Source organism: Pleurodeles waltl, chromosome 1_1 (genome assembly GCF_031143425.1).
Source record: "Pleurodeles waltl isolate 20211129_DDA chromosome 1_1, aPleWal1.hap1.20221129, whole genome shotgun sequence".
Lineage (NCBI taxonomy): Eukaryota > Metazoa > Chordata > Amphibia > Caudata > Salamandridae > Pleurodeles > Pleurodeles waltl.
Window position 1 is genome coordinate 879,168,403 of NC_090436.1, and position 288,358 is coordinate 879,456,760.

The window sequence follows — 288,358 nt, forward strand, 5'->3', positions numbered from 1 at the left end:
AAATGCTCACTGATTATTGATTTGAGAGATCCGACTATTCTAGGATGAGGAGAGCCCAACTCAGCTAAAAGGTTCACCGACCTCCGACGTGTCCAGGTATAAGTAATTTATAAGGACTGGACGTGTTATCATTCCCAAACTGATAAGAACCCTCTGGCTCCAGGGAGCTGAGGATCTTCGCTAGGGATGTTTTCAGCTCAGCTCGCATGATCTTCCAGGGAGCTGAATATTCCTCTCTGCCGAATATGCAGTTATATCAGATCTAAATACATTTTTCTGAATCATTTGAAAACATCAGACTTTGTGATGAATTATATCAAATGCAAGAATTAGCATCTGACTTCTGTTGCATCTTTACCAAACTCTATCACACATTATAAATGATATTAAGGCATACATATGAATAATTCATGCACTATCAAGCTGTAATAAAGCAAAAATGATATGCTTGAAATTAATCAATTTTGGGGAACAGGATTTATAGCCAGGCACTTGAAATCTCATATCACTGGTAACAAAACAGTGTTGTGTCCAAATGGCTGTTAAGTAAAACACCACACCCTTAAAGTATGCACTTGTAAATTAGATAATTCAGAACAGTCCAATGCAATCGCTACTTTTTTAAAAACTAAAATTTGTATCTGCAAAGGTAAGTTCATAGCCGAAAATACTTCAACTCATTGCAACTAAACTGTATACAAAAAATATGATCACAAAAACCTTCCCCCTCTTATCCAACGTTGACATGCCAACTATGTTTTGGATTTGATGACTAGGGTTCAAAATGATTAAAGAATGTATCCATTGGACAATATTGTCTTGTTAGTGTGAAGGAAATAATTTTTTCTCAGATCTTTTTAATTCCTCAAACATTGTGGGGGTCATTATGTTTTCGGCCGATGGAAAAGCCCGTCCGCTGAAATCCCGACGGGGACGTTGCTGCCGTTGTGGCTGTTTCCTCACAGGGCCCATTACGACTTTCCCGCTGGGTCAATGGGTGGAAACCTCAGTTTCTGTTCACTGGCCCAGCAGCAAACAGCCTACAGCATTGTCTCTGGTTCGTAAACAAGCCGACAGCAATGCTGTAGAGCGCAGGGTGCACCAGCGCCCTCGCAATGTTCACTGTCTGCAAGGGTGCTGGCCAGGGGGCCCCTGCTGCCATTCTCTGCTAGCCTTTTCATGGCAGTGCTCCTGCCATGAAATCGCTGGTCGAGAATGAAGTCGTAATTGCTTGCAGTGCTGCCCTGGAAGATTAGGACTGCCAGCACTGCCACGCCATCGTGAAGACGAAATCTGGCGGTGCTGGTGGTCTGACCGTGGCGCTACCGCAGCGGTCGTAATATGGCACTCGGACCACCACACTGGTGATGGTCCAACTACCACCACAAACCAGACTGCCAGGTTCGTAATGAGGTTCTATATGTGCAAGCAATGCTTAATGCAGCCCATGTTTATAAATGAAAATGAGCACTCAGATACAAATATGTGAAATGCACTGGGGGGAGCATAAGCGGAAATCGCAAAGATCATGTCACCCTAAGCCAGCTCCCCACTCCAGCAATGGTACCTCCATTTCCCAGGCACCACCCCTTCCACTATTTGCTATCTAATTCCATCCATTTAGGGTCTTACCTTCAGTGCCCTTTTTGTACCTCTTACATCCTTGCTCCCATCCTCTCAAATTCAAAACTTATGAAAGCAGGCAATCTGCAACTAGTAGCACCAACAAATAAAATGTGCTAGGATATGTAAATGCCTACATTACCAACTGTAGGTTGTTAGAAATGGGGTTTCTGGTTGGTTAGGGTGCGTACCTACTGGTAAAGTGCCTAGAGTCCAAAACCCAAAAAAAGAGGGTCAGAAAAATATGAGGGGAAAGGCAAAAAGATTGGGGATAAGCCTGCAGAAAGGGCTGCTTCCAACACAAGCCACCCCAGTCTAAAGCCAGGGTAGACCAATCAATACCTTCATGGGCTTCACTGTATAGGGCAATAGAATGTGGATAATAACCCACTGCTGCAGGGGCGCTTGCAGTTCTACGCCACTCTGAGCCCAGTTGGATGCCTCTATCTATCTCAGGGACAACTGAACTGACCATGGGGAATCCTTCCCCTCATCTGTGAATCTCATCTGTGGAGCACCTAACTTTGATCTGTTAACTGACGTATCCATGTAGGCAGACAGTTCCATGGCCAAAACAATGATGTAGCCCAATCTAACCCTGGGGACTGACTTCTGTCCCTAACCCAAGGAAAACTCTGTCCATAAGGAGAACACCCACTCAAGGCCACTAACAGCTGTCAGTCTCAAAAGCCAGGCCCCAGGCCGCTCACTGCTAAGTGGAGGCCCTAACTTGGGCCATTGGGTAAGCTTCTCTTCCAGCCTTGGGGCTCTCAAGGAGTTCCCTATGGGCTCCTGATGTTTCCTTTACCTTTGAGGGGTCTCAGAGTAGGGGTTTCCTCCCACTGCCTCTAATTCTATAGTCCCACAAGCTTCTTCCAGGAGTGGTACCCCAGAAGACAAAATGGTAGGTATGCTTGTGGCTTGAACTTTCCTAAGGTGGCCACTGCCTGCAAGTGCACGACACAGCGACTACCGTAATCCCCCAAGCCCAGACAGCGTCAGTGGTGTCCTTCAGTTGTGGAGCCGCCGATCAGCTTCACAAGGCAAGGGGCTTCCTGAGAGTGGTGTGACTCTCTGTACCTGGAGAGGGTAGCGATTGGGGGACTCTTGAGGCATTACAGTCCATGCTGATCTGGCACCGAAAAAGAACGAAGGCAGATGAAGTAATCGATCACACGCTAGTAGTACACTCCAGCAAGGAAAGCATACAAAGCCCTCATGAAGTGCCATTTGTGGGGACTGGGAGGGCCAGACTCAAGGTCCTATGGCCGATTCTGGGGCAGCCCAGTCCCAGGAGAACACTTAAAGGCTCTGAGGGGCAGGTAAGCCAGCACAAAAACATGAAAAATGGCGGTTCCTCCTGGCAGCCCAACATTGCCTGGTAAACTCAAAGTCAAGAAACAGCTGGCAGCAGGACAACTAGCCAAAAGACAATCTAGTGAGTCCTTTTTGCCACACAACAATTAGCAGGTAGCAGGGCAGCAGCAGAAGAGCAGTTTAGATGAGTAATTGGTGCAGTGCAACAGTCCTTCCGACAGAGGTTCAGTCCCAGTTCCAAAGTGCATTAAAAACATGGGGTCAGAGCCCCTGTACTTATAATAAAAAATGTCGTTGATCAAGGGGTGACTTCAAATGAACCCTTTCAGGTGTAAAATAAACCCCTTTGAACCCATTTGACTCCAGACTACCTGTGGGGGGGGTCAGGTTATCAGTCCTTTGTATGGAGCAGACCACTACTCTTTGAAGTGTATGCAAGAGGCCCTCCACCCTTCCAGCCCAAGAAGACTCATCAGTATGCAGATGGAATGCAGATGCAGTTGAGTGTCCTATGTTTATGGCTGTCTGAAAGGAATGCACAAGGGGAGATGTCAACCAGCAGAGACCAGTCATAGATTAGAGGCAGGCTGCAAAACAATAGAGTTATAGGAACAGAGAGATGCCCACTTTTTAAAAGTGGCATGTCCAGAATAGTAATGTAAAATCCCATTATGCCAGTAAGCACAATTTCTCACTAATAATCCAAACATACCAAATATGCCAATGCTACTCCTTCAGATCAAAACTTACCACTTAAAAACATATAAGGGAACTCTCAATGCTAACCTATGAGAAGAGCAGTCCTCACAATAGTGAAAAAGGAAATAGGCTGTTTGCCACTACTAGGATGTGCCAAACATAAAAGTACATGGCCTACCTTTTACAGGCACAGAACTCTGCCCACAAGGCTACCTAGAGCCTACCTAAGGTGTGGCTTAGATGTAGTAAAAGGGGAGTCTGGGCCTTGGAAAGTAGTCTGATATTCCAAGCCAATGTGACAGCAAACTGTGCACGCAGGCCCTGCAAAGGCAGGCCTGACACAGGTTTAAAAGGCTACTTCTGTGAGTGGATCAGACCCACTAGTGGCATTTAATTTACAGACCCTGGGTATATGGTATACCACTTTACATAGGACTTACCAGTAAATTACAGGTGTAAGCCAATCATTCCAGGTTTTAGGGGAGAGAGCACATGCACTTTAGTATTCATTAGCAGTGGTTAAGTGCCCAAAGTCCTAAAGCCAACAAAAAGAGGGTCGGAAAAATAAGAGGGGAAAGGCAAAAAGTTTGGTGATAGCCCTGCAGAGAGGGCCATTTCCAACATAGGTCCTGTTGCACTGCTCAATATATTAAGAAAGCCTCTGGCATCCGAGACACCTGTTAAAATGCAAGGCTTGCCAGAAGCTAGAACTTTCAGTTTATAATGCTGGACTAGCATTGCTCAGCGCACCAACTTGTTGGAATAGGTAAATGAGCCACTCCACGTACCATTGTTTTTTCACAGCTTCCACTGGTATATTTTTTCCACAGTTTTAAATAGCCCTTTACTTTACACGAGCACCAGTTACATTATACAGGGACAGATTCATTTTCTTGTTTTTAGATATTGGGATATTAAGTAACTTGTCCAGAATCAAAAGATGTTAAACTGATACTGAGGTTTGAATGCAGTTCGCCCATTCCAAGGTCAGCACCCCTGGCCATTAGGCCACATACTCTCCCTGAGAAAATACATGAGAAACAGCATTTGCAATGCAATGGGACTCGTATTTATTTGACTTAGAGCTATTAGCGTTGTAAAGTCCTAACCGGACTTTTCTTGCCACATAATTGAAAATGAAAAGTAATACAGTTTTACACAAGCAAGCTGACTTAAAGATCCATGCCATGAGCATGAGTGTGAAGGAGCACACAAAAGGAAGCAGTCGATGTCATGCAAAGTGCTCGAATACTGCCCAGCGAGATCACACTACGTAACAAATAAAAAGTAAAAGAAGTCCAGAACTCATGCAGAAAATATGGAACCTCATATGTTTTCAGTTGTTTACCGGTGCTGTTGAGGAGGGCTAAACACCAGAAAAGGCATGACGTATGCATTCCTTTCAGAAATGAAATCAAGCGATTTTTAAAAAGCAAGCCCACAAACCAATTAAACTGATGGGCATGCCATGAGCGTGGTTAAAAGCCCACAGAGAGATTACAACAGGGGCTGGAGCGCTTGCATGCTCGACCCTAAAAAATGCTAAAATCAAACTCAATAGTGACAGGACATTTTTCCCTCTATTTTGCATTTTGTTAAAATTATTTTTTGATCTGAAAATCTTTAAAGTTTACAAGCAAGCTATGTGGTTTCATATTATTCTTTGGGAAATTGAAGCAAACTCTCTGCACTCTGCAAGACCTTTAAAAGAGGCATAAGGTGCACTCTGATGCGTTTTTTAAATACAGAAATCACTTTTGTGAAAGACGAAAACAGTTGACATTCTCTAGAGAGGAGTATAACACCAAAAAGTTTTAGTAGGTTTGGGGTAAGGTGAGATTTTAGTTAGGAATGTGGCAGGAGCTTGTTGGGTTTGGAGGGCATATGATTTTGATGGGTTATAAGAGGGGTATTGACACTATGAATATGGTAGGCTATTTGTAAAGGATATGTTAGTTTGAGGATGGGGGTAATATTTTGCTGGACTGCATTCTGGTTAGTGAGTTTATCAAATCTGTGATGGGAATTGTGTACTGTAGCCCACTGGAAAATGCTCAGAAACTGAACTTGAGAATCGAGGACCACATTCATTTATAAGTAGGTCTGCAAAACAGAATAGTTACAAATCAATGGGGCACTCCATTTTACACTTCTGAAAGCCATCTTTCTGGCTTTTGCTAAATTAATGAGAGTAGAACCCACTATGTCGGGAACCTGCCAATGCATAAACGTTTTCATTTGTCAAACTGACCACTTGTTTGTTATTGAGAAACTAATATATTATGTAGCAGGTTGTAGAAGAGCAGTGATGAATAGAGTCAGGGTTTAAGAAAAAGTGGGTTCGGACGAGCCATCAGCCTTGTTAACTCTGTGTTGTGATTGAGAAGGTATAAGGAATTGGAGGATGTTTAATAACCATACAAGTGGTGGCAAAGGATTGTGCATTTTGAGGTTGGACTCCAAGTCCTCCTGGTTTAACTCCCTCCTGACCACCAGAAAGCTACAGAACTTGTGAGACAATGAGAGACATCAAGGCAAAAAACAATTCACTTGCAACTCAAATCCCAAACTGACATCAGCACTCTTTTACTTCGACCCGTGGTCAAACATTTGTGAAAAATTCACAGTAGCATTTACTAAATGCTGCAGACTCTTATGAAGTTTTAAGGACACGCGTTAAGAGAAACCAGTCAGATTTTGCAGGGGAGATGGTCCACTCTCTTCAAGCTACAATCAACTGCTAACATCTTCACTCGCCTTTCAGTCTAGAATGAGGAGCTAGCAGTTACCCTCAACTAGGAGTGTGCATGCAGTTTGTTTGAACTACTTTTCTGCAAAAATTCTTAGAAGGTGGAACATCTACAGTAGACTTGCAGAGTTTACTGGAGGACAAGCATGAAGCAGACCAGAAAAACAGATAGGAAATGCCAGTAGATGTTTTGGGAACTATGGGGGTCATTCTGACTCCCGCCGGGCGCGGTCACCGCGCGCCCGGCGGGAGCCGCCAAAATACCGTACTGCGGTCGGAAGACCGCGGCGGGTATTTTGAGTTTTCCCCTGGGCTGGCGGGCGGCCTCCAAAAGGCCGCCCACCAGCCCAGGGGAAAACGACCTTCCCACCATGAAGCCGGCTCGTAATCGAGCCGGCGGAGTGGGAAGGTGCGACGGGTGCTACTGCACCCGTCGCGTATTTCACTGTCTGCTATGCAGACAGTGAAATACAAGCGGGGCCCTCTTACGGGAGCCCCTGCAGTGCCCATGCCATTGGCATGGGCACTGCAGGGGCCCCCAGGGGCCCCGCGACACCCCCTACCGCCATCCTGTTCCTGGCGGGCGAACCGCCAGGAACAGGATGGCGGTAGGGGGTGTCAGAATCCCCAAGGCGGCGCAGCATGCTGCGCCGCCTTGGAGGATTCTGACGGGCAGCGGAAAACCGGCGGGAGACCGCCGGTTTTCCTGCACTGACCGCGGCCAAAGCGCCGCGGTCAGAATGCCCTGCGGGGCACCGCCGGTCTGTCGGCGGTGCTCCCGCCAACCCTGGCCCCGGCGGTCTAAGACCGCCGGGGTCAGAATCACCCCCTATGTGTCTGATTTAAGAGAAGTCGCACTGCATCCAATGCAAAGCCACTTTTCTTGCCCTCATTAGCAGCCCCCTAATGCCAACATGTGTGCGCCATATTTAACATACAGTGCACCAGGCTGGTAGTTAGGAAACTAGCGTCAGAATTTTTTACGCTAGAGTGGCGCTTTGCAGGACTAGTGCCAAAAAATTTGATGCTAATCCTGCAAAGCACATTGATTGAAAACAATGGTGTGCCTCCTTTTAACTCCTGCTCTGTGCAGGCGTTAAAATTGCTGCTAAATATTGCGCAAAGAAATCATTTAGATTGCATTGCAACATTTTTCCGTCTCCCCTAACGGGGGGAACGCCTCCCTCGCATACATTATGCATGGCACTGGCATAACGCGACGCATGTGGTTACAAAATGGTGCAATGCATGCATTGCACCACTTTGTGAATAAGGTGTTGCATTTTTGCCATAAAGCCGGACTCATGTCTATGGCTTTTGCAGCTATTAGTTTACTGCCAGACATCACACTGAAATTTCAGATTTTAACATCCATTGCATTCCATTAGCTCTCTGAAACTGCAGGATCACCATCCGGGAGATAGGAAAAAATAATAGTTCGATATAATAATAGAACAATATTTATACTAAAGTATGTCCTAGTAGTAGTCACCTTCCCACTTCTGTAAATACGGGTGTCACTAAAAAATCCATATTTGACAGATAAAAGATAAAACTTGACATATATTGCGAGCCTGCGTGAATGGACAGTTTTTCAGAGGGGAGAAAAAAACATTTTTTTTATCAACTCGCTTTTTGTGCAAATGATCAATAACCATTAGAAATCATGACACTGTTACAAAAATATTCTTCGCCTTTCTCCCAGAAATGCTTTTAATTTGAAGCTTACGACTGATGCTAAAACCATGTGCTAACCAAGATTGTTTTGTACTATATGATGCTGGCCTGCATGCAATATTTCTTCAAGATATATTTAGCTTTGTTTCAATTTTGTTTGTACCAACCTAAATCCTGTTTATGATTTACTGAAAACTCTTGGGACCATTGTCACTGTGATTTAAGAGTAAAAGGCACTTGAAGATCTCCCTGTCCACTTGTGGTTGATGTTTACAGGGATCGTAAAAAAGGGGACACTGTGACCTGCTCGGTAAAACAAATATTTTTCTTTTTTTCAATGTTCTCTCTCTAGCCAGAGGTTTTGATCTTATCCTCTGAATGGAAAATGTCTCCATTTAATTTATTGTATAATAAGCTTTCTATTTTTTAATGCAATTATTTTGTTGTTTTGCGGACATACAAGACACAGAGAGTATTAGCTAGGACCTTAAAGCAGGATAAGAAAGAAGTTTCAGATAATGATAGATATAACAGAAATAAACATTTTGCTTTGATGCACGTTGTTCTTTCATTGTTATCATCGGAGACTGAAGAAACACAAGAGTAAAAACACCCTCAAAAATACTGACTAATATATATATATATATATATATATATATATATATATATACATATATATATATATGTATATATATATATATATATCCTCCAACTCTCCTCCAAATCACAGGAGATAGTATCCATGAGTAAGGCTGCTGCCGAAACGCGTTGGATTTGTGTGCTGAAATAAATTGATTTGCACCTTGGAGGTGTCCTGGGTCTCCTGTGATTTGGAGGAGAGTTGGAGGATTTATTAGGGCCTCTCGGAGCCCACCCGGGACCGCTGTGTGGTAATCCTGCAGTCCGAGTGTTTTATGTGAATTATATATATATATATATATATATATATATATATATATACCCAAATATTCTGCGAATGGAGCTAGAAAAGCAAATAATCTTGGTTCTTTACCAAGACCATATATTCCCTCTGCTGACTGACCAAAAACCAATTTGGATACTAGGACTCCAGTGAAGTAATTTGTTCACATCATACATTTCATAATCTTTATTACATAATGTGGATTATGTGATTTATGATGTAAATGAATTAACATTACTATACTGGAAACCTATTATCCGAATTGTCATGATACTGTACTATGATGGGTGCAGTAAGTTTTGCTGAGTGTATTTGATAATTTTGTAAAGATTGAGTTCTGTGTGGACCAGTTTTTATTGTTTGAGCATGCATTCCCAGGTTTGCATGGACATTTGGATTGCTTTTGTTTATTTGGAATACTGCTGCTCACTGATTACACCCTACTCTACAATTATTTATTGAATTGCGGCAATTGACAGTAAGGAAAAAAGGGAAAAAATAAACACATTATGCTAACAGAGCAGAGTAACTGGCACTCTCACAATCGTCTTCCAGTAGGAATATTAAAGTAAGAAAATAGGGACACTTTAGGGCCCATTCACAAACTGCATTTTGTAGTACGTTTAGTAGTACTACATTTTGTAGGACATTTAGTAATACTGAAATAGTGCTACTATAGTGGTACTAAATGTACTGCAAAATGCTATTCACAATCCTACAAGTGTAAATCTACACCTCTACCTTTCCTATCTTTTCTATGGGGAGATCCTCATACATTTACTACTTAGGGAGGTTATTCACAAAGGTAACTTACACTTGTGAGTAATTTATACATGTAACTTAATCTTGCACATTTGAGTAACTTTACTCTTTTGTACTATTCACAAAACCTGAATGTGAAGTTGCTAAAAAATGTAGACTTACACATCTCTACCTCCTGAAAAAGAGGGTGGAGTCAAATTTACAAGTGTAAGTGACTGCTACCAAAAAAGAAACAGTAGTGAGTGCAGACCCACACATGGTCAACCACTGGTACTGCAAAACCTTCCTATGGAAAATAATAGAGGTAGAAGCTTAAAATAAAAACCTATCGGAACAGTGTTAAAATAAAACAAAATATGTTAACTATTTAGAAATATAAATAAATATATTTTAACATTTAAAAAAAATTAAACATTTTATATATTTGTTTTTTAATTGTAAAATATATGAGTAACCCTTTTTGAATGTAAAAAATAATGTAATATTTTTTAATAATTACTAATTGTGTTACAAACTTTAACAACATTTTGAATTTCCCTTGCTCCTGATAGTAGTAATTTGTAAAGATATTTTCCAGGTCTTGTTTTGTAATGTTTGGTCTATGGGGAGTTATCTGGTGATATTATGACATTGAATTGTACCACACCTGCCTGTGACAATAACTAAGACACAGAGTACAGAAATAGCATGCAGAAATGATTTTTCCAAGAACAGGTTTTAACATCACCCTTTCCGTCACCTCACATTTGGTCAGCGGTGCTAGTGATAAGGCAGATTGTAAGTTTCAATTAATTTGTTCAGTTACCATCCTTCACTTTTTCAGTTCATGCCCCAGCCCTCTATGCTTGCCTGCTTATATGTTCTGTCTTTCTACATCTTTGTTGTGTATGACTGTATGTTTATTGCTTATGTTTTGGATTCTGTGTGCTGGCCTGTCCACATGGCTTTCTGACACTCCTTATCTTGTTCTGGCGCCTTTCTATCAGTGTACTATGGATTCTAACTCTTTCCCATGCCCTGATTCCTCATTGTGTGCTTTCTAGCCTTGATTTGTTCTTGCTCCACTCTCCTGCTCCCTCCTGCCCTCTCCTGGTCCTTACTTTCTTCTTGTAATTTCTTGTGTTTTTACATGTTTGTATTGTTTTACATAATTTATTTATTTTAAGTTTACGAAGTAATTTCTTTGTCCAGTATTTTTTTCAGTGCATCCATTATTATTTTTGCATTTTGTAGCCAATGTATTTTTTGTATTATGAAATTATGCAATTATTGCTCTTCTCCTTAGAAAGTCTTTATAGTATGTAACATTAACATTTTAATAAAACAAATGTATTTTGGGACAATTCACCATCCCTTTATTGTAGATCTTTCCCTTTGACAGCGGTGAGTCTGTATGCTGTTTGAGCAGTAGCTGGTGTCCCGATTTGTTAAGCTTGTAGCAATATCTCCCTTTAAAGGAGGGGACTTGGTGGTGGGACAGTAAAGCGAATAGACCTGTCTTTGTTAGCAGCAGTCAGGCTGAAGGAGGGAAGTGAGGCCTTTTTAAGGAGGGAATGTGGTTGGCATCTGTTCCAGTTGTAAGTTTTACTGAAAAAGAAGATCCTTTTCATAGCAGTCAGCCATCATTTCTGTGTTTAAGAATAATTGAATGAGTTCTTTGCAGGCCTATGGTGTGTCTGCCCTTGTGGTGCCTCTCTGCCTTTCCCTGTGCAGGAATGTCCCTTCTATCTCAGTCCAGTGTGTCACATGCTGGCTCCTTTTATCTATTGTGTGTGTAGCAGTGGATTCCCAGTTCATGACTAAATTCTGTTTCACCAGTATTGACTTGTGGTCAATTAAAATACTTCCTATCTTACTTATTCTGGAGCATGGCATTACATCCAACAGGCATACCACTGGTCGAAAAAGGCCCTCTTTGTCAATTATTTATTTGCTTCCAATATCGGGCTATTGCAGTTCACTTCCAGGTTATGTCATAGAATTTTGCTTCCTTCTGATTGCATCTCTAACAGGTTTAGTTGGAGCATGCATATATGTGTTTGCTATTTTCTTGTGGATCAGCTGCATTTTGTGGAAATATTTAAACTGGATTAATTTCAGGTGTGCATTTCTGGATGCTTTGAGTGGGTATCTCCTCACTACGGCAGTGTTTCAATTAATAATTTCTCTCTCTATATCTGTCACCCATCTATCTCTGATTTGTATCATTTGCTGCTTCATACTGTTTAGAAGTGCCCTGTATAGGCTTGTTTCTCGCTTCTTCTTCCCTGTCCCAAATATCAGCATATTGGCCATCTCTTGGTTTGTGGAGGATGCTTTATATCCTTCATTCCAGATGTGTTCTATCTCAGACACCTTTTTTGAATACATCAAGAACTGATCATTTATTGAGGTTCATTCTTCCACTAGCTCTGGAAAAGGTCTGAGGATGCTCATCTCATAAAGGTTTATACCCCCTGTCTTAGTCCATTTGTATCATTTTTCAACTCCGCGGTTGCAATCCTGGGAGTCTGCCATATTGACAGTTCAGTAAAGTATTCAGTTAGTGGCAGTGCTTGTTGCCAGTATCATCTCCAGCTGCATTTGGACAGTCTAATTAATCTTGGGAGTTTGTCCTCTAAAACCCTTTCTAGAGTAGCATAGCAACTTCCCTGTTGGCATCAGAGTGCAGCAGTAGATACTGAGGTTCATATTTACAAGTCGTGTGTGCTTCCTGTGCATTACTTTTTACCCATATCTACAAGGCCAAGCAAATCCATTTTGTGTCATTTTTCATGTCCTTGTACTATGGTGTAAGGTAAAACAGCTCAAATCAATACGTTGCCTTACACTGTGTCAGGGAGGCGTACCTTAGGAGTTGTGGTGGGTGTTCTCATGCAACACCCATTGTTTTTTTTATGCATTCCCAAATTTACAAGAATCTGTAAACCTGAGAATTTGCCAAAACTTTATGCCTCCCCTGGGCAAGCACAACAAGGAGAAATATCTTTATTTATCCTCGTTGTTTCCTCTTTCCATGTGTGCTGCATTCTGTAGCACACATAGAAAGAGGAACATGCCTCTCTGGATAGTTTCTCCGCAGGAAGGTGCCCCCTTTCCTGCACAAATACAATCTTGCTGATAACGTAGACATCTTTGCACCATGGGCAAGTGTGCCGCCATTGACATTAAGCAGCAATTTTTGCACCACAGCCCGGCGGGAACTATACCAGAAATGCACTGTATCTTGTAAATATGGTGCATTTCTGCCCTTTCCCTGTGGTCCAGGGCAGCACAAAAAGGTCACTTGCTGCACTGCGCTGTGCTGCATCACAGAGCTTGTAAATATGCCCCTTAGTATCCAAAACTGCAATTTCTGCCAATTCATCTTGCCATTTATCAGTTATGATGCCACATAGTTCACAATTCAACACCTCCAGTCCTCCCTCGTCACTGGGAAGCTGTAGTGATCAGAGTGCCACTGTACAATGTTCCCCATTCCAGATTAGATCTATGATGAGAGAATCCAGTAATATAAAGAATGATTTGGCTATTGGCAATGTATGTCAGAGAAACAGTGCAAAGGCCACAACAGTACCTTCATTTTGGTGAGGGGAATTCTCCCCTTGATCAAGAGTGGTAAGGTTTCCAAAACTATATAGACCCTTTTGTCCCACTGATGGCTATCCCCAAATATACTCTCCGTCACTTCATTATGTGTAATAAACATGTACCCCAAGGTAATGAAAGAAATAATTTACCTACTCATTCTAATGGGTTTGATGCCTTGTATCTCAGCTTGTGATGGGTATGCACATGGTTTAGGCCAGTTAACGTGTAGTCCTGAAATGTCCCAAAAAGGTTCAGAATTGCAACAGTCGTCATCCGCTCATGTTCTAAATCTCACAAATAAATCAGTAAAACATCTGACTATATAGTTCATTACCTAATCCCTCATTCTACCTGAGCGTTGTAGCTACCAGAGGTGCCATTGCCAGAACAAAGACCATCGGTGACAAGAAACAACCTTGTCTCATGTCTCTCATACCTAGTATGGTTCTGAAATGAATTCAATTTTTCTGACAGATTCTCTAGACCAAAATGGCTCAGTAGATCAAACATGTATTACTAACAAACCTTTGGATACCCATTACTATTATTGCTGATTTTGAGTATGCCATGGCTGCCAACTCCAGAACATAAAGAAGTCTTCTGACATTCAAGGACGTGTTAAGGCCTGGGGCAAACCTGTTTTGATCACAGTGTACGATCAGGGGCAGTATATTTATTAGCCAATTGTCCATCACCTTGATGACAAAGAGTGGAAGAATGCTGTGTGAGGGTGGCCTTTTCTGGATTTAAGTATGGACATTATTAGTGAGATGATGGCAGCAGTTTTCCTTTCTCCAGCATAGCTGTACAATGTTCTTGTTGTTGGGGAGCTAACATGTCTTAGTAGGTCACATAGAACTCTGCTGGTAGTCCGTAAGCTTTAGGAGTTTGCCCTCCACAGAACATAGATATTGGTTTCCTAATCTCTTATGTAGTCATGGAAAGTTGTTAGACTTCTGCTTCATCAAATATCAGTTTGATGATCATTGTTTTCAGTGCCTTTGCTCCTGTGTCCATAATGATTTGGGCACAGCTGATAGATTGTACACTGCAGGAATGATCATTTGCAGTCTTGTCCCAAATGCTTGCTACTGGGTTTCTATCTGCTTCATTTTTGATCGGACAAGCCAGAGGTTTCCCCACCATATCCTCTTTAATGTTTCTCCTGATAATGTATATTTTATAATTTAGACAATGCAGTTCTTTAAGCAGGACCCTACAGTGTTACTTCGTATCCAAGGTTTGTTTGCTGAGTGCTTGGTCCCTTATCACGTACGTACAAGATCTCAGAGTTGGTCTTCCAAATGGTCATCTCCCATAGAAGGTCTTCCCTGATCCCAGAAGAGTTTTAATTGCAATGACCCTGGCTCAGAACCTGTACTGTTTCCTACTCAGTTATGCAGAAATAATAAGGTGATGGATGAAATGCTTGAATTAATATCAGTCACTGGCAATCACTTAAGGCTGCATTCTAATCCATTGCTTTCACCCACCATGATGACACCTGATCTCAATTTATTATGGACAGGAACATGTCAGGATGGTAAAGGTTATGACCCTCACACCCTGTCAAATGGCAGATGGTAACCACATCTCTAAATAAGCCCTTATGTCTGTTGTGTTTACTAATATGAAATAGGTCTGTGATCGTTTTCAACAATGTCTCAGATTCATAGCTTGATGTGAGTATGAATTTCAGATCTTTCCTTTTAAAAAACAGTTTTGGTTTAGGCAAGGGATTATACCTTTGAATTGCCATAGAGTAAACTCTAAATTTCCTTAAGGGTTTGTAGTATCTGAATAGAAAGAGAGATAATAGTTGTAACAACCATGATGTTATCTATCAAAGAATGCATACCGTGGATTAGTCACCACTGCTTCAAAGTTATTTGACTAACCATTAGGGTCAAGCTCATACAATTGTTACTGAAAGTAATAGCAATTGCATGTATATATGCTGATTTGTCCAACTGGCAAATTCTCCACTAGAGAACTCTGATGAATTTCATCAAAGAACTTGCAATCTGTAGATTTGGAAACACATATGGCGTCAAAGGTACCATAGTGTGACTACCCAGGTTCAAACATTTGACCACCTCTTTACAAAATGTCCAGGTGAACCTGACGTGTTAGTTCTGTGAGTTTAGTCACTTGAGAAATGTCTTGAGTGCATAACCTATGCTTGTCTATAAACAAAGCACAACATCAGTGTAATACCTTAATATCTCAATGTTTCCTCAAAAATGTTTTAAAAAATACAGAGTTCCTCAAATTATGGTTCATAGGTAAATATTCACCAGAGCTCTACTATAGTGGCACACATCAAACTTGTAACCTGTTTCCCCAAAATAGTGCTTTGTGAGGCCAGTACCAATATTTTGTAAGGCAAACATGAAAGCAATATCATTAAGCTATTCACTTTGCCCTAAGGGTGGTCAACCCTCCTGATGATCGAAAATTGACGCAGACTAGTCTCAATTGCCTCTATAAAAATTGTGTTTAGGACGTGTTACAAGGAATCAAAATATATGTCTTTGACAATCGTGAGTGCTTGAGTGTTGTTCTGAACATACAGTTTCTATACTGATTACTAACAACTAGTCTGAACATTTAGATAAGACCAGTAAGAACACAATCATCCTGGATACATTCGGGCAACCAGTCTGCAGAATATGAAATGGCACATCTCATGGGATGATTTCTAGTAGACATTTTCTCACTTTCTTATCAATTAATTACAGTGCCATGATGTTCCCAATCACCAATGTGATTAATTTCTTTCATTGGTCCATGGGATTGTGATATTTTTTCTGACAACTGATCAGCAGCTATTAAGTCACAGTATGCACGTCTTCATGGTTAGTGGTGCTGCAGTGCAGAATAATGATGAGCTCAGATATGGCCCTAAGTAATTCCTAATGGCTGAGGTGAATTCCAGCATTTTATCCATCACTTTTTTTTTACTTCAGTGTGATGCCTTCAATAGGATGGGTATGTCCAGATGTGGGTTCTGTACACTCTGTGCCACTGGATACAAGCTATACCTGACTGATGAGCCCTAATAAGGTGAAACCAGTCTTGTGCTGCTGGTGTTCCAGTTACAATCCAATAAAAATGTATCAAGCACACAGCTGCTTCCGTAGAGGCATTCCGGGGCTTGCAGCCTAAAAGTGGAACAGACAACTAATCAAACCAAAACCAGGAAGTCTATACATCAAAAAGAAAAAACTTCAGAAGTTTATGAAAAGCTGGTTTGGTAGGAGTGAAGCAAAGAGTTGCAGACAATGAGTTCCAGAGTTTGGTGGTCAAAAAGGAAAAGGAGTGACCTCCTCTTCTAGCCTTATGGAACCTGGGAACACTTAAAAGTTTTAACCCATCGGAGCGCAATGATCTCCCCTGTTGGTAGGGAGGCAGCGTTCTTCTTAAATATAAAGGGGTTTTTTGCTCGCAAGCTCTGAAGGCAAATATTAGTGCTTTAAATTTGACATGGCTAGCAATGGGCAGCCAGTGTAGACTATGTAAGGAGACCAAGACAGATGAGCGAGCCGTGATCTTCAGAATCAACAGAGCTGCAGCTTTCTGAATAGTCTGCAGGCGGTATAGCAAATACAAAGATAGACCTAAATAAAGGCTATTGGCATAATCTAGGTTTGAGGTTACCAAGGTATGAATGACAGTCTTATGATCATTCTCAGGAGTCAGAGGGATCATCTTTATGACAGATTTCAGAGTGAGGAAATAGTTGGCTGATACAGCTGTAGCCTGAGGTTCAAAAGACAGGTTGGAGTCAAAGTTGACACCTAGGTTTCTTACCACAGACAATGGCATGGAGGTGGGGTGGGGTGCCCAGCTATGAAGGCCGGTTCAAGGAAGACCTGATATGGCCCAATTGGAGCAGGGTGAAGGCTGATTTGCATATGACTGACTCTAAACTGAGGTGGCATTGTGTGCAAAATAACGATGGACTGGGATGTGGCCCAATTAATTTCCAGTGGAATGTGATTATTTCAAGCGTTCCATCCATCAGTTTTTGCATACTTCAATGCAAAGCTTTTCATTTCAGCAGTTGATAAGGCAGGCTGCCTGTTAGGTAATTCGTACAATGAAGATTATGTTCACTTTCCCAAAGTTTGCATTTATTAATGCTTATGCCATTATCTCTTTATTGGTACTGTATGTTTCTGGACTAACGTAGTGTATAAGAAAGACCAACAGCTTCAAAATTGTGTGCTTGCCTTTACGTATGCTAAAACCATTAATACTATAAGGATAATTCATGTCTCTCAGCTAGAGTAGTGCAAAATAAAGACCAGCAGCTATACAACTGTATGTGTGTGTTTGTTTGCGTGTGTGTATTTGTGTGTGTTCTTGCTGGGTCTCTCTGCTCCACTTGATTAATATGCTATGAATGCCAGCCAATAGAGGTCAACCAGATAAGACCACACCATATCACCCATCCCATTTTCTTTAGTTCTACAAGTATAGCATACAGAAAATTAGCCTTGGAGAAAGCTGTGAGAGTATTGAAGGGGTACTTGAGAATACACATTCAGCGGGTGTTAGGAAGGGAATTACAAGAAGGAGTTATCGAAAGACAATGATTTTCTATAAGAAGAACTCTTTGTAACTGGTAATGGATAATGGCTACAAGATTATCTTCCCCTAGTAATCTTCTTTGGGTCTGAGGTATGCTGTGATTAGAAAGTCCAGGATAGGCACCCATTTGTGATGTAAGTTTACTTTGGGGACCTCTTAGACTGCCTGTTCCTGCTTTTTATTAAGCTTCATACGTAAATGCAGTTGGAGTTGCATAGAACTATACAAAAAGAACTACTGAACATAGGCCCAGATTACATCATTGAGGTGAACAGCAAAAAGGGAGTATTAGATGTCTGGACAGATCATGTTAAATGACATTTTACTCAGGACTGAGTAGCAGGCTATATGAAAATCCACCAAAGTACATTGATGTAACCTGTATAGAGTATGGCATGCTTGATACATATAATGGTGCAGAGTTCTCCTCAGAATCTGCACACTCACTGTAGCTGCTTAACACTGTTAACAGTTGAGAGGACGCAGGTGGTTTCATACCATCAAATTCTACAGTTTGAAGAGAGCAAGAAATGCATAATTTCTACATGGATTCCATCGTTACTGACTCTGGCATTAAGTGCATGGCAATGTTTATGAATAATATGTATTTGTAAACCATCTTCTAACATTCTTGAGATTGCCCATCTTGGGTTATTCTAGAAGTAATGTGGTATTTTTACATTTAGATCCCAATAACAAATTATGAACACAATTCTGTGCAAATTATAGTTTCAATAATTAGCAATTGCAGGATTCTATGAGTAACAGGTGCACAGTTTACTTTTGCAGTTTATTGGCATGATAGTGTTTTACATAGGATACAATTTAATATATTACATTATTTTTCCATTTTAGAACAGTTGCATACATAAATGCTGTTGCTATATCATCTAAGAAAGACCAATATTCAGTTTAATGATACAGTTAATACAAGTTTAATTCCCTAGTGAAGTTCTTTTACATAATCAGACGAAGTTCCACCTTAAATATCCATTTATTACCTCAGGACAGTGGGTGACACCTAAAATGTCCCCTGGCTCTCTCTGTAGTTAAAGTGAAATCCCCCATATAATGAAGCTGAATTGCTTGGACACGGTGTTTAATGTGGCTTCTACCGGGTGCTTCTGCCTTGTTCATATCCACCTCCATGGCTGCATTTTTATGTCAAACCCATTTCTTCACTCTCCCTGATGCCAGGAGGGCAAGAGTAAAGATGCAGATTTAAACATGAGACAAAGGGGGGGAGAACTTCCAGACAGATTCTTAGAATCCTGGGAGCAGATTCATGAAGAAGTCACACAACACAGCAACAACTTGCTGCACTGTGCTGTGTGACAGGGAAGGTGCAGGACTGTGCCATATCCACTAAGGTATGATGTATTCCTTATCTCTCCCTGCACTGGTGCACTGAGTGCCTCCTAGCACCAATAGAGGCACCCTTGCACCATGTTGCAAGGGTTCCTGCACTATAGACAGGATTTTTTGTGCAGGAAGGGATACCTTCCTGCACAAAACAATCTTTTGAGGCATTTCCTCCTTCTACATGTGCTGCAGAATGCAGCACATATAGAAAGAAGAAATAACAAGAAATTAAGATATTTCTCCTTGTTACACCTTCGTTGGGAAAGCAACCAATTTTTGATGCATTTCTTGGTTTACAAGTCTTTGTAAATCTGGGAGTGTGCCCAAATCATGTGTGGATGCATGCAAACGCCCATGCTCCATCCATGGAACCCTTCCCAATGCAGAGTACTTTAAGGCAGCTATTTGTAATACTTTGTGGTACTCTTTGTTTACAAAGCCATGCAAGGTCGCTTTGTGTTGCTTAGTAAATCTCACTTAAGCACCTGCATTGCCTTGCATTGCCCTGTGTGATGCAAGGGCAATGCAAGGGCTTAGTAAGTCTGTCCCTGATAGGTAGCTGAACATTCCCAGGGGATGGACCTATTAACACTGTCAAAAGGTCCAAGTTCCAGGGGCCACTTTTTTAACACTCCTGTGTCGCACACTGCAGAGCCATATCTACAAGTCCACGTTAAGCCACCCTGCATGGCTTTTTATGGCCTTGTGGATATGAAGTGAGGAAAAGTAGCACAAGTTGCTGCACTGCCTCACACTGCAATAGAGAGGCATGCCTTGGGGGTTACGGTGGGTGTTCCCAAGTAATATCCATGGCATTTGACACAGGGTTTGGTGGCTTAGTGTCTGGTGGCTTAGTGGACTAATGCATCCACTGTAGGGGCCTGTGTTTGACCTCATGGTCACAAGTTCAAATCCCAGCAAGTCCCCTCAGCCTTTCATCCAAGTTCAGAGGTTGGTAAAATGAGTACCATTGAGGTGGGTAACAATAAACATCTGTTATTCAGTGCGTAGAGACCTATGGGTGAAAGTGTGCTTTACAAAGACACATGTTATGTTATTCCCAGATTTACAAGATTTTCTTAACCTGGAAATGCATTAAAAGCCTGCGTCTCCCCAGGGGAGGCACAAGGGAGGCACAACAAGGAGAAATAATTTTATTTCTCCTCGTTTTTTCCTCTTTCTGCAGCACACAGAAAAAGAGGAAATACCCTCCATTCTGTAGCAAACAAAGAAAGAGGAAAAACCTCCATTTGTTGTCCCTTCCTACACAAAAACAATCATCCCTACAACGCAGACACCCTTGCACCATGGTGCAAGCGTGTCTGCATTAATGCATGGCAGCCCAGTGTGCGCCTGCACAAGGTGAAAGGATAGGAATGCACCGTATCTCATAGATTCAGCGCATTCCTGTCCTTGTCTTTTGACACATGGAAGCTTTGCAAGAATCCTTGCTGAGCTGCCCTGCGCCAAAACCTTGTAAACGGGGCACCTTGATTTTAGGCAGCAGTAAGTTGGGGAAAAACCTAAGTAAAGAGGCCATAATTCTACTCAAGGGGCTTCTGGCTTGGAGGAGTGAATACAAGATTTCTGAAACCATGAAAGAATGTGTGCTTAAGGGAGAAGCAAGCAATGTGCGAAAGTATTGTGATAGGTGATTACATGACAAGTCTGACGGTTATTATATCTGTTTTCACATTGGACTCTATGCACCATGGCAAGAATGAAATAAAAACCTTAGAAACTCGGAAGATTACTAGTCAATAGCATTTTGAAACAAGTGCAATAGAAACAGAAATATGAGTACCTGCAATAATATTAAAATAAAAAAAATACATTATTTATGAGGTCGGTGAAAGGCAAATTGCAGCATGAAAATGTTCAGTTTGTTAATATAATGTATTTTTCAACATCAGTGATGTTTATCCTGCCTGGGAAAACGTGAGAAATGGTGTGCAAATCTGTTTTCAAAGTAACGCTATTCCACAGTTTGCATAATTTCCAAAATACATGAGGATATACCAACGGAAAGGAAAAATGTAATATATTAATAAAGCTGATGGCACATTTATTGATATCATTTGACATTCACAAATGATATTTAAACGCTCAAGAAATGAATATATTGTCAAAAAAACTGAAATGTCTACATTTTAGAAATTTCAAAAAATCTAAATTCTTTACATGCATAGTATGTAAATAAATGAGGTTGGCTTGGTTTCGTGTTTCTATGGATAATAGTTCAGACACAGCAAGGGCTATGTTGCAGGAGTAATACTGGGAATATTATTAAAAATCTATATTTCTTTATATCTATATAATTGATACATTTTCTTTACCTTACCTTAAATGAAACTTAACAAACTTCTAAATACAGCCCGCAACCAATGCACTGCCCCCTTCCCTTTGGGCTATCTGATCCTGTAGACACAAGAAACTGTAGCATGCCTCCAGGATGCAGACCACAACACTGAAGAAGAAGAGGAAACTTACTGAGGAGGGGGCAGACTTTGTAGTTGCCTCTGTTGTTGATGATATATGAAAACCTATATCCTGTTTGTATTATGTTCACATATTTCTCAGAAATACAATGGTAATGTTCACATAAACTACCAAGAAATGTATCAATATTTTATAAACTAATATGCATGCTGTTTTATAGTAAATTTAATTGAATCTGCAACGCAATCGCAGCTAGTGCCCCCATCCCTCTGTCATGGAAAGGGGCTGAGATAGTCCCTATCATTAAAAAAGGTTGCCCTAACATTCTAGCCAATTATCGTCCGATCAGTCTGCTGGATAATTTTCAAAAAATCTATGCCAAACATCTTTTGTGCCACATTGATGAATGGATCATGGAATCCAATGCCCTATCTAATCTACAAGCAGGGTTTAGACCTTCAGTGAGCACTATTGACCAAGTCTTAAGATTCCTGGCAATTAAGTGGAAGAATGTGGACTTAGGGGGGGGAAATCTGTATGTGGTCTTTATAGACCTAAGAGCTGCATTTGATCTGATCCCCAGGAACATGCTATGGTCAACACTCTCCAACATGGGGGTTCCTGCCGGTCTCTTGAGTCTTGAGTCTTATCACCCGGCTTCACGATAACATCTACGCCCGAATCAGATGTGGCAAGGAGGGTGAGCTGACAGATCCTGTGGCCATCAACAGAGGAGTCCGGCAGGGGTGCGTTCTGGCCCCTACCCTTTTTTTGCTTTATATCAATAACTGCATCCGTTATTTGGAGAATTGCACAAACGACTCGCCCAAATTGGCAGGGGAAAAAATCCCATGTTTATTGTACGCGGACGATACAATCTTGCTAGCCAAATCTCCTGTGGGGATTCAAAATTTGGTTAACCAATTTTGTGCTTACTGTAGGGATTTTGGGCTTGACGTCAATGCAAAAAAACCAAAATTTATGATATATAGCTCTTTAAGGAAACAACCTCGTGTTAAAATTGAAATGAATTCAATACCACTGGAGAAAGTGGAAGAGTTTGACTACTTGGGATTTAGATTATCAACCACTGGAAAATGGGAGGCAGCCATTGGTAAAGGGGCACTTATTTTAAGTCAAAGAGGTGGGGCCCTAGTTCGTAGGTCCAGAAAGGTCCTGAGTTCCCCTTTGATTATAATTGCTGAGATCTATAATGTCCAAATCCGTGCGGCGGCCTTATATGGAGCTGAACTCTGGGGACTACACAGAAGACTGGATATTTTACAAACAAAAGAAAACAACTTCCTTAGACAGGTTTCCCAGTTAGGGGTAGGTACCCCAATGATTCCTCTCAGGCTCGACTTAGGGTTAAACAGTATCACAACCATAGCGGCCTTGAGATCGCTCTCTTATTGGATTCGCCTTTGGACAATTCCCGAACTAGAACAATATAGGGTGGCGGTGAGGGAACTTATAGCTACTCCACAGGGCCCGATTAGAATTCAATGGCTGCAGGAGATGAAATCTGCTTGGGCTAATATAGGTCTTTCCCACTACTGGGAACACCCGGAACTGATTCCCAATAACGCAAGACATCTCATCAAAAGAAGATATTGGGAAAAAGTCAATGAAGGTATACTGCGCCAAAATGGGCTGGGTAGGCTAACATCAGAATTTCTCCAAATTAAACACGAACCTTGGCCCGAAATTTTCATGAACCTCCCTATGCCATCTTATGCTCGTGCCCTTTATCTACAGCTTAGATATGGTTCCCTGCCTATTAATATCTATACGGCCCACTGGTCATCCAGCGTCCCTTCGATTGATAGATGCATATCTTGTCCTCTTCATAAAGAAACAATCGAGCATATTCTGTTTTTCTGTCCCTCATACAAGAACCCTAGAGGAAAGTGGATTATCCCCCTCTGTAAAAATCTATTGTTGTCGGATAGAGTCAATGCCACCAGAATATGCAAATATGAAACATCCACACTGGTTGCCTCCTCAGTTTCCAAATTTCTATCGGAGGCTTGGCGTATCCGTCGCAGGCTCATTTCTGTAGAGAGGCCCCAAGAGCTTTAGGCTGAGCCTTTGTCCGTTCACAGAGGAAGATCCCAATCAGACTTTTATTTCTTCATTCCTTCTTTTATCTCTTAATATATGATATGTATCCTGTCATTTTCCTGATTTTATCAATTTATATGTGACATCTTTTTCTTATTTAGCAAGAATTCTGGACCTTTTTAGGAGTAAATTGAGACCGCATAAGCAAATTTTAATTTTAGTTGTAAGGATTTTATTGAAATATTTTATACGTTAGCTGATTATCAGACTTTTATAGTATTTTGAATGATTGTTAATATGAATTATGATGAGTTATTGTGATTCCAATGGATTTATACAACCATGTAAAACTGTGTTTTTCTTTCAAATTTAATGGTCCAAATCTTTTGGACCTAATGTATTTAAATAAATAAAAAAAAAAAGAAATTATAGTAGTTTATAGCTTCCTGTAACATTTAATATGCTTGCTAAGTTTTATGGTTGAGTTGGAATTGAAGCCAGAAGATGCAGGGTTGCACACTCTTACTTTTCCCAGAAGAGCAACTTTCCTTTCAAATCTGGCAAACATAAGAGGGATTAAAGGAGAATAATGAGTGTAATATTGAATGTGTGAATGCTATGATCTTCTCAAGGACATTCTAAGGTTCCTCATGGAGAAGATCATGTCATCTTCTTATTTGATAATCTTTTGCAGAGAGTAACAAGGTTACTCTCATGTGATAAACTTCCACAAATAATATACATACTATGCCCCCAACCGACATTTTTCTAGTGAGAGCTAAATGACAAATGGTTTTGATCCTGTTCCTGAGTTGCTTTCTATTTTGCATTAAATGTTGTTTTGACTTTAGACCTCTTGCTATGTTGTGTTTTAGTTTGAACAGTTATTACAGGGAAAGCCAGAGTCTGACCCCATACACCATCGGTGAAACAGATAAGATGACCATGTGACATGAGTTAACAGACTGCTAATGCTTCGAGGGTGAAGGTATGCAACATAGGGGACCTCAAGGAGGCAGGTGAAGTAGCAGTTCTCCAGGGTACAGTTTGCAACCATTTTTCCTGAGGCAGTTATGACTCCCATGGCTGTCTCACACATTTAATAAGCCTTTCCACAATGCACCTTGACCTGCTTTGTGCCGTGCCTTTTGTGGGAAATCCCAACATAAAGCAAATAAAGAAACTAGACCCCTCTATTTTTATGTTTTACTCAGAACAGGAGCTTTAAGAAGCACTTCTGGGGGTACCTTTAGCTCCAACCACATGCTGATCATCCTCTCTACTAGATTTAGCTGAGCAGAAGTTGTATGCTTCTGCTGAGCAAGAGTCCATGTATTTCAAAGATTACTTTTGATACTGTATTTCTGAGTTTGTTATGGTGTAAGCCTATGATCAAGACTGCAGGACTAATTGCTTCATTGAAAAATTACATATCATATGCCATAGATCTGATCTGTTTATTTTGAAAAGTTATGATAAAGGCAGCTGGCCTAAATTATCTCTATAAAATAAGTACATTTAAGTCAGTAGGCCTTTACCAATGGGTTATTGTTACACTGTATTAGGGGCTCTTGGTATGGATTTTCTAGCACAGAATCCAGATCAAGTACAACAAGAAGGAACTTCACATTGTGAACTCCATGACAAATATCATAGAAAGAGGTTTTACATTGAACTGCTTGCCAAACACCATCTGAAAATGGCTTTACATTGTGAACCATTTTACTAAATGACTAAAACAATACCAAGAGGTTTTACTCTTCAAACTCTCTGTCAAATACAAAAAAAAGGGTTTTGCATTGGGGACACCACAACAAATACTATAGGAAGGGGCTTTATGTTTTGAACTATGTGACAAAATACAACAGAAATAGTTTTTCTCATTGTAAATTCTATACAAATTGCAATTAGAAGGAGATTTGTACAGAGATCCCCGGGCGAATGAATGAATGAACATTTATAAAGCCCACAGCTGCTATCTGGAGGTCAGCTGTAGTGAAATTTGATTAAAATCCCCTAAACAGATCAGTTTACAGTGCAGATTTGAAAGCCTATTCAAAGTCAAGTTTTCTCAAAACTATCAGCAAAGAGTTCAAGAACTTTGCCAACAGAAAAGAGAAATATCATCCATCCAAACGTTTCTTCCAAGTCTTTGGGATGCAGTCCAAGCCTTGATTGGAAGAGATTAGCATGACCATATATTTAATCCTTTGATTGATCAAAAGCCAGTGGAACTGCTTAAGATGGGACCTAGAAGATTGCCTTTCTTGACAGATCAAAATCAGATAGGCACTTGCACTTTGAACCAACTGTATCTTGTTCAGGAGCCCTGCTAGGAGTTCCAAGTAAAGCATGGTGGCGTAGTTCGTCCAAGCCTTGACCAGAGCATGCATCACTGTTTTTTAAGTATGTCCAAGGAAGGAAATTCAGGGTCATATTTACAAGTGGCTTGCACTGCCGGTGTCTCACTTTTTTGATGCACCAACGTTGCAGGTCCATATCTGCAAGGCCACACAAAGCCACTTTGTGTGGCTTTTCGTGGCCTTGTAGATATGGAGTAGGGCAATGCAGCGCAAGTCGCTGAATTTCCTTACTCTGTGTCAAAGAGGCATTCTATGAGCGTTGAAGTGGGTGTTCCCACGCAACACCATTGGATTTTGGCACATTCCCAGATTAACAAGGATTTGTAAACCTGGGAATGTGTCAAAACCCTAGGCCTCCCCAGGGAAGGTGTAAGGGAGGTGCAGCAAGGATAATACCATTAGTTCACCTCATTTGTTTCCTTTTGAATGTTTGCTGCATTCTGCAGCACACAGAGAAAAAGGAAAATACCTTGCATGATTGTTTTTGAGCAGGAAGGTGTACCTTTCTGCAAATAAACTATCATCCCGTCAATGCAGATACCCTTGCACTATTGTGTAAGGGTGCCTTCATTGCCACATGCAGCCCACTGTGCACCAGCGCAGGGGAAAAGGGCAGGAATGCACCATATCCTGGAGATACTGCACTTTCCTACCATTTTCTTTTGATGCAGGGCAGAGCAGCAAGAAGGCTTTTGGTGCTGCTCGGCATCAAAAGATTGTAAATATGCCCCTCAATGTCTTTTTCAGTGATTTGAGCAATGCAAATATTGTGGCTGTATTTGCCTGTAGTTAAGGATCATCATCTAATTTTATGCAAAGGTTTTTCACTTCAGATTTGGATATCAGAGGTTCCCCAATGCCACAATGTACTGACATCAAGGGAGATGGAGTCAACAAAAACAAGAGTTTCAGATTTAGCTGATTTCAATTTCAGGAAGCTGAGTTTTATCCAGTTTACTACAGTGATCAGATAGTCACGTGCATTCTCCATGATCGAGGTGTCAATTTGCTGAAAAGACAACAACAGCTGTGTATCAGCTGTGTAAGATACAAGGTTAAAGTCCATTGTTGCAACCTTTCGCAGTGTAGCCATGTAAATGTTGAAAATTGTAGGACTCAGCACGGAGTCCTGATGAACCCCGTATCTCAGTCAAACTGGAGAGGAAAGGTGAAAGATAAGTAGGTTGCTCTCTCAGCGATAAAAAGGTCTTTAACCAGCAATTTGTTGTGCTAGTTATCTTGGCCTCCTCTAGCCATTTCGATAGGATCTTGTGTGAAACTTTATCAACAGCAGCCAAGAAGTCCAAAAGAATGACCATTGCTTTTTTTCTGGCGGCCAAGTTTGATTTGACAAACTCGTTGGCCTCTAGAAGCGCAACCTCTCTGCTGAAGCTTTGTGGAAAACCAGATTTAGTGTAGTGAGAGCCTCTTCTCTATGTTTTCTCTGTTTATTAACCAACTGTTCCAGCATGTTCTCCAGTGCTGGGAGAAGTGAAATAGTTCTGCAGTTACTCAGACACCACAGGTCTTCATTGGGCATAACGGTAGCTCAAGTGCTTTTTCCATGATGCTGCCACTATGCTTGAATTAATGGATTGATTAAATAGGTGATTTTTATGTTTGTTCAGACAAGATACTGCTAAAAGGCATTCTGGGCAGGCAAAGATCCACAGGGAAACCTGAACCGGTAGACAGAATGGCTGCTTCTGAATCTGCAATGGAGATCCTTTCAAAAACTGCTTATTTCTGTCATCCTGCTTTCTGCGAATCTCAATGTGCTGGTGGAGGACAGAAGTATTATTATTCTTGACCAAACTAGAATAAATGTTAGCAACGCTTATCCTGAAAGTAGCTAGAAAGATTGTCACATTACGTTTCCAAGGCTGTTGAGTTTTGTATAGCCCCGTTAGGGGAATGAAACCACCAGACTATTTGAAATATCGTTTTATTCGAGTTTCCCGATTTGTCAATTTGTTTAGCAAAGGTGTCTGCTTTCTTAACCTTTTTCCAAAAAGCACTTACAGCTGCTTTGTTAACAAGATCAAATCATTTGAGAGAATTAGATAGATTAACTCCCAAAATGTTGTGTCATCGTAAATTACTTGAATAAGCCTGCAGGCCCAACTTTTCTGACCATGTAATGCTTAAGGTGTCCCAGTTGATCTATACAGGGGATTTGCTGTTTTTTCAAACTAGATTGAGTTGGTGCATACATTGTCACCTGGTACCACCCAGATAAATGGAAACAAACTAGATGTACTAGGTTTGTTGCCCCTGTATGTTTTTTGGAGGTACTTGATTTGACCCAAGCAGTTTGGGGAGGAGGGTTTCAATTTCCACTCCCACTGGAAGTATAGTAAATAGTTTTAATTCAGTTCATAGTATTTAGTTGCATGTTCATTACAGTACGTTTCCTTTAAAGAAGTATTGGCTGGACATTAACTGGAACTGCTTTTGCTCGTTAACCAGTAAAACAGGTACGTGGTGCCCATTTTCAGGGACCAAGGCACAAAGGTTCAGAGCACTAAAGGAGAAAGACCCCCACTGACACATGTAGGGCCCAGAGACTACTATCTGCTCTGGACCATCCCAAACTGAATTTTTCAATTACAAAAGAAAAGGGTTTGGCAGTGTGAACTCTTTTATGAATACAATAGAAAGGAATTTTGAGTTGGATCTTCCTTGCCAAACACCATAAGAAGGAGTTTAATTTATGAGCTCTGTAACAAATACAATGGTGGCAGATTACATTGCAAAATATATGATAAACACAAATGGAATGACCTTTACAATGTGAACTCTCTCACTAATGCAATAGGAAAGGGTTTAATATATATGTCTTTTTTGGTGTGGTACTGGAAAATGCTTAGCTCCACACAGATATTTATGGTTCATGCCTATGTAAACCTTGAGTCTTCTTAAAGTATTTGATGGGTCTCTTAGCCAGGGACCACATGGTAACTTCTAGTTATTTTCCCATTAAAGCAAGAAGGTTTGCTCTATTGATCAATAAATGTGGTGACAAATGGAGTTGCCCTCTCAGTTTATAATCTGAAAGACTTGACAAAGCCTGTAGGTTTTACCTCTTTGACTGTGACAAGTGTCATGTTTTCCAATAGGCCTGTAGAGGTGCATTGCAGGTTTGAAGCACTGAAGCATGATGGTGCGCCAAATTGCTACATGGGACCCAACAGATAATAGGAGGAAATTACATTTACAGAGTCAGTTGTCCCCTGTCATATTTCCTTACTGCTTGTAATTTGATCCCCATTTAATCTTTGAGGTCCCTAAAATAGGGGTTCCAATTTGTAGTTAAACCTGGAATATTGTAAATAGTTGTCATTTTGGTTATAGAATTTGGTTGTGTTTAAAAAAAAAAAAACATTGGTTGGATATTAATTTATTGTGTGTTATTTTTGTGTGCTGATCTGTTCTGAGTTTCTACTTATCCTGGAGACAGTTTTGGACAGCTCTACCTTGGGAGTCAGGCTTTACTTTGTGAACTGCTTGACAAAGCAATACCCTGAGAGTCAGACTGTACAGTTTGAAGGGGGTTTAGATAGTGACTTCTCTGAGAAATTCAAGAGGAAAGGTTTTTTTTTTATGGAGAACTCTGTGATAAGTACAATAGGAGGTTCTATCCTTGACGAACACCCGAGAATGTGGCTGTACATTGTTTAACACTAAGAGACCTTTTTCTTAGGGCCTGATTTGTATGTTGGCAGGGTGTATACTCCGTCAAAATGGCGAAGGATTAGATATACATCGCCAACATAATTTACTGCCTCCCAATTCAAGCCATGACTACTCCATCATAGCCATAATCAAACCTCTCTGACGGCCCAGTGGAGTACGGGTTATCGGAGAAATGGCTATATGTCCACACACCAATCAGGATGGTTGGACATGTAGCCATTTTTCAATTGTTCTTTAATGGCAGACAAACCCTGGTGGTGAGAGACAGAAAAAACAAACAATGCGCCCCCAGCTATGAGAGATGAGTACTATGTCGAAGGAAGCATTACTTTTTTATTTTGAAAAAGAAAATCCTATTTCAAGATTTTGTTTTTGAAAAAAAAATAAAAAATGTTTGGTGCACGGTTGCTGCTGACACAGCCTTGCACTAAATTGCGAGATGCATTGAAAGGAACTGCAGTGATGGTGGTTTCTGGCAATGCATTATAAATAAGTGCCTGTTTGGTGGTCATTTATAAATTGGAAAGGCAGTTCATCTGTCATGGGGACCCAGTAATTTACTCCACCCTAATGGCAGAAAGTCGGGAAGTCTGTCAACAAATGAATGTGACCCTTAAATCTCTGGTAGTGGTGTGAGGGATGTGCCAATTTCATTGTATACATTTGTAATTTTATGCTTAGCATTTAGTTGAGGGTCAATGAAAGTATTGTTTTTATTTTAAAAGTAAAAACACTGTATTGTGATCAATAAGGAATTTTTGTACACACCATGGGGTTCTTTAACTTTAATTAAACCATTTTAGTTGCTTGCATATATGCTTTTGGTTTTACCTTATTTACTACTTTATGCTATTTAATTTCTGACTATACAATGTGCATCAAACCTCCTATTCCACTTAAACATCCATAAACTCCTGCTTCATTCCCAATACGTTTTTGAATGTGAATATTGAGAAACTTGAAGTATTTGTTCTATAGAATGCTCCTTAGATCTGTACTTAGCATTGGTAGATATAGATTCTTGGCCAACTCCCAGCCCCTACTACTACGAATAAAAATGATGATGTTACTATGAATGCTGATCTTACCTTCTGCCTTTATGCCAACAACTTTGCTGGTACTTGTTACTCCATTTTGAGTAGATTAGGGAAAATACTTCCATGCCTCTGTGTTGAAGGGAGAAGGCTAGTGAGCCACACAACTATATTACTGGTTTGAATTACAGGAATGTAGGCTTCCTGCTCCTACCTAAATATGTTAACTGTTGTCTTCAAGTTGTGCAAAATTTAGCTGCCATCTCTGCTACCTAATTTACCTCAGCACACTTCTATTACATCTCAGTTGGACTACTTCCATAGGTTTTCAGTGAAGAAACAAACCTTGTTTACAGCATTTTAAATGGTGTTTGAGACACTTAGTGGCACTTGCTTTTAGCATCTCAGATCTTGACTTCAGCCCTACATGCCCTCCTAAATGCTTTGCTCCTCTTCTCATAATTATTTGTGGTTGTACATATGTTTCATTGAACCAAGGCAGGTGGCCTCTTTTTCCAGTATACCAGAGGTAAATTACTCTGCACATGAGAGTGCAGGGTGCAGCACATTAAAGCACTATTTATTGGTATTGTTAATTGTTAGTCTTGGCATCCTTGACGTGGTCTCCCGTTTTTGCCTCTGCTTCCCTGGTTGTTTTTTGTGTGCTGGACTCTTTTTTTGCTGGTTGGTTTGCTCTGGCCACTTTACCACTGCTGACCAGTGCTAAACTGTGAATGTTCCCTGTATAAAGTTATATGTGTACATTGGCTTATCCATGATTGGCATATTTTATATACTAGTACGTACCTAGTAAAGTCCCAGGGCCTGTAAACCAAATTCTACTAATTGGCCTGCAGCACTAGTTGTGCGACCCACATGAGTAGTCCTGTAACCGTGTTTCAGACCTGCCACTGCAGAATCTGTGTGTGCAGTTTAAACTGTCAGTTCTTCTTGGAAAGTGTACCCACTTGCCAGGTCTAAACCTTCCCTTTTTATACATGTAAGGCACCCCTAAGGTAGGCCCTAGGTAGCCCCATGTGCAGGGTGCAGTGTATGTTAAAGGTGGGACATGTACTGATGTGCTTTCCATGTCCTAACAGTGGAATACTGTCAAATTCGGTTTTCACTGTTGTAAGGCCTATCTCTCCCATAGGTTAACATGGGGACTGCCTTTAAATATCTCTAAAGCGTAGATTTCTTTGGGAGCCGATAGAACCATGGAGTTTAGGGTCTCTGAACTCACGATTTAAAAATACATCTTTAAGTGAAGTTGGTTTTTAGATTGTGTGTTTGAGAATGCCACTTTTAGAAAGTAGGCATTTTCTTGCTTAAACCATTCTGTCACTCTGCCTGTTTGTGGATTCCCCGTCTGGGCAAGTTTGACAGTTGGGGTGTTTGCACTTCTCCTCTAGACAGTGACACAAAAGGAGCTGGGGTGTACCCTGCATATCCTGATGGGCCATCTGGTCTGAGAGGAGGGGAGGAGTGATCACTTACACCTGGAAGGCTGTGCCTGCCCTCACACAATGCAGTCTCCAACCCCCTGGTGTGTGTCTGGGGCCTGGCCTGGGCAAGGCAGGATATTGAAAACAACAGTGGCTTCTATTTCAAGTAGGCCTACTTCAAAGGCAGAAAGGGGTATAAGAAGAGGACCCAAACCCCCTGAAAATCAGATTACTTCTTGAACCAAGAGGAACCTCTGCCCGGGAGAAGAGCTAGAGAAGCTGTAGGAGGAGTACTGCCCATTTGCCTGTGACTGTGCTTTGCTGGGTTGGCCTGCCGTAGCTTCTTCTGTCTGAGAGAGGACAAAGACTGGCTTTTGTGTGACTTCCCACTCGTGAAGAATCTCCAAGGGCTTGAACTGAGCTTGCCTCCTGTTATTGAAGTCTCAGGGACAACAAAGACTTCTCTCTGCCAGCACCTGGGCTTTCTGCTGAGATTCCTGCCTGCCAAGTGGTGCCCTAACCTGTCTCTGGGCCCTTGAAAGGTGCAGCTGGTGGAAAAGGACAGAAATCCATGCAAAGTCCGCCGTGGGCGGAAACATTCGACGCACCACTCGCCCCTCGGCTGATAAACAATGCGCTGCCGTCCTTGCTGTTAAAATTGATGCTCCGCCTGCATCATGGCTGGGAGATCGACGCAACGCGGCTGGAGAAACGACGTGCAACACCCGCAGCAGCTGCTGTTAATGACGCAAGCCCCCATGCAGCACAGTTTCTTGACACCGTGCGAACGGATTTCAACGCAACATCGCTGGGCACGGAAAATCAGCACAAAGGCTGCCCGGACCGGAGATGCCCTTCCAGGATCGCCGTGTCACTGTCTTGAGGGAGAGAAGAAACAACTCACGTGACTCGACCGAAGGAGGAACGACGCATGGTCTCACTTGCGAGTGAGAAATCAATGCCTCACTGGCCTTTTTCGACACACACTCACCAGTGCAGCTTTATTTTGAGGGCATCCAGGTACTGTTGTGCAATACCAGTGTTCTCACTCTTTTCTAAGGATTTAAAAATTCATATCTTGACTTGTGTATGTTTTTTTGTTGTTTTGGTCGGTCTTGATTTGTTCAGGTAAATATTACCTATTTTCCTAAACCTGTGTTGTGTCAGTTTGTAGCATTTTCACTGGGTTACTGTTTGTGTTGGTACAAATACTTTACACATTGCTCCTGAAGTTAAGCCTGCCTGCTCGTTCCAAGCTACCAAGGGGGTGAGCGGGGGTTAACTGAGTGTGATTTTCTTTTACCTTGACTAGAGTGAGGGTCCTTCCTTGGACAGGGGGTAACCTGACTGCCAACCAAATACCCCATTTCCAACATCAATGCTCATTGTTTTATTTTCATATTCCACACTATTCTCACACTCTCCCCCAACATATAGGAATACTTCTCCTACTTCTCACTCACACACTGCTTCAACAAACCAAACTTTTCTTTCAAGCTATTAGTGATCAGGGTAAACTATGTGCACTTTTTAGCGGCCCCCATTTCAAATGCATTACAACATTTTTTGGAGCAAGAGTAGTATCTATAATGGTAGAGTGACAAGCAGGGCACACATCTAAATCGATTCCCACCACACACATGCATGCCATACCTGTCTATGATACTTCCACAATGTGGTGCTTTGTATGAATTGCATTTTATCCATCAACATTGATACAACAGCATCTTTCATATGCACACTGAATAGAACAGTTAGAGTTCTGAGCTATTGTTCTGACTCAAACCCATCAAACTCATGCATGGCAAATGAAATCACACTTGACTACATTTACGATATCACAAAAACATCATTGATGGCATCACATGACATTATCACTGTCTTCAGAAGTTCAGCAGGGGCTCAGACAAAAGTGCAGCTTTGACACCTCATTGATGCACAAGAGTATAACTTATGCAACAATGTTTTATGCCATTCCTGCTGGAGATCGATTATTGGAAGACATTGTACAGGAGAAGCAGCGATCGATTGATAACTTGTTTTCAAACTGTGTGTCACAGTAATCTGGTGTGGTGAGCAAACTCATGATGTTCATGTGCAGAAATTCAACAACAGAAGATTTGAAAACAATTATTGTTGTTCTTTAGTAGGCCAGTTTTTGTTTCTATTTCTTTGTCATAAAACTAGGACTCTTTTTATTTTCCCCAAAAAATAAAATCACACAATAATGCTATTAAAAACAAAAAATGGCCAGACCCTCTGCCCAACCCTTCACCAACCCCATTGAGCACAGCCTTTGAGGTACACAGTGGCTGTTGGCTGCTTGGCATCAGGTTCTGCACCCAATCTTTGCAGGGTGGTCAACAACCTCTGCTTACAGCCAAAGGGGGACAATCCCCTTAGACACAGGGTCTTCAGCCAGGTACACCAGGGATAACCAAGTGCCTTGCCACCATCCAGCCTTCGCCCTACCCATCTTTGGTGACTAACCCCCTGCTCTACTCAGCAATTGGGTGGCAGCCCTGCATTTCTTAGTTTGGGGTTAACATTTGTTGCCATTTTGGGCTTCAACTTTACCACCTCAATAATCTACTCCTTGAATGCATTCAGATGAGCTTGCATCACAGGGCCTGACACCCCTGGAAGCACTGGACACACTGAGGTAGGAAAGGAAACACGTTGTATGGAGATGCTTGGGTACACCACAACAGCAAGTGGTGAGGGGTGTGATGGAAGATGAAACAATATGCCTGTCTTTAAGTAGGTCAAGAGGCTTCAATATTCATGGTGCCTGCAACTCTCCACTCATCTCCTTGAAATAACGAGTGATTGGTAGCTGACTTCAGTCACCTGACTCATGGCCTTTTTGAAAGCAGTGATTGTGACATGCTCTGGGAAGTGAGTGCCTTGTGAGGACTCATGGGTGCTAAGCTGAATTATTCATTCAACTGCTGTTCTACCTGGTGGTCACTGGCAGGAGGTACAGTAAGGGCCTCTGGATAGGTGTCTGTGTCCCCATATGACAGTGAGGCTTGCTACTGTGAAGCACAGATGCATTTTGTTCTGGCCCTGGAAGAGCCCTGTTGACTGGCTTCTCTCGCCATGTGGTGTCTGGATGTAACACCTCCTCATTGGGCTCATCAGCCTGTGTCCAGAATCTTATGGACTAAGAGAAATCGATGCTCTAGGCAAGTACACTCTCATGTTGATGGTGCCTTTACTCATTGTGATGGAACTCAATTGACATGCCCACATACTAGCAGATTTCATTGTTGTCCTTCGCCATATGTTCTGCTTTTTTCTTGACTCATCAGCATTGCACTTCCTTCTAAAATGAATAGTGAGAAGACAAAGAAATTATGAATGCACATGTCCAAGAAGCCTTCTTGTTCCTCTATGCTTTTCTATTTGTTGTGATTGTAAGAGATTTCAAGCCCAAGTGCAGAGATCTCCACACTGAGGGCCTGACTCACAAACTTGTATTACACTTACAGTTTTGTAGTAAACTTACACAATTGCAGTAAGTCCAGCACTACATAGGGTCAACCACTGAACTCATACCACCCAATACCCTCTCTTAAAAATAGTTGTGGTAGAAACTTAATTAAAAAAGCCACAGGACATAATGGCATATTAAATTAAATTATTTTCAATTTGTACATATTTTTTAACAGTAATTTATATTTTTCTATTTTAATTATTTTAAATAATTTAATTTCATTTAACCCTGGGGTTCCTTACTATGTAATTCATAAATAAATGAGTAAGAAAGTGACATATTAGTGTCTGCTTTTAGATTTTGCTTGTTTGGTTTTGACATCAGATTAGGGCAACAGTCTTGCCTCAGGATGGCATGTTTATTAATTTATATTTTGTGTATAGCGCAGCAGTACCAACTGGTATTAGAAAGTTTCAAAAAGAACCAAACAGACTTATTTCAATATGAGCCAATTTCTGTGTTAGGGTAAAACTAAATGTTATTTGCACTGAAGAAAAGGGTAATTTTTGATTAAGGTTAAATGTGAGAATAAAGGTGAAAATCTAAGAAGTCTAAGTAGTCACTACAGCCAGTGATAGTATTTAGCAAACCTGTATTTTATACTTTCCTTTGAGCTTGAGATATTCTGAGCAGCTTTATCCCAGGTCTCACTTGAAAAGATGGACCTTCAGATGTTTCAGAAGGCCCTGATATACTAATATGTACTTAAATGGGATGGGAAGTCATTCCAAATATTTCCTGATGCAAATGAGATCTCCCTATAGCAAAGCATATGGAACTTTTCCCTGTACTTTATCACTTGAAGAGATAAATAGATCAATTTCATACCTGGTTGTGGAGATCTCCCTATGGGAAAGTATAGGGAACATTTAAACATGTTATTAAACAACACAAAAGTTAGTAAAATCATTTTTTATATAAAATAATATTGGAACTTAATTCCAAATATCTATTTTAAATGTAGACTAAAAGAACAATTGCTACAGCACTATTAATCAAACTTTGATTTATGTCTTTAAGTAATTTCAATATATTAAATTAAATCAAAATACTTTTGCTGAAGTTGAAATTGAAAAATAAGTTCCCATCTAATCTAACAAATGCATTAATAATTCTTAAGCATGTTAGATTAAATTAATTAAAATAAACTACATTTTACTGAATTGAATTTAAAGTTACCTTAATGTTTAAATTAAAAAAAGATTGCTAAGGTATTGTATAATTAAACAATACATGTGTATTTTTTGTAGGTATTTTTCTAAACAGTGAATTATATTTATTTACATTTTAAACTTTTTGCATAATTTAATTCAATTTAGCAATTTTTACTATAGGGTTTTGTTTTAACTCCCTATCTCCATTATTTTCTTTGGGAGGATGTTTCAGTTCTAGTGGCTGTCCATGTGTGGTGCTGGCCTTACTTCAGCTCTGAGCTGGAGTAATTTACTACTATTTTGGGTCCCTTGTTGGCTGTTGTAACTTTAGAAGTGCAACCGGTGAACAGTAATGCACTTACTCTTTTGTGGGTGGGTGTGAGTTCCTCTCTAACCCTATCTTTCACCCTCCATAAAAACCTCACATTTAGTAGTAAGTATAACCCACGTCCTTCACACACATACTGCTAAGTAGTAAGCTTAAATGTGTAAGGATCTCCATACAGAAAATATAGGAGAGGGGGCGGTGGAGATTTACACTCGTAGGTTTGTGAATAGCATTTTGTATTACTGTAGAAGTACTATTGTAGTACTACTAAATGTATTACAGAATGCAGTTTGTGAATAGGCCTATATATGTATGTATAAAGTAGATGAAGAACCCAAGAAGATGGCCACTTTAAAAGCATTCATAAAGCATTCAAAGGATGAATACCAAGTTTTCTGTACCTACTTGTAAGAAACTGAGGGTCTGATTTAGAGTTTGGCAGGAGTATATATGTGCCATCAAAAACTGGCTGTTTATCTATCTGCCACCATGAGGGGCAATCCTTCTGATTTAGAGTATGGTGGGTTGATGGATGAAAGTCCATTAACAATATGCCAAATCTACCACATTTTCCTTCCTCTGTCGATGGAGTTATACTCCAAATACGATGGATGGCACGACAGAAACCCAAAACTCTATGATCTGTTGATGGAATTATACTCCACATATGATGGACCCAATAATCTGTCAGCCATATTTAGAATACATTTTCTGTTGAAGGAAATATGGCAGATCATCGTCAACACCAGTGTTGGAGGAAATAGAGCATTAATAGCCAAACTCTGACCACAATAACAACAAATCTTTGCAAGCAACATGTCCCTACTACTAGAAGGCCTTTATGTGGCAGTGCTTAATGAACAACAACACAATTCACCAGAAAAAGGAAGGTACATAAAAAATGTAATTATTTTTTTTAAACATTAAATATTAATGTAATTAAATTTATCATAATGAACTCCACCTCAAGGACATAAGAACATGGTTCCCAAAGGTCTGACGGCAGTTGGGCTTGTGGTCAGCCACAGTGGCGCTGAATCCAGTGCCAGCGTGCTGATCACAAGTCCAGTTTCCACCAGCTGTGGTTGGTGGAAACCCGGTGCTGGGGGCCCCAAGAGGGCCCCTGCACTGCCCACTACATGTCGTGGGCAGTGCAGGGCCCCCCTGCCCAGCACCCTCAGAATGCACACTGTCTGGTGCGGCAGACAGTGAGCATCCCGAGGGTGCTGGGGCACCCGCCGTGCGACAACATTGGCCTCGGCTTCAAAAGGAGCTGAGGCCAATGACGCCGCATGGTTACCAATGGGCTGACAGACAGAAACCTCTTATTTCTGAGGTTTCCGCCAGTCAGTCCAGTGGTAACCTTGTAATAAGGCAAGGGGGGAGACCACTGGCTCTGCTGCAGTCTCCTCTCCATGGGTCTGGCAACTGAGTTTTGGACCACCAGACTCGTAATGAGGCCCTTTGGGCCTCATTATGAGTTAGGCGGTTGGACGAGCCGACCACCAAACACTTCGGGCAGGACACGACCGTCAAACCGATGGTGTCCCCCCAAGCGTATTACAATGTTCTCACCAGTCTGACCGGTGGGAACATTTTATCACACTTTCCCTCTGGGCTGACTGGTGGGAACAGTGCTACGATATTGAGAGTCAAGGCCAATACCACAGCACACCAGCACCCTCGGGATGTGCACCGTTTGGGCATGTCCATGGGCAGTGCAGGTGCCTCCCTGTGGCCCCTGGCTTTCCGCCAGCCATTCCATGACAGGGTGACCACCATGGAAAGGCTGGCAAAAAGCTGAGCTGTAGTCAGCTAGGCAGCACTGAGTTCAGCACTGCTGTGGCTGAGTATAACTCAGTCTGCTGTTAGCTCATCGGAAATGATGATCCTGGTGGTGATGCAGTCCCATTATGTGTCCGCCCACCAGGGTTGTAATGTGCCAGTTAAACTGCATGGATGTGCGGTGGATCGACCATCACCGCTAATGTGGTGGGGTATTTAAAAGGAAGGACATGTACTGGGGTCTCTGAACTAACAATTTAAAAATACATCTTTTGGCAAAGTTAGATTTTGAATTGCAAGTTTGAAAATGCCACTTCATAAAAGTGGCATTTTCTTGCTTAAGCCTTCCGTGCCTCGTTTGCCTACTGAATACAAGTCTGGGTAAAGATAATAGTTGGGCTGTTTGTGCATTTACCCTGGACAACCACTCAAAGGGAGCTGAGGTGTGCCCTTCATAGCCTAATGGCCCATCACCAGGCTGATGGATCCTCTTGAGCTAGAGTGATGGCAGGAGCTAATACTTGCACCTGAATAGGGCTCTGCCTGTCTTCACACAAAGCAGTCTCTAAACCCCTGGAGTGTATTTGGAGCCAGGGCAGGGAAAGTCAGGGTCTTGTGCACTACAAAGTCTTCTCTTTGAAGTTTGCCTACTTCAAAGACAGAAATGGTTATAAGAACTGGACCTCTGACACCACATAGTTAGAATCCTTCTAAACTGAGGAATTTCTCAAAGTAAGAAGAGCTGGATGCTGTTGGAGGGACTTGCCACTCTGCCTGTTGCTCCGTTGTGCTGGCCTGCTGCTTGCTGCTTTTGTCCTGGGAGTGAAAGAACTGTACTTGGCTTTCTACATCCTGCTTCCAAAGGTTGACTAAAGGCTTGGACTGTGCTTGCCTCCGGTCAAGAAGTCACAGGGACATTAATGACTGCATCTGCTATTGCCTTGGCTCACTTGCTGAGAGTCCTGACTTGCTAATACAATGACTTCTGGAATGGCTCTGGAACTGGCGCTGCTATCTGTCCACTTGCCGCTACCTACACCGGAGCCATGGTCTCCACTGAGTGTAACAATCGTGACCAACAATGCAGGGCAGACGCCGCAGCAGTGCTGCAAAGTCCTGCCACAGCAGGTGTCCAGAGTGTCATGTCACCAACATCCATGGCACCCAACTCTGATTCCCCCATGGTGTGATCACAACACCGCAAAGTCAATGCCTCATGACTTGACCTGCTGGATTCATTGACCCTCCTTGTCGTAAGGAACCAATGCCTCACTGCCAACGCTGCATCACTCCCTCTGAAACCATAAGGAACCAATGCCTCACCTCCCCTGCCTAGCAGTAAGGAACTGGCACCTCACCTCTTAGGTGGCAGTAAGAACCGATGCTGCACAGGCTCCAGCGACGCCTCACCTCTCCGACTCGTCTTTGTTTCCTCATTGTTTTAAAAGATACTGTAACCGGGGTGTACACGACTATGTGGCTGGCCGTGCTCCCTTGGGGGTGACTCTGGACTGTTGGAAGTGACTCCGTCAAGCCATTGGGATGGACCCAGTTGAAGCAATTGTGTTTCCAGCACTATACTACATTTAATCTTTGAAAATCTGTATCTTTACTTGTGTATTGGAATTTGATCATTCTGGTCTTATTTTACTCCAATAAATACTGGCTATTTTGCTAAACTGTTGTGGAGTCCTTTTGTAGTGTTTTCAATGTGTTACTGTGTGTGTGTGTTTATGTGTGTGTGTGTACACATACTTTACACATTTCCTCTGAGATAAGTCTAACCGTTTGAGCCAAGCTACCAAGGGGGTGAGCACGGATTATCTTAACTGTGTGACTCCATCACCTTGACTAGAGTGAGGGTCCATACTTGGAGAGGGTGTAAACCACTACCAACTAGAGATCCCATTTCTAACAAGGTCCCTATGATGACTCCATAGGTCTTGGAAATCTAAAACGATCCAAGCTTTTCAGGGTTTCTGGATGAGCTCCCCCTGGGTCACATCTAAAGCTCCCTGTGCCTCAAGGACAGCACTGAGGAGCCCAGGCTTACTCTCGCTAAGGCTATCATCAACATCCAGGGCAGGTCCATTATGAACTGGGCAACTGTTCTCTTCATAAAAAAAAGGCATCTTGCAGATTGTTGTGCCCCTTTGGACACACAGTAGATCACCCAGCTGACCAGTGAAACACAGTTCTTCATCCTGAGTACAAAAGTAAGCAGGTCTCATCCTTCAGGGCTCCCCTCACATCACGATGGCAGGTCTAGTCCTATTGCAACCTTTTATAGGTTCAGAGAGTGTTGTTTGGAGAGTTCTAACAATCCCACTGTGCTCCTCACTCCTAAAATCCAAGGTGGGCGAAAGAACCCTTCCTCTCTTGTGCAGATTTTTTCTGGTCATCCAGAGATGAGGCCGGGAAAATTAGCAGTCCCCTCCCCTGTGTCTACTCCAAACCAGTACTGAGGGTAACCGCCTTCCCAATGGTTTGTAGCCAGCCTGTGTGTATCTTGGGGACAAAGGTTTTCCCTTCTTCAAGTCTCCCTTTACATTAAACTATGAGTCCCCAAATTCACCTGTCCTTCTTGGGCTGATAGGGATCAAATGTTCCACAACCAGTTCATCCGGTCACTAGGCCTAAGCCATTGTTCTGCTTTGGAAACACTTTTAACACCTCAATAATGTTGATGACTTGCTGGGCAGCTGCTGGCAGGGCAATCCAAATGAGCCTCCAAGAGCTTAAGGCAGGGAAAAAGTAACTTTCTAAAAGTTTCTTTAATGAAAATCTAACTTCATCAAAGAATTGCAATTCAGCAAATACATGAAAATGTGCCACTATGATAGGGGTTTCCTGCCAAACCTTACACAATAAAGTTTATAATCTGTATTTATACATTTTCCCGGATTCAGCTACAGCCCTGCCCATGAAATAACTTTTTGAGGCCTAGTCACTGGAGGAAAGGGCTAACTTTTGTTTCACACATGTTCCACTCTTAAATATCAGGCTCTCTCCATTTTTGAAGAAAAGGTGTACTTAGGTGTCACTTACTATTTAAAAGCAGGGTTTATTGTCTTTTAAAAAGGGTTATTTTGACTAATTTAACAGCAGGTTTTCAGGCTGCTGCAGTCAGTTTACACATGTTAGGCTTGAAGCCAGGTTTTCGGGCCAACCCTGCAGTTAGCACCACAAATGCTGCAGTCCACAGGTCACATTTAGTTTTTCGGCCCTGGGTATATTTTGTGCACAGTGTACTAGAGACTTAAAGGCCAGTTCAATATGTCAATCAGAGACAAGCTAATGTTTTAAGGTAGAGCATAGGAACTGTACTCCTGTTTAGCAGGGGTACAATGCACAGTGTAAAAAAACAGCAAACAGAAAACCAAGGCAGGTTTGTTTAACTCATGGCACATTTTTACACGTTTGTAAAACACAATTAATCTTCAAGTAAACAATTGACACATTTTCTCAAAGTAGACATGTTTATAAACAAAAATGAATACAGGGCAACAAAAATATTCATCTTTTGGTTATTTTCAAATATAAACACACAAACAAAATTGGGGCGGATTCCAAATAAAGGGGGTCATTCCAACCCTGGCGGTCGGTGTTAAAGCGGCGGCTAACCCGCCAACAGGCTGGCGGTTAAAAAAATGGAATTCTTACCCTGGCGGAAACCGCCAACAGAGACCACCACTTTAACACTCCGACCGCCACGGCGGGACAAACAAACAGTGCGGCGGTCACCGCCAACAGACCGGTGGGAGTCAATGTACCGCCCACCCTATCACAACCCACCAATCCGCCACCTTTTCCGGGGCGGTAGCCCCGCCGATAAAAACACGGCGGAAACAGACATTTCAAACCGAAAACGCTCACCTCCATACACCCCAGGAGGAATCTGGACAGCATGGAACCCGAATTACACATCCTACCAGCTATTGTATTCCTGCTCCTCTACCAGGAGCACGAACGCCGGCGCAGAAGACAACGGTGAGTACTGCACCTACGACACAGGGGAGGGGGTAGGAGAAAATATTACAGGGACACACATACGCGACACACCCACCCACTACAACACACACATCAATGCATAGCAATACATCACTGTTACAACCCCCGAACCTCCCCGGAAGAATGCAAAGACAAAAGGAATAGATCATAAACAGTCGAATATATTGTATTATTGCCTTATAAAAATATCACACATTTAAAACTAATATATACATAAATATTAAAAGTCCGATAATTCTAGCTGTCATTGTCCGTGGACCACTGGGCCCAAATCACATGGGCAAGGCCCACACAAGATACCTGACGCCAACGGAGAGAACACTGCAGGGGCATCAGATAGAAAAACTACAGGCACCTCAGGGGGAAGGGAAGGGGGGCACCTCAGCCACATGAGTACACGACGCCAGATCCACGAGGGGCCTCCATGGCCACTGTCTCATCCTGGGGAGTGCAAAGCCACAGTCTCTCAAGTCCATACAGTGGGTGGTTTGCCCACTGTACCATCCTGGGGAGTGCAAAGCCACAGTCTCTCAAGTCCATACAGTGGGTGGCTTGCCCACTGCCATATCCTGGGGAGTGCAAAGCCACAGTCTCTTAAGTCTCTACAGTGGGTGGCTTGCCCACTGCCATATCCTGGGGAGTGCAAAGCCACAGTCTCTCAAGTCTCTACAGTGGGTGGGTTGCCCACTGTTCAATACTGGGGAGTGCAAAGCCACAGTCTCTCCACTGGTATTGGAGGGGGACTAGTGCCCAGAGTGCTTCGTGCAGCCCTGCCCGACACAGATGTGGGCCTGCCCCTTCCGCCAATGGGCCAGCGGTGCTTGAGATGAAGGGCCCAGTTCAGCGGTTCTTGAGACGGCGGTGCCCAGCGGAGCGGTGCTTGAGATGAAGGGCCCTGTTCAGCGGTTCTTGAAACGGCGGTGCCCAGTTCAGCGGTGCTTGAGACGGCGGTGCCCAGTTCAGCGGTGCTTGAGACGGCGGTGCCCAGTTCAGCGGTGCTTGAGACGGCGGTGCCCAGCGGAGCGGTGCTTGAGATGAAGGGCCGAGTTCAGCAGTGCTTGAGATGAAGGGCCCAGTTCAGCGGTGCTTGAGACGGCGGTACCCTGTTCAGCGGTTCTTGAGATGGCGGTGCCCAGCGGAGCGGTGCTTGAGATGAAGGGCCCAGCGGAGCAGTGCTTGAGATGAAGGGCCCAGTTCAGCGGTGCTTGAGACGGCGGTGCCCTGTTCAGCGGTGCTTGAGACGGCGGTGCCCAGCGGAGCGGTGCTGGAGATGAAGGGCCCAGCGGAGCGGTGCTTGAGAGGAAGGGCCCTGTTCAGCGGTGCTTGAGACGGCGGTGCCCTGTTCAGCGGTGCTTGAGGCGGCGGTGCCCAGCGGAGCGGTGCTTGAGATGAAGGGCCCAGCGGAGCGGTGCTTGAGATGAAGGGCCCTGTTCAGCGGTGCTTGAGACGGCGGTGCCCTGTTCAGCGGTGCTTGAGACGGTGGTGCCCAGTTCAGCGGTGCTTGAGACGGCGGTGCCCTGTTCAGCGGTGCTTGAGACGGCGGTGCCCAGCGGAGCGGTGCTTGAGATGAAGGGCCCAGCGGAGAGGTACTTGAGATGAAGGGCCCTGTTCAGCGGTTCTTGAGACGGCGGTGCCCAGTTCAGCAGTGCTTGAGACGGCGGTGTCCAGTTCAGCGGTGCTTGAGACGGCGGTGCCCAGTTCAGCGGTGCTTGAGACGGCGGTGCCCAGCGGAGCGGTGCTTGAGATGAAGGGCCCAGCGGAGCGGTGCTTCAGATGAAGGGCCCAGTTCAGCGGTGCTTGAGATGAATGGCCCAGCGGAGCGGTGCTTGAGCTGAAGGGCCCAGCGTAGCGGTGCTTGAGATGAAGGGCCCAGCGGAGTGGTGCTTGAGATGAAGGGCCCAGCGGAGCGGTGCTTGAGATGAAGGGCCGAGTTCAGCGGTGCTTGAGATGAAGGGCCCAGTTCAGCGGTGCTTGAGACGGCGGTGCCCTGTTCAGCGGTGCTTGAGATGAAGGGCCCAGCGGAGCGGTACTTGAGATGAAGGGCCCAGCAGAGCGGTGCTTGAGATGAAGGGCAGAGTTGAGCGGTGCTTGAGATGAAGGGCCCAGTTCAGCGGTGCTTGAGACGGCGGTGCCCTGTTCAGCGGTGCTTGAGACGGCGGTGCCCAGTTCAGCGGTGCTTGAGACGGCGGTGCCCAGTTCAGCGGTGCTTGAGACGGCGGTGGCCAGCGGAGCGGTGCTTGAGATGAAGGGCCCTGTTCAGCGGTTCTTGAGACGGCGTTGCCCAGTTCAGTGGAGCTTGAGAAGACGGGCCGAGTTCAGCGGTGCTTGAGATGGCGGTGCCCAGCGGAGCGGTGCTTGAGATGAAGGGCCCAGCGGAGCGGTGCTTGAGATGAAGGGCCCTGTTCAGCGGTGCTTGAGACGGCGGTGCCCGGCGGTGCCCAGCGGAGCGGTGCTTGAGATGAAGGGCCCAGCGGAGCGGTGCTTGAGATGAAGGGCCCTGTTCAGATGTGCTTGAGACGGCGGTGCCCTGTTCAGCGGTGCTTGAGACGGCGGTGCCCAGCGGAGCGGTGCTTGAGATGAAGGGCCCAGCGGAGAGGTACTTGAGATGAAGGGCCCTGTTCAGCGGTTCTTGAGACGGCGGTGCCCAGTTCAGCGGTGCTTGAGACGGCGGTGCCCAGTTCAGCGGTGCTTGAGACGGCGGTGCCCAGTTCAGCGGTGCTTGAGACGGCGGTGCCCAGTGGAGCGGTGCTTGAGATGAAGGGCCCAGCGGAGCGGTGCTTGAGATGAAGGGCCCAGTTCAGCGGTGCTTGAGATGAATGGCCCAGCGGAGCGGTGCTTGAGATGAAGGGCCCAGCGGAGCGGTGCTTGAGATGAAGGGCCCAGCGGAGTGGTGCTTGAGATGAAGGTCCCAGCGGAGCGGTGCTTGAGATGAAGGGCCGAGTTCAGCGGTGCTTGAGATGAAGGGCCCAGTTCAGCGGTGCTTGAGACGGCGGTGCCCTGTTCAGCGGTGCTTGAGACGGCGGTGCCCAGCGGAGCGGTGCTTGAGATGAAGGGCCCAGCGGAGCGGTGCTTGAGATGAAGGGCCCAGTTCAGCGGTGCTTGAGATGAAGGGCCCAGCGGAGCGGTGCTTGAGATGAAGGGCCCAGCGGAGCGGTGCTTGAGATGAAGGGCCGAGTTCAGCGGTGCTTGAGATGAAGGGCCCAGTTCAGCGGTGCTTGAGACGGCGGTGCCCTGTTCAGCGGTGCTTGAGACGGCGGTGCCCAGTTCAGCGGTGCTTGAGACGGCGGTGCCCAGTTCAGCGGTGCTTGAGACGGCGGTGCCCAGCGGAGCGGTGCTTGAGATGAAGGGCCCTGTTCAGCGGTTCTTGAGACGGCGGTGCCCAGTTCAGTGGAGCTTGAGACGAAGGGCCGAGTTCAGCGGTGCTTGAGATGAAGGGCCCTGTTCAGCGGTTCTTGAGACGGCGGTGCCCAGTTCAGTGGAGCTTGAGACGAAGGGCCGAGTTCAGCGGTGCTTGAGATGAAGGGCCCAGTTCAGCGGTGCTTGAGACGGCGGTGCCCAGTTCAGCGGTGCTTGAGACGGCGGTGCCCTGTTCAGCGGTGCTTGAGACGGCGGTGCCCAGCGGAGCGGTGCTTGAGATGAAGGGCCCAGCGGAGCGGTGCTTGAGATGAAGGGCCCTGTTCAGCGGTGCTTGAGACGGCGGTGCCCTGTTCAGCGGTGCTTGAGACGGTGGTGCCCAGTTCAGCGGTGCTTGAGACGGCGGTGCCCAGTTCAGCGGTGCTTGAGACGGCGGTGCCCAGCGGAGCGGTGCTTGAGATGAAGGGCCCAGCGGAGCGGTGCTTGAGATGAAGGGCCCTGTTCAGCGGTGCTTGAGACGGCGGTGCCCTGTTGAGCGGTGCTTGAGACGGCGGTGCCCAGCGGAGCGGTGCTTGAGATGAAGGGCCCTGTTCAGCGGTGCTTGAGACGGCGGTGCCCAGCGGAGCGGTGCTTGAGATGAAGGGCCCAGCGGAGCGGTGCTTGAGATGAAGGGCCCTGTTCAGATGTGCTTGAGACGGCGGTGCCCTGTTCAGCGGTGCTTGAGACGGCGGTGCCCAGTTCAGCGGTGCTTGAGACGGCGGTGCCCAGTTCAGCGGTGCTTGAGATGGCGGTGCCCAGCGGAGCGGTGCTTGAGATGAAGGGCCCAGCGGAGCGGTGCTTGAGATGAAGGGCCCTGTTCAGCGGTTCTTGAGACGGCGGTGCCCAGTTCAGCGGTGCTTGAGATGGCGGTTCCCAGTTCAGCGGTGCTTGAGACGGCGTTGCCCAGTTCAGCGGTGCTTGAGATGGCGGTGCCCGGTGGTGCCCAGCGGAGCAGTGCTGGAGATGAAGGGCCCAGCGGAGCGGTGCTTGAGATGAAGGGCACAGTTCAGCGGTGCTTGAGATGAATGGCCCAGCGGAGCGGTGCTTGAGCGGTGCTTGAGATGAAGGGCCCTGTTCAGCGGTTCTTGAGACGGCGGTGCCCAGTTCAGCGGTGCTTGGGACGGCGGTGCCCTGTTCAGCGGTGCTTGAGACGGCGGTGCCCAGTTCAGCAGTGCTTGATTGAAAGGGCCCAGTTCAGCGGTGCTTGTTTGAAAGGGCCCAGTTCAGCGGTTCCGGCCCAGGCATGGGTGTCACTCGCCACCTGGCATGTGGCTGGCAGGGCCTTCCTGCCCATCTGTCCGTTGGCTTGCGGGGCCCTCCTGGGCTGCCGTACCGGGCCTCTGGGTGTCCTCCTGCACACCTGGGAAGGGGCTGGTGGGGCACTCCTGGGCAGCTGGCCTGCTGCCGGACTTGTCGGGCGTGCTGCCCTTCCCACCCTTCCCTGGTCATCTGTGGCCCTTTGACACCTTTGGCGGTGTGCCAGGTGGCACCCCACTTCCAGACGGAGCCAGGGTAGGGATTTTGATCCCTGGTGTCCGTGGCCTCTCGCGCCGGGCACTGCTAACTTTTGGGTGCTTTTCCGGGGGTGGGCTGGCTCCTCGCTGGAGTTGTTGCCCTTGAGGGTGGGGTACTCAACAGTCCTTGGACAACAGTCCTGATAGGTCCTGGTTTGGTGGTGGCTGAGGTGCTGATTGCAGTCTTATGAGATGGACGGGGTGGGGGAGTTGTTGGAAAGAGGTTAAGGTTGGCAAGGAAAAGCAATTTGGAAAGAGAGTGACGGGTAGGTGCAGTGGGTATGGGAGTGGAGGAAGAGGATGTGGTTGTAGGAGTGTGAAGTCTGGTGTCTTTGGGTTCAGGTGCTTGGGCTGGAGGCTGTCGTGAGGTGGATGGCTGTTGGGTGGGTGGCTGCTTGCGTTTGTGTGGTTTGGGAGAGGGGTTGACAGACACACTGGGAGAGGACACAGGGGACGTGTAAATGGTAGTGGGGGTGGTGACTGCACGTGTGCGGAGTGTTCTGGTGGGTGTGCTGGTGATGGACGTAGTGGCTGAAGATGCATGCAAGTGTGAGTGGAGACGTCACAGGGAGGGAGGAGGGAGACGAGGAGGAGGGGGACACAGTGGAGGCAGTGGCTGTTGGTATGTCTGCATGTGGATGTTGCTTGTGTGAATGCTTGTGTGATGTGTGGTGCTTATGTCTGGATGAGCTTCCCTTGGGTGTTGAGGTGTGTGTAGGCTGGTCTGATGGTGTGTCTGGGATAGGCAGAGGTACTGGGGATTGGGTCTGGGTGGAGGAAGTTGGAGGGGGGAGGCTAGAGACAGGGACAATTGCTGACGTCAGTGCTGAGGCCAGAGCGTTGAACGATCGCTGATGGGCAGCCTGACCTGAATGAATGCCCTCCAGGTATGCATTACTCCGGTGCACCTCCCTTTTTATACCCTGGATGGCATTCAAAAGGGTAGACTGCCCAACAATGATGGTCCTCAGGAGGTCAATTACCTCCTCACTTAGGGCAGCATGGGTGACGGGGGCAGGGCCTGAGGTGCCTGGGGCGAAGGAGATGCCCACCTTCCTGGGTGAGCGGGCACGGGGCGAAGGCTGAGGGGCTGCTGGGAAGGCGGTGCTGGTGCGCTGGGTGGCGGCTGTACCTGTTGTTGCGGGGGGCACGGATGTTGCCGCCACCACAAGGGAGCTCCCTTCAGAGGACGAGTCACTGCCACTGACCTCAGCACGAGTCCCCGCTGTGTGGCTCCCCTCGCCCTCCGTCTCACTGGTGAAATCCGAGTCAGTTGCATGGCCCGCCATGGCCATGTGAGATGCAGCTCCCTCGTGCTCCGATGCCACTTCTCCTCCGCCTGATGATGCTGATGCACACATGAACAGGAAGACCACAAAAAAGGGGGGGGGAGAAATAAAGACATGTTGAGTGCATGGATTACCGCTACCGTTGGCGGACAAGACAGACACAGAAGCCCCCTGCACTACGCCGCGCACTTGGGGTCCACTACGCAATCCGTGGGACATGGCCTACAAGCCTATCGACGACAACTGCACACATAGATGACACAGGGCCATGGATACCTGAACTTGGCACCCTACAGAGGTGGGGGGCGGGGGTACAGGGCCATGCCTTACAGAGGGGCATAGCCTACAGAATTCACCCTGGCCTAGGGAGACCGACATCCCTCCTCCCCCACCCAGACACCTCCACTGCGCGCAAAGTCACCAGAATGAGAGTGTACTCACCCCCTTGTGTCTGCTGTGATGTCCTCACGCGCCCATCCAAATCGGGGTAGGCCACCGCCAGGATCCGGGACATCAGGGGGGTCAATTGACGACTGGCACCCCTCCTACGTTGGGAGGCCATCCCCAGCAGAGCCTCCGCCGTCTTTCTGCTCCCGCGGCGGATGTCCTCCCACCTCTTCCGGCAGTGGGTGCCCCGTCTGTTGTGGACCCCCAGGGTCCGGACGTCCTTGGCGATGGCACGCCAAATTGCGATTTTCTGGTGGGCGCTGACCTATGTGACATGTACAGGGAGAGAACAATTGTCATCATCTTCTGCATGCTCAATGTGAGTGGCCCCCTATCCCCACCCTTGCCATGTGGCACATGCTCTCATCTGTCGTCTGATGCATGACTCAATCGCTCCCCCCGACCATCTTTCATCCACCCGACTCAACCCAGGCATTGCCCACAAAGCATGCTCCCAGTGTACTTACCTGTTGGTCTGGAGGACCGTAGAGTAGCGCATACTGGGGGAGGACCCCATCCACGTGTTTCTCCAATTCTTCAGAAGTGAAGGCAGGGTCCCTTTCCCCAGTCGCAGCAGCCATTGTCTCTTCCAGACCGAGGTCACAGCAGCACTTGCAGTGTAGGACCTCTCCTGTGGAAGATCAGGTATCGAGTGATTAAGCTGATATAAAATGGCGGTCACGCCCGCGGCGGTGCGTACCGCGGCGGTGCGTACTGCGACCGCCGGTGCACATCGTCATTGGCTCCTGTAACCCATAGGTTTCAATGTTAACCAATGCGGCTTTGCGCCGCGGTCTTTGACCGCCTACCGCCACGGTGTGCCACGCCAGCGCATTGACCTCACTTCCCATTGTCACACTTCACTGTCGACAATGGAGGAACGATATGTCATTCTGACATACAGGCTTCACCGAGCCACTATACATGAACTGTGTGCCCAGCTGGAGGCAGACCTGATGTCACCCATCCGCCAACCCACAGGGATCCCCCCTCTAGTGCAGGTGCTGTCAGTGCTCCATTTCTTAGCAAGTGGGTCATTTCAAACAACAGTGGCCATATCATCAGGGATGTCTCAACCTATGTTTTCCAAGGTGTTGTCCAGAGTGTTGTCTGCCCTGCTCAAACACATGCGGAGCTACATCATTTTCCCTAAGGTGGGGGATTTGCCTACAGTGAAGGGTGACTTCTATGCCCTTGGACATATCCCCAACATCATAGGTGCCATTGATGGGACCCATGTGGCTTTGGTACCCCCCAGAGAAAGTGAACAGGTGTACAGGAACAGGAAAAGTTATCATTCGATGAATGTAGAGATGGTGTGTTTGGCAGACCAGTACATCTCCCATGTTAATGCCAAGTTCCCTGGCTCTGTGCATGATGCCTACATCCTGCGGAATAGCAGCATCCCGTATGTGATGGGTCAACTCCAGAGGTGCCGTGTGTGGCTATTAGGGGACTCTGGTTACCCCAACCTTTCCTGGCTATTGACCCCAGTGAGGAATCCCAGGACCAGGCCAGAGGAACGCTACAATGAGGCCCATGGGCGGACTAGGAGGGTGATCGAACGCACCTTTGGCCTCCTGAAGGCCAGGTTCAGGTGCCTCCATATGACAGGTGGATCCCTAATGTACTCACCAAAGAAGGTGTGCCAGATCATCGTGGCCTGCTGTAGGCTTCACAACCTGGCTTTGCGCCGCCAGGTGCCTTTTCTGCAGGAGGATGGTCCAGATGGTGGTGTTGTAGCAGCTGTGGAGCCTGTGGAGAGTGAAGAAGAGGAAGCCGAAGAGGATGACATAGACAACAGGAACACAGTAATAGAGCAATACTTTCAGTGACACACAGGTAAGAGTAGACACCGGCATATTACATTTACTTAAAGACTCCTAACTCTCTACTGTCTGACTTTTTCCCCCAGTGTATGATAACTGTGTTGTGACTTTCCCTTCCATTTTCAGAGCTGTGGGCCCCACTGCGTGACATCTGCTTAGTTTCCCCATGGACTACAGCTGTGTGACAGCGGTTTTTTGGCATTAAAATGTGAATAACAATTTTGGCACTGTCATGTCTAATACATTTGTTAAAATCACAGACAGACTCCAGATTGTTTATGTGCAATAAGTGTGTTTATTCAAGTGCTCTAATTTGGATGGGTGGTTGCAAATCGGTGAGGGGTGATGGTGGAAGATTGTCCATGGCAGAGTCCAGACTATCAGGTTCACAGGTGCATTGTCCAAATGCCTGTGGGAAGTGGAGCAGGGGCAGTTTAAGGTTGGACAGGGTGACAATGTGGGACAGTGGGATGACAATCAGGGTGTTATCCTTTGCTGGCGGGGGTCTTGACATGTTACTCTGTCTTCTTCCTGGATCTCAGGGCCCGCTTGCAGGGTGGTTCTCCTTCTGCAGGGGATGGGGTTCTGGTGGCCTGTTGGTCTTCTGTCGGGGCCTCCTGTCCACTAGCGCCGGCAGAGGTGGTAGCCAGTTCTTGGTCCATGCTAGTGTCAGGGGCCCTTTGAGGTGCCAGAGTGGTCCGCAATGTGGAGATTAACTCATTCAGGGCCACTACGATGGTACCCATGGTGGTACTGATGTTTCTCAGTTCCTCCCTGAACCCCATATACTGTTGTTCCTGCAGAAGCTGGATTTCCTGAAACCTGGCCAGGACCGTCGCCATCGTCTCCTGGGAGTGGTGGTATGCTCCCATGATGGAGGAGAGGGCCTCGTGGAGAGTGGGTTCCCTTGGCCTGTCCCCCCCCTGTCGCACAGCTGCCCTCCCAGTTCCCCTGTTTCCTTGGGCCTCCGTCCCCTGGACCGTGTGCCCACTACCACTGCCCCCAGGTCCCTGTTGTTGTTGGGGTGGTGGGTTAGCCTGGGTTCCCTGTAGTGGTGGACACACCGCTGATTGACGTGTCCTGGGGACAGAGGTATGGGCCCGCTGGGTGGGTGCTGTGCTGGTGTTCCCAGAGGGGGGTAGGTCTGCTGTGGCCTGTGTCTGTCTGAGGGGAACCGACTGTCCAGAGGTCCCCAATGGACCGGCTGGTCATCTAGATCCAGGGAGACAGAGCTGCTGTCATCACTGTGGGCCTCTTCTGGTGGTGGAGGGGACATTTGTGGACCCTCCTGCGCGGTGACCTGGCGTTCAGGTCCTGCAGGGGAATAAAAGTATGGTTATTGCTTCTGTGTGTGCCAATGGCGTGCAATGGGTGGGTGCCCGTGTACCCCAGTGCTGGCATTCCTTTGTGGGGGCTGTTGTGACAGTGTTTTTGGGGGGGGGGTGATGGGTATTTGCATTGGGCATGCCTTGGTGATGGGTGTCCATGCTTTGGGGCCGCATGCAGGGCTAAGTGTTGGGATGGGTGGGTTGTGATGGTGAGACATTTGCAAGGGGTAGTTGTGATGGGGGTAAGGGTGAGGGTGGGGGTATAAGTTGGCATGCAGGTGGGGTGGGGGGGATGAAGTAGTGAAGATGAGACTTACCAGAGTCCATTCCTCCAAATACTCCAGCGAGGCCCTCAGGATGCAGGATGTTCAAGACTTGCTCCTCCCATGTTGTAAATTCGGGGGAGGAGGTGGGGGTCCGCCGCCAGTCCGCTGTACCGCGATGTTGTGCCTTGATACCATGGAACGCACCTTCCCCCGTAGGTCGTTCCACCTCTTCCTGATGTCATCCCGATTTCTTGGGTGCTGTCCCACAGCATTGACCCTGTCCACTATTCTGCTCCATAGCTCCATCTTCCTGGCAATGGTGGTGTGCTGCACCTGTGTCCCGAACAGCTGGGGCTCTACTCGTAGGATTTCCTCCACCATGACCCTGAGTTCAGCATCTGAGAACCTGGGGTGTCTTTGAAGTGCCATGGGGTGGTGTGGATGATGTGTGGGGTGGAGTGTGTAGTGATAGGTGGGGTGCTATTTAGTGGTGTGTTGTGTGAGGTGCGTGGAAGTTCTGTGGGTATTGTGTGCCTGTGGATGCTTGGTAGTTGACTGTGGTGTCTCTCTCTGGTCTTCGTTCGAAATTTTTGGCCGTAGGGGTTTGTGGGTGATGTGGGTGTGTGTTTTATATTGTATTGGGTGTGTGGGAGTGGTGTGTGTATGTGTATCAGGTGTGTGTATTTCGAATTGTCCAATGTGGTAGTGTTTTGTAGGTGTATGTGTATTTCGACCGCGGCGGTGTGTACCGCCAATAGAATACCGCGGTTGAAAGACCGCCGCGTGGATTCGTGGGTCGTAATGGCATGGGCGTATTTCTGTTGGCGTGACGGTGGAGGTTTGGTCATTGCCAGTTTATCGCTGACCTTTGGTGTGGCGGACTTTTGTGGATGGCGGTATTTTGGCGGTTTGCCTAGTGTGGGTCAGAATGACCATGGCGGTTTACCGCGACCACGGCGGTGTTATGGCAGTTTTCTGTCTGGCAGTAAGCGCCTTTTACCGCCGAGGTTGGAATGACCACCAAAGTGTCTTATCACAGTCCAACAAGAAGCAAAGTAACAAATGATTCAAGGAATAGCCCTTGCTATCCCAACACAAGCAGCTATCTCCTCCTCAAGGGGCTCACTGTCTTTCTGGAAGTGATATAATTCCAGGCCCCTGCTTCTTTCAATCGGGTGGGTTTTTTAGGATCTTTTTAGGTTAGGCAGGGCCATGTTGTTCTCAAGAGGAAGTGCAACAGGAATGGTCAGGTTGAGGGCCTGGGAGCATTTGGCGGAATGAAATAGTTTGGGGTATAGGAGTGCGTAGTATGTCATAGCTTGTAGAATGTTTGAGATGTCATAGCATGTAGAATTTAGAATTGTGAAGGGATGGTGGAATCCAGCAGAGAGAGGACGACGGAGAGTGAGGAGAAGGAGAAGCTGGCAGTTGATGGAGCTGGATGGGGTTTTTGTAAATAAATAAAAGCTATTTCGTGAATCCAAACGACTCACCGTAATTTATGGACCATATTTTACAGAGTGTTTGAGGGTATGGGATGTTTTAGGATTTTAGGTGTGGCTGGAGCAGTTGGGATGGTGGAGGAAGATGGACAGATGTTGTGAGTAGGAGAAATTAGGGTGAGATGTGGAATAACATCAGGGTTCGGAATGGTTTCACAGAGTGGAATAGGATCAGAGTTTTTGGATGTGGGCACGGGATGATGGTTTGGAGAATGGAGGTAGGAGGCATAGGGCAAAGCTTGGCAGGAGCACTGGTGTAGGAGGTGACACTATTAGGTAACAAACCTCTTTTCAAAGGAGACAAGGTGGAGCACCTGCCATCCTGGATACCTATGACTTGCATCAGCTGCTGACTGACACTCCGGTCAGCATATACCAATGCTCTCTGTCCTACAGAACTTTAAAGTCCTGCTCTGAGACCAGTGCTGGCTAGATGGGGCAGGTGGAGAGGTGCCTGGGGCAAAGAAGACCCCAGCTACTTTTTGGACTGGGTATCCAGAAGTACAGAAGCGATGGTAATGATGGTGGTATTGGAAGTGGCATCCTGGGATGGTTTATTTACCCCCATATGGGTCTGGCCTCACCCTCAGAGCCACTGATGTCAGTCATGGCAGCTCAACTTCCCGGCTCCCAATGGCTCAACTAAGTTCCCTCTAATTCTTATCTCCCTCACTATCTCCAGAAGAATCTGAAAGCACACAAATACACACATCAATTATAGTGTACAGAAGTCAATACAATACTTGCACACATCAAAGAGGACCAGCCATACTGCCTGATTTAGATGTTGACTGTAACTGTAACGGTCCCGCCATCGACTTTTTGACTGAAAACCTGTATGCTGCTATGACGGTCTGCCCGCAGTATTTAGATGTTGGCAGTTCCATAGCTGAAAGCTTGCATTCGAATCACCCTCTGTGCCAAAAAACAATGCCTGCGTCAATGATGGGAGAGGGAAAAGTGGATACTAGCAGGATCCCAGTCACTTTTACCGCAAGGCAGATTTGGATGTGCCTTACTACCAAGAAACAAATGGCAGTCCACCCTCCACTTATGAGTTTGTGGATTAGGGGTGGAAAGGGTACAAAGTCACTTTTTTTCCGTATTCCACTTCTGTTTTCCACTAGAGATGGCTGGACAATACCTGTCCTCGCAGCTGCAACTGACCCACAGAGAAAACATGGCCCCCCCCATCACTGGACTAGAAGGTAGGCATGCCGCATTGCCAGGGTACATTAGGTGGGCACTGCACAAGAGGCCGGGACTACTACAGGCATATTTATGTCACAGTCATGTTTTTAAATCACTGTGACATGCATATGTCCAGGAGATAATTGTGTCACATATTACTGGGGACACACTGGCACATCGCACACATACTCAACTGTCATTGCGGTGTCAGTATTTATTTCCTAATGACTGCTGGCACCACAGTGATGGTACATTCAGACTTGTCAATGGTGTTCATGTGTGGACTGTGCAAGGGGACATGTACTGGTAGGTTTGTGCCATCTGTTGTGTATATGCGTCAGTATGTATGTGTGGATTTGCTGGTTGAGGTGGAGGGAGCTGGAGTAGGCAGTGTGGTTGTGTCTGTATATGTGTCACTTGCATGTGGGATCGATGTTGTTGTGCATGTTGTGTTGCCGTGTGACTCATTCAGGTAAGTGTTGTTGTTGTATGGTTAGACATTGTTGTGATGTGTGTAGTTGTGCTTGTGTATAATTTTGTTTGTGTAGCTGAGTGTGCTGAATGCATAGTTGTGTTGGTTGTTGTGGTTGTGTCATGTGTGGATGCAGTATCAATGGTGTGTTTGTGTTGTGGCATGGATGTTTGTCAATGTGTGTTTTCAGCCTGCACAGGTTGTGTTGTGTTGGACTGCCAATGGGCAATGGCAGTGGGTTATTGTGTGAATGTGTTGTGTATTGTGTAATGCAAGGGTACACATACGGCTAAGGGACAGAGTGTATGTGTGTGTGTGTCAGTTATATCTATTCCATATCCCCTGTCATTGTAAAACGTTCAGTGGGTCCCACGGCTGTCTTCTATTGTCAGAAATCCATTGCCAATCACCTGCTTGCAGAGCAGTAAAATCTAAAGACGGCAGACATACCACCATTGACGTGATGGTCTTTTTGAGTACGCAGCAGATGCGGCTTGGCGGTGACAGTGCACAGTCTAAAATAGGCCCATAATCTCTTTTATCACACTTTTTTCAATACACAGCACACAAAACAACATTGTAAAAAGTCTGATTGTGATTCCACAATACTAGTTGTTCATTTACACATGTCAAGAATATTTTGACTCCCTTAAAAAAAGTGGGTTATGTTATAAAACTCTAAATCAGGCCCTATGTACGCATTTTCTGAAATAAAAAAGCTATTTTGTGTCAAGGATAGGACTCTTTTAAAAGGAGTTTCAACACTTGGTCTGTTCCTCGATGTCTTTGACCACGTAGAGGCTGAAGCTATGGCCAAGGGAAAGTTTTCATGTCACATATCATGCAGTCAATCATACATCTTGCAAAACATTATGGTAAATATAAATATGAATGGTTGGTCAAATTTTTCTGTGCAGCAGAGGATTGTGAGTCTCAGAAACCATGACAAAAGGCCAGGTTTGGTATTCTTTCAGCTACCCTAATCCTTCTGTACTAGATATGACATCAGCAAAGTTCCATCTAATGTATTGTCACTGTGCAGTACTTATATTTATTTTGAAGCCTTGGTTACTGTGTCACAAATATGACATATTGATCTTATGAGTGCCTGATTCGTAATTTTATATGTTATAAATAAAGATTATCTGTCAGTAGTGGACGGATACAACTAATCAGCAAAATATGGTGAGGCAGAACTGTTACTGTGTGCAGAGCAAGGCAACAACTGGAAGGTGAGCAATGAAATACAAAGCATCAAACCTAGACAAGAAAGCCATTGAACCATCAGCAAGAGGCAGTCCCAAAGCCCACAGTAATTATGTTGGTGAAAATAAGTCTGCTAACTGACAGCTCATGCTGTCGGTTGGTCAAGACTTAAAATGGGGTAATAGTGTGAATTTTGAGGCACATAATTCATATAATCAACTAAAATATTTAATGTTCTGAAGGGCATTTGTAAAATAATCCAATACTTTCTTGGCATCAAGCAAGACGTTTTCTCCCCCTCAACAATATCCAGTGTTGTAGATTTATCCTTATCCTAAAACCCTAAAGAGCATTAAGCACAAATTGTGTTTTCTACAGCTCATTTACCTGAACACAGGGGAATAACCCAAAGACATTGCAGGCAGCATATTTCATCCTATCTACATTAATTCACTATCAATACTGCCCGTTACATCTCAGTCTTTTTCACAAGTTAAGACTGAGAGTAGAATTGGAAGGGGCAAGGTGCCAACATGTGTCAGATTATTGTGCTACACAGCCTTCCCTCTGCCAAGCCCTTTGTTCTCCCATGTGAGTTCAATAATTATTTGTTACACAAATCTGTTACTCTACCATTCAAATTCATTACTGACTCTTGATCTCCCTTATATCACATGTTCATTGAGATACTTTAGATCTTTTTTTGTTTCTTCTTCTACCTTCTATATTTTCTATATTTCTTTACTGATACTCTTAGGGCCAGATGTAGCAACCGGTTTGCATGTTGCAAACTGCAAAAAACGCAGTTTGCGACATGCAAAACAGCCAATGCGATGCAGATTCACATTTTGCGAGTCGGTACCGACTTGCAAAATGTGAATCCGACTCGCAAATAGGAAGGGGTGTTCCCTTCCTATTTTCGACCGCATCGCCATGCTGAGTTGCTTTGTGACTGCGAAAGCGGTCACAAACCAACTCGCAGTTACCACCCACTTGAAGTGGGTGGTAACGCATTCGCAAACGCATTCTTTGTGAATATCGCTGAAAATAATTTTTCAGAGCAGGCAGTGGTCCAATGGACCTCTGCCTACTCTGAAAAAATGAAACCACATGGTTTCTTTATTTTTTTGAATTGCAACTCGTTTTCCTTTAAGGAAAACGGGCTGCAATTCAAAAAAAAAAAACTGCTTTATTAAAAAAAGCAGTCACAGACATGGAGGTCTGCTGTCTCCAGCAGGCCACCATCACTGTGAGTGCAGGGACTCGCTATGGGGTCGCAATTTGCGACCCACCTCATTAATATTCATGAGGTGGGTCTTTGCGACCCCAAAGCGAGTCGCAGAAGGTGTCAGACACCTTTCTGCATACTATTTTGCGAGTTGCAATTTACGAGTCGGTATGACTCGCAATTTGCAAGTCGCAAAATGTTTTTTGCTACATCTGGCCCGTAGTTCTACTTGTGCTAGTGACATTACTTACACATATTGGCCCCACAATGTTTCTTTTCTAGGACTCTTTTTTATGAACTCCTTTCTGTAAACCACTTCTCTAGTTTATCGGTAGATAAGGAATTTGCCTCTTTGTCTAATATGCCTATTTACATTCTTGATAACCATTGAACTATAAATGTTTTCCAACAGCATGTAAACCTGTGCAGAACCTCCACAACCTGACCTTATTAAGGAGCTTTCCCAGAGAAAGTATCCGTAATTTGAGTGGTTGTAGCAAACATTTAAAACTCTCTTTTTTACCCTAGGTTCTCACATCCAATAAACCCTATATGCTACTTCTTTCAAGGTTGCCCAGGAAGTATTCTATCAAGCAATTATTTCTTGTCAATCTAGTAACCCTCACTTGTTGTTTTCCTCCAGTAGTCATTTACTTTCTTTCCATCACTGATCCTTCATTAATCTCATCATTGTTCACCAATGGTTTTGCCTCATGTATGAAAGAAAGCATGGAGGGGATCCACAAACCATCTTTTGTCTCTGATATTTTATTTCATTATAGCAACCTGCCACCTACCTGTATTTTCATATTTTCTTCTGTTACTGAGTCTGATTTTGTTACTTCTTTGGTATACTAACCATGCTTTTTCAAACCTTTTTTTGCTAACTGGTTTTGTTCATTGATCCATGTCTATTCGCATACCAAACAGTCTTTTTTGATTTGTGCATATTTTTTGGATTTTCTAATTTTAGACCTATTTCTCTTCTTTCCTAGCAAACATTTTATAAAGAATTGTTGACATTCAACAATGTTCTTTCAGCATTCTCACAACTAATTGTTGTGTTCATTCTTGATTTTGCACAGATCACCCCAGCAGCTCTTCTCATTGTTTCCGAATGTATTCTCAATACTTATCAAAATAAATAATCTTATTTCTTGATCGTATTGTGGTGTTGACATACTGAATGTACATTCCCCTCATTCCATTTCTCTTGGTTCATCGTTGATTTGTTCCTAATTGACTGATCATGCTTTATTTGTGTATTGGAAAGGATTCTAGTCTTTCCTTAATGGTTCTCATATTTGTGTTCGTATAGCTACTTGCTTTTTGGACCTTACAATAATCTTTGCTTGTTTGAATGTTGGTTTGGTTTCAAAGTTTACTTGTATTTTGCTATTCCTCATAATTTTATTTCAGCACTTCTGACAGCCACTATTATTTAGATGGATTTCCCATTTCTCAAAGTAAAACTTTAGAAAGCATACATTTTTATGAAAATCAAGATACTGTAATGCCTCTTTCGTCATGTATTTTTCACCAATCCGATGTTCTGAATAAATCTTTTTTGTGCATAAGTCAAACTTTATCTGCTACTCTTCTTTAAAATATACTGAGTCATCTGCAGTTTCTGTCCATTTTATCTCTGTGATATTATGGCATTTTGAACTAGTACCCTCTCTGTTCTTAAACTCCTATTGCAAATGCTAGGATTAACAAATTATATTTATGTTGGTCTTCCACATTGTGATTTTTCTCAATTTCAAAGTATTCACAATTTTCTGCAATTATTTGGCCTTCATGCTTCTACAGTGATTTCTCGATATCTTCAAAAACTTTAATGGCCTCCACTTTCACTTAATTTTCTTTGCTCTGTCTAAAATACATATTCACAATGTAGTACATCCTTATCACTGCTTTTAGGGTAATCCCCATATTCTGTGTAGATCTTCTGTGTATATAGTAATAAAGTAGCCAATTTTTTTAAAAGTAAAATCCTGAATATCCATGCTAATTTTACTCCCTGCAGGGCTCAGGTGATTTCCCCACCTACTGACACTACGATTAATGTTCCCTTTGTCCCACCCACTGTCTCCCATGACAACCCTCAACTACTCTCAAGTTTTAAAATCCCCTCTTACGATGTAATCTATAAGTTGATCCACGAAATCAAATCAGGCTCCCCGCTTGATCCCTGTCCCCCGGCCATTTTCCAATTGGTTCCTGATTTGGTGGCATCCGCATTAGTTCCTATTTTTCAGGATATTCTTTCTACCAGCGCTTACCCAAATGCATGGAAAGAGACTATCATTATCCCCCTTAAAAAAAAAGAAACTGTAAAGAGTGATGGCTTAACCAATTTGCGTCCTATAGCTTTGCTTCCTTTCCTGGCCAAAATTCTTGAAAAATATATTAACAAAGAACTGGTCAATTTCCTGCTAGAATTGTGCGTTTTAGATGCCTCTCAACATGGATTCCGAAAATCCCACAGTACAGAATCTGCTCTTATCTCTTCATCGGATTCCATTCATAGAATGGTTGATGAGGGTCAGGGTGCCTTTCTGATATTGTTGGATGTATCCGCAGCATTTGATGCCATCGCCCTCCCATATTCTGTTAGAACGATTACATCAGGCAGGTATTAGGGTTCAAGCCCTTAAGCTTTTAGAGTCTTTTCTAACCAATAGGTGGACAACGGTAATCAGTGGAGATAATAAATCCCCGGCTTACCTTTGGCCCTGTGGGGTTCCGCAGGGCTCAGCTCTTAGTCCGACTTTATTCAATGTCTACGTCGCCCCACTGGCTGAACTTTTACGCTCTTTTGGTTTCATCCCTACCTCCTTTGCAGATGATACACAACTTATTATTCCAATCAATAAAAATGCGGAGGAAGTTATGGCCCATTTTAATAACAGTATATTAGCAGTAAATAGTTGGATGAAGGCCAACTGGCTGAAATTGAATTGCGAAAAAACCGAGATTCTCTGCTTTGGTATTAGCAGGGAATGGTGGTCTCCGAGTTGGTGGCCCAAAGAGTGTGGCACTCCCCCCATCCCGGGTTCCACCTCAAGGAATTTAGGCTTACTTTTTGATGACCATCTATCTTTTTAATCTCAGGTCAACCATACGGTTAAAACCTGTATGTGGATTCTGAAGAAACTAAAGAAAGTCTTTCCATATATTCAGAAACAATGGAAAATGACAGCCACTTTGGCCCTTGTCCTGTCCAGATTGGATTACTGTAATGCTCTTTTGCTCAATCTGGACAAAGGATCCCTTTACAAACTGCAGCTGATGCAGAACACGGCTGCTAGAATGTTATTGAACCTTCCGCGATCGGCCTCTGCCAAAAATAGCCTCAAACATTTACATTAGCTCCCAGTAGCCCAACGGATCATGTTTAAAATGCTTTGCATCACCCATAAAGCAGCCCATGGGATCGGCTCCAAGTATTTGACATCCAAATTACAGTGGTATAAACCTGAAAGATTGCTTCAATCAGCTGGTACCTATCAAATGCAAGTCCCCTGCAACAACAAGGTGAAGTGGGGTGATACAACCTTTTCAGTCGTGGCCGCAAAGAACTGGAATCTTCTCCCTCTGGATTTAAGGAAGGAGCACAATTATCTTATTTTCAGAAAACGGGTCAAGACTTGGCTTTTTCCACGATAAGTCTTGACCCTGATCTCTCTTTCCTCCTCAGAGCTCACACCCTCTCACCTTTGTTAGCGCTTTGATGCCTTCGGGCCGGAATGCGCTCTAGAAATACGTTATACATACATACATACATACATCTCTTGGTTCTTCCACTTCTAGTCTTTTAGCCAGAACTACCTCGCAGTGTGCACACTCTCGCCTTGGCTCATTTACTCACTGAACCCCACAACTCTGGAATGAGATCCATTTATCCTTTGATTTTGTTCATTTAACATTCTCATTTGTTCAATAAATGTCTTTACGTCTAACGTAATGATACTGCTCAAGAGCTTCGATTTTTGCTTTATGAAATTGTCTGGTTGTAACATATCATTTCCTTCCTTATAGCTGTGTTCTGACACATAGAAGTTCTTAAGCGAAAGCATTGTGATACATTTAAATACAAACACATACTTTTTAGAGGTGATGGGCAGAGCATGTGAGAATCTAAATGGCAAATGAATGTGAGCTGTTTGAATGTTTAATGAAAGGTATTTGCGCAGACTTACCATGTTCAAGCAAAAAATACCTTCATGCTTCAGGATCAAGAGGCACATTCAAATACGGTAGCATATTCTTTCCACTAAATCTTTTACAATGACAGACTAGAGTGGCTTCAACCTCAGGACAACACATTCAAAGTCTATGGATAACAGGTACAGTTTTCCCTGGATAGAAAGTTCTAATGCGTTTTGCTCAACATCCTTGCCTTAACTAATCTAGGGGTGATGTAGTATATTTCCTTTACCAATCAATGTTGTCCGGGCCAATCTTGGTAAATTGTAGAGGTTAATGTGCCAACCTCCCCTTACGATGTTACCTAAGACAGTATACTACTGCGAACAAATTGCTATGAATATCTAGTTTAATTAGGTAAATTTGCAATGTACTAAAGCTGCGCAGCCCCAAAGACTATCCGTGGCATGTGCATCCTCAGTGTTAATAGCTTCATAGGTAAACATAAATCATGCTCTGGCACCATCCATGATAATTTACCTTTCCTCTGTAGGTCATCAATCGGAATATAATAATCTCTGTATTTACCATTAAACCAGCAAGGTATAGCTGTTGCCTTCATTTTATAGGATGTTTTGCTTAAAATAAATAAGTATTTCCAGGTATACCATGAGCTGATGTACCTTGATTTCTCAAAATAAATAATCAATGTTTTTTTAAAGATTTTAAATAAACTATGATACAATATCTTTCTTTTGAGATTGTTTTTGAAGTACTTAGTCGGTCACATAATTAATGGCAGAGTTTCAACCATTACTATGTTTTGGAACCTTGGCAGCACATCATCAAGGTTGCTTACAAACGGGCAGAGCCTTTTTTTTTGCCTTGGTCTAGCATATGATTTTCATAACATAATTAATTGAAGTTTTTTCACTGTGCAATGAAAATAGAGCTCATTAATTAGACGTAACAGGCCTCAAGGAGGCCCCATAGATAACAGTACATTCCGGAATACATATCGATTGTCAAAAGCAGTACAACAATGAACAGCAAAGAGAAGTTGTATGTTTTTTCCGGAGTTTGTTATTGAAGTAATCTGTTGCGTCCAAGCTCAACTGGTAATTGCCAAAAGGAGAATGAGTGCTGGGGAACATTTGGACCGGGTGTTGCTTGCAGCACTTCTCCTGATCACACTGACAATCTCAAGTAGGTCCATGGCACACTTCTTTGGGTGGCTAAAAAAAGGCAACAGGGGCTTGAAAGGAAAATGAATATGCACAACAAACGTGCACTATATGTGGACAACATATTTTAATGACTTTAAAACGGTGATGTTTAAATAATCGTGACTAATTCTTATGCTATGGTCGCATAATTTTTAGGAGACGTCAAAGAGGCTAAAAAGAAAAAATATGCATGACACACTGCACTTCAAACAAAATGGAAATTAGACACAGCACAGACACAGTTGGTCTGTTCAAAATGTTTCTTATCTAGACAAAACGTTGTAAGCACATCCAAACTATAATGTTTATGTTTAATCTTGAGTAATTTAGATTTTACCGGTGCGTGAATTTTTACCCTCACCTATTGTTTCTAATAATTCCTTCTTTGAAAAGATTTTCATTATTTACGCAAAGAAATAACACGCAGCACTTTGTGTAGAAGGGGCGTGCAATGGGTGTTGCTGTGGGGTTGCTAAAGCAACACTTATTGCATTTTGACCCTGCCTCAGATTTACGAGTTTTCATAAACCTGAGGCAGCACCAAAATCTAATGCCACCCTAGGGGTGGTGTTAGAGTGGCACACCGAGGAGAAGTGCTTTGGTTTCTCCTTGTTTTTTGCTCTTTCTATGTGTGCTGCATTTTGCACCACACATAAAAAGAGCAAATCGCCATTTAAGATTGTTTTGGTGCAGGAAAATGTTCCTTCCTGCACAAAAACTATTTCTCCTCAACGCAGCCATCCTTGCACCACTAAGCAAATTTAGCGCCGGGGCAGGGGAAAACACAGGGGTGTACCATATTCTATTAAATACGGCACATTCCTGAGTTGTGAAAATGATGATGCATGGCACTGCCAAATTTGGCGCAGCGCTGTAATTTTTCATTAAATCTGGCCCTAAGTATGCATATACGGGGAGAGTTATCAACAATAACCGGTGCACAGCTTATTCTTTCACAGACAGCCCCATGCCATCCAGCTTTCCAGATCTGTAGACCTTTGCTGCTATCTAGTTCCTATGCTGCAGCACACCCAAGAACTACTGTAACAAGTGTAAGGCAACAGAACGGTGTTTATGGGCAATGTGCAGTGAACACTTTTTTGCCTTCATTTGCTGTATCTGTTTCTCATAGTCCCACAGAGGCTGGTGATGCATACTCGTTCCTTGAACTCGTTGGTGTAAAGATGAGGGGACATATCTACTTTGCTTAGGCAGGTCAGAGGAGGGTCTGATGTTGTTGTAAAGGGATGCATGTGAAAACACTGCACCACCCGGGGTTTTCCCACTTTTCTTCTCTTTCCTTCAATGCCAACTCACTCACAAATGTAAAGGTTTTCAAGGGGGTGAGCTTTGCTCTCTTTTACTCCCTTCCTCTCAGTTCCAACATGTGCAGAACCACTATGATGAACAGAGGCACATGATTGGCCCCCAGTGTCACACAAACTACTGGACTAAAACTTATAGGTAGGGCCCAGAAAGAGGTTCCTAGTGTGGACACCTTGAGACTAAGTGCTACCTAAGTGCTACCTGCCCGCCTTTGAGCCTATGTGCTATCTGACTAACCCTATGTGATGCCTTCCTACGCTTGTGCCTATGTTGCCACTAGCCTGGCTCATTCTATGAGGCACTTTCTGGCCCTTTTTCTACTTTCTTCTTTGCATAAATATGCAGTATTTGTACAATCATGGGTTAATGTGCATTTTAATAGTTTATTCTACTTCCGTTTGCAAAAATCTTGAGAGAAGAAAGCAATAAATACTCTGTACCCTGGAAAGCAATGCAATAGTCTTGAGTTCAGCTGTGTCTTCCAATTGATTATGTACCTAAAAATATTGAACACCTATCTTTTTGCTCATGCCAAAGGGCACAATTATTACATATATTATGGTGATAATATCCTCTGTCATTTTTAAGCAAATGATGAAGCCTGCGTGAACCTTTGTTCCAAAGTAGTGAAAAGATCATCTGGCATAGGTGTAATCATCTGGCTATAAGTAGATTGGGCCCCTCAAACCCCACGTTACACATTGAAGCCACGGTGAGGAGCTACTGTAAACAGAAGTCTATGCAGAGTTTCAGCTGGAGATGGGTCATACCATTATTTGCAAGCAATTATTTGAAACATAAAAAATATATCTAAAAGTAACTCCAGTACAGTTTGAAAACAGTTGCCACTGTGATCACACAGCAACTACTGAGCAGCCAGGTCTAAGTCTAGTAGACTCGGCGGAAAAGAAGTATAAATAGTGGTGTTCTGAGGGCGATTTAGTATACCTAGGAAGATAGTAACTGTATGAATCAACTGCTTCCTTGCATCACAGCCCCATTCGCATCCACAGAGGGAATGCCAATATGGCTAAGGTGAGTACTGCCAAGTAAAAATATGTTCAGATTCCCTAGAAGCCAACTAGGCACACATTTAATTGAGCAAACAAAGTGGACCTATGCATTAGAAATGTAAGACTATATCCCAGCACAGGGATATCCAATATAAATCCTGTGAATGTGGCTCTATGTCAGATTTTAAAAATAATCCATGACTATGCACGCAATTCTATTTAGAATGCTGCTAGCCTGAAAATTTGACACAAGTTTTGCTATTGTGGGCCTATTTTGAACACTAAGAGACGTGTTTAAGAGCCCTGAGCACCACCCGAGCATCTCTTTATGTGATGCTCCGGTGATGCTATGCCCTGCACCTTGTATACAAGGTGATGTTAAGCCACTTTTTGTGGCTTAACGCCACCTTGTAAATAACGTGCCTTCACACCACTTTGCGTGGAAGGGACGTGCAATGGGTGTTTGCTGTGGGTGTGCAACAGCAACACCTATAGTATTTTGACGTTGCCCCATATTTACGAGTTTTTGTAAACCTGGTGCAGCGCTAAAATGTAACACCACACCAGGGGTGGTATTAGCATGGTGGAATGAGGAGAAATACTTTTATTTGTCCTCGTTTGTTGCTCTTTCTATGCGTGCTGCATTCCACAGCACGCATAGAAAGAGCAACCACCATTTAGGATTGTTTTTGTGTAGGAAGGTGTCCCTTCCTGCACAAAAGTAATCTTCCCCTCAACGCAGCCATCCTTGCACCATGGCACAAGGGTGCCTGCTTTGGCGCTTGGCTGTAAATTTAGCGCCGGCGCAGGGTACAACAAAAGGTGGGATGTATTCAAGTAAATACAGCACATCCCTGTTATGTGAAAATGACGGAGCGCAGCACTCCCAATTTTGGCGCAGTGCCACGCTCCGTCATTTTCGGTTAAATATGGGCCTAATTTGCTAGGTAATTTCTCACAGTATTCGAGGATCTGCCACTTATCTCTAAAAAAAAAATCAGAAGTCATTAAAAAATTAATCTGAAAAGGTGGTTGTCTGAGCATTTGCCATTTGTGCAGGATCAAGTGTGTCTAACACGAGTTTAATGATCTTAAAGGACCATAACCTTTCATTGGTAATCATGCTTTGTCCATGGCATTATATAGCATGAAGACCCTCATTTTGATTGGCCCTTTAAACCAGTTTTGCGCACAAAAGAGTGTTGGTGCCTGAATTATGATCCAGAAATATTGAAAATATCCAGCAATTTTTCCACTTACAAATTTTGTAAACAAGAGAGGGTAAAAATTGTGAAATGTAAAAACACCAATATTTTGAATTTTCCACCTTAGAATGGGGGGATCGTACCATAGTACTGTGTATGAAAAAAAGCAGTATTGGTAACTCCTCTTGAATTAATAGTGCATCAGTTGAATGTTGCACTTGAGTGGTGACTCTTCTTTTCTTACTTGTAGTGAAAGGGTTTAGACAGAACAGGTCTGACATTGTAGGTACTTGTTGCATTCCTCTCAATAATGTGTTTGGTTTCAACTTAGAGGGTCAAGTAAGCCAGCTGTATATTGCAACTAATAATTAGTTAAATTACCTCAAAATCAGAGACCACTAAGCTCACATTCTAATCCCACGTAGAAGGAAGGAACAACTCTCTAACGGGGGGATCCTGAATCACCTAGAATAAAGTGATCAATAGTGATACTAATTGATCAAAAGGTTTATAAATACAGTAGCTTGGAAGGTATATGTACAGAATGGAAATGGAATTGTTTTAGTCATAGAAATGCTATTTAAAAGTGATGGGGGCACAAATGGATTTGTCTAATTTATCTGGTGATTTGTGAAAAGATGACAAGCTGCCATGAAGAATTAGACTCTTTCGGAACTCTACCTGCTTTCCTCGGATTTAATCAAAAGGAGGGAGTAAATTCAAGAGCAGAACCCCCGAACTAGTGAAGCAACAGTTGGTGTCCAAGAGAACAAGTAATTCACCCTAAATTGTTGTAAACCCTGAACAATTACTGATCTAACGTAAATGTAAAGTTAAAGTTAACTTGTAATGTAATTGTGAAACATTGTTGGATATTGATAGAGCGGTCCGTAGTAATAATTTACCTGTGTTCGGACGCTCTTTAGGCCGATGAATCTTTTGACTAAGTGGGAACTCTCCGTACTCTTATATCGATCAATCCATCAAATCAATAATCAATAACGAACATAAGCAATACCCTGCTCAACATAACACTTAACTATTAATCCAGAATACATTTCGGCGAACCCTGACCTTTCAGTCAGGAATAACCACACCAGATTATTGCAAAATTAGTGAATTTATTTCCCTATATTAACAAAGCTAGCACAATATAAATGTGTCTCAACACCAAATGATAAACGTAAATGAACATTAATAGCTGTCCATAACGGCGAAACAAGTGTAATCTATGTAGCATTTGAATCACAAGGCATTCGATAATGGCAATGCAAATCACTAATACGATAATCTGTAATGAGCTAATTGCATACATTTAGTCAGCATAACAAGATCTCAAATTGCATCGTGCGACATATGGAATCCTCGTCTAACCTCAAATTAGCATCGGCATGTGGGACTTCATGCAAAAACAATTTAGCAACATAAATTTAGAAAACTCCTCACTAGGGCTCTTATCAAAATCAGCAGTTGGTTACCTAAAAGAAACACAATGCAATTTTACAATTTCCTTTCATATTTACCAATTACGATCAGCAATCAAGGAAGTCTTCGTCTCACAGGTACCGTTTCTCGATCAGCCTGGGTACCGTTTCGATCAGCATGGGACGGGGCAAAGGGGCAAGGGTGGACGGGGCAATTGCCTCACGGCGGCAAGGTAAAACTACTACTTCATGCAAGGGATCAAATCAAAGTTAAAGTCTCTAGGGCAAGAATCATTAAAGTCTCTTTCTCTCGATTAGAGAAAGCATCAAAGTCTCTTTCAAAATGGCGTCGCAGCAAAGTGGGCCATAATAGCTACGAAGTCTGCAAAATGGCGGGATGTCCAATAATGGCCTAATTTCTTCTCGTGCACCTGGTTTTTATAGACAACAGTTCGAATCCAGTAGGGTCTTCCATTGGAGGGTTCATAGGTTAGCTTCAAATTGTCCAATCAAAAACAACAGTTCTCAAGCTTTTACTTAAGCATACATTATCCTTGGAGATGGGTACGCGAGTTGCAACATAGTATACCAATTAGCTCACTTTCAGAGCCTCCATTGTCCGCACCTGCAAATCGACCTTGGAGTAAAGAGAAAATATGCCAGCTGGCACGAAACTTTAAGATAAGCATGTGAACGATCTCAGTGGAAAAGTACAGCTTCAAGCAAAAATACACGTTTAATAGCACATTGGAAAAATACGAGCATCTAAACCGTGAGACCAGGCCACTAGGCCGAAGCCTGCACTAAAGTAATGCTAAGCTAAAGCATTTCAAACAAGCAAATCGTAGCACACGTTTATGATTATGTCGGATTAGTGCAATTCTAATACACCACGTTATATAAAGCACGCTTATAAATGTTGGCAAACTACTCTGAGGGCACATTTTGTCCCCGTACAATCTTTATTAGTTCGGTTAAAGTCACACATGATTATTTCACACTACGTTTATGCGTTAATAAATATAAAACCTTCATTTTTCTGCTTCATCAATCCCTCCTCTGATGACTACTAGTCATCACACCAATCTTGCCCACAAATTTTATTCCATTAAAATTCTGTCAGTTCCCTTTTCCTTTTAATTCCCCTAGTTTGCGCTTTGTATTCTTCTGCCATTCTTTTCATAATTTTCTCTTCTTTTCTTCTCTTTATTCTTTCCATAATCATTATTATTCCCCTTTTTATTCCCCAAATTCCAAATATGCAAATTATCACTATTAAAATTCCCTCTATTATTTTTAACAATATCCCATTCCAGATTCCCCCAATCCAATGTCCCACTGAAGCAAGTCCTCTTCCAACCTTCTCCCACACTCCTGGTTCTTTCAGTTCCTTCAAATCAGAACTCTCTTTTGTTAGATTAGCAAGCATAGTTTTAATTTTCACACTATTGTCAGGAATATATGTACAACAGTGTCGTGCACCAAGCATTTTGCAAACGCCACCATCCTTTGCTAAAAGAATGTCTAAAGCAAGCCTATTTTGAAGAGTTATAGCTCTTTCCGCTGCAAGTTCGGCATCTATCAGGATTATAGCACCTGAAAACTTCGTCAACATGTTATCCACTATAGTAGACAACTTTCTTATTTTGATGGAATTCAGCACAACTCCCAACGAAGGAATCATGGCTCCAAATATATCTCCTACCACAGCAGCTGCGGTCTCTCTTTTCTGGATACGATGGGATCCAGATGTCTTTTGAATCATCGATAGGTCATCCAGTTGATAAACCTTTGGGAACACTATACCCAAATAACATCTCCCCCACCATCCCTTTGGAAGACGATAATAGGCATTATACCCACAAATGTAATATACACCTGGAATGACAGGGTCAAGTCCGTCCATCATGAATGTCCATTTGGCCTTAAAGATAAACGTATGTTTACACTCACTCGCTCCTACAAAAATGTTGTCATAATAAGATTCACCTCGATATATACAAAATTTCCCTACATGCCAAGCATCTAAAGCAATTTTCCCTTGTGTCTTTATTGCAGCAAAATCATAATTATCTACTGAAGTCCTCTTATGTAACTCCTTTTCTAATTTCGCCTTCATTTGTGCCCTTCTATCATCTGTGCGATCTAAAAAGCTTATTTCTACTGCAGAGAGCGAGCAGGTAAGATTTTCCCTATGAGCGTGAGCCGTTTCAAAAGGTAGCATTGGCTCGAAAAATTCCCTCATTATCTTAGCATCCCAATCTTTAGCAATCTGGCTTAGCTGCGCTATTATAGGAACATAAGCAAAGGTAACATCATAATTTGAGTAAAAATACTGTATGTTAGTTTGACCATAGAACCTAGACATTACTATACTACATGTAATCCCGTATGTAAGAGGCATGTGGTGATATGTCACCCCTTCCTTCACTGATGTCGGTATCTGTGTACACACATAACAATCTTTCGCATCCATAGTCTCAACATATTCCGTTAGCAAGCGATAGAAAACATTATACGAAAGCTCTTTCTTATCGTGCAAGAGTCTCTCATCCAATGCTAGTCTTTTCAATGCGGTTAGTTCAGTGACAGTAACAGGAGCAAAAGTAGAAGCAGCAATTTTCTCATTCTCACCCTTTCCATGCATTCCAAGCACAATTGCCATTATTATTAGTACACATGCAATTATCAAGCCTATACACACATATTTACAATATTTCTTTCTATTGTTTTGCGTCATGATCTGTATAGAATCAGAGAGCTAGAAGCACCTATAAATGAAACTATTTAGAAATTCAGTTACGAAGCTGAACGAGCGCAATGTTCACACAGTTTTCTTCAGGAGGCCAGTCACTTATCGGTTAGCAGCATTTGTCTCAATTCGGCAATAACTCAGTCTTTATCGGTTTAGCAAATGTCTCATCCGGTTTAGCAATGTCTCAGCTGGTTGTTTGTTTCACGTTATTTTGTAGCAAGCAATGACATTTATCACCCTTTCAATCAACACTGTCCATAAAACTTTTCTTTTCTATTGGTATCTCTTCTTCTTCTTCGTTCTCGATGCTTAGAGATACAAACTCGTCAGTCCAATCGTCATTGACTGCATATGCCCATTCAGGACCGGAATACCTTCTGTTCGGTATCCTTTTCCTTTTCAATTTTGCTTCTCTTTTTGATTCTGCTTCGCTGGTACTTTCCTCTTTTGTCAAGTCTTTTTCTTCACTCGAGGTTGGTCCACGACAGACACTTCCTTTCTTTTCTCTTTCACTTTTGGCCTTTCTCCGTCGTTCAAACCTTCTCCAGTCCTTTGTTTTACTGGTGATATACTTAGTCTCCTCTTTGCACCATGTCCATTTGACGGACCTGCGACCTTTTTTGTAGAGGTTTGAACTTTTTCGTTCTGTTCTGTCTTGTCCCCTCCTTCTGGGGAATCGATCACGTTCTCTTTTTCTTTTTCTGTATCGTCTGTTTCTGGGAAAGCCCTCCTCTGATCAGGCTCTCCTGCTTTTTCACCTTTTTCGAGCCCTTCGTCACCGTTACTTTCGTCAGGCTCTTTATCACTTTCAGCTGCTTCAGGTTCTTTGTCACCTTCAGCTGCTTTAGGCTCTTTGCTACCCTCAGCGGCTTCAGGTTCTTTGTCACCTTCAGCTTCTTCGTCGCTGTCTGAACTTTCTCCTTGGTCTTCCCCAAGTGAGTCGGACTCTTCGTTCTCCAATAATATCTCTCTCTCTCCTGCTTCTGCCTGTCCGCTTTCAGTTCGGTTTTGTTCTGTCTCAGCACTCAGCACTGCTTTATCAGGCACTGGCAGTTTCAGCGCTTCAACTTCCTCATCTGTGGGACACAACACCTTCTTTGTGTGACTGGTGTGTATCCAGTTGGGAACCCCCGCACACTTCACAGCGGTAGTTGTCGTCAGGATCACTTGGAAAGGGCCTTTCCAACGGGGTTCCAGACACGACTTTCTCACGTGCTTCTTTACCATGACCCAGTCACCTGCTTTCAGTGCGTGTCCTGGACCTTGGATCGGTGGCAAGGTGGTCGCTTCCACCTGGTGAGAGAAAGAGCGAACCACGTCAGCCAGACCCTTGCAGTAGTCTAACACCATATCATCTGTAATATTCAAAAGCGCGTTTGCGGGAACTGCAGGAAGTCTCATAGCCCTGCCCATGAGAATTTCGTGCGGAGACAGTCCAGTCTTTCTATCAGGAGTGTTTCTCATTGACATTAGCACTAAGGGCAATGCGTCAGGCCATTTCAAATTTGTCGATGCACATATTTTCGCCAATCTTGATTTCAGTGTACCATTCATCTGCTCCACCAATCCTGATGCTTCAGGGCGATAGCTACAATGCAGTTTTTGCTCAATGTTCAGCGCTTCGCAAAGTAACTTTATCACCTCGTTATTGAAGTGACTTCCCCTATCTGATTCTAAAGAGATCGGGAATCCGAAACGTGGTATCAACTCTCTCAACAGTAGCTTTGCAACTGTAAGGCTGTCATTTCTACGTGTGGGGTATGCCTCAATCCAATGACTAAAAATGCACACAATCACCAACACGTACTTCAGACCTCCCTGCACAGGCATCTCAATGAAGTCCATCTGCATACGGCTAAAAGGCCCGCTTGCCCTACCAATGTGGCTCGCGTTCACAACTGTTCCCTTTCCTGGGTTCATCTGCTGGCAAGTGACACATCGATGGCAAACTGCTTCTGCAGCTTGACGAAATCTGGGGTTAAACCAATCAGTTTTGAACAATCTTATCATGGCATCTCTCCCTAGGTGAGCTTGCCCATGATAGAACCGCGCAAGCTGTGATAAGAGACTGTTTGGCAAAACAAATTTTCCCTCATGTGAAACCCATAACTCGTCTGGTCTCTTTATACATTGTGATTTAATCCAGGAATCTCTCTCATCCTCCCTGACGTTATTCTGCAATGCTTTTAGTTCATCTATTGTATCTACAACCTTTAAGGCAAATGCTTCAGCTGGTTCGAGTTCTGGCTCACTTATCGAATTCCATTCATCCCTGAGTAATATACAGTTCAAGGCACAAAATCTTGCGACTTGATCCGCATATGCATTTCCCTGAGAAACATAGTCCTGTCCTTTTGTATGAGCACTGCACTTTACCACTGCAACTTCAGCTGGCACTTGAATGGCGTGTAACAATTCCCTTATCCTTTCCCCGTTCTTCACTGGGGATCCTGAAGAAGTCAGGAAACCTCTCTGTGACCATAGTTGTCCAAAGTCATGCACAATCCCAAACCCATATTGACTATCAGTGTAAATGGTGACTTTCATCAATGCAGACAGTTGACATGCTCTGGTAAGGGCTACAAGTTCTGCTACTTGTGCAGAATAGACTCCTTGAAGCCATCCCGCTTCCAAGACACCTATTACAGTACATACAGCGTATCCTGCTTTCAAAATCCCCATCCCGTCTCCTAGACATGAACCATCAACAAAAAGAATTTGGTCATTTTCATCAAGCTTAGTATCCTTAATGTCAGGTCGAGGTTTTGTGCAAAATTCAGTCACCTGAAGGCAGTCATGCTCGACGTCTTCAGCGTTCTCAATTTCAGCATTTTCTCCAGGAAGCAAGGTTGCTGGATTCAACGTAGTGCACCTTTTCAGCTGCACATTCGGTGAGCCCAGAATTATCGTTTCATACCTTGTGAGTCTTGCTCCAGTCATGTGCTGCGTTCGGGAGTGGGTCAAAAGTATTTCAACTGAGTGAGGGACCATGACTGTTACTGGGTGTCCCATCACTATTCCTTCACTCTGAGTGAGGCTGATACCAACTGCTGCTACGGCGCGCAAACACCCTGGGAGTGCTGCTGCGACCGGATCCAAAGTAGCTGAAAAATACGCTACTGGTCTGTTTACGCCACCATGGGCTTGAGTCAAGACAGACAAAGAACATGCATCACGTTCGTGGCAAAACAATGTGAAAGGCTTTGTGTAATCAGGCATTCCTAAAGCTGGAGCCCTGCACATGCACTCTTTCAGTTCAACAAAAGCATCCATCTCATCTCCTTTCAACTCAATTTGATCCAAAGCATCCTTCTGGGTCAGTTTCAGTAAAGGCTTTGCTAGAGTCGAGAAGTTGGGAATCCACTGGCGACAGTAGCCCACCATTCCCAAAAACTTCCTCACCTCTCTCCTTGTCTTGGGTGGACTCATTTGAAGTACGCTTGTTATTCTTTCCTTCATTATTTTCCGTGACCCTTTCTCTATCTGGTGACCCAAGTATTTCACTTTCTTCTGACAGAACTGTAATTTGGAAGGAGACACTTTATGTCCATTTCTTCCCAAATGATTCAACAGAGCAATGGTATCGGCTGTGCAGCCACTTTCTGTCTTTGATGCAACCAGTAAGTCATCAATGTACTGTACTAGGGTTGACTCGAATGGCAATTCTAACTCTTCCAAGTCTTTCTTTAGAATCTGATTGAAGATTGACGGTGACTCAGAAAACCCTTGAGGAATTCGACACCAACTGTACACTCTGTCTAGGAATTTGAAACAAAAGAGGAATTGGCTGTCTTCATGAAGAGGCACAGAAAAGAATGCTTGTGACAAATCGATGACTGAGAACCATTCGGCATCGCAAGGGACCTGAAACATTATCACAGCTGGATTCGGTACTACTGGGCAACATTTGACTATGATGTCATTTATTTTCCTCAAGTCCTGCACAAGTCGGACCTTTCCACTCGGCTTTATTAGTCCCATTATTGGTGAATTACATGGACTGCTTAACACTTCTTTCAGTACTCCCTGCTTTACAAATTCATCAATAAGTTGGGCAACTTTCATGAGGGTGTCTTGTGCCATGTGGTATTGTGGGGTCTGGGGAAAGATTGCATTGGGCTTTACAGTCACTTTCACTGGTTCCACTCCTTTCATCAATCCCACCTCTTTCCCTGTCATGTCCCACACTTCCTTTCCGACTGTCTCCCGTAATTCGGCTGGAATATCTTCTTCAGTTATCATCGGGAAAAGACAAATCAGAGGATACTCTTCATCGACAGTTTCCATCTCATCCCCCTCTACACTGTCCTCTTCTTCCCCATCACTGCTCGTCTGGATTGTTATTCCTTTGTTCGAACACATGATCGAACAACCCAATTTGCACAATAGGTCTCTTCCTAATAGTGCTATCGGGCTTGAGTCACATACCACAAACTGATGTACCCCTTGATAGTTACCGATGCTGACTGGTACCGGGTCTGTTATTGGGTTTGTCAGGTGCCTGTTTGCTACTCCCACCACCTGAACTGTCCTCCCTGAGAGTGGCAAATTCGGTACTTCACTGCTCTTAACAGTTGAACGTGTGGCTCCCGTGTCAACCAAGAACGAGACACGATGACCCATTACTCTTCCCTCTACGTACGGACCCTTTTGATCAACTTCCAAGGATGCTGCAAGCACACAATCTCCTTCTTCTTCTGAGCTTTCACTCTCCCATACATTGTTTATTCCACTCTCACTGTGTAATGGGAACTGTTGTACGGTGCCATTTGCACTCATTACCTGACCCGAGACCTGTGGAGGAACCATCACTTGCTGCTGACTCATTGGTGCCAAAGGTATTTGCATTTGCTGATTAGGTACCATGGGTAACTGCTGTTGCATCGGCTGCATTTGCGTCATCTGCATACGGGGCATCTGCATCTGCTGCGGCTGCATAGGTTGCAATCCCTGCAATTGATTTATGGTCTGAAAATGTGGGTTTGGACCTCTCATTTTCGGTCCCCTCATTGTCTGAAATGCATTGACATCATTGTTTTGCTGACCAACACCTACACCTGCACCTGCACCTTCCTGCACCACCATCGGGCACTCGCGTTTCCAATGACCCACAATTCCGCACACGTGACACGGCATCACCTTCTTCATTGCCTGCACACCCGTCACAACAGTGTTCAAATCCAGACCATTATTCGCAAAACCTCCTCTGCCTCTAGGCTGTGACTGAAACGCCGTGTTTCCCTGCAACTGCGGCTGCGGTTGCGGTACCTGCTGTTGGAACCCTTGCATCCCTTGCAAACCTTGCAGACCTGTCTGAGCTGCTTTAAGTTGCATCATCATCACCTTCTCTTTCAGCCTTTTCTGTTTCACTTCAATTTCGTCGCTACAGTATTTCGCATAAGTCAAGACCTCGTCCATCGGTTTAGACTGCCAACAAATCAAATGCGACTTTATCATTTGACTTATTTCTGGTCTCAGCCCTTCCACAAATCTGAACACAAAATGAAGCATGTCCTTCGCCTCTATTGTTTCTGTGCCACTGTAGTTCTTAAACGCCTTTAACAACCTCTCATAGTAACTATGAATCGACTCTTTAGCCTCTTGGGCCGTTCTATCAATCTTCTGCCAATCCACATTTTTCGCGGCAACCTTCGTCTTCAAATGCTCAATCACCTTGTAGTACAAGCTCATCACCATGGGTGATGGTGCACCCGTCTCCCTGTCTCTCTCTTGTTCACTTGTCGGCCAACCTACAGCTCTCTTGCAATCCTCCCACAAATCCGCTGGAACTACAATCTCAAAGAGAGTATTCAGGTCTTCCCAGAGACATTTTGCAAGCTTCACAAACCTATCAGTCTGTTGATACCATTCAATCGGCTTCTCTCTCAGTTTGGGAAATTCGTCCGTAAAAGACTGAATATCGCTTCTGTGCCATGGTACATGTATTAATTTTCCCCCTGCTGTCTCCCTCATTGGTAACATGGTTACTGTCTCGCTGCTTTGTGGTCTTTTCTCATTATGCTCTGTAGCACTGTCCCTCCTCTTTTCCTTTCTCTTTACCCACCTGCTTTCCCACTTGTCTAAGCACCTCCATACTTGTGCACTCTGCAACAATTCTCTAAGGTGCGCCTTCATGCCTGCTGACCTCATGTGTTCAAAATCTGTGGCCCCAAAATCCAACCTGTAGCTCCTGCTCAAGTGTTTCATCTTGTCTATGTCGATCCCGTTTCTGTCTGCTACTTCCTGCAAACTTTTATGTACCTTGTTCACTTCTTTCGTAATCTTTGGACATAGGTATCTCAGCTCTTCTTCCGTGTAGGACTCTAACCTATTCACACCCATAGTCCCTTCCACCAATTCTTGTGCTTCCATGTTCAGCCTCATCCTATTCAGGTAATCTTCTCCTTTCCCACTGTCTGAACTTTGTGTGGAATTCAAACTGTTGAACCACTGTGTCAGTTGTTGCGCATTTAACCCCATCAGTGTAGCGTTCACATCGACTGCCATTGATGGTTGCGGCAACTTTTCAGTGTTCGATGTTAGAGGTATTATCAGTGGGGGGCTCGACCTCACCAGTGTCGACTGAGCACATATGGGACTAAACTCCATCAGGGTCCCAGATCCATTTGGCTGAGCCGCTATAGGAGTTATCCCTGGAGTGTTTTCTATGCACCTCCTCTCTGTCCCATTCTGCAGCATTGATCCCTGACCACTCATACCTAAATTAGGCTGACTATACAAAGGTACCGGTGGACCTACAGTAATGGGTAGTGATATCGCATCCGGTTCTGTCCATTTCCCATGTTCTGAGGCACGTTCATTCCCACACCATGGGTCATCATTGCCGGCATGCCCATCTGACTCCCCGTCATTTGAGCATGTGCATTTCCCCACTGCATCTGCTTTTGAGGCATCAGAAACTGAGTTGATTCAGCTTGTGCCGATGTCTGGTTGTGACCATTCGGTACTCCCCTTATGGTTGGATCTAGAATCATTCCTGCACCGTTGTCACTGCTGTAGTACCCTGGGATCTGCGGCTGATAATTTTCTGCTGGTTTCAACATGGGCACATCTGGATATATTCTCCTAACCTGCGGTATCTGTGGGGTGAACAGTAAACTCGGGTCTTTAGATCCCGATGATGCTCCTGAACTCTGACTTTCACTGTTCTGTACCGATGCTGGAGGGGCAGAACTGGTACTTGGACCTTGTCCATTCTCCGCATAAGGTGGTGGACGGTCGTTCAGCAATTGCATTATCAACTCCTCATCCTCTAACTCCTCTTCTCTTCTCAACTTTTCCTCATCCTCTTTATCCTTGGAGCACTTTCTGCCTGTCCTACAGGTAGCTTTCTTACCTGTCTCCTCTTCTTCCTTAGTAATTGCGGGAAACAATTTTATCCCCTGCAATACATCTGACCTCCACACCTTCTGTGCATTATCCCACCTAGCATCCGCTAGTGTCTTTTCTACCTTTCTCATCCTGGTCTCAAACTTCTTTTGCTGCTGCTGTCTGGCCATTAGTTCCCAAATCGCTAGAGCCTCAAACTGTGCTGGCCTTGGAGGCACCTTCATGTCGTACATCGTGAATCTCAAATTCTCTAGAATCCTTATATTGAATGTCCCATGTATCGGGAACGCTACGCTCCCATGTTTCTCTGTCAGTTTGTGCCATTGCTTTAGCCAAAGACACAGAGCTACCCCTTTTTCCTCCATTACAATGTAAGCTGGTGTGCCCTTGGGCGGCGTCTCCTCTCCTACACTCGCTTTAATGTAAGACTCCCCCTTCATCGCACTCCTAAATGCTTTAAAGAATTTCATTTTCTCGTCCTTTTATTTTGCAAAGTTTGTAATCAATAGGTGACTTTAATTCCCGGAATACTCTTCGCTTGCATTTCCCCTTCCAATCGAGTCCCACGGACTGCGTCCAATCCGTGCGCGACCCTTCTCTGCAACCAACCTATCCCAGCGCGGCTCCTAGTGACGTCACACTCACACACACTGCGGCTGACAAAGCCTCGCGGCTAGTCCTCCTTCACTCAGCTCCTCTCGTAACAACTTCTTGCATGTATCGCGAGCTACCAAAAAATAAAACAGATCTGTCGGTTTACTACAGGAAGGGTAACACAGTCGCTTCAGGACCTTAGGGACCTTTCACTAGCCTCGGCCGCTATTCCGTCTTTCTCGGTCCCCACGTTCGCAAGCAAATCTGACCCGCAGACCTACTCTCAACTTGTCAATGATCTGTTCTAGTGCACTTAGAATCTTGTCAAAGCCCGAAGTCGAAGTTCCTTTCACTCCCTAATACACGTACCGACTTGTTGACCACGCCCGATCAACCTACTAAACCGCCCAGACCACAACATGGATCAACATACTCCGGAGTCTCTTGACCTCGCAGGGCCCGTCTCAACAACAACAACCACGTGGACCTTTTTATGCACAAAGCGCCACACGCACATGAAGTTCGACGACTTCCCTACTCTCACACTCGGAGCCGCACCTCCGCTATTTCTATGAAGTTCGACGACTTCACTACTTCTACACTCGGAGTCGCACCTCCGCTATCCTCAAAAAAAGAAAAATCCTCGCAACCTTTTCACACACCCTGCGGCAATAAGCTGTGCAAGCGCAAAACCCTAACTTCACTCATACCATCACTAGTACCGCCAACGTTGTTTCCACACCTCCGTTCTCTCCATTCGCAAGCTCCGAGATCCCGGGAAAGTCGCGGTGGACCTAGCCCATCATCATTCTGTCAATCAGTTTTATCCAAGAAAAAAATCTAATTCAACTTCTCGAATGGGGGTCTCAAAAATGCGTAACCGTTAATTCAACACCATGTACTTTAAGAGTACAGGGTCCCAAAAGACGAAACCGTCCTCTGCTACCATCTACTGATAGAGCGGTCCGTAGTAATAATTTACCTGTGTTCGGACGCTCTTTAGGCCGATGAATCTTTTGACTAAGTGGGAACTCTCCGTACTCTTATATCGATCAATCCATCAAATCAATAATCAATAACGAACATAAGCAATACCCTGCTCAACATAACACTTAACTATTAATCCAGAATACATTTCGGCGAACCCTGACCTTTCAGTCAGGAATAACCACACCAGATTATTGCAAAGTTAGTGAATTTATTTCCCTATATTAACAAAGCTAGCACAATATAAATGTGTCTCAACACCAAATGATAAACGTAAATGAACATTAATAGCTGTCCATAACGGCGAAACAAGTGTAATCTATGTAGCATTTGAATCACAAGGCATTCGTTAATGGCAATGCAAATCACTAATACGATAATCTGTAATGAGCTAATTGCATACATTTAGTCAGCATAACAAGATCTCAAATTGCATTGTGCGACATATGGAATCCTCGTCTAACCTCAAATTAGCATCGGCATGTGGGACTTCATGCAAAAACAATTTAGCAACATAAATTTAGAAAACTCCTAACTAGGGCTCTTATCAAAATCAGCAGTTGGTTACCTAAAAGAAACACAATGCAATTTTACAATTTCCTTTCATATTTACCAATTACGATCAGCAATCAAGGAAGTCTTCGTCTCACAGGTACCGTTTCTCGATCAGCCTGGGTACCGTTTCGATCAGCATGGGACGGGGCAAAGGGGCAAGGGTGGACGGGGCAATTGCCTCACGGCGGCAAGGTAAAACTACTAGTTCCTGCAAGGGATCAAATCAAAGTTAAAGTCTCTAGGGCAAGAATCATTAAAGTCTCTTTCTCTTGATTAGAGAAAGCATCAAAGTCTCTTTCAAAATGGCGTTGCAGCAAAGTGGGCCATAATAGCTACGAAGTCTGCAAAATGGCGGGATGTCCAATAATGGCCTAATTTCTTCTTGTGCACCTGGTTTTTATAGACAACAGTTCGAATCCAGTAGGGTCTTCCATTGGAGGGTTCATAGGTTAGCTTCAAATTGTCCAATCAAAAACAACAGTTCTCAAGCTTTTACTTAAGCATACATTATCCTTGGAGATGGGTACGCAAGTTGCAACATAGTATACCAATTAGCTCACTTTCAGAGCCTCCATTGTCCGCACCTGCAAATCGACCTTGGAGTAAAGAGAAAATATGCCATGCTGGCACGAAACTTTAAGATAAGCATGTGAACGATCTCAGTGGAAAAGTACAGCTTCAAGCAAAAATACACGTTTAATAGCACATTGGAAAAATACGAGCATCTAAACCGTGAGACCAGGCCACTAGGCCGAAGCCTGCACTAAAGTAATGCTAAGCTAAAGCATTTCAAACAAGCAAATCGTAGCACACGTTTATGATTATGTCGGATTAGTGCAATTCTAATACACCACGTTATATAAAGCACGCTTATAAATGTTGGCAAACTACTCTGAGGGCACATTTTGTCCCCGTACAATCTTTATTAGTTCGGTTAAAGTCACACATGATTATTTCACACTACGTTTATGCGTTAATAAATGTAAAACCTTCATTTTTCTGCTTCATCAATATCAACATCATTTGTATGCAAAACCATAGTTTTGTTCAATCAATTAGCTAAATACACCTGTTTCGAAGTCTGACACAAAATCACTGCTTCAGGAACTGCATAATTTTAGCAAAGAGACTCATCAAGGCTGGACTACTATACATGGGACAAGAAGTTGCAAAACACAGGGGCAACAACCTTTCAACAAAAATGCTCCTTCCAACTGCAGACCTCACAAACAATAGCCCCATAGGCAATCTGCCTGAAACGCCTTTAGTATGAGAGTCCATGGCATTTGTGGCTCAAGGAAAGGAAGGTTGAAGGAGTACCTGTCGTCTCCGAGCAGCATACAGCTCTCAAAGATGTTTCATACCTCTCCACTTCTCCTTTATTTAGGAATACTCATGCATGATTAAGATCTTTTAATGAATGTACTATTCGTGTCAACATGTGTTCTTGCTTTGGTCTTCTTCTGGAGCACAGAGCAGTGCTTAATTTGTGCTTGTTGTTTCCGGTACTGAGCACCGGCACTTATTTTTGAGGGCCAGGGTTTAATCTTCTGCCAAGCATTTGCTGAGACCAAAAAGACACATATGGGAAAGACGGAGGAAGGGAAAAACGAAAAAGCGTCACAAAGGGAGAAAGTAGAAAGCTGCAAGAGTGAGCTGAAGGGGCAGGGAGTGGCTTTAAATGGATTGAAGAGGCCCGAGATGGCTTCAGGATTACGCCACCTCAGTATTCTGTGTTCGCACATTTAATTGCAGCAGCCGCATGTTTAAGAGGAGGACTTTAGGCACCCCCACCTTTTTATTTACAAATTAGGCACTGGCACAGATGACGTGTCTCGCAATATTTTTGTGCATTGAGCCGTTTGAGACACTTTCATTAGTTTCTGGGCTCAGTGAAATTTTACCCTGAAGTGGGAATGGGTTTTGCTGTCTTCCTTTCCATTGAAATAAACGGAGGGTCGCCTTTTTGAAGTGAAGTGTATTAAGAAATAATACTGGCCGATGTTTTAACGTCTAAACTGCTGCCACAAGTGTTGAAGGTTGTTTCGGATTTGTTTGACATTTGTCGATGGATATTGACTTCAAGTAGGATTTCCTTCAGTTTCAGTTGGATTTTTTTACATGAAGAATTAAATTGCTATTGTTTTACTATATTTGTTGCAGTTTGCCTACATTTTATTATTGGTAATCTGTGTGCTTTTCTTCCTGAATTAAACACAATGCTGTCAGTAATATTACAGTACTACAGCTAATGTTTTATTACTTTTCGTGCAGACTCTCACCTTTGTGCTTTCCGAGAGATATACGTAGCAGACTAAATAAAATATTTATGTTTCAAGTCAATTTAAAGTTTAATCCATGTAATATGAAGACGCTACATATAAATTTAGCGACGCACTGTTGCGTATAATCGTAATTCATGCATGCTAGTGTTTTCTGTATTACTGATGCTGTAAAACAGTTTACTGATTTACTTTCATTGTCACTGTGACTTTTTCTTATTTCATTGCCAGTGAGGAGAGTTGTGCCTTCATTGCCAGTGTGCATTTATGCTTCATTTCCTTTGGGCAGATGTACTACCGCGGCCATTGTTTTCCTCTATTTAACTGCATGTAACTGTGAAATTCCATTGACAGTGTGCAGTTTACAGTCATTAACAGTGTGCAGATCCTTGACAGTTCACTTTCAGTGCCAGTGCGGAGTTCTAGTTTCATTGTGCAGTGCTGATGACATTGTCAGGGTCCAGCTTGCTTGCCAGTGTGCAGTTTTCATTTCAATAGCAGATTGCAGTTCACTTGCCAATGTGTAATTTTACTTTCACTTGCCACTGAGTAGTTTTACTTTTACTGCACACGTGAGCCGCTTGACTTTGTACACTTTTAATTTCAGTGCCAATGTTCAGTTTGTTGCAAGTATGCATTACAATTCCTTTCACTGTTGGAGGACTGCTGTTTTACTTTGATGTCCCAAAGTGTTTAGTTTAGTCAAGGTTTTGTGTCGGCCAAGAGCATCAAAAAGGTTCTGTTGGTTGTGGCTGTATGTGCTGTGGCAGTGCTTAAGTTTACTGTTCCCACCATGTGTGAAATGTGCTTGTGTGATGAAGAGAGCATTGTGTGCGTGGCTGGTGATACCTGCAGTCTTAGGGGATCATTTGCAATCCCCTTGCGCTTCCTTGTATCACATTAGCATCACTTTTTTATGCTAATGTTGTGTTAGGTGAGCATTTTGGATGAGTCATATTTATAAAGTGGCGCAATGCTTGCATTGGACCACTTTTAACCCTTTGAGACACATTATGCCTGGCATAAGCATAATGTGTTCAAGAGGACATTCCGGCTCTGGGAGGCCCGGAAAAATGGAGCAGTGAAATTTACAAGATTTCACTGCACTATGTTTTGTGTCATTTTCAATGCCTGCTCAGAGCAGGCGTTAAAATGGTGCACTCATTATGTTCAATGGGCCTTCCTGTGCTTTGCAATACTAGCATCAATATTTTTGATGCTAGTGCAGCAAAGCACCACAATAGCATCATACATTTTGACACTATTGTGCTAACGACCACCATGGTTGTGCCATATTGTAAATACAGCACAACCATGGTGCTGTTAGGTGCCAACAGGGGGCGCATAAAAAGTGGTGCATGATCTATGATGTGCCACTTTCTTGTAACTATGCCCCTTAGTGCTGGTCTGTGCGTTGTTTGTTTCGAGGAGGTTGTTAGTGTGGTAATCTTTCCATTGGCTTCAGTTGCTTGGTGTTGAGTGTTTCCCTTTGTCTTTCCTCTTAAAAAAGAGACTTGTTGCATCTTGTTCCCATGCACGTGTGGCTGATGTAAGTTTAAGGTTTGGTGCTCCTTGAAGTATATTCAAAGGTGCTTCTTTTGATGCGCTAATGGTTTCCTGTTCCTGGGGCATGCAGGTTCTGTCTGAATGCTCCCACATTTACCGCATCATTATAAGGGTTCTATTTTAACATATTCAGTGTATAATTTACAGTAGAAGCGATGTTCTTCTTGTCAACGCCTGTGAAACTAGTTTGTGATGCGATAATTCTGCAGAGATCAAATTAAAGATTTCTAGTGATTCGAATTTAACATTGTGCCCATGTCTTAATGTATTCCGCAGCTTAAATATCATTGAAAGTCGACTTTACAAGGTCATTAGAATCGAATTCTCAGTAGGACAAAGGCCAAAATTCCAGGGCGCAAACATTGCCCACGAAAATGAATGGAAGCAATGATAATGGAATAAGCATTGACCTTTTGACACACAGAGATAAAGCATGTAGTATGCTTTCTGGATCAGGGTTAATGATTATACTTGCTTATTGACTGTGCAGCTCTTTCCTCCTTTGTGTTACATGGTCGTTGCCATGGAAGATTTCCGAGCGTGTAGTATGTTCACATGGCTGCTCATAAACGCAGCTCTCTACAACAGTGTCACCATAAATAAATTCATTGCATCTATAGATCTGTCCTTGCAAGCTCATCTAATGAGATACCTAAACAGAAAAGATAAAACCGTCCTTCAGCGCAATGTCGTGGGTCACGTTACCTTCACTTTAACAATTTGATTATTGTTTTTCAGCTCATTATTTTTATTTATCAATTTTGTGTATTTTTGTGGATTCACATAAATAATGATTTTTTTCATAAGACTTTTAAAAAAAAATATTTGTTTGAACTTTGAATATGGTTGGCTGATTTAGTTCATTTTGTTGGCCTTAAATGTCTACTATTGCTTTAGAACGATATGTCGGTATCTTTTAGTGCTGCTGAACGGACTACAGTGGCTTCTGCATAATTTGATTGTAATCACGAGTGGATCAAACATTAGCAAAGACAGTAGACCAGCCTTGGCAATCTGATGCGATGATGACTTTTATGTTTATTTTTTATTGTAAACATATTCCACAATAAAAAAGGAACAAAATGAAAACATCTGCCTGCTTGTGCCAGAGGTACGTTTGATAGAAATAGGTTAAATTTCAAAGAAAATTAACTATTGTATATAATATATACCGTGTGCATGTGGTCTTATTCAATACTTTTGCTGAGTACACAAGCTAGCTATGCACCTAAAGCTGGTTCTCTGCCAAAACGAACAAGCATTTGCAATGCAATTGGTCTCGCGTTTGCTCTAGTTACACCTATTAGCATTGTAAATTCCTAACTGGACTTTTCTTCCCACAGAAAATGAAAAGTAAAACAGTTGACATAAGCAAGTCAACTCAAAGGACCACGGCCACCATGAGCATGAGCGCGAAGGAGAGACACAAAAGGAAAAAGAAGTTCACTCACAATCAAACATATCAGCAAACGTGCAATTATCCATGTAACATGGTCGATGGCCAAGGCGGTAACAAAATTGCCCCAAAGCGGGACAAACGTAAACCATTTACCACTGTCATCAAAGGATTTTTGAAAGGCAAGCCCAAGAAGGGGTTAAGGTGATGGGCGTGAAGTGGGCGTGATTAAAAGCCCACATAGATACCAACACATCAGAAAAGCAGCGCTTGCGCAATGCTGTGCTCGACCTAAAAGGACTGTACACACAGAAGGAATCTTCATAGGGGTGTGAGTTTCAGTAAAATTGACGTGTTAAATCTGGACTAATAGTTTCCCAATACATGGTTTTCGCACAAAGGGTGCAATGCCCTGTAGTCATGAAGCAGTTTTTAAACAGATGGTCAGTGAAAATAGCCAGAAATACCACAGAAAGTAGAGCACCGAGTTCTCTCAAAGTAAATATGACTTTTCTACAATGGGTCACCATGACGTACCCTCAAGAATCACCATAACACATTTAAAAACACACTTAAGCATCAACCTGCCCAACAGCTATAATGAACTGGTGCTGAATAAAAGCTTTGTCCATCTTTGTGTCAGGCAGAGCTCATGTGTGAACCTCCCAAACAACAAAAGTGACCAGTAACAACTAAATTCAGATGGTAAAAGGTGGTAAAGAAAGACCATTCGTTTTCCGCAGATAAAATAATAGTGCCATTAGGACCACCCCTTAACACAACTTCAGCTTGTAGAAACAGGAAAAAGAACCATCACTGCTCCAGTAAAGTGTGGTCTTCCCGGCTTAGCACTAACAGCCAAAGCACGAGCCCAACCAGCAGCAGATTCTCCATATAAAAGATACAGCAAATGTGATAAAACTAAATTCAAAATAGGCTATTTTATGAGACCTTGACTTGAACTTTAATACTTTATATTATAGAACTGTATTAACAACTCTTTCAAAAATAGTTTTGAAAATGAAGTTTATCCCACTGCCAATCGCTTAACCACACTGCCATACGTGAATCAGGAGGTGCCAGTTTACCGCATGCACTACACATATGGCCGATACTGTTGATGTGTATGGAGCAACATTATTTCCATAAACCACACACAAGTTTGTCAGACAGCGCTCATGTCTTAATTAAGTCCTTCACGGCGGGCTCTGATTTAACACACTGTCAAAATGAGGCGCCGTGCAGTAAACTGATCGGTATTAGTTCAGACAATATGGGCAAGTGCAGACGCTGGGATTGGCACCCAGGTATCCTTTGTCCAAAACCGCTCCTGGAGCAATATCCACTTCTCTTGCCCTTATACTATCAAACAACAATGCAGTGTGTTCAGCTGATTCTCGGTCTAAAGTAGTGATGCACGTTCAATAAATATAAGTACCATCTGGTAATTCAATCGGAAGCAATATGCGTATAAAATCTGCAGATGCCATTCTTGAAAAAGCAGAAGGGTAACTGTAAAGGAAGGCAGGAGACTAGTTGAATGTTAATATCAGTGCTTTCCTCTGACTTAACAAACAGCAACTAGACTCTAATGACGGCCATTACATGATTAACAAAACAAAGGGGACTTTGGCTTCCCACAGGAATGGCTCTCCGATCACAAGGAAACTGCGAGACACATGAATTGTAGCTCAGCTGCAGACACACACAGCAAAGGAGAACTTTTTAGGTTTTGTGCACTCAGGTGCCCTGCACCTAGAATTTTACTTCTTTTAAATTTGCACTGGAAAGACCAAAACAGTGTCTGACAAAGTAATTAAACCGTTCCCATAGCTCTTATCATATGGGAATCATTGTCAGAGAACTCTGAAATCATTTGGAAGAACAGTGAATGAAGAATGAACGAATGAGAATAATATATAAAGCGCTGCAGCTGCTCCAACCGTAGAGTCCAGGCGGTAGTTGTGGAAATAAAAACAGAATGACTAGTAATTCCTTCCTAACACAAGCATTTGCAATGCAACGGGTCTCGCGTTTGCTCATGTTAGAGCTGATCGCGTTGTAAACTCCTAACCCGACTTTTCATCTATCGGCAAAAGTGCTTTTATGTACTTAAAAAAGTGAAATTAACTGTGTAAGCACTCGACTTCTGCCAAGCGAAATCGCGCTAGGAAAATAGAGAAAAAGTAGTCCACAATCCGACAGAAAACAGCGAGCCTCGCATGTTTTCTGTACTTGGTCGCTGCGCTCGAGGAGGGCTAACCACCGGAAAAGGCATGACGTGTGCATACCTTCCACTTATGAAAGCAAGCAGATTTTACTAGGCAAGCCCACAAACCAATCAAACACACTGACGTGAGGTCGACAGGGCTCCGAGTACTTTTCTAATAACTTAAGCGTCTTGCTGCAATACGCATGCGCGAGCGCATGCAACGCAGGCTCGACCCTAAAAAGGAATAGCAGGTGTCCTTTAATTCCTACAATGTCGTCATGCAAATACAATATGTATTTATTTATACTCAACAAAAGTGTATTTAACAAATCATTTTTCATATGAACATGTGAGCTGTTGAGCTGATGAACTCTGGGAGTGATCTGCACTATGGGAGTGGTAAAGAAACCTTAAACGACTGCGAGCAGCATTGCCAGCACCCCCAAATTGAAGTATCAAGCTGTAGTTCTGAGTTTAATAAAATGGTTGTTTAGAGAATTAAATTGTGATTTTCCACTGTGCTGGCCAAATACTTGTAGCTAAAAGTCTTTCTCATGAGAACTGTTTGCTGGGAGATTATGTACTTGCTAATGCAACATTGTTAACGTAATGTGTGTGAGACTGGCTTTCTCAAGAGAAGTCAATGGAGTCTCTGACTGGAGTATAAGCTGCAACAATATTGTTACCTGAGGGGCTGGATGATGAGAACAGTATGAAAGGAGCCAATCATCGACATGTGACTGTACTAGTAGAAATGTAGATTTGAGGTTTTCGTTTTATTTAACAAAGTGTGAGCATGCGATCCCTTGATGAATAGAGACTTGGAAAGTAGTTTTAGAAAATCTAACTTAGCCAGACTGCACAGAGGGGATGAACAGCAATCCCTAGAATTAAACATTTTGCAATCTCCGCCATCCTTAGTTAAAAGAATGTCTAACGCAAGGCGGTTCTGAACAGTCATAGCTCTTCCAGTAGCTAATCCAGTATCTACCAGGATCATGCTTCCTGATTTTTTTTTTAGCATGTTATCTACAATAGTAGACAACTTTTGAATCTTAATCGAATTCAGAACAAAACCTACTGAGGGTATTATTGCTCCAAATATATCTCCCACTACATTAGAAGGAGATTCTCTCCTCTCTCTAATGTGATAATATTCAGTCACTTTCGGAAATGTCTTTAAGTAGTCAAGTTGAAATATCTTTGGGAAAGCTATGCCCAAATAACATGACCCATACCATCTGCTTGGAAGACAGTAATAAGCATTAGGATCACAGATGTAATATATCTCAGGAATCGCTGGATCTTGTCCATTCAACATAAATGTCCATTCACTCTGAAACAAACACATGTCTACATTCGCTCGTTCCCACAAATAAAGTGTCAGTGCGAGATTTAGGCCTACATACACAAAATTTCCCTACGTGTTGCACATCTAAAGATTATTTCCCTTGTGTTTTTATTGCACTATAAGCATAATCATTTGTGTAAGTCCTTTTCTCTAAACCCTTCTCTAATTTCTCCTTCAATGCCTTTCTCCTGTCATCTGTGTGATCTAAGAAGCTCTTTTCTAAAGGTGTGAGCAAGCATGTCAGGTTATTTCTGTGCGCACAAGCTGTGCCAAAAGTTAATGTAGGTTTGAAGAAACCTCCAACCAATACTATGTCATTATCCTTAGCTACTCTACTCACATACCTAATTATGGGGACAAACGAAAACATCACGTCATGGTTGGAGTAAAAGTATTGAACGTACTCCTGGTTATAGAATCTTGTTAGGAACAGACTAAAACTCATCCCATTCGTAAGGGACAAACTGTGATAAGTAACTCCTTCTTCTACTGATGAAGGAATCTGCGTACACACAAAACAATTTTTTGCATCCATCATCTCAACATAGTTATTCAGCAAGCGATAGAAGATATTAGAAGAAAGTTCCCCTTGTACATTACCTACTTGTAGATTTTTCTCGTCTAACCTAAACTTCTCTATTGCAGTTAATGCAGTAGTTGTCTCTAAATCTGAAGTATGGTTGGCTTTACTCTTGTCAATAATAGTCAAACCCTCAATCAATATCACACATACAATTGCCAAACCAATACCCATGTTTTTACAGCACCTATTCTTTCTACCCTGCTCACTAATATTACTCATGATCTGTAAAGAATCAGAAAGCAGAAGAGAAAAATTTAGAAACTACGCAGCAAAAATCTTCTTTCAGCAGTTATTTACAGCTTTCAGTCTCACTTTCAGGATCCTTTGTCAAAAAACAGTTAAGCAGGTTGTCAAATCAGGTTTTCAAAAGTCAATCAGAATATCAAAGTGTTTTCCGGTTACTTTCAACAGTGTCTTTTCTCTCTGCACTTTTTTCTCAATTTGTTTCAACAGTTCAGTTCATTAGCTTCCTTCAATCAAATCAAAAAGATAAAAATGATTTCTGCCATTCACTTGTAGTTGCACACTCCCATTCAGGACCTGAGTACCTTCGACTTGCTATTCTCTTTCTTTTCAACTTTCAGTCGCCATTGAATTCTCTCTCCTTGTTGTATCTACTTCTTCTTCTATTGTTGTTTCAACAACTACTTCCTTTCTCTTTGCCTGTGACTCCGGCCACTTATCTCCTTTAAGTGGACCCTTGTCAATGCTCTTATCAGTGTTTAAATTGTTACTTTGTCTTGCTCATCAGGATTTTTTCTTGACGGACCTGCAACTGGTTCAGGAGGAGTCAGATCACATAGGCTTTGATCCACTTCAACTCCTTCCCCCCTTTGCTCTGTTCGTCTCTCAAAATCGTCTACTTCTGGGAGAGCCCTCCTCTGACTAGACTCTCCTGCTGCCTCAATTGAGATTGGCTCACTGTCACCCTCCTGGAGGTCTTCTCCTTTGTCTCTCACAGGAGTGACTGAACCGTCCTCAACTCAGTTCTGGCCTCAGTCCCTCTTTCTTCTCCTTCCGGTTCTGAGGCTTGTCTTGTTGTAGTTGCTGGTGCTCTCAATAACTCATCTTCAGTGTTCAAAGGACATGCCACCTTTTTCGTGTGGCTGGCATGGATCCAGTTTGGACTTCAGCGCACTTCACAGCTGTGGTAGTGACCAGAACTACCTGTAACGGTCCTTTCCAGCGAGGCTCCAAACATGTCTTCCGCACGTGTTTCTGGACCACAACCTAGTCACCGGCTCTTAGGTTGTGCCCTGGGTCATGGATCGGTGACAGGGTGGTGGCTTCCAACTGCTGAGAGGAAGAGCGTACCACATCAGCCAGACCTTTGCAGTAGTCCAACAACATATCATCTGTAATACTCACAAGTGCATTTGCAGGCATCGCTGACAACCTCATTGCTTGGCCCATGAGGATTTCCTGCTGCCTCAATTGAGATTGGCTCACTGTCACCCTCCTGGAGGTCTTCTCCTTCATATCTCACAGGAGTGACTGAACCGTCCTCAACTTGCTCAGTTCCGTCCTCAGTTCCTCTTTCTTCTCCTTCCGGTTCTCAGGCTTGTCTTGTTGTAGTTGCTGGTGCTCTCAACAACTCATCTTCAGTGTCAAAAGGAAATGCCACCATTTTTGTGATTCTGGCATGGATTGAGTTCAGAACTCCAGTGCACTTCACAGCTGTGGTAGTAACCAGAACTACCTGGAACGGTCCTTTCCAGCGAGGCTCCAAACATGTCTTCTACACGTGTTTCTGGACCACAACCTAGTCACCGGCTCTTAGGTTGTGCCCTGAGTCATGGATCGATGGCAGTGTGGTGGCTTCCACCTGCTGAGAAAAAGAGCAAACCACATCAGCAAGACCTTTGAGGTAGTCCGACACCATATCATCAGTAATGCTCACAAGCGCATTTGCAGGCACCGCTGGCAACCTCATTGCTCAGCCCATGAGGATTTTGTGCGGTGACAATCCTGTCTTCCTGTCGGGTGTGTTTCTCATTGTCATCAGAACTAAAGGCACCGCGTCCTGCCATTTCAGATTCATGGATGCACACATCTTTGCAACTCTTGACTTCAAGGTACCATTCATCTGTTCCACTAGTCCTGATGCTTCAGGGCAGCAACTACAATGCAGCTTCTGCTCAATGTTCAATGCTGCACACAGTAGTTTAATTACTTCATTGTTGAAGTGACTTCCCCTATCTGGTTCTAAGGAGATCGGAAACCCAAAATGAGGTGTCAGTTCCCTAAGCAGTAGTTTCTCTGTCGTGAGGCTGTCATTTCTTCGTGTAGGGTACGCTTCAATCCAGTGACTAAAGATGCAGACAATCACCAATACATATTTCAAACCTCCACTCACTGGCATCTCAATAAAATCCATTTGCATTCTGCTGAATGGACCTCCTGTTCTTCTAATGTGGCTCAAATTAACTTCTGTCCCCTTTCCTGGATTCATTTGCTGGCAAATGACTCAACAATGGCAAACTGCTTCAGCAACTTGTCTAAACCTTGGATTGGACCAATTATGCTTAAATAGGTGAATCATAGCATCCCTCCCAACATGTGCTTGACCATGATAATACCTAGCCATTTGAGACAACAGACTGTTTGGCAAAACCAACTGACCCTCTTCTGAAACCCACATTTCATCTTGTCGATGTACACATTTCATTTTGGTCCATGAATATTTTTCCTCCCTGTCAATATTATTCTGCAATGATTTCAATTCTTCCAATGTATCTATTACTTTCAATGCAAAATTTTGACATGCTTCGTCTTCTTCAGGTAACAGTTCCCACTTATCTTTGAACAATATACAGTTCAATTCGCAAAACCTTGCAACATGATCTGCATATCCATTTCCCATTAACACAAAATCTTGCGATTTCAGATGTGCACTGCATTTCACCATGGCAATCTTTTTAGGCATTTGGATAGCATGCAATAATTCTTTAATTCTCTCACCATTTCTCCCTGCTGAACCAGAAAAGGTCATGAAAACTCTCTGTGACCACAACTGACCAAAATCATGGACTATTCCAAATCCTCATTGACTATCTGTATATATGGTAACTTTTAGCTGAGCAGAAGCATGACATGCTCTAGTAAGGGCTACCAGTTCCGCTACCTGTGCAAAATATACTCCTCGAAGCCAAGACGCTTCCAGGATACCCAAAATTGTGCATACAGCAGATCCTGCTCTTCATGTCCCTGTATTGCCTCTTAGATAAGAACCATCGACAAATATAATTTGATCACTTTCTTCCAATCGTGTGTCTCTAATATCAGGTCTTGTTTTCATGCAAAGATCAGTTACTTCAAGACAATCGTGCTCAATGTCTTCCAACTTTTATGTTTTTTAAACATTTTCATTTGGAGACATGGTTCCCGGGTTCAGCACTGTACATCTTTTCAACATTTAGTGACCCCAAGATACTTGTCTCGTAATGGGTCATTATGATCTACTTCTTAGGAAGCTGCAAGCATACATTCTTCCTCATCCAAACTCTCACTCACCCAATCATCGTTTATTCCATTCTCACAGTGTAACAGGAATTGGTGTACTGTGTTTTTACTTTGGTTGGACCTGTGACCTGTTGAGGAAGCATCACCTGCTGCTGTTCCATTGGGGCTTGAAGTATTTGGATTTGTTATCTAGGTACCATGGGAAACTGCTGTTGAAATGGCTGCAACTGTGTCATTTGTACAAGCGGCACTTGCACCTGCTGCATGGGTTGAAAATGTTGCACTTGATTCACATTATTCTGAAAATTCGGATTAGGACCTCTCATTCTCGGTCCTCTCATGTTTTGGAACAAGTTGATGTCACATGTTTGCTGAATGACACCTTCCTGCACCAGCATCAGACACTCCTGTTTCCAATGTCCGACTACTCCGCAAGCGTGACAAGGCAACAATTTCTTCATTCCCTGCACATCATTCTGAACCACTACAGTACCCATGTTTGGACCATGATTTACATTATTTCCGCAACCTCTACCTCTCATCTGATTTTGAAATACCATGTTTCCATGCTGCTTCTGTGGCAGCTGTTGTGGAAAATTTCCCTGCATCTCTGTTTGTGAGGCTTTAATCTGCATCACCACTGCCTTTTCCTTCAACATTCTCTGCTTTAATCCGATGTCGTCACTACATTACTTTGCATACTGCCATACCTCATCAATCGGCTAATCAGCAAATCAAATGACTCTTAATCATCTGGCTAATTTCAGGTCTCAATTCTTCCACAAATCTGAACACAAAATGAATCATATCTTTCGGCTCAATTATCTCTGTACCACTGCAGTGCTTAAACGCCTGCAACAATCTCTCATAATATGCATGTCTTGACTCGTTTGCTTCCTGAGCTGTCCTGTCTATTCTCTGCCAGTCAATGGTTTTGGGTGAAATTCTTGTCTTCTGGAATTCAATCACCTTATAATAATATTTCATTACCTCAGGGGGTGGAGCACCTATAACCTGATCTCTCTCTGGTTCTTTTGTCAGCGTATCTACACTCCTCTTGAACTCGATCTACAGATCAGCCGGAACTACTATCTCTAATAGAGCGTTCAAGTCTTCCCAAAGGCACCTTGCAAGTTTCACAAACCTGCCTGTCTGCTGGTACCATTCCACTGGGTTTTCTCTCAACTTGGGATAATCATGTGGAAATGACAGAATGTCACCTCTGCTCTAAGGGACCTGAACAATATGCAATCCTGGAATCTCTCTCATTGGTAAAATTTTCACTGGATCCTTTCCCTGCTGCACATTTGCAGTTAGCTCCGCAGAACCCCTTTTTCTCTTATCTCTTTTCTTTACCCATCTGCCTTCCCATTTGCCTTATGCTCCCCAGGGCTGGTCTCTTTGAAGTAACTCCAGAAGGTGTGCCTCCATTCCGGCAGATCTCATGTGTTCAAAATCTTTAGTCTCAGAATCTAACCTGTAATTCCTTTTCAAATGTTTTCTTTTCTCTATTTCAATGCCATACTTATCTGCCAGGTCTGCTAGCTTTTGATGCACATTGCTTACTTGCCTCAAAATCTTCAGGCACAGATATCTCAACTCTGCTTCTGTGTAGGACTCTAACCTGTTCATACCCATAGTTCTTCAATGAGCTCACTTGCTTCCATTCCTAGTCTAATGTAGTTCAAGTACTCCTCTCCCTTAGGAGCACTCTGCAGTGTATTCAGCTTGCCTAACCACTCAGTTAATTGATGGGCTGTCAAACCTTGCACCGAAATGTTGTTAGCCTGTGCCTTGGGTGCCTGTTGTACAACTGTATTTGGGGTCTGCTGTGTCAGTAATTTTGAGCTCTGACTAATGTTCAGCCCTTTCACAGTATCCGGAGGAACTCCAATTGGACTAAGGTCAAGAAAATATCTTGATCCATCAAAGGTCTGTCCCACAGGAGAAACTACTCAAATATTCTCATTATGTCCTCCCCTCATTAAATTCTGACTCACGATTCCCTGTCCATCTGCACCGGGTTTCTCTTGTGCAAACAAAGGTACAATCGGACCAATGGTGACTGATACAGATACAGCATCTGGACTTGGTGGTCTGACATTCAGTTTTTGTGGGAGAGTAATTCCCGCGTTCTGGATCATTAATACAGACATATCTGACTTTGGAGTGTATTTGGCATTGTCCGTGACTGCGCTTGAGTCTGTAAAAGTGTAGTTGGTTCTGTCTGAACCAACATCGGTCTCTGGAAAGCCTGTCCCATAGGCACTATTAGGTTTGTGGAAGTTTCCACAATGGGCACATCAGGGTAACTTCTCTGGACATTTGGCTGTGGCACCTGATTTTGTGACTACTGGAGTAATAGATGCATTAAGAGTGGTCTGTATTGGGCTCTGTGTCGGGCTAGGATTAACCCGTGCCAGACTTGTTGTCACATTAACCTGTGTCAGAGCTGAAGAATCAGCACTGGTACTCGGACCACTCTCATGTGCTGCCTATGGTGGTGGACGAATTCTCAATAACTGCAAAATAAATTCATCATCGTCGGACTCTTCCTCCAATGTCAAAGATTTTCTAACCTCCCCACTCTCTGAAGGGCTTCTGTTAGTCTTACTGGTAGCTGTCCTTCCTTCTCTCTCGCTGTCCTATGTAATCGCTGGGAACAATTTAATTCCCTGTAAAGTCCTGGTTCTCCAAAATCTCTGAACATCGTCCCACCTAGCCTACAATAGTGTCTTCTCTGTCTTTCTTATTCTCCTCTCAAATTTCTGTTGCTGTTGCTGTCTGGCTACTTACTCCCAGATCGCTAATGCCTCAAACTGTGCTGGTCTCGGAGGGGGTTTCAGATCATACACCACCCTCCTCAGATTCTCTAAACTCCTCATATTAAATGTTCCATTGGCAGGGAATGCTAGGCCCCCATCCTTCTCTGTCACTTTGCACCATTTCTTTAGCCAAAGACATGGCACAGCGCCCTTTTCTTCAATTACAATGTAGGCTGGTGTACCTTCTGGCGGTGCAATATCCCCTATACACATTGTAATGTACGTATATTCCCTTAAAGCACTCTTTAAAGCTTTGAAAAATGTCATTTTTGCGACATTTATGTTATTCAAAATCAAATCAGGAAGTGGTTTATAATCCCAGAATTCTCTTCACCCACCTTCTCAAGCAATTGCACTTCATGGACAGCTGCCAATCCGTGTGCAATCTTTCTCAATAATCAACCTACCCCAGCGCGGCTCCAATGACGTCACACTCCCATGTACTGCGGCTGACAAAGTCTTGTGGCTTGTTCTCCCGAACTCAGATTCACACTAAACTAATGCAAAATATTGTGAGCACTAATCAAAATCAAAAACCCAATTTGTCCATTTACTACAGGGAAGGTAACAAAATTGCATAAACTTTACAGATTTTTCACTGACTGCGTTTTGCTCTAACAGCTATTCCTTCTTTCTCAGTTTCCCTGATTCGCAAGCAAAATTCGACCTGCAAATTTTACTCTCAACTAATCAGAGTCTCAATTGTCTTCTTCTGGGAAAGTCAGTCTCACACACATTACATTAACAATGTTGCATTAGGATGTACATCATCTCCTAGCAAGCAGTTCTCATGAGAAAGACTTTTAGCTACAAGCATTTGGTCAGCACAGTGGAAAATCACAATTTAATTAAACGGCCATTTTATTAAACGCCTAAGAAATACAGCTTGACATGAGGCCGTGCAACCAGGCCAAGACCTCTGCTAAGTTATGGCCTACAATTAATAAAGCCAATACATAATGCATAACCCTTAATATGACATATTACTACATTAATCAAACATAAGCTCAATATGTCGTATTCATAAGCCATTAACAAGTACACTTTGTGAACAGTGGTGGCCACTCACTTGGGTACATCTTCAAATGCTTGAATTATTTTCCTCTAAGTTATTACACTTTCTATGCAAATTCAACACTTGGAATACATTAATATTTTATTAGTAAAATCAGCAGTAACACAGCTAAATGTACATTTACTTACATATATTGAAAACGTGATTCTATTAAATGCGGAAGATAAGATATGATAACATCTTCTTGAAATTGAATGGGATCATAGTAACTGAAACTGTAAAATGTTCTTGCTGAAGGCTGCTTCTTGTTAGACTGAGCATCCTTGGAGTGGTGTTCCCTTAAACCTTTTTTTTGCCTTCCTTTCTCTTGTTTTGCTGAATTAGAATGTTGCATTAGGACTCTATGCACTTTACCACTGCTAACCAGTGCTAAAGTGCTTTTGTCTTCTCCTTCAAACATGATAAAATTGCCTTATACCTAATTGACACATTTAATTTGCTGATACGTCCTTAGAAAATCGTGCTACATGTACCTAGGGCCTGTAAATTAAATGCTACTAGTTGGCCTGTAACACTCATTGTACCACCCACTAAGGTAGCCTTTTAAAGCACATCTCAGGCCTGCCACTGCGGCCTATGGTGTAGTTCTAAATTGCCCCTTTCCATTGGCAAAGTAAACCTTTTACCAGAAGTAAACCTTTGTTTTTAATACGTATAAGTCACCAGTAAGGTTGTCTCTAAAAGCTTGCACTGCAAAGTGCATTGTATTGAAAAAAGTGGGGTTAGTGTGCCTACGTTTTATATGTCCTGGCAGTGAAAACTCCTAAAAGTTGCCTTTTACTGCTGTAAGTCCTATCTGTTCTACTGACTAACACTGGGTTACCTTATTACATTTAATAAATGCTAACTTTGGATTGGGAGCTTATAGAAATGTACTGCTTACCCTTAAAGGAACTACAATTTAAAATTCTCACAGATTTTGAGCCACAATTCTGAAAATGCCACTTTTAGAAAGTTGCCATTTCCTTTTCCCAACCATTTGTGGCTTCTTCCAGTTTCTTGGGTCAAGTGACTGTGAATGGCCCTGCTGCTGAGGTTTGAGCATTGCTTCCACACAGTAACACACAAAGACTTACGTGTGGACAAGGTAGGCCATAAAGCCAGGATGACTGGGAGGGGCGAGGCCCAGCCCCACTCACATTTCAAAGGGCTTTGCCTCTTATACACACAAATTAATTTGGCACCAGGCCTGCTCTGTTCTTTGTAACCCCAGACAGTAGTTTGGAGGTTTGAATGAGGAAGTTGAAGAACTTTCCAGATTCAGATGTGGGGTTTGACAGAACATCCCCACATGTAAAGGCTGGCATCAGTTATAAATATTGGACCTCCAGAGCTACTCTTCAAAACATGCCTGGACTTGTGGAAGTTACCAAAGAAGGAGTGTCCTGCTACCAGAAGACTGCCCTGCTGCTTTAAGGACTGCCTTGCTGTCTGAAAAGGAAGACTCGACTTCCTTGATTTCATTTCAGGCTAACTAAAGTGACTCAAAGGGTTAGTCAGCTGATCTCCTGTGTTGAGAGGCATCCCTGCAACTTCCCAGCTGATCTGCTGCACTGGGCCTCTCTGGTCTTACAAATAGAAATGCCTGAGCCCTACTGCAGGCCTCTGCTGGAGTGAGCCCCTGATCCCCCAAGAGCTGCTTCCCCAGGTCCTGGGAGGCGTCAGACTGTACTCCTCCATATCTTTCTCTAGGCTCCATAAAATCCAACCCAGGTTGATGCAGGTTGATGCAGGAACTCACATTGTAGCCCCTAATCAGCATCCTCATTAGACAGATGGAGTGTGATGCAACTAAATACAGGACCTTGCATTGCAGCCTCATAGTTCATTGGTACCTACGCAGCATGACACAACTTGATGCAACTTGACACGACTTTGTAGCACCTGCTGATCAAACTGACATGAAACCTCAAATCAAGGACATAAGTTACAAGTCTCAGTGGGTCTAATTTGGGCCAAATTTCTGGTCCATGCTCTACTGCGGTCAGCCCAACTTGTGACTTTGTCCGAGTCCTACACAACCAGTTACCGACAGTCACACTTTGTACTTTTGACACCATTTTTAATAAAACCATCAATCTCTCTGTATCTACTGAATGATTTTGGTTGTTCTGGTATCATTTTATTTATCAAAAAGTAATCCATGTATGATTTTGCTGGTATTGTGCTTTCACTTTATTACTGATGCACATTTTTAAGCCTGACTGCTTTTGTGCCAAGCTACCAGAGGGTTAAGCACAGTTTAATTTAGTGACTGTTGTGCCTCCCTCTGAGAAGGGTAGTTGTTGCCTGAGTGGGGCTTCAACCCCCCTCAATCAATAACTCAATTTCGTACACTTCTTTTCTTTAAGTAAGTTCATTAGTTCTTGAGTCAGACCTAGTTGTCCATAGTGCAAGAGTTACGGAGCAATGTGGCCATATTCAACACTGGGATGGTGATCTTCCCCTTCATATTAGACAGCAGATTCAGCGGAACGTTTATCAATATTTCACGTAGCACATCAAAGTCACCCTGCTGCGATGTGCTGCATGCAAGGAAAATGGCAGGGATGTGCTTTATGTAACATAATATGGCACATTTCTGTACTTTCCTTGTGCTGATGCCATTTTGACTGGCTAGCGCCATTTCAAGCACCCTTGAGCTGTGGTGCAAGGATGCCTGCGTGCGTTACAGACAGGATTGTTTTTGTGCAGGAAAGGGTATCGTCTTGCACAAAAACAATCCTATGAGGCATTTTCCTCTTTCTATGTGTGCCGCAGAGGGAGGACAAAATGAGAAAAAAATAAGCTATTTCTCCTCGTTATGCCTCACCTGGGGAGGTGCAGCATTGTGACACATTTCCAGGTCTACCAGTAATGGTAAATCAGGCAATGCACAAAAATCCATGGGTGGATGCGTGGGTACACCCATTCTCCACCCATGGAATGTTTCCCTGGAATGTCTCCCTGATTTGCGCTGCGTTACTTTCGAATTTTCAAGCCACGCAGGTCAATGCAAGGTGGCCTTGCATTGCTTGATAAATCTAACTTAGTAGTTTTGGCAACCTTGATACTTGATAAATATGCCCCTCAGTCTGTATAGCAATTTTTTGTACCACACCAACCGCCAGGGTGTAAACACCACTGACCACGGCGGTAGCCATTATCAGCCAGACGGAAGACAAGGTACCGCCCACCATATTATGACACAGCACACCGCCACGATTTCTGGGTTGGTACCAATGCCTTCAAAAGCCTGGCGGAAACACAACACAGAAGACCAAAGACTCACCATTAGAGACACAGAGAAGATTGCCGCCGCCACAGAACCAGAACTGCAAGTCTTCATAATGCTTTTCTACGCCATGCTCGACCTGGAACACCAACGCCGATGAAGACGACGACGGTGAGTACAGCTGCCTAGCCCACAAGGGAGGGAGGGAGGAAAAGGAGAGTGACACACACACACACAATACACCATTCACACACACACCATACACGCAACCAGCTGCAGACGAAAAACAATGTCACAGGACACACGTCATAATAATGCAAGGACAACAGTAAGGCAGAATTGAAAATGTATTCACATGACAACAACCACCATTAGTACCGAAGTGACAAATATTATACATGAACCATTGTCCAGAAAGGGTAAAAATGCCCAGTCCAAAGTACAAAAGGCCCACATGTCCACAGGGCAGCATCTAAGCCCCAACTTGATCCTGAGATGCACCACACCAAACTGTGCAGGGGCAACATGTTGGAAGTGGGCAGGCACCTCAGGGGGAAGGGTGTAGGGGGGCACCTCAGCTGAAGTGGGGAACTCACCCACTGGTTCTGGAGGAGGCTCCATGCACATTTGCCAATGCTTGGGAGTGCAAGGTCATAGTCTCTAAAGTGGGGAACTCGCCCACTGCTTCTGGAAGGGGATCTTTGTACAACAGTCCCTGGGCGTGGCCTACATGCCTTCTGCTGGAGGTGATGGTTGCATTGTCACTGCTGGGGGCGGTGTTTCCTGGGCAGCCTCTGCTGGAGGTAAGGGCTGCAGTGTCTCAGCTGGAGGGAAGGGCTTCTTGCCTTTCATTGGTGGTTGAGTGGCAACCATTACAGTCCTTGGTGGTTGAGTGGGAACCTTTACTGTCATTGGTAATTGAGTGGGAACCTCTTCTATCATTGGTGGGTGAGTGGGAACCGCTGCTGTCATTGGTGGTTGAGTAGGAACCTTACCCTTCCTGGCTGATGGAGTGGGATTCTTCCCTTTCCTGGCTGGTGGAGTGGGATCCTTCACTTTCCTGGCTGGTGGAGTGGGATCCTTCACTTTCTGGCCTCCACGACTAAGAGGTGCCTCCACTGTCCCCATGGACTGTTTGGCTGAGGTGCTGGGCTGGGCCGTAGGGACCCTGCTCTTACTAGCAGGACAAGGGTTGAGGGGGAGGGAAGAGGTCAAATTGGGCAAGGAAAAACTTCTTATGGACGGTGGGGTGGGATGAAGGAGGAGGGATGGGAGTGAAAGTTGAGCGAGTGGTTGTTGGAGGAGTATGTCTGCTGGACTTGGGTGCAGGTGCATGGGCAGTGTGCTGATGTGAGGTGGATGGCTGTTGGTTGTCTGAGTGCGTGTGTTTGTGTCCCTTAGAAGGGGAGACAGACAGGGTGGGAGAGGACACAGGGGACGCATGGATGGATGTTGTAGAGGTGTCTGCTAGTGAGGTGTGTGTGCTGCTTGGTGTGGTGATGGTGGTGCTGGCTGTTGAAGCAGTGCATGCAGGTGTGAGTGTGGATGTGACTGTGAGGGAGGAGGAGGGGGGACAGTGGAGGCAGTGGATGTTGTTGTGTGTGCTACTGTCTATTGTTTGTGTGAGTGCTTGTGGCTTGAAGTGTGCTGCCTGTGTTTGACTGTGCTACTCTTGTGTGATGCTTTGTGTGCATGCTTGTCTGTATGTGTGCCTGGGATGGGTTAGGGTTTAGGAGGCTGGGACTGGGAAGCGGTAGTTGGAGGGGGTAGAAACAGGGACAATGGCTGCCATCAGAGATGAGGCCAGAGCCTGGAACGATCTCTGTTGGGCCGCCAATCCACCATGAATGCCCTCCCTGAATGCACTGCATTGCTGCATCTGGGATGCCAGCCCCTGGATGAAATTCACTATGGCTGACTGCCCTACAGAGATGGTTCTCAGGAGGGCAATAGCCTCATCACTCAGGGCTGTCGGGCTCACTGGGGCAAGCTTGAGGTGCCTGGGGCAAAGAAGATGCCCACCATTCTGGGCACCACTACCAAGAAGCTCCCATTGGAGGAGGAATAAGAGTAAGTGTTGTCACCTCTTGTTTCTGCTGTGGTGCTCCCCTCAACCTCCTTCCCACTGGTTCCCTCGGCGTCAGTGGACTCTGCCTCCCGGGTCCTGTGGGATGCAGCTACCTCAGTCGCCGTGACCCTGCTCCGCCGCTAGATGATGCTAATGCACACATGGACAGGATGACAGAAGAAAAAAGAGGGGAGAGAGAGAAAAGGAACAGTGGGTCAATTACAGCACCAACACCACAGTTGGCATGCACATTACCATCACACACAGGGTTCAGGATTGAGCACTATGCACCACACTGGCAATAAATTGGCTAGGTGCCACAGCAAGATGAGAGCCAAACACCACCAACTGCAGCCCTCCTAGGACCCACTAAGCCCTGTCTGACATGGAAAACAACCTAGCTAGCTTTCCTGAATTTGCTATACATCCATTACCCTTTTGCTGGATCATGCTGCAATGTCTGACATGGCATTAAGGGGCATCCACTGACTCACAACCACCACCCAGATCCCATGCCACCTACCAATGATTATAGTTGCGCCCACTGTACTCACCCCTTTGTGGCTGCTGTGATGCCCTCAAGCGCCCATCCAGCTCTGGGTAGGCCATCACCATCAGGGGGGTCAGGTTCCGATGGGCATCCCTTCCTCGTTGGGAGGCCATCCCCAGCTGGGCCTCCATGGTCTTCCGTGCCCAGCATCTCAGGTCCTCCCACCTTTTTACGACAGTGGGTGCTCCGCCTGCTGAACACCCTCCTTGGTCCGCACGTCCTTGGCGATGGCACGCCACAATCACTTCTTCCGATGGGTGCTGACATGCAGCGGTAATACAGACGGAAGGACACGATTACACATACAATCCAGCCTGTTACACATATGACCCACAATTCCCATTTCCATTTCCATTGGCACACACATCACCTGGTGCCCACCATGTGCACTGCCAAAGACATACCACCCCCCCAAATTACACAATGCTTGCGCAACCTTGGCACATGCATCGTACCCAAGGTGTACTCACCTGTTGGTCCGGAGGCCGATACAGCAGTCCATACTAGGTTAGGACCTCTTCCACTAAACACTTCAACTCCTCCGAAATTAAGGCAGTGGCCCTTTCCCCGGTCACACGGGCCATGGTAGGTTCCAGGCACAGGTCACAGCAGCACACGCAGTGCAGGTGTTGTCCTGTGGAAAGTCAGGAACCAAGTGAGGATTTAGATAGAAAATCGTGGTCACGTCCATGGTGGTGTACACTGTCACCGCTGATCCCCATTGGCCACTGCACTCCATAATACCCCATATTAGCCAATGAGGAATTGCACAGTGGCGCGAGACTGCCTTCCGCCACGATGCCCAACATCGGCCGAGTTACCTCACTTCCACCTGTACCTACATAAAGGACAGGCGGTCGCCATTTAATGGTGGTGGACAACATTCAGATAATCCATAACTGCGTCATTGCTGATGATTGCTCGTACATTACTATTCCCACTGTCCCATCACATTAATGCTCTATGTACACTGAGGTGGTGGTTCCATTGTTCAAATTGTGACAGCCTACTCCCTCTTGTGTCCCTTAGATACCTACCGCTGTGGATGAATAGGAGGAATAGACAAGCCCCCGTGTACAGACCCCTTGTGGACTTGGCTACACTGGAGGAGGAGGAGAGGCACATAATACTCTCCTATAGACTGGACAGGGCCACAATCACAGAGCTGTGTACCCAATTGGAGCCTGATCTGACATCAACTATCAGTCATCCTGCTGGGATCCCCCCTCTTGTGCAAGTCCTATCAGTGCTCCATTTCCTGGCAACTGGTTCTTTCCAAGTGACAGTGGGCTTGGCAACAGGAATGTCACAGCCAATGTTCTCAATTGTGCTGGCAGGGGTTCTGTCTGCCTTGGTCAAACACATTTGCAGCTACATCGCTTCCCCCAGGTGGAAGATTTGGCCACTGTGAAGGCAGGATTCTATGCAATGGGACATATACCAAATATTGTTCAGGCAATTGAAGGAACATATATTGCATTTGTCCCCCCCTCCAGAATGAAGAGGTGTTCAGGAATCTGAAGAGTTTCCACTTACTGAATGAGCAAATGGTGTGCCTCGTGGACTAGTACATCTCCCACGTCACTGTCAAGTATCCTGGATCTGTGCATGATGCCTTTGTTCTGAGGAGTAGCAGCATCCCACTGCAGATGGCACAACTACGGAGGCACAGAGTGTGGCTATTAAGTGAGCCTGAGTGCCCACCAGATGTATCTCAGTGTATGCCTTCAGGTGTTAACCCCATACCATTGTGTAAGGCTAATGCTTGTCCCTCAATACTTGCAGGTGACTCAGGCTACCCAAACCTATCATGGCTCCTGACTGCTGTGAGGAATGCCAGGACAGGGGCTGAGAATCGTTAAAATGATGCACATGGGTGAACCAGGATAGTTATCAAAGGACCTTCTGCCTCCTGAAGGCCAGGTTCAAAGGCCTGCATCTGAAAGGTGGGTCCCTGTGAAGGTCTGCCAGATAGTAGTGGCACGTTGCACAACCTGGCCCTCAGATGACATGTGCCTTATCTGCCAAAGGGGGAGACTGGAAATGCCCCTGTGGCAGCAGTGGACCCTGAGGACAATGAGAATGAGGAGGCAGAGGATGAGCATGTGGACAACAGAACATCAGTTATACCACAATACTTCCAATGACACACAGGTGACACAGTGTAACTGACCATTCCTCTGTCTATTGTTTTAACTGGGTGGCTGTAGCAGGATAGCATTCACTTCCTTTGCATCTCTACTTACTGTCACCTATGTCTTCTCGTTTTGCAGATGTTGATGATATTACAACAGTGTACTGATGTGATGACTACTGACAGCTACAAGTCATTAATTGTGCTATCACAGTTTTCAGATCATTTGCACATGATGTGACTGTTCCCATTAATGCATATTTTCATCAAATTAAACACTATCAGTCAAGTTATGTTCAAAGGTGTTTAATTGTAGTGCAAATAATTGACGGGAAAGTACAATAGAATGGGGTGATGGTAGAGGGGTGTCCAGGGTATGGTTCCATTCTGTTTGTAGCACAGGTCCAGTGTCCAACTGCCATAGGAAGGGCAGTTCAAAGTGGAAAAGGTGACAGGATGGGGCACAAGGGGGACATTCAGGAGGGTCTTATTTACTGGCGGTGGTCTTGGTCTTGCCAAGTGTCTATTGCTTCTGTCTGGGTCACAGGGAACATTTGTGGGGTGGTTCACCTTCTGTAGGGTGAGGGGTGCTGGTGGCCTGTGGGTCCTGTGGCAGGGCCTCCTGCTCACTAGCTGCAGCAGAAGTAGGGGGTTGGTCAGCAGGCTGGCTAGTGGTGGTGGCCCGCTGGGGTGCTGTCTATTCCCTCATGATGTTGGCCATGTCTACCAGCACCCCTGCTATGGAGATTTTGGTAGTGTTGAGGGCCTGCAAATCCTCCCTGATCTCCTGATGGTGTTCCTCCTGCAGCCGCTTGTTCTTCTGCATGTTGGTAAGGATCTGGCCCATCCTATCCTGGGATTGTTGGTAAGACGCCAGGACATTAGTGAGTGCCTCCTGGAGAGTCGGTTCCCTGGGGCTGTCCTCTCTCTGGCACACAGCAGTCTTTCCAGTACCCCCTATACCCCTGTGCCTCTGTCCCCTGAACGGTGTCCCCACTGCCACTGACCCCAGGACCCTGATTACCTTTTGGGTGAGGCGTGGACAGGGGTCCCTGTACCGGTGAACACACTTCTGATTGACATGTCCTGGGGACAGAGGTGTGAGGACGTTGTTTGGGTGCTGTAGTGTTGGATACTGATGGGGGAGGCTCTGTTGTGGACTGTGAGTGGGCTGGGGTGTCCGACTGACCAGTGGTCACTGTTGGGCTAAGCGCGCCAGTGTGTAACACCAATGGTTTACCTCCGTTGAATGTCCTTTGTGATTTGTGGGTCATAATGTGGTGGGTGTTGTTTTGTTGGCATAACGGTATGGGTGTTGGTACCGTCATTTTATCACTGACCTATCAGCTGGCGAATTTGTGTATGTGGCAGTATCTCACACCCCATAAGGAGTGAGCCCTCACTCTTTTGCACCCTGACTTGCTGTATGACCTGCCTTTTCGAGAGAGTGGCAATGTAAGCGAATGCAAGGTCTCAATAACAGCTTCCCCACACTATTTTTCATATATTCACTCATGCCACTTTATCTGTTAGATAGGAAAACATTATACAATGTCTACCGAACATTACACTTACTAACAATAAAATAAATTAAAAATCACTTAAACTGTACCTACCCAAACCTACTTAACACTCGTGGCTCGTGGGTGTTACAAGGGACGGTGTGGCACGTGCGGGGAGGAATATTAATCTTGTAAAAATCAAAAAGAAAACTTACCTGCTCTTCCATCTCCTCAGCAGGCAGCACAGGCTCCCAGACTGCCCTGCGGCCTATCCTGACGCTGCTAAGAGCAGCGTCAGGATTGGCTGGAGCGCTCAGCCAGGGCACTCCCAAGCAGACTGGAAGCCTGTGCCTGCTCTCTCCAGCCCAGTAACATAGTGCGTGCTGGAGAGAGCACTGCCAGTCAAGTACACATGCACACTGAAGGGAGTGCACAGTGCACTCCTCCTCATCCCTGTTAACGCTGATTTTATTAATGAATATTCATCTATTTTGAGTGTTGGATTTGTGTAGGAAATGTATTAACTTAGAGAAAAATAATAATCGCATTTGAAGGTGTGCCTACCAGAGTGTCCACCAATTTTCACAAAGTGTACTTATTAATGGTTCATTAATATGAACAGTTGAGCTTATGTCTAATTAATGTAGTAAAATGTAATATTAAGGGTTATGCATTATGTATTAGCTTTATTAATTGTAGGCCTTTACTTAGCGAGGTCTGGACCTAGTTGCACAGCCTCATGTCAAGCTGCATTTCCTAGGTATTTTTATAAATTGGATGCTTAGAGAAATAAATTGTGCTTTTCCACTGTACTGTCCATGTGCTCGTATCTGAAGTTGGTTCTCATAAGACGCTGTATTTGCTAGTGAAACAATGTATATTGTAGAGTGTGTAAGACTGAGCTTCCCAGGAGAAGACAATGGATGCACTGACTGGAGTATAAGCTGCAACAATATTTATACCTGACGAGTCGAATGACGACAGCGGGAGAAGAGGAGCCAATCATGGATATGTGAACCATGTACTAGTAGAATTGTAGATTTGAGTTTTTAGTTTTATTGGACTAAGAGTAAACATGCGATCCCCTGACCAATTAGGATGTGGGAAGTAGTTTTAGGAAATCTAACTTAGCCAGACTGCACTGAGAGGAGAGAAGCCATTCTCCCCATTCTTGAGAGTTTAGGCCATTATTTTTGACCGTCCCGTGAAGAGACGTGTTTAACTTTACTGCTTGAAAAGACTTTTCTTTTTCTGAATTTTGATGCGGAATCCTGATGTCTTGCTGACCAAAGTGATGTCTTATTGACAAAGACTGTCACAGCTTGCTGAACCAGATTGAGGACAGGTATACTGACAATATTACTGATTGTTAGGCTATTTGCTATTGTTTCTTGGTACCAACCGCTATTTTGATAGAGCCATACTTAGATGTTTTTCCAAATTGGTGTGACTAAATTGTTTTGCATGAAGCCCAAACATGCTATTCTAATCTGGTGTTAATTAGGGTTCTCACTGATGAAGTTCACTACATGTAATAACAGTTGATGTCTTTTCTTTGCTGAATCTAAATGTATGTAATGTTGTTTGTGGGGTTATTCTTGCTATTAATTTGCACTGTAACCTTAGAATGTGTAGTAGCTTAAGCTTTGATTAGATTGCGATTCTTTCACCACTTTGGACAGCCAGTGTTGTTTCTCTATGTTTATCATTTGATTTCGAGACTAATGCCCTCAGCATGAAATTGACGGTAAATCACGCTTACCGCCACGGTGACGGCCATCAACATACCACCGCAAAGGCAAACATCTGTTCGCCAAATTATGACACACACTCACACCATTCCGACAGAATACTGTCACATGCACAAATCCGCCAGCCCAAAAGTCAGTGTTAAAGTGTCGGTACCAACACCCATACCGTTATGCCAACAAAACAATGCCCACATCATGACCCACGAATCACCACAATGGACATTCAATGGCGGTAAACCATTGGTGGTACACACTAGCATGCTCAGAATCGACACCCAAATACTAAACTGCACAACATTGGCCAATACCATAAACACACACCTGACACTATTACACATACCAAATCCACTCACCCACAGCACTATAAAATACACACCCACATTGCCCACAACTCTTTACGAATACAACTTAATGCCACTAGACTGACACAAAGACCACTGCGACAACTAGATACACACACCATATAAACCCATACATCCCTCATGCACCCCCATCACACACCCGATCACAATACCCAACAACTACACACACGGCACAACACCCATGTTTCCACAAAGGCACCCCCATTTCATAGATGAGGAGTTGCGGGTCATGGTGGAGGAAATAGTCAGGGTAGAGCCACAGCTGTTTGGAGCACAGGTACAGCAAATATACATTGCCAGGAAGATGGAGCTATGGAAGAGAACTGGGACCGGATGAACGCCGTGGGACAGCATCCAAGAGCAAGGGACAACATCAGGAAGAGCTGGAGTGACCTACGGGGGAAGGTACATTCCATAGCAACAAGGCACCAGCTCGCCATAAAGAGGACTGGCGGTGGACCCCCACGGCCTCCCTCACAGCTCACAGCATGGGAGGAGCAAGTCTTGGAAATACTGCATCCTGAGGGACTCACTGGAGTAGCTAGAGGACTGGACACTGGTGAGTCAAGATTTAATACTTACTAATCCCCATACTTGCATGCCTTCTCGCCATCTCAGCCCCTCACCTTCACTCCCATCACTCCACTGCATCCCACACACTGTACCTACACATCCGAATAACCCCAAGGTCAAGCCCTGCATGCTATACCAATGCATGTTCAGCCCTCCCAGCCATGCATGGACACTCATCACAAAAGCATGCACAGCATAGGGGAACTAACAATCCCACAATACATCACCATACACATACAAAGGTGGCAGGGAAACAGCAACGATAGAGGGGAAGCTAGGTATGTACAATATGTCACAGACATGAAGCATAATATATCACTTACATCCCCACAGGTGCCCCAGCCAATATCAGCAGAGAGGAGGTGCCACAACAAACCAGTTCCCCAACAGAAGATGCCCCTAGTGATGACAGTAACTCTGGACTTCTGGATCTAGATGAACTACCTGGCCCATCAGGGACCACAGGTCAGTCGGTCACCCCAGCCCACTCCCAGTCAACCACAGAGCCTCCCCCATCAGTATCTAACACCACAGCACACACCCAGAGTCCCCACACCTCTGTCCCCAGGATAATTCAATCAGCAGTGTGCCCACATGTACAGGGACCCCAGTCCACACCTCACCCCCCCTCCCCAAGACAATAAGGGACCTGGGCTCAGTGGCAGTGGCACACTGTTCAGGGGACAGAGGCACATGGCAAACAGGAACACTGGGAGGACCGCTATGCACCAGGAGGAGGACAGGCCCAGGAAGCCGACTCTCCAGGAGACACTAACCAAGATCCTGGGGGCCTACCAACAATCCCAGGACATGATGGACCAGATCCATACCAATATGCAGGAGAACAAGCGGCTGCAGGAAGAACACTATCAGGAGATTGGGGAGGACTTGCAGGCCCTCAAAACCACCATGATCTCCATAGCAGGGGTGCTGGCAGACATGGCCAACATCATGAGGGAATCGACAGCACAGCAGCCGGCCCCTACAACTAGCCAGTGTATTGACCAGCCCTCCACTTCTGCTGCATCTATTGGGCAGGAGGCTCTGCCACAGGACCCACGGGCCACCAGCACCTCTGCCCCTGCAGAAGGTGAACCACCCTGCAAACTTTCCTTGCGACCCAGACAGAAGCCAGAGACACTTGCTAAGACCAAGACCACCGCCAGGAAATGAGAGTCTCCTGATTGTCCCCCTTGTGTCCACCCTGTCACCTTGTCCACTTTTAACTGCCTTTGCTTCCCTTCCTATGGCCATTTGACACTGGACCTGTACTGCAAACCGACTGGTACAATACCCTGGACTTTCCTCTACCATCACCCCATTCCATTGCACCTTTCCCTCAATTATTTGCACTACAATAAACACCCTTGAACACAACTTGAGTGACACTGTTTTATGTGTTGAAACTGTGCATTTATGGGAACAGTCACATCTAGTGCAAATGATTTGAATACTGTAATAACATACAAATAATGACCTGTAGCTGTCTGTAGTAATCACATCCGGACACTGTTGTCACATCACCAACATCTGGAAAATGACAAGCCATAGGTGATAGTAAGTTGAGATGCAAAGGAAGTGAATGTCCTCATGATACAGCCACACAGATAAAATCAAAAGTCAGAGTAATGGTCAGTTCTATTATCTCACCTGTGTGTCATTGGAAGTACTGACGTATAACTGATGTTCTGTTGGCCACGTCCTCATTTTCTTCGTCCTCACTGTCCTCAGGGACCACTGCTGCCACAGGGTTATCTCCAGTCTCCTCCTCCTGCAGAAAAGGCACATGTCATCTGAGGTCCAGGTTGCGCAACATGCAGCATGCCTCTAATATCTGGCAACCCTTCTCAGGTGAGTACCACAGGGATCCACCTGTCAGATGGAGGCATCTAAACCTGGTCTTCAGGAAGCCGAAGGTCCTTTCGATTATTCTCCTGGTTCGCCCATGGGCATCATTATAACAGTTCTCAGCTCCTGTCCTGGCATTCCTCACAGGGGTCAGGAGCCACAAAAGGTTTGGGTAACCAGAGTCACCTGCAAGTATTGGGGGACAAACATTAGCCTTACACAATGATATGGGGATAACACCTGAAGGCATACACTGACATACAGTGGGTGGGGACTCTGGTTCACCTGTTAGCCACAACATATGCCTCTGTAGTTGGGCCACCACATTTGGGATACTGCAATTCCTCAGAACAAAGGCGTCATGCACCAACCCAGGGTACTTAGCAATGACGTAGGAGAGGTACTGGTCCACCAAAAACATCATTTGCACATTCAGTGAGTGGAAACTCTTCCGATTCCTGAACACCTGTTCATTCTGGCAGGGGGGACAAACGCAATATGTGGACGTCAAATGCCTCAAAAATATTTGGTATATATCTCATTACATAGAATCCTACCTTCATAGTGGTCATATCTTCCACATGGGGGAAAGCGATGTAGCTGCACATGTGTTTCACCAAGGCAGACAATACCCTTTCCAGCAGATTGATAACATTGGCTATGACATTCCTGCTGCCAAGCCCACTGTCACTTGGAAAGAACCAGTTGCCAGGAAATGGAGCACTGATAGAACCTGCGCAAGAGGGCGGATCCCAGTAGGATGACAGATAGCTGATATCAAGACAGGCTCCAATTGGGCACACAGCTCTGTGATTGTGGCCCTGTTCAGTCTATAGGTAAGTATAAGGTGCCTGTATTACAGTGTGGCCAAGTCCACAAGGAGTCTGTACACCGGGGCTTGTCTCCTCCTCATATTCATCTGCAGGGGTAGGTATCTAAGGGACACAAGAGTGAATACGCTGTCCCAATTTGAACAATGGAACCACCAGCTCAGTGTGCATACAGCATTAATGTGATGGGACAGTAGAAATGGCAATATATGTGCAATTTTCGGCAATGATGCAGTTATGGAACATCTGAATGTTGTCCACCATCGTGAAATGGTCACCGCCTGTCCTTTATGTAGGGACAGGTGGAAGTGAGGTAACTCCGCCAATGTGTTGTGGCGGAAGGCAGTCTTGCACCACTGTGCAATTCCTCATTGGCCAATATGGGGCTCTATGGAGTAAAGTGGCAAATGGAGATCAGTGGCGGCGTACACCGCCGCGGACATGACCGCCATTTTCCATCTGAATCTTCACTTGATTCCTGACTCTCCACAGAACAACACCTACACTGTGTGTGCTGCTGTGACCTGTGTCTGGAACCTACCATGGCCCGTGTGACCAGGGAAAGGGCCCCTGCCTTTACTTAGATGGAGTTGGAGCGCTTGGTGGATGGGTTCCTGCCCCAGTATGGACAGCTGTATTGGCCTCCAGACCAACAGGTGAGTACACTTTGGGCACAATGCATGTGGGAAGGTTGCATGGAGATGTGTGTGCAGGCATCGTGTCATTTGGGGGGATGTCTGGTAGTAGTGTACATGGTGGGCACTGGGCGATGTGTGTGCCAATGGAGTTGGAAACGGGATTTGTGGGCCATATGTGTGACAGACTGGATTGTATGTGTAATGCTGTTCTCCTGTCTGTTTTACCTCTGCAGGTCAGCTCCCATCAAAAGAAAGGATTGTGTTGGTCCATCACCAATGACTTGTGGACCCTAGGGTTGTATAGCAGGCAGAGCACCCACTGCAGGAAATGGTGGGAGGACCTGAGACGCTGGGCATGGAAGACCACGGAGGCCCAGCTGTGGTTGGCTGTGGATGGCCTCCCAACGAGGAAGAGGTTCCCGTCGGAACCTGACCCCCCCGATGGTCCGCATACTGGCGGTGGCCTACCCAGAGCTGGATGGGTTCTTGAGGACATCACAAAATCCACAGGGGGGTGAGTACAGTGGGCGTTACTACAATAATTTATAGGAGGCATGGGATCTGGGTGGTGGGTGTGAGTTAGGGAGTGTTCCTTAATGCCAGGACAGACATTGTAGCATGATCCAGCTCAAGGGTAATGGGCGTATAGCAAATTCAGGTAACCTAGCTTGGTTGCATTCTATGTCAGTCAATCAATCAATCAATCAATCAGTCATTTGTAGAGTGCACTACTCACCCGCTAGGGTCTCAAGGCGCTGGGGGGGTGGGGAAGGTGTTACTACTGCTCGAACAGCCAGGTCTTGAGGCATTTCCTGAAGGTCAGCAGGTCCTGGGTCTGTCGTAGGTGGACGGGGAGGGAGTTCCAGGTCTTGGCGGCGAGGTGGAAGAATGATCTGCTGCCGGCTGTAGTTCAGTGGATGCGAGGAACGGTGATGAGGGTGAGGTTGGCGGAGTGGTTGGGAGTGTAGAAGGTGAGTCACTCGTTGAGGTAGGCAGGGCCGGCGTTGTGAAGTGCTTTGTGAGCGTGGATGAGGAGTTTGAAGGTGATCCTCTTGTTGATGGGGAGCCAGTGTAGATCTTTCAGGTGGGCTGAGAATGTGTTGCGACGTGGGATGTCGAGGATGAGGCGTGCGGAGGCATTCTGCATACATTGCATTTTTTTCTGGAGCTTGGCCGTAGTTCCCTCGCAGAGAGCGTTGCTGTGATCCAGTCTGCTGCTGATGAGGGCCTGGGTGACCATCCTTCTGGTTTTGGTGGGGATCCACCTGAAGATCTTGCGGAGCATGCGGAGGGTGTTGAAGCAGGAAGATGAGACAGCGTTGACTTGCTGGGTCACAGTGAGCGATGAGTCTAGGATGAATCCTAAGTTGCGAGCGTGGTTGGTGGGTGTCGGCGGGTTCCTAGGGTGGCCAGCCACCAGGAGGCGTCCCATACGGAGCGGATAGAGCTGAGGATGAGGATCTCCATCTTGTCTGAGTTGAGTTTCAGGCAGCTCTTCTCCATCCAGTTGGCGATGGCCTTTATTCTGTCGTGGAGGTTGGTTTTGGCAGTGGGATGGTCCTTGGTGAGAGAGAGGATCAGCTGGGTGTCATTGGCGTAGGAGATAATGTTGAGGTTGTGGGATCGGACGATGTTGGCGAGCGGTGTCATGTAGATGTTAAAAACGGTCAGGCTGAGTGAGGATCCAGATGGTCTTGGTGGCTTTAGAAGAAAGGAGGGAGGTGGACTCTCTGGGCTCTGCCGGAGAGGAAGGATGTGATCCAGTCCAGGGCTTTGTGGTGGATCCCTGCGTCGTGGAGGCGTGTGTGAAGGGTGTGGTGGCAGACGGTGTCGAAGGCAGCTGAGAGGTCTAGGAGGATAAGGGCTGCAGTTTCGCCTTTGTCGAGCATGGTCCTGATGTCGTCGGTTGCGGCGATGAGGGCGGTCTGGGTGCTGTGGTTGCTACGGAAACCGGATTGGGAGATGTCCAGTGTGTTGTTGTCTTCCAGAAAGTGGGTTAGTTGGCCATTGACGATCTTCTCGATGACCTTTGCCGGGAGGGGGACGAGGGAGATGGACCGGTAGTTCTTGAGATCTCTAAGGTCTGCTTTGAGTTTCTTTAGCAGGGCGTAGACTTCAGCGTGTTTCCAACTCTCCGGGAAGGTGGCAGTTTTGAAGGAGCTGTTGACGATCATACGGTGTTGGGGGACGATGATGGTTCTTGCTTTGTTGAAGAAGAGGTAGGGGAAGGGGTCTGAGGGTGAGCTGGAGTGGATGGTGCTCATGGTATTGATGGTGTCCTCGTCGTTGATGTGGGTCCAAGAGTGCAGGAGGTTGATGTGGCTGCGTCCAGTGCGTCGGGGTTTGTGGTGGCCGAGGCGGTTGTGGGGGTGGGGGTGGGGGTGTTGAAGCTGTAGTAGATGTCCGTGATCTTGCGGTGAAAGAAGGTGGAGAGGGAGTCGCAGAGGTCTTGTGAAGGAGGGGTGTCGTTGGAGCACGACCTGAGATTGGCGAGTTCCTTAACAATGCTGAAGAGCTCTTTACTGTCATGAGAGTTGTTATCGATGCGTTCCTTGTAGAAGGATCACTTGGCTTAGTGGGTCCCAGTAGGGGTGCAGTTGGCGGTGGTTGGCCCTCATCCTGCGGTGGCATATAGCCAGTAGAATGCCAGTTCAATGCATAGTGCTCAATCCTGAACCCTGTGTGTGTGACGGTACTGTGTATGCCAACTGTGGTCTTGGTGCTGTAATTGACCCAGTTCCACCTTTCTCTCCCTACCCTCTTTCTCCTTCTGTCATCCTTTTCACGTGCACATTAGCATCATCTGGCAGAGGAGCAGGGGCACCGGCAACAGAGAGAGCTGCATCCCACAGGACCCAGAAGGCAGAGTCCACCGATGCCAAGGGAACCAGTGGACGGAGGGCAAAGGGAGCACCACGGTGGAGACAGGAGGTGACAACACAGACTCTGATTCCTCCTCCAATGGAAGCTCCCTGGTGGTGGCGGACACCTCTGTGACCACCCCAGCTGCAGGTATGGCTGCCAACCCCGTACCAGCCCCGACTACCAGTAGCCCCTCAGTGAGTTGCCAGTGCCCGCTCACCCAGGAGGGTGGGCATCTCCTTCGCCCCAGGGACCTCAGGCTCTGCCCCAGTGAGCCCTGGTGCCCTGAATGAGGAGGCTATTGACCTCCTGAGATCCATCTCTGTAGGGCAGTCAACCATTGTGAATGCCATCCAGGGGCTGGCATCCCAGATGCAGCAATGCAATGCATTCCTGGAGGGCATGCACAGTGGATTGGCGGCCCAACAGAGATCGATTCAGGCTCTGGCCTCCTCTCTGATGGCAGCCATTGTCCCTGTTCCTACCGACCCCCCTCCAACTACCACTTCCCAGTCTCCTCAACCCCAACCCATTCCACACACACATACAGACAAGCATGCACACAAGACATCACACAAGAGTGGCACAGTCAACATAGGCACCACACTTTAGTCCAAAAGCACTCATAAAAGCAACAGGCAGGTGCACACACATCCACATCCACTGCCTCCAATGTCTCCCCCTCCTGCTGCTCCACTTCCCCCACAGTCACGTCTACACTCAAACCTGCATGCACTGCTTCAACAGCCACCATCCACACTTCCATTGTGTCCTCTCCCACCCTGTCTGTCCCCCCAAAGGACACAAACGCAGGCACTCAGACCCCAAACAGCCATCCACCTCACATCAGCAGACTGCCCATGCACCTGCACCCAAGTCCAGCAGACATACTCCTCCAACAACCACTCCCTCAACCTCCACTCCGATCCTTTCTCCCTCATCCCACCCCACCATCCCTAAGAAGCTTTTCCATACCCAATGTGACCTCTTCAATTCCCCTCCCCGTCCTGCCTGTAAGAGCAGTGTACCAACAACCCAGCCCAGCACTTCAGCCAAATAGTCCACGGGGGGAGGGGAGCCACCTCCCAGTCGTGGAGGCAAGACAGTGAAGTATCCCACTCCTCTAGCCAGGAAAGGGAAGGATCCCACTCCACCAGCCAGGAAAGGGAAGGATCCCACTCCACCAGCCAGGAAAGGGAAGGATCCCACTCCACCAGCCAGGAAAGGGAGGCATCCCACTCCACCAGCCAGGATAGGGAAGAAGCCCTCACCTCCAGCTGAGACACAGCAGCCCTCACCTCCTGCAGAGGCTGGTAGGGTACCAACACCACCACCACCGGAGGGCATGGGGCCCTCAACCCCTGCTGAGATACAGCAGCCCTTTCCTCAAGCAGAGGCTGCAGAGGAAGCACCTTTCCCAGCTGAGACACAGCAGCCATCACCTCCTGCAGTGGCTGGCAGGGTACCACCAGTGGGCACAGGGCCCTGATCCCCTGCTGAGACACAGCAGCCCTCACTTCCAGCAGAGGGCATGTAGGCCACGCTCCAGGGACTGATGTACAAGTAGCCCCCTCCAGAACCAGTGGGGAAGTTCCCCACCTCAGAGCCTGTGACCTTGCACTCTCCAGCAAAGGATAATGGGCATGGAGCCCCCTTCAGAACCAGTTTGCAAGTTCCCCACCTCAGAGACTGTAACCTTGCTCTCCCCAGCAAAGGATAAGGGCATGGAGCCCCCTCCAGAACCAGTGGGCAAGTTCCTCACCTCAGAGACTGTGGCCTTGCACTCCCCAGCAAAGAATAATGGGCATAGAGCCCCCTCCAGAACCAGTGGGCAAGTTTCCTACTTCAGCTGAGGTGCCCCCTACTCCCCTTCCCCTACGGTGCCTGTCCACTTCCGAGATGTTGCCCCTGCACAGTTTTGTGTGGAGTTAGTCATGATCAAGTTGGGACTTGGACTGTGCCCTGTGGTCATGTGGGCCTTTTGTACTTTGGACTGTGCATTGGCCATTTCTGGACAATTGTTCATATATCTTTGTTCTCCAACTGGTTTATATGGTGGCTGTTGTCATGCAATTACAATCTCAGTACTGCCGACCTGTAGTCGTTGTATTATTATGCATTGTGTCCTGTGCCATTGGTTTATGTCTGTGTATGCTGTGTGTGTGAATGGTGTGTGTTGTGAATGTGTGTGTCACTCTCCTTTTCCTTCCTCTCTTCCTTGTGTGCTAGGTGGCTGTACTCACTGTCATCGTCTTCGTTGACGTTGGAGTTCCAGGTGGAGCATGGCATAGAAGAGCAACGGGAAGACTTGAGGTTCCGGTTCCATGGCGGCGTTGATCTTCTCTGTGTCTCTGTTGCTGAGTCTTTGGTCTTCTGTGTTCTGTTTCCCCCAGGCATTTGATAGCGTTGGTACCACCCCAGAAATCGTGGCAGCTTGCTGTGTCATGATATGGTGGGCGGTACCTTGTCTTCCGTCTGGCTGGTGATGGCTGTTGATGGCCACCGCCGTGATGCATGGTGTTAATTCCCTGGTGGTTGGTGTGGTACATTGGCTGTCTATGGGAGTTATCACCGACATGGTCTTAATTTGGCAGTAATTACCACCAGCATGTTGGCGGTATTACCGGCACTTTAACAGCAACCGCCAATATCATAATGACCACCTAAGTTACGTGTCATTAGAGTTGTTAATATAAGAAAATAAACATTCTAACTTTTACATAAAGGTGTGGTTATTCATGGCCGAGAGGTCATGGTGAGTGGAAATGACTGAGTCCTAATGATTGATTATTGATTGTTGATGTTATTAATTTGCATTGGGACGGGATATATGGTGGGAAAAACTTGAAGCGCAATCAAAAAGTCCATCAGCCTGTTTGCGTCTCCCTTGTAAGTTCACTTAGTAAGGCCTGATGGACTAACAGAGATGGTAGCAGAGATTGATGGTTTGTCTCCTTAAGAGCCAATCATGCAGTCCAGAGAGAGTTAGTGGAGTATTTTGTCCCAGAGATTGTAAGCGAGAAATAACAGGTGTCCCCAGCGATGATAGTGGGGTAAAGGCCAGTCTCCTAGAAAGAACAAAATAATTTGCAGATTGGGTGAAATCGGTGAAATTTTGTGTTTTTCACATTTGATGATACAAAGTATAAAGAAAATGTGCCCCTAAGTACCTAAAATGACTCTCCCAGAATCTTGGAGCTTGCCAATGATTGTTTGAGGATGTTCTCGACTGTCTAGTGACGGTGTGAATGAAGTAGGTTTTGCACTTGCACAGCTTATGGCAATCACAGGTGAATTGTGATGTTTGTGAGGGTTTAGGGAGTTTGCGTACTACAGATGAAGTTGTAGAAGGTGTGTGCATACTCCGAAGTGTGAGAGTAGGGAAGTCGTCGAACTTCACATATGTGTGGTGCTTTGTGCTAAAAAATTGTCCACGTGGTTGTTGATGTACGGACCCTGTGTGGTTAAGACTCTGGAGTATATTGAAAAAGTGTATGAGACACTTGGTTTTTGTTGTGATTAGTCTGGTTTAACAGGTCGATCGGGCGTGGTCGACAAGTCAGAGTGTGAGTAAGTGAGTGAAATAATTTTTTGACTGAGATCTGGCGAGTCCTATGTGCACCAGGGCAGACCCACTGATAAGTTGAGAATTCAATTTGTGGCTCGAATTTTGCTTGCGAATCAGGGAAACTGAGAAAGAAGAAGTAGCTTCTACAGCAAAACGCTGTCAGTGAAAAATTTATAAAGTTTCTGAATCGACTATGTTACCTTACCTGTGGTAAATGGACAAATTGGGTTTTGATTTTGTTTAGTGTCCGCAATAATTTTGCATTAGTTTAGTGTGAATCTGAATTTAGGAGGACAAGCCGCAAGACTTTGTCAGCCACAGTACGTTTGAGTGTGACATGATTGGAGCCATGCTGGGATTGGTTGATTAATGAGAATGGCCGCGCATGGATTGGCAGCCGTCTGTGAAGCGCAATTGGTTGAGAAGGTGGGTGAAGAGAATTCTGGGATTAAAAGTCACTTCCTGGTTTGATTTGAAAAACATAAAGGTTGCAAAAATGAAAATTTTCAAAGCTTTAAAGATTGCTTTAAGGAGAGATACATACATTACAACGAGTATAGGGGATATTGCACCACCAGAAGGTACATCAGCCTACATTGTAATCAAAGAGCAGGGTGTCACGCCATGTCTTTGGTTGAAGCAGTGGTGCAAAGTAACAGAAAAAGATGGGAGCTTAGCGTTTCCTGCCCATGGAACATTTAATTTGAGGAGCTTAGAGAATCTGAGGAGGGTGCTGTATGATCTGACCCCCCTCCAAGACCATCACAGTTTGAGGCATTAGCAATCTGGGAGTTAGTAGCCAGACAGCAACAGCAACAGAAATTTGAGAGGAGAATGGAAATTTGTGAAGAGCTGAGACTTTACAGGGAATTGAAATGTTTCCAGTGATTACACTGGAACGCGATGGGGAAGGAAGGAAAGCTACCAGAAAAACAAACAGGAGCCCTCCTGAGAGTAGGTAGCATAGACAAAAGGAGCCTAGAGGATCATTGACATTTGAGGAAGAGTCAGAGAATGATGAGTTTATTTTACAGTTACTGAGAAATCGTCCCCCACCATATGCAGCTCAAGAGAGTGGTCCGAGCACCAGTGTAAATCCTTCAGCATCGACCCAAGTGAACATGACTATGAGTCCAGTACAGGTTAATCCAAGCATGACACACAGCCCAATGCAGAGCAGTCTCAACACACCAATTACTCCGGTAGCACAGAACCAGGTGCCACATTCAAATGTCCTGAGAATTTACCTTGATGTCCCTGTAGTGGAAAGTGACACAAACCTAATAGTGCCAACAGGACAGGTTTTTAAAAAGCCAATGTTGGTTCAGACAGAGCCGACTCCACTTTTACTGCCTCAAGTGCAGCCACAAGCAATGCCAAAGTACACTCTGACAACAGGGACACAGACAGATATGTCTGTACTGATGAGCCAGAATATGGGAACTATGCACCCACAGAACTTGAGTGTTAGACCAAACCCAAATGCTGTGTCAGTACCTGTCACCATTGGGCCAGTTGAGCCTTTGTTTGCACAAGAGAAAACCAGTGCAGATGGACAGGGAGTCCTGAGTCAGAATTCAATAATGGGAGGACTTAATCAGAATATCCAAGTAGTCTCTCCTGTGGGACAGACCTTTGACGATTCAAGATCATTGCTAGACCTTAGTCCATCTAAAGTTCCTCTGAATACTGTCATAGGGTCAAATATTAGTGAAATTAATGACGCCGTAGTCCCCAAATAAAGTTGTGCAACAAGTGCCACATGCCCAGGCCAATAATATTTCTCTGCAAGGTTTGACTGCCCAACAATTGACTGAATTGTTAGACAAGCTGAATACCCCTCAGAGTGCTCCTAAGGGAGAGGAGTACTTGAATTATACGAGATTAGGAATGGGAGTGGGTGAGCTCATTGAAGGGACAATGGGTGTAAACAGATTAGAGTCCTACACAAAAGCCAAGTTGACATATCTGTGCCCGAAAATTACGAGTGAAGTGAACAATGTGCACCAGAAGCTAGCAGACCTTGCAGAGAAGTACGGCATAGAAATAGAGAAAATAAAGCATTTCAAAAGGAGTTACAGGTTAGATTTTGACACAAAAGACTTTGAGCACATGAGATCTCCAGGGATGAAGGCACACCTTAGGGAGTTACTCCAAAGTGTCCAAACATGGCGAGTATTAGACAAACGGGAAGGAAGATGGGCAAAGAAAAGAGACAAAAGGAAAAGGGATTCAGTAGAGCTGACTGCAAATGTGCAGCAGGGCAACGATCCAGTGAAGATTTTACCCATGAAAGAGATTCCAGGAAGGAATTTTATTCCTGTCCCTTGGAGCAGAAGTGACATTCTGTCCTTCACAAATGACTATCCCAGGTTGAGGGAAAAGCTAGTAGAATGGTATCAGCAGACAGACAGGTTTTGAACCCTGCAAAGTGTCTTTGGGAAGACTTGAACACTCTATTAGAGATAGAAGTTCCAGCTGATCTGTGGATAGAGTGTAAGAGGAGCATAGATTGGCCGACAGAACAACCTGAGAGAGATCAGACTACAGGTGCCCCGTCTCTTGAAGTAATGAAATATTACTATAAAGTGATTGAATTTTTGAAGATGAGTATTTTGCCCCAAAACATTGACTGGCAGAGAATAGACAGGACAACCCAGGAAGCAAAGTAGTCAATATATAAATATTATGAGAGATTGTTGCAGGCATTTAAGCATTACGTGGTACAGAGACAATTGAGCCGAAAGACATGATTAATTTTATGTTCAGATTTTTGTGGAAGGAATGAGACCAGAAATTAGCCAGATGATTAAGAGTCATTAGATTTGCTGGCAAGGAAAGCTGATTGATCAGGTATGGCAGTCTGCAAAGTACTGTAGTAACGAGAATGAATTAAAGCAGAAAAAGTTGAAGGGAAAGACAATGGTGAATGCAGATTTAGGGGCATATTTATACTCCGTTTGTGCCAGAATTGCGTCGTTTTTTTTTACTCAATTCCTACGCAAAACTAACTCCATATTTATACTTTGGCGTTAGACGCGTCTAGCGCCAAAGTCCATGGAGTTAGCGTCATTTTTTAGCGTGGACACCTACTTTGCGTTAATTATATGCAAGGTAGGCGTTCCCGTCTAAAAAATCGACTCCGAGGCATGTGCGTCGGATTTATACTCCCGGGCAAAATTCACGCCCGGGAGTGGGCGGGTCAAAAAAAATGACGTACGGCCGCTTTTGCGCCGTTTTTTAGCGCCTGCAAAAGGCAGGCGTTAAGGGACCTGTGGGCTCTGAAGGAGCCCAGAGGTGCCCTCCCATGCCCCCAGGGACACCCCCTGTCACCCTTGCCCACCCCAGGAGGACACCCAAGGCTGGAGGGACCCATCCCAGGGACATTAAGGTAAGTTCAGGTAAGTTTTTTTTTTTTTTTTTTTGTGGCATAGGGGGGCCTGATTTGTGCCCCCCTACATGCCACTATGCCCAATGACCATGCCCAGGGGACAGAAGTCCCCTGCGCATGGCCATTGGGCAAGGGGGCAGGACTCCTGTCTTTGCTAAGACAGGAGTCATTTCTATGGGGGTTGGGAGTGAAAAAAAATGGCGCAAATCGGGTTGAGGCTAAAAAATTGCCTCAACCTGACTTGCCCCATTTCTTGACGCCCAAGCCCCATATCCCCCTACGCCAGCGCTGCCTGGTGTACGTTGTTTTTTTTAACGCACACCATACGGCGACAGCGGCTAACACCAGCTAACGTCATTCAATAAATACTGCGCCCGCATGGCGCTTCAGAATGGCGTTAGCCGGCGCTAATTTTTTTTACGCAAAACTGCGTTAGCGCAGTTTGCCGTCAAAAAGTATAAATATGGGCCTAAAGCTGCACAAACTGGGATGCAGTGAACCTTTCCACTACAGCTACCACAGCAGCAGCAGGGAAACATGGTATTTCAAAATCAGATGAGCAGTAGAGGTCACAGAGGTAATGTAAATCGTGGTCCAGACATGGGTACTGTAGTGGTTCAGAATTATGTGCAGGGAATGAAGAAATTGTTGCCTTGTCACGCTTCCAGAGCAGTTGGACATTGGAAACGGGAGTGCAGGAAGGTGTCATTCAGAAAACAAGTGACGTCAATTTGTTTCAAAACGTGAGAGGACCGAGAATGAGAGGTCATAATCCGAATTTTCATAATAATGTGAATCAAATACAACATTTTCAACCCATGCAGCAGGTGCAAATGCCACGTGTTCAGATGACACAGTTTCAGGCAATGCAACACCAGGTTCCAATTGCACCTAGACAGCAAATTCAAGTACCTCAAGCCCCAATGGAACAGTAGCAGGTGATGCTTCCCCAATAGGTCACAGGTCAGAGGTCCGACCAAAGTAATGACACAATTCACCAATTCCTGTTACACAGTCAGAATGGAATAAACGATGAATGGATGAGCGAGAGTTCGGCTGATGATCACAAGGTTTCATTCTTGGTTGACACAGGAGCAACACGCCCTACAGTGAGAACTGCTGAAGTTCTGAACTTGCCCCTTTCAGGAAAGACAGTCTAGATTGAAGGAGTTGCGAATCAGTATTTGACAAACCCAATTACAGAACCAGTTCAGGTTCAAATTGGCAACTTTAAAGGTTTGCACAAATTTGTTGTTTGCTTTTTAAGTCTTGTATCCCTACTGTGAAGAGACTTGCTGTGTAAAACCACATGCTCAATTATTTGCTCAAATGATGGAATCGAGGTACAGACGAATAGTGATGATGAGGATGACCCAGCTCCAGAGACCGAGTGTGAGACGATAAATGAGGAGTATCCCCTAGTTAATGTCTTTCCAGTGTTCACAGTGTAGGAGCATTCTCCTGATTTGCAGGGAACGGTTAAAGAGAAAGTGTGGGATCTGACAGCGAAAGAAATAGGTTTAATAAAGGGAGTTTAAGTTCCTGGAAAGCCGAACGCAATATTTCCTCAGATTCCCCAGTAAAACATGCCACAGGATATTCTTATAAAGGTTACTCAAATAGTTGCAGAATTTGTGAAACAAGGGGTCTTGAAAGAAGTGTTGAGCAGCCCCTGTAATTTACAGATAATGGGATTGAAAAAGCACGTTGGGAAAGTTTTAATTGTTCAAGATTTGAGAGAAATAAATGACATTGTGATTGAATGTTGCCCCGTGGTGCCAAATCCAGCCGTGATTCTGTTTCAGATTCCATGCTTTGCTGAATGGTTTACTGACATACACTTATCACAAGCCTTCTTTTCTGTGCCTCTTCATGAGGATAGCCAATTTCTCTTTTGTTTTACATTTTTAGTCGGAGTTTACTGTTGGTGTTGAATTCCTCAAGGGTTTTCAGAGTCACCTTTCATATTCAATCAGATCTTGAAAAGGAATTTGGAGTTGTTGGAATTGCCTTTCCAATTGACCTTCTTACAGTATATTGATGACTTGTTGATTGCTTCCAAAACAAGGGACGAGTGCAAGTAAGACACGATTGCCTTGCTGAACCATTTAGGAAAGAATAGTCATAAAGTGCCTCCATTTAATTTGCAAAACTGCCAGAAAGAGGTGAAATACTTGGGTCACCAGATTGAGAAAGGAACAAGGAAAATATCCAGAGAAAGAGTCACAGCTGTATTGCAGATGAGTCCCCCAGCCACACAGAGAGATGTCAGAATGTTCCTTGGGATGGTAGGCTCTGTCATCAATGGATTCCCAATGTTTCTGTAATTTCCAAGACATTGCAGAAGCTGACCCACAAGGAGGATACTGGTCCCCTGGTGTTAGACCAAGCTTGTATGAAAGTGTTTTCTGAGTTGAGAGAGAGACTGTGCAAAGCTCCAGCTTTGGTTATGCTTGACTACACAAAGTCCTTCGTGTTGTTTTTTCATGAGCGTGACACATGTTTTTTGTCTGTCTTGACGCAGATCCATGGAGGTGTAAACCACCCAGTAACATATTTTTCAGCTACTTAGGACTGAGTCGCAGCAGCTTTAACAGGCTGTTTGCATGCAGTTGCAGGGGTTGGACAGAGCCTCGCACAGTGTGAAGGCGTTGTGATTGGACACCCCCAACATTAATGGTCTCTCACTCAGTTTACTTACCCGCACCAAGACCCAATGCCTGACAGGTGCAAGATTGATGCATTATGAGACATGTATTTTAGGTTCACCAAGTGAGTAATTGAAAAGATATACAGATCTTAACCCGACAACCTTGCTTCCAAATGAAAATGTTGAAATTGAAAAGTTGGAAGATATTGAGCATGATTGTCTTGAAGTAACTGATCTGTGCACAAAACCGAGACCTGATATTAGAGACACCCGATTAGAAGAAAATGACCAAAATATCTTTGATGATGGTTCCTTTCTAAGGGACAATACAGGAGTACTGAGAGCAGGATATGCCGTGTGCACAATTACTGGTATACTATAAGCGTCCTGGCTTTGAGGAGTATATTATGCACAAGTAGCGGAACTGTTAGCCCTTAGTAGAGCATGCCATGTTTCTGCTCAGCTTAAAGTTACCATCTATAGGAATAGCCAGTATGGATTTGGAATAGTCCATGACTTTGGCCAATTGTGGTCACAGAGAGGTTTCATGACGTCTTCTGGTTCACCAGTGAGAAATGGTGAGAGAATTAAAGAATTGTTGCATGCCATCCAAATGCCTGAAAAGATTGCAGTGGTGAAAGGCAGTACATATCTGAAATTGCAAGATTTTGTGTCAATGGGAAATGGATATGCAGATCAAGTCGCAAGGTTTTGCTCATTGAACTGATTATTGTTCAAAGATAAATGGGAATTGTTACCTGAAGCAGATGAAACATGTCCACGTTTTACATTGCAAGTAATTGACACACTGAGAGGATTGAAGGCATTGCAGAATAATGTTGAAAGGGAGGAAAAACGTTCATGGAACAAAATGAAATGTGTACAGAGACAGGATGAAGTGTGGGTTTCAGAAGAGTGTCAGTTGGGTTTGCCAGACAGTCTGTTGTCTCAAATGGCTAGGTATTACCATGGTCAAGCACATGTTGGGAGGGATGCCATGATTCACTTTTTCAAACATAATTGGTTCAAACCAAGGTTTAGACAAGTTGCTGAAGCAGTTTGCCATCACTGCATCATTTGTCAACAAGTGAAAGCAGGACTGTGGTTAATTTTAGCCACATTGGAAGAGCAGGAGGTCCATTCAGCAGAATGCAAATGGATTTTATTGAGATGCCTGTGAGTGGAGGTTTGAGATATGTGTTGGTGGTTGTCTGCACCTTTAGTCATTGGATTGAAGCATACCCTACATGAAGAAATGACAGCCTCACAATAGCAAAACTACTGCTTAGGGAACTGATACCATGTTTTGGGTTTCCGATCTCTGTAGAATCGGACAGGGGAAGCCACTTCAACAATGAAGTAGTGAAATTACTGTGTGCAACCTTAAACAATGACCAGAAGTTGCATTGTATTTACCACCCGAAGCATCAGGACTAGTGGAGCAGATGAATTGTACCTTGAAATCAAGAATAGCGAAAATGTGTGTGTCCACGAATCTGAAATGGCCTGACGCACAGCCTTTAGTTCTGATGACAATGAGAAAACACACCCGACAGGAAGACAGGATTGTCACCGCACAGAATCCTCATGGGCAGAGCAATGAGGTTGCCAGCGGTCCCTGTGAATGCTCTTGTGAACATTACAGATGATATGGTGTTGGACCACTGCAAAGGTCTGGCTGATATGGTTTGCTCTTTCTCTCAGCAGGTGGAAGCCACCACACTGCCACCGATCCAAGATCAAGGACACTCCCTGAGGGCGGGTGACAGGGTGGTGGTCTGGAAACACGTGAGGAAGATGTGTTTGGAGCCTCAGTGGAAAGGCCCTTTCCAGGTGGTTCTGACCACTACCATAGCTGTGAAGTATGCTGGAGCTCCGAACTGGATACACGCAAGCCACATGAGCAAAGTGGCATGTCCTTTGGACAATGAAGAGGAGATGTTAAGAGTACCAACAACGACCAGATAAGCCTCAGAGCCGGAAGAAGAAGAAAAAGGAACTGAGGCCAGATCTGTGCCCATTGAGGACGGTTCAGAAACTCCGGTAGGAGACTAAGGAGAAGATCTCCACGGGGTGACAGAGAGCCAATCTCAATTGAGGCAGCAGAAGAGTTTAGTCATAGGAGGGCTCTCCCAGAAGTAGATTAATTTGAGAGACAAACAGAGCAAACTCCAGACCCCAAGCTTGGGGAAACCAATGTAATCTGACTCCTCCTGAACCAGTTGCAGGCCTGTTAAGAGAAGATCCTGCAGAGCAAGAAGAAGTTTTAAGTTCAGCACTGAAAAAGAGCACTGACCAAGGATCCACTGAAATGAGACAAGTGGCCGGAGTCACAAGCAAAGTGAATGGAAGGAGTTGTTGTGACAACTATCGAGGAAGAAGTAGACACAACAAGGAGAGAAGACCTAAGTGAAGAAGAATTGAATGGAGATCAAAAGTTGAAAAGAAAGAGAATAGCAAGTCGAAGGTATAGAGGTCTTGAATGGGCGTATGCAACAAGTGAATGGCAAAGATAATTTTTGTCTTTTTGTTTTCATCAAGACAACCGAGGTCAATATTTTGGCATGTGAAAGAAGCTAGGGCCAGATGTAAAACACAGTTTGCGCCATGCAAAACATGCATCGCGATGCACATTCCCATTTTGCGAGCCAGTACCGACTCACAAAATGGGAATGCGACTCGCAAATAGGAAGTGGTGTTCCCTTCCTATTTGCTATTCGCACTGCAATGCAAAATTGCTTTGTGAACGCGGACGCAAAGCAATTCGCAGTTACCACCCATGTCAAGTGGGTGCTAACTCATTTGCAAAAGGGAAGGGGTCCCCATGGGACCCCTTCCCATTTGTGAATGTCGCCATAAATATTTTTTCAGAGCAGGCAGTGGTCCAATGGACCACTGCCTACTCTGAAAAAACGAAACCAAATAGTTAAATTTTTTCTTTTGTATTGCAACTCGTTTTCCTTTGAGGAAAACGGGCTGCAATACAAAAAAAAAATGCTTTATTAAAAAAGCAGTCACAGACATGGAGGTCTGCACCGACTCGCAATTTCCGAGTCGCAAAATCATATCTTCCTACAAGTGGCCCCGAGTGAACTGAACTGTGGAGACAAATTTGAGAAAAAGTACAAAGGAAAAAAAAGAGACTGTTGAAAGTAATTGAATAAGACTTTGATGACCTGATTTTGAGAAGATAACCTGATTTGACAAGCTGCTTAACTGATTTTTGACAATGGATCCTGGAAGTGTGACTGAAAGCTGTAAATAATTGCTGAAAGAAGATTTTTGTTTTTGATTTTTGAAGCATAGTTTCTAAATGTTCTCTTCTGCTTTCTGATTCTTTGCAGATCATAAGTAACATTAGCCAGCTGGGTAGTAAAAACAGGAGTTGTAAATACATAAGTGTTGGTTTGCTGATTGTATATGTGATATTGGGTATGATATTGATTGGGGGTATGACTGTTCTTGACAAGAGTAAAGCCAACAATGCTTCGGCTTTAGAGATGACTACTGCATTAACAGTGATAGAGAAGTTTAGGTTAGATGAGAAGTATCTGCATGTGGATAATGCCCAAGGGGAACTTTCTTCAATTTTGTTCTATCACTTATTGAGTGAGTATATTGAGACGATGGATGAGAAGAAGTGTTGTGTGTGTACGCAGATTCCTTCATCAGTCGAAGAAGGAGTTACCTATCATAGTTTGCCTCTCACTTATGGGATAAGTTGTAGTCCGTTACTAACAAGTTTCTATAACCAGGAGTACATTCAACATTTCTATTTCAATCACAATGTGGTGTTTTTGTTTGTCTCCATAATTAGGTACCTGAGTAGAGTAGCTAGGGACAATGACATAGTATAAGTGAGGGGTTTCTTCAAGCCACTTTAACTTTTAGGACTGCTGATGCACACAGGGTTAACCTGACATGCTTGCTTACACCTTTAGAAAAGAGCTCTTCAGATCACACAAATGACAGGAGAAAGGCATTGAAGGAGAAGTTAGAAAACGGTTTAGAGAAAAGGAGTTTTAGAAATGATTATGCTTATAGTGCAATAAAAACACAAGGGAAATTAGCTTTAGATGCACAACACTTAGGGAAGCTTTGTGTATATAGGCCTAAATCTAGCACTGACACTTTGTTTGTGTGAACAAGTAAATGTAGACGTGTTTATGTTTCAGAGTTAATGGACATTTATGTTGATTGGACAGCATCCAGGGATTCCTGGAATATATTACATCTGTGGACTTAATGCTTATGACTGTCTTCCAAGAGGATGGTATGGTACATACAACTTGATGACTTGAAGAAATTACAGAAATTGATTGAATTACATCACATTAGAGAGAAGAGAGACTCTCCTTCTGGTATAGTGGGAGATGCATTTGGAACAATGATTCCTTCAGTAGGAGTTGTTCTGAATTCAATAAAGATTCATAAGTTGTCTACTATTGTGGATAAAATGCTGACAAATGTTTCAGGAGCCATGATTCTGATAGATACAGAATTGGCCGTGGAAAGAACTGTGACTCGTCAGAACCGCCTTGTGTTAGACATTCTTTTAGCCAAAGATGGCGGAGTTTGCAAAATGCTTAATTTGAAGCATTGCTGTTCGTTTATTCCTGATAATAGTAAAGAAATTAGAAGCCTACTTACTAATCTGACTAATGAGAGTGCTGATTTGAACGAATTGAAAGAACCAGATGTTTGGGAAAAAGTTAGCAAAGGATTTGCTTCAGTGGGAAGTTGGCTCAGCAACATTGGGAAAGTGATAATATTGAAAATAATACAAGGGGTATTGAATATTGTGATTTGCATAATTGCAGCATGGGGAATATGTAAATTGTGTAGACTGTTTAAAATGAATAAAATGAAAAATTATTAGAGGAGGGAAGAAATGAAAAGAGAAAAACTGTTTGGGGAACTTCAAGAAGGGAACGAAGATTTGAGAGGATTGAAATGATAGAATTTTACCTGAAGAAAAAATTTGTGTGGGAAGATTTAGAGTGATGACATATTCAGTCATCAGAGGAGGGATTGTTAACATTGATTTTATTAATGAACATTCATGTATTTCGAGCGTTGAATTTTGCGCAGAAAATGTATTAACTTAGAGAAAAATAATACACACATTTGAAAGTGCTCCCCCTAGAGTGTCTGTTAATGTTCATAAAGTATACTTATTAATGGCTTATTAATATAAAATGTTCGCCTTATGTCTAAATAATGTAGCAATATGTCATATTAAGGGTTATGCATTAGGTATTAGCTTTACTAATTGAAGGCCTTAACTTGGCGAGGTATTACACGGCCTCATGTCAAGCTGCATTTCTTAGGATTTTTTTCTAAAATGGATGCTTAGAAAATTAAATTGTGATTTTCCACTCTACTGTCCATGTGCTCATAGCTGAAGTTGGATCTCATGAGAAACTGCTTTTCAGAAGATGCTGTCCTTTCTAGTGAAACAATGTACATTGTAGTGTGTGTAAGACTGACCTTCCCAGGAGAAGACAATGGATGCACTGACTGGAGTATAAGCTGCAACAATATTGATACCTGACGAGCCGAATGACGAGAGCGGGAGATGAGGAGCCAATCAACGATAGGTGAACCATGTACTAGTAGAATTGTAGATTAGAGGTTTTAGTTTCATTGGACTAAGAGTAAACATGTGATCCCCTGACCAATTAGGATGTGGGAAGTAGTTTTAGGAAATCTAACTTAGCCAAACTGCACTGAGAGGAGAGAAGCCATTCTCCCCATTCTTCTTGAGAGTTTAGGCCACTATTTTTGACCGTCCCGAGAAGAGACGTGTTTAACTTTACTGCTTAGAGAGACTTTGCTGTTTCTGGACTTTGATGCTAAATCCTGATGTGTTTGCTGACCGAACTGATATCCTATTGACGCAGACTGTTACAGCTTGCTGAATCATATTGAGGACAGGTATACTGACAATGTTACTGATTGTTATGTCTATTTGCTTTTGTTTCTAGGTACCAACCGCTAATTTGATAGAGCCATACTTAGATGTTTTTTTCCAAATTGGTGTGACCAAATTGTTTTGCATGAAGCCCAAACATGCTATTCTAATCTGGTGTTAGGGTTCTCACTGATGAAGTTCACTACATGTAATAACAGTTGATGTATTTTCTTTTCTGAATCTAAATTTGTGTAATGTCGTTTGTGCAGTTATTCTTACTATTAATTTGCACTGTTACACTAGAATGTGTAGTAGCTTAAGCTTTGATTAGATTGAGATTCTTTCACCGCTTTGCACAGCCAGTGTTGTTTCTGTATGTTTATCATTTCATTTTGAGGCTAAGTTACGTGCCATTAGAGTTGTTAATATAGGGAAATAAACATTCTAACTTTTACATCAAGGTGTGGTTATTCATGGCTGACAGGTCATGGTGAGTGGAAATTACTGACTCCTAATGATTATTGATTATTGATTGTTGATGTTATTGATTTGTATTGGGACGGGACATATGGTGGGAAAAACGTGAAGCGCAAAAGGTCCATCAGCCTATTCGTGTTTCCCTTGTATGTTCACTTAATAAGGTCTGACCCGCTAACATCCCCATCATCCCCAACGCCCCACCCCTTTAACAAAAAAACGATAATAAATATAGTTTATTATCCTTTCATTGTTAAAGGTTTGCAGCAGGTGTTGGTGGCGGGGAGCTAAGGGCGATACTTCTCTGCCGTAGCGGAGGAGCCTGCACTGCTACTTAGTAACACACATTAGTAAATCTTCCCTCCTTTGCATCTCTCTCTTCTTCAAATAATTTTTCTTCAACTTAAGGGTCAATGCAACAAATATATTCACTGACATAGTGAAGCAAATGTGTTTTTTATTGTGTGACTTGTTTTCTTTTCAGGCACTCTGTGTATGACTGCTCAATTTTTTCAAAAGATTCACTTTTTAATGTATGTGATGGAGTGCTGACTGTCACTCCCTATGTTATTTGTATTACTTATAACTACAAATGTTATTTACATTTATAAACCTATAGGAGAAAAATAAAGCAATAACAAATTATTAAAGGTTTTTTTTTACATTAAGAAATATTTTTCCATTCATTTTCCTACTTTCACGAAAGTGTTATCAGTGTTATTCCTTGTATCCATTGATTTCTAAGAGAGTGTGTTGCATTTCCAGTGATTGGTCACTACCAATGTGTTGTGATTGTCTTACTCCAAAGCTTGGCTGGAATACAGTTTAGCCTTCTTTGTCAATAGCACTACTATCATAAATCTAGGTTCACACTTTGTCAGTAGCAATGACCATACATTTTTGTGGGTTCATTTTATAACTTGAAGTCCCTCCCTGAGTCCCTCCTAAAACCACCCATTTAGTAGTAAATATTCCTCATTTCCAACCAATCTTTTCCTCGAAAGTCTCAGGAATTAAAATCTCTGTTCTTAACAGATAGGACACAGAGAGGTGGCAATCTCTGGACAGATGTTTGTGTATTGCATTTGTGAAAACAGGAATTAATACTGCTGCATTACTGCTTCCTGTATCCAAAAAGCCTTTGTGAATTGACCCCTGCCGGTTCATACTTTACTGTCTCTTCAGTTACAGAATGAACAGAATTGATAGAAATATTTGTGGAACTATTCTCATGCACAACATACAATGTACAAGGAAGATCTTCCCCACATATAGCCTGTTTAATTACAGCAGAGCCACAAGAAAAACATTTGATTAATATGTATGTCTTTACATTGTAAACAAATGCTTGTGATATAAGATAGTCCTACTTTACAAACATAAGATTTATCACCTGGCTCATTGCAATATTATACATGCTGTGATTTTTACACCAGCTTGATAAATTCATATTTTTCTGGCTGTTGATGCGTAACTGTGTGTGATTTATTTCAGAGATATATCTCAAGAAAATGCGTGGAATTGTTCATGCATGAAATCACTCTTACATTGCAGGAATGCAAATATTTATTTTTGCTTGACCAAATGCAAAATGTAAAATTATTTGCTCCTAAGTAAAGAGTTTCCTAGTACTTCTCTGGTAGATGCTCAGCCCAACTTTAAATCTTTGTATTCCATAGAACAAACCTGAATGTTAGATCTGTGAAAGTGCAATTTAGACATTGCTGCTTAGATTTAGATTACAAAAACATTTCAGAACTGCATGCTACTCTCACTGTACATTGCTAGAGAGTTCAGTAAAAATGAAATCCATTTAATTCATAACATGTATGAGCGAAATGTAGGCCTGACTAAATGCTGTATTTCAAACATGCATTTTCCTTTCTAAATTTTGCATGACCCGCATTTGTTTGACTTGCTCCATTTGCTAACGAAATTCCAAACTGCTTCAGGTCAGCAGGCATGTTTCTATTTTGTCTTTTGCATGGCTTTTTCATGATGCAAGCTTCCTATGCTAACAAAGAAAGTTATATTCTTCTAACTGCTTGACCTACATTGAAATCTAAAAGCTAGCTAAACTGATCCTAAAAACTTGCTTCTTTTTGAATAGGCTTCTATTGTGAAGCTGTGTCTGACAGGGTATGATTTAATGCACTCTCTTTTAAAACAGTACGAGTGATCTTTCTTCCAAAAGTCTGAGAACATTTCTTGATATCTGATTTCGTTTAAAACTTCTACACAATGTATCATGTATTTAGAACTCTCTTTGTTTAAACTTATCAACTCGAAAGACTCGACAAACACTGCTCTATTCTCACTATGTTCTTGTGTTCTGATTGGCTGATCTAATAACTTATCTGAAGGAAATGTCAACATTTGCATATTATTGTATTTACGTAAAAGGGTCTCAGGGAAAGAACGGAGAGCTTTCGCTCAGGAGATCTTGCACAGTGAGGACTTACTCTCAGACTTGATAGCTTTACTTGATGGACTGACTCTGAGACACTTGTTCCTTTTTGCTATTTTATAATACATTACTTGATACTCTCTGACTCAGATGATTTTCTATTACTGAGCCTTGAATGCTCTTCTATGACAAACTCTTCAGAATATGCTTGACTTCATTGTACTATCCTTAATTAGAATGATAGAATAGGGGTTAGATACGCTGGAAATGCTTTATGCTATGTTCTGTAAATCTTTGCTTGATTGATTAATAAACAAAACAAAACTATGATCTAATGATTGATAACAACTTTAAAATCGAATTATACCTCTCATTAATAGCTCTTAAGAAATCATTTCTGATTAAGACCATTTATATTAATATTTCAATTATAGTTTCTTATTCCCCTACTTGTCTCCAAGATCCCCTACTGGGTATTATAGGCATTGCAGAAACTTTATAAATTATCTGATTATTCCCTCTCTCAGTATTATAAAGTAACTCTACACGCACTCCACTGCAATTCACATGGTACCTTTCACAATCCCAACACCGTGTTCTTTAAATCACTTCATTTTTAATTTCTTGATCCATAAATGAAAGTAAACACAAAACATAGAAATTCTTTGTTAGCAGCAAGTGTTTGGTTCCTGAAATATCTTTCTTGGTACTTGTGTCAGAGATAGGAAATAATATGCATCATTTATAAAATCAAAACACAAACCCAGTAATATCTTCCATTAACTGGCCAAAATGTGAAATTCTGAAATTTTGTACGCCAGCTGGAAGAACACTTCACCCCTGGAAGAAGTGGTATTTATAACACATAGCTATGCCATGCCAACATCTCTAGTGCACATGCCTATTATTACAAGTAATGTTAAACTCCACATCTGTACATTATTCTCTGGTGTAAATATGCATGTGAAATGCAGAATGGTTAGTAAGGTTTACAAAGCAGTGAAATGTTTTCTTAATTCATTGTATCATCCCAGAATGTCATAACCCTCTTCTGAAATAATATATCCATGTTGCACCTGTCAACAATAGGAGAATCAAAAATCAAGTGTACTCTTGGATAAGACACTTGGTGCTGGGCAGCACACAATACATCAGAGCTAGGAGACAGCAGAAATGCATTATGCCTTAGTAGATATGGCACATTTATTCGGTCTCCCTTTCACATAATGCAGCGCAGCACTTTTGCTCACTGCCCTGCACTGTGCAAAATATTAGTATATATGTCCTTTAATGAAAGGCACTAGGCAAAGTGACTTTCATTGCTTAGTGGATGCCAAAAAGGATTTTGCTACAGGGATGCACCATAAAAATAACGTACATTTTTGCAGGGTTGTATGTGTTGAATGCAGGATTGTTTTTGTGCTGGAAGGGGAAACTTCATGCACAAGAGCAATCCTGAGAGGCTTTTTCCTATTTCGATATGTGCTGCAGAATGTAGCACACATCAAAAGAGGGTAAAATAAGGGGAAAAAAATATTTCTCCTTATTGCACCTCCCCTGGAAAGGCATATGGTTTTGGCACTTCCCCAGGTTTACAGGCTCTGGTAAATTGGGGGATGCTCCAAAATCCATTGGTGTTGCATGGGAACACACACTGCAATGCCCATGGAATGCCTCCCTAACGCAGAGTAAGGCAATGCAGTGATTTGTGCTGCCTTGCCTTACTCCATTGCTTTGAGGCCATTCAAAGACAAGCAAAGTGGCTTTGTGTGGCCTCATAGATATGGTTGAAAGATTTGCACCACTGTTGCATCACTAAAAGTGACACAATGGTGGTGCAAGCCCCTCATAAATATGCCCCAAAAACCTCAAGCGGTTCCCATTCAACCAATTAGTTAGACTGACCAATAACACACTATGGTGGTCGTTATGACCCTGGCGGTATTACAACCGCAGGGCCAAAACGACGGGCGCACCGCCAACAGGCTGGTGGTGCCTCCCAGCGTATTTTGACCGCGGCAGTAGCGCTGCGGTCGCACCGCCGGGGCCGGCGGTTTCCCGACGTTTTAGCCCCGGCGGTGATAATCCGCCAGGGCAGCGCTGCAAGCAGCGCTGCCCTGGGGATTATGACTTCCCTACCGCCAGCCTGTTTCTGGTGGTTTGCACCGCCAGGAAGAGGCTGGCGGTAAGGGGAGTCCTGGGGCCCCTGAGGGCCCCTGCACTGCCCATGCCACTGGCATGCGCAGTGCAGGGGCCCCCTAACAGGGCCATGTGCAGCTTTTCACTGTCTGCATAGCCCCACAGCGGTTACAGCTTGGCGGGTGGTGTTAGCCGCCTGCCAATGTTGTAATGACCCCCTATGTGATAAAGCATCCCATCACAGAGTTGTAAAATTGCCCACAAACCAGTTGTGCAACAAAAAAAACACTGTGAATGGGTGCCATCAAGATGACAGTGAAACAAATATGACCTGTAAAAAAGCCCAGGTCCTTAATCTTGAGGGCAAAGTAAAACCCTTGCATGAGCCCAGTGATGGTTGCAGTTATGTCCCAAATTATGTTATTTAACATGTCATCAGTGACATAATATGTGAGATCATAAGAATTGCATCATGGGGGCACTTGTAAGAGTTAGCTCACTGAATGATAATTGGTGAAGTTTTTATTTTTAGTTTTGAACCATTAATGTTTATATCATTACAACACCTAACTATTACATACTTTTATCTTTGTTTTTCCATTGAAATTAAAGGGTTTTTAAATGTAAACTAAAATCGTATTACCATACCGAACTATGTCACTTTAACCTTTGGAGGTTGGCCGCAGCGACTGGCAGCAGGCCAGGCCCAGTAGTCAACACCTGCTGCGCACATCCAAAGGCCGTGTGAGATGCAGGGTTGCCAACCCCCGCTCTGCACAGCCAAACCCCCACAAATTACAGCACTCAACTTAACTTATGGTTACTTGAAATAACTCTAACTAATTGTAGGCATTTTTATGTATTTTTAAAATTATGTAATTAATGTATTTTATTTCTTAAGGTTTAGATTGTATTTAATATTGTGCTTTTATGGTCAAAATGTTTGACCAAATAAAGATTGATTTGATTTTAACTTTAACAGCTAAATTTCTGAGTTTGAGTGTTTAAAATCTAAACCTAACTTAACATCACCTTTACTTTTGTTTCTTTTCAGTACATTTCCAGGATTTTTTTAACGCTAAGTAAGATGCCTATCGCAGAGCACGGTGGGGATGGAGTTTGATGCAGGGCCTGACCTGGCATTGTGCTGCTCCATCCCATGCTTGCTGCTCCTTCCCCCCTCCTTCATGTCAGGTCCAATGTTCCCTCACTACAACTTTGTGTAGCTGTTGTTCTCCCACTGCCCTTTTTGCCTGCTCTGAACAGTTAATTTGCTGCCACACCCACCTACCCCCTTGCCTCTCCTGTCCGAGTCCATGCAACAACCCCTTCCCTCCTGCCCTACATGGTCCTATGTGCTGCCAATGCCCTTCTCTTCTGCCCTTAATGGGCCATCATGGTGACATTTTCCCTCCTGTCTGTCTAGTATGGTCAGCTTGTTGCCATTGACTCTATCCCCTCTGCTCTCTGTTGTCCATGTGCATGGCCCTGTCCCCTTCTTATTGCTTTCCATGGTCCGTTGTGCTGCACTATCATCCCATTTGCCCTGTGTGGTGTATTGAGCTGTTGCAACCCCTGATGATTGCCCTGTAAGTTCAGTTTGGTGCCCCTGCAAATCTCCCTCCTGCCCTCTGGTATCTGACTCCATGTTCCTACTCCATTCCTCCTACCCTCTGTGATCCAGTACTGCCAACATTTTGTACTTGGTAAGAGGGAGATTGTGAAAAAATAACCTGGGAAATTGATTTTCCTCATTAACTTATATTGAAAAAGAGGATATTTTAGGCAATAGGCAGATAGAATAAAGCCCTTTTTGGTCTAAAAGAAGAGTATCCTGTCTGAATAATGTCTGTTGGCTTGTATGGTTGTACTTCACTGCCTCATCCTACTGTCCTCAGTGGTCTGGTATTGTCACAGCCTCTCTTGCCTGTCCTGCATGATTGTTTTTTGTCCCACCCCTTTCCCTATCTGCCATGGTCCATTGTGCTGCTGCTGTCCCTACTACCTGTCCAGCATGGTCAACTTGTTGCCTCTGCACCCTCCTCCCTGCCCTCAATTAACTGAGACTTAAACCTGACCCCTGCCTCCCCACAGTATTCTAATGAACAACTAAATTGCTAACATTCTATATTTATCAGGAAAGTATGGCATGCCTGACGTGATCTTGAAGTAACCAAAACTGTAATAGCTAAAGCATTTTCTTTACAAATTATAAAAATGAGAGGGTCTTCTTTCCATTGAAATTATGGCTAGTGCTGTAAAAACTACAATGAGAACACGTTTTCTGAGTTCTAAAACAGTGACAAAGCCCTCTCAAATTGTTTGGTATCTTTATGTTTTTTATCCAGCTCACTTGTCTATTGGTTACACTTAGGGGAGAGGATGTGGTGTTGCGGCCAGAGCTGCAGACTCTGCAAATCGGGACACAGAATCGAGCTTCAGCGTCAGCCTGAAATTCTGTGATTTTGGGCAAATCACTTAGGCCCTCATTATTACATTGGTGGTAAATCCCGCTTACCGCCACGGTGGTGGATATCCGTTCACAATATTATGACTCACACACACCAATCCGACAGAATACTTCCAGATACACAAATCCACCAGACCAAAGGTCAGTGGTAAAGTGGTGGTCCCAACACCCATACCATTACGCCAACAAAACAACATCTATCTATTATGACCCACGAATCACCACGATGGACATTCAATGGCGGTAAACCATTGGTGGTACATACGGCCGCACATAAAATGGACGCCTACCTACAAAACAACACCACATTGGCCGATACTAAAAACACACCTGACACTCATACACACACCACACCACTATAAAACTCCTACCCACATTACCCACAACCCCTTACAAACACCAATTGCTACCAGGAGACTGAGAAGAAGAGCACAGAGACAACTAGACACACACACACCACTCACACCCATACACCCCTCATGCATTCCACATCACACACCCCACAACATTACCCAACACTCCCTCACCAACACACATCACACAACACCGGTGGCACCACAAAGGTACCCCAGTTTCACTGAGGAAGAGTTAAGGGTCATGGTGGAGGAAATTGTTAGGGTAGAGCCACAGCACAGGTACAGCAGAGTTCCATTGCAAGGAAGATGGAGCTATGGCAGAGAATTGTGGACAGGGTCAGTGCCGTGGGACAGCACCCAAGAACAAGGGACAACATCAGGAAGAGGTGGAACAACCTACAGGGAAGGTACGTTCCATAGCAGCAAGACACCAGCTCGCCATACAGCGGACTGGCAGTGGACCCCCACCTCTTCTCCCACAGCTCACAGCATGGGAGGAGCAAGTACTGGCATTACTGCATCCTGAGGGACTCACTTGAGTTGCCGGATGACTGGACACTGGTAAGTCAACATTTAACACTTATCACCCCCCCAGTGCCTGCATGCCATCTCACACCCACAGCCTCACTCCCAATACTCCACTCCAACCCACACACTGTACCTACACATATGACTAACCCCAATGCCAAGCCCTGCATGTGATACCAATGCATGGGCCCCCTTCCCAGCCCTGCATGGACACCCATCACAAAAGCATGCACAGCATAGGGACACTCACATACCAACAATACATCACCATGCACAAGCAAAAGCTGGCAGGACATCACCAATGATAGAGGGGAAGCCAGGGATGTGCAAATGTCATACACTTGAAGCATAATACATCACTTACATCCCCACAGGTACCCCAGCCAATGTCAGTGGAGAGGAGGTGCCACCACTATCCAGTCCCCCAACAGAAGAGGCCCCCAGTGATGACAGTAACTCTGGACTTCAGGATCTGGAGGACCTACCTGGCCCTCCAGGGACCACTGGACAGCCGTTCACCCAAGCGCAATCACAGACCACCACAAGACCTCTCCCTTCAGGATGCAACACCACAGCACCCACCCAGTGAACCCAAACCTCTGTCAATCAGCAGTGTGCCCACCTGTACAGGGACCCCAGGCAAACACCTTGCCCCTAAGACAATCAGGGACCTGGGGTCAGTGGCAGTGGGCACACCGTTCAGGGGACAGGGGCAAAGGCCAACAGGGAAACTGGGAGGACTGCTGTGCGCCAGGGAAAGACAGGACCAGGGAACCGACTATCCAGGAGGCACTTTCCGAGATCCTGGGAGTGTACCAACATTCCCAGGACACGATGGGCCAGATCCTTGACAACGTGCAGGAAAACAGGCAGCTGCAGGAGGGACAGTATCAGGGGATTAGAGAGGACTTGCAGGCCATTAAAACACCCTGATCTCCATAGCAGGGATGCAGCAAGACATGGCCAATATCATGAGGGAGGCAACAGCACACCTGCGGGCCTCTACCACTAGCCAGTCAACTGAACAGCCCTCCTCTACCGCTGCTGCTAGTGGGCAGGGGGCCCTGACACAGGACCAACAGGCCACCAGCTTCCCTCCCCCTGCAGAACGTGAACCACCTCACAAACGTTCCCTGGGAACTAGACAGAAGCCAGAGACACTTGCCAAGACCACCACCAGAAAATGAGACTCTCCTGATTGTCCCCCTTGTGTCCCACTCAGTCACCTTGTCCACCTTGAACTGCCATTGCTCCCCTTCCTTTGTCCCCTTTGACACTGCACCTGTGCCACAAACAGACTGGAACCATACCCTGGACTTTCCTCCATCATCACCCTATTCCATTGCACTTTCCCCTCAATTTCGTAGCACTACAATAAACAGCCTTTGAGAAAACTTGACTACTAGTATTTCATGTTATGAAAATTTGTATTGATGGAAACAGCTACATCCATTGCAAATGAACTGTACATTTTGAGAGAATAGAAATAATGACATGTAGCTGGCTGAAGTGACCACATCAGGACATTGTTGTCATATCACCAACATCTATAAAATGATAATCCATAGGTGACAGTAAGTAGAGGTAAAAAGTGGCTAATGTCATCATGCCACAGCCACAAAGAATACATCAATAGTCATAGAAATGTGAAGTTGCACTGTCTCACCTGTGTATCATTGGAAGTACTGATGGATAACTGATGTTCTGTTGTCCACATCCTCATCCTCTGCCTCCTCATCCTCACTGTCCTCAGGGTCCACTGCAGCCACAGGGGTATTTCCAGTCTCCTCCTCCTGCAGAAAAGGTACATGGCATCTGAGGGCCAGGTTGTGCAACATGTAGCATGCCACTACCATCTGGCAGACCTTCTCGGGTGAGTAGCACAGGGATCCACCTTTCAGATGGAGGCACCTGAAACTGGCCTTCAGGAGGCCAAAGGTCCTCTCAATGATCCTTCTGGTTCACCCATGTGCCTCATTATAATGTTCCTCAGCTCTTGTCCTGGCATTCCTCGCAGGGGTCAGCAGCCACAATAGGTTTGGCAAGCCAGAGTCACCTGCAAATAGTGAGGGTCTACATTTAGCCACACACTATTCTATGAGGTTAACATCTGAGGCATACACTAACATGCACCGGGTGGGGATCAAGGCTCACCTATAAGCCACACCCTGTGCCTCTGTAGTTGGGCCATCACATTTGGGATGCTGCTATTCCTCACGACAAAGGCACCATGCACTGACCCAGGATATTTAGCATTGACGTGGGAGATGTAGTGGTCCGCCAGGTACACCATCTGCACATTCATGGAGTGGAAACTCTTACCATTCCTATACACCTGTTCATTCTGGCGGGGAGGACAAACGCAATATGTGCCCCATCAATCGCCCCAGTAATATTGGGGATATGTCCCATTGCATAGAATCCGGCATTCACAGAGGCCAGATCTTCCACCTGGGGGAATGCAATGTAGCTGCACATGTGTTTTACCAGGGCAGACAACACTCTTGCCAGTACGATTGAGAACATTGGCTGTGACATTCCTGCTGCCAAGCCCACTGTCACTTGGAAAGAACCATTTGCCAGGAAATGGAGAACTGATAGCACTTGCACAAGAGGGAGGATCACAGTCGATTGATGGATAGTTGAGATCAGGTCTGACTCCAACATGGCACACAGCTCTGTGATTGTGGCCCAGTCCAGTCAATAGGTGAGTATAATGTGCCTGCCCTCCAGTGAAGCTAATTCCACCAGGGGTCTGTACACGGGGTATGTCCCCCCCATCTCCTATTCATTCGCAGCAGTAGGTATCTAAGGGACACAAGATTGAGTAGGCTGTCACAATTTGAACAACTAAACCACAACAGCAGTCCACATCATGCCCTTATGTATTGGGACAGTGTAAATTTCGAAGTATGTGCCTATTTATCCTGTGATGCAGAAATTCTCGATAGGCCTGGTCACCCCCCTGAAATGGCGACAACCTGTCCCGTGTGGAGGGACAGGTGGAAGTGAGATAATTCTGCTGACGTTGGACGTCGTGGTGGTAGGTGGTCGTGCACCACTGTGCAATTCCTCATTGGATAATATTGGGCCCTATGAGTCCAGTGGCCAATGGGGATGTACGTCGGCGGTGACGGTGTACACCGCCGCAGATGTGACCGCCATTTTCTAAATCAATTCTTACTTTATTCTTGACCTTCAACAGGAGAAGACCTACACTGCATGTGCTGCTGTGACCTGTGTCTGGAACCTACCATGGCCCGTGTGACTGGGGAAATGGCACCAGCCTTCACTTCGGAGGAGCTGGAGCGACTGGTGGATGGGGTCCTACCCCAGTACGGACTGCTGTATGGGCCTCCAGGCCAGCAGGTGAGTACACTGTGGGCACGAATCATGTGGCATGGATGCATGGAAATGTGTGTGAAGGCATTGGGTAAGGGGGGATTTCCCCCATGGTGATGGAAACAGGTATGGTGGGCCATGTGTGTGACCGGTTGGAGTGTTAGTGTAATGGTGTTCTCCTATCTTTATTGCCTCTGCAGGTCAGCGCTCATCAAAAGAAAGGATTATGGCATGCCATCGCCAAGGATGTGCGACCCTGGGGGTCTATGGCAGGCAAAATACCATCTGTCGGAAATGGTGGCAGTACCTGAGACACTGGGCACAGAAGACTGCGGAGGACCAGCTGGGGGTGGCCTCCCAACAAGGAAAGGGTGACCGTTAGACCTTGACACCTCTGATGGCCTGCATACTGGTGGTAGCGTGCCCTGAGCTGGATGGGCACTTGGGGGAATCACAGCAGCCACAAGGGGGTGAGTACAGTGGGTATCATTACATACTTGGGCTGGTGAGGTGGTATCCGGGTGGTTGTTGTGTGTTAATGGGTGCAAAAAAGGCCAGGCCAGACATTGCTACGTGGGTCATCTCTAGGGTAATGGTTGCATGTCAAATACAAGTAACCTAGCTTGTTAGTAGTCACTTTCAGGCAGGGCATCGTGGGTCCCAGGAATGCTGCAGTTGGTGGTGTGTGCTCCTCATCATACCTTGGTGACTAGCCATATCACTGGTAGTGCAATGCATATTGCTTAGGCCTGTTCCCTGTATGTGAGGGTGCAATGCATTCCTGGGGGCATTCACGGTGGATTGGCGGCCCAACAGAGATTGACTCCAGCTCTGGCCTCCTCTCTGATGGCAGCCATTGTCCCTGTTTCTACTGTCCCCCCTCCAACCACAACTTTCCAGTCCCACTCCCCTCAACCCCAACCCATCCCAAGGCACACATACAGACGAGCATGCACACAAGGCAACACACAAGAGTGGCGGAGGCAAACACAAGCACCACACTTCATCCCGCAGGCACTCACACAAACACCATACAGTTGCAGACACAACAACATCCACTGCCTCCACTGTCTCCCCCTCCTTCTTCTCCACCAACTCCCTCCCTGTCATGTCCACAGTCACACCTGTATGCACTACATCTACATCCAATATAAGTATCACCACACAAAGCAGAACACACACCTCACTGGCAGACACCTCCGCAACAGCCATGAACGAGTCCAGTTTGTCCTCTCCCACCCTGTCTGCCCCCCCCTCCTAAGGCACACAAACACAAGCATTCACATACCCAACAGCCACCCACCTCACATCAGCATACAGCCCATGCACCTGCACCCAAGTCTAACAGACATACACCTCTAACAACCACTCCCTCATCCTCATCCTCCACTCCCAATACTCCTCCCTCTTCCCACCCCACCATCCCTAAAAAGCTTTTGCTTTCCCAATTTGACCTCTTCCCTACCCCTCCCCCCCAGCCTGCATGTATAGGCAGGGTACCAAGGACACAGCCCAGCACGTCAGCCAAACAGTCCATGGGGACAGTGGTAGTACCACCTACTCCTGGTGGTAAGGATACCAAACCTCCATCACAGAAGGGGAAGGAGCCAGAACCACCAGGGAAGAGCGTGAAGAGGCCTGCACCACCTGTGAAAAAGGGGAAGGGGGCTGCACCACCTGTGAAGAAGGAGAAAGAGCCTGCACCACCAGGCAGAGAGGGGAACAGCCCATCCACCGCTGCCAGGAATGGTAAGGGATCCATGACCCATGTACAGGAGGAGACGAGGCACCCTACGCCAGAAGAAGCTGTCAGGCTGACACTGCCACAACCATCTGTCACGGGGCCCCCACCGCCAGCTGTGTAAGTGCAGCCATCAGTAAGTGCAGAGGCTGCCCAGGAGGCTCCTCCAATCACCACCACAGTGCAGCCATCTTACAGTGCAGAGGCTGCCCAGGAGGCTCCTCCAACTGCCACCACAGTGCAGCCATCGGACCGTGCAGAGGCTTCCCAGGAGGCTCCTCCAAACACCACCACAGTGCAGCCGTCACTGCCAGAGGACGCCATGTAGGCTACCCTCCAGGGGCTGCTGTGTGAGCTGCCCCTTACAGGACCAGTGGGTAAGTCACCTACTTCAGAGACTGTGGCCTTGCACTCCCCAGGACAAAGAGAAATGGGCATGGAGCCCCCTCCAGAACCAGTGGGCACGTCACCCACTCCAGAGACTATGGCCATTCACTCCCCAGGGCACAGCAATGGCCATGTTGCTCCCTCCAGAACCAGTGGGCAAGTCACCCACTTCAGAGACTGTGGGATTGCACTCTCCAGGACAAAGCAATGCGCATGTTGCCCCCTCCAGAACCAGTGGGCAAGCCACCCACTTCAGAGACTGTGGCCTTGCACTCCCCGGGACAAAGCAATGGGCATGGAGCCCCCTCCAAAACCAGTGGGGATGTCACCCACTCCAGAGACTGTGGCCTTGCACTCCCCAGGACAAAGAGAAATGGCATGGAGCCCCCTCCAGAACCAGTGGGCACATCACCCACTTGAAAGACTGTGGCCTTGCACTCCCCAGTACAGAACAATGGGCATGTTGCCTCCTCCAGAACCAGTGGGCATGTCACCCACTTCGGAGGCTGTGGCCTTGCACTGCCCAGGAAAAAGCAATGGACATTTTGCCCCCTCCAGAACCAGTGGGCAAGTCACCCACTTCAGAGACTGTGGTGTTGCACTCCCCAGGACAAAGCAATGGGCATGGAGCCCCATCCAGAACCAGTGCGACGTTCCCGTATTCGGCTGAGGTGCCCCCCACCCCCCTGAGGTGCCTTCTCACTGGCAATATGATGCCCCTCCAGTGTTTTCTTCAAATGTGTCAGGATACAGGTTGGGCCTTGGACTCTGCCCTGTGGTCTTGTGTGCCCTCATGGCTTTGGACTGGGCATTGGCCCTTTATGGAAATTTGTAAATATTTGGTTTGTGTGGCAGGATTTGCTATGCTAATACATTGTTGGTACTCCAGCATTGTGGTCCATGTTTTATTATGCCACGTGTCATGTGCCATTGGTTTACATGTGCAGCTGGTTGTGTGTATGGTGTGTGTGTCGGGTGTGTGTTGTGTGTGTGTGTGTCACTCTTGTTTTCCTCCCACCCTCCCTTGTGTGCTAGGTGGCTGTACTCACCATTGTAGTCTTTGTCGGCGTTGGTGTTCCAGGTGGAGCACAACGTAGAAGATCCTCGGAGACACTTGCAGTTCGGGTTCCATGGTGGCATGGTTCTTTCCTGTGTATCCAATGGTGAATCCTTTCACTTCTCAGCTCTGATTCTGCCAGGCTTTTGTTGGCATTGGTACCGCCCCGGAAAAGGTGGCAGTTTCGTGTGTCATAATATGGTGGGCGGTACTTTGTCTCCTGACAGGCTGTTGTTGGCTACCGCCGTGGTGACAGTTGTTTCCGCCGTGGCGGTTGAGGTTGTACATTGGCTGTCTATGGGAGTTATCACCGCCATGGTCATAATTTGGTGGAACTTACTGTCAGCCTGTTGGCGTTATTACCGCCACTTTATCACTTACCGCCCGGGTCATAATGAGGGCCTTAATCTCCTCATGCCTAAAACCAAATGTGTCCTTGTGTAGTGTGACTGATGCTCTTTTAAAGGACTCCAATACCTTTGGGTCAAGTATGCATTATATAAAACTGCAAAAAAACAAAAAATTGAAGGGGCAGATTTATGGAGAGTGGTGCTACACCTAGTGCAGCACCACTTCCCTTGAGCCCCTTAGCGCCCCCTACCGCCACCATGTGTACACCATATTTAAAATATGGTGCACCATGGCGTAGGGTAGGGGGCAATAGCATAATTTTTCATGACGCTATTGATGTACTCTGCAGGAGTAGTGCTAAAATATTGGCGCTACTCCTGCAAAGTACATAGGGGCCCATTATAAATAACGGAAGCCCTCTTTTAACGCAATTTTTTCGGCCCCCATAACAGGGGAATGTCCATTTTGCATACATTATGCCTGGCGCAGGCATAATGTAGCGCAAAGCTTTACAAAGTGGCACAACACATGCATTGTGCCACTTTGTAAATATGGGACTAGGATTTTGCCCACGTTGGGCCACATTAGCGTAAAAATAATGATGCTAATGTGGAGCAAGGTGGCGCTAGGGTCTATAAATATGCCTCTAAGACCCGTAATTATACTTTTTTAGCGCCACATTTGCATTGTTTAAAAACGGCAAAATGCGGCGCTAAAAAAGTATAAATATGGGCCTAAGTGTTTTGCACTTTTCTTTCATTGGGCTATACGTGGGCTACATTTGAGTGATATCTGTGCTACGTTTGGGCTGTTTTTTCTCTGGTGGCCATCTCAGAGACTTATATGTTATGAAGCTCCCTATTTTCCTCATTTACAACAGTATCCTCAGCAGAAAATGCTTTCATTTTTCCACTTTGATTCCATCATGATGATGTTCAGAAGTGCCACACTTTTAGTATGAATTCAGAATGTTAGCACTCATGTTGCACATTAGAACTCTATAGAGAAGCTGCTGATCACTAGGGAGTTAACCAGCAGTCTGCTGCTGCTGTTGAAATTGCATGTTTCAGTCCATATGGCAGAATGCTTTGATGCAATAGAAGAGGATCATATTTTAGAATTCACTTAAAACATGTCCTAATTTTTTTTCCTGCAGCACTAAACATAATTTCTACAACAAAATGAACCCCTTCATTGCGTTCCTTTCTAAATTAAACATTTTAAGTTTTACCAGTTTGATTCAATCAAGATGGCTTCAGGTGTGCCACACTTTTCTCATAAGCATGACTGTTAATTCTCTAGTTGTTCTTTAAAACACTTTTGGATGCTGCATTAGAACACAATGGAAGTGAATTTTTATTGAGAATGGCAGACTTCATTCTCATATGGCTGAGAAAGATATTGTGAATTTACAGGGAATATGCTTTCATTTTAGCTTCTGGAGCTTTCTTGAAATCCCAGCAGAAGACTTTTTTACAGGGTAAAACCAATTTAGAATGCACCGCAACTCCTAAAAATCATATGGTACCATCAACAAATGATTTATATTGCAACTATAATCTGTTATCACCCTTTATATGTTGTCCTTTTTGTGACCCTGCAATTCACTACAATGCATTTCATTTGGTTACTATCGTGTACATTAGTGCCAGATGGCTGCCAGCACTTCCTGGTTGAAGTGCTGCTGACAGCCAATCAGATCTTACCATAAGCTCTGTGCTTAGGTTCTGCCCAGAAATGTGTATTTCTTATTCCTTTAATAACTCCAAGACGACTGAACGGGTTTGCACCATGTAACAAAAAACATGATTTGCGCACCAAGATCTAGCTCCCTGCCTCATTTAGTTTAATTCTGTTCAACGGTTTGGGCTGTAATTGATTTCCTGTGGGAAAATGAGTGGGAAAATGTGTTCAGGACCCTCCATTTTACTTGGGGCCTGCTTGACGAATCATCCTGCAACTTTCAACACAGCAGCTGAACTAACTGTCACAACTAATTTGAAAATTCATGAAGATTCGTCAAACGATGTCAAAGTTATTGGCAACTAGGTCCTAACTATAACTACCTACTGGTGACCTTTAGTAAGTGGCCCAAGCACTTTTATTTCTGTCCCAATATCTGTACCCCTTAAAATTCATTTGTAGAGATACCACTGATTGAGCAGTTTGGCCCTTATTACAACCCTGGCGGTCAGTATTAAAGTGCTGGTAATACCGCCAACAGGCCGGAGGTTAAAAAAAATGGGATCACGACCACGGCTGAAACCGCCAACACAGCCAGCCACTTTAACACTCCGACCGCCACAGCAGTAGCAACAAACACCGCAGAGGTAACGCCAACAGCCAGGTGGAAGACTATGTACCGCCCACCCCATCACAACCCGCCAATTCGCCAGCTTTTCCGGGACAGTACTAATGCCATCAAAAGCACGGTGGAAGCAGGACTTGGAAGGGAAACTACTCACCTCTCGACATTCAACGAAGAACCAGGGCACCATGGAGCCCGAGCTGCAGGTCCTGCCCATGCTGGTCTACCTCCTCATCAACCAGGAATATGAAAGGCAGCGGCGGCGACCACAGTGAGTACTCACCTAGTACACAGGGGATGGGTGGAGGAATAAGAGAGTGACACACACACGCAACACGCAACATCCCCACCCCCACACTCACCCACAACACCATACACACAAATACATGCCTCAACATCACATTTATACCCTGTGGAAGAACGCAAAGACAAAAGGAATTGAGATAAACAGTGATATTTGAGAAATAGGCAGATATACATAATAAATATAAAAACAGTATTTTCAAAATTATACAATATGTACATAAGACGGTATATTGTCCATTCAAAATGTCCTTTGGCCACTGGGCCAAAAATCATGGGCCAAGGCCACACTTGTCTCCTGCCTCAATATGGAGAGAACACTGCAGGGGCATCAGGTTGAAAACACATAGGCACCTCAGGGGGATAGTGAAGCGGGGGCACCTCAGCCGGAAGATTGAATAAAGCCACTGCTCCTCGAGGGGGCTCCATGCCCACTGCTTGGCCCTGGGAAGTGCAAGGCCACAGTCTCTCAAGTGGGTGGTTTGCCCACTGCTTGGTCCTGGGGAATGCAAAGCCACAGTCTCACAAGTCTCTCAAGTGGGTGGTGTGCCTACTGTCTGGTCCTGGGGAGTGCAAAGCCACAGTCTCACAAGCCTCTCAAGTGGGTGGTTTGCCCACTGCTTGCTCCTGGGGAGTGCAAGGCCACAGTTTTCCAAGTGGATGACTTCTTCCACTGGTCCTGGAGTGGGCCTTGTGCCCAGTGTGCTTTATCCTGCCAAGGATAGGGTGAGTGGATGCATATCTCCACTAGTTCTGGCGGGGCTTTGTGCCCAGTGTGCTTCATCCTGCCAAGGATAGGGTGAGTGGATGCATATCTCCACTGGTTCTGGAAGGGGCTTTGTGCCCACTCTGCTTCATCCTGCCAAGGAGGGGGTGAGTGGATGCCTTCTTCCACTGGTTCAGGAGGGGGCTTTGTGCCCAGTCTGCTTCATCCTGCCAAGGAGGGGGTGAGTGGATGCCTTCTTCCACTGGTTATGGAGGGAGCTTTGTCCCAGTGTGCTTCATCCTGCCAAGGATAGGGTGAGTGGATGCATATCTCCACTGGTTCTAGAGGGGGCTTTGTGCCCAGTCTGCTTCATTCTGCCAAGGATGGGGTGAGTGGATGCCTTCTTCCACTGGTTCTGGAGGGGGCTTTGTGCCCAGTCTGCTTCATCGTGGATGGTGCAAGGTCACAGTCTCTCACCTGGGTGTCTGAGGCATGAGATTTGCAGGGAACAGGTTGCATGATAGTCCATGGAGGCAGGGCTAGGCTGCAAACTGGTGGTAGTGCCGGTGCTGGTGGGGGTGCTGCCTGTGGTGGTGGGATGTTCTAGCCCTTCTCCTGCAGCATCGGGAGACTGCCCACTGGGGCTGCTGCTGCTGGTAGCTGTCCTACTGTCAGTGGTGCAGGTGGCGGTGCTTGCGGCAGGGCCTGCAGCGGCGCTAGCGGCGGTGCTGGCCGTGGTGCAGGTGCCACTGCTGCCAGTGATGGAGGGGGGCTCCAGCCCTTCTCCTGCAGCCTCGGACGGCTGCCCACTGGGGCTGCTGCTGCAGACAGTAGTGGTACCAGCGGTGGTGCAGGTTGTGGTGCCGGTGGCGGTGCTAGCGGTGGGGCTGCTGGCAGTGCTGGCTGCGGTGCAGGTGGCAGGGCTGGCTGTTGTGCTGGTAGCCACCATGCCTTCACTTGCAGCCTTGCCTGGTGTGTTCTGCCCCTTCCTCACCTTGGCAGGTGGTGGTGTGACCTTGGGTCTGGCAGCTGGAGTTTTTGAGGAGGCCTTGCTGGGTGGTTGGTGCTCCTTGCCATGGCTGCATGCTGTCTCCCTCTTCACCTTGGCAGGTAGCGGAATGGTTTTGTCCTTTGCAGGCGTTGGTGGCACGCTGGCTGGGCTGACGGGTGCCCCCTTTGAGCCTCTCTGAGGTGCAGGTACCACAGCGGATGTCGACTTGGTGGCTGAGGTGCTGGCCTGGGTTCTGAACACCCTGGCCTGAGGGGAAGGCATGGGGGGTAGGGAAGAGGTCAATGTTTGCCATGAAAAGCTTCTTAGAGACACTGGGATGGGAAGAGGGAGAGGGTTTGGGAATGGAGGAAGAGGGAGTGGTTGCTGGAGGTGTCTGTCTGCTGAGTTTGGGTGCAGGTGCATGGGCTGGATGCTGTTGTGAGGTGGATGGCTGTTGGGTGGGTGGGTGCTTGCGTTTGTGTACTTTGGAAGGAGGGGTCACAGACACACTGGGAGAGGACACAGGGGACGTGTGCATGGATGTGGGGGCGGTGACTGCCAGTGAGGGGTGTGTTGTGATAGGCGTGCTAGTGATGGATGCAGTGGATGAGGATGTAGTGCATGCAGGTGTGAGTGGAGTTGCTACTGGGAGGGAGGTGGATGATGAGGAGGAGGGGGACACAGTGGAGGCAGTGGATGTTGGTGTGTCTGCATGGGGATGGTGCTTGTGTGAGTGCCTGTGAGATGAAGTTGGTGCTTGTGTTTGCCTGAGCCACTTCTGTGTGTTGATTTGGGTAAATGCTTGTCTGAAGGTGTGCTTGGGATAGGCTGGGGTTGAGAGGATTGGGTCTGGGTAGAGGAAGTTGGAGAGGGGAGGCTAGAGACAGATACAAGGGCTGCCATCAGTGCTGAGGCCAGAGCCTGAAATGCTCTCTGTTGGGCCACCACGCCAGAGTGAATGCCATCCAGGTGTGCATTTGTTTGTTGCAAATGCCTCTCGACACCCTGGATGGCATTCAGCATGGTTGACTGCCCAACAGTGAGGGATCTCAGAAGGTCAATAGCCTCCTCACTGAGGGCAGCAGGGTTGACTGGGGCAGGGCCTGAGGTGCCGGGGGCAAAGGAGATGCCCACCGTCCTGGGTGAGTGGGCACGGGAAACACAATGAGGGGCTGCTGGGAGGGCGGTGCTAGTAGGGGGGTGGCGGCTGTACCTGTTGTTGGGGTGGGCACAGAGGTGTCCGCCACCACCGAGGAGCTTCCATCAGAGGAGGAGTCACTGTCTGTGGTCTCCCCTCCTGTCCCCGTCGTGATGCTCCCCTCGCTCTCTGTCCCACTGGTGCCCTCACCCTCAGTGGATTCAGCCTCCAGGCCCATGTGGGATGCAGCTCCCTCCATCGCCAGTGCCTCTGCTCCTTCGCCAGATGAGGCTAATGCACACAAGGACAGGGTAACAAAACAAAAAGGGGGGGAGAGACAGAGGATACACTTGGTCAATGCCAGCAACACCACTACTGTTGGCGTACACAACACACAGGGAGCAGCCCTATGCACTAGACCATGCACTACCAGTTACTAAGATAGTCACCCGCCCATGGGGTATAATGCCTACCGCCATTATCTGCACACCTGAAACCCACAGGACCCTGCCCAATAGTAGATGCCCACTAACACTATTGGGGTAGGAGTGTTTCAGAACCTGCCCAACAAGGGATCTATCCTGCCATCTTCTCCCTGGCCTAGGGGAACCCATAGCCCACATCCCCCACCCAGGTAACTCTTAACACGTGTAAAGTCATGATTCCGAATCTGTACTCACCACCTTGTGGCTGTCCGGATGCCTTCAATCGCCCATCCAACTCTGGATAGGCCACCACCAGGATGCGGAACACCAGGGGGGTTATGGTGCAACGGGCACCCCTTCCTCGTTGGGAGGCCAGCCCCAGCTGGGCCTCCGCCATCTTCTTTGCCCAGCAGCGCAGGTCCTCCCACCTTTTGTGGCAGTGGGTGCTCCGCCTGTCAAAGACCCACGGGGTCCGCACCTCCTTGGTGATGGCACACCAAATACCCTTTTTCTGGTGGGCACTGACCTGCAGGGAAAAGACAGCAGAAAAAGGATTAGTCATACCGTCTGGGCTGTCATCCTCATGACCCACCATACCCCTCCCATCCCCTTACGCACAAACATTGACCACCATACATGCAGCACTCTGCCCAGGACCCCTCAGCCCTACCCTACATGTGGCTTGCATACACAGCACTCCATACATTCATGGCCCATGCATCATGCTCACAGTGTACTCACATGTGTGTCTGGAGGACCGTAGAGTAATGTGTACTGGGGTAGGACCCCATCCACCAGTTTCTCCAACTCCTCCGCAGTGAAGGCAGGGGCCCTTGCCCCAGACACATGAGCCATTGTCGCTTCCAGACACAGGTCACAGCAGCACTTGCAGTGTAGGTCCTCTCCTTTTGAAGGTCAGGTAGCAAGTGAGTGAACAGATAGAAAATGGCAGTCACATCCGCAGCGGTGCGTACCATCACCGCCGGCGTACATCGCCATTGGCTCCTGGAACCCATAGGGCCCAATGATAACCAATGTGAAGTTGTGCAGCGGTCTTTGACTGCCTACCACGACGGCTCACAATGCCAGCGGAATTACCTCATTTCCACTTGTCCCTCCTCACAGGTCAGGCAGCCGCCATTTCAGGGGGGCACAAGGCATGGCACCTAACTGCGTCACAGCAGACACTGGCACAGCAACTGACTGTCGGATTCACATACTGGTTCTGTAAAGGAAAAAAATCATCATTAGTGCAATAGATGTGTGAATATGACCCTCTGCTCATCGTTTTCTTCCATAGGCTTCACCCGCTGAGGCTGAATATGAGATGGCGACATCCTCCGGTGTACAGACCCCTGGTGGACCTTGCAACAATGGAGGACAGACACATTAGCCTAACCTACAGACTTGATCGGGCCACAATCCAAGAACTGTCTGCCCAATTGGAGCCAGACCTGATGTCAGCTATTCATTGAAACAGAGAAGAAGTACAGAGCTACTATTGAATACCTTTATACAGTTATATATAGAAAAACATCAAGATATACATATAATAAAAATATGTAATGTATGTCAAGCTCTGTGCAGATATATCCCATCTGAGGGAAACCAATATAATGCTGTAAATGTATCTATTTAAAAAAAAACTCAAATATCATAAAATCATTCCCTTATTCCATCAATATTTTATTATATATACATACAAAAAAAACAAAAAATTAAAAATAAGATACAATACTAAGACTCAAACAACTAAATTCTATATCCAAAATAAACAGAGATATACCCACCCACACACAGAAAACAAACCTAACAACAAGAAATCAGATAATTCAAAATCGTAAAAGCTCATATTCAAAATTCATAAAGATCTATACAAAATAGAGAAATCTAATACAAAAGGCATGTTGAATCAAAAATATACTGGCACAGAAAAGAAAACACTGTAACAATGGATTCACTTATTCATCTATGTTAAACCATAAAATATGACAAGACTGTATTGGTGCAAATCAGTCCAACAGTCCGTAGGAACCAGAAGCCTACGAGCGTTTCGGTAATGCAATACCCACAGCAGGGACAGGTGCACAGAGCCATACGCTAATTCCTTAGGATACCACCATATAAGTGGGGGATGTCTAATACACAAAAGACACAAAACACAAAAAATTTCCTTGAAACAAAGGAATCCGCACAACCAGAAGTACTAAATATTTTATAATACACACCACAAACATCAAACACTAGTAACATATCTATATACGTCCAGATATAGATACAGATCAGGACCCAAGCATACTCATGCACCATACAAAGAGATAATGGGAAACATGAAAGAAAAGAGAAAGAAGAGAATGAAAAGAAAAAAATGGAAAAAAATAATAAAAAAGAAAGAGAAAGAAAAGAAAAGTATGTGATGCCAAAATCATAGATAACCACTGATGGTGTCAAAAGATAAATACCACAGACACAAGACACCCACGTAGGGTTACCACTACTTGAAGTGCTCAATCGTCTATAAAACAAGCATGTAAAATAGTTACTTATACAGAGGAAAGGGCCACCTGATATCTATATCTATATATCTATGTAATTTTCCCTTTGTGTTTGTACTTAGCGTTACCTCCAAAGGGTAATAATTTTTTATAAAAGAATAACTTCTTCACATAGCAGGCTCCATGACTTTATCATGCACTGGTCTCATGATAACCAGTATGTCTGCTGTAAAAACACTAGACAAAAGATGTAACTATACACGTAGTATCAAAAAAGTGCATATATGCATCCACTGTGTATTATATCATTCTTTGTCCCACACGCCAAAGTAGTAACATAGTTTAAATGTGGGAAATTAATAATTACCATCTATTAAGAGACTACTACCCCCTTTGAGAGGAACCCCTCTGATTTCGCTCACCTGATACGCCGCCTCATGCTGCAAATGTAATGTCAGCTATCCGCCAGCCCACAGGTATCCCCCCCTCTAGTGCAGTTCCTGTCAGTGCTCCATTTCCTGGCAAGTGGTTCCTTCCAAACAACAGTGGCCATGGCATCACGGATGTCTCAGCCAATGTCCTCCAACGTGTTGACGAGAGTGTTGTCAGCCCTGCTGAAACACATGCGCAGCTACATCGTATTCCCCCAGGTGGATGATTTGGCCACAGTGAAAGCTGACTTTTATGCCCTGGGACATATCCCCAACATCATTGGTGCCATTGATGTTACACATGTGGCATTTGTCCCCCCCCCCCCGGAAAAATGAACAAGTTTACAGGAATAGAAAAAGCTATCACTCTATGAATGTGCAGATGGTGTGTTTGGCGGACCAGTACATCTCCCATGTGAATGCCAAATATCCTGGTTCTGTGCACGACGACTTTATCTTGAGGAATAGCAGCATCCCATATGTGATGGGCCAACTCCAGAGGCACCGGGTGTGGGTAATAGGTGAGCCCAAGGTCCTCACACAGCATAAGTAGGTGTCTGGGTATGGGGTTGTCCTTAAGGGTTAGTGTGTGTCTAACAGGTATCCCTCGATATTTGTAGGTGACTCTGGTTACCCCAACCTCTCATGGCTACTGACCCCAGTGAGGAATGCCAGGACAAGGGCAGAGGAACGTTACAATGAGGCACATGGGCGTACAAGGAGGATTATTGAAAGGACCTTCGGCCTCCTGAAGGCCAGGTTCCGGTGCCTCCATATGACAGGTGGATCCCTGTACTACTCACCCAAGAAGGTGTGCTTGATCATCGTTGCATGTTGCACAACCTGGCCTTGAGACGCCAGGTGCCTTTTCTGCAGGAAGATGAGCCTGGAGATAGCCTTGTGGCAGCGGTGGAGCCTGTGGACAGTGAGGAAGAGGAGGCAGAGGAAGAAGATGTTGACAACAGAAGTAATATAATACAGCAGTACTTCCAGTGACACACAGGTAAGACACTGTAACTTTACTTAACTTTTCAGTTTTCTGTTGGACATTGTACATGGCAGCCTGATTTCCCTATGTCTATGGCCACTTACTGTACTCTTTGGCATTTCTATTTTCAGATCTCTGCGTCCCACTCTGGCTCCTGCTATGTGTATTGCTGCCCACCAAATGTCATTCCAAAGTATATTTAACTGTACATATGACTTGCAATGCTTTGATAATGTTGAACTAATACATATTTCAATCATTTGACAGACTCCAGATTTGTATTTGTTCCAAAGGTGTTTATTTAAGTGCCCATAAGTAGAGGAGGGTGTGCAATGGGCTGGGGTGATGGTGGAGGAAAGTCCAGGGAAGAGTCCAGTCTCTTGGTATCACAGGTGCATTGTCCAGTGGGGCATAGGAAGGGGAGTAATGGCAGTTCAAGGTGGACAGGGTGACATAGTGGGACAGAAGGGTGACAATCAGGAGAGTCTTATTTCCTGGCGGGAGTCTTGGCAATGTTATCTGGCTTCTGACTGGATCGCAGGGACCGTTTGTGGGGTGGGCTGCTGTGGCCTGTTGGTCCTGTGGCGGGGCCTCCTGTCCACTAGCGCCGGCAGAGGTGGAGCGCTGTTCTTCGGTGTGGCTAGTGTCAGGGGCCAGTTGTTGTGCCACTGCCTCCCTCACGGTCTTGCCCATGAGAGCCAGCACCCCTGCAATGGTGACCAGGATGGTGTAGATGTTTTTGAGGTCATCCCTGATCCCCAGGTACTGTCCCTCCTGCAGCCGCTAGGTCTCCTGCAACTTGTACAGTATCTGGCCCATGGTCTCCTGGGAATGGTGGTATGCTCCCAGGATGTTGGAGAGTGCCTCCTGGAGAGTGGGTTCCCTGGGCCTGTCCTCCCCCTGTCACACAGCAGTCCTCCCAGCTTTCCTGTTGTCCTGTGCCTCTGTCCCCTGAACCGTGTGCCCATTGCCACTGACCACAGGTCCCTGATCGCCCTGTGTTAGTGGGGTTACCTGGGGTCCCTGTAGTGGTGGACACACTGCTGATTGACGTGTCCGGGGACAGTGGCATGGGCCCGCTGGGTGGGTGCTGTGCTGGTGTTTCCTGAAGGGGGAGGCTCTGTGGTGGTTTGAGACTGTGACAGGGTAACCAACTGTCCAGGGGTCCCTGATGGGCCAGGTTGGTCATCCTGATGCAGATGTGCAGAGCTGCTGTCGTCACTGTGGGCCTCTTCTGGGGGGGACTGGATGTAGCTGGCACCTCCTCTCCGGTGACGTTGAGTAGGGGTCCTGTGGGGATAGAAAAGCAGTGTTATTGCATCTGCCTGTGCCATCTTGTGCATGGGTGTGTTTCCCTCTATGATTGTGATTTACCTGTCAGCTTTGCCTTGTGTGCGTGGTGATTTTGTGGGCTGGGTGAGTCTCTCTACTGGGCATGCTGTGGTGCTGGGTGTCCATGCAGACCTGTGATGGGAGTCCATGCATTGCTGTTACATGCAGGGCTTGGTATTGGGATGGGTGGGTTGTGATCGTGGGGTATGTGTGAGGTGATGCAGTGATGGGGTGGGGGTAGGGGTAGAAGTTTGTGATGGCATGCAGGTAGGGTGAAGGGGATATAGTAGTAAAGATTTGACTTACCAGAGTCCAGTCCTCCTGCTACTCCTGCGAGGCCCTCAGGATGCATTATTGCCAAGACTTGCTCCTCCCATGTTGTTAGTTGTGGGGGAGGAGGTGGGGGTCCACTGGCAGTCTTCTGTACGGCTACCTGGTGTCTTGTAACCACGGAACGTACCTTCCCCCCTAGGTCGTTCCACTCTTCCTGATGTCATCCCTAGTTCTGGGGTGCTGTCCCACTGCGTTGACCCTGTCCACGATCCTCTGCCATAGCTCCAGCTTCCTTGCAATGGACGTCTGCTGCACCTGTGATCCGAATAGCTGTGGCTCTACCTGGATGATTTCCTCCACCATGACCCTTAGCTCCTTCTCTGAAAACCTGGGGTGCCTTTGGGGTGCCATGGATGTGGTGTGAGTGGTATGTGTGAGGATGTGTGGGGTGATGTGTGGGGTGTTGTGTCGTGAGGTGAGTGTATGGTGTATGGGTGATGATGTATTGTGCCTCTGATTGAGTGGGTGCCTGTCTTGTCTCTCTCTGCTTGCTATCTTTTTTAGCTTTAAGGGGTTGTGGGTAATGTGGGTGTGTGTTTTATAGTGGTGTGGGTGTGTGGTGTGTGTATGTGTATGTGTGTCAGGTGTGTGTAGTTTGAATTTTCCAATGTGGTGGTGTCTTGTAAGTGTGTGTGTATTTTGAGCATGGCGGTGTGCACTGCTAATGGTTTACCATGGTTGAAAGACCACCACGGTGATTCGTGAGTCGTGATACTGTGGGCGTGTTCCTGTTGGCGTAACTGTGTGGGTTTTGGTACTGCCAGTTTATCACTGACCTTTGGTCTGACAGACTTGTGTGGGTGTCTGTATAGTGGTGGATTTCTTAGTGTGGGTCATAATAGCCATAGTGGAATACCGCCGTGGTCACGGTATGTTGGTGGCCGTCGGCACGGCGGTAGGTGGCATTTACCGCTAGGGGTGTAATAAGGGCCTTAGTCTGCTCGGAGTCGTAGAGGGCTTTGTTCTGCAGGAAATAGTCCCAGGACTGACAATACGCACATGACCTAAACCGAGTCAGGAAGCAAGTGATAGAGAAAGGAAGAGAGTGACAGAAAGAGAGATTATGTAAAGCCACAGTTTGCCACCTTGGTAACACATTGCTAGTGTTCATAACATAATGAAGATATTGTTATAATCAATATCAAATTAAGTGTCACCAGAAACTGGGTGTAAAAAAAGGTAGCAGCTTTTTACCACTAAGAGATTTCTTTGAGTCATTTTTTTGACACTTTTAATGTTTTCAATGGGACTCAATGAGCTTTGCAGGATAAGCGTCAACATTTTTTACGTGAATCCTGCAAAGCTCCAAACTAGCATCAAAAGTTTTGACGCTACTTCCTCTAACTACCGCCATGGTGCATCGTATCTTAAATACGGTGCACACATGATGGTGTTAGGGAGGCACTAAGGGGTGCAAGAAAAGTGGCACTGCACTGGGTGCAGCGCAAATTTTCTTTAATCAGGCCCATTATATCTTGGTAGATATGGCACATTTCTGCTCTCTTCATGTCACACAATGCAGTGCACCAAGCTGTTTTATTGTTACTCCTGGGGGTCACACAGCATTCCTCTATGAGCAATCTCAGACAAACTATCTGAAAACCCCATCACCCCCATTTCTGCTCATCGGAGCCTTTGTATAATCTTGATCTTTCCTTTGCTGATTGCCATATCTCTCTGACCCCCTATGTTAGTCATTAACCTTTTTCAGCCCTCTTCAGCCATCTGAGTTTCTGAGACCCTTTCTGCCATCCTTCAGAGACCACATTTACCATAACTATATTTGGGCTGAAGAGGTGGAGGTTTCTAGGAGTTGGCAGTATAAGAAGCAGGAATAAGAACAATTAACAAAAGGAATATCTTAATACATGTGGTTTAGACTCACATAGGTGTCCTCATACTCCTGGTCTTCTTCCTTCACTTCTAGGTTTATCTGTGCCTTTAGGTATTGGTTCGCTTTCTAGTCCTGTTCCATGTCCTACTCGTTTGGCTTGTTTTGGTTCCCCTGATCCTCATCCTGGCCCTGTTCAAACTAGTTTTGGTCACCCTGGTACTGGTTGCCTTAATATGGGGTCCTGATTGTAGTTCTTCCTGACACAAGTCTTCCTGACCCTATTCCGGGATCATCCTTTTATTAGCCCTTCCTGGCCATCCTAATCCTGGTACTACTGATCCTCCTCCTGATCCTGCTGGTCTGCTGGGTCCTTATCCAGCTAGCACTATAGTGCTGTTCTCCTAAGGCTGACACTCCTAGTCTCCCTAGTTTGGGTTATCCTGATTCTTCTTGCCCAGATCTTTGTCCTTATGCCCCACCTGGTACTGTCTCGACTGCTCCTGTGCCTGCTTATTAGGACCTCTTGGACCAGTCCTGGTCATTTTGGTCCTGGTGTTGTCCCATTAGTCATTGTTTCTTTGAGTGCCCTGGTTCCCCCGATACTTGTCAGCCTTCTCCAAATGCCCCAGTTCCTAGTCCTCCTGCTCCACTTAGAACAGCAGGTCCTAGTTCTGACCTCTCTGGCCGTCCTAGCCCTGTTTCTGCTCTTGCTTATTCTGATCCTTCTAGCACACCTAGTCCTCCCCCTTCATGTCCCTGGTCTAAAAGGCCCTAGTCCACCTACTTCTGACCTGATTAGTTCTCTGGGTCCTTCTCCAACATGTCATGATACTCTTGGCCATAGTCGTCCTGCTTGTTGTCATCTTGGAATAATTTGTCCACTTATCCTGATCCTTCTAGTCCAGGTCATCCTTTTCTTAGCTGTTTTAGCCACCTAGCTTGGACATCATGGCTCTTGTCATCCTGGCCTCCCATGTCCAGGTCCTCCTTTTCTCCTCATCCTGGTTCTGCTTGTTCTGGTATGCCAGGACTAGATTCTATGGACCTCTGTGAACTTCCTTTTGCCTTTGGTTGTGGTGCTACTAGTCATCATTGCCCTGGTCTTCTTAGTTCTTGTTATCCTGGCTCTGGTTGCCTGGCCATCTCCTCTTTATTCTTCAGGTCCCGTTTTCATAGTCATCCTCACTCTCAGGCTGGCTTCCTACCACTGCTCTTCATCACAGGCCCCTTCTCCAAGGCTCTTTCTTTTCTTTCCTGATCCTCTTGACCATTTAACAAGGTCCTTCTGATCCATCTGACCGTGCTCACCTGATTCCAAGTACATCAGTTCCTGGTCGTGCTGGTCACTGTGATTTACCTGGCCTCTTGTGTTCTGGTCCTCTGAGGCCTTTCCCTCTTAGCTCTTGCCTTCTAGCTTTGGATCATCCTTGACCTCCTGGCCTTGTGCCTTGCTGTCATATTCTTCTGGCACTACGCCCAATGGTCTGAGCTCTCTGTTTTTGGGTCATTCTGAGCCTCATCATTTTAGTCCTGGCCTTTCTGGATATCTAAGTACTGTCCCCTTAGATTTCCTAGCCCTGGCTGTTCTGTTCCTCCTGATCTTCCTTGCCCTGAACTTTCTACTACCAAGTCTTTCTGCTCACTTGGTACTCTAGGCCCTGGTACTATGATCATAGTCCCCTTGGCAGTCCTAGGAATGTCCCTGGTCTAATTAGTGCAGATCTTTATAATAGTCCTTGCTCTGGTTGTCCTGGCTCTGATCCTCCTGGTATTGCTGATTCTGACCCCCTAATCTTCCTTGCTTATTCTGGGCCCTAGTCCAATTGGCCTGAATCTTGTCTTCCTGGATCTAGTCCTGATCCCTTGGCTCTGGTCTTTTGGTTGCTTGTCCTTCTGTTGCTACACAAATTCATCATGATTCTACTTTACCTGATCCTTCTGCGCCTGGCCATCCTGTTGCTAATCTTCCTGGCTATCTGGTTCCTATACCTGTGGCCTGGACCTGCAGACTGTGATCATCCTGGTCCTGATGTCCCTGATCCTGATCCTACTGATCATCCTTTTCCTCTTCACTCTGTTCCTCCTGGTCCTGGTACTCAAGGTCCTGATCCTCTTTTCCCTTTTCTTCCTGGTTCCCCTAGTCCTTTGTCTCCTGGTGCCATCAGAACTATTCCTTCTGACTCTAGCTGCATGTGAACCAAACCTAGTTCTCATGCACATGAAACAATTGATGGCTTTGACTTGGTCTTCTTGGCCCTTGTCATCCTGGTTCTTTTTGCCTATAGTGCTTGTTCTCATGTCCCTTCCTGTTTCACCCAGTCTTGGCCCATCTAGCCCTGTTCCTTTGTGGTCCTCTTGGACCTAGTCACCTTGTCCTAGTTCTCCTCACTGCCACCCTCCTAGCCATGGTACCGCAGGACCTAGTCCATCTTGCTTCTTGTGGCTTGGCAATTTTAGTCTTTGTCCTCCTGATTTAGGTTGTCCTTGTTCTCCTGAAACTGCTCCTTGTCTACCTAGTCCTACTAGTACTGCAAGCATTGATCTAGGTCTTGTAGATCTAAGTTCTCCTTGTTCAAGCTCTCCTGACCCTGGTCTTTTTGGTTCTGATCCTCTTGCCCACCACTATCCATTCCACTTTGTCTTTCAGATGCTGCTTGGCCTTGTTACCTCAGATCTTCCTCACCCTGCCCCTGCCACTTGTAATCATTGCTCTGAACACTTGAAAATCTGACCCCAGAGTCCTGATCTTCATGATCCTCTTAGCCCTGTTTCTGGTCTTCCTGGTCATTATCCTTTAGTTTACCTAGTCCTCTTGCTCTGGTCTTCTGGGTGCCTTTGGTAGTGCCCCCAAATCTTCCTAATCCCTGTTCTGCTTATCCTACTATCCCAGACATATGGATTATTGCCCTTTAGATCCTAAACTTGTTAGCCCTTTTCAATCTGGTCATGATCATTCTGGTTCTCGTCCTCCTGCTTCTTACCCACATGACTCTGCCATAACTTGTCCTCGTACAGATCAGCCTAGCCTTCCCTGCTTCTAATGTTCCTTGACTTTGAGGTCATGCTAATCTAAGAACGTCCTGACCTTGTTGTAGGAGGCTGGCCTGGTTTACTTACACCTTATACCAGGTCCAGTTATTTCTTACTAGTTAAATGTAGGCAGTGTCTAGAAGCCAGGCTGTCTAGTGGTAGATGTAGGTAAAGCAGCCAAGGCTGAACTAGGGGACATACAAAGCTCTTGCAATACCACTGTAGTTACACAGTACTCACACACAAGAAAGACAATACTCAGTGTTACCAAAAATAAAGGTACTTTATTTTAGTGACACAAGGCCAAAACTATATTAGAGGCTATACTCCCTTAGGAGGTAAGTATTATACACAAAATATACACTAGTAACCAAAATCAGGTAAGGCAACAGTCATAAAATAGTGCAAATAGTGAAAATCACCATAGGCTACAATGGGCCTGGGGGAACACAAACCATATATTAAAATAGTGGAATGCTAATGTCGGTTTCCCACCTAGGCAAGAGTAGTGTGTAGAGGGGTGCTGGGAGTGTAAGAGAACACCAAAGGTAAGTAAAGTACCTGTGCTGCTTTACTCTTCAGAATATCAAAACTATGCACTTCAGGATATTTTAAGGCACAATGTAAAGCAATCACTCTCAAACACCTTCGTAAGTAGAATAATCAAGTTTATTTAAGGGGCAAGTTCTCAGCTAGCAAAACTAAACCACACTAATATATATATATATACACCAGGAGAATAACATGAGAATAATGATAAAGATATAAGCACTCTGTGAATAATTGCAAGAGTAAGTGCATATAATACAAGCACACACAATATACCTCAATGCTCAATGGCATGAAAATGACTGCAAGAATAAGTGCATATTACGCGCGCACACACAATATACTTCAATGCTCAATAGCATGAAAATGACTGCAAGAATAAGTACATATTACGCGTGCACACACAATACACTTAATAAATTGAAAAGCTTCACCGAAAAGAGCGTCTGCATCCCTCCGCCGTACACAAAGCTGGGGAACCCAAATCAGCTGGCACAGGGAGCCTCTGTTCGGGACAATCAGTCCTCCTGGCGTTGCGTCCAACCCAGAAGAGAGTTCCTAAACCAGCCCGTCCAGGCCCCCAACTTTTAAAGTATTTACTAACGCCCAGGAGTCTTTTCTAGAAAAAGACCCCCTCCTTTACAAATTGTGCAATCGGCGGTACCTTGTTCACCCTTCGAGACGTCTCCTCAGAACGGGCCAAGTTCCCAGGAGAGGACTCCAAGGTGAAGCTTGCATTCCTCCTTGTGTACAGGCGCATCCCCCTGTTGTTCTAACTGATAGCTCGTGGAATGTAAATAGCGCCCTTCGTACCAGGCAGATGGAGCGAAGTTGAGCAGAAAAACACCCCACCCTTCAGCTTGCCGAAGCTTGTGGAAAAACACAGAACAGTGCCTTACGCACCGAACCAGACTCGACAAAATGGAGTTGTGAACCAAAATGGAAGCGAAGGCCAATGAAAGCAGAGGCCAATGGTCCACACTCTGCACCACTGTTTACCTTGCACGTAGTGCTGCCGCATGCACGTAGTGTATGTAGCAATACATTTCCACCCTTGGACCATTTGGCCAACTTACAACTAAGTATATCCTATAAGCTGAAATGGCAATGCTCTTGGGCGACACTGAGATAGAAGGTTAGGCACACACTGAATACAACAACATAATGAAATTAAAATAACTGTTATGATAATGATTACACCAAAGATATAACGCAGTTGGCCTAAATTAGGCAGCCATCCAAAAGCCCAATCCCACCACCCCTTGTCAACATCCTGCTGCACCCCCTTCACCAATTTATGCAGGGCCTCTATGTGGGAGTTGATTGATATGGAGTGGTCGGATAAATTGAAGCAACATAATCCTTCAAAATCACTGCAGCCATGGTTGTGTTTAAGCAGTAAATAATCAATAGCAGCGCAATTCTGCAAAGCAGCTCTTCTAATTCCCTGTACATCTAATAACAGCTCAGCTAAGGCAGCTGATGTATAGTTAATATTCTTGACTACTAAACATGCAAGTTTATTAATAACTCTGGTATTATATACTGCAAGTCCTGGCACCCCTACGATAGAACCAGCTAAACTAACATATTCTGTTTTGGACAGCAATGAAATTTCAGAATCACAGTCCGTAGGTAATTGAATAGTGTCTCTGGTATAGCGAGGGTGTAGAGCAGTATCCATAGGAAACATGAGAAAGCCTAAGCGTGACCAGGCACAAGGCCCTCCGGTTAGATTGGCTGGAATATAAGTAAAAGAAAGATTACCACAAGAAAAGAGCCAACCTTTAAGGCAACTTAACAATTTGAATGTGACTGGCAGCAGGCACCACATGTTGGCAAAACATCGAATTATTTACATTCAAACAGGTTAGGTCAGTCTGTGAGTGGCACAACGTCCGTTGTGCAGCAGTTAAGTTTTTGTCTCTTTTCTCCAATTTGAGCTGAGCACATTTACCTATTTTCATAGGATCACAAGTCAATGAATAGCACACATCCCCATTTGAGATGTTAAATGTGAGTATAGATGTCATGTTCCTCCACAACAGCCTGCCCACCTCCGGGCAATGACGGCAGTACTCATAGAGTGACAGATGGGAGCGAACGTCACTCACATCCACCATTCCATCCTGGTTTGTATTGTTAAAGATGTGTAATAATACAGCAGCAGGAGTGGGCACTGCCACTAGACAAGTGGTAATCAAATCTTGAACGCTTTGCATGTTACTCATACAGAAGTGAGATATGTTCAGCACTTCCTGCGCTAGATGAATCCAAACATTGTTCGGTTGATGCAGCAGCGTTGGCATCTGCGGCTGACGGTTGAATTTTTGGGCTATGAGCCCCTTCCGCTCCCCGGTGGAGTCTCCCGAACGGGCTCCATACACCACACTCATGGCACAGGCACTCCACAGGATGATCTGAAAAGAACAAAGGACAAAACACGTATTATCATTCTCGCAGATAGCATTTGTCAGCGGGAACATGTTCCCATTTGTCTTGACCAGGTCGCATAACTACCAGGACATTGTCTGGTCCAGTGGCGATGACATCAGCGGGTTGAGGAGGGTTATTTGGGGATTCGATCCACACTTTGGCCCCTGGGTTCTTGTCAGTAGATCCGAACCCTCCTTTGCCTCTCACAGTGAGAAGAGCTGGGGCGCTCCCCTTTTTAACAACACCTCCATAAACCGGCATAATGACAATTTGGGCAACGCGATCACCAGGTTGCACCACTAGGTCTGTGTCACCACTGTTCAAGAGAATGACTTTCAACTCGCCTTGGTAGTCTGCATCTATCACGCCTCCTAAAACTTGGATGCCCCTCAAGGCAAGCCCAGATCGAGGGGCGATCAGACCGTAATGCTCAGGGGGAATCTGAATTCCCACCCCAGTTTCAATCAGAGTGATGTCTCTAGGTTTCAATCGATGCATGTGTAAAGCATGTAAGTCAAGTCCTGCAGATTCTGGTGTAGCTCGATATGGGGCCAAAGCTCCTGGAGCTGTTTCCCAATACACAATGGTATTGCTCGTTGTAAACGGATTAATCTGTAAAGCAGGTGTGAGCATTCTCATGAGAGGTGTCTCAGCATTTGTAAGGGGGCGGTTGTTCAAAATTTGCAAAGCATCATACAAATTATCCCTCCACCCCTTCAGTGTCCCATCATTCAGTTTACGCAATTGTTCTTTCAGCAACCCATTCATTCTCTCAATCAGTCCCGCTGCTTGTGGGTAGTAAGGTATGTGAAAAATCCACTCAATATTGCGTTGTGCACAATAGTCCTGCACTAGTCTGCCCTTGAAGTGGCTGGCGTTATCACTTTGAATCTGGAGTGGCACTCCATAGTACAGAATCAACAGATCTAGTGTTTTCAGGGTGCTCTGCTGAGTTGCGCGCTTGCAGGGAAAGGCTATGAGATAACCAGAGTAAGTGTCTACCACAGTGCAGGCATACTGACACCCTCTGCTCACTGGCATTGGTCCAATGTAATCAATCTGCCAAATCTGTCCTGGCAATTTACCTCTACCTAGCTGGCCTCTCACCACCTGTGGGACCGGTCTGTGCTGTGCATGCTGACAAATGGGACATTCAATGATCGCTGTTTTAATCAAATCTAGGGGAAGATGCATCCCTCTAATCTCAGCCCACCTGTGAGTAGCCTTTTCTCCAAGATGTCCGCATTTCTGGTGTGCCCATTTAGCCATTCCCACCAAATCAGAACTCTGCGCCTCCACTTCAGCCTCTTGAATCTTGGCTCGATCGTCTGCAAGACAATTGAACCATCGGTCTAATGAATCAGTTGGACAGTGAGTGTCCACATGATAGACAGTCACGGTGCTTTGAGGTAACATTTCCCAGATCTCCTGCCATAACTCCTTCCCCCATACCTCTTTGTTATGGATTTTGTACTGATGTGCATGCCACGTGGGAAGCCAAGTAGCTAACCCATTGGCGGTAGACCAGGAATCGGTATAAATGTGACATTTTCCGGGTAGCTCCTGTTTTAAAGCCTGATACACGGCATAAAGCTCTGCATACTGGCTACTTTTTCCCTGTCCTGTAGTTGTCAAAAGCTTCTTGGTAACAGGATTATAGGACACTGCCTTCCAGTGCCTTTTCGCTCCAACATATTTTGCTGAACCATCTGTGAACCACACATGTTTTTTGTCATCTGCAGACAAGTCTGCGAACGGCTGGCCCCACCCTACTGGGGATTCACACACTGAAGGTACATCATGCAACATTTCGGAATTCTCCACTGGAGCCTGCGCTACCTGCTCATGCAAAACGGCGGTCCCTTTTGGACCCGCTCGTGCCCTGTCCTGGACATACCATTTCCATTTTATAATGCTGGCTTCTTGCGCATGTCCAATTCTATGAGTTTTTGGGGAACTCATCACCCACTGCATGATGGGAATTTCAGGCCTTAAAATCACATTGTGTCCCAGTGTAATTTGCTCAGTATCAACCAGGGCCCAATAGCAGGCCAGCAGCTGCTTCTCAAAGGGAGTATACCGCTCTCCTGCCTCAGGTAACTTCTTTGTCCAAAATCCCAGGGGCACCCTCTTTCTTCCTTGTTTTTGCCATAAACTCCAATTGGCATACTGCCCCTGGACTGTCACATTCAACTCAATGTCTCCCTCTCGAATCGGCCACAAGTCCAAAGCATGCTGAATGGCGTCTTTCGCCAATTCAAACGCGCGCTGCTCCTGCTCTCCCCATTCAAACGCATTTTTCTTTCGTGTAACTTTGTACAATGGGGCCAAAATCTGAGACAAATGGGGTATATGTTGTCTCCAATACCCGAATAGTCCAATAAAACTCTGGGCTTCCTTCCGATTTCGCGGTACTGCGAATTCCTTAATCTTTTGTTTCACTTTTGGCAACACTTCTCTGTGTCCCTGATTCCACTGAATGGCGAAAAATTTCACGCTCTGAGACGGTCCCTGCACTTTCTCGGGGTTAATCTCCCACCCTTGATTCTGCAAATGTTCCACCACCCTAGCTGAATTTGCACCTGTTCTTGCGTCTCTCCCTGCATCATCACGTCATCTATATAGTGAGAAATTTGCACTCCAGGAACCACTGGTACTTCATCCAAATGCTCTGCCACCAGCCGGTGGCAGATAGTGGGGCTATGTAAATACCCCATGGGTAATCTACAGAAGGTGTACTGACGCCCCGCCCATTGGAATGCCAGTTGAGGCTGTCTCTCAGTAGCTATTGGTATCGTAAAGAAGGCATTGGCAATGTCAATGGTTGCATACCAAGTCCCACTGTGTTTCTGTATGTTCTCAATCAAGGTAATGGTGTCTGGGACCGCTGCAGTCAGAGGAGGTGTATGTTTATTCAATTGGCGATAATCAATGCAAATCCTCCAACTGTTATCACTTTTACGAACAGGCCAGAGGGCATTATTCCACGCAGTGGTGATGGGAACTATTACCCCGGCATCTAGTAAATCATGTATAGTCTGGCTAATCTCCTCATGTCCTCCCGGTATTCTGTACTGTTTCATTTGAATCACCTTAGTTGCTTGGGGAAGTGTTACCGGAGGAATCTTCAACAGCCCCACCTTTGCGGCGGCTATTGATATAAATCTTTTGGAACCAAATTGATAACATCCATCTTCCAAATGTAGGGTCATCCCTTTCAAAATGTCAATTCCAATAATGTATTCGGGAATGGGCACAATCAGGACAGTGTATTCTCTCTTTGGAAGTGCCCCTATTTTCATGGGAACCACTATCTGCACTGCCGGGGTTTCTTTTCCGCCCAATCCCGTAATGGTGAAGTACTGTCCCCTGAATTTTCTTGGATTGCCATGAATCAAAGTGGCCTCCGCTCCGGTGTCAACGAGGGCTCGAACTTTTTGAACATTTCCACGTTTCCAATAAATTTCTACTTTGACATGAGGTCTGTTATCTTTGCGAGCCCATCCCTGCACCGGAGTTTGGCCTGTTTCCTAATCTATTTTCACTCTGCGCACATCAGAGTCTGCCCAAGTCAAATCTGGATACAGTTTGCGGTAATTCTCAGGGAACTCCTCCTCCCTGTCTCTGCTTCGCAACCTCTCTGAGCTTACCAGCTCCCTCTCCCACTCTCTTCCTCGAGTTTTCCCAGAACCTGTCAGTTCCCGGTCTCTCTCCCTGCTCCGGGTTCCCTCTGCGCTTCGGTGCTCTTCCTCCCAATTTCCGTCCTCTGGGGATCTCTCTCTACTGTGGGGTTTTCTCCCTCTCTCTCCCTTTTCACCCTCACGCTCCTCCCCTCCTGCCTTTCTCTGGTTCACCACTTTGTTATCCTTCTTGTTCCCTTTCCTACTCCCCTCCTTTTTATCCAAACCGCGTTTGCGGTACATTTCCCACAGGTCCTTGGTGCTTATCCCATCGATTTCATTCCTGGTCACCCCATCTCGCATCAAGGCCTGAAACATGTCTCGCCTTGTCACCCTGTTGTTATCAGTACGATTCTCAGACCGTGAATTCCTCTCTGGCTTAGCCCATTCTCCTAAATCACTTAACTCACGCACCGCTTCTACCACCTGAGACAATGGGTTACCCGTCTGATTAATTAACAAAGTCATGATGACATGCTTATATGCAGGAGGAGCGGCCCTAATCAGCCGGTTTCGCACAGACACACTTAAAATTCCATTCATCAAATCATGGGCATTACCCATAAAGATAGCTGTTTTCATCCCTTCTTCCTTCAATCTCTGTACTGCATCTCTCAAAGTATACCAAGGTTTATCATTAGGCGGCCAGTCTGACTCTGTCGGATACTTCTGAGCACACCCTTGCGCAGCTAGCTCTAACAAATTGGTCATGGGACCATTACCTGGATAGGTTCTAAACTCATTTTGAATAACCGGGTCTGTACTTAACATACAAAGCCTCGGGGCGTCGCCGTGATCCAATTGGACCCCCTGGCCCCCCATATCGTGCACCCGCACCAACCACGTAAGCAATGTTTCCCCAGACCTCTGTCGAAATCTGTCTATCACATCACTTAGTTCTTGCTGTGTATAATCCTCCAGGGCATCCAACATCACCCCTCCAGGATTAGCTGGGCTATGCTGTAACTTTCGCCGATATATGGGCTGCGCACGGACAACATTCCTGCGCTCTGTCTTCTCCTGTCTAACATCTTGGCAGTCATCGCCCCCGGACCCATCTGAAAAATCAGATGTATCCCAGATGGTTCCATCCCAAAATTAAGGGTCAAAGGCTAATCCTGCCTGAGAGATAGCTAAATGCACCTTCTTTTTATTAACTTTCCCTCTTCGTTTCTTGTGTTTATATTTAGCTACGCTAACGGCCGTTCTCTCCGCAACCAGTTGGTACATTTCCAACTTATCACTTAATAATTTATTTTGACAAGCTATCATGGTAGAGGAATTTCGGGCTTCTACTAACTCCTTCTCCAGCTGCTCGTGGTCTTTTTGTAACTGTAAACATTTTTCATACAACTTTCGGTACGCAGAAAGCAAGATCCAGCCTCGCCTCCCCAACGCACAAACCTCCCTTCCCTTGTCAATTGAAACTTTCCGTAAACATATAAGAAGATCTTCAGGTTCCACATTTAACATACACGCATTCCAATTTTCACACAAACCAGCACAACGTGACCATTCCTGAGCTAAAAGTTTATATGGAGCAGTTTCCCACCCCGGTATTTCTATGTCTGGATTTGCTACATGAGAACCTGCTTTTGAGCTCGCTTTAATCTTATTAAGCATTTTCCCTTTTTTTTTTTTTTTTCGAATCCTGCCGACTACGCCAATTTGTGCTGCTTTACTCTTCAGAATATCAAAACTATGCACTTCAGGATATTTTAAGGCACAATGTAAAGCAATCACTCTCAAACACCTTCGTAAGTAGAATAATCAAGTTTATTTAAGGGGCAAGTTCTCAGCTAGCAAAACTAAACCACACTAATATATATATATACACACCAGGAGAATAACATGAGAATAATGATAAAGATATAAGCACTCTGTGAATAATTGCAAGAGTAAGTGCATATAATACAAGCACACACAATATACCTCAATGCTCAATGGCATGAAAATGACTGCAAGAATAAGTGCATATTACGCGCGCACACACAATATACTTCAATGCTCAATAGCATGAAAATGACTGCAAGAATAAGTACATATTACGCGCGCACACACAATACACTTAATAAATTGAAAAGCTTCACCGAAAAGAGCGTCTGCATCCCTCCGCCGTACACAAAGCTGGGGAACCCAAATCAGCTGGCACAGGGAGCCTCTGTTCGGGACAATCAGTCCTCCTGGCGTTGCGTCCAACCCAGAAGAGAGTTCCTAAACCAGCCCGTCCAGGCCCCCAACTTTTATAGTATTTACTAACGCCCAGGAGTCTTTTCTAGAAAAAGACCCCCTCCTTTACAAATTGTGCAATCGGCGGTACCTTGTTCACCCTTCGAGACGTCTCCTCAGAACGGGCCAAGTTCCCAGGAGAGGACTCCAAGGTGAAGCTTGCATTCCTCCTTGTGTACAGGCGCATCCCCCTGTTGTTCTAACTGATAGCTCGTGGAATGTAAATAGCGCCCTTCGTACCAGGCAGATGGAGCGAAGTTGAGCAGAAAAACACCCCACCCTTCAGCTTGCGAAGCTTGTGGAAAAACACAGAACAGTGCCTTACGCACCGAACCAGACTCGACAAAATGGAGTCGTGAACCAAAATGGAAGCGAAGGCCAATGAAAGCAGAGGCCAATGGTCCACACTCTGCACCACTGTTTACCTTGCACGTAGTGCGGCCGCATGCACGTAGTGTATGTAGCAATACAGTACCCCACCCCAGAGCCCAGGAAAACAGTAAAGTACAGCAAGTTTCCTTAGAACACACTAGAAGTTCTGATAAGGGATAATGCAAAAACCAAGCAAGACTGCAAGACACCAGCGATGGATTCCTGGATCTGGAGACCTGTGGAGAGAGGAGACCAAGTCCAAGAACAGCTGAAGAGTCCAGGAGTAAAAGGAGCCCCTGCTCACCCGGATGAAGGTGCAAAAGGTGCAAAAGTGGTTTCTCCGGTTGGAAGAAAAAGTCAGAGATGCACCAAAGAAGACAGCTGCAAGTTACTGCTTGGTGCAAGAAATGTCCCACATCGAGTAGATGGATGCAGGCTGGCTTTCATCATTGGATTCTACCAACAAGCCTTGGCTCACGCAAAAGATGCATTTAGTTAGAAGAGACGCTACCTGGACCCAGGAGGGACCTGGGGGTTTCAACTTGGACTGAGGAGACACAGGGGGCTCTCAGCACTTCAGAGAGTCCTCAGAAGACCAGACAGCACCCACAGGAGTCCAAGGGACAAAGGAGCTGCACATCGCAGTCATTGCAGCACTACACAAAGATATCCCACGGCGCCGGAGAACAACTAAGGGAGCTGAGTGTCGCAAGAGTGCTGGGGACCTGGGCTAGGCTGGGCACGAAGGATTCCTTGGAGAAACGCACACAACCCCTAGGAGCTGCAAAATACACAGTGCACAGGGGATCTGTCTGGCACAGGGAGGTAAGCTCTGACCTCCACCAAATTTGGACAGTTGGACCTTTGAACAGTCAGGGGCCCTTTGGTCTACTACCTGTGTTCCAGAATCCACCATCATTGTCAGGAGAGGGGAACCAGAGTACCAGTCGTCACTGCAGAGAGGTGCCTGCTGAAACAGGGAAGTGACTCCGTCACTCCATGGGAGATTCCTTCGGTCCTTCTGGTGCAGGATGAAGACAGTCAGTCCTCGGAGCTTGCACGACCTGGAAACTGTTGCAGTTGCTGGCAGGAGCTGGAGTTACAGAGTTGCAGTAGCCGTCCTGGATACTTTGTTGCAGTAATAGAGTTCCTGGAGGAGTTTTGCGGTTGATCCGATGGTAGAAGATAAAGCAAAGGTTGCAGAGGAGTCCTGCTGGAGTCTTGCAAACCGAATCAGAGGAAACACCCAAGGAGAGACCCTAAATAGCCCTGAGAGGGGCATTCATCACCTAACTAGGTAAGCACCTATCAAGAGGGGTCTCTGACATCACCTGCTGGTACTGGCCACTCAGATGCTCCCAGAGTTCCCTGACCATCGAGAAAAGAAGATGGCAGAATCCAGGGACACTCCGGAGGAGCTCTGGTCACCACCCTTGGGGTGGTGATGGACAGGGGAGTGGTCACTCCCCTTTCTTTTGTCCAGTTCTGTGCCAGAGCAGGATCTGGGGGCTCCTGGACTGGTGTGAACTGGATTATGCAAGGAGGGCACCATCTGTGCCCTTCAAAGCATTTCCAGAGGCTCTGGGAGGACACCCCTCCCATGCTTGTAACACCTATTTCCAAAAGGAGAGGGTGTAACACCCCTCTCCTAAAGGAAATGCATTTTTCTGCCTTCCTGGGATTGAGCTTCTCAATCCCCAGGAGGGCAGAAGCCTGTCTGAGAGGTGGCAGCAGCTGCGGCTGCAGTGAAAAACACAGAAAACTGGAATGGCAGTACTGGGGGTCCATGGTGGAGCCCCCAGGGTGCATAGAATTGGCCCCCCAATACCAGAATCAGATTGGGGGTACAATGTCCAGTTCCTAGACACCTCACAGGGTCATATGCAGAGTTACCACTGTGAAGCTACACATATGTATTGACCTATATGTAGTGCACACTTATAATGGCGTCACTGCACTCACAAAGTCCAGGAAAATGGGCCTGGATGATGGGGGGTGCACCTCTGCTGGTGCAAGGGTCCACTCACACACAGTAACTTTTCACCTAGCCTTCAGGGTCTGAAGGTTAGACATATAGGTGACTTAATAATTTACCTGGTGCAGTGAAAATGGCTGTGAAATAGTGCTTACATTATTTCACTAAGGCTGCTATGGCAGTCCTGAAAAAGTGTTTGTATGAGCTCCTTATGGGTGGCAAAAGAAATGCTGCAGCCCATAAGGATCTCCTGGAACCCCAATGCTCTGGGTACCTAGGTACCATATACTAGGGACTGATAAGGGGGGTCCCGTATGTCAATTTGGAGTGGGATATTGGGTTACCAGTATGCAAGTACACATTTGGAATCAGAGAGAGCATAAACACTGGAGTTTTTATTAGCAGGACTCCAGTGACACTGTCAAGCATACTGACAAAACAGTAAAACATACTGACATGTAGGCTACAAACTATGAGCACTGGGGTCCTGACTAGCAGGATCCAAGTGACACAGTAAAAACACACTGAGAAACACTGACAAACAGGCAAAAGTGGGGGTAACCATGCTAGAAAGAGCCTACTTTTTCACACCTGTGCTTCCTGGTCATGATTTGACTTGTCATTCCCATGCACTTCTGCTCCTAGTCATGTGGATCTTGGGTCTCCTGTTTCACAGGATCCCAGTCCTACACCTTTTCATCCTCCTCACCCTAATTTTCCCCATCAGTCCGCGTGGTGCAGGTCCCCTGGTTTATTTAGTTCCCTCATTTGCCTGTTTCTAATCCTTCTGATTCTGGTCATCTTGGTCCATGTATTCCTGGTCTTAGTTTTGGTACTCCTTTGTCTGGCCCTCATGTAACTGGTTCTAGGTCCCCCTTCCCTATCCTACTCTTACTAGTCCTTCTGGTTTCCTGGTTTGCCTATTCTACCTTATTTTTGCCCATGTGACCATTGGCCCCTCAATCATGGTCCCCCGAGTAATTGTCCTCTTGAGTTTGGTCTTCCTCTTCCCTCTGGCACTTGTCCTCCTAGTTCCTATGTTGTGGGTCACCCTGATTCATGTAATTCTTGGGAGCCTAGTTTAAATTCTCCCTGAGTCTTATACTCCTGGACCTACTGATTCTAGACCCACTTACTTAAACTTTCTTACCATTTAGAATGCCCTGGTCAGTCTAATTTAGGCATCTGGGTCCTTCTAGGTCTGGTCCTTTCTGGTTGTGGTCTTCCTGGTCTTTTTGCTTCTGGTCCCTTGGTCCTCCTTGATTTGAATGTCTGTGGTCCTTGCCATCCTGTCTCTGATCCTTCTCTCCATTGGTCTCCTGATACTGGTCTTCTTTGCTTTCTCTACTTGAGCTGCCACTCCTGGCCCTAGATATCCTTATCCCTCTGGTCCTAGTCAGTGTGCACAGGCCTTCATATCCTTTCTTGTCATTATGGTCCAGGACCATTTTCCCTTCTACTTCTGGTCCTTCTGTTCCTTCAGGTCTTTGTCCACTTGGTCCAAATCAGCCTCTTATGCATCCTCTTGGCTCTCCTAATTCTTCTCACACTGATCGCAGTATCCCAAGTGCTGTTTTTCATGTCTCTGTTTCTCATCATCTGTCTTCCTGGTCCCCTCTACCATTAGGACCTTGGTCCTCATAGATATAGCTTTCCTGGGCCTGGTTATTCCTGTCCTAGGCCTTGTGGCTCTGACTTGTCCTAGTCCTCCTAGTGGACCACCTCTTGGGCCATAGTCTCCTACATTTTATCCTCCTACTCCTGCTTCCTTTCCCGGCACCCCCTCTACAATAAGTTTAGTCAGGTAGAGACTCCAAGCCTATCTATTTTTGGCTTCTAGATTTCTTTTGCTAAGACAGCATTGTCAAGTACAAATATGAGTACTCACTAGAGACAGGATCTTGTCAACTTAAAACAGTGCTTAACAGGCTACAATACAAAACTACCATTTCCAATAGGGATTGTGCAGGTGACTAAAATGTCATTGTGAGGGAAGGAGCCGTTTACGGCATGGGACCAATAAGCATCAAGCCCTAAAGCTATTCTTCTGAGTGAATTGTATGAAAAAGTGTGTTTATTCATAGGCAGAGTGAATTTCTCCTATGAATTGCCCCACTTTGGTTTTCCAACTGAAAACCCATCTGCCACCTTGGTGGTCTGCACGCCAGTCCCGCTGACTCCACAAAGGAATCCCATGTGCCATCAATGGCACCATAGGAAAAAGTGGCTTATGACGAGGCTTCAGTCATAATTACCATCAAGTAGATTTGGATCTGCCTTACTGCCAAGGTAAAAGTGACGGTCCGACCTCCTAGTCTGAGTTGGAAGATTTGGGGGCTGGAAGTGGTGAAATCCCACCTTTATTCCCCATTCCACACCTGTTTTCGACGGAACACAACTGGACTACATCCTCCATCATGGTTGCGACAGGACCATGGAGAAAACATGATACCTCTGTCAACGGGCACAAAGGTAGGGGGTCAATGCACATGAGCATGGGACCACTGAAGACATACTTATCATAGTAATCTTTTTAAATTGTGACATGCATGTCTTGAGGACACAAATGGGTCAGACACAGGTGGGGACACACTGGTACACAACACATACTGCACCCAGACACAACAGTCACTGTGGTCTCAGTATGCATTGGCAAATTAATGCTGGCACCACAATGACAGTACATTCACACCTGTCAACTGTGTCCATGTGTGCACATTGCCGGCGACCTGTCATGCTGGGCTGTGAGTTGTGTGTGTGATTTAGTACGTGTATGTGTGTGTGCAATGCGATTGGCTCGGAGAGGTGGCTGGAGCTGGAGTGGGTGATGGAGTGGGTGATGTGATTGTGTTAGTATGTGTGTGTAACTTGCATATGGCATTGATGTTGTTGCATATGTTGTGTTGTGTGTTGTGTTGCTCTATCCAACATTCAGGTGAGTGGTGTTGTGTGGCGGTCGTTTCCACGATGTGTATAGTTGTGTTTGTGCTTATTTGTGTAGATGAGTGGGTAGTTGTGTTGGTTGTTGTGGTTGTGTCGTGTGCGAGTGCAGTGTAAATGTTATGTGTATGTTGTGTCATGGATGTTCGTCAATGTGTGTTTGTGGCATGTCCGTGCACTGGCAATGGATACGGTTGTGTATGTTGTATGTTATGTCATGTGTGATGCAGGGGGACACATGTGGCAAAGGTAAAATGTGTGTGTAAGTGAGACTCATCTCTGTTTCAAAGCCACTTCCATTGTCTTCTGTCGATTGAGTCCTGTGATGCGCTCCCTCCGTCAGCGAACCACCACCAGTATACCGCCTGCAGGTCTGTAACATCTAAAAATGCCAGATGGCAGACCGTCAACTTCTCAGTCTTCTTAGGGTCAGCACTGAGGCAGCTTGGGTGTGAGACCACCAAGTTCTAAATCAGGCCCTTATTGCCCTGTCCTGAAGTTAAAAAGGGATACATTGCTCCCCTAGGCCCTGGAGCAAAAATCAAAATAATAAGCTTTTTTTTCTGCGATCCTGCAAGACTCCAGCAGAGTCACATAAAAAAATGGCTGCTTGGGGTTGCATTATTTAATTGAAGGGATGGGAGTGCATGCACCCTCTTCCATGAGCCGTATTCAGCCCCGGAGAACCCACCCACTGGAGCCCATTTCAGTAATAATGGAAGAGGCCCGAAACCCGAGCAATATTTGGCCCCAAGGTACCATACCCCCTGTGGGTTGATTAACCCCTTCGCTGCCAGGCCTTTTCCCCCTCCTGTGCCAGGCCTTTTTTTGCCTATTTGGGGCAGTTCGCGCTTAGGCCCTCATAACTTTTTGTCCACATAAGCTAACCAAGCCAAATTTGCGTCCTTTTTTTCCAACATCCTAGGGATTCTAGAGGTACCCAGACTTTGTGGGTTCCCTTGAAGGAGGCCAAGAAATTGGCCAAAATACAGTGAAAATTTCATTTTTTTCAAAAAAATTGGAAAAAGTGGCTGCAGAAGAAGGCTTGTGGATTTCCCCCTGAAAATGGCATCAACAAAGGGTTTCCAGTGCTAAACTCAGCAGCTTCCTAGCTTTCAGGAACAGGCAGACTTGAATCAGAAAACCCAATTTTTCAACACAATTCTGGCATTTTACTGGGGCATACCCCATTTTTGCAATTTTTTGTGCTTTCAGCCTCCTTCCAGTCAGTGACAGGAATGGGCATGAAACCAATGCTGGATCCCAGACACCTAACCATTTCTGAAAAGTAGACAAAATTCTGAATTCAGCAAGGGGTCATTTGTGTAGATCCTACAAGGGTTTCCTACAGAAAATAACAGCTGAAAAAGAAAAATATTGAAATTGAGGTGAAAAAAACATAAATTTTTCTCTACGTTTTACTCTGTAACTTTTCCCTGCAATGTCAGATTATGGAAAGCAATATACTGTTACGTCTGCTGGACTCCTCTGGTTGCGGGGATATATAGGGCTTCTAGGTTCATCAAGAACCCGAGGAACCCAGAGCCAATAAATGAGCTGCACCCTGCAGTGCGTTTTCATTCTATACCGGGTATACAGCAATTCATTTGCTGAAATATAAAGAGTAAAAAATTGCTATCAAGAAAACCTTTGCATTTCCAAAAAGGGCACAAGATAAGGTGCTGAGGAGCAGTGGTTATTTGCACATCTCTGAATTCCGGGGTGACCATACTAGCATGTGAATTATAGGGAATTTCTCAAATAGATGTCTTTTTTACACACTCTCCTATATTTGGAAGGAAAAAATGTAGAGAAAGACAAGGGGCAATAGCACTTGTTTTGCTAATCTATGTTCCCCCAAGTCTCCCGATAAAAATGATACCTCACTTGTGTGGGTAGGCCTAGCGCCCGCGACAGGAAACGCCCCAAAACGCAACGTGGACACATCCCATTTTTTTAAAAGAAAACAGAGGTGTTTTTTGCGAAGTGTCTACCTGTAGATTTTGGCCTCTAGCTCAGCCGGCACCTAGGGAAACCTACCAAACCTGTGCATTTCTGAAAACTAGAGACCTAGGGGAATCCAAGGAGGGGTGACTTGCGGGGCTCGGACCAGGTTCTGTTACCCAGAATCCTTTGCAAACCTCAAAATTTGGCTAAAAAAACACATGTTCCTCACATTTCTGTGGCAGAAAGTTCTGGAATCTGAGAGGAGCCACAAATTTCCTTCCACTCAGCGTTCCCCCAAGTCTCCCGATAAAAATGATACCTCACTTGTGTGGGTAGGCCTAGCGCCCGCGACAGGAAACACCCCAAAGCGCAACGTGGACACATCCAAAATTTTGAAAGAAAACAGAGGTGTTTTTTGCGAAGTGCCTACCTATAGATTTTGGCCTCTAGCTCAGCCGGCACCTAGGGAAACCTACCAAACCTGTGCATTTCTGAAAACTAGAGACCTAGGGGAATCCAAGGAGGGGTGACTTGCGGGGCTCAGACCAGGTTCTGTTACCCAGAATCCTTTGCAAACCTCAAAATTTGGCTAAAAAAACACATGTTCCTCACATTTCTGTGGCAGAAAGTTCTGGAATCTGAGAGGAGCCACAAATTTCCTTCCACCCAGCGTTCCCCCAAGTCTCCCGATAAAAATGATACCTCACTTGTGTTGGTAGGCCTAGCGCCGGAGACAGGAAACACCCCAAAGCGCAACGTGGACACATCAAACATTTTGGAAGAAAACAGAGGTGTTTTTTGCGAAGTGCCTACCTGTAGATTTTGGCCTCTAGCTCAGCCGGCACCTAAGGAAACCTACCAAACCTGTGCATTTCTGAAAACTAGAGACCTAGGGGAATCCAAGGAGGGGTGACTTGCGGGGCTCGGACCAGGTTCTGTTATCCAGAATCCTTTGCAAACCTCAAAATTTGGCTAAAAAAACACATGTTCCTCACATTTCTGTGGCAGAAAGTTCTGGAATCTGAGAGGAGCCACAAATTTCCTTCCACTCAGCATTCCCCCAAGTCTCCCGATAAAAATGATACCTCACTTGCGTGGGTAGGCCTAGCGCCCGCGACAGGAAACACCCCAAAGTGCAACGTGGATACATCCAAATTTTTTGAAGAAAACAGAGGTGTTTTTTGCGAAGTGCCTACCTGTAGATTTTGGCCTCTAGCTCAGCCGGCACCTAGGGAAACCTACCAAACCTGTGCATTTCTGAAAACTAGAGACCTAAGGGAATCCAAGATGGGGTGACTTGCGGGGCTCGGACCAGGTTCTGTTACCCACAATCCTTTGCAAACCTCAAAATTTGGCTAAAAAAACACATGTTCCTCACATTTCTGTGGCAGAAAGTTCTGGAATCTGAGAGGAGCCACAAATTTCCTTCCACCCAGCGTTCCCCCAAGTCTCCCGATAAAAATGATACCTCACTTGCGTGGGTAGGCCTAGCGCCCGCGACAGGAAACACCCCAAAGCGCAACGTGGACACATCAAAAGTTTTGGAAGAAAACAGAGGTGTTTTTTGCGAAGTGCCTACCTGTAGATTTTGGCCTCTAGCTCAGCCGGCACCTAGGGAAACCTACCAAACCTGTGCATTTCTGAAAACTAGAGACCTAGGGGAATCCAAGATGGGGTGACTTGCGGGGCTCGGACCAGGTTCTGTTACCCAGAATCCTTTGCAAACCTCAAAATTTGGCTAAAAAAACACATGTTCCTCATATTTCTGTGGCAGAAAGTTCTGGATTCTGGGAGGAGCTACGAATTTCCTGCCACCCAGCGTTCCCCCAAGTCTCCCGATAAAAATGATACCTCACTTGTGTGGGTAGGCCTAGCGCCCGCGACAGGAAACACCCCAAAGCGCAACGTGGACACATCCAAAATTTTGGAAGAAAACAGAGGTGTTTTTTGCGAAGTGCCTACCTGTAGATTTTGGCCTCTAGCTCAGCCGGCACCTAGGGAAACCTACCAAACCTGTGCATTTCTGAAAACTAGAGACCTAGGGGAATCCAAGGAGGGGTGACTTGCGGGGCTCGGACCAGGTTCTGTTACCCAGAATCCTTTGCAAACCTCAAAATTTGGCTAAAAAAACACATGTTCCTCACATTTCTGTGGCAGAAAGTTCTGGAATCTGAGAGGAGCCACAAATTTCCTTCCACCCAGCGTTCCCCCAAGTCTCCCGATAAAAATGATACCTCACTTGCGTGGGTAGGCCTAGCGCCCGCGACAGGAAACACCCCAAAGCGCAACGTGGACACATCAAAAATTTTGGAAGAAAACAGAGGTGTTTTTTGCGAAGTGCCTACCTGTAGATTTTGGCCTCTAGCTCAGCCGGCACCTAGGGAAACCTACCAAACCTGTGAATTTCTGAAAACTAGAGACCTAGGGGAATCCAAGGAGGGGTGACTTGCGGGGCTCGGACCAGGTTCTGTTACCCAGAATCCTTTGCAAACCTCAAAATTTGGCTAAAAAAACACATGTTCCTCACATTTCTGTGGCAGAAAGTTCTGGAATCTGAGAGGAGCCACAAATTTCAAGCAAGCAATCCGGCTTTTGAAACCCTCGGAGGGACTTCAAAGGGAAGGAAATACTTTTCCTTCCCTTTGTAGCCCCTCCGGACCTCCCAAGTGATTGAAAAAGAAATTCTTTTGCATTTCTTTTTCATTCGCGCTGGAAGCAGAGCTTCCAGCGTGACTAGGGAGGCCCCTGTGACAAATCAGCGCGCACTCGCGTGCTGACGTCACAAGGGGGGGGGGGGTCGGGGGTGGAAGGGGAAGGTCTTCCCCTTCCCTCCCGACTTGGGGGGGGAAGGGGGGTGCACGGGGGCGCGCTAGCGCGCCCCCAAGTTCCCCTGTGCCATGGACGAGATGATCTCGTCCAAGGCACAGGGGAACTGTAGCCTTGGACGAGATCATCTCGTCCAAGGCACAGAACCGGTTAATTAAATATGGGGAGAAGGCATGCAGCCTCCTTCCCAAGCCATTAGAAGGCCTTGGGGGCACTAACCCCAGGGCTGTTTGTTTTTGAAAAAGGGAAGAGGGCATTTTGCCCCCTCCCTGAGCTCTTATTGGCCCCAGGGACCCCCTCCCAACTCACTTGCTGTCTTGACAAGCGCACCTTGACTGGGGGTGAATATTGGATTTGTTCTGCATTCCGTCCATCATCTGTTGTTTTTGTGTTTGTCACCCCAAGTGGGAAGGGTATGCCCAGACGTGGGTCCCGTGCTTGCAATGCCACCAGATTCAAGCTAGCCTTGCTGATGAAGGGTGATACCCTGAAACCGGTCCTAGGATGCTTGTTTCTGGTCCAGAGAAGAACTGGCCTTCCAGTTTGGGCTGGACTGTTCCCATGGGAAACAGGGTCAAGACTGATTTGCATATGGCTGGGTCCAAACTGGAATGGTATGGCAAGCAAAAAAACTGATGTAATAAATCCAGATCTGTGACTGGGGGTGAATGTTTGATTTGTTCTGCATTCCGTCCATCATCTATTGTTTTTGCATACCTCGAGGCCAAAGCAGTTTGCACGCCATCACCGGCGAGGTTAGGGAAACTTGTGTTTGCTCCCACCTAGCCGAAGTATTTTTAAAACTCCCTCCAAAAAGGAGCAAACACAAAGGCCCTCATTATAACTTTGGCGGTAAATGCAGCTTACTGCCGCAGTTACGGCCGCCAACATACTGCTGCGGTGGCGAATATCCGTTCGCCAAATTATGACACACACACCGAACTGACAGAATACTGCCACCACACACACAAATCAGCCACCCAAAGGTCAGTGTTAAAGTGTTGGTACGAACACCCATACTGTTACGCCAACAAAACAACTCCCACAACATTAGGACCCACGAATCACCATGGCGGACATTCAATGGTGGTAAACCGTTGGCAGTACGTACTGGCACACTCAGAATGGCCACCCAAATAAAAAAACAACACTAAATGGGCCTATATGAAAATCCACACCCACGCACCTATCACACTATAAAACACCCACCCACATTACACACAACCCTTTACGAATACCAATAATCACCAGAAGACTAACATGAAGACCACTGGGACAACCACACACACACACACACCAAAAACTCCCATCCATCCGTCATGCACCCCACATCCCACAACCCACCACATCACTTAACACCCTCTGCACAACACACACCACACACTACCCTTGTCCCCACTAAGGCACCCCCGTTTCATTGATGAGGATTTGCGGGTCACGGTGGAGGAAATAGTCAGGGTAGAGCCACAGCTGTTTGGAGCACAGGTACAGAAAATATCCATTGCCAGGAAGATGGAGCTATGACGGAGAATTGTGGACAGGGTGAATGCCGTGGGACAGCATCCAAGAACAAGGGATGACACCAGGAAGAGGTGGAACGACCTGCGAGGAAAGGTACGTTCCATGGCAGCAAGGCACCAGCTCGCTATCCAGAGGACTGGTAGTGGGCCCCCACCTCCTCCCCCACAGCTCACAGCATGGGAGGAGCAAGTCTTGGCAATCCTGCATCCTGAGGGACTTACTGGAATAGCCAGAGGACTGGACACTGGTGAGTCAATATTTACTACTCATCACCCCCCATACCTGCATGTCATCACACACCCTCACCCTAACACCCATCACTCCACTACATCCCACACACAGCATATACACATCTGACTAACCCCAATGCCAAGCCCTGCATGCTATACCAATGCATCGACAGCCCTCCCAGCCCTGCATGTACACCCATCACCAAAGCATGCACAGCATGGAGAACTAACAATCCTACAATACACCACCACACACAAAGAAAGGTGGCAGGGCAACAGCAACAATAGAGGGGAAGCTAGGGATGTTCAATATGTCACAGACATAAAGTATACACCACTGACATCCCCACAGGTGCCCCAGCCAATCTCAGTGGGGAGGAGGTGCCACAACTATCCTGTCCCCCAACAGAATACACCCCCAGTGATGACAGTAACTCTGGACTTCAGGATCTGGATAAACTAACTGGCCCATCAGGGACCATTGGTCACTTGGCCACTCCAGCCCAATCCCAGTCCACCACAGAGCCTCCCTCATCAATATTCAATACCACAGCACCCACCCAACGTCCCCACACCTCTGTACCCAGGACACGTCAATCAGCAGTGTCCCCACCTGTACAGGGACCCCAGTCCACACCTCACCCCCAAGACAATCAGGGACCTTGGGTCAGTGGGCACACCATTCAGGGGATAGAGGCACAGGTGAACAGGGACACTGGGAGGGCCGCTGTGCACCAGGGGGAGGACAGGCCCAGGGAACCGACTCTCCAGGAGGCACTCACTAATGTCTTGGGTGCTTACCAACAATCCCAGGACAAGTTGGGCCAGATCCTTACCAACATACAGGAGAACAAGCGGCTGCAGTAGGTACACCATCAGGAGACCAGGGAGGCTTTGCAGACCCTCAACACCACCATGGTCTCCATAGCAGGGGTGCTGGCAGATATGGCCAACATCATGAGGGAAAGGATAGCACACCAGCGGGCCTCTACCACTCACCAGTCTACTGACCATCCCACCACTTCCACTGCATCTAGTGGGCAGGAGACTCTGCCACAGGACCCATAGCCACTGTTAGAAATGGGGTTTCTGGTTGGCTAGGGTATGCACCTCAGCCAGGCAGAACTTACCCACTCTAGTCAGGGCAAGGGAGTTACACGTCCAAGATAACCCCTGCTCACCCCCTTGGTAGCTTGGCACGAGCAGTCAGGCTTAACCCGGAGGCAATGCGTAAAGCGTTTGCACAACACACACATACATGTGACGCAATATCCCCACCACAAAGGAAACACAACACCAGATTATATGAAAATACACTGTATTGTACACAACGTAATTATTAGACCAACATCACATAACAGTACTATCCTGCTACCTTAGCAGTTGTCAGAACGTTGCACATTAGTTACTCTGCAAACTAGCAGTAGTCACACATAACACACAGGTTACTCAGTATTCTGCAACATAAGCAGTAGTCAGGAAACACGTAATTACATTAGAACACTTGTCATAAGAATATCATAAAACGCCCATAGTAGGAACATTAGAAAATCTATGGCAAGTTAAGCAAACATATTAGCAAGTCATGCCCATAAAAGGAACATGTGCACCCATATGTCAAAGCATCAGGGAACAGGTAGGCAATACATCATAATCAATAAAGTCTGTAGAAAGAACTTTAAATTATCAGCATATTGGTCCATGTTAGACAGTACCTGTTTTGATGAAGCAGGCACCCTCCGTGCCTGAAGAAAAAGAAGAAAGGGGGCCCCAGCGCTCCTCTGCGCAAAATGGGGGCCCCTGACAATGTGGGGAGCGAGGAGGGTAGCACACACCTCCCCTTAACGAAAAACGGGCCCCTCGGGGGACCGTAAACGCTGGGGGCCCCCCCAGGCCTCCAAAGGCCCTCTTGAGGGGGGCGCCCCGGTCAGGGAAACCTTTGAGGTGGGGAGGGGGGCGCCATGCACCCCCTCCGGTTGAAAAACGGGCCCCTCCAGGGACCCGCAAACCTCTGGGGTCTCCCGGGGCCTCCGTCGGCCCCTTTACCAAGGGAGACCCCTTTATTGAAAAGCTGGCCCTCGCAGGGGCCCCGAGGGACCTGGGGGTGCAGAGAGCCTCCGATGAGGCTGCTGCCCGTTCCCCCTGGCCACCGAAGCCTTCCGAGGCTTCTCCCGGCGGGAGAGAGGCGTCCTCCTCTCCTCCCGCCGCCTCTATGGCTCTCCGGCCCAAGGCAGGGCCTTCCGGTGCCCCGGGGGGACTCCCAAGAGTAGTCCTCGCCCCGGGGGCACCAACAGGAGCACGCTTGCTCCTTATAATAAAACGGAGGTTCCTTCGTGCCCTGGGGGCACAGTGCTGATCGGACCTCGCACTCAGGGCTATTTTCCGAACCCGGCTGCGGCGGTGATTTTCATCGAGCGCTTTTCACAGCGCGACGACAATTAGGCGGCCTGGGCTGCGGCGGTGATTCTACACCACAACAAAAGCGCTGGGGAGGGCGCAAAAGGTCTTCCCTTAAGCCTGGGTTGCGGCGGTGATTTTGCCCAGCAACAAAAGCGCTTTAGGGAGGCGCCAACGTCCTCTTTTACGCCCGGGTTGCGGCGGTGATCTTCTGCAGCATTTATCCACCAGAGCGCTTTTCCCCCAAGCGCTAAGGCAATATCATTGGAAGATCGGTGCAGGGGTCAGGGGCCACAGCACCCTGCCCCTGGGAACAATAAGCAAGGAGAAGGTACAGGGCTGGTGGGCCCAGCTACAGGCCAGCACAAGGGGTGCAGATGGTGGCAGTTCCTCCTAGGGACCAGGCAGGTCACAGGTCAGCACAGCAGCAGCAGTCCATGGCGGTTTCCTGGTGAGTCCATTCATCAGCGTCCTGTGTCCAGTTTCAAGTTCCAAGAATGTTCAAATTGTGGGGAAAATTCCCCTGTACTTATAGTCCATTTTTACAGTGTTTTACAATGCCAGGGAGAGGAGGTTCCAGCCAGTTACAACTGGTTCTGGGAGTGCCCCCTCTCTCCTTTCAGCACAGGCTCCAAACATCAGTGGGGGGTTAACGACCCTATTGTGTGAGGCCAGGGCACAGCCTTTACAAATGTAGGTGTGCCCCGCCTCTCCCTTCTCTCAGCCCAGGAAGACTATTCAGTATGCAGATGCACCTCGGTGACACCTCCACCCTCCCTGTGTACAGGCTGTCTGAAAAGTATGCACAAAGCCCCAACTGTCACTCTGCCCAGACGTGGATTGGAGTCAAGCTGCAAAACACCAGAATCATAAGCACAGATAAATGCGCACTTTCTAGAAGTGGCATTTCTGTGATAGTAATAAAAAATACACCCACACCAGTAAGCAGTATTTATTATCACCATCACAACCATACCAAACACGCCTACGCTACCCCTCATAAATCAGACAATACCCTTTACACATAAGGCAGGGCATTTCTAATGCAATCCTATGAGAAGGCAGCACTCACAGCAGTGAGACACCAAGTTAGGCTGTTTGTCACTACCAGGACAGGCCATGCAATATGGCACATGTCCTGCCTTTCTACATACATGGCACCCTGCCCATAGGGCTAGCTAGGGCGTACTTTAGGGGTGACTTACATGTAGTAAAAGGGGAGTTCTGGGCCTGGCAAGTAAATTTAGATGCCAGGTCCCTGTGGCAGAAAACTTCGCACACAGGCCCTGCGCTAGCAGGCCTGAGACAGGTTTGAAAGTCTACTTCAGTGGGTGGCGCAAGCAGCGCTGCAGGCCCACTAGTAGTATTTAATTTACAGACCAGTACCATGAACTTTCCTCAACCATCACCCCATTCCATTGCACTTTTCCGTCAATTATTTGCACTACAATAAACACCTTTGAACACAACTTGAGTTTTATGTGATGAAAATGTGCATATATGGAAATAGTCACATCATGTGCAAATGATCTGAACACTGTGATAGCATACATTTAATGGCCTGCACCTGGCTGTAGTCATCACATCTGTTCACAGTTGTTACATTACCAACATCTGCAAAATGAGAAGCCATAGGTGACAGTAAGTAGATATGCAAAGTAAGTGAATGCCATCCTGCTACAGCCACACAGAAAACATCAATAATCAGAGGAATGGTCAGTTCCACTGTCTCACCTGTGTGTCATTGGAAGTATTGACGTATAACTGATGTTCTGTTGTCCAGATCCTCATCCTCTGCCTCCTCATCCTCATTGTCCTCAGGGTCCACTGCTGCCACAGGCCCAGGGAACCGACTCTCCAGGAGGCAATCACTAATGTCTTGGGTGCGTACCAACAATCCCAGGACAAGTTGGGCCAGATCCTTATCAACATACAGGAGAACAAGTGGCTGCAGTAGGTACACCATCAGGAGATCAGGGAGGCTTTGCAGACCCTCAGCACCACCATGGTCTCCATAACAGGGGTGCTGGCAGATATGGCCAACATCATGAGGGAAAGGATAGCACACCAGCGGGCCTCTACCACTCACCAGTCTACTGACCATCCCACCACTTCCACTGCATCTAGTGGGCAGGAGACTCTGCCACAGGACCCATAGCCCATAGAGTGTATTTCCACTCTCCTCCTCCTGCAAATAAGGCACATGTCGTCTGAGGGCCAGGTTGTGCAACATGCATCATGCCACTACTATCTGGTAGACATTCTCGGTTGAGTAGCTCAGGGATCCACCTGTTAGATGGAGGCATCTGAACCTGCCCTTCAGTAGGCCGAAGGTCCTTTGAATAATCCTCTTGGTTCGCCCACGTGTGTCATTATAACGATTCTCAGCCCCTGTCCTGGCATTCCTCACAGAGGTCAGGAGCCACAATACGTTTGGGTAGCCAGAGTCATCTGCCAATATTGAGGGACAAACATTAGCCTTACACAATGGTATGGGGTTAACACCAGAAGGCATACACTGACATACATTGAGTGGGGAGTCAGGCTCACCAATTAGCCACACCCTGTGCCTCTATAGTTGTGCCATCACATTTGGGATGCTGCTCTTCCTCAGGGTGAAGGCGTCAAGCACCGACCCAGGATACTTGGCAGTGACGTGGGAGATTTACTGGTCAGCTAGCACATCATTTGCACATTGAGTGAGTGGAAACTCTTCAAATTCCTGAACACCTGTTCATTCTAGCGGAGTGGGGGGGACAAATGCAACATGTGTGCCATTAATCGCCCCAATAATATTGGGTATATGTCCAATTGCATAGAATCCTGCCTTCACAGTGGCCAAATCTACCACCTGGGGGAAAGCAATGTAGCTGCACATGTGTTTCACAAGGGCAGACAAAACCCTTGCCAGAACGATTGAGAACATTGGCTGTGACATTTCTGTTTCCAAGTCCACTGTCACTTGGAAAGAACCAGTTGCCAGGAAACGGAGCACTGATACAACCTGCACAAGATGAGGGATCCCAGTGGGATGACAGACAGCTGATATCAGATATGGCTCCAATTGAGCACACAGCTCTGTGAAAGTGGCCCTGTCTAGTCTATAGGTGAATATTATGTGCCTGTTCTCCATTGTAGCCAAGTCCACAAGGGGTCTGTATACGGGGTCTTGATCCTCCTCTGATTCCTCCACAGTGGTAGGTCTAAGGGACACAAGAGTGAATAGGGTGTCACAATTTGAACAATGGAACCACCACCTCAGTGTACATAGAGCAGTAATGTGATGGGAAAATGGGAATGACAATGTATGTGCAAATTATAGAAATGACACAATTCTCGATTATCTGAATGTTGTCCACCACCATAAAATGGCGACTGCCTGTCCTGTATGTAGGGACAGGTGGAAGTGAGGTAACTCCGCCTGCGTTGGGCGTCATGGTGGAAGGCAGTCTTGCACCACTGTGCTATTCCTCATTGGCTAATAAGGGGCTTCTTTGAGTACAGTGGCCAATGGGGATCATCGGCGGCAGAGACGGAGTACACCGCCAAGGATGTGACTGACATTTTCTGTCTATAACCTCACTTGATTCTTGACTTTCTACAGGGTAACACCTACACTGCATGTGCTGCTGTGACCTGTGTCTTGATCCTGCTGTGGCCTGTGTGACAGGGGAAAGAGCCCCTGCCTTCACAACAGAGGAGTTGGAGCGCTTGGTGGATGGGGTCCTAACCCAGTATGGACAGCTTTTTGGGCCTCCAGACCAACAGGTGAGTACATCTTGGGCATGATGCATGTGACAAGGTTGCATGGAGATGTGTGTGCAAGCATCATGTCATTTGGGGGGTGGTATGGCTTGTGGAAGTGTACATGGAGGGCAGGGTGATGTGTGTGCCAATGGAGATGGAAATGGGATTTGTGGGCCATATGTGTGACAGGCTGGAATGTATGTGTCATGGTGTCCTCTTGTCTTTGTTTCCTCTCCAGGTCAGCGCCCATCAGGAGAAGGGATTTTGGCTTGTCATCGCCAAAGACATGTGAACCATGGGGGTCTACAGCAGGGGGAGCACCTGCTGTAGGAAAATGTGGGAGGACCTGAGACACTGGGCCCGAAAGACCACGGGGCCCAGCTGAGGATGGCCTCACGACCAGGGAGGGGTGCACGTCAGAACATGACCCCCCTGATGCCCTGCATACTGGCAGTGCCCTACTCAGAGCTAGATGGGCGCCTGAGGGCATCATAGCAGCCACAAGGGGGTGAGTACAGTGGGTGTTACAACAATAATTGGTAGGTGGCATGGGGTCTAGGTAGTGGGAGTGAGTTAGTGGGTGTCCCTTAATGGCAGGTCAGACATCGCAGCGTGAATCAGCTCAAGGGTAATGTTGTATTGCTAAATCTGGTAACCAAGCTAGGTTGCATTTCGTGTCAGACAGGGCTTAGTGATGCCCAGGAGGAGTGCAGTTGGCAGGGGTTGGCTCACATCTTGCTGTAGTACCTAGCCAATGTAATGTCAGTGTGATGCATGATGCTCAATCCTGATCCCTGTGTGTGACGGCAATGTGTATGCCATCTCTGGTGTTGATGCTGTAATTGACCCAGTGCTCCCTCTCTCCCCCACCACTTTTTTCTTCTGTCATCCTGTCCATGTGTGCATTAGCATCATCTGGTGGAGGAGCAGGGGCACCGGCGACAGAGGTAACTGCATCCCACAGGACCCAGGAGACAGAGTCCATCGAGGCCAAGGGGACCAGTGGGACGGAGGGCAAGGGGAGCACCACGGCAGAGACAGGAGGTAACAATACTGACTCACATTCCTCCTCTGAAGGAAGCTCCCTGGTGGTGGCGGACACCTCTGGGATCACCCCAGCTACAGGTACAGCCGCCACCCTCTGTACCAGCACTGCCCTCCCAGTAGCCCCTTAGCGAGTTGCCCGTGCCCGCTCACCCAGTAGGGTGGGCATCTCCTTCGCCCCAGGCACCTCAGGCCCTGCCCCAGTGAGCCATACTGCCCTCAGTGAGGAGGCTATTGACCTCCTGAGATCCATCTCTGTAGGGCAGTCAACCGTTGTGAATGGTTGAATGCCATTCAGTGACTAGCATCCCAGATGCAGCAATGCATTCCTGGATGGCATTCACGGTGGATTGGTGGCCCAAAAGAGATTGTTCCAGGCTCTGGCCTCCTCTCTGATGGCGGCCATTGTCCCTGTTCCTACCGTCCCACCCTCTAACTACCACTTCACAGTCCCACTCTCCTCAACCCCAACCCATCCCATGCACGCAAACAGACAAGCATGCACACAAAACATCAAACAAGAGTGGCACAGACAAACTCAGGCAGCACACTTCAGGCTACAAGCTACAGACAGTTGCAGAGTTAAGCTCTAATTCTGCCTTTCAGGTTCCCCTGGGAAGACATCAACCCCCGTACCTGAGCAAAGGCCTGTGGTCTGCATTAACATCTGTAGCGAAGCAATCAGCAATCAGCATGCAGTCGTGGTTCCCTGCCTGGAATCTCCCTCTAACGGGTAAAGGAAAAGGAAGTGTTTGTATAATAACACAGCTGATGTTCGGAGAAAGTGTCCCTACATAAGGATGTGTATTTTCTACGAATGTTGGAGACTAAACTTCTACCACGTTTACCGGCAATGTACCAAGCTGCAGCCTTGAATGAAGCACAGAGTGATCAAGAATGTCTTGTTTGAGAACAGAGTGCTGGCTTAGGCAAAAACAGTTAGATAGATGAAAATAAAACAAGACCGTAAAAATGGTTATTGTAATAATAATAAATCGAAGCTGAATAAAATATATCTAGGTTAAAGTGCACAGCGGCCTAGTGTGTTAAAACAACGTGCATGGAGCTATAACTAAAATGGCTACACAACAACCCAACAGCCATCCACCTCACATAAGCACACTGCCCATGCACCTGTAGCCAAGCAGCAGACATACACCTCCAACAACCACTCCCTCAACCTCCACTCCCATCCCTCATTCTGCCACACCATCCCTAAGAAGATTTTCCTTGCCCAACGTGACCATTTCCCTCCCCCTCCACCCACTCATCCTGCCCATAAGAGCAGAATCACAATGACCCAGCCCAGCACCTCAGCCAAACAGTCCACGGGGACAGTGGAGGCACCCAAGAGAGGGAAGGATCCCACTCCACCACCTAAGAGAGGGAAGGATCACCCAAGAAAGGGAAGGTTCCCACAACACCAACTAAGAGAGGCAAGAGGCCCCCTCCAACAGCATTGGGCAAGAAGCCCTCACCTCCAGCTGGGACACAGCAGCCCTCACCTCCAACTGGGACACAGCAGCCTTCACCTCTCACAGCTGCCCCCACCTCTAGCTGGGACACAGCAGCCCTCACCTCCAACTGGGACACAGCAGCCCTCACCTCCAGCTGGGACACAGCAGCCCTCACCTCCAGCTAGGACACAGCAGCCCTTACCTCCAACCTCCAGCTGGGACACAGCAGCCCTTACCTCCAGCAGAGGGAATGTAGGCCACCCTCCAGGGACTGTTGTGCAAGGAGCCCCCTTCCAGAACCAGTAGGCAAGTTACCCACTTCACAGACTGTGACCTTGCACTCCCCAGCAAAGAGAAATGGGCCTGGAGCCCCCTCCAGAACCAGTGGGCATGTTCCCCACCTCAGGCTCTGTGACCTTGCACTCCCTAGCAATGTGAAATGGATATGGAGCCCCCTCCAGAACCAGTGGGCAAGTTCCCCACCTCAGAGACTGTAACCTTGTACCCCCCAGCAAAGAGATATGGGCCTGTAGCCCCCTCCATAACCAGTGGGCAAGTTCCCCACTTCAGGTGAGGTGCCCCCCACTCCCTTTCCCCCTGAGGTGCCTGGCCATTCCCAACATGATGCCCCTGCACAGTGTCAGGGAACAAGTTGGGCCTTGGACTGTGCCCTGTAAACATGCAGGCCTTTTGTACTTTGGACTGGCCATTGGCCCTTTCTGAACAGTGGCTCATATATCTCTTGTAACATGGACAATATGGTGTCTATTAGTTCTGGCTAAATGTTGTTCTTGCATTATTATGATGTGTGTCCTGTGAGACTGGTTTTCCTCTGCAGCTGGCTGGTATGGTGTGTGTGTGTGTGTCGTGTGTGTTGTGCGTGTGTGTGTGACACTCTCCTTTTCCTCCCTCCCTCCCTTGTGTGCTAGGTGGCTGTATTCACCATTGTTGTATTTGTCGACGTTGGTGTTCCAGATTGAGCATGGTGTAGATAAGCATCGGGAAGACTTGAAGTGCCATGGGGACGTTGGTCTTCTCTATGTCTCTGATGGTGAGTCTTTTGTCTTCTGTGCTCTGTTTCTGCCACGGTTTTGATGGCGTTGGTACCGCCCCGGAAATCCTAGTGGTTTGCTATGTCATAATATGGTGGGCGATACCTTGTCTTCCGCCTGGCTGTTGATGGCTGCCGCCGTGGTCAGTGGTGCTAACACCCTGGCTGTTGGTGTGGTACATTGGTTGTCTATGGGAGTTATCACCGCCATGGTCATAATTTGGCAGTAATTACCGCCAGCCTGTTGGCGGTATTATCGCCACTTTAACAGTCACCTCCTTTCTCATAATGACCACCAAAGTCTGCTTCTAGCTTGAGGGACCTTTAAAAATATTCCAGCCAGTTGGGAGCAGACTTCAGATCGGTTTTCCATGCCCACGCAGATTAAGATATTGCTCCCAGCTGGAGGGAGCAGCGTAAATAGCTGCTTCTTGCGGACCTGAGCAGTGCCAGCTCCCACAGCATAAGAGGAGCTAGCAGGGGCCCCAGGAGCCCAGAGGCTCCCCTCCACAGGTCCCAACATTGTATATGGTGGGTACCTTGAATGTACAACAGGGCACACACCTATATTAAACTCAGGCCCCAGGAGATGGGGTCCCCAGGGCCGAAATAAAACATGTCATGAGTGATGTAATATGTGAAGTCTTAACAGTGCATGACAAGAGTGCAAATTATTATTAGCTCTGCTTTTTCTGTGTTTTTTTTAGTTTAAAACATTAATATTGTATCTAACAAATTCACCTGACTATAAAGTTACTTTAACCTTTGTTTTTTTGGTGAAAACAAAATATATATTGAGAGATTTGTGGGCTTATTCACAACCACTGGTGCACCACTTTTCCCCATATAAAAAGTGATGCACGGGTGGCGAAAGGGGCTTGTAAATAAGCCCACGGATGTTTAGTCAAAAGTGTTGGAAATCCCACTCAGGCCTCAGGCAACAACCGCAATCCTTGTTAAGGTGAATCACAAAAGTCACTAAAATAACCTGTACTTAACCCTCTGGTAGCTTCACACAAAAGCAGTGAAGCTTAACCTAGAAGCAAAATGTAAAGTATTAATGCGGCACACAAAGAGAAATAAAGTGGAAATACAACCCAAAAAGCATTCCAAACCAATGAAAAAAAATAGAGTATATTTTTGATGAATAAAACGACACCAAACTGAATTACATCCAATCAGTAGAACCAGAGTTCTCAATTTTTGAAGCTTCTAGAGAAAATCGCACCAAAAAGCTCAGCGGTGATTATAGTGTCACACTGGACTGGCACAAAGTTATAAGTTCAACCACTCATGATGGAGCACGGGCCGGGTACAGGACTGAGTTTGCCACTGGGAATTGTACATTTTGTCCATCATGCTATGATGTGTGGTCTTGCATCAGTCTACGCTATGCTAGTTCCGGTGAAGTGGCCGGCCAGGAGCTGCGAGGTGCTGTGATGTGAGGTCCTTCATTGGATTGCATTACGCTGCATTGGTTCTGATGGAGCTGCCATTCAGGATCTGTGAGGTGTTGCGATGCAAAGTTCTGCATGGAGTTGTGTCATGATGAGTTTGTTCTGGTGAAACCTTTAGACCCGTATGTATACTTTTTGACGCAAACCTGCATGAACACAGTTAGCATCACTCCAGGGCACCAGGTGGACGCCAAATTTATGGAATGCTGCAAGCTGGTGCAAAGGGTGGGTTAGTGTAAAATAAAATATGACGTTAGCCGGGTGGGGGTGGCAGTATGGGAAAAGGGGGTTTTGAACCAAAAAATGACGTTAGTCTGGTTAGAGGCAAAAAAAATGCCTCTAACCAGACTAGCGTCATTTTCTGATGCCAAACCATCCATACCACATGACTCCTGTCTTAGAAAAGACAGGATTCATGCCCACCACCCCAATGGCAAGCACAGGTGACCAGTGTCCACTGGGCATGGCCTTTGCACCCTATTCCATGCATGGGCCCCAGGTTGGGCCCCGGATGACACTTTAATTTACTAAAAAAATAATCATCTATACTTACACTACTTTCCTGGGATGTGGTTACCCATCCTCCGGTGTCCCTCTGGTGTGGGTGGGGGTGTTCCTGGGGATTGAGGAGTGCACCTGTGGACCCATTCCATGGTGTTCAACCATAGAAATGGTCCCACAGGTCCCCTAACACCTGGTCTGACCCAGGCATTAAATAATGGTAAGAAGCAAGATTTGCACCATGATTTAGCCCCTCTTCCCACCCGTGCGTCATTTTAGCATGGGGGGATAAATGTGGAGGTATGGAGTTAGCACCATTTTTTTCGATGAGAACACCTACCTTGTATCTCATTGACACAAGGTAGGTGCACGTATCTAAAAAATGGTGCAGACTCCAATATTTTGATGTTAGACGGGTCTAACGTCAAAATATAAATATGGAGTTAGTCTGGGAGTATTACACTCTGACTCCAGCCAGGGATCCAGGACCGGGGGTGATCAGGATTTCAGGAGAGGCCAGCAGCAGGGCTCAGGCAGGTCCAGGCAGATCCAGTTAGTGCTGTATAGCTGGAGAGTTACAGGACAGGTCTAGGGAGAGCTTGTTATAACCCTGTAGCTCACAGGGGTGGCCGGCCATCTAGTCCTTGATGTCACTCTAGAGGTCCTGAGTTCACAAGAGTAGGTCTAGTCGTCTCCTCTGACAGCAGAGCAGCAGGGCAGTGCTTCTAACAGCAGAGCAACAGGACAGCAGGGCAGTCATTCTTCTGAGTCTTCTACAAACTTAGATGTGGTCTGAGAGTGCCACATTTGATCCCAAATGCCTGTGTGTGGTAGTCAATGCCTGGCCCAGTCCTAAACTAGCTCTTGTCCTTTGTGGGTTTGGCTCCCAACTGTCTAGGGGGAAAAAAGCAAAGGTAAGCCTAGTGTCAGTTTCCTTTGTATGTGCAGGAGGCAAAGCACTTTAAAGTGTAAGTGAGGCAGGGTACAACCCCACCCAAGTCACCCTGCCAGGGTGGCTCATCCTGCCCACAATGAGGCTTACTTTATCTCACTGTCTGGCATCAATACTCAAACCTAACAGCAGAGTCACCTGACACAGGCTACTGGCAGAAAGGCACAGTTGATTTTGACAGAAAAAAGCCAACATTCTGAAAGTGGCATGTTTATAATGTAACTTAAATTTGACTTTACCATTAAAGAAGATTTTAAATTACATTTCATTTGAGTGTAAACTGCATCTCTCTTTCAGCTCCTAATCTCAAATTAGCATTTATGAGTTGGGAAAAGGTAACCCAGTGTTATACGAGAGAAGAGATGGGCCTTACAGCAATAAAAAAATCCCTTTGGGGGGGTTTTCACTGCCAGGACATGTAAACCTTAAGTACACGTCTTTCCTTTTAAATATCATGCACCCCATATTAGGAACTTTTAGACCTGACCTTAGTGGGGATTCATAAATATTAAAAAGGAAGGTTTAAGCATGGCAAAAGGTTTATTTTACCAGGTGGTAATGGCAGTTTAAAACTGCAGTATAGGCTACAGTTGAAGGTCTGGGACATTCTTTAAAAGCTATTTTAGTGGGTGACAAAATGAGGCAGTGTTTTTGTCAGACACACTTAGGAAATGTGTTTTTCTTTGTAGTTAAAAGAAAGGAAAGTAACTATATTTTGAGGGGTGAGATGAAATAGCTGCAACTGAGTACTCAATCGATTGAATGTGGTTCTTCACTGTAATCGTGAAATAAGTGATACAAGACAATACCTCTGCAAATATGCTATTGTGAATCAATAAACTATGATTTAATAGATAGTACAAACAGTTTAAAGCACACTGTCTGACATCCCAGCACCCTGGAATGGTCTCATGTTTTCTCTGCTGAAGAAGGGATTAACCCAGAAACACGTTTGTGTCCTGAGTACAGCAATGCTTGCACCCATTTCGATGGTGACATACTTTCAAAAGTAACGGAGTACGATATTTTTACAAATGACATTTATCATGATGCAATGGGGTTGATTTAAAGGCTGGTATGTCAGGCAGTGTGCTTTAAACTGTTTGTTCTACCGTGAACCATAGAAGGTGGTGTGGAAAGCACAGATGGAGTTTGTGGTGATGTAACACAAGGGAGTGAGACAGTGTACAGCCATATCCAAAGAAGGAGGTGACTATTGTGGCAGAAAGAGAGAAGGAAGATGTGTCAGAGAAGGAACACTGTGGAGAAACAGTGCTTCCATCTGGCTGTTTTGTACTCAAGGAAGTTACATTCAGGGCAGGTCAACTTGATAAAACAAAGACAAAACTGAAATATCTGGTGAAAATTGCATCTGCACTTTTAATTGGCCATCAGAACTGAAACCTCTTCATGCTCCTGTCACAACAGCAAATAATTTGGAAGTTAAATTTGACATGATCTCTCATGGTCTCTCATTTTATTCTTATGCTTCTATACATCTTATCTAAAATCTGCCCCATGCTAGTTTTATCACAGAGGATCCTTCTCATTCAACCTCTAGCTTCAAAGCTACTATTCATCCATTTTCCTTAATACTCCATTGAAGACCATGACTAATCTTCAAAGGGTCTTAGTATCTGACCATTTAGTGGTGGATAACATTGTGATGGTCCAGACTTTAATAGATAAATATGTGGTAGAAAATCACAAATTCCACATAGTGACTTCATTGATTTGATGGCATTCAACAAAGTTTACAGGCATATCTTCTGGAAGAAACTGGGCCTTTTAGGCATCCCTCTGAGTCGACTGAAAATACTTACAGCACTACAGTCCTCTATGCGATGTGGTAATAGGAGAAAGTAAGAACCTAACACCAGAAATGTAAACAAAGAATGGCCTGAAACAATGCTGTCCATTGGTCCCATTACTTTCCTCTAAGTGACTTGCCAGCCCAATTTGCAAATGTACAAAATTTTCCTCCATGTGTTGTGTCATATAATTTATATATCTTAATGTATGCAGATGATGTGGTTTTGTTTGGTGTTACCCCAGTAGGCCTAAAGAGTAGTTTGGAAATTCTGAACGAGTATACAGGGAAAAATATTTTAAAGGTAACATCACAAAACTAAAATAATGGCTTTTAAGGAAAGAAAACGCTGTTGTTCATGTAGCTGGCATATAAGTGGAACACCTTTGGAAATGTTAAAATCCTATACCTGTTTAGGAAAAGTGTGTAGCCAAGATCTTGTTACCAACTCCCATTACACACATTTACAAAATAAGGCCAGGGGGCATGTGACTGCTTTAAAACAATTTTATAAATCCTCGGGTGAGAGACATTTTAAGCATCTACTAGAAATACACATTGTAAATATCCCTCTGACCCTAATATATGCTCTTTAATACACACATTAAGGCAATAGTCATTTTTGGACTACTACGAAGGGAGGGTTCTACATAAATTGGCCTCACTATGCCAGTCAATTCCCGTTCAGGCACCATGACTTGAATTTGACCTTACCAGTTCATTTGCCTCTGCAATGGTATATTTAGTGCACTGGGCCTTTAGCCTATGCCATGCAACAGAAGGCACACTTAAAGACATTTTATAACAGGAAAATCTTACACCACCAGAAAAATGTAATATCATAAGTGAAAATTTGTCTTGAATAAATTGGAATGTAAAGTGAAATATCTATCCACCTGGAGGCCAGCAGAAATCAAGCTCTTTTTAAACAATTCTGTCCTGCTATTAAATTACTAGAGTGGCATTTATATGTGCATTAAGTTAAAACTATATAAACCCTTGTTGGTTGCTCAAGATGAAATATACTTACAAAAGTATTTATCATTAAGCTTAGAGCATGGGGTTAAACAGACTATTTTGCTGCTCAGGTTAGGAGTGCTTCCAATTAATACCTATAAAAGCTGTTGATATAATTTCATAGACCTGTGTGACTTTTGTCAGAAAGGGATCCAGGACTTAATACATATACTCAGTGCTTAATTTGTAAAGAAAAAGGTGTCAGTGCCCAAAGCCCTCCTCTTAAACATGTGGCTGCTGCAATTAAATGTTTGAACATGGAATCCTGAGGCGGCGTAATCCTGAAGCCATCTCAGGCCTCTTCAATCCATGTAAAGCCACTTCCTTCCCCTTCAGCTCACTCTTGCAGCTTTCTACTTTCTCCCTTTATGACGCTTTTCCGTTTTTCTCCTCCTCTGTCTTTCCTATATGTGTCTTAGCTTGAGGCAAAAGAATAAGCCCCGGCCCTCAAAAATAAGTGCCGGTGCTCAGCACCGGCAACAACAAGCACAAATTAAGCACTCCATATACTCCATATTTTCCCTGCAGTCTCAGGAGTGCAACATCATTATATAACTCAGTTATATTTCAAGCTCAGCATAATGTATTTAACGTTTTTAAAACCTTTCCTTAAATTGTGTTAATCGTTTTATGAATTTATACACTTGCCTTTTCTGCTTGATTCTAGTAACTTCAGTTACCTTTATACTGTTGATCCCTGCTGGATTCTTAATACAAATATATTTTTGAACTTTATAATGGGTCCAAAACAGATCAATACGATTAATTTTATGTGGAAAGCCATTCACAATAACACCCCTAAATACCTAATTGAACTGTGTAGCCCCACACGGTCTATAATAAATCTGAGCTCTAGCAAAGACTCTAATCTCTACATAGCCAAATAAACAAGAAAAAGGCTTAGAGGTGAATAACTTTCCAGTCACTGAACTATGAAACTGCCTCCCACTAGCCTGCAAGGAAGCCAAATTTATCAAGATCTTCAAATCCAATTTGAAATCACACTTTATGAATAATTACTCTCCAGATTCATATTAACACCACAAGATGTTTATACTGTTTGATTCTTGGAAATGGCATGTCTTGTAAAGTAGTTTCTTGACTTTTAAATTTGCAATTTTCTAGTTTTCTGTTCACTTTCCTTTTATCAATTCAAAGAATCTTCATAATTTATTGTCAACCTATTAATTTGTCCATAGTGAGTTGTGCATAATAAATACATAAATACAAAGACAAACAAAAATATGGCAGACCACAAATGTCTCCCATATTGGTAGCCTTGTGCAAGGTAAAAGGTGATGGAAGCTCTCAAGGTCATCATGATTACATCCAAGGTGAGCTGTTTGTCCCTTGTATGTTTCAGAAGGATGTAGTGGGCCAGGGAGGGAATTGACTGGGGAGGCACTTTTGTAAGACTAAGGGGGTTATTACGGGTCTGGCGGTTCAAGGATCGCCAGACTTGTTGTGACTGTCAGACCACTTCACTCCAGGTGGTCTGATTGCCACATTACAACTCTGGTGGTGAGCCCGCCAGGAGACTGCCGTCACCACCAGGAACATGGTTCCTGATGGGGTGACAGCAGTCAGGGTTGTGATCAGCTACAGCAGCGCTGAACTCAGTGCCGCCATGCTGATCACAACCCCACTTACCTCCATTCTTTCCATGGTGGGGATCCGGCCATGGAAAGGCTGGTGGTAAGCCAGTGCTGGGGGCTACAGGGGGCCCCTGCACTGCCCATGCACATGGCATGGGCAGTGCAGTGGCCCCCCTGCTAAGCATCATTGTAATGCTCATTGTCTGCTTTGCAGACAGTGTGCATTATGAGGGTGCTGGGGTGCTAAGGTATTGGCATCATCTCTCTCAAGGGAGCTGAAGCCAACAACATAGTACTGTGCCCACTGGTCAGTTTGTTGGGAATGTCATAGTACAATGTTCCCACCTGTCAGCACAGTGGGAACATTGTAATATGACAAGGGCACCACAGGTGGTGTCCTCCCTGCGGCTTTGGCGGTCCTGTGGCGGGAATACCAAAGTCGTAATGAGGCCCTACGTCTGGGTAGGAGCTGAGCTGAAATCAGGCAACAAGAAAATGGTGCTGCCTGATGGTGGTTGGCTCTCTTAGTCAGAGGAGGAAAAAAGGAGTAGTTGGATTGTGGATGCCCACGTGATGAGAGGCAAAGCTGCGTCACTGCCAGGAACAAAGAGGGCAGACAGGGAGAAGCCCCACTTGCATTTTAAGGCATATCAATATTGCCACTGAGCAACAGGTGCAAATGTTACAAACCTAGATGTTCTTTAGAAGGGAACACAAGATAAACGGAGACCAGCCATGTTGTTATATTAAAAAAATATATATATATATTTACTTTTACTCTCACACTCAGTAAGTGACATCATAAATACTTAGGGACTGACTCGAAAACTGCACTTATAGTACTATGTCCTACAAATTGCAATTCACAAACTACATGTGGATTTTTATGCCTTCACATTACCTATATTTATGTGTGCAGAGTTATCCGTCCCTACTACAGAGTATCACTTGTAAGTATAGGTTTTAGTAGTACATGTTGGAGGGACACAGGGAAGTGGTCTAAAAAGGCTATATTTACTACAAAACGGGATGAGATCAGAGAGGAGTCAGAATGGTTTAGGGAAAGCCACAAAGGGGTTTAGAGAACGATGTCACCCACCCACACAAGAGTAAGCCAATTGCAATATTCAGAACTTAAATATCAACAGGGGAACTGTTACACATTTTCCACAGGAGCATTGTTTTTTAGATTATCAAACTGTTCAAATCTTTTGATTTTAGGTTGATAGCGATTAGTTAGAGTTTGTTTTTGCTGTGGATGTTACAATGAGATGAAATGTGGACCAGGTTACAAAGGTACAGAATTCAGATCTTAAAGACCTAGGCTTGAATCCTGGATTTGCCATTTTATGTGTGTGATCTTGGGCAAAGCATACCTATGTTGCTTCTTACACTATTTTTTTTTAAATAGAAGTATCTGATGGTGTCTCAATTCGCAATGTGTGCAATGAAACAAAATACATTCAATCATATTGACTCCATGTTGGGCATCACTTTATTAATAGGTTGTCCTAAAAAATGATTAATCACTCATTAACAATGTGTTTATTATTGGTGCAAATAAAGGCAATGGTATGACATTCACTCAGGTGAAGATCCATTTAGTAATAAATAATGAATGTTTAAATGAAGATATTCTGAGAATCATAGTATCCTATGCAGGTTGATAGAATGTTATATAAAGCATGTTACACATGTTCAGCAATACCTGTACATTACGTAAGGTGAGGTGCAACACAAAGATAGTTCATACAAGTAACTTTTACATTAGTAGTACGAAAATGTAATAAAGCAAACATATAAAAATATAGTCCAATGTGTTAAATACAACTTGATATACATTTTTGTTTCAACAGTGTAGCCATGCCCTTTTAGGGATATATCATGTACTGGTTGCCTAGTAGCAGAAATTAGTTTGAAAAGAAAAAGTGCTGGAGCCCAAAGGTATGCTCAGACACCCGTGGCTGGCACTATGGAATGTTGAGGGTGCCGAATACTAATGCTGTGTCGTCTTGATTCCACCTCAAGCACCAGATCTATTTTATCTTTTAATGGATACTCCCTATCCTTTTATTATATTATTCCAGGTACATTTTTATCCCTGCTTTCTTTCTTCATCTCTGTTTTTCTGTCTTCCTCTTCCTCCTTCATTCCCCCCTGTTGTGTAATTCTCTCTGGGTCAAAGTCTGATGAGGAAAAATAAATGCTGCTACTGGGTCTCACCTGCAACCACTGGTTCAAATTGCACGCTAATAGTGCCAAGCAGCACCAACCCCATTGGCCAACTGTAGTCTGATTTTGTAGGTAGGGGTGGGGCCCTGAGGACATCTGATTGGCCTCCAAACATGCAGCAGTGTAGTTGCATCAGTAACTGTTAATGGTTTAGTGAAATCTCACAATCCATGCAGCATGAATCCAGTTCGAAAGCAAAGGCTTTCTTATATGAATGGCATAAATGTACACTTCATGTCCATTTTTGTTCTGCTTGTAGGTATCTTTCTGTGGCACAGGCAGAATAAGGTAAGTACTTTATTTCTTCCTAAGTTACATGTAAAGAGCTGCAACACAGACCGTCAGGGATTCTTTCCTCCGCTATCTCCTTCTGACTGAAAATCCCTAACTGTGAATATCCCAAACACTGAACATCCTTCGAGAAAATAATATGAATAATATGAATAGTATGTACCTAATACAAAAACAAGTATAAAAAAAACACAATACCCAAAAAAATTCAAAACCACCTATGCAACCTCCCAACTGAAAAAACAGAAGCAGAAAACAAACAAATGGACTTTGCAAATTATCTGCAACAAATGGGTAACCACCTAGAACGATTATTCCCATGAACACCCGTTGGCTCCTCCCCACTGGGTTTGGTTTGAGTAATTTTCAGGTTACCTCCGGTAGCTATGCCAGAACCATGACCTGATCTTGACACAGACTCGGAACCATGACGAGACAAAACACTACACTTTACCATTCTTTCTCTATCCCGCCGATAATAACCATTCTCTCCGAATGTACTGCCATTCACTTTATCAATCACAACAGGTTCACCAAACTTTTCTTCTCCTTTCTTAATAAACACACGCCTCTTGATGAGAACATCACCCACTTTAAACTCATGTTTATGTACACATTTAGGTTTGTCTAATCTCTCCTGTCTTGCTGTAGCTTTTGCAACCTTAGCCCTCATCACAGTATCACAATCTCTCAAATGATAAATCATGTTTCATCCATTTTCCCGTCATCCAGGACATATTTTCATTGAGGGAGTTCTTCCCCTCAATAGCTCAAAAGGTTACACCTGGGTTGAAGAATGAGGACTGGTACAATAAAACCAAACCTATTGCATACTTTACTACTCACAATGCAATTATTCGCAACTGCCCACCAAATGTACTGAACCAAAAAGCGATTAATTCACTCCATTTAACCATTGGTTTGGGGGTGATGTAAAGATGTTTTTAAATGTTTATGTTTTCAGACCTTAGAAATTCTTTGACCTCTTCGTTCACAAACTGAACACCATTGTTTGACACAAGGATTTGTGGAAAACAGGCAAGAAGAAATACATCCTTCAAGAACAAAATGACTGCTTTTGCATTTGGTTCTGCAGCAAAATTAACTTTTATCCATTTAGAATAGAAATCTACCAGCACCAAAGCAAAGCATGAATAGCCAAGTAAAACATTAAAAGGCCCCACCAAGTCTACCCCTATCTTTTCCATTGCTTTTTCAGCACACTCGATGGGCTGTAAAGAGGGTTTCTCTCAAGTAGAGTATTTTCTGCAGAATAACATCTCACACCCTCACCAACAAACTGATCAACCTCCCTGTCCATGGTCAGTGACCAAAATATGGGGGTCATTACAACCCTGGCGGTCCAAGACCGCCAGGGCTGTTTTGAAGGAAGCACCGCCAACAGGCTGGCGGTGCTTCCCAGGATATTACGACCGTTGTCGCACCGCCGCCGGTTTTAACCCGCCAGGGCAGCGCTGCTTGCAGCGCTGCCCAGGGGATTATGAGTCCCCCTACCGCCAGCCTTTTCCTGGCGGTTTGAACCGCCAGGTAAAGGCTGGCGGTACGAGTGACAGGGCCCCGTGCAGCTTTTCACTGTCTGCATAGCAGACAGTGAAAAGAGCGACGGGTGCAACTGCACCTGTCGCACGGCCGCCAGCAGCACCGGGCTCCTGTGTTGCGGCCGAGATCCCCGCTGGGCTGGCGGGCGGAAACCAGGTTCCAGCAGGGATCTCATAATGGCTGCGGCTGGAGTGCGGCTGCATTGGCGGCCGGCTTCAGCTGCCCGCCAAGGTCGTAATGAGGGCCTATGTGTCTTATCCATCATTTAGTGAAGGTAGAGCCCACATGTCCTTCATGAGCATTCCTAATGATCCTGTGCCTTATACCAGCAAGTGGCACTAATTTCTTTCCTCTCACCAACAACCCATCTTCAATACACAATTCATCATTGATCTTCCAAAATGGTTGATACCACATTTTTCTCTGTTAGCCACTCATTCTTCACATACATCATGACTAGTTTGAGAATCTTATTGAGTAACATATGTGTCCTCCACTCATCCTCAGAAACAGCACACAAGTTTTCAAGGTCCACTGAGGCCATTCAGCAACTTCCTTCACTTGACTCATCCCTTTCTTCAAACTGTGCATCCCTAGAAGCAACACGGGACAGATAATCTGCCTGGATATTCTTTGCAAATTGTATGTGTACCACCTTGAAATGAAATTGTAGCAACTTAGTAGAAAATCTAGCAATGTATGGGGTTTGATCCTTAATCCTTTTCCCACTTAAAAGTGACATCAGGGGTTTATGGTCAATTTTACCTGTTAAGTTGGCCCCCCACACATTCACTTTGAATTTTTGGATGGCCCACCAACAAGCCAATAGTTCTTTTTCAATAGTAAAATGTTTTACTTCAGTATCCCTGAGCACTCTGGAAGCATAACTAACAGTGTGTTCAACATCTCCATCACATTGCGTAAGAATGGCACTTAAACCATAATCACTTCAGTCCATGGTTATAGAACATGGCAAATGAGGATTCAAAGGTTTCAATACTCTTGAACTTGCTTTTGATCCATACAAATGACTCTTGGCAAAGGTCATTCCAGGCAAATGTTACATCTTTCTATAGTTACACAGTGACTGGCTTGATTTGCAAACCCATGGTCTGGTATGAAACGTGCATAAAATTCATACATACCCATAAATTACTTGAGTCTCACTTTGTCTTTTGTTGCTGGAGCATCAATTATAGCTTCCACTTTCCCGGGTCTAGGCTCAGTCCCCTCCCCTGAAACCAAGTGACCTAAATATTCAGATTTGGATTTAAAAAACATTTTGAATTTAAGCACCACACCATTCTTTTGAAAACCATGAGTACTCAATAAAAAATGGCATCATGCTCTTCTTCTGTCGATGCAAAAATGAAACATCATCTTGAAAAGCAGCAATACCCTTCAACCCATAAAACATTTGGTGCGTGATCCTCTGAAACCCAGAAGCAGCAGTTGCAAAACCAAATTGTATCCTGCAGTATTACCCATGCAAGAGACAAAAGCTGGGTAATGCCTGGAGTCTGGCTCCGAAACCCCCTGATGGCATGCAGAAGCTAAATCCAATTTACTGAAAAACTTTGCACCATTAAACTTGGCCATCAACTTTGGAATTTTAGGAAGTGGGTGGGAATTCACCCAAATGGCCTTTGTTAACCCCTTCGCTGCCAGGCCTTTTCCACTCCTGTGTCGAGCCTTTTTTTGGCTATTTGGGGCAGTTCGTGCTTAGGCCCTCATAACTGTTTCATACAAACAAAAGTCGTAGCACTCGTGGTATAAAAACAGAGTTAGACGTTGTACGTATATCCAGTCTTCTTCGTAAATTATCAACCAAACTTGTGTTTGTATCAAGGTCCAAGTTTTATTAGTACTGTTCAGAAATCCTCCAAAGGAACAGCCTATTTATAATGTTCAGATATCCTCCATAAGAACAGCCAACACGTGTTTCATCCTCTGAGAAGTATCTCTCATTAAGGACTTCATCAGGGCTTACTGTACTTCATATATTCACAATAATCATATCGTTAGGTAGTCATCGAATATTATCTCTTGGGCGCCGGGTGATCCATGCTGCCGGTGTTCGCAGCGACTGTCACTTCTCTGTTGCTGCAGATCAGGTGTAACTCTACACAACTTTCATGCTGCTTTCAACCCAGCCTGACACCTCTGCCGCTCCACCGAACCCACTGCCCGGCTCTACCCGCCCTCCTGACTTCTCGCGGCTGTGATTGGTGCCTGCCTCTCAAACTCCCCCGGCGATTGGTGGTTAAACCAGTCAAGGCAACACTTGCAACTTCAGATGTAAAGGGGCTGCCTTGTTTCTGAGTGGCTGGGAGAAAAGCAGGAAGCGAAACCTCATAACTGTTTCTCCACATAAGCTACCCATGCCAATTTTGCGTCCTTTTTTTCCAACATCCTAGGGATTCTAGAGGTAGCCAGACATTGTGGGTTCCCTTGAAGGAGATCCATAAATTAGCCAAAATATGGCAAAAATGCAATTTGTTTAAAAAAAAGGGCTGCAGAAGATGGCTTGTGTTTTTTTCCCTGAAAATGGCATCAACAAAGGGTTTACGGTGGTAAAGTCACCATCTTCCCAGCGTTTAGGAACAGGCAGACTTGAATTAGAAAACCCCATTTTTCAGCACAATTTTGACATTTTACTGGGACAGCCCCCATTTTTACAATTTTTTGTGCTTTTAGTCTCCATCCAGTTAGTGACAAAAATGGATGAGAAACCAATACTGGATCCCAGAAAGCTAAACAGTTCTGAAAAGTAGATAAAAGTCTGAATTCAGCAAGGGGTCATTTGTGTAGATCCTACAAGTGTTTCCTACAGAAAATAACAGCTGAAATAAAAGAACATTGAAATTGAGGTGAAAAAAACAACAATTTTTCTCCACGTTTTACTCTGTAACTTTTTCCTGCGATGTCAGATTTTGGAAAGCAATATACCGTTACTTCTGCTGGACTCTTCTGGTTGCGGGGATATATAGGGCTTGTAGGCTCATCAAGAACTCTAGGTACACAAAGCCAATAAATGAAATGCACCTTGCAATGGGTTTTCATTCTATCCCGGGTATACAGCAATTAATTTGCTGAAATATAAAAAGTGAAAAATAGGTATCAAGAAAAGCTTTATATTTCCAAAATAGAAACTAGATAAGGTGTTGAGAAGCAGTGGTTATTTGCACATCTCTGAAATCCGGGGGGCACATACTAGCATATGAGTTACCAAGCATTTCTCAAATAGACGGCTTTTTTACACACTGTTTTCCATTTGGAAGGAAAAGATGTGGAGAAAGACAAGGGGCAAAAACACTTGTTTTACAACTCTGTGTTCCCCCAAGTCTCCCGATAAAAATGGTACCTCACTTGCATGGGTAGGCCTAATGCTCGTGACAGGAAACACAAAATGGACACATCACATTTTCACAAAGAAAACAGAGCGTTTTTTTGCAAAGTGCCTACAGGTGGATTTTGGCCTCTAGCTCAGCTGGCACCTGTGGAAACCTAGCAAACCTGTGCATTTCTGAAAACTAGACACCTAGGGGAATCCAGAATGGGGTGACTTGTGGGGCTCTGACCAGGTTCTGTTACCCAGAATCCTTTGCAAGTCTCACAATTTGCCCCAAAAAAACTTTTTCCTCTCATTTCGGTGACAGAAAGTTCTAGAATCTGAAAGGAGCCACAAATTTCCTTCCACCAGAATTCCCCCACATCTCCCGATAAAAATGGCACCTCACTTGTGTGGGTAGGCCTAGCGCCCGCGACAGGAAATGCCCCAAAACACAGTGTGGACACATCACATTTTCACAAAGTAAACAGAGCTGTTTTTTTACAAAGTGCCTAGCTGTGGATTTTGGCCTCTAGTTAAGCTGGCACCTGGGGAAACCTAGCAAACCATCACATTTTTTAAAACTAGACACATAGGTGAATCCAAGATGGGGTGACTTTTGGGGCTCTGACCAGGTTCTGTTACCCAGAATCCTTTGCAAACCTCAGAATTTGCCAAAAAAACACTTTTGCCTCTCATTTCGGTGACAGAAAGTTCTAGCATCTGAGAGGAGCCACAAATTTCCTTCCAACCAGCATTCCACCAAGTCTCCCGATAAAAAAGGTACCTCACTTGTCTGGGAGGCCAGGTGCCCGTGAAAGGAAATGCCCCAAAACACAACATGGACACATCACATTTTCACAAAGAAAACAGAGCTGTTTTTTCACAAAGTGCCTAGCTGTGGATTTTGGCCTCTAGCTCAACCGGCACCTGGGGAAACCTAGCAAACCTGTGCATTTCTGAAAACTAGACACCTAGGGGAATCCAAGATGGGGTGACTTGTGGGGCTCTGACCAGGTTCTGTTACCCAGAATCCTTTGCAAACCTCAAAATGTGACCAAAAAAACACTTTTTCCTCTCATTTCGGTGACAGAAAGTTCTGGAATCTGAGAGGAGCCACACATTTCCTTCCACCCAGCATTTCCCCCAAGTCTCCAGATAAAAATGATACCTCACTTGTGTGGGTGGCCCAGATGTCTGCAACAGAAAAATGCCAACAACCTGTAGAGTTTTAAGGGCTAGCATAGCGAGTTTCTAAGCACATATTTTTCTTTTATACAAGTTTTAGGCTGACTCTGCTTTGTGGACCCACACAAGTGAGGTATCATTTTACGTGGGAGACTGAGGGGAATGCTACGTGGTAGGAAATTTGTGCTGCAGTGGTGATCCTACAAAGAAAAGTGCGGAAACTATGCTTTTTAAGCACATTTTGAGGTTTGCAGAGGAGTCTGGGTAAGAAAATTTGTGGGGATCCAGGCAAGCCACACCTCCTTGTACTACTTGGGGTGTCTATTTTTAAAACATGTCTGGGTTTGGTAGGTTTCCTTAGATGAAGGCCACACCTGGGACCAAAAACATAGGTGCCCCCCCCCCAAACACAGGTAGTTTTGCAAGAGATCATTTTGGTGTGTCCACATACTTATGTGATGTTCCAAACATTAAAATTGTGACAAGAAACACACTTAGGTCATGTTAAAAAGACCCCTCACCCACCAACCAAGTTGGTGGCATGCTTCATCATCGGGGTCCCACCCGAGACACCTAGCCTGTCACAGGTGTGCCGCGACGCCTCATTACAGCGGAACAGGTTTTGTCATTTTTACCACACATACTGGTTGGATTTGGCATGAGGGTGAGTGATGGTTCAGTGGATCAATTTTTTTTAACAAGAGATTTCACAAAAAATGAAATGCACTGTTAATAACTGAAAGGCCAAAAAACTGAACCAATGACTCACAGCCAGTGAGCTGTAAAGCCACGACAAGGCACCAACCGCTTTACAGTCCATTCACACACCTTTCATACATGACATGCACAAGACCATTCACGCCGCCAACCACGGGCCCAGCACATTACAAACACTTGCATCGATAGATAGTGCCACTCAAGGGCCCATCACTTACATACGCCCACATGCCTAATACAGCAATCACACCAGCTGATGGGAGTGTGTGAACTGGCATTTGGCTGGCAGTGTGTTGCAGTAGCCAACAGCAAGCCAATATGTACACCGCCAGCCAAGCGCCACTCCACACACAATGGCATCACTTTTTTTGTTTTAAAAACAAAGAAACCACTAATTAATTAGAAATAATTACAAAACTACAAACACAAAAGCTCTAAGTACATGACAGAAATGCCAACCATGAAACTGAACACAGGAAAATATAAAACAGGCAGTTTACACTCATGGTAGTTCCCAGTAATTCTTCTGGGGGTGGTAATACTTGAAACAACCACCCACACACAGCCCATGCTTTGAAGGACAATCTGGGCAGTACTTTCGAGTCTCCCTCCGGGTACCTCTTTGAGCACAGACTCTACATCTCTTAGCTGGAAAGTCTTTTTGGGGTATGGGAGGAATGTGCTCAGCAAAGTGGCGATCTTTCAATCTAGCCACATCCTCCACCGTTGCTTCTCTAGGAAATCTTGCCTGCTCTACCACAATAAGGCTCTCTATCACTGACTCCTGAAATTTCACAAATGTCATCTTTGACTCTATAGACCTATCCTTAAACACAATAAAAGCATTAAACGTTGCCAAGTAGAAGAGGTGAATTGCTAACTTCTTATACCAAACGTAAGACTTACGAATAGCAGTATAAGGTTCCAACCTCTGATCAACTCTATCTACACCTCCCATGTACTTATTATAATCTAAAATGCACACAGGTTTGTGCACTTCAGCAACCTGGCCCCAAACAGTCATGGGGGAAGTACTCTCATCATGGATGGTACTTAGCATGTAGACATCACTCCTGTCTGAAAATTTAAAAGCTAGCAGCTCATTATTCCGCAAGGCACTGCATTGTCCCCTCTCAAGTTTTTTACAGACAAGCTCCCTTGGGTAGCCTTTCCGGTTACAACGAATTGTGACACAAGCAACGGTGTCCACTATAAACAATTCCTTGAACAACTGCACTCCACTGCAGATGTTATCTACATACAAAATGGTGACCTTTGTTGAACAGTCATCTACGAAGTTCCCACAGAATTTTCTCAGTAACTCCAAAAGTGGGAGGACAACTAGGAGGATCAATACTGGAATCCCTACAAGTGTAGACACGGAAACTATACACATATCCTGTACTACTTTCACACAGCATATACAATTTAATTCCATATTGTGCCCTCTTGCTAGGAATGTACTGCCTAAAATCCAAATGACCCTTGAAGAGGACCAAAGACTTGTCCACAGCTATTTCTTTGCCTGGAACATAGACCTCTGAAAACCGATCTACAAAATAATCAAGGACAGGCCTAATCTTAAAAATACGGTCAGAATCAGGGTGATCTCGTGGCAAGGCTCATGCACTGTCAACAAAATGCAGCATCCTAAGCAGAAGCAAATACTGATTACGACTCATGTTTGAAGGAAACATAGCTGTTGCCGTCAAGGGACTAGTAGACTAATAAGAAGCCAGTGACGGCTTCCTTATCAACCCCATCAAAACAGTCAAACCCAAAAACCTTTTCATCGCCTCCAAATTTGTGGGAATCCACTGGGTAGCTCTAGAGTGTGGCCTAAGTCTAGCAGCATTGTCCCTCAAATACTGCTCTTCATACAAATTAATCTGCTCAACAATCTCTTCCACAAATAACTCAAAGAAATTGACAGGCAAAAAGTTATCTGTATTGACTCTACACCCCAGGAGACCAGTAAAGGCAGGCAACTCTTTGTGCTCCATGTTTGGGGCAACCCAGAGTTCAGGTCTTCTTACGGGAAACCTTTCAGCCCCAGGTTGCTGCACTAATGGCACATCAGTGTCCTCCTCTAAAACAGACCCTTCATCTGCACTGAGAGTGGCTTCCTCATCAGAAGATTCCTCTCCGACAGAAACTTCCCTGCCAGAATCTCTCACTTCCTCCTCTGCCTCAGATGCAGGGTCCGTCTCATAATCACGATCAGACAATGACTCAAAAAGCATACCAACCACCTGCTGAGCGGTCATCCTGTGGCTAGCCATGATCTTTCCTACGAAAAGTAATTGGACAAATGCACCACCAACAACCAGCACTGTGTGAGATAAGTAATTAAGTGTAACTTTATCAGTAAGAGTTATAAACTCAAAAACGATACCGCTCACTTGCCTGAAAAAGCTTGACTCACCAGCAACTACTCTGCACAGACACAGCAATCACTAGTGATATCCCACTAAAAAGAAAGAAAGAAAGAAAGAAAATCAAATTAGAAATAAGACAACACAAATATCATTGTGCTCAAATCTAAGGACAATTTCACACTCAATCCTGCATTTAGTACACCACCTACAAACATGTCATTCATGCATGGCAACAATACTCCTTTGGAGTAAATTGTTTTTACTTACCTAAAACATGCAACTATGCACACTGCAGGTCAACCACCGCTAAAACAGCAAGGGGGCACAGCAAAGAAAGCAAAAGCTTTGAACTAGAACAAAAAGGAGCATTTTTTTATCACAAATGCAAATGCTTTGCCAGTTGACATACACCACCCCATCAAGCATTTAGAAATTGGTGCCTAAGTGGATTCTGCCCCCCAAAGGGGCAGGTGGGCCTACTAAAAAATAGGCCTATCTTCCCCAAGGTGGGCAGAAAATACCTTCAGTAGTGTGTCCCCATGGGGAGCGACCCTTGCCCAAGGGGCCGTCCCCAAACAAAATAAAACACACACACACTATCCCTGGTGCCTAAGTGGCTCCTTCCCCCCTTGGGGGCAGATGGGCCTAAAAATAAATAGGCTGATCTGCCCCTGAGGGGGTGGAAATGGACAACAGTTCTATGCCCCCTTTGGGGGGCGCCCCTTGCCTAAGAGTGCACCCTTCACATAAATAAACAAATAAAAAAACATCCCTTGCATTCCAGTGGTTTCCTCCCCCCTTGGGGGCAGATCAGCCTAAAAATAATAGGCAGATCTGCCCCCAAGGGGGGCAGAAATGGCCATAAAACACATGCCCCCCCCCCCCAAAGGGGAGTGACACTTGCCCAAGGGGCCACCCCCCATCCACTAAACACACACACTATCCCTGGTGCCTAAGTGGCTTCTGCCCCCATGGGCCTAAAGAAAAATGGGCCGATCTGCCCCCAAGGGGGGGGGGGGGGGCAGAAATGGGCAACAGTTCTATGCTCCACATAAATAAACAAATAAAAATATCCCTTGCGTTCCAGTGGTTTCTGTCCCTCTTGGGGGCAAATCAGCCTAAAAATAATAAAACACATGCGCCACAAAGGGGAGCGACCCTTGCCCTAGGGGCCGCCCTTCCATCCACTAAACACACACACCATCCTTGGTGCATAAGTGGCTTCTGACCCCCTTGGGGGCAGATGGGCCTAAAATAAATGGGCCGATCTGCTCCCAAGGGGGGCAGGAATGGCTAACAGTTCTATGCCCCCCCACATAAATAAGCATAGAAACAACGATCCCTGGCATTCTAGTGGTTTCTGACCCCCTTGGGGGCAGATTAGCCTAAAAATAATAGGCCGATCTGCCCCCAAGGGGGCAGAAATGGCCACAGCAAACATGCCCCCCAAAGGGGAGTGACCCTTGCCAAAGGGGCCGCTCCCTGACACAAAAACAGTGAACATAAACAAAAAAAAATCTGTGGCGTCTAGTGGGCATTCCTGCTGCCTGATGGCAATGCGATCGGGCAGCAGGAATGCTCAAAGAGACACCTGGGGAAAGAAAAACCCTTTTCTTTCCCCGATGCATCTTTGATTCAAAGTCCCCCACCCGCCGGAGGAGAAACTCACCTGTTTTTCCAAGGTCATGCTGGAAGCAAACGGCTTCCAGTGCAACTTTCACCCTGTAATGATGTCAGCACGCGATCGGGTGTTGATGTCATTGGGGGGGTAGGGAGTGGAGGTGGAAGGGGAAGAGCTTCCCCTTCCATCCCTGCCTTGGGGGGATGGAAGGGACGCCCACGGAGGGAGAGCTAGCGCTATCTCCGAGCCCCATGCCGAGGACGTAATGGTTACGTCCTTGGCACAGGCGCACTGTGCCGGTGGACATAACCGTTACGTCCGCGGCACAGAAGGGGTTAAGACTCCGCAGGTCAACATAGACTCTTAAGTCACCACTACATTTGTGTGCTACTACCAATGGTAATAAACATATTGAAGATCCTATAGTTCCAATGACACCCTTATAATATAAACCTTTTAGTTCTTTTTCCAAATCTTCTCTAAATGAAAATGGTGCACTACATAGTTTATGTTTTACAGGAGTTACTCATTCTTTGACTTTAATTATGTGTTAGAAACCCTTAATGCTACCAAGTTCTTCTGTAAAGACAGACAGAAACCTGTTCTTGACCACTTCAAACTTATCTTCAGACACAAATCAAATCAAATCAAATCATTAACATTTATAAAGCGCGCTACTCACCCGTGCGGGTCTCAAGGCGCTAGTGGAAAAGGGGGGGTTATCGCTGCTCGAACATCCAGGTCTTTAGGAGTCTCCGGAAAGCGGAGTGGTCCTGGGTGGTCCTGAGGCTGGTGGGGAGGGAGTTCCAGGTCTTGGCCGCCAGGAAGGAGAAAGATCTCCCACCCGCCGTGGAGCGGCGGATGCGAGGGACAGCAGCGAGTGCGAGGCCAGAGGAGTGGAGGAGGCGGGTGGGGACGTAGAAGCTGAGGCGTCTGTTGAGGTATTCCGGTCCCTTGTTGTGGAGGGCTTTGTGTGCGTGGGTGAGAAGTCGGAAGGTGATCCTTTTGCTGACTGGGAGCCAATGCAGGTGTCTCAGGTGTGCGGAGATGTGGCTGCTGCGGGGTACGTCGAGGATGAGGCGGGCCGAGGCGTTTTGAATGCGTTGCAGGCGATTTTGGAGTTTGGCTGTGGTCCCGGCATAGAGGGTGTTGCCGTAGTGCAGGCGGCTCGTGACGAGGGCGTGGGTCACGGTTTTTCTGGTATCGGCGGGGATCCAGCGGAAGATCTTGCGGAGCATGCGGAGGGTGAGGAAGCAGGCGGAGGACAAGGCGTTGACTTGCTTGGTCATGGTGAGAAGAGGGTCCAAGATGAAGCTGAGGTTGCGGGCGTGGTCTGTGGGGGTCGGTGCGGTGCCGAGGGCCATGGGCCACCAGGAGTCGTCCCAGGCGGACGGGGTGTTGCCGAGGATGAGGACTTCCGTTTTTTCAGAGTTCAGCTTTAGGCGGCTGAGCCTCATCCAATCTGCGACGTCCTTCATACCCTCTTGTAGGTTGGTCTTGGCGCTGGTGGGGTCCTTGGTGAGGGAGAGTATAAGTTGGGTGTCGTCGGCGTAGAAGGTGATGATGATGTCGTGCTTGCGTACGATGTTGGCGAGGGGGCTCATGTAGACATTGTAGAGTGTCGGGCTGAGCGATGAGCCTTGAGGTACGCCGCAGATGATCTCGGTGGGTTCTGAGCAAAACGGAGGGAGGTAAACTCTTTGGGAACGGTTTGCAAGGAAGGAGGCGATCCAGTCCAGGGCCTGGCCTTGGATCCCGGTGGAGCGGAGGCGGGTGATTAGGGTGCGGTGACAGACGGTGTCAAAGGCAGCCGAGAGGTCGAGAAGAATGAGGGCGACTGTTTCACCGTTGTCCATCAGGGTTCTGATGTCATCTGTGACTGAGATGAAGGCGGTTTCAGTGCTGTGGTTGGTTCAGAATCCGGTTTGTGAGGGGTCGAGCAGGTTGTTGTCTTCCAGGAAGGTGGTCAGCTGTTTGTTGACGGTCTTCTCTATTACTTTGGCTGGGAAAGGCAGAAGAGAGATGGGGCGGAAGTTTTTCAGGTCGCTCGGGTCAGCCGTAGGTTTCTTTAGTAGGGCGTTGACTTCGGCGTGTTTCCAGCATTCGGGGAAGGTAGCAGAAGAAAAAGAAGAGTTGATGACGGTCTGGAGGTGTGGGGCGATGATGTCGTCGGCTTTGTTAAAGATGAAGTGCGGGCAGGGGTCCAAAGGGGCGCCGGAGTGGATAGAGTTCATGATGGATTTGGTTTCTTCCGTGTTAATGTGGGTCCAGTTGTTGAGGGTGATGGCCGGGGATGCGGGTTCGGTGGTGTTTGGTTGGGTCTGGTGTCCGAAGCTGTCGTGGAGGTCGCTGATCTTGCGATGGAAGAAAGTGGCGAGGGATTCGCACAAATCCTGTGAGGGCGTGACGGCGTTGGCGGTGGCGCTGGGGTTGGAGAACTCCTTGACGATGCTGAAGAGTTCTCTGCTGTTGTGGCTGTTTTTGTCCAGTCTGTCAGTGAAAAAGTTCCTTTTGGCAGCGCGGATCAGGTGGTGGTGTTCGCGGGTAGCGTACTTGAGGGCAGTCATGTTGTCAGCGGTGTGGTCCTTGCGCCAGGCTTTCTCAAGGGCGCGACAAGTTTTCTTTGATTCTTTGAGGGTGTCAGAGAACCAGAGAGGTTTTTTGGTGTTGGTCTGTCGATGCATGCGTTTGAGGGGAGCAAGGTTGTCTGCGCAGTTGGAGATCCAGTTTGTGAGGTTGAGGGCTGCGTCGTTGGGGTCGGTGGTGAGGGTGGGTTGGTTGGCGGCGAGTGCGGAGAAGAGTTGCTCTTCAGGGATCTTGTTCCACTGTCGACGAGGGATGGGTTGAGTGCGGAGGTGGCGGGTCTCGCGTCGGAATGTGAAGTGGACGCAGCTGTGGTCGGTCCAGTGTAGGGCGGAGGTGTGGCTGAAGAAGACGTGTTTGCTGGCGAAGAAGATAGGGTCGAGCGTGTGTCCGGCGATGTGGGTGGCGGTGTTCACCAGTTGTTTGAGGCCTAGGTTGGCGAGGTTGTCGAGCAGGGTGGTGGTGTTGGGGTCGTTGTTTTGTTCCAGATGGAAGTTGAGGTCGCCTAGGAGGATGTAGTCCGGTGAGGTGAGGGCTTGCGGGGAGATGAAGTCGGCGATGGCGTCGCTGAAAGGGGCGCGTGGTCCGGGAGGACGGTAGACAAGGGATCCTCTGAGGGTTTTCCTCGGGTCGGTGCGAATCTGAAAATGCAGGTGTTCAGTGGCGAGAGGGGTGTCTTCGGTGGAGGTGGTGACGCTGATGGAGTCTTTGAAGACGATGGCGATACCTCCTCCTGCTTGGTTGGTGCGGTCTTTCCTGGAGATCTTGTAGCCTTCGGGGATGGCGGTGGCGATGTCTGGAGCAGAGGAGGCGTTCATCTAGGTCTCCGTGATGAAGACGACGTCCGGTGCTGTGGAGTCCAGGAGGTCCCAGAGTTCAACGGCGTGTTTGTGGACGGAGCGAGCGTTGACTAGGATGCACTTGAGGTGGTTGATGGCGAGTGGGCTTGTGGTCGTGGCAGTTGCGTGGTGGAAGATGCGTTTGCAGGAGTTGCAGGCGAAGGGTCCATGGGTGCGTTTGGGGTGAGCTTGGAAGCAGGTGTTGGAGCGTCCTGGGTTGAGGGCGTGGAGGGTGGTGGGGTCGTAGCGGATCAGCGGGGCTTGGGAGAGCTGGGGACCAGGGGTCGTGGCGCTGGGCACGGGCCAGGCGCGGACGGGCGCAGACGGGCTTGCCTCTGGCGCGCCAGCGGCGCGCCCGCTCCGCGATCACGCAGAGGCCGCCATATGAGGTAGGAGGGGGGGGAGACACAACAGAAACCTGATGCTTTGCTGCAGGCCTCAACACCATTTGGAACAGGCCCTAATGAAACTCCCCTAAAATACAGAGACCTTTAACTGCCACTTACACTTTCCTGAACAGTTTCCGTTCAATAAACATCAGTACATCAACAAAAAATCCAGACAGTTTGATTCTCATCCCCTCATATGATACCGGGGCTCGATCGGGAGCATCTAACACCATGCCAGGCCACAACTCCTCGAATAACTCCTGTATGTCTTAGTTATCCTGGCTCCTGAATCAACATAGAGCTTAACAGCCTTATCCCCAACTACAATGTTAACAGAAGAATCAACATAGTTTGTGTAATCACTTGTAACCACCTCATCTTTACTGACTACCAAAATTATTTCCCTCAGATCACCTTCAATTTAAAAAAAATATTTTTGGGCTTGCTCTTCTGAACTGTCCATGACCACATTGGCTACCTTGTAACTTTTGTTCTTGACATACCTTGGCAAAAATTGCCAACTTTCCCACAAGTTAAACGTGCCACATTCCTTGCCAGGTAGGTATTACACCTTTTAATATGGGCCAATCTACTACACCTAAGGCAGGATTGATTTTGTGTAAAGAAACTTCTGGTCTGTTTGGAACCCTCTTTAGAATACTTATCTCCCTGGTGCCCCTCACTTTCCCTGGTTGCACCACATTGATACCTTTTGAATGCATATGGTCTAACTCTGCAACAAATTCTGAGATGTTTCAATACCCTTGACAATACACAAGGGGGCATATTTATACTCTGTTTGCGCCTGAATTGCGTCATTTTTTTTTACGCAATTCCGACGCAAAACTAACTCCATATTTATACTTTGGCGTTAGACGCGTCTAGCGCCAAAGTCCATGGAGTTTGCGTCATTTTTTAGCGTGGACACCTACTTTGCGTTAATGATATGCAAGGTAGGCGTTCCCGTCTAAAAAATTGACTCCGAGGCATGTGCGCCGTATTTACACTCCCGGGCAAAATTCATGCCCGGGAGTGGGCGGGTCAAAAAAATGACGTACGGCCGCTTTTGCGCCGTTTTTTAGCGCCTGGACAAGGCAGGCGTTAAGGGACCTGTGGGCTCGGAAGGAGCCCAGAGGTGCCCTCCCATGCCCCCAGGGACACCCCCTGTCACCCTTGCCCACCCCAGGAGGACACCTAAGGCTGGAGGGACCCATCCCAGGGACATTAAGGTAAGTTCCGGTAAGTATTTTTTTTTTTTTTTTTTTGTGGCATAGGGGGGCCTGATTTGTGCCCCCCTACATGCCACTATGCCCAATGACCATGCCCAGGGGACAGAAGTCCCCTGGGCATGGCCATTGGGCAAGGGGGCATGACTCCTGTCTTTGCTAAGACAGGAGTCATTTCTATGGGGGTTGGGAGTCGAAAAAATGGCGCAAATCGGGTTGAGGCGAAAAATTTGCCTCAGCCTGACTTGACCCATTTTTTGTCGCCCAAGCTCCATATCCCCCTACGCCGGCACTGCCTGGTGTACGTCGTTTTTTTCCACGCACACCAGGCAGCGCCGGCGGCTAACGCCGGCTAACGTCATTGATTAAATACGGCGCCCGCATGGCGCTTCAGAATGGCGTTAGCCGGCGCTAATTTTTTTGACGCAAAACTGCGTTAGCGCAGTTTTGCGTCAAAAAGTATAAATATGGCCCAAGGTATCTTCCAAGGCAGGATTTCCTAAAACAAGATGTTCTGCTGAATGGATTTATCAGAGCAATGTTGGATGAATTGGTCACATAGTAATTGGTAAAGTGTTTGAATTGGCATTCATCAACCAATCTTCTCAATGCTGATAAAAAGATATCTACATTTTTCCTGGAAAGTTGTCTCCTCATGAAAGACAACCAAACTAGGTTGGACATCAAATCTTTTTTCCAGATTCCTTTCAGCCTCCGTATATTCATATAACTCTTCTCCCTCATTCATCCCCACCTCAGGAAAATGCTTACACACTGGACAACCCTCAAAACCTAGTGGCTGTAGTAATAAAAAAAAAATCCTATCTGGCCTGAACCTAGATGCCCCAATAGCACCTACATACGTCTCAAAAGTATTGTACCAACATTTCCACCTTACGGGCAATTCACCAGACACTTTTAAGAGAGGCAGAGGTGAATTTACAGTCTGAATAGATGCAACAATTGAATACAAAATCCTAAACTAGTAAATACTAGTATGATAAGTGAACTCTACAAGACTTTCATGTGTTCTTTTTGCCTGTGTTACATTAATGTGCCCTTTAATATAATACGCTCAGTGGGTAAGCATGCACATCACTGAAGACAACCCTGCAATTTCAGGTGTGCATGTCACTGTAACAATCCTCAAAGCTGCAATGACATGCTCCTTTAATGTTTGTTCACTTGTGAAGTGCCCAATAATAAAATGTGTGTTTTGCTGACCTCAAAATATGTCAATTCAGGTATGTGTGTGTCACCATGAAAATTGTGCAATCTGAAATGAAAAGTTTGAAATAATGTTCCCTTTACTCATAACATGCTTAATGTAAAAGCATGGGTGTCACTGAACACACAGAAGGTAAGATTGGGTGTGTGTCACTGAGTAAATCCAAATCACAGTACTTGAAATTAAATACATCAATTTCCAATACAAGCAAATTCCTCCTGAACCAAATTTCCTTCCGGTCTATCAGTTGATTAACAGCTATGCATCACACCTTAACCACCTGATCTGCTGTGGTATAATAATGGACATGTACAAGCTGGGGCACAAACCAGGAAGTGTGTGTATGTCAGGAAAGATCACTGAGCCACTTTGTGAGACAAAAGCACAGCTTGTGAGGTGACCATATGCCTGGCAAGAAAAGTGCATGAACTGGAGCATGCTGTAGCTCACAATGTGCCGAGAGTTACAGCACAAGACAAACCCAAAAAATAAGGATATCCTATCCGCTGTATTGTGATTCCCATAGGACATAATAGAATCATAATACGGCGGATGGGATATCAGTCACATTTGTGATGGTGTAACCCCTCTGCCAAACTCTAAATCAGGCTCTTAATCTGAATTCAATACCTGATCCCTGACCATCTTCTAAAACCTCATAAAATATGCACACTGACCATGTCATGGATTTTGGTATAATCCACAACTATTTAACCAACCACACTCATGTGTTGAGGGGTCCTTGAAATTCCAGTTCCACATGACATCACAGCTCAACTATGAGCAGATGGCGGCTGATATAAATCCTCACATCTAATGAGAGGGGGTTTATGGCCTGCTAGCATTTTCTAGGTTACTCTCTTCAGATGACAGTGGGGATCTGGCAAGCCACCTATGACTAAGATGCTCAGTTGAAATGACAGGGGGATTCTGGCCAACTGTCCATAACTGTGATCCCTCATTTTTAATGAAAGAATGATCTGACCAGCTTCCTGTACCTGGAGCCATTGGCAAAGCATCCAGAAACCATTGAAAGTGAGACTTTTAAAATGTGGAGAGCAATGTAACTGTAGTATATCTCCAAAGGTGGCACAGAAATTAAGTTACAGTGTATGCCCAAAGGAGTGAGAGCAAAGGTGGGAGAGCAATAAAGCTGTAGCATATTTCACATTGTGGGAGAGCAACAAAGCCACACTGTGTGCCCAAAGTTGGGAGAGTAATGAAGCTGCAAGGGTATCCCCAGAGGTAGGAGAACATTCACACTGCAGTGTATGCCCAAATGTGTCAGAAAAATAAAACTGCAGTGTATCCCTAAAGGTAGGAATGCAATGAACCTGAAGTGTATTCCAAATACTGGGAGAGGAATGAAGCTGCACTATATTCTAAATGGCAGGAGAGCAGTGAAGAAGCAGTGTATGCTCAAAGGTAAGAGATAAATACTTCAGAGTAATCTCAAAGTTGGAGAGAGCATTGAAACTGCAGTCTTTTTCAAATTGTGGGAGAATAATGAAACCCCAGTGTATGGCCAAACGTGGGGGAGCAATGAATTTGCAGTGTATTCCAAATTGTGTGTAGTAATGAAGTAGCAGGCCATGCCGAATGGAGGCAAAGCAATGAAGCTGCAGTGTATTCTCAAAAGTTGGAGAGCAGTGTAGCTGCACTGTATTTTCAAAAGTAGAAAAGCAATGAAGCTACAGTGTATTCCAAAAGGTAGGGGAGCAATGAAGCTGCAGTGTGTCCCCAAAAGTGGGAGGGCAGTGAAGATGCAATATATCCTGCAGCGCATCCCTACAGTGCAAAATACTTTACATTATAACAAAAATTTGCAAGTACATCAGATGATAATCTTCTCTAAGTCAATTAACAAATCTCTTTAAAAAATAAAGCAATTGGACCTGGAATAAATGTAATTGTTTACTAGAGGTTGGATGGTATACTGTTTTTTTTTTAAATTAAAATGTTTAATACTTACAAATTGTCTGTTGGTGGAGTTAGGGTAAGGATTAGTGGTGAGAAGAAGTACTGTGCGGGGGTAAAAGATGAGGTGGATGCTGAGCATCACGTGAGTCCCATGGAAAGCTCCATGATACATATGCACCTAGCAACCCTAAACATTTGAGATATCTCTGATTGTGTACACTAATTGTGGTTCGAATGATTTCTTTTAAGATATACTTCATTGATATATCATAACAAGAGGTTTTTTTTACAAGCCTGGGTCACTGAAATCTTCTCATAGACTGTAACACAAGATCCATGACTGACAAGGACATACTACTTGATTAAAAATCTTCAGAAGGGCTCCCAGTATGAGACACGTCTTGACATTTTGATTCCTCATTTTATTTAAAATATGAAATACTTCTGCTCTGTTTATAAATGTTAAAATAGAGCAATAGGAAAGTTCCCTGTGTGGCATAAAGGTCTTCTTGGTGCAGAATAAGAATATGTGCAGCAAGCAATATCTTGCTGCACAAAAACAATCCAAAGTGGTATGCATTTCCCTCTTCTTATGTGTAATACAGAATGTATGATGCATAGAAAGAAGAAATATGGAGAAAAAATGTTTTTCCCTCTAGTACGCCATCCTCCAGCAGGTGTACTGATTTGATGTAATCCAGGTTTTACACACCATTATAAATTTGGATTGTGTCAGATTCATGTGTGGATGCACGTAATGCCTATGTTCCACCCATGCACTCTTATTAGCGTGAAATGCAAAGCATTGCAATCTGCTGTGCTATGTTAAATCACCCTTTGCATGGCTTTACTGAAGCATTTGTATTGTTTTTGCATTGCTTGCATGGTGCAAGGATAACACAAAGGCTTAGTAAATCTAAACACCAGTATTTTTACAGCAGTTCAAGATCTGTAAAAAATGATGATGTACATATATGTTAGCCTATAGCTTAAAGTAATGATCTGCTTACATTACATAGAAAGATGTATTTGGTTAATTGTTGTGGAAAATAATATGAGCCTGACTGCAACTTTGGGGGAGGTGGTTAAACCGTCCCAAATGTGACAGATTTCCTACCCACCGTATGATGAGTTCCATAGGATATAAGGAACTCGTAATACGGCGGGCGGGACATCCGTCACATTTGGTACAGATTAACCCACTCCATCAAAGTTGTAATCAGGCCCCATGTCTTGATATGTTGTTTACAGCCCCTTAACCCGTTCCATGCTGAGGACGGAAAACGCACAAGAAATCCCTCTGCTGTTCATAGAAGAGGAATTTCCTTTTTTATTGTTTAGCCTCAGTACCAGAACAAGAGCTTCTCCTGCTTGCCAAGGCATTTTTTTCAGTGTAATGATGATTGACATGCATGGCGTGCTGATATCATTACACTGAAAGTGAAAGTGAAATGAGCCAGCCTGATTCAACAGCATGGCATAGGTGAGGTTGTCACTGATTGCTAGAAGTGCTGGCACAAATGCAAGTCCAGCACAAAGGAGAGAATGTCCAGGAATCAAAAGGCAGCACTGCAGACTGGAAGTGAAAGTCATGCACCACAGGAGGACCTGGATAAGCTGGAGGAGGTGGTCACAGCGATCATCCCAGAAGAGCTGATCACAGGAATCACAGGACAGCGCAGGACAGCGCAGGCTACCAAGAACAAACACAAATGCAGGGTACGCTGCAGAGGGAATATCTGGAATCCCACAAATGACAAAAAGGGGGAGGCACATAGGACATGCTCAAAGCATGATAAAGGTTAGCAGCAGGACACATGGGCCCTGAATCAAAACGCACCATCACCACCCAAGTCACAATTGTATTGACACTTTGGTTGCACAGTGCACTCCAACATATACACAACATGGACAAAAGCCACTCACTCCGGCTATACTCCACCATGTAAATATGCAGCACGTTGCCTGGACGTGACATGCAATCAGTGTGGCTGTGCCACGACAACACCCATTTCATATTGTCATAGCCCCAGATCCAACCCAACTTGTACATCAGAGACCAGGACTGAAGTCACTACCACACCAGGGGTGGTGTCAGAATGCTGTAACAGGCAAAAATGCTTCCCTTCCTCCTTGTCTCATTCCCCTATTCATGTGAGCTGCATCTTGCAGCACACATTGAAATGCCATCTTAGCAAAACATAGCTCGTACATTGCAGGAAGGATACCTCCCTGCACATAAACGATTTATCCCCTCAAGGCAGGCACCCCTTCATCATGCTGCAACAATGCCTGCGTTGGTGCAGGAAGAACAAATCTGCCCAGACGCAGGGGGAATTGCAGGGGTGTACCACATTCCAGTAAACATGGCACATCCCTGCGTTTCGAAGCTGTTGCAGTGTCATGCAACACATATTGCTGCTGCACTGAACTGTGCCACTTGAGAAAATAATCAGGCTGAAAGTGTGCAACCTGTAGAATGCAAACCACATAGGGTGAACCCACAAGAATTCTCACATAACTCCATGCACCATATGGGAATGGACACACAATTAAACACATACAAAACATGAGGCATGTCTGTGAACATCATGTGTGAAGCTGTACAAGTAGCTGCAATCTCGCCTTCTGACAAAATAGAGTGGCTTGTGTGAATGGTTGGTCTACTGCTTAGTGATACAATCAACATGCATGAGAACTGGCACAAGTGGCATCAATGTTGCACTGCCGGCACAATGTCACTAACCTGTAATGCAACTGTATCATCACTCTAATAATAACCCAGCTGCACATTTCCCTTGTGCCTCATCTACAAAGTCACAAAATGCATGCATTGATCCACATTCAACATCCTTACACCAACACATGCCTGTTGCTGATATCCTGTGTGCAAGGAAATATTTCAAATTTAGGGAGGGACAATCTAATAGTGCAAACAATCCATAATGGTTGCACTGTCCCTTCCAATTAGCACGTGTGGGGCGTGCAACAGGCAGATGAGAATGTAACAAAAGCATTGCATGCAATAGACCTACCTATTGTACCTATATGTAACAGGAAATGATGGTGTGCCGCGCTTCCCGAAATTTGGCAGTGGTGTGCACTGTCATTTTCAAAACTCACTGATGGCCATTATTTACTAGAATACGGGGCACCCCTGTGTCACTCCCTGTGCAGAGGCTAAATTAGTTGACGTGGGCCAACGCAACAAGCCTTGCACCACAGTGCAAGGATGGCTGTGTTGGGGGAGATTGTTTTTGTGCAGGAAGGAACACCTTTCTACACAAAAACATTCTTACAGGGCCATTAGCTCTGTCTATGTGTGTTGGTAAATGCAGCACACATGGAACACTTCTAAAATGAGGAGAAAAGATGGCATATAACTTCATTGTGTCATGCCAATGATACCCCTGGGGTGGTATAATATTTTGGCAAGGACTCAGGTTTACAGAAAACGTGCCAATCTGAGACACTGTCAAAATGCATTGGGTGTTGCTGTGGTATGCCACAGCAACACCGATTGCATGTCCCTACCACGCAAAGTGCTGCATGTGAAGGAACCCTTTTTACAAGATGGTTCTAAGCCACAATATGTCACTTAGTGCCACATTGTAAAACTGTCACAGGGCATTGCACCACCCAAGTGTCACGAAAAGTAACAGTCAGATGGCGCTAGGAGCACCTAAGTATGCCCCAAAATACCTTGTGAGCTTGACCCATGTGTGATGCACAATGCTACACATAATATACAACTACAACCTCAGGTCTGTAACATGTCACTAAGCCTCCAGTAGCAAGTAAATGATGTGCCATGTCAACAGTCTCCATAATCCAAGATTGACATTTCACTCTCATTGCAGAGGATGATGCCTTACCCCCTGCTGACCTGCCTGTCCTGGATTTTACAGATAACATGGATGACCAGCTGCTGACCATCGATGAAGAGACTCTCAAAGGATTACCTAGGTTCCCTCTAAACATCACCTCCAGTTGCAGGAAGGACACACAGTTTTGCGGGGTCTCTGCATGAACCACCCAGCTACCAACACACAGCACCAGCTAGTACTCACACAGCCCTGGACTCTGAGGACCCAGACATCACCTTCCAGAGGGCTGTAGCAGGAGTCCAGTGGGAGCTGGCAAGCAGGTGCCGGTGGGTAAGGAGACCATGGCAGGCAGCCTAGAGGAAGTGCAGAGGTGCCTCAGTCCAATTAAGGACAATTCAGCTGCCATCAGGGGCACCCAGTCCTCGCTTCATGAACTCCAGCAGTTCCTGGTCAACATAGCTGCTGTCATGAGGCAGAGGCTTCAACAACTGCCCTCCCGAAGTGGCAGCAGAATGATAGACAACAAGCTGGGGGCTATACAGAATACCCTGGAGTCCATACAGCGGGAATTGGCCTCCCTCAGGGAAAACATGGCTGCCTACCACTGTGATATTGCTGCGGTGCTGAGAAATCAGCAGTTCCTCCTTGCTGCAGTGATGGCTTATGTGTTCCCACAAATGGCAGTTGCAGGACCTTTGACTACATATCTCTATCCCCTGATGTGTGTGTGGCCCCCTCAACAACAGCACCACCCACGGCACAGGAGGCACCACACACATCAGAGGATGACGATGTGAAAGGAACAACATTCACAAGGAAAACTACCCGGTAGCACCAGTCTGGTTCACTTAGACAGTATCTTCTTAGTTCTAGGCTTAAGATCATGCCAGTGTTGTAACGGCATTAAATGCGCTCTCTTTACTCAACCACTCTTGATTTGTTTGCTATGTGCAATGTATCATTGTCTTAATTCTTACCGGTTGGTAATTTTGACATCTCCTCACTAATGGACACTTCTCCTAGCCATGTCTCATTACATGTCCCTTACCACTGGGCTCTGATTGTACTACAAATTGCTAAGGTTCTCTCGTAGGGTTTGTGAACTTGACATTGTATAGCATTTGAAATTACACTTGCACCTGTAAATAAAGCACATTGTTCACAAGTAACATTTCTATGTTTACTGTGATCCATCAACTCAGCTAAAAGATTGCATTTTGTGAGTCCATGTCAATGAGTACAGAACATCATTACATGAGTGCATTACTGTCAGACACAAAGCCACACACTAGGATCCTAATATGAGAAAGGTAAATGATGGTGTTGTGGGCTATAACCAATTTACAGAGTATTCAATACATATTGAGCAGAAATCCTGGGACCTTGACATACAGCATTGTATGTATGGCTCAGAACTAAGTCAATGATAATTTAACCATATGGGAGTACCAGTGCAACTAATATGTGTGGTACAGAAGAAGCTTACCTAATCAGTGTTGCAGGACACAGTCCCAAATTTGGCTGTTTTCATATGTGCCACACTTGCAAACAATGATATTGCAAGACCACACCAATGACAGTTAATGTTCCATACTTACCTGTCCAAGATAACCTATATATACACAAAGTGAATGGCTGGACCAGTGGATGACAAATGTATGGACTAGTTGATGTCATTTAGCAGCCAGTCTGACAGCTCCTTGGTCATATGGGGATGCACATGGTAATTCATGGAAACAAAGACAGTAACCACACCCTAAGCCATAACTCCAACTTGACCAGTGCACATATGAGAACACCCAGACACTCAATATACATGTAGAAAAAATAGCCCTCGAAAAACAGGATTTATTTAAAATTATTTATACCTTCATACATAAACATATCCTTAAAACTACTATACAGTAAACTCACCTATACTAACACAACTTAACTTACAACTACACCTATCTAACCTATTCTAAACTAGTCTTCCACCATCCTTAAGAGACAAGATACTAGTAGGACAACATAAACTAAGACTACACATGTACTTACTTAACATATGTTCTAAACAGATTTATACTTTTTTGTTATTTTGTCATGTTTTTTTATTTTTAACACATATATACCTCAACATAAACCTCCACCCAACCCCCAAATAAAAAAGAAATAAAACTCACCCTCCCAACTATACTTACTCTAACCCATGCCTACCCTACACCATTTCACTAACCTAGCACTACCCATCTAAATCTCAATCGAAAACTATCTACTGTAAAAGGGAGAGGGAAGGAACTGGGAGGTTGTGGCACTGCCACTTACAATTTTCTTCAATTTCTTCTTCATGTACTTTAACAATTTGTGGTTTTTAGCACTTTCTTTCTCTAAACATTCCAATCAGACCATCATGGTGGCCATGTCCCATCTCATGTCACTTTCAAAGTTAGGTGTGATGGCTGCAGCAGGTGGCTGTACGATTGACTGGCTTGTGACAGATGCAGCTGATGTGGAGGGGGTCATACCAGCAGAGGCCTCCTGCACCCCAATGTGGCCTGCCTTTTTGTGGCTGCTGCGGCGGTCCCCCATGTGGGAAAGCACGCAATGCCCCTGTGGCCTTTTTCTTCCAGAATCTCCTCTCCATCCTCTGGTACCCAGCATTCACATCCAAAATGTGCCTGTATCTGTTTGCCCTTTTGTGGAATACATGTTGTTCTGCTGGTGTCATCTTTGCAGCTGAAAACTGAGGGGAATAAAGCATTAAATACAGCATTGGGTGGAGGTAGAACAGACATATAATGTACACAGCATCTGCAAATGACACATGCAGTCCACCACACATTCCTCAACAATGACTTATTCCAAATCTATAACTATTTCCTACCAGCCACGTACGGTGTCCTGTACATGTCACTGGGATAACGGCTAATCATTGTTGACCATCAGGGCCCAGAAATGAGTGGACTACTGCATCCTTGCTCAACATTTGTGTTAACAAACTAGTGAGGATCACGTGGCCCATCAAGTCTAGAATACCTGTGCCATTGTTAATATGGGGGCTTTGTGTGCAATCTGCCATTTTGACACCCCTGGTGCTACATCAAGCTTTGCCTAGGCATCATGGATGCAAGGTGGGGGTCATCTGATAGGGGAGCTGTAAACTTCCCACCAGCTATTCTAAGGTTTGTTAAAGCTTCATTCATGTGTCCTGGTTTAAGACCTGGTCTGAGCATGTTACAAGGGAGCACACCATTGCTCATGATGTGCCCACATCTACAAATCGTGCAATGTCCCCATAAAGTGTGCCCAAAGCCTGAACAGCATCAAAGTTATCTACAGATCATGCAACTATTGCCCGACCCTGTGCAATGTTGTGAAAAATGTGTAATGTGGCACACACGTGGTGGCTGTATGGGTGCCCTTAGGGTCACTGTAAGATTGGCACTGCACAGGGCGCTGCTACAGTATTCATATCTATTGAACAACATGTGCACATGAAAGTCAGACATCACCTAAATGCCAAGTACCCACTCAGCATTCACATCATATGCACATGTGATGTGACCAAGATCACTCACAAATATCATGATGGCAAGAACATGTTGGTAAATCTGCTGAGATCTAGCTTGCAACAATCCTTAGGCATTTTCCACAACCATCTGGAGCTGAGTTGGATACTAATTTTGTACTCTACTGACTGTTGCCCAGCACAATATGGCTCATTGCACGACTTTGGCCTCAATTTATATCTGAAGGGTACTGAGGCGCCAGTGGTGCAGTGTTTTTTTGTCAACTGGCATGCTAATCACATAAACAACTGCTCTGACACCTATCACGATTGACATGAATGTATATATGTGGCCATGCTTTTAATTTCCTAACACCCACAATTCCACTGCCACTTGCCACTTGTGTAATAATCACGCCATTCTCACTGCTCAACATTGCATCAGACCTGATGTCATCATCCTAACTCCGATGACATCATACCATTAGTCATGCTAAACGTTTATTCATTGTATTGCACACATCTGACTGTTTCACACCAAACCCTGGATTGCCACACATGATGCACAAGGTGACACTTACTGGCAGCATTGGGGTCTTCAAATCTGGACACCTGTCCACCTGTGTAGGGTTGAGATCCAACTGCAATACATTAAAGGAAAACATAGTTTTGCCATATTGGGGCATTTCTGAACATGGATGACAGTTTTAAAATAAACTTGTTATGCTGAGTGAGCAAGTCAACTCAGTGGTAGATCAGACCAACTGTTAAACATCTACAATCAGTCAGTCACACATAGGGGGTGATTCTGACTGCGGCGGACGGCGGTCGCCGCCCGCCAAGCGGTTCCCGCCGAAAGACCGCTCCGCGGTCAAAAGACCGCAGCGGTCATTCTGGCTTTCCCACTGGGCTGGCGGGCGACCGCCGAAAGTCCGCCCGCCAGCCCAACGGGAAACACCCTTCCCACGAGGAAGCCGGCTCAGAATGGAGCCGGCGGAGTGGGAAGGTGCGACGGGTGCAGTTGCACCCGTCGCGAATTTCAGTGTCTGCAAAGCAGACACTGAAATTCTTTGTGGGGCCCTCTTACGGGGGCCCCTGCAGTGCCCATGCCATTGGCATGGGCACTGCAGGGGCCCCCAGGGGCCCCACGACACCCCATACCGCCATCCTGTTCCTGGCGGGTGAACCGCCAGGAACAGGATGGCGGTATGGGCTGTCAGAATCCCCATGGCGGCGCAGCAAGCTGCGCCGCCATGGCGGATTCCCATGGGCAGCGGAAAGTCGGCGGTACACCGCCGGCTTTCCGCTTCTGGCCGCGGCTGTACCGCCGCGGTCAGAATGCCCGGCGGAGCACCGCCAGCCTGTTGGCGGTGCTACCGCCGACCTCCGCCATGGCGGTAATTACCGCCAGGGTCAGAATGACCCCCATAGTCTCAGATAATGGAGACTCTGGCACCTACAAACCATCACTTTCCCTGACACTCTTGTGGTGTATTTCACTGCACCATATGTAATGGCATGAAATTGTCATACAGGTGTTTTGTTGCTTTACACCTCCATGATCATATGGGGCTTCATGACACTGTATTCTTCATCTGAGGGGCATGCAATGGTTGTTGCAGTGCCCATCCCATTGTGATACCCATAGCTGTTTGAGCCTGCCACAGATGTTGAAGACATGTAACTCATTGTCACCTCAAACAGATCGACAACTGCCCAGGGGTTGTGTGAGTATTCCAAAGTATTGAGCAATGCTTTGATACATCCTTGTTTCTAGTTATTAATATGTGTGTGCCATTACAAGGCACACACAGTTGAGCTACAATGCCATGGCTGTTTACTTATGTTTTTTACGTGTTCCTACCTGCACAATAACTGATTGAAATTACGTATGTCTTGCCAATACTGCTTTGCCAGCCTTTGTTGCCATGGTATTCCAGTAATTGTCCAGGAAGGGATACCAACATGCGTATAGACATATGCCTCAACACAGACACACTTGCTCTGTGGTCCAAGGATGCCTGTGTTGATACAGGTTTCTGAGTAATGTGCTAGTGCTGATGCAGGCCTGCCCCATACAGTCAGTAAGATGCGGCAGGCCTGAGGTACAAAATCAGCACGTGTGTGGGGTAATAGACACATTTTGGTGTGTATATGATGCACAATGTACAGGAAGAGGAAAGTGCTAGTAGTCTGGACCCAGTGCATAGTCAAGTTCCCTTAAATGGCACTGACCAATGACACGAAGGAGCAGATTATAGGAAAGTAGTGCTGCACCAAGTGCATCACTGTAGTCCTTGTGGCCCTAAGTGCATCTCTTTCCCCCTCCATATGTGCGCCTTATGAGAAACACAGCACAGCATGGTGCAGGTGGGGGGCAACTGTGACAATTTATATGGACGCAAATGATGTACTCAGCAGGAGTAGCAACTAAAATATTAGCACGACTTCTGCTTAGTACATAGGGCCCCTCATATACAGTTATATGCCCCCTCATAACACCTGCTCTAAGCAGGCTTTCAAAGTGCAGGAACTATGGCAATAGGAAATGTCTCATATTTCAAAGAGGCATGCACTTTAGCCCCCCAAACAAGTGCAGTGCCCCCTCCCATACATGATGCCTGGCACAGGCCTCAAGTTATGTTGGTGTAAACTGAATGGTGCTATGCATGCATCACACCACTTTGTTATGATTGCTCAGGGAAGATGGCACTTCTGCCTGGATAGGTGTTCTGTTGCTGCAGGTGGCACCAGTTGGACATTGGTGCAGTCCATTGCACCCAGCACATGCTGGAAACCAGCAATTAGATAGAAACATTGCTTGGTTTCCTGCTGCACTTGTTGGGTGTTTGGGAAGCAGATGTGGTTGGGTGTGAGGTGAATGATTGCATCTAGAAACTTTGGAAGGAAGACCTAGAAGGATTGCTGGGAGATACCAGCCACTTGTGCACCTATTGTATGAAAAGATCCTGATGCCAGCATATGGAGGACAGCGAGGAGTTTGGTCATGGGTGGTAAGTTTGTTCGAGTTGCTACCCTTGCAGTGATTTCTGGTGCATTGTGGTGCAGCAGGCATATAATTGACTACCAGTTCAGACGATAATTCCTGATGACATCTTGTTACCTGAGCCAAAGCATGGTTGTACGCTGTGGAAAGATCCTCTCCTGCCTTCTGCGCTGCCTTTGTGGTTGCTGTGGTGGTGTTTGGGGTTTCTGTGGTGGTGGTGGAGGGACCTGTTGTCATCGCTGATGTTTGCTGCATGTGCCAGGCTAGACCAGTAACACTTCCATGTTGTCCTGGAGGTTGCCAATGCTCCTTCTCTGTGTTTTCCTTAAATGGTGGTGTATGGGTGGTGTGAGGGCCTCTTTTTCACACCTGGTCTGACCAGGCGTTAAAATTTGATGCTAATCGGGCTTGTGTCACTTTTTGGGTCTGCTTCCTTAGTCTGTGTTGTTTTTGCATCAGGAGGTAAATATGGCGCTGGAGGGCTAGCGGCATTTTTTGGAAGGGAATGCCTACCTTGCATATCATTGTCGCAATACCACAAGGTGGTTTGGCACTCCCAAACAATGAAGGCATGTCAGTTATTTTGACGCTAGATGGGTCTAGCATCAAAATATAGATATGGGGTTAGGTTTGCCCCACTTTTACGTAAAAAATATGACACAAAGGCAGCACAAACTTTTCATAAATCTGGGCCTTAGAATCTTTTGACCACTGTTTATATGATAGGTTTTGCAGATTTTATATCATCCCCCAGCAATATTATACAGTCAAGTATTTTGCGGTATTTTTACACACTCTAAAAGGTCTAGGAACTGTGAACGTTCTATTATCAAATATTTCAAACAAAGAGTGAGATTGAGAATAGCCGCATCACTGATTGCTCTGTCCACCTGCTTCATTTAAATACTTAACTTGCATTGATAAATGACAAAAGGGAGGAAATTGCACTTCTCTATGATCTGAGCGACCCTGGCAAGTCTGCTTTCCAGGCAGTGCAAGTTCAAGGATTCTCACAGAAATGAAACAAATATCTGGGAGCTCAGGTAAGCAGGAGGATCCAACCTACGGAACCCCAGCAAAAGCCTGATAAGCATCTGAATGAATCATGAACACAATCAACTAACATTCACTTTTAAAAGACAAGACTATAATTTTGCTTTTTGTTTCTTAAGTAGATGTCATCATATTTTGACAGATTTATTACATCACAGTTATTTCTCTTCATAGATTCACATTTCAGCACCGCACACATCTTATGTGTGTTGCGTTCAATAAAGCTGTCAGCAAAACTATTGAAATATAAAACAGTTTTACAACCACCAATTCTAAACTTCTACATCACTGCCACACAAGGTGCAAGTGAACAGAAAAATATGACACACTACTATACAGTTTATTTTTTTAATGATCAGTTTCTCATTAAACTCTTGGCCCAACAATAAGGCCTCTGCAAATAAATTTTCCTTTGATCTCCTAAACTAGTGGCTTTTAACCTGTGGTTCAATGAGGTTCAAGGACCCCTGGAGGTCTGTGAACCCTACTCAGGGAGACCTTGGCTGCTTAGAAAATTAATTAATAGTAACAGATTAATAAAGCGTATATAAATAAAAAAACAACATTTACAAATGCAAATTTTAAAACATTCTGTAAAAGCGAAGGAATTTGACATTAGAGGCCAAAAACAAAGTTAGTATCCTCAGATTGGTTCACGGGAGCAGCGTATGTGCATGAAACAGACTACACTATAGATGATGAGTGACCTCAGCTGAATTTAGAAAAGCTCTGAACTTCCTAAATTTTAAAAATATATTTCTTTATATTTGTTTGTGAATTAAAACAAATATTTAATTTGTATATTTGTCTGATACACGCTTGTTTCTGTATTCCTATGTATTGTTTTGAAGTTCGAAATATCAAAAATGCATAGGCCGAAGTCCCGAGCATTCAGTAATCACTCATCGGGGTTCCCAGAGTCCAAAAATAATTCAGTGGGAGTCCCCACGTTTCAATAATAATTAAGTGGGGGTCAACAGAAGTCAAAAGATTAATAAACATTGTCTTAAACTAAAAACACATTTAGTAAAGCAACTCACATGCTATCTAACATAGCAAATGCTAAAGGATGCTCTCTTTTTTAATAAAAAGAAACCTAAAGGATTCATGATTATCATAAATGATTGTGGTATTTAGGTACAATAAATAGGATTGTAGGCTAGCAAATGCCGGGTTCCGGCTATTTTGGCCCAACTCACATCTACCTCTCCCTTTGTATTCACTACTTTAACTAGTTAGTTTATTCCGGTTAACAATACACCACACAAAGTTTAAAATATTTGCATACATGACACATACACAACATATTTACATATCAGGTTAAACTGAACCTTGCATTTAAATCATATATTCATGTACCAGCCAATTTCACCATTCCAGTTTCTATTTATTCATTGCCTTCAAGATAATATTAAAATAAAAGCAAACTCATAAAAAATCTGTACATGAAAACAGTAATTTATGTCCAATATCGGAATATGAATCTTCACGATTCTAACAAATTACCATAGTCAAAATCTACATGATCCATACATCCAGACAGTTTGTTACACAATAAACATATCTGTTCATTATATAAACGATTATTTTGTTTATTAATTAATTCACAGGGGGTTAATTGGCCAATTTGTTACAGTTAATGGCACTTCTTTTCTTCAGTCCTGTATCTATCCTCTATGTAATTTTTTTAGTGCTTTCGTACAATACAGTTCACACAACTTTGTTGAATTGACAGAACCTTAATTTGCCATGTCATTGTCCTTTCTGTTTCCAGCCAGGAATTTCCCGACAACTATAACTCCTCATGCCAGAAGAAACCACACATTTCATTTTTTGCATCTTGATTGACCTATTTTGTTTCACAAAGTTATCCAAAAGACCCACTCTCTTCTGCAAGCCTACTTGCCTATGCGATTTGAAACCATATTGTCTGCATAATAAAGGCAGCCAAAGCTGTGGTTACACGTTTTGATTTTAGAGTTTTTAAATAAATTAAAAAGCCTAATAAGTTAACTACTAGGATTCTCCATGGTTTATTTCAGTTGAAAACACTATATTTCAGAAAATATTATTAGTACATCTATACCTTGATTGCTATGACTGGACATCAGGTTCCCATAGGGCATCTGTATGTTGCATGAGTTCTTTCATGCAGCTGGAAACAATCTAAATGCCACTAGAGTGCATCAGTTTGCAATTAAAGCAATTAACATGTGGCACAGTCTGAGAACCTGAATGCTACATCTACTGGACCATCAGGTCAAACCTTCATAGAATACCTATCCAGGATGTATTTGATACTTCTTTCATTAGTCAGCCTGGGCCATCATAGTTACATTGGCTATTCCTTCTTATAGGCTAATTATCCGATTTCGCAAGGCATTTTTATGAAGGCGTGGTACATAGAACACAACTTATTGTTTTCAAGTGTTATTTCTTAACACGATTTTCCCTTTAAAATTTTACAGTATGGGAGGCAACAATTATTATTATATAACACTTGTAAATCACACTGTGACCAAAACCGTTATCCTGGCATTGAGACAATTGTTTGAAACAAAAGAGGAGCAGAATGTCAAAAGAAGAAAGATGAGGAAACCAGACGAAATAACGATTTGGTTGGGAAGCACACCAAAGGACCTTTTTCCTGCCGCACCTGCAACTTCTCCTGCAACAGAACAACGAAGCCAGCAACAAACAACACTAACCACCTGCACTGCATCCTCCTCAACACACGCTCCGCACGAAAACACGCCATCGAGCTCTGGGACTTGCTCGACACCACCGCCCCAGACGTGGCCTTCCTGACCGAAACCTGGTGGAACGACTCTTCGGCCCCTGACATCGCTATCGCCATACCGGACGGATACAAGATCACCAGAAGAGATCGAACCAACGGAATCGGCGGAGGAATAGCCATCGCCCACAAATCCACCCTCAAGATCCACACCCACACGGACGACACTCTCAAGACAGTCGAACACCTCCACTTCCAGATCCACACGGACCCCAACACGACCCTCAGAGGAACACTCATATACCGCCCTCCAGGACCAAGAGCCCCTTTCAGCGACACCATCTCCGACCTCGTAAGCACCCACGCCCTCGCCTCTCCAGACTACATCCTCCTGGGAGATCTAAACTTCCACCTTGAAAACAACAACGACGCCAACACCGCTTCACTGACCTCCAACCTCCACAACTTCGGACTCCACCAACTGGTCAACACTCCCACCCACATCGCCGGTCACACGCTTGACCCCCTCTTCACCTCAAGCAACCACATCTCTTTCAGCCACACCTCCGAACTCCACTGGACCGACCATCACTGCGTCCATTTTACCTTCAAGAAAAACACCGAACACCACCGCATCCCTCTACCACCTCACCGCTGCTGGGGAAAAGTCACCAAAGACCAACTAACCAGCTCCCTCGTCAAACACCCACCACCCGACTCCAACGACCCGAGCGCCGCCGCCATCAACCTCCATCAATGGATCCTCGACTGCGCCAACACCTTAGCTCCACTCAAGAAACCCACCACCAACCAAGGAAAGAAAAAACCAGCCTGGTTCACAGAAGAACTGACCACCTCAAAACGCACCTGCCAGAAGCTCAAGAAGAAATGGATCCTCGAGCGCACTCCCGACAACCTTGCCACCCTCAAAGACGCCAACCGTGATCACCACCAACGGATCCGACTCGCCAAGCGCGCCCATTTCACCGAACGCCTCAACAACAACGCCCACGATTGCAAAGAACTCTTCGGCATCGTGAAGGAACTCTCCAACCCTAACGCCAACATCAACGACGTCCCACCCTCCCAGAAACTCTGCGACGACCTCTCCACCTTCTTCCACCAGAAAATCGCAGCCATCCACGACAGTTTCAACACCGCTCCTCCGCCAGACCCCACCCCTGACAACGCCGCCCACGCCTGCCGCCTCACCGCCTGGACCCAAGTGGACGACGCCGAAACCCTAACAACCATGAATTCCATCCACTCAGGCTCTCCCACGGACCCATGCCCACATCACGCATTCAACAAAGCCGACGCCACCATCGCCCCCATACTCCGCAAGATCATCAACCTCTCCTTCAACACCGCCACCTTCCCAGACAGCTGGAAGCACGCAGAAATCCAACCCCTCCTCAAGAAACCCAAGGCTGACCCCAACGATCTCAAAAACTTCCGACCGATCTCTCTCCTCCCTTTTCCAGCGAAAGTCATCGAGAAGATCGCCAACGCACAGCTCGCCCACTTCCTAGAAGCCAACTCCATCCTAGACCCCTCTCAATCTGGATTCAGACGAAACCACAGTACAGAGACCGCACTCCTCGCCGCCACTGATGACATCAGACAACAAATAGACAACGGCGAAACCTCAGCCCTCATCCTCCTCGACCTATCAGCCGCCTTCGACACAGTCTGCCACCGCACCCTACTGGCCCGTCTCCACGAAGCCGGCATCCAAGACAAAGCCCTCAACTGGATCTCATCCTTCCTCTCCGACAGAACCCAGAGAGTCCGGCTCTCCCCCTTCCGCTCCAAAGTCACCAACCTCATCTCCGGCGTCCCCCAAGGCTCCTCTCTCAGTCCAACGTTGTTCAACGTCTACATGGCCCCCCTTGCAAAAGTGGCCCGTCAACACAACCTCAGCATCATCTCCTACACCGACGACACCCAGCTCGTCCTCTCCCTGACCAAAGACCCTCTCACCGCCAAAACCAACCTCCACGAGGGACTAAAATCCATCGCCGAGTGGATGAACAACAGCCGCCTGAAGCTCAACTCCGACAAGACGGAAGTCCTCATCCTCGGACGCTCCCCCTCGGCCTGGAACGACTCCTGGTGGCCCACTGCACTCGGACCCCCACCCACCCCAGCCAACCACGCAAGAAACCTCGGATTCATCCTCGACTCCGCTCTCACCATGTCCAAACAGGTCAACGCCGTCTCCTCTTCCTGTTACAACACCCTCCGAATGCTCCGCAGAATCTTCAAGTGGATTCCAATAGGAACCAGAAAGACGGTAACTCAAGCCCTCGTCAGTAGCAGACTTGACTACGGCAACGCACTCTACACAGGCATCCCAACAAAAGACATCAAACGACTCCAGCGCATCCAGAACGCATCCGCCCGCCTGATCCTCGACATACCCCGCCGATGCCACATCTCCCCCCACCTGAAAGACCTCCACTGGCTCCCCGTGGAAAAAAGGATCACCTTCAAACTCCTCATCCACGCTCACAAGGCTCTACACGACACCGGACCCACTTACCTCAACACCAGACTCAACTTTTACGTCCCCACACGTCAACTCCGCTCTGCCAACCTCGCCCTCGCCATCGTCCCCCGAATCCAGCGCAAGACCTCTGGCGGCAGATCCTTCTCCTTCCTCGCCGCCAAGACCTGCAACTCTCTCCCCACCTCGCTACGCCAGACCCAGGACCTCCTCACCTTCAGGAGACTCCTCAAGACTTGGCTCTTCGAACGCTAGCAGCTCCCTACCCCCCCCCTCAGCGCCTCGAAACCCTGACGGGTACATAGTGCGCTTAATAAGTTCTCTGATTGATTGATTGATTGATTACTCTTTTAGGAATAGCCACGTCTTCACGGCATTTCTAAAAGTCAGTAGCTCAGAGTGTGCTCTCAAGGTGGCAGGAAGCACATTCCTCCGATGAGCAGCTTTAATAGAAAAGGCTCTGACCCCTAGTTGAGCTCTTCAGATTCTGGGCGTCCGCACAAGATTAGCAGTGGCAGAGAGCAAGGCTCTTATTTGAACTTATGTTTTCAACCTGCAGGGCACTAAGCACAATGCACATGGATTTAAAGAGGATCCTCTGTTCTATGGGGAGCCAATGCTGTTCCCCGAGGGCATTGGAGGCAGAGGAGCTACAGGGTCGGTTCAGCGACAGTCTTGCAGCAAACGAGTTGACTCTTTCAGCTTCTTGATCAGAAAATCAAGAGGTTCAAGAAGGATGGCATATCAACTGAGCCGACAGAGTATGATGCTTCTAGGAACTAGTTTCTTAGCTTGCCTTGGTAATACAGGGAACAGTTTTCTCGGGCCACGTAACAAGGAGAAACAAACACCAGCCACTTTATTTCCAAGCTTCTCAAGTGAGAGATGTGCATCAAATGTAGCCCCCAGTTTCGGAACAGCCTCAGTGGAGCACATCTCAGTTTCAGTAGGTAGTGGACAGAAATGTGGAGGTATTAGTAATGGAACCTTATTCTGAGAGCAGCAGAGAAACTCAGTTTTTCCCCCATTTTGTTTTAAGGAGTTGGTCTTCATCCACTTTAGAATATTTATCATGCAGGACTAGAAGGAGGATACCGCATCCTGCTGATTGAGAGACAAGATCAGATGTGTGTCATTAGCATAATTTATAACTGAAATGCTAAGCCTTTTTAATGGGGCAATTAGTGGCTTCATGTGAATATTGAATAAAACAGGACTGAGTGCAGACTCTTGCGGTACTCCATGATGATTGCTTCTGAAGTCTAAGCAGAAAGAAGGCAGTACCGCTGCTTGGAAGCAATCCTGCAGCTAATATTGTACCCAGTTTAACACAGTACCACCAACACCAAGGGATGCTAACCTGGTCAACAAGGTATTGTGGATAACCGTGTCAAACGCTGTCGTCAAGTCAAGTAAAACTAATATGACAGTCTGATCTTCATCTGCCCTCCTATTCAGCTCATCCACTGCACTCACTAGGACTGTCTCCGTGCAATAAACAGGCCTTAAGCCGAATTGTTCTTCCTCAAGCAGAGAGTGATCTTCCAAAAATTGTGATAGGATCCTGCTAACATATTGTTCCAGAATCTTCACCTGCAAAGAAAGAAGGGCCTATGATGAGTCAAAATGGCTGGATCTGCTGACAGTTTTTTCAGTAAGGGTGAAACAATGGCCATTTTCCAAACTCGAGGCACCGCTCCTAAGATCAAAGATTGATTACAAACTAATCTCAAGAGCGGAAAGAGCTCACCTGCCCATTTCTTCCACTGTCTGGTTGGGAGGGAGTCCAGCGGGGAACCTGGCATAGTGGCTGATGTGATACTGAGGAGATTTCCCTTGGAAATTGGGTCAAAACAATCAAACTGACAGTTGGCTCTCTTTTCCAGATCCTTTAGCCACTGTAAACGCTCATCAGCAGTACAGGTGGCATCTCCCAAGGTGATTCCTCCCGATAATATTGATTGCTCCTTATCAGACTTGCCATCAATGTTTCCTAAAGTTTTAGTAATCTTATTTTCAAAACAGATTGCCAGGTCATCACATAGTTCCTGCAAGGAGACAATATCAAGTTTCAGACACTAGAGGTTGGATAGAAAGAGAGTGTCAGACTACTTTTTGGCACTATTTGAGGCAGCTAGGATAGAGTTTGTATAAAAATCAGCCTTTGCTTTCCTAATCTGCTTTTTGTACTTATTTAGAACAGTCTTCAGCTCTTGCTTATCCTCATCTGCATAGTGTCAATGCCATTTTCTTTCCAGTTGCCTACCTACTAACTTAGTAGCTCTTAACGCATCATTATACCAAGGAGTGGATGGACTGGTCCTAGGTCTTGGATCAGAAAGAGGAATAATATTAACCAACGTGGCAATGATTTCTTCATCAAATAACATCCAGTTTGTCTCAACATAATCCTAAGAATCAATAATATTGGTTAGATCAAAAACCAGTCCCTGAGAAGACTTTACCAGTTTGTGCCAAGCTCTAGTTAGAATCTCCAAATTAGGTGCCTTCATCCCGGGTGAGGATACCTGCACAAATAGGTGGAAAAAAATAAGTGCATGATCAGTCCAGCACAAAGGAGCAATCTTATTTACTGAAGTTAAGTCATCTGTGGCAAAAATAAGGTCAAGTGTATGCCCCCCTTGGTGAGTAGAGCCATGGAAAAATTGTTGGAGACCAGCAATTTCACAGGCACTCCATAGCTCTTTTCCCTGGGGGAGAAAGCTCCCCTTCTGCCCATAGGTTAAAATCACCTAGGATAACAAAATTAGCATCGGCCAGTGCAATTTTACATATCATCACTATGGAAGAGTAAAGGTGCAAAATAGGTGAGTCAGGGGGACTATAACATAATGCACCTGAAAAAGGACAACCCCTCTTAGACTTAAGGTAGAAGCCTAACACCTCTATGCTTTCTGTATCATCCAAAGTGATCACGTGAAAGTTCCATTTTCATGATATAGAATACCCACTCTACTTCCCTTTTTGGTAAGCCAGGGCTTTATGGAGGGCCGTGGAATCCACAGGGCAGACCTTGCCTAAATCCACTGATGACTCAGTTGTGGTCCAAGTCTCTGTAATAAAGAGGACATTTAAGTTTTCTAATTCCAGTAGCAGGCTGATTTCTGCTGAATGTTTTACCAGAGATCTGGCATTCACAAGGCCACATTTCAATAGTGCCTGCCTACTGCCTATCACAGACGGATCTTGTGAACCAAGCTTGCTGAGCTGATCTAAAGGAAACTGAGTGTGCACTGTTTTTGTGACGTTAGGTGTAAAATGATCAAGAAGCGCCTTACCCAGACTTAGAAATTGGTCTCTTGAATAGGTAATCCTGCTATCATCAAGGAGCCCAGTTGCTTCTTCGATTTCCAGAACACCACCAGCAACATGAGTGCGTTCGGAGCGCTGACAGGCACAGATGAACTTGCCTTTGACCCACCTTTGGCGTGCCATTGGCATGCCCGCTGCACAGTCGCGCCAGACTGCTTGTTGTACATACCCTTCCCAAGGTAGCAACTAGAACACTAACGAAGGTGGCGGTCCCACTCTGCCAGATGAGGAACTGCCAAAAGTGCAAAATATACAGACATAAGATAAAATTATTAAAATATCTAAAACTGAGCACCACACAGATTTCCTCAGCAAGATTTCACTTCCCACAGTACAAAACAACCATGCTGCACAGTCGCGCCAGCCTGCTTGTTTTAGATCCCCTCCCAAAGGTAGCAACTAAAATGCTAACAAAGATGTTAGTCCTGTTCTGACAGGCTAGGAAATAACAAAAGTGCAAATTACACACACACAAGGTAACATTTTAAAAAAAATGTGTTAAAAATTGACTTCCACACAGTTTTCCTCAGAGAGATTCCACTCCCCACAGTTCAAAACAACAGCACAACAACAAGGCACATTGTTATTTTCCTTGTGTAAGATGGGATGGAGAGGATTTACAGTTCACAGGGCATGTGGTAAATGATTGAGTACTACACCTTTATGCTGAACCTCTGCTAGCACCTTTTGATACTGCGCCCTTTCAGCTGATGTTAGAGGGACCTTTGGTAATGATCTGAGTTACTGTATGTTTTCTGCTGATTGCAGAGGGGCATATAGAAGTTACCTGAATTACTCACCCTTTCTGTTGACTTTAAAGGGACCTGTAGAAATTAATGAGGTACTGTACCCATTTTACTGATTTTAAAGGAACCTCTTGTAATGATCTGAGGTACTGCACCCATTTCATTCACATAGTAATGACCTGAGGTACTGAACCCATTCTGCTAATGTCAGAGGGATCTCTAGTAATGATAATTGGTGTTGCATCCTTTCTCCTGACTTTAGAGAGATGTCTAGTAATGACCTGAAGTACTGCAGCCTCTCAGCTGACTCCAGCCTGTAGAACGACCTAAGGAACTGCACGCTTTCAGCTGACTTCAGTGAAACCTCTATTAAAGATTTGGGGTGCAGCACCCTTTCTGCTAACTTTAGAGGAACCTCTAGTAAAGGCCTGAGGGACTTCACTATTGCTGGTTATTTCATTGTATTCTCTAATGAAAGCCTGACGCACTGTACTTTCTGCTCACTTTAGAGCAGTACTGCACATATCATACTCATATTTACATACACAAGCACTAAAATCATTTCTAATTAAACAGTAATCTATACAAACTCTTTCTTTCTATTACATAGTCCTGTTAACAAAGGGTTGTTACAGATGGTATAAGCATAGTTACATCCACATCTGTGCAACGTGCTTGGTTCAAAGCACCTCTATACAATACATGCATGTATTTTCTCTAGCTCTATGGCAGTAGAAAAATATACTGGATTTTTAAGTTTTTGTTCATTGTAAAATCTAATGTTAAATAATTTCCTGAATGTTTTTATTTTTTTTACGAATAATGCAAGTTAATTAACAGTATTACAGTAAAGAACTTTTAAAATGTTTTTTTTTTTCAATAATATCCTTATCAACCACCTTTTTTCACTTCTACATCTGCTCTAAAGACTGTACCAACACACTGACTGACTGCAAGCCACAGACATAATACAGAAAGTGTTAAGTCTTCAGCATGCTGATTTGGTTGGAGTAATAATGTTCTTTATAAATGCATTATGATATGTTTTAATATTATAGCTACATAACGTGGTCAACAAGCTAGCTCTTCATGTTATATTAGCTGATCAAATAGATAATCTAGTAGGCCACATGTTTGTATATTCATGTCAACATATGTAACTGAATTCAGTCAAACTTCATAAGCAAAGATATGATGAAGTTTCCTGCCATACACATATATACCCACTGATGTCTGTTTTGTAATTAAACATTTGATGTGTTTTCCTTTGTCCATACTCTGCCATTACAATGTCAGCAAAAGAATATTATTTTAATTTCAGTTCTTAACATGCAAGAAATGTGTTTTGGCGGTTGATCTTATGTGTTTCTGACACATCCCCATGCCTTCATCTTGTTGGTATTTTGATGTCTGATTACTCTCTATGTGCCTCCCCTGCCAGGCACAGTGACACATCGGCCCCTGGTGTTCAGACTCCTACCAACAACACAGATGACAACAGGGGTCATCCTGAAATCATACATTTGACCTGATACCATGCAATAGTCAGGTAAGTTTGTGAATCATATGACAACCATTATTGCATATCATTATTTACATTTTCTCACCATATTTTCTCATTTCTTAACCATTTTTTACAACTATCACTGTTCTTTTTTATTACATACACCTTTATCAAAACATATTAATTACCCCTCTCTGCGGCTTTTGGATCTGGGGAGGTATTACAACCACTTTTGCAAGAAAATGGGTTCAGAAGCTGACATCAAGGGATCCCTCTATAAATCAAGCATCTGTGGCAGTAGCAGGCAAGGTGCCATTGCAAATAAGTATTAAATACATGCATGGGTTAGATGTTTCCTTTAGTATACTGTCATATCACTAAGTTAAATTGTGACTTCTTATTGAAATCTATAGTGAAAGTAGTCTGGTTAATGTATTTTATCAAATATTTCTAGTTTGACTCATTTAAATTTTCTTCTTTCTCTTGAAGATTACGGGGGCCACTAAGACAAAAAATGATGCTGCTCAACCACAAGTGGAAGACAATAAATGATCTTAGGAGAAAATCCTATTCTCCCCAAGCAGCTATATTAGTGGAGGGTGAGAAAGAGGAGAATGAGGAGGAGGAGGAGCATGAGGAAAAGGAGATGGAGCAGAACATTGTTTGCCCCACCCAGAAATCACCTCACTGCTGGCCAGGTGTCTTCCTCCAAAACCTCTCCTGGGTACTGCTAATTCTAGCCACAAGCTAAGCAGTCAGTAATACTTATCCTGGCTATGAAGGACTCACTTTACCTCTCCTCACTCTACCTCAGTTGACTCACTTATATACTCCTTCCAAGCCAGGTCTTCTCTCAATCATATGAGTAAGAAGACAACCATGGTGAGGACCAGCTCTCCCACATGTACCAACACTCTCCGTGATGGACTGTCTGCTGGCCATGTCAGATGGCCCTGCATGAGGCAGGGGATGGAATATGCCAAAATAATGCCCTCTGAGAGGATCAGTTTTTCAGCTATCTAAGCAGGAGGAAATTTTTGTCATGGGTGTTACTCTTCATTAAATTGTGGACAACATTAAAGAAATCCATCAGTTGTTTGAGAGCCAGACATTTCCCTTTGAGACATATTGCCTAGACTCAACAAAGTTGCACTATGAACTTCATAATTGTTTTTTAAGCAGACAAGGGCAAGGCAACAAATCCTGACCATGTAGGTGTTACAAGGAATAACAAAAAAGTGCCAGCGTCACTCAACTCATGCACTACAAAACCCTTTTAGGCTCACACTACCCACAAACCCTGGTGTCAATCCACCTGACCACACATAACCCCTAGCTCAACCTCAGCAACTATAACAAGGTCCAGTACAACTGGTTTTACCTATCTGAAGACATGGATAAACCCCTCCTCCCTGGATGCTAGTATGCTTGAACCAATTGCACCACTTCTACCATTACATCCCGCTCACTCAAACACATTTTATTTCTATTGTGTAAGCACCATTGAAACTTTTTTTATTGAATACTGTTAGTTGTGTGCACCTTGGCAAATATAAATTCAGGGACAGATTTACTTTTATTCCACACAACACAACACAGCAAGGCAACTTGATGCACTGCATTGCACACAAGGGAAAGGACAAAAATGCATCATATCTATTGAGATATAGTACACTTGTGTTCTTCCCAGTGATGGTCCATTTTGTGTTGCCTAGTGCCAACCATGGTGCAAGGGTGCCTGCATAACAGGCAGAAGTATTTGTGTGCAGGAAAGGATACCTTCCCAGGAAAAAACAATCCTTAGAGGTGTATTATTCTTTTAATGTGTGCTGCAGAAAGCATACATAGGAAGATGAAGTAACAAGGGGAAAAATGTTTCTCCATATTATGTCTCTGTTGGGTGGTCCACCATTTTGACACAAACCCAGATTTACAACACTTCATAAATCTGGGTTTGCATCAACATCTTGAGTGAATGCATGGGAATGCCTTTACTACTTTACTACACTTAGGTATGTTTGTGAACCAGACCGTTTGCATTTGCTATGCCACACAAAGCTGTGCAAAGTGGCCTAGTAAATGCCAAAATGATTCTGCAAAGTCTTATGGGCCTCTGAGCACCTAACTTCTACTTAGCTGTGGTTTTATGTGTTTACTGCTATGTACTGTGATTGTGTTTATTATATGTCTAAAGGTTTCATTAAAAAATCATCCATACTTCTTGCATTTCACATTAATATCATTAAATTTCCTAAAAGTGCATGCATGCACATTTAGTCAGAACGGATAGAGAATAAACTTTTATATTAGATTAGATTTAAGAAAACTTCTTAGAGAGTTCTTGGAATAAGGTTCAATGAACCTAAATATGTGTTTGAGGCAGATAGGAAAAATAGATTGGGTGAAGGTGGAACGTCATAAAAACTTGTTAGGAACATGATGGAAAAACTCTATGTACAATGGAAAAGTAGTTAACTATTAATTAAAAATTAACTCCACCCTATAGAGTACGGACAATAAGTCAAAAAGGCCTAAATGAAGGCTAAAAATAGAAAACAAAGTCAATTCCAACAAATTATATTGAAAGTCAGACCCTCATCCCAGATTGGGTGCTTGAGTCCTGCCAATCCTCTAGTATGGGCTTTGCTACAAATACATTAAACTCCTCTTCTGACCAGCAGAGGACAGGGCACCCCTTGAGAACTGCTATATACAGCCTTATTGAGCAAAACCTTTGGATGGATAAATGGGAGATGTGAAAACAGCTGGTAGGTAGGGTGTGGAGGCAGATGATATACAATGCCTGCAATCAAAGAAGTCAGCAGTGACTATAGTTCTCTATGTTGTTTAGATAATGTTCTCAGATGGACCTATATTTCCTCAGTCATTTCCCATATACCCTTAGAGAACACTAGCTGAGCATCAGCTATGCTACTCATAGTCTCCTTGAATTGAATCATTGTTACATTTCAAGGTAGTGGGTGGGATGAACACATCAGAGCTTGGGTGTATGGACAGAATGAGTCAGCTGCTAATGCTGCTGGTGGGGACGTGGCAGAAAAGGAGGAGGTAGGCCAGATGGTTTAACTGGAAGCTCTATTTTTAAAGGGGCCTATGGAGTAACGGAAGTGGTAGTAGCAGGTGTGGATACTGGTGGGGCTACCTCCAGCAACACCACTGTTAATTGTTCCTCTGAGGTACTGGGTTTTTCAGAACCGGTACTGATCCGGTAACCCAGCGGTGCCAGGGTACACCCAAAGACCTCGGGTACTTTCCTGATTCAGACTACAGAAACTCAGAGTCTTCTAGGTGAAGTCAAAGATCGAATTTATTGGCTGCAACCAATTGACAAGTGTCCTAGAAGTACAACAGCACGATTTGTATGTTCTCAGGAGACTGTGTTTCAATGCAAAGTCAGGTTTCCTTATATACAGTTTTTTAAGCTTCAGGCAAACATTCTTGACATTTTGGTTGGTCATTCACATGTTTTCACTACAAAGGAAAAAACAGTGTCATGATGAAACCTCATATTTCATGTCATCCAACCCATAATAAATTACCCGGCAAGGCCTAGTATTTTACATCAGATAAGTGTGGACCCCCAATAAAAACGGGCACCTCCCCCTCGTAAAGTAAGAGGAAGAAAAGAGCAGGTGCAGGTGTGAGCAAGATTAGGTAGGGTGTGTGAGCGATAATAAGGGTTTTATGGCATGGTGTGCCTTGATGCTATCTGATTCGGCCACTGGGAGAGGGACTGACCAAACAGGTTTGGCCTGAGGCAATGGTTCCAGCTTGCCCAGGTCAGAGAAAAGTCAATCAAGGTGTGCGTGTCCTTGGAATCAAATCTGACTGTATTATAAGCCTATGTGAGGGCAACTTTTAAAATGGCTGCCGTGTATAAAATGGGAGCCACGAGTGCAGGACGAAAATGGCGATTTCGAGGTGAAAACGCTGCTGGAATTGAGCGAAAATGCTCATGCTTAGTGTACTAGTCATTATCGGTCTTTTGATACTAAAATCGTACTGCTGTGGCAAAGTAAATTACATGGGTCCAGAATTTTTAGAACCACAAACCCTCCTTTTGCCCTTACATAGGCAATAAACCTATTCTCATGCTAATCTGAGTCCAGGTCTATGTTTATAAGGCCATGGAGATGTTGCTGGAGCAAAATTCTAGTACTTGGTAACTCTCTCTGGACAGGTCTCCTCGAACATGAAGTAGCACAAAAGGCCACATATGGCAGGACAAAATAAGGAATACCTCTACCTGCAGTAGGTGGCATAAGATCACACACCCAACAATTAGTGATGTTCACTACTAACTAGTGTTGATGCAGAAGCTGTACAAAAGAATTGCTTACAAATTCTGATCTTCTAACCTGCTCATGTTCAGGAAAAGGGTGAAAAGAGTGCAAAGAAACAATAGTAGGAAAAGACATAGGTTGGGAAGTGGGTGCAGAAGTCAATTGAGTAGAGAAAAACAATCCCACCCATAAATGACAACGTCATGTTTAAAAGACACTAGAAAACACGTTATTAAGAACATATAGACAACGGGAGAAAGTAGTGACCACTATTTACAAATGAAATAATAATTTTTCACAACCCTAACCAAAAAGCAAATCCTAAAATTATCTAGTAACATTTTTAGGGCTCCTCTGCATTTCAGTAATTTTTGTATGTTCAGGTGGAACAGTGGTGACTCTCATCAATGCTCTAAGGTGAAAAGGGGGTACTCTTTCCACAGAAAATGGACTTTATTCTGCTTTTACTAAACAGAATAGTACTTTAAAACAATGCCAGCAAAACAATCAGTCTCCTAACACCTAGTCTATACAATCACACAGAAACCTCTTGTGAAACCAACTATGCCCAGAGTCCGTTCAAAAAGCCTCTCTGGCAGGCTTCTATTGTCCATCAAATTTTCTTTTGTTGTTTTCTTTCGCATGGGCCTCTCAATTCAGGCCTCTTCGTGAGAAAAGTACTGCTTAGTTGGAGTGCCCTCCTGGCAAACACCCACAGCTCACTCGAAAGTCTCAATGTCTTAAAGCAATGCACCAGTGTCTCTCCTCTGTGGCAGATACTACAAACAATGTGCTCTTCATTGATCAAGGGCACAAATCATCTCGTGCAGACCCAAGCACCATTAATTGGGAAATAGCTCAAGCTCAGCAGCACTTTCAGACTCCAACACTCATTATTTAGTGTCAGAGGACGCTCAAGCTGCTCTTTCATGGGCACCAAAATATAGTGCCTTTTTCCAAACTTGAAATCTCCGGTGCACTGCCCTTCTTCCGTTGGAGCAAAGAAAAGGGGGTGTGTGGCCAAAACTCAGGCCAAGGGGCTCAAGGGATTGCACACTGTCAGAGGTTACCAGCACATGACAGGTAGAGAAATGAAACCTCAAAACAGCTCTGCCATCAACAACAGGAATCCTTCTCTTTAGCTCTTTTACACTGAAACTTTGGTTTTGTGATGTCCAACGCCGTCTGATGGAGCAAGTACGATACCATGCGCTGGCGATCGCTGTCCAGCTTTGCTACTTCCTGGGTGCTGAGACTGTAGGGCCAAGACGTCCGTCTTTCATCTGTAGCTGTCACTGATGGGAATTAGGCTTAAATCAATGTCCTGCAGGTTATTATGACTTGATACCCGCAGAATCTAGTGACGTAGGAAGTGTGCCACAGCTGTTAGTTTCCTTCAATTTAGTACAAAAACAGTTCATGGTTTTTAACAAGGGGACTGCAAGCAGGTGGTCTGCAATCTTCAAAGGAGTAGTCATACACCATGGGCATAAAATACAAAGACAAAGGCAGAAGGGCAAAACAGGGTCTGTAGCATCTTTAATTCAGTTCTCTCCATTATTCTCTGCCATCTATAGCTACATGAGAATTCTATCTGAATGGATTTCCTCACACAGTGGCATTGTCTAATGGGGTAAACACATATTTGCCTCAATGATTAAGTCTAGGTGTTCCTCCTTACCTTAGAACATCTCAATAGAGAAATCACATGATACCGATTATCAGGGACATGTAGAAACCTTCCTTTAAAAACTGTGCATCAGGTGCACTATGCAATACACAGGCTAATAGTCAAATGTGCAAACAAAATGACAAGAACTAGAGGGTCCTGATATTTGCATGATTAGGACACATCTGATCCCACAAAAAATTAAAGTAGCAGGAACAGAAGGGAACCGAAAACCAAATTAAAATAGACATTGAAAATTTGTCATGTTCAAAAAGGTAAACATAAGATATCTCCTATTGAGATGGAAAACTTGTCTTACTATAATATTGAGTCAGTTAACCAGTCTATCGCTACCCTGACAGTCAGGCTGGAAAACATTGAAGCAGGCAAATTCTTGAAAACCAGTCTGGTCATACCAAAGGGAATTATACATAACATGGGGGTCCCTGGTACATCACTGCAGTCTGGATTTGTGAACCTGAACAATACATCAATAATAATAAAAGGGCTGACTGGTGAAAGGAATTCGAAAAAGAGAAATGGGACTAGGACATAGCTAAAATCTCAATAACTAAGCATGGTGCGACATTGGTCAGGGGAAGTAACCAAAGAAAAAATCTATAGAAAGAACAAAAAAAATTATTTGGGTGATAGTCAGGCATGTGACACAACACCAAGAGTACGGGTGATACACAAAGGCCAAAGTTACACAAATTTAACTCTACCGTTGGCGACTACACCATATACGGTACTCCTAGCTAATGTTTCAGTTCCTTCTTCAGGAAAAAATGAAAACCTGGTTTTCTTTTAAGGAACAAAAGCCATATGCTACTTAGGAAACAGAACATTATTAACTAATGTAATATATAAATTAGGCCACCTTGAGTCACAGATCTATAATTTCATCCTTAGGTCCAATCAAGGATACATAAATGTAGGGCTGCCTGTTCCTTTAAGGGAAGGGGCAGTAACGTGACTAACTGCAGGTGACACACTTTGATCCTGTATATCTCTTTTTATTTTCCTTCAATACCATTATAGCCAAATAGACATTCACTGGTGAAGTGTTGTCTTTTATGTTCACAGCATGAAATATCATTATCTGTGGAATTTAGTAACCAGAACAAGTTCAACCAACTGTTGCGTAGCGATGGGCATCGTCATGACCATCCCCTCACAACACAGGGGAGCTTGTAATAGTATCAAAAGCAGCAACAAACATGCAAAAAACAAATAAAAAAAATAATAAAAACGCACAAAACGTCAAGCCATCAGATATACTTGCTGTGTATCAAGCACAAAAAGCATAGACAAAACAATAGCATGTGTGAATAAGCGGTGACACACAACACCATGTCATGTACTTTATGCACTGTAAACCTGCAGCCCAAAAACCAATATTTGGGCCTGTTTAATTTGTCAGGTTTAAAATCCTTACTCTCCTTTTGACAGTAGATCACCAGGCAATGGAAATCTGCTGTCAAATATAACTTTACTGTTTCTCTTCTAACATACAGGACCAGCAAGAACAATTCATGATAGGACCAAATACATGAAAATAAATTTCCATTACTTAACTGTTACCCTCTTGTCAGTTACTTCGCAACATCAAGCCACCTTAGTTTTACCTTTCTAAAAGTAAAAATTGTTACACTGACACTCCATATTAATTTGGCACCTACAATTTCCACTGTGAAAAATAAGTCTTAATTGGCAAATCGTTCTCATTAAGGCATGTAGCCTCCAAAATTTTAGAAAAGGGCTGCATCTTATTTTCTGTCTAAGACTTAATGCAACACTTCGTTTTCTGTCAAATAAAAGCAACTAGCAGGCATAATTTTATTTTTTTAGAGCGGAGACGCAAATGTATCAGTTCTGCAGAGCATTTAACATGATGTTGGGACTTTCGAAGAAACCCCTTTTTTATATTTTCCCTTTGGAATTAAGTTCTTTAATTGTATTGATGTTCTTCTGGAGAAACCAGAAATCCCACTTTTAGAGGCCCGGTAGGGTCATTCTGCATTTCACAGAGACAAGGCCCTAATTTAAAAGGTCACAAGTGTCAACATGACAGCCTCCTCCATTGTTTATGGGAAAACTAAAGATAGCATCTCAGCAGCATGACTTGAGCCAGCCTCTGTAGCTCTCCTAGCTTCTGCCACTCTGAATCTGTCAAAGACAGTAGGCCTTTCTATTTTCCTTCTAACCTGCAATAAATCACTCTATTTAAAAAAAATTTTTTTTCCTTTTTAGGCGCTAAAAAAATGTATCTCTATTTCCAGATTATTAAACTACATTTACTGTGAATACTTCACAAACCTTAATAACACACATACCAGTTGTTAGAATAAATGCTTGTTGCAATCCCATGCAATGGTACATATTTCATCAACCTCGAATGAATGAACGTCTCAGTAGGCCCAGCTGAAGTTAGAACCTTCAACCTTGATATTAAAACAAGCCTTTGTACTGGCACATTGACTCATTGAATCATAAGAAGGCACAACCTGCAAATATATATCAAACCTAAATGTATGCATTTACTGAAGCCTGAGATACTTTAAAAAGTACTCTGAATGAAAGAAAATGCAGTTTAAACAGTGCTTTTGCCCAAAATCGACTTTGATATTTTAGGCATTAAAAAATCAATATCCTACAATTTTCTTGCATAATATGCATTACCAGAATGTCTATTACACAATCCATGAGTCAGCCATTGAAAATATTAACTTATACTTTATAGAAATGAGCTTCTTTGCTCCTGCGCCAAGGGAAAATTGCACATACAAATGTCATTTTAGCGGTGCAACATAACTTAAATTAAATTTTAATGTTAGGAGGTCATAGTATAGGTATTAAGCTTTATAAATATTAAAAAACGATTTTGAAAGGCACTTATTTTTTTTATAATTTTTCCATAATTAATAATTTTCTTTTTTAAAAAAAAATATTCTTTTTTTTGTGATAATTCCACATATAAAAGCAAGCTGCATCCCTTGCCTATTATTTGGGATACATTAACTCACAAGCCTAAGCGCATAAGCCTAACTTGAAATGCGTCACATTTTTGCGCCACTTTCATTTAAAAGGAAGGTTATGCAAAATTCCACCCATGTTTAACTGGGAAAGTGCTGGCTGAATTGAACATTCCTATCAAATAGACTGCAGCTGAAAAGTTTGCCTGTGAACATCTAATACAATGCATCTAAGAAAAATGCTGTAAATTTATTTATTTTTTTGCAAAAATAGATAATTTCGTTTTTTTTTTTTTGGGGCCCTATTTATATCTATTGAATGTGTTTTCTAATTTATTAAGCATTTAACGGCAGTTTTGTATATGTGCACAATTGCTCATTCTATAAATTAAAGAGCAACATATAGCTATGTTAGCACATCACATGGTTCATTTCTGGATTTTTTCTAAGTTTCTACTTAATATTAATTAACCAACATTTTACTTAACAAACTGTAAACATCAAGAAGACCCACAAACACACATTGAGCTCATTTCAGATATAAACAGAAAACACTCAGTACACATAATACAGCGCGCTTTAGCCATTTTTCATAAATAGCGCCGTCGCAATTTACTTACAGAACCGTTTGCAGATCCTAGTTGTAAGTCATATTTACAAGAAAAAAAAAAAACTTTTCTCAATTATTTCCAAGAATAGCGGACCCATACTTTATTAAACGTGATGGGGCCCACTCCGTGCTTCACATATAGTTCATAGGTTGGAGTTCCAATCGGAGGAACCGGACATGAGTCCTCCAACCGGGAGTCCCTTTTACAACCAAAACAAAACAAATTTCCAAGTCTGCTAAGACCAGGCATCTTCGCTCACTAGTCTATCTTCAAACTTCAAAGGATTATCGTTTACGATAGTCTCGTGAATACACGAGTCCTTCGGCTTTGGTACTTGCAAGTTCCAAATCAAAGTGATCCCAAAGGGATACCAAACCAAATGTCCAACTAAGGACCAAACCAAGTGTCCAACTAAGGACCAAACCAAGTGTCCAACTAAGGACCAAACCAAGTGTCCAACTAAGGACTGGGAGACGCTCCACTTATACTTAACTGAAAATATCAATGACGTCACCAGAAGACTCGTCTTATCGTTTCGCTCTACCAAAAATCAAGGGTCCAAATCAGGGCGATAGCCAGGGCAGCAGTCCTTCATAGCCGTCGGGAAGCGGGGAACCTCGCAACAAAGACTTTCGGACCACGTCGACATGCAGGGGTCGATGAAGTTGCGGCCTTCCTCCAGAATTTTCACACGAAGCTCCCCACGGACCTCAGGCTTGGACCGGTACCGCTGGTATCGCCCCACGTTTGGGCGCCAACTAAGATACTGGGTTTTTCAGAACCGGTACTGATCCGGTAACCCAGCGGTGCCAGGGTACACCCAAAGACCTCGGGTACTTTCCTGATTCAGACTACAGAAACTCAGAGTCTTCTAGGTGAAGTAAAAGATCGAATTTATTGGCTGCAACCAATTGACAAGTGTCCTAGAAGTACAACAGCATGATTTGTATGTTCTCAGGAAACTGTGTTTCAATGCAAAGTCAGGTTTCCTTATATACAGTTTTTTAAGCTTCAGGCAAACATTCTTGACATTTTGGTTGGTCATTCACATGTTTTCACTACAAAGGAAAAAACAGTGTCATGATGAAACCTCATATTTCATGTCATCCAACCCATAATAAATTACCCGGCAAGGCCTAGTATTTTACATCAGATAAGTGTGGACCCCCAATAAAAACGGGCACCTCCCCTTCGTAAAGTAAGATGAAGAAAAGAGCAGGTGCAGGTGTGAGCAAGATTAGGTAGGGTGTGTGAGCGATAATAAGGGTTTTATGGCATGGTGTGCCTTGATGCTATCTGATTCGGCCACTGGGAGAGGGACTGACCAAACAGGTTTGGCCTGAGGCAATGGTTCCAGCTTGCCCAGGTCAGAGAAAAGTCAATCAAGGTGTACGTGTCCTTGGAATCAAATCTGACTGTATTATAAGCCTATGTGAGGGCAACTTTTAAAATGGCTGCCGTGTATAAAATGGGAGCCACAAGTGCAGGACGAAAATGGCGATTTCGAGGTGAAAACGCTGCTGGAATTGAGCGAAAATGCTCATGCTTAGTGTACTAGTCATTATCGGTCTTTTGATACTAAAATCGTACTGCTGTGGCAAAGTAAATTACATGGGTCCAGAATTTTTAGAACCACACCTCTTAGTCAGGAGGAACCCCAATGTCCACCACCTCCTGGCATGTTGTGCCATTTTGCCCTTCTTCAGTCTGGCATCTAAAGCCTCTGCCCAGGCGCTTTTACTTCCAGAACAGGTTACAAATGATATCCCTGCTGCTGCTTCTTCCCACTGCTAGTGGATTGTTTTATTCCCAAACTAGAAATCGAGTGTCTCATCCTTCTTCACCCTGGGTCCTGCTGATGGGATACTTGGCCAACTCTATCATCTGAAAAGGAATTTAAGCAAACAAAGAATACATGTGTTTATAAATCAAGAATGTAAAGCAAATACAATACATTTTCAAGAAAATTCTGCCTTGAACTAAGACAAATGAAACCACTATTAAGAAGTAAACTATCGTCTGCTATAGTTTTTCTTGGTTTATAAAAGCATACTTTTTTATCATTAGTATGGCTAGGTTGTGCAAAGGTTGTAAAAATCGTTAGCCCTGGTGTTTAAAAATAATTTTAGATTTTCAATGTGATGGTTGAAGTGCTGTTTGAATGCAATCAATGACACCTGATTTCTGAGCGAGACTGGCAAAGGTATGGAAATCTATTGCTATCCTTTTTCCTTTCTACCAGCGACTATGGCATGGTGATAGATAAATGCACCCAGGTGGTGATGCATCGCAGTACCTGCTGCAAGCAAAATTAGCTTGTCTGAAAGATACCCACTGCATCTTCACTGAAAACGACTATCTGGATATGACCAATGACCATAAAATGAAGTCCAGTCAATATTTTGAAATGGGCAGGGATAGTCTGGTAGAGAGCTGTAGGTCAATCATGCTCCTACTAACAGTGTGCAACTATGTTAAGTATCATATTGGGTGAGAGGTGGAATCTGGCAATGAGAGCTTCTCTGACCATGCAAAGATGTTCATTTTGTCTATGTAAAACATCTCTATTATTCTTAAATAACTTTCAATAAAGATGAATGTCAACATTTTAAAAATATTCACCATTCTAGTGAACCAATTCAGTCTTTTTTATGTGAGTTTATTTTTTTCATGGTCAACCTGTTTGTTATTGGTTGTTATTGTAATGAGAATACCTTCTTATTCAGTTGTGGTATTTGTCAGATGTGAGTTGTGTTCTAATATTTATCTTTATAGTTCAATGTAAATTAATTGAACCCTAACAAATATATTACAATGTTCAAAATGTATTAATGGAAATATTTTCACTATCTGCTGTTAGAATTAATAATTTGCTCCATTGTTTTACAAAGTGTGTTGTATTACCAGAGAATGGACAGGTGGGGTGTTTGACTACTTAACGGCTTGGCAGAAGTACTTTTGAATGAAGGCTTGAGCCTTTTTTGTCAGCAGTAAAAGGACAACAGGTATAGAAGTCTATTTTATGAATAGTTAGTGTTATAGTCTTTTGTTAGTGTGTTTTGTACTATCATCCCCTCCTTAAATTTTTCTTAACCCCACTAATTGTGCAATTATTATTCCCCATCACTCCTCCTTGTCCCTCCCATATTTACAACTTAATCCTATACCAATATGTGCACAGGTCTGATCACTGCCAACAGGTGTAGACCTTCATACACGAAAGATAGAAGAGGCAGTGATGGAAATCTCCAGCTGGAGGCTTGTGAATAACATATTGGCGTACTTCAAGAAGTACTGCTTTAGGTACTCCAAAATAGCTTTTGTGAATGGGCCATTTCTTTACAAAACATCTGTTGTATTGATGTGATGGCACCACTCCTACTCTGACATCTCCCTACATGTTCCCAATAAGAAGGAAGCACATTTCAAATCAATCCGTATAGCTTATAAAGCCTTGCATCAATCAACTACATGACTAAGTTATTCATTCTATTACTTTTCTCCCAGAAGCCTGAGATCTTTGAAGGGTATTCTGGGTACAGAAATTGGTGGGAGCCACACAGTTCACTCCACCCTTAGTCCCCCCAGTGCCTAGTTTTCAGAAATGGGCAGGTTGGCTAGATTTCTCTGGTGCAGGTTATGGCCCAAAATCTACAGCTACAGACGTTTAAAAAAAGGGTAATTTTTCAGGGGCAAAATGTGATGCATCCATATTTCATTTTGTCCCATTACCTGACACGAGCGCTAAGCATAGCCACACAAGTGGGGTACCATTTTTATCAGACAGCATGTGGATACATATACAGTAATATAAGAACATTAGTTATTATCAACTAGATTTCACTACTTTTGGGCATTCCAAATATAAGCCAGTGTATAAGAAAGAAGATAATTTGAAAAATCTAATTTTAATCACATGCTAGTATGGGTACCCACACATTCATGGACATACATTTAACCACTGCCACTAAACTCAACATCTTGTGCCCATCTCAGAAATACATAGGTTTCCTGAATAATATTTTTTACACATTTCACCATATGAAATGTTTTTTACTTGGTATACAATGAAAAAACATTGTACGGTGTAACTCAGTTGCTGGCTCTGAGTACCTCGGGTTCTTGGAGAACCAACAAACCCTATAAATCTCCACAACCAGAAGGGGCTAGTGTATATAATGGTATATGTCTTTTGTGAATCAGCCATTGTGGCAAAAGGTTACAGAGGAAAATGTTGTCACAAATGGCCATTTCTTCCTACTGATGTTCAATATCTATCTATTTCGACAGTTAGTTTCTTTGGCAAAACCTTGAGAGATCTTCACTTTTGACCGTCTTCTGAATTCAGAATTTTGTCTACTTTTCAAAAATCTACAGCTTTCATAGGCTACCGCTTTGAAAAATGCCAAAAGTGAGGTAAAAGATGTAAGGTGTTTGATCAGCGCTGCATGTTTCTCAAAGCTGGGAAGATAGTATCAGCAGACCGTTTGTTCATACCATTTTTAGGAAAGAAAAAAACTCTTTATTCGGAGCACTTCTTCCTATTTTTCCTAGAAACTCAAAATGTACCTAAGTTCACCTATTTTTCTTTGTCTCCTCCAGCTAAATCCAAAAACCTTGGGTACTTTAAAATCCTCAATATGTTAGAAAAAAATAAGCACATTTTGCTTGAATACCTTATGTGGGCAAAAAGATATGGACACCTAAGCATACATTTCCCCAAAGAGCCAAAAACGTACTCAGTACTACGGAGGAAGGGGCGGGCAGAGCTCCAGCATTTAAGAGGTTGATATCTACATTGAAACTACAAAGGCAATTCTCAATGGTAATTTACACTTGTGAGTAATTTACATCTGTAAGTTTACTCTTACATAAAACACAGATCGTATTGTCTAAAGTCATGACATGTTTTACCCACCAGAATGCCAGTAAAAAACAGCATAATATCTACTAACTGTGAGTGATTTCACAGATATGCTTTATGTTTTGCATGTTGAGAAAGTTTACACCACTTAGCAGAACTGATGTTAAAGAAAATTAATTCTACATATACCTCTCTGAATACCTTCCAATATAAAAAGCATAGAACAAACTATCACATTCATTGGATGTGATGACTGATGTAATACAAGAGGTCATTAACAGTACAGTGCGGGGCCAATATTATAGTCAGTTTGCTGAACTATAACTGGTGAGTTTGAGTGTTTTTTTTGTTTTATAAACTTTAGCTTTTAAACCACAGTTCAACACCTAATCATGACATCACTTTCACCTTTGTTTTTTCCAGTGGATTTCTGGCTTTTAAAAAAAATAATATTCAGTCAACACCCCAACTTTGCATGCAGCTGTAGTTGAATCAGGCTCATCCCCCGTCGGTGGCCATCCCACAGCAACATGATCTCTGTGGTCAGCTTGCTGCCTCTCTCACCCCTCTGCCTATCCTACATACTACATCTGAGTGCACCTGTCACCTTCCTCCTACCCTGCATGCCCCAGCTCAAACAAGCCAACCCTGACTAGCCAGTTTGCTGACTCTGCACCACTCACACTTGGCTTCTGTTCATCTGTGTTTCCATTCCCTCACCTGCCCGCTTTTTGTGGTCAGCTTGCTGCCCCTGCCAGCCTACCCTCTCTGGTCAGTTTGCTGCTTCTCCACCCTACTACCGGCCCTACGTTCTATGTGTGCATGCCCCGGCTCATTTCCTCCTGCCCTCTGTGGTCCATTATGGTTCTTCTGCCCATGCTAACATATCCTCTATGGACACCTTGCAGACCCTCCCCCTCACCTCACCCTCTGTTCTTCATATGCGTGCCCTGCCTCCTGCCCTCAGAGGTCCACTGTTCTTCTCCTGCCTATGCCATCCGGCCCCAAATGTCCAGCTTCCTCCTCTACCTACCACCTCTGGCATCTTCATTCTTCATCTGTGTGCCCCTGCCCTTCTAGCTCTCCAAGGTCAGTTTGCTTCCCCTGTACATGCCAAAACTACAACGGGGAAACCCTGTATTGCTGGTTTCTGGGCAGTTCTGTGCATATACAAAACAAAATTCTTTAATTACTTTAAGGAGTCTCAAAAGAGCACAAGCCAAAATCCTTGATGCCAACTAATATGTCACAAATAACTGATCTCATATAGACAGGCCCCAGTGGTGCTTGAATGGCAAAGGTGATGAGCTTGTGAAAGCCTTCAACAGATTTATTTATATTTTAAGTTCTTCATAGTATCTTTGACCACTTTTTGGATGCATGATTCATTGCACTATTATACTTAGTCAGGTTGCTACTTGTCTTGTCTCCTGAGGAAAACGCCATTCAAATCATACATTGAGGTCAAAATGTTGACACTGTATAAATTTGGTCACTCAATTACTGTTGAATGTTAGCTGATTCTAGCTAGTTACATGTCTAGTTTATGATTCGTGCTACTAATATGTATTGTACATAGCTGTCTGTACACAGTATTATTTGTTCACTACTGTCACTTGCACTGCATCTACAACACCCATATTTTGACCTGTCATTTCAAATGTCCCTCTGTCAGCTTTCTTCCCCTGCTCTATCCTGCTGTAGGCCACCCTTCCCTCTGTGTAGGTACCCATGATACCTGCTGCCATTCCTCTGCGGTTCTTTGTTCTGCTCCTCATCATGCTGGCCTGTCTTGAATGGTCAGCTTGCTGCCCCTGCCATTACCTCCTATCCTCCATGGTCAGCTTGCTGCCCACACCCATGCTGGTCTGTCTTATATGGTCAGGTTGCTTTCTTGACAATGCTGGCCTGCCATACGTGGTCAGATTGGTGCCCATGCCTCAGTCACCTATGTTTTCTGTTCTCTGTGTGCGTGCCCTGGCCGCCTCCCTCATGCCATCTACGGTCCATTGCGCTGTTACTGCCCATGCTGGTAAGCCCTTTACGCCCAGTTTGCTGCCCCTGCCCACCATGTGCCTGCTCCTGCAATCTCCCACCTGCCGCCATGCATGGTGCTGCCACTGCCTTGTTTGTCCTCATTGTAACATTCTAGAGCAGTAACCATAATGTCTATGACAAAAATAACCATTGTGTTCATTTCTAAAGGAAATCCTTTAGGTTTTAGAGCTTTGATTCCACCAAGATGACTTTATATGTGCCACATTTTTTTAATCAAATAAAAATGTTAATGCTCTAGTTGTTTGCTAGAGCACTGTAGGAAGCAGTGGTATCACACAGGGGAGTTAACTGACAGACTGCAGCTGGAGTTCTCATTAAAGTATATGTTTTAGTCTACATATCAGAATATTTTACTAACATGGATGAGAAATACATGTGAGAACACATGTTAAATTAGCCTAACTTTAGCTTTCCACAGCACTAACTACAATTTCTATGTGAAAATGAACACCGTCAAGTCTTTATTTCTGGGGAAATGCTTCAAAGTTTATACAGCTATGAGTCCATCAAGATGCCCTTAGGTGTGCCCCACTTCTATCATAAATACAGAATTTTATCAGTCTAGTTGTCCATTTGAACACTGTGGGGAGCTGCAGTAGAACACCTGTGAATCAACTAACAGGCTACTGCATCTATTAGAAATACACTTTATTCCGAGTATCAGAATTTATTCTCACGTGGCTGAGATAGTGTGAATTTATAAAACATTTGTTCTCATTTTAGTTTCTGGTTCACCTTACATAACCTCTATGAGAAAATCATCACAACAGTTTTCTCTCAAACAGGGTTCATCAAAATTCCATTAGTGGATCATCATTTTTCACTGGATAAAATCATCTCATAAAACGCCACAATTCCTAAAATAAGTATGGCACAACTAACAAAAGTTATATATTGTGACTAAAATCTGTGATCACCATTTGCATGCGCTCTTTTTCGTAACCTTCAAAACTTGGCATTCAAATTCGATGACCCTAAGTCCTGTAATGGATGCCACACATATTATTCAGGTTATGGCCAGCTAATCACGATTGACTAGTCCCAACTAAAGTGGCCAATCAGAGCGTGTTTAGATTGCAACAGTCCTGATATACCTATTTTTCTAAACCCTTCATCACCACCCAGAGCACCTCTTCATGAATGAAATTCACAAAGAAAGCTGAATGTATTTACACCAAGTAATGAAAAGTATGATTTCAGAATAAAGCTCTAACTTTCTGCAAAATTGAGGTAAGTTTGTTCAGCTGTTTTTTTGTATTTCTTCACAAAATTCCCAATAGGAATTAATATGGTAAATGATAGATTTGGAACCTCCCCTTTTTCTTGGTCCCCACTTGACAGATTGCCAGAAAAATCTAGGAAGAATCTGAAGTGTATGAAGCTATTTTCGAAAAGATTTCAAAAGATTTGTGAAATGAAGCAAAAGTTTTTAGTGAAAGAAAATCTGTATTATTTTTTAACTCTGACTAAACCATAACATAGACAGTGGCAACTGCTACACTAGTGGTCAAATAAATATATATATATATATATATATATATATATATATATATATATATATATATATATTAAAATCCCAAAGGTTACAGGAATGTTATAATTAGGTTCCGATTTTACACACACAAAACCTTACAAATTCAGCTGTTATAGTTAGAATTATTTCAAGAAATGATCATTTAAGCCCTAAGGTAACTTTAACTCAAACCCTCGCCATGCAAAGTATTGTCATCAACATTTTTACTGCAGATGTTACAGTGATATTATCAGTGATGTCATAGAAGATGTCATGAGTGATGTAATATCTGGGGTATTTAGCAGTGCATGGCAAGGCTAAGTTATAGTTACCTTAGGGCACGAGTTATAGTTACTTAAAATAACTCTAACTCTGACAGCTGATTTTGTATGGTTTTGCAAGTGTAAAATCTGAAACTAACTATAACGTCCCTGTAATCTTTTGTTATTTAGTGAACTTCTAAGGCTATTTTTTATCGTATTTCATAACTATAATGTCCCTGTAACCTTTGTTTTTTTCAGTAAATGTCTCAAGCTTTTTTAACATTAAGTAAGATGCCCATTGTGATGCACAGTGAGGGGTTTGGACTCAGGTTCTGGGCTGGCTTTGTGCTGGCCCCACCCAGGTGTACTGCTCCTGCCCTTCCTCCTCCTTGTTATCCATTCTCCAAGTCCGGGCCCCTGATCCATCATTTACTGCTCTGTGTGGTCATTGTTCTGCCACTGCCCTTACCTCCTGACCTGAACTGTTAGCTTGCTGCCACATCCACCTTCTCCCTGCACTCTGTTGTCTGAGTTCATGCACCAGCCCCCTCCCTCCTGCCCTACATGGTCCGATGTGCTGCCACTACCCCCTCTCTCCTGCTCTTCATGTACAGTTATGCTGCAACTTTCCCTCCTGTCTGTCCATTATGGTCAACGTGTTGCCCTTGCCTGTTGCCCCTCTGGTTTCTGTTGTCCATCCTCATGGTCCCATCCACTTCCTATTGCTTTCCATGGTCCGTTGTGCTCTACTGCCATTCCGCTTGCCCTGTGTGGTGTATTGTGCTGCTGTAACCCCTGATGCTTACCCTATAAGGTCAGTTTGGTGCCCTGCCCATCTCCTTACTGCCCTCTGGCATATGACAGCATGTCCCTACCCCATTCCTCCTGCCCTCCTTGATTCAATCTACCATACTTGCCAAAACTTTGAATTTGGTGAGAGGGAGATTTTGAAAAAAAACTAGGGAATTGATTTTCCCCATTGATTTTCATTGAAAAAGATGATCTTGTAGGAAAGGGGGCAGATAAAACAAAGCCCCTTTGGACTTAAAAACATCAAAAGTCTCCTGTCTGAATTGTGTCTGTTGGCATGTATGGTTGCACTGCCACTGCCTCTTCCTTCTGACCTCAATGATCCGTGACATTGCCACACCCTCTCTTTTCTGTCCTCCATTTTTGGTTTATTGCCCCTGCCTCCTTTTTCTCTGCCGTCCATGGTCCATTATGCTACCCCTCCACCTGCACAGCCTGGTCAACTTGTTGCCTCTGTACCCTCCTCCCTGCCCTCAATTACCCGAGTCTGTGCCCCTGACCTCTTCCTCCTTATAGTATTCTAATAAACAACTAGATTGCTGACATTCTATATTTATTACAAAAGTGTGGCAGGCCTGAAGTCATATTGATGTAACCAAAACCGTAATACCTAAAGTGTTTCCTTTAGAAATTATAAAAATGAGAGGGCCTTTTTACCATAGAAAGTATGGTTAGTGCTCTAAAAACTAAAATGAAGACAGTTTTTCTGAGTTCTCAAACAGCCACAAAGCACTTTTAACTTATTTACTTTCTTCATGTTTTTTTATTAAGTTGATCTCTTGATTATTTGTTACACTTAGGGGAGAGGTTGCGGTGTTACGGCAAGAGCTGCTAACTTTGCAACTGGGGAACCAGGTTTGAGTTTCAGCATCACCTGGACATCCTGTGATTATGGGCAAATCACTTAGGGGGTCATTACAACATTGGCGGTAAAAGCCGCTTACCGCCGTGCAGAAGACCGCCAACACACCGCCGCGGCTGCGGAATTCTGCCACGGTCATTATGACCCACAGCTCGGAATCCACCAAAATCCAGACACCCACACAAGTCCGCCACACCAAAGGTCAGTGATAAACTGGCGATAACAAAACTGACACCATCACGCCAACAAGAATACGCCCACACTATCACTACCCATGAATCCACGCGGCGGTCTTTCAACCGCGGTATTCCATTGGCGGTACACACCGCTGCGCTCAAAATACACACACATTTACAAAATACTACCACATTGGACAATTCCAAATACACACACCTGATACACATACACACACCACTCCCACACACCCTTACGTCAACAATTGCGACAGAAGGCCAGAGAGAGACACCACCATCTACAAACTAGCATCCACAGGCACTCAACACCATCACTCACACAACATCCAAGCACCTCACACAACACACCTCTAAATATCACCCCACACATCACAACACACACCACCCCCCACATCACCCATACCACCCCATGGCCCTGCAAAGACACCCCAGGTTCTCTGAGGAGGAGCTCAGGGTCATAGTGGAGGAAATCATCCGGGTAGAACCACAGCTATTCGGATCACAGGTGCAGCACACCACCATAGCTAGGAAGATGGAGCTATGGCGAAGAATCGTGGACAGGGTCAATGCAGTGGGACAGCACCCAAGAACACGGGATGACATCAGGAAGAGGTGGAACGACCTACGGGGGAAGGTGCGTTCCGTGGTCTCAAGACACCACCTTGCGGTTTAGAGGACTGGCGGCGGACCCCCACCTCCTCCCCCAGAACTCACTACATGGGAGGAGCAGGTCTTGGCTATACTGCATCCTGAGGGCCTCGCAGGAGTAGCAGGACGAATGGACTCTGGTAAATCAAATCTTTCACTACTTCATCCCCCACCCTACCTGCATGCCATCACATACCCCCACCCTCGCCCTCACCCCCATAACTCCAACTCCTCACATATGTCCCAATATCAGAAACCACACATACCAAACCCAAGCCCTGCATGTAACACCAAAGCATGGACACCCATCACCAAAGCATGTCCACTGCACATACCCATACACCCCCCTAAACCATTATCACACAAGATCCTACACAGGAATACAAGCACTGGAGTACACGGTCACCCACCCATTGCACACCATGGTACACACAGATGCAGTAATCATGCCTTTACACCCCTGCAGGACCCCTACCCAACTGGACAGGAGGGTCCAGATATGTCCACTCCACCCACAGAAGAGGCCCACAGTGATGATAGCAGCTCTGTGCAACTGGATCAAGATGACCAGCCCAGCCCATCTGGGACCTCGGGACAGTCGGTTCCCCTCACACTGGCACAGGCCACTACAGAGCTTCCCTCCTCTGGAAACACCAGCACAGCACCCACCCAGCGGGCCCATACCTCTGTCCCCAGGACACGTCAATCAGCAGTGTGTCCACCACTTCAGGGAACCCAGGCTAACCCACCACCCCAACAACACCAGGGACCTGGGGGCAGTGGTAGTGGGCACACGGTTCAGGGGACAGAGGCCCAGGGAAACAGGGGAACTGGGACGGCTGCTCTGTGACAGGGGGAGGACAGGCCCAGGGAACCCACTCTCCATGAGGCCCTCTCCAACATCATGGGAGCCTACCACCATTCCCAGGAGACGGTGTCAACGGCACTGGCCAAGTTTCAGGAGACCCAGCGGCTGCAGGAGAAACAGTATTTGGGGTTCAGGGAGGAACTCAAATCCATCAATTCCACCCTGGGCACCATTGTAGGGGTGCTGAAGGAACTCGTCAACACCAGGAGGGACACTGTGGCACAACAAGGGGCCCCTGACACTAGTCTGGACGATGAACTGCCCACCACCTCCGCCGGCGCTAGTGGACAGGAGGCACCGCCACAGGACCACTACACCAGCACCCCACCCCCTGCAGATGGAGAACCACCCTGTAAGCGGTCCCTGAGATCCAGGACAAAGACAGAGAACAATGCCAAGACCTGAGCCAAGAAATGAGACCTCCCTGATTGTCATCCTTCTGTCCCACTTTGTCACCCTGTCCATACTTAAACTGCCCCAGCTCCACTTCCTATGCCCCTTTGGACAATGCACCTGTGAGACTAATCGACTGGACTCTGCCATGGATATTCCTCCACCATCACCCCTGAACATTTTACAAACCCCTCCACTATTTTGCACTTCAATAAACACCCTTAAATCACAAAACAATCATGAGTCTGTCTGTGTTTTCGAAAATGTGTATTAGCAACAACAGTGGCAAAATGCTATATCAAATGTAATGTCAACATACCTATGTCACACGGCGGAAACAAAGCAGATGTCACACAGTGGGACCCACATCTGTGAAATCGTAAGGGAAAGTGACAACTCAGTGACCATACACTGGGTGAAAATGACAGACAGATGAGAGGTAGTAGAATTAAATCAGATGTAGCAGGCAGTGTTGTCTTCTTACCTGTGTCTCACTGGAAGTATTGCTGGATCATCGTGTTCCTGTTGTCTATGTCCTCTTCTTCTGCTTCCTTGTCTTCACTGTCCACAGGCTCCACAGCTGCCACAACACTTCCATCTGGACCATCCTCATGCAGAAAAGGCACCTGTCGTCGCAAAGCCAAGTTGTGAAGCATACAGCAGGCCACGATGATCTGGCATACCTTCTTTGGTGAGTAGAATAGGGAACCACCTGTTATATGGAGGCACCAGAACCTGGCCTTCAGGAGGCCGAACGTCCGCTCTATAATCCTCCTAGTTCACCCATGGGCCTCATTGTAGCGTTCCTCTGGCCTTGTCCTGGGATTCCTCACTGGGGTCAGTAGCCATGACAGGTTGGGGTAACCAGAGTCACCTGCAAATATCGAGGGACAACTGTTAGACACACACTAACTCATAGGGACAAACCCAGACACCTAGTCACACTGTATTGTGTCCATGTCCTCACCGAATAGCCACACACAGTGCCTCTGGAGTTGCCCCATCACATAAGGGATGCTGCTATTCCGTAGAATATAAGCATCATGCACTGAGCCAGGAAATTTGGCATTCACATGGGAGATGTACTGGTCGGCCAAACACACCATCTGCACATTCATAGAATGGTAACTCTTCTGGTTTCTGTTCACCTGTTCACTCCTGCGGGGGGGACCAAGGCTACATGTGTCCCATCAATGGCACCTATGATGTTGGGGATATGGCCCAGGTCATAGAAGTCACCTTTCACTGTAGGCAAATCCTCCACCTGAGGGAAAACGATTTAGCTCTGCATGTGTTTCAGCAGGGCAGACAACACTCTGGACAACACGTTGGAAAACATAGGCTGGGACATGCCTGATGCTATGGCCACTGTAGTTTGAAAAGACCACTTGCTAGGAAATGGAGTACTGACAGCACCTGTACTTGAGGGGAGATTCCTGTGGGATGGCGGATAGCTGACATCAGGTCTGGCTCCAATTGTGCACACAGTTCCAGGATTGTGGTACGATCAAGTCTGTAGGTGATGATCACATGTCGCTCCTCCATTGTCGACAGGTCCACCAGCGGTCTGTACACCCCATGGAGGATTCTGTAGGGCAGCGGAAAACCGGCGGGAGACCGGCGGTTTTCCTTGTCTGACCGCGGCCGAACCGCCGCGGTCAGAATGCCCTGCGGGGCACCGCCAGTCTGTCGGCGGTGCTCCCGCCGACCCTGGCCCCGGCGGTCTCAGACCGCCGGGGTCAGAATGACCCCCTAAGTGTTTTGCACGCTTGTGTCATTGGACTATATGTGGGCTACATTTAGGTTACATTTGTGCTGCATTTGGACTCTTTTCTCTGGTGGGGGTACTTATTTGCTATGAAGCTCCCTAATTTCCTTATTTAATAAAGTATCCTCAGTAGAAAAAGCTTTCAGTTTTCCATTTTAGTTCCATCAAGATAGGGTTTGGACTTGCAACACTTTTGGCTTAAATTCAGAATGTTAGCATTCTAGTTACACATTAGAACTGTCTAGAGAAGCTGCTGATCACTAGGCGTTAACTAGCAATCTGCTGCTGTTGTTGAAAGTGCATGTTTAAGTTTGCATGTTAGAATGTTTCAATTAAATAGAAAAGGAAGCTATCTGAGGGCTCACTTAAAACATGTCCTAAATATTCTTTCTACACCATTAACCATAATTTCTATGACATTCTGTTCCTTTCTAAATTATTTGTTTTAAGTTTTACCACTTTGATTCAATCAAAATGGCTTTAGGTGTGCCACATTTTTGTCTTAAGGAATACTGATAGTGCTCTAGTTTAGAACACTCTGGGAGGCTGCAGTAGAACACAAGGGAATCAACTAACAGGTTGTACCTGTTGGAAGTACATGTTTTACTGAGAATGTCAGACTTCATTCTCATATGTCTGAGAAAGATAGTGTGAATTTACAAAAAAATATGTTCTTATTTTAGCTTCTGGAGCACCTTCCATAACCTCTAGGGGCAAATCATGAGAAAACAGTTTTCCACCAAATATGATTCATGAAACAGAAGGTTTGTTCACAGGGTAAAATCACAATTCCTAAAATTTGTATGGTACCATCAACAAGTTATTTACATTGTAGCCAAAATCGGTTATCCACCTTAATATGTTCTACTTTTTGTGACCTTCAAAACCTGCTGTTCACTGCAATGCATTTCAATAGGATGCGATCATGTATATTGATACCAAGATGGCTGCCAGCACTCCTGGTTGAAGTGCTGACAGCAATCAGATCTCACCATGAGACCTGTGCTTAGGCTCTGTCTAGAAAGCTATATTTCTTTTTCCTTTAATAATTCCAAAACTACTGATCTGATTTATACCAAATAACAAAAACATGATCTGCGCACCAAGATCTAGCTTCATGTTAAATTTGGTGTAATTCCATTCAGCGATTCCGGCAGTAGTTGTGTCTAAACATTCTATGGGAAAATGCATGGGAAAAAGGTGCTTTGGGACCCCACTTTTTCTTAGCCCCCGCTTGATGAATCCCCCTGAAAGTTTCAACACAGCAGCTGAGCTGGCTGTCAAACTAGTATTTAAAATTTTGTGAAAATTTGTCAAAGTGATTGCCAAAACAAAAAACGCTTTTTCTATGGAAACTAGGTCCTATCCATGACTACCTACTGGTGACCGCCAGCATGTAATCTATATCTATTATTATATCTATATCTATTGATCTATATGCAGTCTATCTATCTATCTATCTATCTATCTATCTATCTATCTATCTATCTATCTATCTATCTATCTATCTATCTATCTATCTATTTTAGTGTGCGTATATATATATATATATATGTATACACATATATATATATATATATATATAGATATACAAATATATGTATACATGTGTGTATATATGTGTTTATGTATAAATATATAGATTCACTGAAAAAATGAAGCAAAGGTTAAAGCAATGTCATTGTGTTATTGTTAGGTGAATTTCTCAGTGACAAAAGTAAGATTCTTGAACTTGAAATGCACAGAATTTCAGAAGTTATAGTTAGCAGCAATAACTGTAACTTCTACCACAGCCACGCACTGCTTATGACCTCACATACATCACTCATGACATGTTCCATTACATCATTTATGACATCACTGAATACATCTCAAATGGCATCACTGGTGACATCATCCAAGCTGTATTTTTCTGCTTATTGCTCTATAAATTGCTATGGCTTTACACATCCTGTAGTAAGTTGACATTCATAATCCACCACAGACATATGAGAAGAGTACGGTGTTCAATCTGTATACAACTGTTCAGAGAAAGCCACAATAGTGAATGCCAATTCCAGAACAAATGCCCTACTACAGACAGCTTTTATCTATATGAAACCCCTGACATACACTGAACCTACGTAGGTTAGTACCTGATGCACACACACTCTACTATGTTAAGTTTAAATTATCATGCTAACACAATTCTGTCTAATAACTCAAGGCTTCTTACAAAGGTTAGTACCTACTATGTAGAATCCTTCTCCTGTTGGACATTTTTCTACAGAATCACAAAGATGTGTGGAGCACTATTAATACAAGTGAGTTGTCATTCACACACAAGTTACTCATAAATGCAAACATGTATAACATGTTCAATAACTCTACACAGCTGTAGTGCATTAGAAGCACATATGGTTTGTAAACACTTGCACCCATTATCTGCAACCAAGCTGTACAAAATTACATAGACTTAATATGGTAGTTACCTGCCACTATGTATAAACTAGCAAACTCATTAGATGATGTCATCAGTGATGTTATCAATGATGTCATTTGAGATGACATCAGTAATGATGTCAGAGAACATATCATGAGTGATGCTAAATGTGAAGTCATGAGCAGTGCATGGCGGGGACACACGTTATAGTTAGTGCTGCTACCTATAACCTCGTAACTTCTCTGTTTTTTTTTACTTCAAAACACTAACGTTGTCACTGAAAAACCCACCTAACTATAATGTTGCTTTAACCTCAGTTTTTTCAGTTAATTTCTAAAGTTTTTCACTCAGTCAGGTATTATTCAATGCTAATGCATAAGAATAACGACTACACAGTATGTATATTGTATTAATTATTTTATTTACAAACTGACGGCTCTCATGAGAAGACCATGGGAGCTGAACACACAATCCCCTGCATGCACTACGAGTGGGCTGTACTTCCTGTCCAGCTCGCGCTATCCGCTTGTGAGATCGCACATTAGGAATTAAGTTAACAAAAGTGTACTCTTGATGTTTTGAAGAAAGTAAGAAATGGGAAGTGTTGCTTAAAGTACAAAAAGAGTTGATAAATTGTTGCATTTGTGATATCGAGAAAGTTATCTGTATTTTACGATCTCAGTGCCCTCTCGTGAGACGCCAGTGAGACACCCAGGAGAGGAAAGTCATCCCAAGGAAGGATTGTGATAGGTTCATGTGAATGTCTTTATTTGTCAAAGAAAGAGTCCTTCCTTGTTGCATCATTTGCCCCCCCGGGTTTTTCTCTGATAATACCTTTTTAACTGCCTCTCTGACTTTGGTGATTTTCTGTGATCAGAATGTCATCATCTGATTCAAATGAGAACCTTACTCCTGTTCCTGCAACTCAGTTACCCCAGCCACCCTGGGAGTCCTAGGGCTGGCTTGTTTTTCAGATGAGGCCTGATGGGAAGAAAGTGTCTGCCAAATATGTAATTTGTAACATATATAAAAAAGAGTTAAGACGGGGCAACTGGAACAAGCAATATTCCATGAGTACCCCTGGAATGTGGTGACATTTGAGAGCTATGTACCCTAATCACCTTGCTCAGGCTGAGGCAGCCCGTACTGCAGAGTTTGATAACTCCTCAGGGGTGTCCACATCTTTCCAACCTGGTGATAATACGCCAGCTCAGGTTCTCACTGCACAAGCAGATAACAATCCAGCATATCCGAACAAAGCCCTTTTTTTTATATTTAAGCAAGGAGATTATTTTTTTTCTGTAACAATCAGGGGTGCACGGATCAAGGTTGTCCTGAATCATAAATGTCCACCGAAGTAGTAGTTGTTTTTTTACTTTTTTTGTAAAGTTGTTTTTTGTACTCCAAGTTTCTCCTATCGCTTTACTTTAAAAAATACAAAAAAGTAAAAAATGTTAAAAACACAAACTAATACAATTGTTGAAAATGTTACTTGAAAAAGCTCTTTTCAGAGCTACCCTATACTTTGATTATGTGTCTTGTTTGTACTATGTACCAATTTCTTTTCTTCTTGATGACTCTTACTGGACACTCACAAGGGTAGTGATGCTCTCATGCATAGCGTGGTTGACTTTTGGGGGCCTCTCGGGAGAGCCAGGTGGATAGTCCTCTGCATCCACTATGAGGGGCAGTGTTTGCTGCTTTACAAATAGGTATAATTTATATGCTCCAGATTGTCTCTACTTTTTTAATATGATCCTGCAAGACTCTTGTGAGATCGTAAAAACACTTACAGGAGGAATTTACATTTTAGTTTATCACAATACTTACCTCTGACAATCCCCACTGCTAGACTATGGGGAGACACTGGCCTCTTCACTGAGACCATGAATGAATGAAGATAACTTGAGTGTAAAGTAGGGTGTAAAGAGACACTGCCTCACCATCTACACCTTTCCTAGTCTCAGTAGTATGCATAGGAGGGTGGGGCACATGTAAGAGCTCACTTTTCCATACTGGGTATAACAAGTGCTAGCCTCCCCACTGACACCTCTCCCCTAGGAAATAACCATATTTATTAGTTTGTGGGAGTGGATTTACCTGACCACTCGCAGCTCTCCCCAGCCTGACAGATATATACAGTACTATGGAAGGAAACTTTGTCTTCTGTTCTAGTACCTATTTCCACAACAATGTGGATATACAGTACAGTGTAGTGAACCAGTGGCATCTGTCCTCATACCTCTCCTTAGAACAACAGCGATATGTAGTCCTCATGGGGACTGGCATGTGTACTACTGGGGTACACAAAGACAGAGCTCTGCGATGAAACGTCTCTCCAGAGTGACAAGCATATATCAATCAATCAATCAATCAAGGAGTTTTAGAGCGCACTACTCTCAAGGCGCTGGGGGGGAGAGCTACTGGTCGAAAAGCCAAGTCTTGAGGTGTTTCCTGAATGATAGAAGGTCTTGGGTCAGGCAGAGGTGGAGCGGTAGGGAGTTCCAGGTCTTGGCGGCTAGGTGAGAGAATGATCTTCCTCCGGCGGTGGTGCGACGGATGCGGGGGACGTAGGCGAGGGCGAGGTTGGCAGAGCGAAGGTTGCGGGTGGGGGTGTGAAAGGTGAACCTGTCGTTGAGGTAGGCGGGACCTGTGTTGTGTGCGTGGATGAGGGTTCTGAAGGTGATCCTCTTTGATACTGGTAGCCAGTGTAGGTCTCTGAGGTGGGATGAGATGTGGTCGCAGCGTGGGACGTCTAGAATGATGCAGGCGGATGAATTCTGGATTCTTTGCAGCTTTGTTTGGAGTTTGTTTGTTATTCCTGCACATAGGGCGTTTCTGTAGTCCAAACGGCTACTGACCAAGGCGTGGGTGACGGTTTTCCTGGTTTCGATGGGAATCCACTTGAAGATTTTGCAGAGCAGGCGGAGGGTGTTGTAGCAGGAAGAGGAGGTGGCATTGACCTGCTGAGTCATGCTGAGTGTGGAATCCAAGATGAAGCCCAGGTTGCGTGCGTGGGTGGTGGGTGAGGGTGCAAATCCTAGGGAGGTGGGCCACCAGGAGTCGTTCCAAGCTGAGGGGTTGGTGCCAAAGATGATCCTGGGCATGGTCATTGGGCATAGTGGCATGTAGGGGGGCACAAATCAGGCCCCCCTATGCCACAAAAAAAAACAAAAAAAAACACTTACCTGAACTTACCTTAATGTCCCTGGGATGGGTCCCTCCAGCCTTGGGTGTCCTCCTGGGGTGGGCAAGGGTGACAGGGGGTGTCCCTGGGGGCATGGGAGGGCACCTCTGGGCTCCTTCAGAGCCCACAGGTCCCTTAACGCCTGCCTTTTGCAGGTGCTAAAAAACGGCGCAAAAGCGGCCGTACGTCATTTTTTTTGACCCGCCCACTCCCGGGCGTGAATTTTGCCCGGGAGTATAAATCCGACGCACATGCCTCGGAGTCGATTTTTTTGATGTGAACGCCTACCTTGCATCTCATTAACGCAAAGTAGGTGTCCACGCTAAAAAATGACGCAAACTCCATGGACTTTGGCGCTAGACGCGTCTAACGCCAAAGTATAAATATGGAGTTAGTTTTGCATCGAAATTGCGTCAAAAAAAACGACGCAATTCCGGCGCAAACGGAGTATAAATATGCCCCTAGATCGGCTTCCTAGCTCTACTCTTCAGGTATGACAGGCTATTCATCCAGATCAGACAGAGGATACACCTGCTATGCTCTCAGAGTGTAGGTAGTGATAGGTAGGAAGATACACAACTAGGATTAACATGGTTGGATTGTTTATCCTTTTCACCTTGTTAGTACTGCTGGGAACAATGCTTTGTTTCATCTGCCTAATAATCACAGCTCATTCTCTCTATGCAATAATGTAATTATTTCAATAAATGTTTGAAAACCTTTGTTGGAAAATGGCCCTCTCAGAAGGGTCACCGCAAACTTGTTGCCTTCATCTTCCTCTTTTTCTGATCTCGGTTTTGTTGGCTTTAGGACTGTGCATTTTATTATTGCTAACCAGTGCTAAAGTGCTTGTGCTCTCTCCTGAAAATATGGTAACATTGCCTTATCCACAATTGGAATATTTAAAGTACTTATACATCCCTAGTAAAGTGCACTATAGGTGCCCAGGCCCTGTAAATGTTACTGGTGGACCTATGGCACTGAATGTGCCACACATCCAAGTAGCCATTCAAACCTTTCTCATGCCTACCATTGCAGGGACTGTTTGTTCAGTTTACTGCTACTTCAAATTGGAATTTAAAACTACTTGCGAAGCCTTACACACAGCTTTTATTACACATATGTTACCCCTAAGGTAGGCCCTAGGTAGCCATAAGGGCAGGGTTTTGTGTAAGTAAAAGGTAGGACATGTACATTTAAGTTTTACATGTCCTGGTAGTGACAAACAGCTACATTTGTTTTTTTACTACCATGAGGCCTGCTACTCTCATAGGCTAGCCTTGGGTATTCCTTAATACACTTTCAAGCTGTAGTTCCTGATTAGAAAGGAGTAGCTGAATCATGTTTCATATCTTTGGAGTGGTAATGATAAAAACCTTTTTAATGGTAAAGTTCGATTTTAACATTACTGTTTTAGAAATGCCACTTTTAGAAGTCAGCATGTATTTGCTTATCCCCCTCTGTTTGTCTTGCAGCCTATCTTCAATACATCTCTGGGGTGAATGATAGCTATAGTTTGTGCATTCCCCCTACACAGCCACAAACACAGAAAGGGTGGGTGTGATAGAGTACTCATCTGCATTTATCTCCAGCTTTTCCTGGGCAGGAAGAAGTAGAGGGAGCTGTCACTTACACTAGAATACAGAGGGCCTATCCACACACAAAGTGTTGATTATCCCCTACAGATCATCTAGAGCCAGTGCTAGGAAGAAAGGACCTCTGTGCACTTCAATTCCCCTTCCTTGAAGTTAACCTCCACTTCAAAGGCACAACTGTGTACAAGTACTGGGCCTTTGACCCAACCAACACCATACACTAATGGACTTGTGAAGGACTCTGCCAAGAGTAAAGACTGTTGTGCTACAAGGAGTGCCACTCTGCTGGACTGCTACCCTTGAAGGACTGCTTCCTGCTTTGATGAGTTACCCTACTGCCTGCTGATCTCTGTCCTGTTGGGGATAGACTGGACCCCTCTCATCTGAACCCAGAGTGACTCCAAGAGCTTGTTGACTTGTCCCTGTTCTCTTGCAGTCTCAGGGCATCAAAGACTGCCTGAAACCTGCAACCAGCACTGGGAGTCTGTCTGTTGTAAGTCCTGCTCTGCTAAGTGGTGCCAATCCAGTCCTGGGCCCTTGGAAGTGACTACCTATGCTGCAATGCAAGAAAATCCACATATTGATGATGTAGCAGTGATTGAAACTGGCACATTTCCTCTCGATGCCGACGCATCACTGCTGTTGCCTGAGCCACAGATAATGCTTTGCTGACTACGGATTTCAATGCATCTTTAACCTCGCACAGATCTGAACCGACGCATCACCTACATCTCCTTGATCAACAGTAACACATCTCCTCCTCTGCTCCATGCACCAAGTCTTCGACATCAATGCTTCTTCTATCCAAGGTACTTTCTCAGTAGTATGGAACATGCTTTTTCCAATTCTACATCTAAATTGTTGTCTCTAAGTTTTTGAAGGATGGTGCATACCTGCTGAGCGTGTTAATCCACAGAGTTAGAGTATATAAGGCATTCATATATATTTACTACACAAAAGACACCAATAAATTCCCTCAGTACCTCATCAATAAAGAACAGGAGAGCAGCTGCAGCGTTACACAAACAAAACAGTATTACTTGATTTTCATAATTCCTACATTTTATCCTAAATGCCATCTTCCACTCATCTCCTACTCTTACCCTTACTAGATGGTATGCCCCTCTAAAACCAAGCTTAGTGTAGATTACTGTAGATTTTAGTTGATCCAGAAGACCAAGAATTAGGGGTAAAGGGTATCTATTCTTGACAGTGACATTACTGAGGGAGCAATAGTCTATGTTGTTCTGAGATCAGCATCCTTCTTATTTACAAAGAACAGAGGCAATGCAACTTGGGATTTGGACTGTATAATAAAGCCATTTTCTGAATACTCATCTATGTATTGACAAAGATGTTCATTTTCTCTTTCTGTCAATTTATAGATGTGACTGCAAGGCAGTTTTGCTCCTGGGTCTAGATCAATTTGGCAGTCAAAACTGGGATGTGGTGCAAGGGTGCCTTTTTCATCACACACATCTGCTAGATTGGCATACTGAGTTGGTAAGCCTTACACTAGGGTAACAGTCATTTCTTGCAAAGGCATGGTGCAGATTAAAGGCACAGGGCCTCTCTTTTGGTCATGTAATAGGTAACAACATTTTGCACAAAAGGGAGTCTAAAGTTATAGTCTTGGAACTCCAATTTATGGTAGGGATATGTCTGTAAAGATTTGCTAAACCTTAAATCAAGTGCACTGTGTATCATCAAGGAGATTGAGACATATTTCTACATGGTGGTGTGAAAAGCCCATCATTTTTAATTGTTCTGTTTTGAATTGTAACATTCCTGATGTAAGTTCTTTCTCATTCATTACTCTGTACACCTCAGGGTTGTATACATTGGTTGCCCAGAGACCATGCCACATTGGGTGCCCTGAGACCATGCCTACTTTACATCCATAAACTTGCCAGTGTCAGCAGAATCTATGATCCCTTCTACTTTCCAACTGGCTCCAGTAGACAAAACCAGTGTTACTGTTATACTTAGATGGTGTACAATCATACCTGGGCACACTGTAGAGGTTGACTGTAAAGATAAAAACAGTAGGTCAACCCGACCCCTACTGAGCTAATTTGTTTCTCGCTACCTCACTGGATTTTGCAGGGGCCAAGGCAGTGCTAATTTTAAAAGACATAGGCAAGCTGAAGAGTGTGTAACAAGTTCCACTACTTATAATAATTTGAAGGTGCTACCTTGTAAATGACAGTTAGAACTATAACTATAGAATTTTTAAAGTTTGTGTAGTTTAAACATCGTTTGTATAGGGAAAATAGGTTTTCCTATGTTTTTCTGACCAAGCATTAACCTTTGTTTTTTTATTGAATTTGAAAGTTTAAAAAAAAATTGTAATAGAAATGTGTTTCAAATTCTAGAGTCTAGTGTCGCAAGTGGTGAGTTGTTATCTGGAATGTGAGCAGTAGTAGTAGAGGACAAGAGTGTTGTAAAGTCTATTGTTGCAGACAGGTGTATAGTAAATTAGAATCATCTATTGTTATAGACCTGTATATTGTAAATTGGAATCAATTGGATTAGAGTAGTGTGTAGTAGCACATCATACAGTGTAGTAAAGTGTAGTATAGAGCAGTGGCATGGTGTCTCACATGGTGGAGTCAAGTATTGTAGACTAGAGCAGCGAGTTGTTCAGTGGAATGGTGTATTGAACATTAGATTAGGGTGTCATAGACTGTCACAGAGTGCAGTAGAGTGTTTTAGAGTGGAGTAGGGTGAAGAAGAGTGTCATAGAGTTGAGTATCATCAAGTGGAGTGTCGTAGATTACAGCAGAGGAGAGTGCAGTAGAGTGGTGTGCCAAGTCATATATTGGAGTGGCGTATTGTTTGAAGAAGTTGGTTGATGTGTTATTGAGTTGCAAACAGTGTAGTACAGTGGCATAGAATGAATGGGTATAGAGTGGAGTAGAGTGGCATAGACTGTAATACAGTTCTGTAGAGTGGAGTTGCATACAGAGTAGTAGAGTGTTAGAAGGTGGTCCGGTGTAGAGCGTAGTATAAAACAGTGGCATAGAGTCAGATAAAGTGTAGTATAGTGGAATGGAGTACACTTAAGTGGGTTAGTGTAGAGTGGAATAAAGTGTCATTGAGTGGAGGGATGTGTGGTAGACCATACCAGTATGGAGTTCAGTAGAGTAGAATGGCATACCACACAGTTGAGTAAAGTGTTATAAATTGGAGTACTATGTTGTACAGTTGAGTTCAGTCAGGTGTGATACAGTACTGGAAAGTGATGTGGACTACAGTAGAGCAGAGTGGCATATAGTCTAGTCAATTTCTGTAGAGTAGAGTGGTATACAGCCCAGTACAGTGTTGTAGAGTGTGATACAATGGATTGGCATGTAGGCCCTCATTATGACTTTTCATTCTATTCCGTAGACCACCAAAGTTATCACCGCCATGTAACCACCAGTGTTGCCAGTCTGAAGACTGCCATATTATGGCTGCTGGCTGCTCTCTGCCACTATTTGGCGGGGAAGCTGCCAGCAGCCATACTGGCGGTTGGCGGTCTAGTGGAGCTTGCTCCGCTGCCACTACCACGTCACCACAACACCGCCCACCGTATTACAACATTGTAAATGGCGTGGCGGTGTTGTGTTGGCAGGACGCTGATGGTGGAGCAAGTGCCATGAATCCCATTCTCTCTTGGACGACCACCAGGTAAGGTGATCGCCCGACAAGGGAGGGGGGTTGTTGAGTGTTGTGTGCGTGAATGGGTGTGTGTGTTAATGGAGGGGGTGAAAGGGTGTTGTGTGTGTTTGTGTGCGTGTGTGCAAGTGTCTCAGTGCTTGTGTGAAGGCCTTTATGCAGGGGGTTTGGGGGTGTCGTGGCCATGTGTGCATGTGTGTGTGAATGAGTGAGTGTGGATGTGTGTGTGTATGTATGTAAGTGTGGTGTATGCATGCGTGGAATAGGGGTGGGGGTCAGTACAGGGGCAAGGGGGAGAGTGGTGTCACTGCTTGGGGGTGTGGGATGCTTCTGACGGGGTCAGGGGTGGAGGTGGGCCTCCTATATGGAGGGGGGGTTGGGGAGTCCTGTTGTGGCTATAGTAATTAGTATTCCTGTCGCCAGACTCCTCACCACCAGGGATTTCATGGCGGGGCTGCTGCCACGGAATCCCTGCTGGTAAGGCTACTCATAATACCGTGGGCGATGTTAGGTGGACCACCGGGTTGAAGGTGGTCAACCTTTGGCCAGGCGGCCTCACCGCCCTGGCTGTACAGGCGGTGAACTGGCTGAAAAGCAGCCAGTTCACTGCTGCGGTCATAATTTGCTGGTCCTGCGCCACCATGCTGTCAGCGGTCTGACCGCAGGCGTAGCGGGACAGGACTGCCAAGGTCATAATGACCACCATATTGTTATAGAGTACAATGGTATTGAGTGATGTAGAGTGGAATGGGATTCAGTGGAGTAGTGGAGTAGAGTGGAGTAATGTGTCAGAGTAAAGTGGAATAAAGTGGGGTGCAGTGCCATATAAAGAATTGTGTGCAGCGTTGTATAGTAGAATAAAGTATCATAGAGTAGAGTGAAGTAGAGTGTTGCACTGTGGCATACAGTATAGTATAGTATTGTACAATGGAGTGAAGGGGTAAACACAGGAGCAAAGTATCAGAGAGTGGCATACGGTGTAGTAGAGTGGTGTAGAGTGGATCTGCATAGAGTACAGCATTGTGTGAAACAGTGGAACTGCATAGAGTGGATTGTAGTATAGTAGTGTAGGGTGAAGTAAATTCTTGTACAGTGGAGTAGAGCCAAGTGGCGTGGTATAACGTAGTGTGGAGTGAAGTAGAACAGAGTGTATTTTTGTGTGTAGTAGAGTACAGTGGCATGGAGTGGAGTAGACTGGCATAGTGTAGGTTGTAAACTGTTATAATTTAGAGTGGGGTCTCGTACATTAGGGTGAAGTGCTGTGTCATATAGAAAAGTGTCATATAGTGGAAAAAAAGTGGAGTATAGAATTGGATAGTGGGCTGTACAGGGATAGAGTGGAGTAGAATGCTGTAGAGTGCAAGAAGTGTGGTAGACATTTATACAGTGTAGTTATATTGAGTGAAAGAGAGTGTCATGCAATGGAGTGGTGAAGAGTAGAGTGGTATACACTGTAGTAGCATGGAGTGGATTACCGTCAAATGAAGTAGCATACAGAGGAATACTATATAGTAGAGTGTAGAAGAGTGGAGTGGTATAGAGTGGAATGGCATGTAGTAGATTGGTGTACAGTGGAATGAAGTAGGGTACAGTAGATTAGCATATAATGGAGTGGCATACACTGAAGTAGCATAGCGTAGAGTTGAGGAAACTGTTATAAATTGGAGTGGTGTCTAATACAGTAAACTGTTGTAGAATAGAGTACAGCATTGTACAACAGAGTTTACAGGCATAAAGTCAAGAGCAAATCTAAACAGTGGAGTGTACTGTGACAGGGTAAATTAGAGAGTAGTAGAGTGGCACAGGGTATAGTAGAGTTTTGTAGAGTGGAGTTATATAGAGTGGAGGAGAATACATCAAATGTGGCATAGAGTGGAGTAGCATAGAGTAGAATGGCATAAAGTGGAATTGCATAGAGTGGAGTAGCATGGACTAGAGTGGCATACAATGGAGTCACATAGAGTGCAATAGAATATAGTGTAGTAGCGTACAGTGGAGTGGCATTAAGTGTAGTGCCTATAGGGTTGTAGTGTATAGTGGAGCAGTGTACAGTGAAGTGGTTTAAACTGCAGTGGTGTATTGTGGGGTGGGATGGAGTGTAACAGCGTACAGTGCAGTGGGGTACAATGGAGTGAGGTAAAGTGGAGTACCATAAAGTAGATGGGGAAAAGAGTGAATTTGTGTTCCGTGTAATAGCATAGAATGGAGTGGCATACAGTGGAAAAGCATAAAATCAAATACAGTGGAGTGGCATAAAGTAGAATAGCATGGAGTGGCAAAGTGTACAGTAGAAAGGCCTAGAGTGGAGCGGCATACAGTAGAGTGGTGGAGACTGGAGTAAAGTACAGTGGAATGGCATCCAATTGACTTTCGTACAATGGAGTGACATAGAGTGGAGTGGAGTACACAGGAGTGGTGAAGAGTGAAGTAGCGTATAGTCAAGAGGCATACAGTAGAATAGCATGGAGTGGAGTGATGTACAGTAGAGTGGTATAAAATGGAATAGGAAATAGTTGAGTAGCATACAGTGCAGTGATGTACAGTGAAGTGGTATAGACTGGAGTGGCATACACTGGAATGGGGTAGAGTGTAATAGCATACAGTGGAGTGGAGTGGAGTAGAGTTGTGTACAGTGAAGTGGTGTCTAACGGACTAGCGCAGAATGAAGTGCGGTAGAGTGGAGTGGGAATATAGTGCAGTAGCATACAGTGGAGTGGCATACAGTGGAATAACATATAGGGGGTCATTACGACCTCGGAGGTCTTTGAAACAGACCGGGACGCTGCGGGAGACAGAATACCGCCATTGCCGGCGGTATTCCTGTCTCCCTATTATGACATTTCCGCTGGGCCAGCGGATGGTAACAGTGTTACCGTCCGCTGGCCCAGCGGAAATGTCACATCAACATTGCAGCCGGCTCGTAATAGAGCCGGCGGCAATGCTGATGTGCAACGGGTGCAGTAGCACCCGTCGCGTATTTCACTGCCCGAAATTCGGGCAGTGAAATGCGCGACGGGGCTATGTCTGGGGGCCCCTGCACTGCCCATGCCAAGTGCATGGGCAGTGCAGGGGCCCCCAGGGGCACCCCAAGTCCCCTTATCGCCAGCCTTTCAATGGCGGTGTATACTGCCACGGACAGGCTAGCAGTCGGGGACTCATAATCCCCAGGGCAGCGGTGCTAGCACCGCTGCCCTGGGGATTATGACCGCCAGGCGGAAACCTGGCGGGAAAGTGGAGGGGCCGGCGGTATGGCCGTGGCTTTTCCGCCACGGTCATAATTGCTGGCGGAACACCGCCAGTCTGTTGGCGGTGTTACCGCCAACTTACCGCCGGCCGCCAGGGTCGTAATGACCCCCATAGTGCAATTGGGCAGAGTGGAATAGCATATACATGAGTAGAAAATAGCAGAGTGGCACGGAGTGGCGGTCACTGAATGGGTGCAGATACGAGCTGCATAGAGTGGACTGGCATAGAGTGGAGCTATGTAAAGTGTAATAGCGTAGAGTTGAGCAGCTTAGAGTGAAGCATGGTTTATTGGAGCTGGTTAGAGTGAAATAGTGAATTGTGGAGTGACATATAATAGAGTGGCGTATAATGGAGTGGTGTAGACTCGAGTTGCATATAGTGGTGTGGGGTAGAGTGTAGTAGCATACAGTGAAGTGGGGTGCATTGGAGTGAATAGTGTACAGTGGAGTGTTGTAAAGTGGGGTGGCTTAGAGTGGAATAAAGTAAAGTGGAGTGGCATACAGTAGAATGGTGCAGAGTGGAATAATGCATAGTGCAGAAGCATCCAGTGTCATGGCGTACAGTGGAGTGACATAGACTGTAGTTGCATACATTGGTGTTGCATACAGTGTAATAGCGTAGAGTGAAGTGGCATAGAGTGGAGTCTTCACAGTGGAGAGGCACAGAGTAGAATGGTGTAGAGTGGTACAGGGAATAGTGGAGTGGTTACGGTAGTGTAGCATACAGTTGTATGTGAAATTTAACAGAAATGTAGATTGTGGTGTGCAGAAAAATACAAACAGTGAAATGCACTACCTTGAGTTTCTCCTGATTTACAAATCAACACCATGCAACACATGAGTGACGCAAGGTTACCACAATCCAATAATAGAGCTAGGTCTTAGTTATATTTTGGGCCATGGTATACCGTGATAACTTTAGAGTATACCATGGTACATCACCATGACAAGCCACTGTATAACTGGGTAAAAGCTGTTTTTATATGATAAAAAGGCACCCCTATTGTTTTTACTACACTTTAGCTGTGTTCAGTGTTAGGGCCTGAAATAAAGGTCAATGGTAGGTCCCTCCCTATTATCACTTTATTTGAGGGGTAATAGGTAGGGAAATCTATTTAGATAATCTTATATATTTGATATAAGTTTACAGAAATGTACCACAGCAGTTTCACAAACATTTGTGAAATTACACTAAAGTACTGCAGTGAAAGATTCCACTAAGGTTAACTGGCTGAGAATTTTAAAATACTTATCCTACTTAACTGCAGTACCTAACAAAATCATCTCTGCATCATAATGTAAAATCCTGCCAATCTCCATGTAAAACTACTCAGTCGTTTTCATGCCACATCAAATACAATAGTCTATGGAAAATGCATTGGTGAAAAAACACATTTTGGGACCCCCTTTTATCTTTGCACTCCCTTAAGCATTCATCATGAAAAAATATATCTTTTCAAAATGTGGAAAATGCTACAGGGCTAGAATGTTTTGTAGTCATTCGTCAACTTGGTAGTAAGCTATTCATGAGCTAATACTTGGGAAATTTCTACCTTTGGGAATGCTTACTATAACTACAGAGTGTCAATTATCTTTAATGTGATTCCTTTCTTTTTAGCTTGTGTATTTGTTAAGTACTTATTGGTGTACATAATCATGTGATCAGACATGTGGCTTTTAGTAGCTCATATATTAATTCTGAAACTTTAGATTGCATGCTGGTTTATTGGTTGGGCTTCCTTATGGAGGGGATAAGGTTATCAGGGCCTGCGAAGGCTCAAGGAGAGGGTCCTGGGGCCCACAGTGGCTGTGTGCGGTGAGGGGTTGGCTACCCATGAGCATTGAATACAGAGCCAGCCCACAGGCCAGGCCCTGCGACCTACCAGACCCCATGCAATGCCAAAGGGTGTGCGCGGAGGGAGACTAGCTTCATGTATATAATTAAATATTGTTTTATTTAAAAAAAAACTAGAAATTCACTGAAAAAGGCAAGATTAAAGTGACATTACACTTAGAAATTGTAATTATCTCTTACCTTGCATACAAAAACCTTGGAAATTCCCTAAAGGGCCCTAATAGTTAGGTGAAACATTCTGTTAAAACATACTGTTTTAAACTAACAAAACCCCTTAAAAATAATTTGTTATAGTTATCTCAAGTAACAATAACTCTTTCCTAAAATAACATAACAGTGTCACATAAATTGCATCAATGTCATACTTCACAAGTGTGACCTCTTGGCTGCAAAATGGATTTACACTAACCATACGATTGACTTTAAAACATAGCTTCCCTGAATTTCTGTTGGCCAAAAGCAGCAGCTCTAATATATCACAGTAAACTTTTCTGACATAATTAAAAAAACACTTCTAACACTAGTTAAACCTTCTATAGGTAGAGCCTTGAAGCCCACAAATCCTGGCTCTTTAATGTGTAGATGTAAAACTATCCAAATATAAAGTTAGTAAGTTTTTGCAGTAACACAATTCCAAAACTATTTTACTCTATATGCTTAAGGAACCTTAGCATGCTTTAAAGACCTCTTTTGAAATATACAAGTTATACTTTCATATGTTTTCATTGGAAAACTAGAACATTCTCATTTTTGTATTATTATACACATCATTAGTCTAGTTTGTTGTTAAATATAGATTGCTTTTGAAAAAATGATTTTGACATAAGTTGTTCACCTTTGCCTTAGCCTGACCCAACTCAAAAACGATTTCTGACAAGCTCTCACCTTCTCAATCACTGTACTTGCATTTCTCCATTCATGAGACAAGGCAGAGGGACCTTAATTACAGACATATCAAGAGACGTTTTAAGGCATGGGCGATTGAGGCAACTGCACAGGGCCACAGGCTCCGAGGGGCCCCATGGGAAAGTAAAGTTTCTCCCTGTTTGAAATCTCTTTCTCTAGTTAAACCTCTCTCTACATTTCCGCCCACCTCTTATTCTGTCTCTTTACCCATTCTCATCTGAAGGATTTTTGGTGTCCCATACAAGACATATTTCAGCTGTTTTGTGGACCCTGTTACAGTTTTACACATAATTTAGAAATCGTTGACAATGTGTTGGTATTGAAATTTCAGGAAATTGCTACTGAAATTCATATTTGTTCTATTCAGAGCCCCTAAAATACATCTCACCCTGTAGTGTGGTCAGTTTCATGTATCCTTTGTGCGTTAGCTTTAGGCTTTAGGCCTTCGTGCACTTTGCCCTGGATGTATTTTATTCCTTTGCTCGCAGCATAGAGGCTCTGTGCACTTTGCTCTAAATGCTTTTTATTCAGCTTCGTACTGTTATTTTTCAAATAGCCAGTTCTACGGTCTTGTTTTATTTTTTAGATCACACTGTTTAGCCTACTTCGGCACTGGAGTTTTCAATAACACATTCTTGTTCACTCTGTGCTTCAGTCAAGGATACAGTCTGGTACATTGCCGATTATGGCATTCTTGCGCAAGGACATTTTGTGATCACACTGACATGTTAGTTATAAAAACACTTCCTTGTCCTAATAGAGGAGAGAGGGAGATTCCGACCAGGGAACCACAACTAGACGCTGACTGCCTCGTTGCAGATGCTGAACCAGATCACAGGTCTTTGCTCAGGTATGAGGGTTGATGGTTTCCCAGGGAATCTAAAAGGCAAGTTAGAAGCTTAACATGCTGTGCTCGAAATATAACTAACTGAGAGAGAGTAGAATTTATTAACACCATGATAGCGTTATTCTTATGTTTCACTCTCCTCGTGACTATTTCAATCCTACTGTGTTGTATTTTGTATGGTTCTGGTTATTGCGGCTCATGCCTTAATATCTAAAATACAGTTGTTTTATTAAAACAATATATAAAACTCAAACTGCCTTTGTAATTTGTATATGAGATCATACTGTAAATGAGAGAGTTGGTTTGGATTTGAGTGACCACGACTTCCCTGAGAAGTTCTATAGATGTCATGCGCTCAGCTGGCCAATCATCCCTTCTCCTTGGGAGAGATGAGGCACTGCTAGCTAGCCGGAGCAAAACCGGATTGAGGGTGACAGAGGTCCTTCTAAGTGGGTCAGACTCAGTCCCCCACACCAGGAACGATCCTGCTACCTAGAAATCCAGTAGTCTCATTTAGGATAATGAGAGCCCACACGACAGCCCTTGGCCCCCAACAGCCTTCAGATGAAACTGGACATATCAGTCTATAGTTATGTAGAAATGTCATTGAGTAGGAAAGCAGCGATGACACTCAAAAACAAGCAGCTATCTGACAGTAGGTGTTTTATAATAAGCAGAGGACTGGTGTGGAATGCTGCCCTTCTCCATAGTAAGACTGACTCTTGTCACGCCATGAGATTCCCTTACTCAATAACTTGTCCGTGTGAGTTTTTTGATGGTGGAGAGATAGAACTGTATAATTGTATTCATCCTTCACTTGAAAGTGCTCACAGTGTTTCAACCAGAGGCCTCTTGTTCCAACCAATGGAGAAGCCTCCAAAGCAGGACTATCTGGATTTTTTAGCAGTAGAGTTATGGGAAGCACTGCAAAAGAGAACTAAACTATCTGTAAGAACGTTCTTGAGACTGGCATATGTGTCATCACTAGTCACTACCCACTGAATACTATAAAATAGTATTGTGAATACTATGAGAAAGTATCCTACAAAAGAGACTTCAGACCACAAATGGACTAGAAAAAGAATGAAGTACCTACTGTTACCCATCTAGAAAAGAACTGTGGCCTCAGACGTTTCTTTCTTTCAAGTGTCAGCTCAGTTGGCCTTGTATGGCCCAAGACAGAAAAAGGGCAACGTAATTCACTTTTTATTGAAAACATGAACTGGCCAGCTGGGACTCTACATTGTTGGGGCTATAGATAGGGGATGTTTTCTCAGTGCTATCTATGTCCTGGTATTTAGAAAGCTATCCCTAACGTTTGTATTAACTATCCAAAAGGAAGATATGCAGAATCCTGAACAGTTAGACTTAACAAGATTTTGCACCAGCCAATCAGATTGTAGATTTTAAGCTAGTACCAACACCACCACATTTTGAAGCTTCATTTCTCTCACAACAAAAAAATGCATTTTGGGACCCCACCTATGTATATGGCCTTGTATGGCCCAAGACAGAAAAAGGGCAACGTAAGTCACTTTTTATTGAAAACATGAACTGGCCAGCTGGGACTCTACATTTTTGGGGCTATAGATAGGGGATGTTTTCTCAGTGCTATCTATGTCCTGGTATTTAGAAAGCTATCCCTAACGTTTGTATTAACTATCCAAAAGGAAGATATGCAGAATCCTGAACAGTTAGACTTAACAAGATTTTGCACCAGCCAATCAGATTGTAGATTTTAAGCTAGTACCAACACCACCAAATTTTTAAGCTTCATTTCTCTCACAACAAAAAAATGCATTTTGGGACCCCACCTATGTATATCTATATATATATATATATATATATATATATATAT